The sequence below is a fragment of the Streptopelia decaocto genome (genome assembly GCF_964273445.1).
Source record: "Streptopelia decaocto genome assembly, chromosome: Z".
Classification (NCBI taxonomy): Eukaryota; Metazoa; Chordata; class Aves; order Columbiformes; family Columbidae; genus Streptopelia; species Streptopelia decaocto.
Window position 1 is genome coordinate 23,988,892 of NC_138657.1, and position 288,358 is coordinate 24,277,249.

General features: G+C 38.7%; 1 protein-coding gene across 1 annotated transcript; it reads right to left on the minus strand.

Moving 5' to 3' along the window:
* Positions 1–46,820: 46,820 nt before the first annotated feature.
* PCSK5 (proprotein convertase subtilisin/kexin type 5) lies at positions 46,821–239,849 on the minus strand. Its single transcript, XM_082075872.1, has 21 exons — positions 239,209–239,849; positions 214,619–214,723; positions 190,219–190,332; positions 167,479–167,622; positions 165,138–165,214; positions 142,136–142,224; positions 136,030–136,202; positions 120,099–120,311; positions 109,900–110,000; positions 94,656–94,759; positions 75,697–75,814; positions 74,549–74,737; positions 66,719–66,855; positions 60,104–60,247; positions 58,701–58,803; positions 57,924–58,117; positions 56,384–56,468; positions 52,873–52,970; positions 52,210–52,339; positions 51,039–51,154; positions 46,821–49,204 (listed from the first exon to the last, which is right to left on the minus strand). Exons 1-21 carry the CDS (start codon positions 239,404–239,406, stop codon positions 49,089–49,091), a joined length of 2,748 nt encoding a protein of 915 aa, XP_081931998.1. The 5' UTR covers positions 239,407–239,849; the 3' UTR covers positions 46,821–49,088.
* Positions 239,850–288,358: the final 48,509 nt, after the last annotated feature.

The window sequence follows — 288,358 nt, forward strand, 5'->3', positions numbered from 1 at the left end:
AAGGACTTTTACAGGACAGGCATTTGGTTGCACTTCCTGTGCATGTCTTACAGGATCCACTACATTCCTTGCAAGTCTCAGAATCATTAAAATATCCCCTGTTGAACGAAAATAGACACAAAGTAAATGGCTGGTCACTGTGTAGTTATCAAACAGGCCAGGCTATAAGAATTATGAGTGTATGTGAGACTTTCCCAGCACAAGTATTTCACTGAATCAAACAGGTTTCTCACACAATTTGTTGCCCTTATATCCCCTCTGCCTGTGAGCAGAAAATGCATAGCTAGGGCTATGAAGGGAGTCTGGCCTTCCTTTGTTCTTGTACCTTCTTTAAGGGATGTTGGGCTTTATTTCTTCCTCATTTGTTGATTTCTCCCTTACATAAGATAGGAAGAATTATAATGTTTGGGAAAAGAAAGGTGCAACCTCCAGTCTTGCACAGTTCACTCTCAGCAGTGATATCAGGGAGAGACAGAGAAGTAGAACCTCAGTGGCCCAAGAGAAGAAAAGAAAGAGAAGAAAAAACTCTGGAAGTGTGAAGGCTGGGAAGAATAAGTAGGGCTGGGATTAAACTAACAAGAAAACAAACAAAAACCAAAACCAGGATCCTTAAGTAGTACCTGTGTTTAGTGACAACAATTTAGAGACAGTGAAGAGGGAGCATATTTTACTGGTATCCATTGCGTGAGAGCAACTGTAGACAACCATGGTTGGAACTATTAGTCATAAAGCAAATATATAAAAAAATTGCACTTATATTTCAGGAAAAGAGGGTTAAAGGGGGTAGGGGGGGTGGGAGCTGGGTGCAATCCAATCTTCCTACACTCTCAAAACCAAAATTTTAAAAGGTTAAAGGACAAGCAAGTCCACATTTTGAGATTATTTGAAATCCATATGTATAAAACCATTGATGGAAACTAAGGCAGAACTTGACATAGAAAGTAGTCCCAGAATATGTACTTCACGTGAACAACCTCATTCTTCCCTGTAGAGGCGTGCTTTTGCTTTCCTTCTTGGAGATGAACTTTCCAAAGAAAGGCTGAGAAGATGTGCTAGGAGCAAGGTTTAAGAAAACGTAAGATAGGCTGTGCCTGCCATCTATTCTCATCTTCTTTTACCTCGTAACTTTCATCATGATCCTGCGTCTATTTCTCACAGGCCTGTCTTCTTCTCTTGCTCCAGTCTTGAGTACTCTGCTAGCCCAGCCTTTCAAAATCCTCTGTCAGAAATTATCAGTGCAGCATGTTAAACCTTTCCATCCTCTACAGCATGTCCCAAAACTCAAAAAAAACCTAAAAAACCCCTCATGTAATCCTCTGCTCCAGTGGAGAATAGTTATGCCTCAAGAACTTTGCCTCCAAGGCTGAAACCAAAGTTTAACTCTGGCAGACTTTGCTGAATGATGTCTGGGAAGCCATTATTTATATATTTGGAAAAAAGGGAGTTAATAACATCTGAAAAGACTCATACTATTTTAAAAATGTTTAATTTTGTTGTACTGACCCTGTGCGAAATAACTGCGGGGAATGAGTACTGAGAACAAACATACCAATGCCAAAACATTATCTTTGCTTGTGTGCGACAATTTCTGATATTAAATGTTGTTTCTGGACAAGAGTAGGCTTTAGTGCAATTACTTTGCATTTATTGAGACATTTGGTGATCAGAATGTATTCCACTGGCCATTATTGACTTATTTGACAAAGTTAGGAAAGTACTGCCATAGAACTTGTGCTGATAGTAAGAAAATGAGGAGCTGCTCATTTTTCTCAAGAAAAAGGTTAATCAAGCAAGATATTCATACTGCATAGCACAAATTTTGTGTGTATTTATAGGTATGATGAACGCTGATGAAAAGAACACAGAAACAGGAGAAGCTGATCTACTCAAGTGCCTGATCTAATATCCATCACAGTCAAATGGGAATCTTTCCTTTTGAATTCTGTTTATTACAGGAAAAAGTAAAGAATATAAGCCAAAGATAAACACATAACTAAGCACTGTGACAACCAATGATACGACAAGGGGTAATGTTTTCAAACTGGAACACAAAAGGTTCCACTTAAATTTGAGAAGAAACTTCTTCTCAGTGAGGGTGACAGAGCACTGGAACAGGCTGCCCAGGGGGGTTGTGGAGTCTCCTTCTCTGGAGACATTCAAAACCCACCTGGACATGTTCCTGTGTAACCTCATCTAGGTGTTCCTGCTCCGGCGGGGGGATTGGACTACGTGATCTTTCAAGGTCCCTTCCAATCCCAAACATACTGTGGTTCTGTGATTCTGTGATTCTGTGATTCTGTATTTCCATACCAGGACTGTGATACATCCACTTTCTGGGTCTACACCCCTGCTCTGTACTTGAGGAAGGAAAAAGCTGTGAGAATGACTAGAGGCTTATTTTCAGTTGCCATAAAGAACCATTCTGAAGCACCATGGTCCTGTTGAAGACAATGGGAGCTATAGCATCTCTCATAGGATTTCATGTCCAGTTCAACTTTTGATTTTTCTCTATTTCTCTAGGCAAGAGAAAAAGCTGTTTATTCAGGCCAGCTGAAAATGACTTTTGCTTTCTGATAGTTTCTGGTAGCTTAGGTTACAATATCATCTCCCTTAAAAGGTGGATTTTTAAAGAGAAGGAGCACAGTAGAGAAAATAAGGAGCAGTCATCCAACAGGAGTTACTTACTCAGGGCATTCCTGTAAACATCTCCCTTTGTGGAGGAAGAGCGGCTGGTCCTGTCCAGCCTGACACTTCTGGCAGTGCCAGTGGTCGGAGCACACCTCACAGCCGTCCATGCACATCTCACACTTCCCACTTGCAACACTGCCAAAAGTTTTTTGAGGGCACACAGGAACACAGGTATCATGGATAAGAAATTTTCCTGGCAAAAGAGAAACCCAGGTGGGGAAAGGCACCAATTAGAAATAAAAGTCTTCTGCCTTGCATGGCTATAAAAGAAACTTTAAACTTTCTCAAAATTTAACTTTTTGGTGCTTAAAAACATGAATGAAACTGTCTATAAGCCATTTCTCAAAGCGGTTTTCTCAAACTTCACTGAAGTTTGAGATTAGAAGGAACCATCAGGATTATCTAGTACATCTTCCTGAATAAATTGCAATTCAGTAATTCCTGCCTCATGTCTTCAACTTCTGGTTGAAAAGAAAGAAAAGGAACAACATCCGTGTAACAATGTTTTAAGCTGTATTGCCAAGGGCATTTGCTTAATTCCTAGCTGATGCCTGACTTCAACTGGTGATTATCTGATTACCTGCCTATGCTTTAAGCTTTCAAAGAACATTCTAGTGACCAAGGATGAAAATATTCCCTGGAAGAATGGAGGATACAGTATATTTCAGCCTCTTGCAAAACCTACCAAAAGAAGCTGAAGTCTCTTACCTTGTGGACATGAGGTACATATGTCAGCAGATTTTTCACAGGTCCTACATGAAGGGTCACAGGACTGAAACCTTTTTTTTGCATCTGAGATGAAGGGAAAAAAGGTCACATTTTTTACTGTCTTATAGGCTTTTGTTGTTGTTGTTCATTTCCCCTCCCTGTAGGAGGGCCTTGGCTTTTCCTAAGCTGTTTCAAAATTGTACCTCTGTGAATTTTCAGAATTTACAAAGTGAAAGATCTTGAGGATTGTGTTCAACTCCACTCTCTAAAATGGTAAGTGAAGAGTTGTAATAAAAGAAAATACAAATGCTATCCTGAGATTCACTAAGGCAGTGTTCTGAACTGCTCATTGCAAATGAGAACAATAATGTAGCTTAATAACGTTAGTTTCAGTGTAGTGCTCCAAAACAAATCCCTATCTGTAATCTTAGTAGGTTACAGTCAGGAACAGCTAGACAGTATGTAAATTTGGAGAACTTGGTGAAGTGAGATACTTTCATGGAGATTTTGCTCTAGCTGTTTGCAGAACATCATTACTCTGTAACTAAAGGAAAAAACTCCAAGTAGGAAGGAAAAATAAATAAGTGTTTGGAAAGAAAATCTGTTAAATAATTCTCCCCAAAGCTTTTTTTGTGCTATTTCCCTCCAAAAGGAAGAGTCTGATGTGTGCAAAGGGAGGTTTTATGCGTGTGGAAAACTGAGACTTTGGTTATGCTTTGCATAGACTGTATTAAATGTGTTACTCAGCTCCAAAATGACAAGGAGATTTGAGGATCATACTTAATATAAGAAAGCCTGCCTTGTAATGTGATAAATCTCAGCATGCAGCTCTATATTTTGATCCATGCAATTATAACAATGGGTAAATGGATGTCTGATGAAAAAGTAATTGTGGGCCGGTGGACAGAAGACAGTAGTCTTTTGATTTTGCTGACAATAAGAAATAAGGAATAAATCAGAAGTTGGTTGCAGATTGAGCTTTGCACCTCAGCACATCCAGCTCATCCTGCCAATTAAATATGTATGATTTCTGTAAGTTGATGAACTGTCTGACAGTATCCATGCTGCCACATGCAGCATATCACTACACTTTATTGTTTTGTCTATTATGGCAAGGTAGTTTGAAATGTTGACATTTTGAATTAAAGTCATGAAAGCAAATGCTTTGAGTAAAAAGAGGAGGGATCAGAACAGGAGACTCGTATACAGCCTTTTCCTCGCAGGGAAATGGTGACCATTTTATTAAGCAGAGAGGTACCTGGTAGGAAAATATACATGCACACAGCATGGAACAGTTGCAGAAGAAGGAGAACTAATGATAAAAATATTAAAAATAATTATTATTTATAACTGTATGGCTAAGTGAGCTGAGCCATAGCTATCTCAGTGAAAGAAGTTAGGTCCACATTCAATGCGTCTGGGAGATGGTCCCTAACAATAGGTCACATCCACATCTGACTCCACCAGCTGCTCAGAACATCTTTAAACTCTCTGTGCTAGAAAATCTCTCAATACGCTTTCCCTGACCAGAACAAGAACAACTCAGGAGGGACCAGGGACAGCACAGCAGATCAAAACCCGGCTGTTAAACAGGGGGGAACTCAGCAAGGACATAGTCATTTTTTGCCAGGACTACTTGTGAATACTACTTGCACGGGGTAGTGAAAGCCTGTAGTCTTGCAAGTCTTGGTAACTGGCACAATACCAAGCAGCTCCTGATCCAGCAGGAGATTAGGAGAGGCTGGCTTCAGCATCTCTGCTCTCTCTGAACAAAGGCCCAAGAGTGTTTGTGGGGTCCAAGGCACAGGCCATAAGATCCACAGAATGATGTATGTAACAGGAGAAAGATGCACAATGTCAGGGTGAATATGGATTGTGACAGTCCAGACTGGAGACACCTTGTGCATACCCTGGGAAAGAGTAAGTGATTTTAGTGTTGGCTTTAGTAGCTAGAAGTGTTGATGGTCATGGTGAATCAGAAACCTACCAAGACAGGTGGAACTAGGCCAGTATTTCAGCAAGTACCACCTAAAGACAATTTTCAGCTCTGAAGGTACAGAGGCTTTCTGGAGGTGGAAAATTCCTGAAACTGAATTTTTAGATGTGCAACTGCTGAACAGCTGACATAAAACCCCTGGGTTTCTGTACATAGGAAGGCTGTGACACCTTCATGACTTCATATTGATCATAGCTAAACCTAAAGGTTATGTTATCAGGTAAAAATCCCTATGCAAAAATTAAAAACTCTGGAAAAACTCTTTCGAAAGACAAGAAAACGTGAGGAAGGTACAGAGTCCCTGGCTTGTGGAAGAAGAAAACTTGGAACTGATGTATGAGCATCAGGAGCCAAAGAGGTGGATAGGGAGGGATTTACTGTTAAGAAATCTCTGAAGTTGCAGGGGTGGGAGCACAGGAATAGGTGTTGATGAAGGACGGGAGAGACACAAGACCTCAGTGTGTGAAGTGAGTTCAGTGCAGCCTAAAAAAGCAATGAAATGCATCACCTTCTCATATCACCCATATAACTGGGGCCTCAGCTGCTGCTGCTGGGGGGGGCAGTTGTCAGATTCATTGAACGTTTAGAGTCAAAGGAGATTTCTTGAAAAATCTTGATTAAGTGCTGTACTTTGCACTCTCTATGTATAAGTTATATATTTACATATAGATTAGCAGCTGTGAAGTTTAGGGAGTGAGGAACTAGAGTTACACAGTCATTTTAAAATGCTGTTTTCAGCTGCCTGTGAGTTTCATCCTTCTTGAAGAGAATGAGCATTTCGTTCTGCTTTTCTTAGCCCTTTTCACTTTGTGGGTGTGGATATCTTGTAAGGCTTTCTGCAAAAGCAGGTTCTTTGCGTTTAGATCCTTTCTGTCTCCTGCTGATGTATTTTCTATGGCTTTTTTCCTGCCAAAGACCTATTTTCTATATTTCAAGTTATGACATGCTGTTCCAAGAGGATTCTAGTCCATTTAAGTGCCCTGACTGTAGAGGACAGTCCAAATCTCTCTCAACCATATAGCACACGAGCATTTTAAGTTTGTTTATCTAAGTAATCCTCAAAGTAACTTGCTGATGACCATTGCTTACTCCTGTGAGATACAGAAATTTGCTCTCACAAGATTTATTTGTAGAGACTACTCCTTAGCTTTTTCCTGACTCTTCATTATTGAACAAATCCTTAAAGAGTACCCTTCTTGATGTCATCTGTAAGAATAAAAGGAATACACCTGAAAGGTTGGATGTTTGATGTTAATAGATTTTCCATTTGCCTATCCTTTAATAGGTAGAGCCTCTCTCTTTTTCTGCTCTTGAGAGATCTCCATTGGCCTGCAAATTCTAAGATTTTTCCCCTTCAGAGCCTAGTCATTTGGCACCCCCTGAAAAAGAACATTGAATAAGTGATGATCTATTGCACAGCCATATAGTTTTTAATTAATGTTTTTCACTTTGCTTCTAGAACCTTGGCTGGAGGAAAGACTGTCTGTTCCTGATGCCTGCCTGCAGTTGCACATCCTCCATTCCTCCATCAGTTGCTTTGATAAACCTTCAGAATTTGCCAAGGTGGAGCTCTGTTTCTCCCACTGAAAATGTCATTTACCTCTTTCTAAAAATACAGTAAATAATACAAATTTTTATTTCCCTTTTCAGCAGCTTTGCATCCGGCTACTTTACTCTGGCTTATGGTGGTGTTTTTTTTTTTTAATCCCTACTGGGTAGTTTTAAGTGCTGTAATTTAATACCAGTTATGTGTGTGAAGACGCAAGCCAGAAATATTACTGAAGTATGTGTTGTCAGGTGAAAAGGACCTGGATTCTGGCAAGAGAGTCGGTGTAATATAATAAATAAATTGCAGGAAGGTAAGGTTAGGCAGAGCAGTTGTTAACTACCACGGAAGAATGTTTAAACGAGCTCATTGTTTCAAAAGAATTTCAAGTCTTACAATTAAAAATAAAGATTTTTTCAGTGAAGTACTTTTTACTTCCATTTAATCCTTGCGATTTCAGCGTTTGTTGTTTTCTGTAATGTACGTTAATCGCCACCAGAGGGGAATGTACACAAGCAATTGGGCTTCTGATCGTTGGCATGGGAGACAACCTTTGCCGTCAAATATTAGTGCTTAAATGCCTCAACTTTAGTATTGACAGAAAAAAAATCTAACAATTATTATAATTAAAAAAAAAATATGAATAGTTAAAACGAGTTTTTCCTATGATAAAGCTCTTACTGACTGGAAATAGGGTTTCATTTACTAAACAAAACAAACCCAAAATCAAACACAAAAATCAACGTGTGTAGAATAATGCAAAGCTTTAAAATGTAATTTTCTTGCATAGCAAAAAGTTCCCCAAATGTGTAAATGTGATACAAGAGATTTGTTTATTACTCCAAGTGATGTAACCAGAGAGTTCTGAAAAATAGCCCTACAAAGCTGAAAAATGGTCATCTATTTCCTTGGTCTTTGGACAGATGATAAATGGAAAACTTTGAAATGACTGCTTTTAGCTGTTGGCTTGTATTTTTCTTTCCCCTAAAGGGTGCCATTCTGTACTTGAGGATCCAACAAGATTTCCTTTAAAATTTCAGTCTGTAGCTCTTATGGTTGCAAATGAAACTTGTAAATGTAGAAGCCAGTAGTCTATGATGTAGAGTTATAAACCACCCATATTCTAAAAGTGGGACATTGAAAAAAACCCTGTGTTCTATTATTATACTGTTCTGCTCTTTTTTAAAAGGCCAAAACATATGACCTTTTCAGACCTACTGAGCTGTTTTTATCTTTAGGCTTTTATTTTTTAAAATGAAAATGCCTTCTATTTTAGCTCTATTCAGGCCAGAATCTGACTCAATATCACATTGATTCCTGTGTCTTTGTCAGAACCAGTGACAACTTTGACATACACCCTGTTCAGTCTCCCCCGTTCCTTTCTAGAAACTAAGAAACTGAATCATACTGTGCCATGTCTTGAGTTAAGGTTCACTGCAGCTCTGAAGCTACCATAGTGCTCTTGCCCAGTCAGTCTGTTCAAGGGATTTTCAAACTGGAAGGGCAGGGGAAGACTGGAAAATGTGATTTTTTTTTTTTTTTTTCTTATTATTTTCTCATTTGGGGTTGTGCAACATGAATGAGATAATGGCAGCATTTCTTAAAACCTGGTGCTGTAAGACTTTGACTGTGACCTCAAACTGGGTGAGGGAAAAAAATGAGTGAAATTCTAGCTCCATTTAACACAAGTGCCCATATTTCATTTCTTTGTACTTAAGTGATCTTACTTTGAGCTCCCAGAATTTTTCAGACCAATTTTAGAGAAAGTTTAAACGAGTACTGAAAAACACTCAGGGTGAAAAACATGAGGCCATGTGGAAAGAACCATGATTTTCTACACATAGTCACCACTTGTTCTAGAAAATGTAAAGTTTATTAAAAAAATAAATCAAACAACAGTAAAAACCCCAACAAACCACGAAACCCTCTACAAAACCTGAGGACACATAAGCAGAGAGATGGCCATATCTAAAGAGACACATCTTTAAATATAATAACATTTGAAGTGCCTTATGGTGCCTCCTTAATTTAATTGAAACCCACAACTGCATTACTAGAGTTCTGACTAGCATACTCATTGTACTGTCCATGTTGCTCTATCTACTTGCTCCTTATGCACAACGGATCTTTATGTCAGGTGGAGCAAGCAGAAAGTGTTTAGACGGATAAAAGATGGTTTGTTTTCTTCATTTTAAATCTTATTTACTCACTCTCTTCTATGACTAAAAGGGGGACTTAAAAACTTGTATTTTTAAGTTGCTATTGAAACAGGTCCCTGTGTACATTTGTAACACCCTTAGCTTCTAGTTAAAAAGACATTGACTTACACAGTGAGAGTATTTTTACAGTATATTTTATTGCTGGACCATGGCAAAATTGCTCCAGTGAGAAATGCAGAAGGAAATGAAGTGCCATGGCTGTTTGTAACTGCAAGCATATTCCTTTTAGAAGGTGACCTGTCTAGGTTTTGCTCTGTGTAGCAAAATGTGATTTGAATGTGATCCAGCTGAGATGCTACTTAGTTTGTTAGATTTTATTCTGCGCATGCCACTGGCCTTGCAAAACTGATATGGTCATGAATAAACCCACAAAAATAGGTTACATGTCTTCATGAGGCAATTACAATTACATAGACACAGTAAAACATAATGAAAACGATATACATATGTAATAAAATACTAGACCTATCCCATTTTGAAGACTTATGTGAACTGTAAATTTAAGGAAACTAGAGGAGTGCTGAGAAGTAAATCACAATCTCCAATAACTATTAATTCCCAATCTAGTTATCTTGTAACAACCATAGTATTACTTTACAAACAAATAGCTAGAACATGAACTTGGCATGCCTGAGAACATATGGGGTAATGAATCATTTTTGCTTGCCTCTAGCAACCTGAAATTTCACATATGGACGATGCTTAAAAAGGTCTCCTAACTTTTCCCATGATGGTCTAATTCTGCATTCTAAATGTCGTAACATTTTCACACTTGGAAGACTATGACCCGTTATCTCGTGCTGCTAATCTCTCTACTGTCTTTTGCCTACCCCATTCCTTTTGTTTCTTTCTCCCCACTTCCATATTCTGAGATCTTTAAATATATGTCTGCGTAGCTGCATTTAGGTCCTTTTAAATAATTCTTTTAAAGTCTGAATTATTGTTTTCTCTCCGGTACATTTTTACTGTTTTTGTTTTACTCTGTATTCAGGAAAAGGAAAATGTGCAAGATGGATACAGTTGGTCAATGCCTCCTTGTGGGAGGTTGCTCTTATTATTGGGTGTGGTATGTAATAGTAAACAGAACCAGCTGCTGTGTAGCTGCATAGCTTAGTACAGCGTATATTATTTGCATGTAAAGAAGCACATACTCCATTTTGAGTCTGGATCAGAAACAGACCTCATTCCATAGCCATTTTTTTCCTTTTGTACTTTTCAGAAGAATGTGGTAGACTCAACTGTATGACCAAGGAATGAACGAGTTTTTAGGGTGCAGTATTTATAGTGAACAGGCAAGATGAAGACCTGACCATAACTTGCAAAACATTTAATCCAGTTGAAAGGGTGTGTGTATTAACTTGGTGAATAAAGCTTACACTAGTGTGTCTCCTGGCTTCCAAAGTAATTTCATCATCTGGTACATGAGATAAAATACAGATGTTTCACGCTAGAAACACAGAGCTTGATCTTTAATTTTTTTTTTTTTCCCTTCCCCTTTCTTGGCTTACCCTGTCTTTTTAAAAGCCTGGAGAACAGACATGGTCTGTTTCATTATTTCAGACCTGGATATGACTTATTAATGATTCCTGATATGAGTTGAACTGTTTGCCTAGCAGAGTATATCCCCAAAGTAAATATCATTTTAGAAAGTTGTTTTTTTATATAATGTTTTGGTTGTTGGAGTGTGTACTCATAAAAATTCATGACTGGTCTATCATTTATCCTTGCATAAAAAATAGAAGTGAAAGCTTAAACAAGGAAAAAGGTGTATTCCACTTCCACAAAGGTTTTAATCCTCATGTAGATGGACTAGTGTCTCAAATTGCAAAGAAAGTAAAACTCTGTGTTGGTTTGTCTGTGGCAGGCTCTGATGTGCTGCCCTTTAATTTATGTTAGCCTTGGAACCAAACAAAAAACCAGCCTTTGTTTTCCAAAACTCACTTTGTCCTATATGGTACGTCAACACAGTCACTGAAACCACTGAATCCACATGGCTGGAAAAACCGAAGAGAAACAGCTTCATTATTCGTAAATATAGTTCAAGGTCCAATACCTCAACTCTCTGTTTGTAACATTTCTAAAGAAAAATAGTAAATAGAAGACTAGCGTGGTGAAAGCTTGTGTAAACTACCGGATTTGGAAATTTTGGCTGTCTTCCTAGTTGTGTGTCTTCCTGCATTGTCTGGAGCAGGGCATGTGCCGAGGATGAGCCTGGTGCGATCTCATCTTCATTCCCATGACAGGGGCGAGGTTGTTTATTTCATACTTGACCCCCACGCCCAGCTCAATCCCCCAAAGTGGGAGGAACTAATAATTGTCTGGCCTGTATTCTTTAATTAGATTATTTAATTCAGGCCACTGAAGCTCAGAGGCAGCCTTCCCATGGTGCTGAACCAATGTAAATGTGTGGATGACACTAAGCACCCAGCAGAAGAAGCGTATATTGATAAACAGGCAGAAAGGATGACAGTCAAAAGTCACATCTGAGCCAGAGTCTTGCCCACACTGGGCTGGTGAGCAAACATGAAAATATTTTAATGTCACTTGCAGAATAGAGCAGCTTCATGGATCATGCCCACACTGCATGACAGCCTACCCTTAGAAAGTGAGTTTGGCGACAGATGAGATGGAAGATCCTTATATTTTGCTAAGAAGAAATAGCCCTGGAGAAAATGAAAGTAGCTATAACAAACTAAAGAACAAAAAACGTAGACTGCAGTAAAATATTTGGAAATCTGTCCAGAGGAAGCAGTGAAATACTTGGAAAGATGCCATGACATTGCACCAATATATGAAAATAAAAAAGTATTTTCTCTGTCCCCATAATATTCTTTAAAATTTATAATGGAAAAGAGGAGGACCTACAGAAATGCTTAAGAAGGGATCATTGGTCCACGTCCAGGGAGTTTTACTGTAAAGGTAGATGAGCCAAAATCCTCACTGACAGTAAGTTTCAAGGAGCACAGATAGGTTTTTATTTGGTCCATTCTATACTGATCCTACAGCATTGATGAACATAGCAATAAAAAAAGAGTATCTGCCTCCCTAAATTTTATTGGTTTTCAGAAAGCTTTTGACAATGAAGAAAATAATTGTAACACATAGTGAAACTCCTTTCTCCACCCTCCCCTTTTTTTTCTTTCCCTGTTAAAATTATTCACATATTTCAAAACATGATCAGGGTGTGAAATGTACTGCAGTCTCTAACTAGGAACTACCTTATTGGTGTGATATACTGCTAGAGTTAAACCTGGTTTGATCCTGCCTGAATCCTTTATTTTTTGTTAAGGATCTTCAGTGTGGAATGACAATTTGAAATACAGATGGCAGAGTTGGAATTCTGGACTCAGCTGATATGTGCCTCTTGAATGCATCATCAAAAGAAATGAGTGAGTGATATCCTAGCCACAAAAAAATCAACCATATCAACCATTTAGATTTTGTTGTTGATTAGCAAATGAAAATTACCGTTATGAGAACCAGATGGTTCTACACTATTTGAGCAATAAACATCACAAACTGTTGATAAATGTAGTTATTCAGGGTGCAACTTCAGTAAAGACAGTGACAACTTCATTAACATTTTTCGTTGAAGGTTACTACTGTTTGGAAGCCTGTCCTAGTAGAGAAAGGGCTCAAGTTCAACATCCCTTTCTTAGGAGTCATATGGCATGGCTGCTGACACACACACCGCAGGAATCCCAGCAAATCTGTCCAAGAGAAGGTGAGGACATGGCCAGGTTCTCTGGGCTCCCATCACCAGCTGCAGCAAGAACCCTGTGACTCTGGAGCAGTCATTAATGTTCAAGCCAGTACAGCTCTGAGAGAAATGTATCTTACAGTTTGAAATGTCCCTAGGTAAGACATATTTTGACTACTGGAAGGACAGAGAAATGGTGTGCGAGGTGGCGAGAAAGAGGTTTCACAGCACAGCAGTGTGGATATATACAGAACTGCATCATCTTGCCTGCTCAAAAGAAAAAAGCTGACAATGAGTGACAACATGAGAAACAGACAAATAACCCATACATCAAAATACAGATGTGCTCTTTCCATGGCACTGAGGTAGATAGTCTCAAACTGAAAAAAATACTTACATGGATGAAACACAAGGAAATGCATGGAGGGGATCAATGTTCTATTAATGCTTCTCCTTTTTCTGAAGTGAAGAAGTGTTATTCCTTTTGATATAACATTTCTTCATAGATAGGCAATGAACATAAATGGTCAATATTTTTTCTGAAAATATTTGTTAGCATATTTTAATTTTTAATGCAAAGTCATGTAGATCTAAGGATAGCTATTCTTTGATGTGTTTGAGTCAAATAAAGGCATGCGAATCAGAAGAAAATTTGTATTCGATAGAAAAATAAAGCTGGAAGGAGCCTTAAGTAATCTAGTCTCTTGCTCCACTCAGTAAACGTCCCTCCCAAATGCTTTTTGTCTGTTTTCAAAGACCCCTAGTGATGGAAATGGTGAAACCTCCTAAAAGATTCTGCTAGAACTCCATTACTCCATTTGAAAGTTCCTTTTTTTCCAATGCTTAATGTAAAATTCCTTTTCTGCATTTTAGGTCCTGTTTACCACACCTAAAGAGAACTGCTCTATTCCATTCTCCTTTGTGACTCTGTTCCTCTTAGCCCTTCGTTTATCTCAATCTTTCATTGCAAATTATTTTTTCCCCAGATTTGTGGTAATCCACATTATTTCCTCTCTAATTTACCTACTTCTTTCTCTAAACAGTGTGCCCAAAATTGAATGTATTATTCCAGCTGGTGCCTTACAACTATAAAGAGAGTGATGGGATTATACAACACTGACTTTTCTTTGTTTATAGTGATCAGCCAAGGAGCTATTGAAACTCTGAGGAAATTTTACCCTTTGTTGGAGTGTATGGCATACATATAATTAAAAAGTGCCTCTTGCAATACTAACTGTTAAGCTTCTACATGCTGCATATGTTTCACTTAAAAAGAATTAATATTCATAGTAAATGAGTTCTAATTTGTGTGCTGGGTGATAAATTCACCATTAGCACTGCCTCAGTTGGCAACAGAAACCTATTTAATTGTACTTTATATAACTGTCATAATGGGAACAACGTTCCTACTATGCACTTTTCGTTTAACACTTTCTTAACAAGAAATTTGTGTATGGGATGCATTTGAAAATGCTTATGAAAGAAAATAATTTAAAAAATCAATTCCTTTCAACAGCTTTAAATTTTAAATGTATTTTCCTTCCAAAACTTTTATTTTGTGAAATGGAGAATTGTTTTCCCATGCTGTAGATGAGAGAGCCAAGACGGAACTGATTAGTTTGTGAAGGTTGTGGAAAGAGCCAAGGTAGGACAAGAACTCCAGAATGCAGATCTGCATTCTCTGTTAGGGCCCTTAGAGAGTGGTGCATGCCTACACTGGGGGCTTGCTTTTAAACACACACTATGCACACACACAGACCCCCTGCCACGTGTTTGATTCTCTTCTGTTTCCTCCAACTTACATTCAGTTCTGCATAGAGAATTGATAGCCACAAAGCTGGTCTAAAACAGCATATAAGGCTCCTGGTACTTTAGATAAGGAACTCCCAGTACATCTATTATCTACCTTATATCTTTTCATATTTAAAAAAAAAAAAAATGTATCTTTTATTTTTTAATCCTTTGTCTATCCAGGTAAGATAACTCCCAGATAAGGAACACTTATATTGTATTAAAATGCTAAGCTATTTGCAGGAAGATGAATTTCACTCTGTGAAACCAATGGTTTTGGTCAGTATATTTTTAAACTGACAAGGGATTCGACAAAAGTACAGTTTCACTCAAGCTGCAAGATCTTGATATCCTCTTCTTAAAGCTTGTAGTAGTCTTCAGAGAAACAGAAAATATTACAGGATATGTTGCAACTTACCACTCCAGAACTTCCCATCAGGAGGAGAATTTCTTGGATTGAGGCACTGCCCATGGGAGAGCTGGAAACTGTTTTTGCACCTAGTACAGTTCTCGTAGCTGTACCCAACACACGTTGCACAGCTCCTGTGGCAAGGTTCGCATTCTCTAGAGATGTCATCAGTGAAGAAGCCATCCCCACACTCACTCACACATGTGCCATCTGCAACAGAAACAGAGCCTTGCATTGTGGTGTGTACTGACACCTGTCAATCCTGACAAGGAGGTACCTCACCCATAGCATCTCTCTGTCTCCAGCAAGAAACAGCTTAAGATAAAAGCAGTATATAAGTACCCATGTAAGTTTGTGTAGCTATATGAACTCTAATATTTCAGTGTGGAACCTAAATTCAGCTCAGTTGCTTACGCAAACTTTCCAAACTTCACGATCTTAGAACTTATGCACACTTAAATTTATATCTAGGCGGGTTTTCATCCATATCCTACATACTGGCACATACAGATCTTATGGAAATCTAAATCTGGATAAAACTTCTATGGTTGAGTCACAGCTGTTATACTGGCCCAATATTAAATCTAAGTCCAGAATTCTCAATGATTGTTACGTACATACAAATTTTGAGTACATGGATCTCTAGCTTCTATAAAGCGAAACTCAGATGAATCTGATTCAATTTAAGGGTTGCCATATTGCAGCAAATACCATAGAAGTTGTTACACTGATTAAAAAAAAATGCAGACTGTCAGGTAATTTCAGGTTGTGACCATAGTTTCCCATGCATTCAGCAGACAATGGACAAGAATACCATAACCTCAGGATTTCCTGTGATTCATATTTGGTACCATGTCTGAACAGGATCTGTCTGACTTATGGCCTCATACTAAAGCTAAGAGATTTCTGGTCTTGTGTGAATCTGATGTGGAATTTGGTCGTTCTAACTGAACTCGATTCAGATTTTTTAAAGCTCATTACTTTATGTGGACCTGAAAGTCAAACATACTTGCAAAAAATTAGGAAACCATTTCATACCTTTCTGTGAATTAAAGGCCTTTCCTTTCACAAAATCTGAGTCAAATACAATATTTTTTATAATTGCCCAAAAGAGCGGAAATGCATTAAAAACAAAACTAGGGGAAAAAAGGGAATCTGTATTCAAATATATGGAGTCTTTGAACAAAATGGCACCATTGGCTAGCACAACCACCTTATGATAATGCAAAGGACCCAGTTTTGTGAAGTGCCAACTCCCTTCAGCCTCCACTGTCTGCCATAGAGAGATTGATCAATTTGAAAAATTAGGCACAGACTCTTTCTCTAAAAAAAAAAAAAAGTCTAAAATACTTTTGTATATATGCCATATTTGGTCTTTGCTTACCTGAGAGATAAGAGCCTTCCTTACATGAGTGACACTTGTCCTTGTCACAGCTTTCACAGTTGTCAGGACACTCCCTACACTGCAGAGAACTTTCATCTCTGTAGGTATTTTCTGGGCAGTATTTATAGCAATGCTGCTTATACCTGTAGTATAAAGTAGAACGTCATTAGTAGAATTATTTTGAGGTCACTGGGCTTGTTTTCTGTATGTTTCTAGGTTCAGTAACGGTAAAGCTCTATTCTCATCCTAATGAACAGAAATGATTCCTCTAATGAAGGATTCAAAGTGTGCTTGTGGTTATGTTACTTATTCAACTGGCATGTTTTCTGATCTCAGGGTTCTTAAGTATAACTAATTTGATTTTCCTACTTAAATATAGGCATAAAAGCAAATGCATGCTTAATTAGAAATTACTGTATTGTGGTTGTAAAAAGCTGATCACTTGTAAAAATACATAATCCCATGCCATTGTTTATAGCTAGATTGAATAGCCTTTGAATCAACTTTTCCTTTTGTCATTATAATTTTTACAGAGATGTCTTAACTGTCTCTTTGAAAAGCAGTGGAGTTCTTCTTTTCCCTCTGCTTAAATTAAACTTTCAATTATTCTATGTATGCTTTTCCTTTGTTTAACATCCTTACATTTTTAAGTGTGCCTGCTGAACTGCAAAGACCAGAACTGGACACAAGAGCATACTACTGCCAAACCCAGAGGCACTGTTTAACTTCTAGGCCCTTTCTGTTCCATATTCTTCTCTTCATATATACGAAGTTCACATCAGTCCATAAGGTTCAGAAGGCATTGACAGTGAGTGATTGGCTATTTTTTTCAGCATTTCCCATGCCTTTTTCCAAAGTAATTTTTCTCAGATAGGCAATACTTGAAAGGAGTGTGATAACACACACAGCACAGACCTATGTAGTCAAGCACACATTTTTGCTTGAGAAAAATGTGTTTGCACGAAAAGCTATATAGCTATACTTACATATAGTAGTTCTGAATGCATGTTATACAGATTCTTGGGTCATCTGAAATGAAAAATGTGAAATTATGTAAATAATATTCAGAGTTAAAACCAGAATCCTAAAAATGATTGTTACTACACCACTCTTATATTAAAATCACTACAGCCATAATCAGAACATTATTATCTTTGAATCTCTGTTTACATTTTTTGGAGATAACATCTTCCATGGTCAGGTCTTGGCCTGTATTTTTGCAATGATTTGTTCCTTTTCTGTCCTCAGTATAAGGTACCTAGAAGGTCCTGCATGCTTAGAAAGTGCTGTTCTGAAAAGCAGAACCTTCCCATGAGCTCAGGCTGGCGAAAAAGGAACTCTTAAAGGAGAGTCTAAACTATCCAAAGCTGTAGTTTCATCCTATTCCTTTCTTTGTTGCAGGGAGAAATTAAAAGCATTTGGCACCTATAAAAGTAAACTTTTCAAAAACATTATAGTTATCAGTTTAATCTTAAAAATACTGAGCTAGACAAACATCTTTCTATATTTGGGGCGAGGAAGGAAATGGTACAGATTTTGGGTAAATTTTCTCATCAGAAACTTCACTTCAGCATTCAAAATTCTTGTTGAATGAACAGAAAAAGTGCTATACAACTTCTTAAAACTGTTAAAATGATGAATATGATTTTATGCTCACACAAACTGAATTATATTTTCTATAACCTCCCATTATCTTCTATTAGCTTTCCATTTCTTTTACCTTACTCAAATATCCCAAAGGGAGCAGAATGGAAGGAAACAGAACAACCTGGGCAAATGTATTTATAAGCTGTTCTACTGTGAAATGCCTATAAATTATTTTGATATTAATAGTACTCATAAGGCAAAATTTTCACTGAGTCTGTTTGAACTGTATCTACAATAAATCATACTTTACACATACAAACTTATTAGGCAACATGCACTTGATTTTGCAAGTAGTTCTAGCAACTTATTTATGAGGTGTAAGGTTTCACCCAGAAATTTTGCAGATCTGTAAAAATATTGTCGATGGCTTCTTTTAGAATTGTTTCTGAAACACTGATTTTGTTTCTGAATAAGGACACTTCCTGAGGTATTTTTTTCCCAAATTAATTTGTGTGGGTTTTTCCTTAGAGTGTTTTCAAAATGTTTTTAAGAGCCAGGTTGATATGATGATGAATAATTGTATTTATACATTTAAAAAAATTTTCCGGTATTGGCACATATAGTCCTTATGTTTTGTTTGTGGAAAAAATCAAGTACGCATCAAAGAGACACTGTTAGAATTGCTGGGGTTGCTTGCGGGTTTAGTAACTAAATCTCCATGTACTTTCTGGCTTTTCTGAAGAAAGGACTCTGTCCTCTCTTGCCTGTGGAAGGTTCTGATGACATTTTTCTTTCCTAACAGCCCTCTCAGTTTTGCCTGTATAGATGACTATTTATGTAGCTCAGTTTGAGACAGATCTCAGCAGTAATTGCAAACAAAGTCACAATGTCTGGTTGTCCTCTGGAAAGAGATTAGAAAAGTGAAGTACTGAGTAAGCGGACATTAAATAAAGACCACGTATTTTGAGTTGGTTTAAGATCTAAGGGGATGTATGTAAGAATGAATGGGTAAAAATAATTTGTTTAGATTGAGGACTGGGATACATATCGTGGAGAGGGATAGAAAAGTATCACAAACAGCACTTGCATCCTGCTGCTTATATGAAGTTTAGACAGGAGCGATAACAGTAAATACTTTTTTAGAAGACCACAAATTTTATAGGAACAGTTGATTTGCTGTATTTCACTTGGGAATGCACTGAGTTGTTCTTCAAATCTTAGACTTTGGAGGTGGGGAGATAATTTCTTGACAATTTTGCAGAATGAAAAAGCACAATAATTGGGCAACTGTGGTCTATGTTCATTTCCAATTTGTCTATTATTTATGAACACTTACTGACCCATTATTCATTCTCTTAAAGACATACCCACTAAACAGAAGTTCTACCACCTTCTATTCTTAGTGATAGTTTATGAATTTAAACAGTAGAGGAATAATGAACATAGTTTAAAAAGGAATGCAAAGAGGGCTGCAGTCCGATAGCAGGCAGAGAGAAAGTTAAATATGCAACTATTCCTACAATAGCAAATTTGATATTCAACACATTCTATGTTTCCAAAATCTTGGAAATTAATTTTAAGAATGAACTAAGTCTAGGGAATTTTATGGATAATATATGTGCAGTTCTTCAACAGTGGCTCCTTTAATATCTGCCACAGTCAGTTCTTGGACTAGCAATAACAAATGTCCTACACTCACTGAGAACTTCACTTGCCCATAACATAACGAGACCTCTGTGTTGCAAAGTGGGTTTGTCGGTATGTCATGCTCCAAAATTCTTCTTGTTATAAGAACTGCTAATATTTAATCTATATTTTACAGTATCCATTTGCACTGATTTCCACTATGCTGTGCCTATGCCACTCTTCTGAAGACGGAGACAAAAGTGATCTCAGAAGCATTGAAAACAGGATTCAAACAAATTTAAAAAATAAGGCTTTAGACACAAACCAGTCCTCAGTGACTTTCTGGTTTGATTGCAGTTTTCTTAGGTAAGTAAAAATTGTCTGGAGTTCATAGAAAAAGTCACTTTTTTTTTTCTTTCCTTGTCTGTAGTACATTGATACTCCTGTTCCCTTCTCTACCCTCCACTCTTCTCAAATAAAATATATTTGGAGTGCAACTATGTTATAATATAGGAAAGGTACGTGCAAGGATTAAATATTGGTGAAAAGCCAAACATTCATTCATTCTGTTGGAACTCTCTGATTTGAAATGAATTAGTGTTTTCTTTACTGCAGGAGGGAGGCATGGGCATTAGCATTTACAAACATAGCTTTGTTGTGCTGTAAGGGTATATTTGTTAAAAATACGTAGAGGAACACTGTAAGTGATTTTTTTTTGTAGTGTTACTGCAGAGGCTTAATGAAATATTTAGTATGTAAGTGCATCCACATTAAAATTGAGCTCCAAAGCATTTTGGAAATCCTTGTCACTGTTTCAGTGTGTTTGAGTATTCATGGTGTTTAGACAGATCCTAATTCTGGAAACTTTACATGCCTAGCCCACTGGACTTTTGAGTAACACTTACTCAAAGTATCTCATCTAATTAGACCCAGATCTTGCAATGACTTGGATGCATGCTTAACTTTATCTACTGTATACAATAAAGTTGGAAGTTGAAGTTATGTGCAAGGATACATTTTGCAGGATCTGTATTTAGACTGTAACTTTTATTTTAGTTTCCTGTTTTGTTTATGAACTTCTTTTAAAATTAAATTTCTTGAACTATTTACTGGCTCATCCATGAGTGTAGAATGTGCTGAATACACTCAATTTTTTTGCATCCAGGAAAAGTTCAGGATATTCACTGCATGGGTCTTAAAGTCTGGTTTATTTTTGTTTTTAATTTTAATTAAATGTAATGACTGAAAATTATTTTATATTAGATTTCAGTTTTCCTTTAAGGGTCAGCCTGCAGTAATCGTTTAATTTCAACAGTTACTGCTAGATTTTATTTGCCTTTTATGTTCCCCTGAACAATAATTTACAATAATCTAAAAAAAAAGTACTATAAATTGTAATGTATCACCAACAAGTGTAATTATATATTTTAACTACCTTAGACCATTTTTTCTTCAGTTTTTATGGCATCTCAATTAAAATAACTGGAATGTAGAGTTCAAACATAACAGAACTTTTGGCTAGAGAGGGGTCCGACTAGAAACTCTGCTTTCAGTAGGGCCTTAAAAGTGAAGATTTCTGTTGTGGAACCAAACACTCTGGTTTGTATCTTCCAGTTTCTGCAAGAAGGTATTTGTTTGTGTCTTTTTTGTTGGGTTTTCCACTTTCTGCTTGTGTTTGTTTTGTAGTGAATCATCTTTTTCTTCTTTCTTCTTGTTTCTGACATTATAATTTATTTCCAGGATGAGGGAGAATGAAGAGATTGTCAATTTTAACTAAGGAAAAAGCTGGATCCTCTTTTCAATTAATTTTATGTGAGGAAAAAATGGCATCAGTATTTTCTTTGATCAAAAACCACAACTTTGATTCAGCCAAGAGATTTCATGAATTAAAAATATACATATTTTTAAGGCAAAAAAGAAGTAGACTTCGAGTAGACTTAATATATTCCAAAAATATCTTACACTTTGACTAAAATTGCCTTTATTTTTTAAAAATTTTTAAAATTTAAGTTAAAGTTACCTTTAAGATGAAAATTGGAAAAAAAAAAAAGCAAACAAAAAAAATGTTCTGGGTCTTGCTGTAAAGCTGATTACCTGAAAAAAACTACCTTACTCTAAAAGAGTGCAATCACACTTGCTGTTATTGTATTTCATTGATAAAATAAAGGGAACCAGGAGTATTTACCTGTTCAAATAAGGGTTTTAATATGTTATAGTGTGAAATAGAAATGAAATGCAGATAAGATGAAATGAAATCAAAGATTAATATTAAGAGAAACACTACCCAAAAGTAGTTCCATGGTTTGTATGACTGAGGTGAAATTTTGATAATACATGAATACTTGCACGTATGTTGATTAGGAAACTTTAAGGTATACAACATTTTAAAAACTGGCTTAAAAAAGAAATTTTATGTCAGAACACTCCAGACTCTCACGAAACATAGTTGACCAGTGCTGTAGTGAGATTTACACAAGACATGAAGCTCCAAGATGTGGTATCAACCAGAGAAGCCATTGCTTACAAGGCTACACAGAAGAAATAGTTGTTCATTTTTAGTCCTAGTAAAATAAAATATAAGACTACTTCAACAGAAATGAAATAAGGACATCAGCAGTACTAACACTTAAGAAAGGACATTGAGTTTGTCTTATATTTTATTCTATCACTCAGATGTTATCTTTTGTTCTTACTGTAGCCTTATGCCCAGAATCTCAATGCGATGATTTCAAGAAGCATGAAAGCTACATATTACTAAATCCAAACTTCCTCTGTGTTGAAGTGCATTTTCTGAACACATTTATTATGCTGAAATGGCCCCTTATGTTTGAATAGTTTCTGACTACACAGGTAGCTCCTCTGAGTGAATAGCATTACCCAAAGATTGCCTTCATACAAGCAAGAACACCGACTGCAGGTCATAGGTCCTAAGTTTACACCACAGCCATCAATGCAGGCTTTAACACTAATCTCTACAGCTGGATTCTAGTGATCCTGTATTAACAAAACATAATTATGCAGGTAGAACTCATGAGAAACATCTCTACATAGGGAGAATCCAAGATTTGCACTGCTACAGTCAATAAGTTGTCCTGTAATGAAATTCCTTATTTGAAGGATCAAGTCTCTGATCTTTAGGCTGGTATAAACCCTAAGAATTGAAACAAGTACATATTGAGGTAGAGATGAGATGATAAGATGAGAATAGAATAGAATAGAATAGAATAGAATAGAATAGAATAGAATAGAATAGAATAGAATAGAATATTTCAGTTAGAAGGGGCCTACAGTGAGCATCTATTTCAAACACCTTACCACTTCAGCGCTGACCAAAAGTTAAAGCATGTTATTAAGGGTATTGTTCAAATGCCTCCTAAACACTGACAGCCATGGGGCATTGACCATCTCTTTAGGAAGCCTGTTCCAGTATATTACCATCCTCTCAGTAAATAAATGCTTCCTAATGTCCAGTCTGAACATACCTTGACACAACTTTGAGCCATTCCCACATTGGCCTGTCACTGGATCCCAGGGAGAAGAGTTCAGCACCTCCCTCTCCACTTTTCCCCATCAGGAAGTTGTAGAGATCTATGAGGTGGCCCCTCATCCTCCTTTTCTCCAAACCAGACAAACCCAATGTCATAAGCGACTCCTCAGAGGACATGCTCTCCATCCCTTTAACCAGCTTTGTTACCCTCCTGTGGATGCATTCAAGAACCTTCAAATCTTTCTTAATTGTGGGGCCCAGAACTGCACACAGTACTCAAGCTGTGGCTGCACCAACACTGAACACAGCAGGAGGAGCCCCTGTTTTGACCGGCTGGTTGTGCTGTGTTCGATGCAGCCCAGGATGGGGTTTGCCCTCCTGGCTGTCCGGGCACACACTGCTGGCTCACACTGAGCTTAATGTCACCCAGTGCCCCCAGATCCCTTTCTGCAGGGCTGCTCCAGACTCTCCTATCTCATTTATACTTGTGCCCAGTGTTACTCTGTCCCAGGTGCAGAATTCAACATTTGTTGGTGGTTATGAAAAATAAAGTTCTGATGGAGGCACCAGGCTTGGAGCCAGGGTTGATGTCCTGGGCTCACGTGTTTCTTTCAGTATATTTCTCCCCATTACTGGGAGGATTGAAGAAAACACTATTTGTCCTCCTGAGTCCTTTGGCATTCTTCCCAGGGTCCTGAAACCTCTTTTGATTGACCTTGGTCTTCTTCTTGAAACACTACTAGTATCCATGTGAAAGAGCAGGAGTAGGTAATAATTTGAAGGCCATTTTTCTCGTGGCATTGCTGATCTGAGCCCCAGGGAGGCAGCAAACTTCCCTGAAAAGAGGGTCCAGTCTGCAGGCAGTTTAGGTCATATTTGTTTTAATATTTTTTTCTCCAGTAATTCCAGCAGAATGATTCAGTAGCTAACATTTCTTTACTGTTATGATTCATGAAGCTGCTCAATTTCAAATTGATAAAGAAGTAGCAATAAATGCTTTGTTTTTCTTTGTAACTTTAGAAGTATATTTATTGCTTGGTCAGTGACTACTGAGCTAGATGTACTTTTGGCCTGATCCAGTATTTTTTATCTGTGCTCTTATTTCTGTTGAGAACTCTAAAACCTGCAGCATTCTGTGTTTGCAGAATTCATGGTTCAATCTCCTATCTTAAGTTTTTTTCAATGATTTTCCCCAAGCCTGGATTTTACCCAGGAAGTAATTTTCTTTCTCAGGGAAAAAAAAAAAAATTCAAGGACAGAATGTTTTCTTTAGTACATACGTCTTGTATCATCACTGTGAAGGAAATTCTCTTTTACCTATACTGTAGGAAAGACAACAACCTCTAATGTAATGTTCTGCCTACACTGAAATGTCAGTACTGAAAATCAGAGAAGGACAGTTCTGAGTCTTGCTGGGCATTCCTTTTCACACAGATTGCATATTCTCACTCCAGAAGCCTGTGGAAACGAGTCCCATTATCTGCAAATCTAAACCCCATTCTGCAGGATTAACCTCTTGAGGAAGATTTGCTCTGAGATAAAAAAGGATTCTTATCATAATTTTCTCTGGTATTTTGAAAGCCAAGGTCTGTTCATCATTAGGGAAGGTTTGAAGAATTGAAGTTTTCCTTTGTGTTTCTTAGGTTGCTATGGGAACGAGATCACTTTTCACTCATTAATCATGAGCACAACTGCCAGAATCACAATCTGTACCTGTGAGCTTGAGTCTGTTCACAGTGCTGCCCTTTTAGTTATCTCACGGGTTCCTTAAATCTTCTCCAAATGTGCTTTCTCTCACTCCTGCTGCCTTGCAGACTGTATTTTCCCTATCTCACTCTGTATAATGAATCTCCTGGAGGACTTGCACCTTTCTGCCTTTATAGCTAGTATGTTCGTACATAGACATTCTAACCCAGACCAAGCTATAATAAACAGTTCTGCATGACCTTTGAGAGTTGCTCAGGCTCTGCCTTGCTAAAACAGAGAGTCACATTTTGGCCTAAATGCCTATTTTGTAGGTTTTTATTCTCAGGGACACTGGTTCTTGAGGTTTATTAGCGTTTGTCTCATTGGTAAGTTATCTTTGGAAAAGTGTGATGGCTATTCTGAACATTCTGGACTCTGCACCCTCACTGAGGAGCACTCAGCGTCAGCCTTTGAAAATAGTCCTGGTGAAAAGGTTGGACATGCCATGTTGTTCTGCTCCCTGCTGAAACCTGGATGGGTCAAAAGGCAATATAAATGGTATCTTGCTACATGGAGATGAGATAATCTCTGGGAAGACGTGACAAGTATTCATATCATAACATGTCTTACTTTCGCAAGTTGGGTGAAGTGAGTGGAAGAGAATCAGCAAACAGGAGATTAAGAGTTGCATCAGAAATGTGTGGCTCCATGGGAGGGCACTGGCAGAAAGGCAAACAAATTGGGACAATGCCTGACTTTCACAATCCCTTCTGAGAGGAAGGCCTATCCTTCTGTTAATTCCTACTAATTTATCCATGATCCTCTTGAGCTCCGTGTGTTGCACATATTTAGCTTCTCAATGCTCACGTTTAGCATTACTAGTTAATGGTGGGGCAGTTTCTGCTTGTGAAGTGTACATATGCAAGTCAGTAGATATTACATATCAGAGAAGTTTGTCAATTTTCACCTTTGTAAGTATTCATATTTTGTGCATTTTCATTATGCAGGAAAAGGCCAAATGCAAATTGTATTATCTGAAAGAGCGAGGGCTGGAAGTGTTTGAAAAGGCACTTTAGTCCATGTATTGTATTTTAGGCATATCAAATAAGAGCCAGCATTGTTATATTATTGCATTTTATTGACTCTGAAATTCCCTGAGAATAATTACTTTAAGTGGCTCAAATTCTGCAGTTTTACCTTAGTATTTTTCTCTGGTCATGAGCGTTGGCTTATAGCTGAATGCTTTCTAAAAAGGTAAGTTTGACTCTGAAGAAAGTTTCTGAAGCTCATTACAGTTTCAAGACTCTGGAGAAAATATGGGTGGTATTCTGAAGTTATCTCAGCCTGCACTGAGGGGCAGAAGGTGGCTGCTGCAATGGCACAAAGAAAATCCTCCTCCTTAATGATATTGCTTCAGCGGAAGTTTCAACAGCTGCCTTTGAAGAAACTAGATCTAATTTTGTAGACTTCTGGAGTCCACCAGAAGGCAAGCTATCAAAATTTAATCATAACTTGATGTCCAGAGGTGATGGAGACCTGCAGTTCCCATGGAACTATCTGCATCAGAGGAGCAATAGCTCATCACTGCTCTAGAAAGTAGGCTCAGTGTCCAGAATTGGGTTATCAGACGTGAGGTGCTAAAGGTATAAAGATAATTCTGGAAGTGTGGACTTGAAATTTATTCAACACATGTTATAAGACACTTTGCCTCTCAAATTTTGTGTTTGCACTTGCTTGCACAGCAGTAGGAATGTATTTGAATGCAGCTTGTAAGAATTTGGTATTAAACATACATACTGAAGTCACCCTTAAGACTTGTCTTTGGCCCTCATTTCAGATGTCAATGCATATGCAGGACTCCACCTTTCAGATCTCACGGGATGTCATACACTTGAGTATGCCAATTGGGCTAGTTTGGCAGCAAGCAAAGTCAGCTGCATTTGAGACCATGTAGGCAGAAGAAGGTAGGGAGATGAACCCTGCTGTGCATAGCCATTTTCTCTTGACACGGTGCATGCAAAGCCATAGATCCTTTGGGCTTGCTGCTGTCTAAGGCAATTTTCCTATTATATATCCCAGGACTTGATAGTGTCTGCAGGCAGACTGATGTCTGCGAGCATTAAAGATTCTTTATCTCCTTAAAATATGAACAGCCTCTGAATTTGTGAAGTGAATCAGAAAGAAAAGTATCACCTGAATTTAAAAGAAAGCATTGTCTGTACTTAAACTACAAGACTTATCTGTCCTTGCTTAAGTCTCCCTGACAGTCCCTATCATTGCTTTTAGGCCTTTAATGTAAATACAGTAAAGATCTATTTACACACCGGAACCCTAAACCACAACAGGGTCCAAACTTGGAGGAGAACAAACAGATTTTACTCCATTTCCTGAGGATCCCAGACAATATTACAAACACTGTCAATCTTCCCCCTCAGTATCCTCACACCTGGTTAACACTAACCTGCAGTGTTACTTATTGGGTGGGTATTACATTATTCACTGAAATATTTAACATGGGATGCAAAGTATTGAACTGCTATAAAAGTATGGTATTTCTGCCTTTGTAGGGTCACTATTGACCAAGAAAAGAGAATTCCCACACAGTCTCCTCCACTACTTGCTCTATTCTCCTGGCACCTGATATCATGCCAAAAGAGAGTAAATCTTACTCAGTTTCTTGCCTGCACGAAGTAGGACAACGTTGCCCAAGACTGAAGATGGTGGTTTAATCTGTTCTTTGATGCCCTGCAAAAAAAACTTCTCACCAAAAATTACTTGTCTTTCAGTCTTCTAGGAAAACAGACATTTCTGTTCTCTTAATTAGCATATGCATCCCTCCTTAAAACTAGATCTTTTTCTACAAAAAAGAAAAATGTATCAATTAACTTTTGTAATTTGTAGATGGTAAGAGAATCTCTTGTATTTTTTTGCTCACAGTTTATGATGCAATGTCACTATGGTCTGATATTCCTTTTTAAATTCATAAAGCTTCTAGAAGTGACCCTGCGCTCAGTACAAACTGAATAAGTTAGTTATTTCTATTTCTTAACAGTTTATATCAAATAATCTCAAGGCACTTAAGAAAAAGCAAGTGCCTGATTTTTTGAGAATGATCTCAAGTCTTTTGCAGATCCCTAAGTATGCACAAAATGAATTTGCATTCATGTATGAAAACTACTCTTCAGTATGTGAACTATATAATTTTGATTTCACTTGCTGTGATTATTACATTTTGCTTTTTTTTTTTTTTTTTTTTTAAATTTTTTAGAGCATTCCCTGGAGCTTTCCACTGCTCATCTAATAGAAATGTTCATAGCATTGGAATGCTTTTCCTACTCCTGCTCTACAGTTCTTACTCAGATTAAATTCCTCAGTGGTGCTGAAAGGAACATAAGGCAAGAAGAGACTGCAAAATCATGCAGCATTTGCTCTATTTTAAAAAGAGAGTCTGTAGAAAGACCATGAAGATGTGAAACTAAATGTATCATGTTCCATATTTTCTTACGTTGAAATTTTACTATTCTCAGTTATTTTTATGTCAGTGTGATTTCTTTACAGCTTTCAAAATAATCTGTTTCTGTTTGTTAAGAGACAGGCAGGTGGCTGTTTTTTTGTGTGTTTGTTTGTTTGTTTGTTTTTCCAGAGATTTCTAAATATATCAATTTTCTGATTAGATATGAGAAGCATATTACTGTACTCATCTTATCTATGAATTAAGTTATTGATATGCCAGAAAACTCATTGAATATTAAGAGCAGAAACACAAGAAAAAACAGCATCTCTCCCTGATTAATTTTAAGTTTGAAGTTTACAGGTCATACTTTATTTCAGGAACACATGGTAATCTGCAAAAGCTGCTTGGGATCTTGCTTTTAGACCACTGCTATGCTTCTGTTCCAAATAGAGTTGATATTAAACTAACCTCTTTGACTTTTAAGAATATATGCATCATAACTGCTGAAGAGTTTCCTTGATACTATGCCTCTTACAAACCCTTTAATCTTAACGCTTCCAACTTTACTCAGCAGTGGAAGTTAATTCAGTCTTTGTTTCACCTGCTATCTTTGAAGCTTTTGAAAAGCCTATTTCGAATCAGAACTCTGGGTGCAAGAATCTGAGAGTAAATATGTAGTGAATATGATTAATATTTAGGAGACCACCAATGTTCTGAAGACAAAGGTAAATGAGTACAACCCCTTTTTTTTTGTATGCCAGCTGCCCATGAACAGTTTTGCAGTGTCCTTATGCAGGCTTATTAAGCTCATATACAAAGAAAATCAGCCTCTGAGTTACTTACAATTACTGTTTTTAAGAGAAGTTGCTATTCATGGTTCGTTTCAACCCAGCTGAAAGCAAGGATTGGCATTAAATGGGGGCAGAAGAGATATGAGGAGTTGTAAGTCACAAGTCTTTTCCAACCAAAACAATTATCGTATGATTCTAAGCATTGGGAAGAGCAAAAAAACCACTACTATTGGGAAGTAACATCTGACAGCAGCCATAAATATTGATATTGAAACTGATTCTCTCCGTTAATTTCTTCTTTTTTCTTCCCAGAACCAATCGGATAGCTGACATGAAACTGGATACCATGCCATACAAAAAGAGACCACAGTGTAGTCACAATCGTGTTGAGACTTGGTCCCTCCATCTCTTTGTTCAGCAATATAGAAAACTACAGGTGTAGTTACCAAGGAAAGCATTAGGCTTGACTGCGTTCATGCAGAATGGCTGGTCACCAGAGTCATAGGGAGTTTTATGTTACCACACATTGGACTGGGTGACTGGTAGAAAGAAGAAAGTAGTATGTGGTGAAAATCCTTACGTAAGTTTGGCATGTATAAGCATTCATGATAGTCTTGTTTCCCAAGGAAAATGTTGTTGACACAAAAGCAGAAAGAACATTGAAACAGTTGTGACTGGTGATGGGATTTTTTTTTTTTTTTGGGTACTTTCACAGTTGTCTTACTGCTATTCACTCTCCTTTTTATAGCAACATTCAGTCTCCTGGTATTGGCAGTAGAGCTCATCACACCAGATCCAAAAACAAATTAGAGAGCAAGTGGGAGAAACCAGAGGGCCCGATATGTACTGCTCTGTCTGTGGAAATCTGTTTGAGTTCAGGGAGGAGATGGACAGTCCTGATAGTCTAATTTTAGCACTCTGAAAAACATCAGTTGTACTCCTGTCCGTATAGCCCCAGGAAATAAAATTTTCTCAATGCAAACACAGTGGAAACAATGAATTGCAATGTTTTTTAACATTTTTAATGATCTGTGAAGGTGAACTATTGAGACCAAAAGCACCATCAGTTTTTACAGGCTACGCTGGATGTATTAGCTTACATTTATGCAATACAGATTTGATCAAGTTCAGCAAGTTAAGTTGAGTTTGTCTGAAGACAGCAAGCTCTCTACCAACATCATGTTTGTTTTTTTTTTAAAACTATTATTTTTTTTTTAATCTGTCATGAAAAAAGAATAAACGTTTTAGTACTATTTTGAGTAGTAACATTGCTATTGCAATGACTGGCTCTTGAATGAAGTTTAAGGTCCGTCCTTATGTCTATTTTCTTAAAGAAAAAGCACGGGCTAATGATCTATTTTCAGGCCTAGGTATTTTGAACATCTCTGATAAGTTTCTGTGTCTGATAATGGCTTCAGAAGGCCGGTAGATCTCTCAGCCTGAGTGTGGCATTCAAGCAGGAAAAAAAAAAAATGCTGCAAACATTAACAGATAAAATAATATAAAATTATTTTCATTTATGCTGGAGATGATGGAATCTAGAAATGATGTTCACTAATAAATACACCAGGAAAAGTACGGTTTACTTGGTCAGAGAATACAACATTGACTAATTGTTCAGTAGCATGTGCATAGACTCCTAACAAGAGAGTGAGCAGGGATAATTTTTCCCTACCTTAAGAATAAGAATAAAGATTCATAAAGGGAATATTTACCCAGTTTGCAGTTCTGGCATCCATCTGAACAAGGTATGCAATCTTCAGAGTCAAGATCTTCCACTTCACCTGTGTTTGGAAAAATCACCCCTTTTCATTTAATTCTAGATAATGGGAGGCTAACATTTGGAAACACCCAGCAGTGTTCCTGGAAAGAAACTTTATCCAAATCCAAAAAGGAGGAAGATTCACATAAATTTCTTTTCTCATTTGCTCTTGTGTATCCTTGCTCCATCTGAGGACAACACTCATATTTTACATTAACATAATATTAGAAGAGAATCAGAGTTGGACTTCAAGGACCTCAGATCAGATGTAGATTGCATAGTTCAAAATAGGAACCAAGACCTTTAACCACATTTCTGTTATAAATTAAACACTGTGTTTTTTAACACAAACCCTACCGCAGGGTGCTTACCTTCTCTACAACTATGCTTCTGACATGTGTTTTGAGTGAGGTAGTAGCCTCTGAAGCATCTTTTGCAGTGGCTGGAGTCCAGGCACACCTCGCAGTGGCCAGGGCACGCCACACAGGTGTCCTGTGAATGGAAGTGGCCCGGAGGACAGCTCTCTCTGCACTCCCCATGATACAGGAAACGCTCAAACCCTCTTCTATCTGTGTGGCAAGCAAATAGAAAAAGATGTCAGCAACAGGTGACATTTTGGCATGAAAAGCAGCTTTATGAAGCACTGGTGATTCAGCTGACGTGAATTAATATTGTTCACTGACTGCTAGATTTGTACAACTTTACATCAAATGAGCTAAAATGTATAAAAGGTTCACAACTTCAAACCTTCAGCATTCCCGGAGATTTATGATATACAAAGGTGTCATGCTAGTGAATAATCACTGTTTCCATCTATCAGTTGAATACAACAAGGATCAAGAGGTCTCCATTACCAAGCTGCAGTGCAGTGAACGTGCAAATATTTGTACTATGTTGTACATGTGGATGTAGAATTGCCACGAGGAAAGCAAAGCTTCCCACTTCACCTTTGGAAAGGATCAGTCTGCGTCCATAGTAGATTAAACTGTAATCCTCACCCTAGTCACTACTAGTCTTTGGAATAATTTAGATTTGAATCTGATTAGCAAGCATGCATCTATTTTCTATCAAAGCAATTGCATCCTCTAGTGCATGGGGAACTGAGAGGTCTCCTACATCAAACGCTTCTGAATGAAACCTGTGAAAACACCTACAACTCCATATGCCCTGTGCTGCAACATGGGGAGTTTTCTAATCAGTTACCCTACAGTATAAATTATATACATTATTCTGCTATGTGTATTTGATTGCTTTAACTATAAAGCAAGAATTTGCTTACCATAATTTACTTTTGAAACTGCAGAAAAAACAGAACTATTCAGACTTTATTTCTTTTACTTTTGATGTAAAAATATTTAGAATTATCTTTTCCAGCCTCCTTAGGGTGTGGCTCTTATCAATGTCTTCATTTCTTGACACACAGAAAATACTGTTTATATTGCTGTACACCATAAGGAGAAACTTGGGGAAGAGTTATACATACAAGCCTGTCCTTCACATTGGGCCTGAAGTACTGTTTGAAAATTTCATCTACTGAGTCACGTTCCCAAAGTAGGTGAGATAATCTCATCATTAGTATGACATACTTGTGTTTTCTTTTTATCTGGACAGTTATTACTGAATAAAGCCTGGAACATCCACAAATTTAACAGTATTACCCTCTCTCTTAATCTAAGCTCTTTAATAATGTGTCAAAAAGGCAAGTTTATGTGTGTGTTAGTGGTAAGCTTCTCTTCACAGGCCCTGTTTGTCCAGCTGTAGGGATACAGTGGCCTGCGGTAGAACCCACCCTGCTTGTTTCTTTGCCTTCCCCAGACAGATGTTTTGTAAAGCCTGCTGGCTCCCTGCCTGCTTGTGCAAGCAAGCTTGCTCCATTTCAGTGTAGCACATACTGTGCAGAGTCTGAGGGAGACATGCATGATGCTTTCTTTTCCAGAGGCAGACTATGGAGGTTTTCTGTCCTTTCCCCCCGCACCTGTTACTCTTTCTGTTTCTGTTATTAATAGCTTCTATTCAAAATGTACCAAGACAAATGCATAAAGATGCAAGGACAATGCAGAGCTGTATTTTCTTGTACTTTTTTAAAAATAAATTGAGTTCCAACTCCCTTCAGGGTTAAAACAAGATTATGGTGCAGATCAATAGCAAAAGAACTACTTATTTTATTGGCTCTAACAAATGACCCTGAGAGCAGAGGGAAAAAAGGACTTCAAGGCCAAGGAAGGGGAAAAAGCTGCAGGGGGAAATCCTTCATACCTGTTCCACAAGCGGTGCATTTGTTAGGTTCACTTCCACTGCAGTCCGTGCAGGTGTGATGGCAAAAATGACATTGTCCCTTGAACTCAAACTTTCCTCTGGGGCATTGCATAACACAGCGACCATCGTCAAAGACTCTTCAGAGGCAGAGAGAGGCATAATTACAAATTCAGCAACTACTCATTCTTTAAATTTAAAGGAAACTAGCAATAAATCCAAGGTATTCTTCTTTCACTCTGTTTGCAAGAGTATTTGCACATTACTCCTTAGTTTTCCTGGTCTTATTGGCAGCATTTACTAAGTGGATAGTCAACTGAGTTTTGAACCTGGATCTTAGACTTCAGAGTTTATATTTTTTCTGAGACTTTTCTGAGAGAAATCACCATGTGGTCCTATACCTAGGTGTTCTCCTATCACAATCCCTGCAGCAGACACTTATGTTTGTTAGAAGGAAGGCAAGACTTGGTCTTTCTCTGTGAAGGAATAATCTATTTGTTGAAGTTTCCTATTGGTTTTGATTTAAAGGCTTTCTGTGAACAGTACTACAGTTTCACTGCAATGGCTTTGTACATAAAGTCAAACATCTATCTGAATCTTGGCCTTTAGGAGCTGCATTTTTAGACTTGCATATCTGCAAATACTTAAGAGTTTTTCTGCTAAATGTTCCCCTTTCTCTGGGTAATGAAATATTTGCTACAGAATCCTTTTATGTGATGAAAATTTCTGGTCCATTTTTCACCACAGCTTAATGTCTACTGGTTTTAGTCTGTTTGAGAGAAAAGTGTAAAAATACCAATAAAGATACGACTATTTAAATAATATTAAACAAGTTGGGTAGAATTTGGCAGTGTTTCAATATTAAGAAAATAAGAGAAGCGAGACTGCAATCTTCCACAAATAACTGCTTTGACTAGTTTGATATTTGAGGACTTAGGACTCAATATGTAGAGAAGCTGAGCATCATTCAGGATCTTAGTGCAGATTTTGAGACCATCAGCTTGTTTGCACACCTGGGGAACAATAAGCTTTCCATGACATTAAGGTAGTGCATGCTTCTGTGGAGACAGCCAATGGCATTAGAGAATGTCTGCAATATGCCTTCATAAATTTGAGTTGCTATGGTCATTGTCAGATTTATTCTGAAAGAAGAGGAGTAAAATATCTGCAAAGTTTAAAACCAATTTTATCAAATAGTCTTTGAAACCATTTAGAATTTACAATGATTGAAAAATTCTAGGCTTACAAAGTGTGAAGATAGAAGAACAGGCTATCATGCAAACAGCCTTCCTGAAGTACATGTAGCAAAGAAAACTTAGGAACTGATTAAAAACACTTGTGAGGGTGAAGGCAGGCTGCTGAAGGGAATCAGGGAGAAGTATTCAGCAAAGATACATCTCTGCACTGGATTCTGACAGTAACATTGTCCTATGAAAACTGTAGCTCATCTGGCTATGCCTGCGTGTTCAATATCATTATTCAGTTCTTCATGGGGACTGCAGCCCTTTCTGGTTGGTTTCTGTGCAAATGGGTCAGTGTAGCAGAAGTACTGGAGGTAGCTGGGTTATGCTTACCCAACATGAAAGCACTACTGTATTCTACTGCATTTATTAGCTGTAATGATGACAACCATCCTTACAAACATCTGACACAGTGGTAAAGTATATTTTCCTTGCTTCTTGTTATTTTGCCCCTAAGGAAAGACAGCAGCAGGCTGGATCTTGTCACTAACGTTTGTAAACAGTAAACAGATGGATGAGGAATTTTGTGAAAATTAGTTTACCTGGACAAAAAACTACAATTCCTATTAAAAAAAAAAAAAAAAAAAAAAGTAACTGTGTTTTGAATTGTCAAACAAGAAGATGATCTGACAATGATTTTATTGTCAAATAAGGTGACATCTGCTGCTGAATTTTCACAAAGAACAGACATTTTTCAGTGTTTTCATTTTCACATTATTTTCAGTAACCGCCCCTCCAAGTCTTTTCATTCTTTTTGGAGAAATTGTTCCTCCATTGGAAAGCAGCACCTCTGAATTTCATTCTGTGTTATCTGATGGCCACTTATTCCTGTCTTCAACAGACATGCTCTGAAGGTCTCAAGAGTGACAGGATTTAGGATTCTGTTTCAATTAAACAGGTTTATTTCATGTAGATAATGAATAATGTCTGTTGGAAGGATTTACACTTTATCCTCTGGGTGAAATTTTTCTTTATTATTTGTTTTACTATCGCCTGCCCTGATACAACTTTTTCTAACAGTTTTCATAATTTGCAGAGGGAGCACAGAAAGCTCTTGGAAACCTCAGGTACCAACACTGAAAACTGTTAGAAGATTTGTTATGAGGGAGACAGCAACACCCTTCCGAAAGGCCACTGAGACCTCATTTCTGTGGAACACCTAGGTGGTTTTGCCTAACGTCGTTGTTCTGTATCTTCTTCATTTTGCTGATACCTTTCTGTAAAACTCACAAAATAGGTTGCAAGGAAACACGGACAATCTAATTTAAATGCAATTGTGAACTGAGAAATCCAGCCCCCAGTCAAAAATTCTGCACAGATTTCCTGTGCTAATGTAATTTCTGACGTAACACAGCTTAATTCAATACTGTTTCCTCAGTTATGAATTTGATTGGACTCAACTGGTTCTGATGTGACTTTTATTGGCATAGTAATGTCATAGATATTTGCGGGTTAAACTAAGCAGGTGCTGCCTTACAGGACCTGATTGTGATTTCATACCAATTTTATACATCAGCTGGCTACAACACAACAGAACCAGAGCTATCTGTGTGAGAATAAAGCTATTGATATTTTTCAAAACCAGTAGATTCTTGGATTAGATGCAAGATGACCTAAACATAAGATTCTGATCTGCAATGTCCTGTGGAAAAGCTTCATTCTAGTTCTGTTCATTCCTCATACAGGTTAGAAAAATCAGCCTAACTTAAAATGCCTCAGTTAGGGGATGGAAGATGTTTAAGTGCTATAAATATTTCCTGAATTAGCTGATTGCTAGCCTTAGTGTCCATATACATGCCCTGTGCCAAACTCTATAGCTATGTACAACTACAGATCACCTAGGCTTCTGTTTTTAACTTTGTTGTGATTCTAGCAATTATGATTTGGAAATGATGATAATGAAAGAAAGACTATTTCTCATATTTAAAAATATTTTTCTCTATCCATGGCAATAATCTGGCTAAACAGCCTGTGTAGCTGGCTCTCTTCTTTACTTACCATTTGTTTTCTCACTTGCCTTAGTTTTGTTTGCCTTAGTCATTGCTTATGTCTTCAGATTCTGCAAGCTAGTGCTAAAGACCATACAGTCACTTCTCCAGATGATGATGTGAGGTCTTTGTGCTGCACTGTGCTGGGAGACAATTACCTTGTGAGTGGGCAGCTGATGCAGTTGTCTGGCCCAGGTCCAATGCACTTCTGACAGGATGCTTCACACAACTGACATTCTTGGGAATCATCAAGATATTCCCCTGGTAGAAAAGAAATTGTTTATTTCAGAGCAACACCTCACATAAAAAAAAACCAACAACCAAACATGCACCAAGACAGGTTGGAAAATATAGTGAGCAAAACAAGTAAGATCTGTTTTGAATTACTGAAATGAGCACATTTCTTTGTGGTGTCAAGAAAACAAGTACTTGCTCCCCAGGGGAATCAGGATACTCAAAACTAGTCGTTTCTAGTCCTTCTTTATTATTATTATTATTATTATTATTATTATTATTATTATTATTATTATTATTATTATTATTATTATTTTTTTTTTTTTTTTTTTTTTTTTTTTTTTTTTTTTTTCCATGATTCTTGTTGTTCAGGTTAATGCTACTTCTTTTGCACCAGTTGAAGTAAAGGGACTCTTTAAGATTCACCATGGAGAGTTGCATCAAAACCAGTGCTACCTAGGAGTATTCATTACCTAATGTCCTTTGGTGTGGCTTCAGCTTGCTTCCAGTGGCAACCTGCAGCATAAAGGGTGTGCTCTTGCGGGTGTGGGATATAGTACATGAGGAGAAGGACTTGAAGAAGCTTCCATTAGTCAGAGATGTGTTGCTGTTCCTCAAACCTCTAGTCAAAACAGCTTTTGTCCCCCTCTCAAGCCACTGCTGCAAGACATGGCACTTAAAAGACCTAGGGTTTCATTTTGGCTGAATGAAAATTTGGTGCCCCAGTGTCCCTTTGGACTTGAAAAAGTAAATCTGTATTATATGTTTTTTTGCCTTAAAGCTGAGACAAAGATATAAAGACTTCCAAATAATGAATGCTCTAGTACTACTACTATGATGTTGAAGTGCAAATTACACCTCTTCATTTACCGAGTATTAATGAAAGTATTGGTACCAGCTGGTAAGCTATACACTTCATAGATCTCAGAGCAGAGATATTAATTTGATTGATAAGTAGCATGAATGCTGTATCTGCAGCATCATGTGAGGACAGTAGATCACTCTATCAAGCAGTTTTATAAAGCTGAAGGTTGGGTCTTTTATGTTAGTTTGTTATGGGAAAACTTATTCTGAGTCTATATATCTGAGAGAATTGGCTGTTTCTTAATTCTTAAGTAATGGAAGAGGTTGGTTAGAGAGTCCTATATAATACATAAACCCTGCAGTTTCTATGGATACTTCAATATGGAGAAACTCTTTCCAATTCCATTGCTGCTGGGAAATCCAGATTTGGCAAACACTGTAAACTTTAGGAGTCAAAATACAAACGTGTAATGACTTGATTTTGGCTTTCAGTTGCAATGGATTCCTCACACTGACGAGCAAAGGCACTGGATGAAAAAGTACTGCTGTAAGTGTAAAATGATGTAGGAAAGAAACATTTTCTAAAAGACTGCAAAATATGCTCTCTGTCCCTTGTGTTTTCTACTCCATATTAATCTGTAATAATACATTTTGTATTAGTTGAAATTTCTGATGTGAGCTATAAGTTAGGATAGTACTTATCATGCTTAAGGAGATGGGACACTACAGTTATAAAGGCAAACCAAGCGGAACGTCTAGGCAACGGTGGGCCAAAGCTGAGGTACCCAAAAGGCAAGTAAAGATATAATTTGCATTTTGTAAAGTTCTGTGTGTCTTCTGAAGAAATGAAAAAGGTAAAAGACAAGCCAAAAGCCAGTGACAGAGCTCCCCAGAGGTTGGTCTAAGATCAGTGCTGACTGGGAAGAAGTTCAGGACTAGGAGCTAATGAACAGTCTCTTGATGATATCAGGGAAACAGAAATCTGTTTGCATACACATTCACACATCTTTGTATTTCTCATTATCAAAAGAACATTTTATATATATGTATATATATTTACATGCATTTATATAATCCCATACATGCCCATGTAGGCCAAACCTTGAATTGTGTAAATTGACATAATTCCATGGAAGTGATACGGCTTTTCTGAACTGCAGCATTGTATCTTATATCATAGATGACTTTATAAAGGACTAATGATAAAAACATTATAAATTGTATGACTGTTTGACATAGAATTCAGCAGGATTCTGAATCTATCCACTTATTACTGAGATAAAATGTTGTATTGATGTATAACAATCACAACACAGAGTTTCTATAACTCACTTTCTAAAGAAAAGGACAGTGGCCTGCTGTTGAGTAGATCATCAGGCCATTGACAGATTTGCTTAATGTAGGACTCTTGAAACTTTCCAATATGTAGGCAGACGGTATAATGTGGAATCCCATGATCTCAAACAGTTTAGGAGATTTTAAAGTATAATTTGATATGTATATACACATACACATATATATTTGGACAATACGCAACCATGAAAAAATGAAGTGTCTGGAAAGTCTTTTTATTGCAGGTCTAGTGGTTCAGTGCTTTATAATACCGGCTTTACATCACTGGGAGATCTGTCAGGGCAATGTTATTAAGTAATTGTTTCTCTGATGTTGTTTTGTTATAAGCATTAGGAAAACTTTTTGTTTCTCTAGTCCTTCACTTTATTTGCCCATATCACCTCTCTGCTTATCCGTTGGACCTGAGCTACTAATTCACAGACCTTGGCTGTGCCCACTTGAATCCTTACCACATGGTAGAAGTGCTTGGTTCTGAAAGGCTTTTGTTATTTCTTTGTTATGCCTTTCATTGAAAGTGCTGTAATTCATTTCAGCTGTGCTGGAATAGTGCCAGAAAGACCAGTTCTCTACTTACTTTATCCTCTGAGGTGAAGCATTTAAAAACATATAATTATAAGAATGTGCACCAGAAAATACTAGAAAATATTAGGCCCTCTGAATAGCAAGTTACATCTAAAGCTGTAGATCTGCCACTAGATGTTAACAAAATAGTTTTTAGTGGATATTTAAAGAGTTAACACTGAAACATAACTTTGAGGAAGACTCTTAAACTATTCCACAGAGCAATTTAACTGTTTGCCAGAGTTTCTTGTGGACGATATATTTCCTTATGAATCTTGCTAGATAAATACTAGTTACTAAATCCTCAGCTCCTTCTTTTTTTCTTTTTTCTTTTTTTTTTTTTTTTTATTCTTTTGTATTCAAATTCTCTATCTGTCCAACATACATAATGGCAGAATACTCTCAGCAACGCATCTCAGCTATGCTTTCAATCAGGCAATGCTCATTAGCTACTTTGCGTCATCCCATATTTAACCTTCATTTATTTCTCAGTTTTGTTACCTTGTCACGTTGTTGAAAAGCATTTGACACCTTGTGTAAAAAAAAAGAAACTGAAGGTATTATAGGAATAAAGCTGTGTTAACGGAGATAATGTCTCATAATGGGAAGATTTTAGTGTACAATATTTTGTGTTCCTAGCTAAAAATGTGTAATTCCACACCTGGGCCACATCAGGTTGCAGGCTGTGCCTTTAATGGCATATAAGAGCCTACACTTACACTGAGTTCCTGTCAGTTGATATGATGCGTTTTAAAATGAGCTAAGGACTACTATCTCCCATTAAGGAGGCAGAAAAATTGAGTTGCAGTAAGCTCATCAAGTTAGGGTGTAACAGAAAACTAGAATGTGTCTTTTTTGAGTCACAGTCCAGAACACTACCATAGTTGCCAGGTTGTTGCTATGTCTTTACGTAAGCAGGAGTTAAGCGTACAGCCCTTATCTTGTCGCTATTTCTCTCCTGTTTTCCAAAATCTATGCCATCGTTTGGCAGCACATGGTGTTTCAGGAGACCAGTTAGACGTGAGGGTGTGAATATCTTTCTAAATTATGCCTGGAGATACACATTTTTATGTGCTGGCAGTCATAAATTGATCTTCTTTTTGTAGTATTCCCATGAGACTTGTTCACTGCACTTTATTTTCACTGCACATCACTTTATTTGATTTTAAAATGTTCTTTGGTTATCTTCTATTGCATTGCCCCAATGGCTTTTATTTATAATCTGTGAAAAAATGACCTTATTTCCTCCCTTTTGCCTGTTTACATTAATGAGAAAATGCAGATGGATTATGCACGTGGCTTTTGTATGTAACCTTATGCATCACAAAGCTTTCACAGAGCAGATAAAGAAACATAGGTCAGAATTGTTTTTCATCAATCAGCAGTGAGAACAGAGAGGATTCTGTCTTAGGGAGTTCTCTGCTTTTTCCATGTTCAACCTTAATACATTTTATTTGGGCTGGCTAGTGTGATCAGCTCCTCGAGTTTTACTGAAGAAATATTTATCCATAAAGATAAAGTCCATAAAGAACATAAGGCTAACCTGTATATAACAAGCCATTAAAAGTCACCCTGAGGATTCCTCTTAAAGTTACCTCTCTGTTTAGCCCAAAGCCTTAATGTTTGATAGATCACAGCTCCTTGAAAGCAATTCTGTCTTCAGCTTGAAAAAGTTAGGACACAGAAATTATGGCATTTCCGTCCCCCTCCCAAAATTTTAGGCAGTCATATAAAATTTGAGCCTGGTTTCCAATTATTTGTCTAGCTTCAGTTTTCAGCTTCCTGCTAGTTATTCTTCTACACTCAGTCATTTTACACAATGACTACATTTCTGTAACCCTATCTGGATATGCAGAAGGAACAAAGAAGATGCCCTTCATAGGCAAAATTTTGGGGCAGTATGACCTGAGGTGATGCGAGAGATTCAGGAGTGGAAATATTTTCCAGAGTGCTCTAGGCACTGGATAAACTGGAAGGCTGAAATTAGGACATTGGTTCCTAAGTCACTGAAGCCCTGTCTTGTGCCAAGGGACAAAGCAGAACTTTAAAAAGGGCTGAATCTCTCTTCACTGAACAGCAGTGTGTGGAGATGAGTGTGATATAATGATTTTAGGACCAAGGGCCCTTTTGTTGCAGGATTAGCTGAGATCACATAGAGCCTCAGGTTAGCTTTAATCATGACAGGCAGGAGAGAAGCAACTGACTTTATCAACTACACTATCTTACACAGCCCTCTATTATTTCCACTGCAGAATAAAAATATTTACATTAGCCAAAGCTGCCCTTTTTGCTGACACAAAGGGATTTTCTTCCCCTCTTTATTATGTGTGCTTCTTTCCTCATTTCTATGTAGTATTTGTACAATGGTTGTTAGAAACCCATTGAAGAGCCAGAGTCCTCAGGGGTACTGAGCAGGCATAAATACACTCCAGATAGACATTTTTTTAGCATTTTAAATATCAGCTTTAAACCTCCATTTGTAGGAATAATGTGGATGCTTGAGAGTAAAAGCTGGCTGGGATTAGAGTTTCTCCCTTGCCTGTGTAAGCACAAAGGTCAGAGGTTTTCTACTGCTTACCTGGAGCCTGAAATTTGGCAGCCCCATGAGAAAGTGGGAAGGGCAATGGAGCAATCCCAATCTGTATTGCTAATACTTTGTTCTGTACCATTCTCACTTCTTGAAAGAAAGGAAAATACTATGACACTCTCAACATTTTAGACTGACAATGATAAAAAATCTTTTTAACCTCCCCATTTTTGGATCTTCTCAACTGGAAATTTCCCTGTCTGATCTTGTCAAGCTTCCTATTTTTTGTGAAGCTCAGTAGCTGGGAATTTCCTAAAGAGCAGTGGAATGGAGACACCCAAATCTCACTGAAAGTTATCTCATCGTGCTCAAGTCTGGGTAGTTTCCTGTGCAATAGGCAAAGGAAAGGTGGAAGTTGACCATATACACTGAGTAAAGTTGGTGGTATTTCCACCTGGAGTACGTTAAAGATAGTCTCTTCCAGTGCTGGAGGAAAACACATCACACTCCAGAGGCAAGCGTGGTAGCACCGTGTCTCCCTCCTACATCATACAGTAAGGACTATGCAATTTGTATACGTGGAGCCTTTCCTGTCCACAGGGTTTTGGCAGTCTGACTTGGACAGATATAAACCTGGAATGGTAAAAGCTGGATGTCTGATGGCAGTGTTTCAGCGGTGCCATCCATCTTAAACAGAGAGACTCCTGCACGGGGTGTTTGCACTGGAGATCTCCAACTTAATCAGGATGTGAACACACATCTGCTGATCTGCTGATAACTGGGCAGATTTCAGCAGGCAAAATATTGCCCCAACAAGATACAAAACCATGCATTCGTACTGCTAATCAAATGCAATTTCTGTTTAATTTGCAGAGATGAATATATATTAAAGCCTGAAAGAAATCTGCCAAAAAGATACAAGTTTATCTCCTTGGAATTAAACAGCAGAGCAAATTAAGTCTTTTAATGAGAGTTATAAAGGATTACATTTTATTCCTATCTGTAACTCTTCAGACAGCTCGATACCCATACACTGGTGAACTCTCCCAGCTTAAAATCCCCCCACTTTCCTCATCTTGTTTGAAGAATAGCCGTGGTAATTGTTTCTGATGATTACCCTGTAAAGCACAAACCAGGATGCTTCCTTTAGTGATCATGTTCCCTGATGAATCTGCAGAAAGAGGTAAATGATACAGCCCCTCTAATTCAGGTATAGCTGGAGAGAGGCTTTTTGGCACCGTTTGACTACTGGAGCTCTTTGAACCCTCCTTTCAGCCTTGGGATTGAAAGTGTTCAGGGAAGTTGTGCTAGAGACAGGCCCAGCAAGAGCAGCATTTACACAGCTTCAGTTCAGTATGGACTTGCTCTTGGAGTAAGAAAAGGGGCTACTTTATTTGGGAATGAATATTGGAGTTATTTCTGTCTTTTGATCCAATGTCATTGTACAGAACAGCACATTAGCATGGTCACAAGCACCGCGGCTGAGAGCAATGTGATCCATGGGGGCTGGCAACCATGTGCTAGACTTTCCTCCCAACCCACATCTCAAAGAACATCTGGAGGCAGCAGGAGCAGAGCAGTGGGCAGGCCAAGGACAATTGTAAATGGAAAATATATGCACTATTATCTGAATTGTAACTCAATCACACTAGTCATGCTCCAATGAACATTCAGTGCTATTATTGAGTTTTCATGATGGAGCCATTAATTCTCCTTGGGTAAATAAAAATTCACTGCCTGTCAATGTCCTAGCTTCTCCCCCCAAGGCCGATTGGAAAAATGGGTGCTTAATCAGCTCATTGTGTAACACCATAAAGCAAAGATGTCTACTGTGTTTCGTGACACAACAGTACTTTTTGCTTTGAAAAGTGATGTCATTTTCCCAGAAGACCTTCAACAAACACACCCCCCAAACACTGAGAATCACTGATAGATATATAAATGATTGTACAGCAGGCATTCTTCTAAGCTGTGCCTTGCCCATCTTTGGCAGTAAATGCATGAGCTGCTCATAAAAATGAGCCATAACAAAAAACAGCCTTTGGTGTGGCACTGAGAGGCTTCATTTGTCGCTTACTAGATTTGTTTTTTCTTAAATGCTTAGAGACTTCTCACCATACTATGCCTTTTTTTTTTTTTTTTTTGACTCCATTTCCTGTCCTACAAGTGAAAATTGGCTCTGTTTTTATGCAATAAACGTTGTTTTGTAATCCAGCAGGTGAACATTACTGCAATATCTCTGGCTTTATCCTGAGGATTCCAGAACAGTTTCCTTAGTGAGATTCAATGTTACTGTACTCTGAAACTTCACAGAAATGATCCAGGAGTTCAATAGATCTGGCTTCTCTTTACTCATCAACATGGAACCAATAGTGGAAATGCAGGTGTCAGTTGCACTTCCATTGGCTGGATGCAATCTGAGGATTGCATTAGGTTCAGAGTGTCAGTTTTTTCTGAACAAGCTTATGCAAGTTGTTGTAGGTGTTGGTTTCTTTTTGATGAAAACTTGACTAGGATTTTTCTTTGTATGCTGTAAAACATTTTTAATGTTTGCTTAAAATATTTTGCACAAACATCTAATGGCAGAACTTTTCTTGATTCATTCTGTACCAATGACATGACGATGTGATATCCAGTATAAATATAAGGCATGGTAATGGATCACAGACAAGTTATTGTTCCGCGAGTTGCACTGCAAATTGAAAGCTTTGACTCATACAAGCAGTCAGTTAAATGTCTTTACAGGAATCTTGAATTTATAACAGGCCTTCTCATAGTCATTTAGTCCATTAAATAATATCATTAAAAAGTAGTACATAGTTACCTCAAGTGGACACTCACACAGATAATGCTCACTCTGGTTGTGATGTGGCTATTAAGAAGATTGGTCGCCACCAGCTGAAAGTTATATTTAGTGATGGGTGAAATTTCGATAGTCAGCTCTAGTGTATATATATAGGTTTCCTCATCTTCAAGGCTCATACTGTCATACCTGTTATTGCCTGGCAATGTGGAACAAGCAGCAGCCCTGCTATTACACAATATATTCTGTAGCAGGGGTTGCTCAGAAATTCACAGGACATTGGAAAGTTGCAATCCCAATAGAGATGGGAGTAGTCTATGGGGCCTCATACAGAAATCTTTATTAGAAAACAGAGTTCTCCACAGAGGGGGGGTTTGCAAAACCTCCCCAGAAAGGGCAGGGTGTGCCAGTGGAGACTGGTACATGGCTAGGCAGGGTCTAAGCCAAGAGCCACAGAAGCTCCTGATCAGAAGCATAAAGTTTCCACTGACACATCCTGGCAGGTATCTGGTTTGCTGATCCCACAACACTGTTGTGTGGAGAGCTGCCGCTAGAAAGGGAGCAAGGCTGTAATCCCATTGCAGAAAAAGATACAGCTGTATTATAAAATGATGCCCTCACACAACTGGCTTCTGCGTGATGTTCTGAACATGAAGTGTATGCTAAACTTTTTTTCTGGTTAAAAGTAGTGTTAGCACATGTAAGAGATTTTTTTTTTTCCTTCCCCAAAGCTGTCACTGTCTTTGAGATACTTTTAATAAAGAAGAGGTCTACTTGGGTGTCCAGATTCCATTTTAATCCTAAACAGATATGAACCTGCAAATAGTTTCCCATGTAAGTGACATATCTTAACTAGAAGACTATCTTCAATTTGTCATTGCTTTTTGACTTGTGATATAAACAAGGCAGAAATCAATGAACTGATTTGGACGGATGCCATCCACAGTCCTTTCACACAGGAAGAAAAGTAGAATTGTGTTCATGTTTAGCAGCTTCTGATCTTCCTAAAATAGTCCATACTGGTTCTGCATGCCAACAACACAGTGTCAAATGCTGAACCCTCCAAAGTACTCACCATTGAATCAGACAGGGAGGATCAATCACGTAAGAAAACTCTGCAGCTGGGAACAAACTAGCTTCCTTTAATTGAAATTCTGTTGCTGCAATGATTCTGTTGTACAAGGACTGACTATCATGCTGATTACAAATTCTGCTTGCCTCTGGCCAGTGCTATTAAGGCATCACAAATAAAAATGTTCAAAAGTCTAAGCTGACACCCTGAAGTACTGTTCTTCAGCTTAAAACTCAGTTCCATGCTTACGTGTGTGAGACTTCACAGCTCAATATTTACAGATATGTCCCCTACAGCAGACTTCTTTGGCCAAACCTATAACAAATTTATTCACTCCTTGTACATTTTCTACCAAAGAAGATGAAACTTTGACAAAGAAGACACTGTGATTGACTGAATTTCTCTTGGTAGTTGGAAGATGAAGGTGGGGTGGGAGCTGAAAGAAGAAGGTCTTCATACAGTATTGGTGTAAGGAGAAGGTCAACCTTTTTTCCAGGCGTGGTCTTACCAAACTACTGCTAAAACTGTGCTTTCTCCCAAGACTGACAGGGAAACCCTAAAAATAATGTCCTAACGCCTTGTTTTGAAAACAAGTCAGTAACAATGAGATGTTCATGTCTGAAAAGACTTTTTTTTTTTTTTTTAAATGAAATTATTGGTATTGTGTTATTGAACATTCTTAAAACGTCATCTGAATATATGACTTCTTGGGTAAGTTGCCACTTCGGTCTCCACTCAGGTTGTAGCATTAAGTGGGAAATGGATGACAGCATCAGCTAATGTTGATGGAGGATCTTGTCACAGATGAGTCTACATGGAGATCTTTTGATCTACTGGCAAGGACAGACAACCTGCTGTTCTCGATGGCAGTCTGGGGTGGTGACCTGAGGTGTACTGGGTGTGAGTTTTAACATGCGAACAAACATCAATATCTTGCTGTGCAAGTGGCCACGTATGACTGCAAAGATTAAACCTTCCTTCTAGACTGTCTGAGCCAATAGGTTGCTACACATTTAACTTTTTAATCCTAAGCATGCAAGAGATTAGACTCTTCACAAACACTTCCAGGATAGAGGAAGCCAATTTTGTTACCCGTTAGGGTTCAGACATGGCTTTACTACTACTACACAAAGTGTGTCCTCCGTGGAAAACAGATATTTCTGCAATCATAAATTCCATCACTTATAACAAAATCCACAATAAAATTAAACATCTTTACCCTCCCAATTTGTTTCAATGACTTGTATGTGATATCTAAGTGCTCTATACCATAAAGCTACCTGTGCCCTTCAATGAAGATATTTTACATACAGATTATCAACATGTTTTTCCAGACCAAAAGAACAGGAATTTAGGTTAATTTAATAGAAAAAATAAAATATGGAATAACATTGATTTTGGCCAATATCAATTACAACAGAACTACCCTATTTTACAAATAACAACTGAACATTTTACACATGTACAGTATTTTTCAGTAAAAATGAATTTGGATATAACAATGTGTCAGGTTTTAAAAAAGGAAACAAAAGATATTAATTTCTTCTCTATAATAGTGTTAGAGACATTTGTAAGTATCCAAACAAATTCTTTACAATCCATTACATAATTAAATCTCAATTATGAATATATATTTATATATAATATATATAATATTATCTTAAACTTTGAAAGCATTATGTTCTAGTTAAACATGTTATACTGAGAAATGAGGCAGTAACAGACTAGCAGTTAAACTAGCACAAACTGAATTCTTTTGAATCTGAATGTTTATCAGGAAATTTGTAATGGGCACCAAAGGAGCTCGACTGGCGTGCTGTCATACTGAACCAGGTTATAATAATTTATCTGATCTCTGCTAAAGGTGGCACATTACCTCTAGAGGTTTGTATCCATTTGTCTGAAAAACTTCTACAATTATTTTTGATCCTCTTTATTTTCTAACTTTTACATGCTTAAACACCTGCAATCCATTTTATATTTCTGTGTCCTGGAAAGATAACTGAGAAAGATACTTTGCACGTTTTAAGTATTATCCCCTAAAACCAGTTATCTTTGAAGTTAATTTTTCTGTTTTCTGCAAATTACTGTATTTTGAACAGAAAGCTAAGTGAAGCTGACGAAGATATATTAAACAGAAATTTATACTGGCAGCCTGGGTAAAGAGAGAAGGCAGGGGCTGCTTCTTTCACCACCCAGGATGATTTTACAGTGAGGTAACTCCATTGGCCTCAGCAGGACTATTCCTAGTGAAATTTCTATTGTGAGCAGTTAAAAGCACATTCAGGCCCATCACGACACAATTGTTACACCAAGAGAATAACTGATTTATTGCCCTATATGTAATTATTCCTGGAGATGTATTTGGCACAATTATAAATCCAGTCCTGTAAACACATATATTCACACTGGCATTTATATATGGGCACTATGAAATAGGTCCACATATCTGTATGATAATATCCCCTTTTTTGTGAACGCTACAAGACAACAATAATTTATGAATACTTCTTACACGTTAGCAATGTTTTCCGACTTCTGAGCATATACATTACTCTCGCTTATGCAAACCAAGAGAAGTAGTATCTTTTGAATTTGTTCACTATAGGAACAATGTTTTTTTTTAAAGTTTATTTGAAATAGCTTTGACAATTTAAAAAAATAAAATAAAAATCCTAGCATATCTGTTAATAAGCTAGCTGTCTAAAAATGAAATCTATATGACCAAACCCACATTTTGGACAAACATATATACATACTGCATGTGATACAAAAAAACAGCACACAGCAGAGGAAGTAAGAAAGAAATGTGTGCAGAAATGTTCACTTTTTTTTTTTTTTTTTTTTAATACTGTTACAAAAGGGGCAGAACTTAGTCCTGCAACTAATGCTGTTTCTGATCCCCTCAGGAACTCAAGTTCCCCCTGTCAATACACATAGCACAAAAAAGACTAATGCAAACATGTTTGTATTGTTTAGTTTTAATCCATGTAAACTTGTGTCGTATTCTTGAAACACTCTTTAAACATCTTGAAGGGGTAAGAAGCAGGAAAAAAAAGGGAAGAAAAAGGGCCTTCAAAAAACAGGAATAATCCTATGGTTGACAGGAAATCAAATCATGAGTTAAATGTTAATTTTGGCATCAATTGCTTTGGTCACACAATACTGACTCTATGATCCTGGATGCTCAGCTCTAGACACCCAGTTATGAAAGGTAGGCGTGTTGTAGTTTTTCCATTTAAGTTCCAACAAACAGTTCACCATCTCCCCAGACAAAGGGAGGGAGAGAGAGAGAGAGGTGCCTTTCTTTTTTTTTCTTTTCTTTCTTTTTTTTTTTTTTTTCTTTTTTTTTCCTTTTTCAATAATACGGATTAATCTATAAGTCTACAGGAGCAGGAGGATGCTGGGAGGTGTCAGTTCACCCCTTGTGTGTACATGTTCTGCAGCACAATTGCTGAAGCACTTTCCGCTGACAGAGATTGTTCTTTTTCACCAGCATACAGAATCCTCCCTCGGCCCAGGACTCTTCCGTGGCTTCCAGAGGGCAGCAGCAAGAGAAGGAGGGGAGGTTGAAGATTTGGAGAGCATGGCGTGTACAATGGAGGAAGGTTTAATTGGTCAGACAGGCAGATTTGGTTGAAAAGACCGTTCAGGAGCAGGTAGCAAGTAGGAAATTTGGTCCATCAGAAGGAATTTCAGTCAACAGCATTTTTTTTTTTTTTTTCAGGAAAAGATATTGTGTGGTCCAACAGGGAATGATTGGTATCCATTTGTGAAAAGGAAAAAAAGATTAGAAAGAGAATAATTAGAAAACAGTGATATTTACAGCAAAGAAATATGTTCTCAATTTTTATTAATCAAAAGAACAAAACAATCAAAACACAGAAAAAGAAAAAAACATTCTCAACAGAAATGCAAGTCCTACCGAGTGAGTTAGACTAGTAACCAGTGCTTGATTGTCAGTGAAATGAGACCCTCTATGCTTTGTAAATTAACAGTAAAACACCCTTCTGAACTCCCCTTGGCTACCCTGGACTGCTGAGGACGTGCGGTGTGGTGGGATACAACATGGTGCATTGCAATTGCCTGAAGGCCCACACACTGGTGGGCTGCTCTTCCCTGGCAGCTGCACTTGGAAGAATGGGGGAGACAGGACTGAGATTGGGTGTCCCCAGTCTTGGGTGGCTACATGTTTATCTGAATGAACTTATGCGTGTACAAATGACGACAGATTTATCCAACCATGGATTGCAGAATTCAACTGCAATACCACACTGAGACTGTGGTTAATTTGTCTGTCTGTATCTGACCTTCTCTGGACTTGCTCTAGATTACAATGACACTTCTAATATCCCGATGTGAAAAGGTCTCATAACTGGTTTACCAGTACCTGTAATGTACCTTTATGATGGACAGGATACTTTTCAAAGCTTGAAGACCTAAATTCCAACAGGGGCTGTAAAGGTCCACAGAAACAAGACTCAGCTCTGTACCCCCTTTCTGTGTATGGGTTTTTTTTGTGTGTGGTTTTTTTTTTTTTTTTTTTTTTTTTTTTTTTTTTTTTTAAGTGTTTGGTAAAACTCTTACTAAATCCAGTGGAAATGGGCTGGACTCATGAGTCATTGTTGAGTCATTGTTAGCTTTTTGTACACCTGATGTCAGGTATCTTCCACATGTCTTAGCACTGGGCTTTGTCCTGGAATGATTTTCATGTTGGTCTGCACTTGGGCTGTAGTTACAAATAAGTCACGTAGTAACATTTTTAGGGAAGCACAACTTAGATATCTAAGTGTCTCTGTAATCGTGGCATTTGACAGGAATGAATATTATTGAATAATTAATTCAATCATACGCAATAAGAACACTATCTTGGTTGGCACAGAGAACTTGGAGGAAGTTCAAACCCCCAACACAAATTGGGTGCTCTCTATTTCAGAATTCTTTTGTTCTCATTATTCTTTCACATAATTCAAGCAATACTACAGGCACTTAAAATCCTTTTTACTTCTCAGCATTTTCACAGTTTAAAGTGGCAAAATAGATAAATGTGATTCTATTGATAGTACACTAGGGTTGTCATAAAAAAACTCTTGGAAACAGTCGCTTTTGAAAAACAGATAAGGAAGCAAAAGTAGGTTGTTGGCAGGGACAAAAACTATTTTAGGAAAATTCAGGTAAAGTGGATGTGACTAATGTGTTAATACATGCAAATGTAGTGTTCTCCTTTTCATAAACGTGAAAAAATTAAGAAGTAATGTAGACCTCAAACCTAGACTGTAACAAAAAAACCCAGACCAAACCAACCCAATACACGTAAAAGAAGCAGATGGCAGTGGTAAAACGGATCCTTTCAGAGAATTGCACTCACCATCCTTGCAGACTGTTCCCACTACGCAGACACCAGTGTCTAGGTTATAGCCACTTGGACAGCTTGTACAGTTTCTGTCTCCTTCACCACTGCAATCCAAACAGCTGGCATCGCATCTGAAAGACAATGGCAGGAGCTGGTCTTATGGCCTCACCAAATACAGGGCTTCCTAGGAGACCTCTTCTGTATTGCAGAATGCTTGTTCGCTGTCTCTAGTGGTATCAGCTGCTCTAACAATAATAATAACAATAATAATAAACCCCCCCTGCAACCCAGTCCTCCTTCTTTCCTCCAGCCATTTTCTATTCACACTCTTTTACTAAACAGCTGCACTATTCTAGTATTTTTGAACTATGCGCAATTAATTAACAAAAGTATTAAGCTGATTGTGCATACATGTGCCAGCAAGGAATGAGCTAAAGCCACAGGATGGAAAAGACTGACCTGCTGCCCAGTCTTTTTGTTACCCTTCTAGCTCCATCAAGTTTTGATTGTGTATTGATTACTTTTTTTGTGTGGAAAACTGCAACATGTGGTGATTCCCTTCCTGCTCTGATCTCAAAGTGAATCAATAATAAATTATTCAAAAGGGCAACAAATGGTAGTTGTTTAACAAAGAATGGAATAGAAAAAAATGTCCCTTCCTTGCACAGCACAGCCTTGTTCAAGATTTATCCACCCATTTGTACACTGAGTCAGGTGAGATATTCTTGACAGACATCTGGTAATGTGTGTGTGTCATTTTTGTGAATATGCATCTGAAGAACCGAAACGATCCTTGTGAATGGTAAATAACTTGCAATTAAAAAAACCACAACATTTTGACTATTTTGGTCTATTATTGAGAAAGAAATGCAGATCCTCTGTTAGATTTGTAAATTTTACATTCTATGCATATCTACTCAGATTCTGACTAGAGGCTTTATTTTAAAATGAAGGACACACATATGTGGAACAAACAAAAAGCCCCCCACTTTTAGAAGACCTGCATGGTCTGGTTTAGACAAAACCCAAGAAAACGTTTTTCCTTCATTTGCTTAGCATGCAATATAATTTTCCTGTTTTTTGAAGTCAGCAGTGGTTTATGTTCTCATAAGTATTATCTTTGTCAACACAGTAATAGCTAATATACTGCCAAACATCAGACACATATATTAGCCACTGATCATACCTTTTGCAGCTTTTGTATCCATTTTCAGTAGAGTGATCAAGGTAATAACCACTACTACAGGACTGCACACATCTTCCATCTTCCATAAAATAGCCTTGTGTGCAGTTTATACAGGCATCTACTCCACCGCCTTAAACCAGAGAGAAAATATACTGTGTTACTGGCTAGTTACTCTTATTGTCAAACAGACACAACCTGTAACTGTAGCAAAATCTAATAATTTTAGAGACTATGTTTTACCTGGCTTACTTTCAAACAGTAACATAAAGAAAAATGTACGTGGTTAGAATAAACAACATGACATGATTTCAGTATATCTTTTTCTGAAAGAAATGGCTGTTGCTAGTTCTAAAGCTCACATAAAATCTATGAGTCATCATTTCAACCGAGAAAGAAACTGCGGGGCATTACTGGACATCAGAATGAGCCCTACTAAGAGGAAAGAAAAATAAATCATATGCACACTTTCAAATAGAAAACTTAGATTTTCATGTTAGCTGAAAGAAGTCTGCTATATTTAAATATGTATTAAAGAACTATCAAGATAATTGAGTTTTTACATAAAAAGAATCACTTTATACTGTAACTGTGATATAGTAGAATAAAACCAGAGCTAAAAATATAGAGGAAAGGAAATGATGCAGATAAATGTCAGTGGTGTACCTGCACATGTTGCGCAGGAACGGTGACAAGGTTCACATTCTCTACCATTATGGTATTTTCCTTCTTCACAGCGGATAGCACATTTAGTCCCATGCAAACTATTGTAAAAAGAAAAAAAGCACAGTGTTTGGGCAGATAACAGCTAAAGATGACAATGAAGTAATTCACAAATCAGTAGTTCTCTTTTAATAAAAAGAACCCATATATTAGGATTCATAAGCTTCCTTCATTGATCATACATCCTGGTTCCAGCTGGGATGGAGTTAATTTTCTTCCTAGTAGCTGATACAGTGCTGTGGTTTGGATTTAATATGAGAATAATGTTGATAACACACTGATGTTTTAGTTGTTGTGAAGCAGTGCTTATACTGCATGAAGGACTTTTCAGCTTCCCCATGCTTTGCAAGCAGGGAGGTGCACAAGAAGCTGGGAGGCTGCCTAGCCAAGGACAGCTAACCCAGGCTGGCCAAAGGGATATTCCATACCATAAAGTGGGGGGAACTGGCCAGAGGGCTGGGATTGCTGCTCAGGGACGAGCTAGGCATCGATCAATGGCTGGTGAGCAATTGCACTGTGCATTACTTTTTTTGTATATTCTATTATAATAATCATTATTGTTATTACTATTATATCTTTCCTTGCTGTTCTATTAAACTGTCTTTATCTCAAGACATGAGGTTTACTATTTTTTGATTCTTGTCCTCACCCCACCATCGGGTGAGGGGACTGATCAGGCAGCTGCATGGCTCTTAGTTGCCAGCTGGGGTTAAACCATGACATCATATTTTGCAAATTTAGAGACAACAATCACTTCAAGTGGGAATGAAATGCGGTTTTGCCCATGGTGAAACACAGAAGATGTTTACAAACTCACTGTAAATACAACCAAGTAGTAAGGGACAGAAAAAAAACGAACAATGCCAAAGAGTGCTAAAAACTCAGGCATGTAAAATGCAATTACCCACGAGGAATTTGGCACAGGGTCAGCACCACTGTGTTAAAAAAAATGCTAAGGGACTTGTTAACAAGATCTCATGCTTGTCTTGAAAGGCCAGCAGCGTGTCCTGACACTATGCAACAGCACAGGCTAAGAACAGATTCACAGTGAAGGAAATCACCACCTCTTTCTGCAGTTTCCTCTGAAACCTCCTAACTGAATGCCAGTTCTGAGTGGCTGGGAGATTTGTCAAGATTACAACTGGAGGTATTCTGCCTGCAGGTGCTTTTGAGAGAGAACACAAAAGAGTGACTAACAGAGGAAAAAGCAATAGCATAAAGAGTCACATTTTCTTGCTTCCCTCTAAGTAGCTGTTTATGCTTTCATGTTATACAGTGTTTACAGGATGTATTTTTCTTTTTTATGCTAGGACTTCTCTGACATGTTTGCCATCTTCTGTGGAACCTCAGCTTTCATCCAGTTTAACCCTTTCTCTAAAAACACTCTTTAGCTCTGGGGATTACTACCCTGAGTGAGTGCTAACCCTAAATTACAGAATGCGTCCAGCAAAAGTCGTGTGTGCTCAGCACCACTGGAAATTTTCAGGAGTGTGTACGGCCCCGCTTCAGAAAAAAAAAAAAAAATTAACAACTACAAAACCCCTAACAATCTCTGGTTTATTATTACATTTCCTCAGCCACATACCTCAAAGTGCTTTAAAGGTAGGTAACATTATCAAGTTTTTACAGATGGGAATACTAATAATTTGCCCAAGTTTATTTAATGGGCCATTAACAGGATCAGAACTGGAATCCAGCTCTCCCAAGTCCCACCTGGGGCCCATCAATAATTCTGCCAAAAAAATGGAGCAAGTTTTAATCAACTGGGGAATATGAAATGCATGTCCCACAAGGCTCCATTTATCTGTCACAACCACACAGGTGGTGTTTTTTCAAAACGTTACCAAAAATCAATCCCATTTTGCTAATATTGCCCAAGAAAACTTCAAGTTCAGGTTCTTTTTGATTAGTTATATTTAAATTTCTCTTTCTCTTCTCACACTGTCTACTCGTCTACTTTGTCTACTTTATTCAGTCTAGACACAAGGAAGAAATTTTTTACACTGAGGGTGGTGAAACATTGGCCCAGGTTGCCCAGGGAGGTGGCAGATGCCCCATCCCTGGAAACATCCCAGGCCAGGCTGGACGGGGCTCTGAGCAACCTGATCTAGTTGAATATATCCCTGAGAATTGCAGGAGCATTGGACTAGGTGACACCTTAAGGTTCCTTTCAACCCAAAATATTTTATGATTCTGTGATTCAGTGATGTCACAAGTTGCTGTTTGTGTTAATGGACAGGGAAGTTAAGCTCCTGAGAAATAAAGAAAATGTCGGCATAACTTTTCTATAACAAATATGTCCTACAAAGTAACAAATCTATGCAGTCTTTGGTCTCCTGACATATTTGGCCATAGCAGGAACTTTTAAACTGCTAATTTACTGATTTGATTTTGCAGATACACAGAAGGGTACGCTCAGTCTTTTGAAGTTCTCTAGAATCTTAACATGGACATCAAATTTAATAACATTTTAAGAGGGAAGCAGACAGTATAAATAGACCAATATTCTGATCTGATCACATGCTTTCCTTCCCATTAGATGATACTTCCTTTTCAAAGGGTTACTTAAAAAAATAGAGACATTAACGATAAAAATTGTGCAGGCACTTGGAGAATCTAAATGCAACATAAATACACAGAAATGAGAATTCCTTCACAAAATGTAAAGGAATCCATCTATTGATATCCTGGAAACAAACAACATTCAGCTTTTACTAAGAGCTGAAAATCCACTTTGACAGAAAGGGAAAGCTCAGTGTTAAAACATTGGCAGAACACTCATATTCTGCAAGACAAACACTTACAGACACTGAATACTGACTTAATATTTTTTCTGGCATAAATCCAACATACATTCCATCACAAGTTTTATAAGATTTTTGACCTTTGCTGCTTGGATCAAAAGGTCATTCATTCATAAAGGAGCTTGAAATGTGTACTGGTGCTTTGTGGGTTTTACCTATCAGTTTCAAGAGTGATTGAGTCCCCGTATGAAGAAAAAATTTCCACTGCTGTTTAAAATATGTGCACACTATATTGTAATAGAATTGAGTCTGAGGTGCTTGAGATAAGTGAATGACTGAATGTACGAAGAAATACAATAAAGATAAGAAAATAGTTTCTAACTATCACAGGAATGAATCTGAAAGATTAATATGATTCATCAGCTCTACCTCTAAAATAATCCTTGACTGTCACACTGTAGGTCAAAAAAGTGAAGAAGCCAGCATTCCACATGATTGTGGCTTTTATTTTATCTGAAATGAAAGGTCTTCTAAAAATCCCTTGTTAGCCAAACTGGCACATGGTAGCGGAATTAAAAACTGAACTGCATGGAACACATGAAATGAAGGCCACTCAAGGTTAAATAGCTATCTGATGTTCTTCATTGTGTATCCACAGTCTTGTAAGCCTCTTCAGGTATTGTGTTTAGCTACATCCATCATTTCCTTACCTTAGGCCATGTTTGCATTCTGTGCAGATCTGGAATTCAACACATGTCTTACAGTTTTCACTACATTTTCGGCAAACAATCTTATCTACAAAGGAAAAAAAGAGAACAGCCTAGAAAAACACTGTCAGTTATGATTAATAAAACTATATAGATGTCTTATTACATGACTTTTTGTTTTCTAGCTTGACATTAGAAAGACTAAAATAGCTAAATGCTGCCTATCATTAGCTTTTTCCATCAAACATAAAATGGTTTAATCTACTTCTAAACATTTGAAGTTGTAGTTGTACCTTGAGAAAAATATGCTTTCAGGTTGTTAAAAAAATCTTCATAAACACTTAAAGTTTACATTAACTATTTATAATATGGACTTAAATTGTCTTTTTATACAGCAGTGATATGCAGTAACGATTGCCATGTGTTCCAGAGACTGTCCTACAATTTACCTTTTACACTTTACTTGCAAGCAGCCTGTCCTGTCTTACCTGATTGGGTGCTTAAAGACACACGTGTATGAACAGGTCTGATCTTAACAAAGTCAACATATATATTATTTAACACCTGCCTTTTCAATCTCAAGAGCTCCCTACTTTAAGATATGTCTCTCTCTCTTCAGACCTGCTCCCTTTTGAGATGCAGTGCCATGTGCCTCTCTGAGAATCAAAACCTGATCTTCCTATCTTAAATTTTAATCTATCCATCTTAACTGTGTGGAAAGGAATTCCCTTTACTGCAGTTCTCACACAGAGAAAAATAGGAGAATTAGAGAAGTATCTGTTTTTACTAATCCTCAAAAATGAACACACAGCTTCATGGTGTTAAAAAACAAAAAGTTAAGTACCCAGATGAACAGAGCTCTTGAGCACGTATTTGTATTCTAAAGATGTGTATAAAGATAACTGAAGTCACGGCAGTTTTAAGCATATGTTTGAATATATGTCTAAGTACTTTTGTGGGCCAAAGCTGAAAACTTAACATGGCAGTCTACTTGGCAATTGCAAGAGGAAGCTGAAGGCAAGTGTCTCACATGGCAGAAGATTACTGCTCTTGGGTCATTGCATCGCTGCAGGTACTTAGGTCTGTTAGAAGCATTAATTGCAACCATGTTTTATATCTGAAGAGCCTATTTTTCTTAGAGGCCAGTGGCCACAGTCAGTTCCTCAGCTCTCTCGTCTATCTGCTGCCATATTTGAATTTGAGGAATGCGGAATGCCTCTTGTTCAGAATGTGGGTGTTGTCTGTCCCTTCCTGGGGTAGTGATAACCCGGTCTGTCCTGCAGCTGACCTGCTCTTGAACCGCCCTCATTCATTCTGTTTGTTACTCCCAGCCACAAGCAGGAAAGACATTCTGCCACTAAGCATGTTTTTTTAAAATAAAGGAAGATTTTTGATGAGTTTCTTGATCACACTTGGCAACAATTTAATAAAAGGAATAGGATAAAATGCATCAACATACACCTTTTTTGCTTGTTAGTATTCCAGCAACCTCCCCAGATAAAATTCTGTAGCCCACAATAAAGAAACAACAAAAAATACTAACTCTTATCCAGGTAAAACCCATCAGGGCAGTTGGTAATACAGCTATTGGTAACTTCATTCAAGTAGTAGCCAGATTTACAGGTCATGCACTGGTCACTATGGCCTCCAACACAGGTTTCACAATTGGGTGAGCATTTTTTACAGCGTTTCTTGTCTGCATTGTAGTGACCAGGTGGGCAGGTCGAAACACAGATCCTGCAGACAGCAGGGAAGAGAAGGCAGAATTGTTAATGAAATAACCTGCCACCACATTCCTGGACCATGACTGCAAAGCAGAAGTATTCTTCAGAGTTGCTGACTTTCTAATGATCACTTGTTTACTAAGATGTAACCCTCCAAAGCATTGCATCAAACTGTCTCTTCTCTTCCATTTATTTTCCTACAGCATATGCTGTCTCACTGGCAAATGCCTTGTCAGACAGTCATACAGTATCATTTTTGACCATCTACAATTCTTCCTATCTTGTTCAAGCTCAATCACAGAAGCTGCAATGGCTAACGGAGTTATACATATATAACTGTGAGATATATATATAGCTTCTAATAAAAAAATAAACAAGAGATGGGGAAATAATCAGAGAAGGGTGTTTGAAAGCTGTACTTTAAATTCTGAGTAGCTAGTGTTTTTTTGTTTGTTTGTTTTTTTTTCTCCCCAGCTTTAAGAAAATTTGTCAAATTCAGTGGAAAATGAATTATCCATGACTGCAGCAAAGAGGAAAGGAAGTTAAGGTATACACTAGGAAATCTATGAAGCAAAGTTTTTTTCTCTTGGTCTTACCGTGTGTTGTTCTTAGATTTGTAGTAGTAGTGCAGACAGTCAGTGCAATGATCTGGTCCTGGCCCATCACACCCTACTTTACTGCATTCTGCATTGCAGGGACCTGTAATAAAACCAGAATACAGGGGGAAAAGGGATTAAAACTCCTCATTTAGTACTTAGCACCCCTTAAACCACAATATTTTAATGCAGAATATAATTACTCTCTTTTCTTGTTTGATTTGAACTCCAAATAGTAATTTGGCTCCACTAAAAATAAGTTTTTTAGTACCTAAAGACCTTGTAAATCCTGGCCTCAATATTCACTCACAGTGGTTTATAATTTTTAACAAATGTGGCATCCTCTATAGAATCTATCAATAAGAAACTATTTCTGGATCCAAATATATGCTTTCCTAATGAGTAACAAATAATTTGCATTTTATTCAGAAATATGCAAAGGCTTCTGTAATTTGTAATAAGGACTTATTAACAAAATCACTTATAACAAGCAGGTCAACATAAAGGATAACAATACCGTCAGTAGCTACTCTGGTTACCAGCTGGGCAACAGGAGGTTTCAAGTCACTACCACAGCGCAGCTGAACCCGTCACCATGGCCCAGATGCACTTCCCTCTGTGCTGCTACACACTGCAAAAGCCTTGGCTAGTGCTTGCTGATTAGCAAGCCTTCCATCTCACCTGTACTCATGTTGTACTCTATGATCCTTATGGGTAACTTCCAACTTGAGATATGCTATGATTACAGTTTTCAAATAGGTCATTCTGCTATGGGAGGAGAGAATCATCAAGTCCTCTCTTTATGCAGGTGAAGTCATAACTTTCAGGATAACTGGTCTCTTGTGGATTGAGTGTGTTGATTTTGCCAGCCTCCTTGAAATTTCTCCTAACATTAGGTAAACTTGAAGTAAAGTCAATTTGCTTCTTACAAAGTCTTAAGAAGTTAGTGACCTTTACAGCAGAGATAGTGGCATTTCGTCATCTACCAAAACAAGGAATTCAGCAGCTCTCAATCTAAAATAGGGACTGTGGATCTGACATGCTGTGGCAGGAGATTGTAATAAGAGACTTCTAAATTGAACTTTGTCCTGCTGTTTTCTTGCCAGAATAATAGTTACAATTCATCAGCCCTAACCATCTACACGATGCTCCTGTTGGATTACATGTAGGAAACAGCCAATTAGACTTATTTTGCAATGTCAAAAATCTAGCTCTATTAAAGTCTAGTGAAAAGGTTGAAAAACTTCCATAGGGATCAGTGAGAAACAAGACAGATGTAGAAAATAATGTTTTTCATATATATGTGCATATGTATGCATTTTTTTTATACACTTGTATGAAAAACAGTGCATACTTCATATGTGTTCAGTAAATGCACAATCAGAGTAAAAGAATGTACGCACCTGAATAGTCATCTGTTCCATAATCTTCTGTAGGGTCTTCAACTGGACTAGAGCGTACTCTTTCCACTTTTGGAAAATCATTTCTTGGTGAGTAAGGCTGGATGGATGTTCCATACAGTACTAAGGACCATTCTTTCAATTTGCCTGGAAGTTAAGTATTAAAAATCTAGTTTTAGAAACCATTTCTGTTTTCTGTGTCTTAAAAAAACATATAACTTGTAATCATGACTTTGTGAGTAGGTATGGAAGATGTTGCTTTTCAAATAAGTGTCTTCAGATTAATATAGATAGTGTAATTGCTGCTTCACTAAAAACAGAGAAAGCATACTTTCTTCAATCATTTTTATTATTTTTTTTTGCTTATATCGAGTTCAATTCATGATGCAAACTTTTACTAGACCTATAAGAGGCTGGAGCACAATGAAAAATAAACAACAAAACTTTGGCCATACAGATTTTGGGAAAATGTATATGATACTCAACAAGGAATTTTTCCTCTGGATTTCACTTGCCCTCAAAATTATCCAGTAATTATTATTTGAGATCACTTATGTAACTAGATGCATTCAGAATTCAGATTCCAGAAAGGGGTTACATTTTGTTTGCTACTCAAAACTACTTTTCATAGGCTTTCAGGACACATCTTGATGAACAGGAAACAACATATTCTAAAATCTCCATGGTAGAAAATAAGTGTCCCCTCCCAAACAAGTGGAATTTGTTATTTATTTGCCCTAGTTATTTACCAGATATATCATTGGATTGTCTGTGTTCATCACTAATATTTCATTCTGTCGGTACTTGAGCAAAGAAAGAAAAAAAACGTTTGCCTGCCTGAAGCACTATCTGACTTTTCAGAAAGTTTTTTTTGTGGAACAATAAAAAGATAAATGCATATCAAGTCACCAGTTTGGGCTGTCAGGACACAAAGTGTGAACTTGCTGTTCCCACCTTTTCATCTATACTACCTGGTGAATTAATTCTGTGAAAGAGCAAAAGGACTCAGGCCTGAAATAATACCTAGAGTAATGATGCATAAAAAATAAAAAAATACTTCCTTGCTTGAAAAGATAGAATGTAAGTTTGGTCTTATCCTATTCTCTTGATTATATTTATCTATTTTGGATTAGCTAGTTGTAAATGTCAAATTCTCATCAGAAGAGAAAGAAAACAGAGGAGCAGGGAGTATTTATTTTCTGAATTTGAAAGTTCCTGTTCTGGAGGCTGTTCTGTGATTAAAATACTCTTCCCTTAGAACTATTATTTAATGTAATGCATGTATGTCTCTTCTCAAGAAAATCACTTAGTGTACTTCATGTAAAAATAAATTCAACCAATCTTCCTCTTATTTAATTTTAATGATACTCAATAATTTGAGCTTTCATATTGTTTACTTGTTCTTTTTCAACCTGTGCAAGCAAATTACTTTGACCTTTACAAGTGATTTTCTTTATTTTCCCAATGTCATCTGGCATGCTCCATTGACACGACCAAGACAATATATTATCTCTCTGCTGTTAAATTCATCCTTCAAACAGTAAGCAACAATAAGTGAAACCACTATCTGACAGATGATAGCCCAGTTCTTTTGAATGGTTTATAGTGGGGTTAAATATGGGAATCTCTGTTATCCCTCTGTCTCTTGCCAATTCAATTTAATCTTTCTGGGACAGAAATTTCTACACTTCATATGAAACCTTCTCTACTGTATACTCAGTTTTTGAGAAGAAACTACAAGCAAGAGACTATATCACATGACAGCTGTTTCACACAGTAGCTTCCAAATTCTCACAATTAAAGCAAAGTATAACTTTTAAAAAGAAACATTAAATCCTGATTTAAAAAGATTAACTGATGAAGAATCTGTCAAACCTGCTGTGAAGCTACTGGCTAATTACCTTGGCTATTCAACTGTACACACCTCATTTTCAATGTCTCTTCCTATCTCTAGCTCACAGTCATGTAGCTCTTTATTCTCCACTAGATTAAAAAGACCAAAATCACATATTTTCTTCCTGCACAGACATGTGGGGGTCCATTTATGTCTCAGTGTTCTACAGAGTGATTCAGCTGTGTCCCTAAAGGAGCTTTTCTTTTTAGGAAAGGACACACACAGGGAGCTCATTTTTAACCAGATATGTAGTCATGTCTACAGCCTTTTCAAAGCTACAGCTTCTCCATGTACAGTCTCTCTCCTTTTTGTGTTTTGACACACTGCTATAGCATATGGACCACTCTGTATTGGATGCATTCAAAAAATGTGTGCTTTGCTAACTTATTCAGATCTTTTCATCTTCACCATCATTATGCTCCAAAGATCACTAAACTTTCCAGGGGTTGATTTTATACTTCTTCCAGAACACTGGCAAAAATACTGAATACCAGAAAAAAGTGTTTGCAAGGACTCATTGAAAATAATCACAGGTAAAGATGCTCCTCGGACACAGTGTATTTCATCTGGGCTTTACACACATGGAAGGACTTGTACCAACATTATTGCAGGAAGGATAGGTGCTTTGAATGTATACCTAATGCAAAAGTGCAGCAAGGGGAATAATGCTGTCTCTCAGATTAGTTGCCTTTTAGGAATGGTTCAGTAAATAAAAAGGGGAAAAATTCATGTGACTTGCCAGCAAATAAATGCCTCAAGGCAGGTTTAATTTGCACAATGAAAATATTTCAATAAGTAAGTAGATATACATACACACATACTTTTATAATGAATAAACAAAGTGTGCACATTTAAGCCAAAATCTTTCTTTCCCCATTTTTGGCTGATTCTATCATTTAGTTTGGCTAGAATAATCCTTTGCCCTGCTTGTATTTAGTATGTATAGGAAAAAGGACATATCACAGTATTGCACAGCAAGCACATGTCCACCTCTATAAAATCTACAGAATTAAATGCAGAAATCACATGCACTGCTTTTATGAACTGAACCCTGCCTTTCTTTACGGATAACAGATGTGGCATTAGCTTGCCAGCGCAGGGCTATGGTGACATGTTGGCTCTTTGTTCTCAATTTGATTACAGGAAATCTGCAGCTCTCAATTATAAGACCTTTCAATAGCTAAACACACACACACTACAGAAACAAGAAACAGGAACGATGGTGATATCAGTGTGATAAACTGCAAGCTATGGTGATAAACTGGAGAGACACCATAAATCATGTTTAAGCACCTTTTGTTTACTTCACCTTTTGTTCAGCATGGAGACCAAACCCAAGATGCCCAAACAGCTGAGTTTATCCACCACTAATATATGGCAGGCACTTTCAAATCTTTCTGAACATGAGTGTCACTGGACAGCTTCTGTCACAGGGCAACCACTGCTCCAGAAGGTTGGGAATGTATTACTAAGCAGTATACAATGAACCAGGATCCAAATTCACAGCCAGACTGCACCTTGTGAAATCCAAATGTGTGTAAAAATCTAACCGGTCTCCACCATTTCATATTGCAGTTAAAAGACAGTAAAGAGGAAGCTCTCCAGTAGGATTCCTTCAGTGCACCAGCTTCCCCCACAACCCTTGGTCAGGTAGGTCATCTTTCTCCTCATCCCCTAGCCTTACTGCACCTTGTCTTCCAGAGTTGGGTCTTTGGGCTTTGGTTCTTAGGGAGCAAAAGAAATCAGTCACAGGAAATCAGCCACTGTAGCACTGAGAAGAGTATATATAAAATATTGGAATTAAAAAATCAGTAACACCTATACAAATATTATACACATGTAAAATAGGAGTGTGCACGAACAGGTTTTAAGCTGTTAAGCTGGAAATGTAGCTGGCCACTTTTAGATTGTCCTGGTGACATAAAGTGGCTGTAAAAGATGCCTGGAGAATGGCCCAGATGAACAGTTTGCGAAATGGCTCTATGCTATCCTTTTTCTAGGCTTTAGTACAGGTAGAATATCAGGAAAGAGAGAAGAGGTGAACAGCTGGAATGTGTTGCCCTGTGTCTCTCCACACCTGTTGGATGAATCATGAGTTCTGGTACACAGAAAGGTGAAGAGCTACCCTAACTTGTCCTTCAGCCAGAGACATTCCTGGCTGCATCAGGAATAACAAGTGCAAGACAGAGTTGAAAATCATTGATTTTTGTCTCTTTTCAGTAATCTGATTAAAATTAAATTACTTGATTTTTGTTTAATACTCCTTTTTTAAAAAGCAGAGAGATTTGTTATCTGGCCATCTGCTACATTAAAAAGAGCATAACTCAGCTAATGAAGAGCAGGAATAAAGAACTGAAATTCTCATTCAGTTCCATGAATTTCAACAGCAGTTGAGTGAGGCTGATCCATGTGTTAGACTTTTTAGACAGGAAGTTATCTAAGCAGCATAAAATCATCACTTCCATTTTGTCATAATTTTGAAATGAGAGGGTTCTTTTATATCCAAAGTAAGATGTATAAAGCCAGTACAGTTTGTCCTATGCACCACTTGGAATAGGAAGGAGACTGGACAACTCTGTGTTAAAATATAAGAATTCCTCCTGTGCCCTGACTTGCTCTGGGTCATGATAAATAGCCTTACTGAGTTTGTGAGCTGCAGGAGAAATTGGACGAGCTGGCCTCCCAGAAAGGTACTTTTACCTTGAACAGGTGAACTTCACTCAGCCTTCACTCTGACCTGAATAATTTAACAACCCAAATTTCAACTAAGAGGAAGACAAAGTACTCCGTCTCCATATCCGATGGCAGAAACATTAATGGGCCTTTCTTGGACAAAGTAGAATTGAAACAATGAACATTCTTCTAAAACAGTCAATTTACATGCACACTGCCTGTCACTCTAGCCTTTCTTATTTAAAGCTTTTAAGCACTTCAGTTTGCACTTCAGTCAATATTTCTTTATGTGTGCTTTTTCATGTACTAGAAACAATAAAAGTACTTATAGTTAGTGAGGCCCATTTGAATAGTTTTAATGACTTCCAATAACCTACTAATTCAGGAGCAAATGTACCTAAAAATCTCCTATTATTGAGTTCATAAAGATAAATTTTTATAGCTTTAAGTACTTAAGTTAACAACTATGTCTTAAAATTCTGAACTGTTTTTTAGCAAATAATTTAGCTTAGCTAACTGAGATGGAATGTATCTTTTATTTCACTGGATTATAAGCTAATTCTATTGCTAATGTGATGTTAGTCCTAAATATATTTCATAGCAGGATTCTTATAATTAACTTTATCAGAAAACAGTAATCAACTATATTTGTCACTTCCAATAGAATACTATTGCATTCTGACATGCTGTCCAGAGTAAGTGTCAATTTAGGTTGTGATAAATGATTTCCAGTACATCAGTAGTGTTTGCCTCTTTAAGGTGCTTTGATCTAGATTATTTGTTCAAGAGGTATTTCACTTTTGATTATTTTTATTGAAGGGTTTCTACCTACTTTGATGTGGGGCTCTGAAGGAAGGACTATATTTATTCAATATTCATGTATAAACAGCGATATTTTTGTCTGTATATAATGTATCTATTTCAAAATGGTTTTCAAGGTTTAATTTTTCAGTAAGTCCAAAGGCAAGTTTATACTCATCTCTCATAAACAGCAAGTAGAAGTAAGCATGTACTCCCCTGAGTCTCTTTGAAAGCCCTTCTCTCAATGTCCATTTCTTTCAAAGTCTTCATATGGAAATATGTGAATGAAACTGAACTGTGCAGTGGGAATTAAAAGCAGAAGAATGACTACAGCCTCAAAAATTCCTCCCAGGAGCACAGTTAGGAGTGGATGAATGCCAGGTATGAGCACTCCGTCCATACACACAGGAGAGGAGCACAATGTGACCTACCTGTGTTAGCAGGCTGCAAGTTCCTCTCTTGCATAATGGGTTTTTCTAGTTGTGCAAACACCAAAAAGTGCCACTTTTTCTTATGAGCAGGGTAAAAAATACAAAGCAAAGAAAACCAACATGAAAATAAATCCCTAGGCCCTATATAGTTGATATAGGCCAAGTAAATATGGGCTTTGTATTGGCCATGAAAATCACAGGCAATACGAACACAGCAGAGTAACTCTGGGCTGCTCTGACTTATGTCAAAGACCTGACTGATAAATCTATATTCAACATCCTAGAAAACAGATGTCTGCATATGGAGACACTATAACTTCTTTCAAATGTGGCAGATGCAGTATTATGTAGTTTTGTGTCTCTTTCCTTTAAAACTGTGCCTAGTAAAGATTTGGCTTTGTTTAAAGCACTGACTCTTGGTAAGCTGTTAGATACTACAGGAGTCTGTCTCTGCTGGAAGAACTCATGTCTGGTATGATGTAGCTGTAACTGGCCAAAGTCTCTTTTTTCACTTCAAGGCAAGACATGTGACTGCAAGAAAGATGGCAGTTTACCTCTGAGAAGAAGAAATTCTGCATGGAAACCAGAAGTAAGTTCAGAATAAAAGAGAACCATGTGTCCCAAATGGCAAATAACAGCAACATAAAAATGAAGAGCACATTGATAAATGAAATTAATGCTCTTCACAGCTCTGCCTTCAGACTAAAACTGGTGAGATGTTCCAGCTGTAAATTAAAGTTGGAAAACAGTCAAGGCAGGATTAGCAACTGCAAGCATTCTTCTGAATTCACTGAGCCCAAACAAAGGTTAGAATCATACCTGGAGTCTTGAAATTTCTCAGCTGGGATGGAGTGTCACAGATTTCCAGGATCCAGTCACCTGCTGCTTTTTCACTCCAGCAGTGAGTAGTCATAAACTCCCAGTTTTTGAATCCTTCCATGGAATGATCAAATAGCCTAAAATAAATCATGACATTATTTTAAGTGAACCATTTTATTTTGGGACCTAAGCTTTCAAGTCTGTAAACTCTTGAATAATATAACTAATTAGCCAGTTCATTCATCTGTGCCTTTACAGAATGTTACTCCTCATGGTTTTCCCACACATATTTCAAACATATTCCGCAATCTCTTGTTTTGATGGAAGAGATTCCTTACATGCCATCATTTGTCATAACATGAAAGAGAACAGAAAGAGAATTCACCGCAAAAAAGAAGTTAATACTGTTTGGTAGGATTCCTGTGTCTTGGGAAAAGCGCACGCAATACAGCATATCCGTTGCTTTAACAGCATTGTGTAAATAAAAACAACTTCTAAGTTGGAAAATTTCTGTAACATCTATTTTTTGTCTTTGTATTTGAATACTTAGAAGGTGTTTAAAAGCAACAAAAAGTATTAAATGACTGAGACAATATTAGCAATACAACATTTGTGACTTCTTGTGAGGAAATAAAATTTACCTGAGACATTGGTCTCAATCCTCAAGTGACCAAGGTATAACCCTCTTGAAACACTCAACAAAATTGAGTTTGGATAAAACTGTGGGACGAATGGCATCTGATGGTTTCATCTAACCAACAACATTACCATAATTTATTTACCTAGATCTTTGGTGAAAAGGAGCTTAGGCCTGGATTATGATAATTTCTAGAACAGGGGACAGTTCAGAGGCTGTGATATGATGCTGATCCCACAGGGCAACACAAAGAAGACTGGACAAAGATTTTATTATCTAAAAATGGAATTTATTAATGAGATTTTGGAAAGACACAAGAGAATGTGCACTGTTATTCAGTGCTCACAGTGTGTTGCCTGGTACCCCAAAGTTATTGGCAGAAGGTGTCCTCTATTCAAGATTATTGACTTAAATAAAATGGCACAGCTCTGCTTTAAAAAATACATATATATACATACACACCCATATGTATGTATGTGTATTTCTACATATATATGCATATATATACATATATGTATGTATATTTTTAAATACATATGCACGTACGCACATATATACATATATATATATATATATTTATCTATCACTATTTTAATTCTGTCTTCATGTGTGAAAATTCTGCTGGTAATAGGTATGGTTGAATTTTGTTTTCACAAAACAAGATCTCTACAGTAGAAAATCCAAAAGATTTAAAACCCTTTTCCATAAAATAGAAAAATCTAGTTTTAGGCTACAAAAATATTATGATATTTTAAACTCACTTGATTCTTTACTGTTATTTTCTGAGCTGATTTCAAGCTGTATTCTCGAAAGGTTGTGAAGTTCAGCAAACCTTGGCAAAGCAGGATACTTTTGTAGCAATATATGTGTCAATTTCTGGTAAATATCGCCACATAGGATGTAAATAAAACACCGTGCTTCTTGCTCGAAACTCAGGTCAGTCAGAGGTCAGTAACTTTTGCCAGTTACTGCACATCCACATACATCAATAGGACATGTATGGACCTGCACACCTGGTGCACTTTATAGGACTCAGCCCAAAGCTGACTTTCGTGCTCTTATTGGTGCAACCTTCTTCCATCTTAAATGAACACATATAGTAATACTATTTTCTATTAGTGATAATAATATTAAATTAAAATATAGAGAAATATTTAGAATTATGCTTCATTTCACTGATAATTGGGTAGATTTTTCTCCTGATGCAGTTCTGTGCCTGTGTATATACGCATCTATATATGTGTATACATATATTCTGCCAGAAGAATTGGCTTGTTTCATGTCACTGTTAAATCAGTTGTTTGAATCCAGCAAATCTCACAAACACATGGCACACATAATTTACTGAAAGGGTAGAAATTATTGCTCGGTTATTACCCAGTGTTAGCATGTGGGTATGTTCCATTTAAGTCATTATGTTGGTTATTTTCAACAGTTCATCAAACTGTCATACTGTGTTCTGCTGATAGCTAATGTATTACTTTCTAAACACGCTGTCAATCCTTCAAGGCAACAATATTCATCTTTGCCATTGTGGCAACTAAATTATATAGTATTATGTAAGTTCTGTTCAATTATATTGTAAATTCGATATTCACTAGTGAATAGAAACATAAGTTGCTGTTTATTTTTACAGTAATTAGTCCAACATTTTCCATAGTATTTTTTGTTTCAGGGTGTTTATTTGTCATGTTTTGCAACTCTAAATTGCTGTCTGATCCCCATTTTAATATTTTATCACTCTTTTCAGTAATTTTGGGACGAAGAGACAAAAAATCCCTTATGACTTTATCATAGGTATATAAAAACAACTTTACCTTAAATATGCTATGGCTGAAACTGCTTAAAAGCTGCATGTACTTTCCAACTGAATTTGCAATAAACCTTCAGAAACCTCACTTTAAACAGGCAAAAATCACAATGCAAGAGTATAAATGAACCTGGTGCCATACATTCAGACTTTTCCTACCCTATCCTAGGTTTGAAAAGGGCCATATGACTGGGGTAAGGGCAGGAGGGGACACTGACTGTCCATCACACAATCCAGTTTATTCCAAGTGAAACTCAATGTAGTGTTACAGTTAGATTGAGGTGTGGGTAGTTTTTATAAGGCTAGGAAAACATTAATTAATTCTTACTATAGTAGCTGGGGCAAACCTATCTGCAGGAAGTAGAAAACCTGGGCATTCCTCCTCAGCCTGTCTTAGCTCTTCTCTTTCAAGTTCAATACACACCTCAGAAGCTGAGACATTTAGCTGTATCGTAACTATGTCCTTAGTCACTTGTCTGCAATCCCATTTGGCTACAGAAAATTAAGTCAAAATTTTAATGGTGGGTTTTAATTTTCCACTAAAACCGAACTTGAGGTATTGAATTCTAAAAGCCAATGCATGCCTACTCTGCAGATCCCTGATTAATTCTTTACTAGTCTTAGTCATCAAAGAAAGGCATGAGTCACTCTAAATCTTAGATATATTGCACTTCATTCTTTTTCCACATTTTCCTTTGAGCAAGTTCCAGGATCAATTTTGGAGTTACATGAGGGATAGTGTCACATTAATTCATTTACTCTTTTGCACATAAAGCCTGAGTCTTTTCTGCAGAGCTGAGCAAATCAACAGTATTTTTTTGCTTTTTGATAAAAGAAATAAAAAGTTTGCCTTTTTTTTTTTTTTTTTTAATTGGTGTTGTGTCTGTTTTATCCCCAGAGCTCCCCACCCTATCTAATGTTAATACGATCAGGTTATAACAAATAAAAAAAAGAAAAAAAAGAAAAAAGATTTTTAGAGGAATTGACATTGCAAATGCAGTTCATAGAATTGGTGGTAGAAGGGTAGTGAGATGTCTTTTCAGCCACCCCCCAAAAAAAAAAATATACAGACAACCTGAACGAAATTAAACACAGCAAGTATGAATTGGGAGAAACAGTTTTCCAAGAACTGCTTCATCCTGTAGACATACTATTATACAAGCAGAGGATTATTGTTTGCTCATCCCGGACTTAATAATACCGCTACAGAATCCTTTTCAGTTACTGCAACAGTGAGACTCAGCATCAAGTTTGGCCCTATCCTTTTCATCAAATTTGGATATGTAAAATGTTGTTTTTGTTATTAGAGTATAATGTGTAAACCACAATAAAGATATAAAATGGACTGGTCCAAAAATAAAAATGTCTTCCTATAAAGAAAAGGTTTCTTCTACTTCTGATCACAGAGACATTTTATGAAGCAAACTAGCAAGCAAGATTAGCTGAGAATATCTTGTTTTTGATCTAAGAGCTACCCACAGAGGAAGGTATTATTAAAATTTAGTGATTATCTAAAGTTTCATGATAGGAAAAAGATGGCCATGAAAATACTTCCCTTTGTTACTGAACAGAGATATTATTAATGTCAGTACCATATAAGCATAGGAAGCTAGTGGCCTGGAAACTTGCCACCACGTGGCTAAAAAATTTCAGTTACGCAGTTCGAATGGCAGCAGCTGCTTTAAATTTAAAGGGCAAGAATTAAACAAGCCATGACTTCAGTGGGAGACAAACGAGTCCTAAGTTTGCTTCTTCTATCTTCTTTGTATATCTTCTATCTTCTTTTAGCTTGTCCCTCATAGCCAGCCCCCCTGTACTTAGTGTCTGTTAGAACTGACCTTGGTACATCTCAAAAACACTCAGAAACCCACGCTGCCAAATCCAATGGCCAACTGTTTTTAAAAAGGGGATACTGTTCCCCTTTGGACTTAACTGTAGCCTCATCCTCACACCAGCCAGCACTTTCCAAGCCTGTGTTTTCCTCTGCTGCAGTACATCCAATGTAATCATGTTTAGTACTTTCCAAACAACAAAGCAGATGTTCCCTGTAATGCAGTTTTTGAAGAATGCACATGAGGCTCAAGCCAGTGACAGTGTAATCCACCAAATGCCTGCAAAGGAATCCACATCGCCTCTGACTAAAAAGTTTTCTTACTGAAGTCATTTTAGGGGATGCCAACATTAAGGAAAAAATATGCAGAAAAAAGACCAGATGTTGCCCTGGGGACCTACTCATCAGTGCACCAGAAACTACACAATGACTCTTCTTCCAGAATTGGTGAAGAAGAAGTACACATGTGTAAAATATACCTTTTGCACTTTAAGACATTTTACCAGCAAACTGTTTCAAATTAAACCCAGATGAGTAATGGTAAAGCAATGAGGTTTTCCCTGGGTTCAGTAAAAACAGCTGGTATTGCTGCTATTAATCATGTACGTGCGCATTAAAAGATCTTGTATGTCGGAGAAAAGTGTCTCAGTCAGGTAGTAGCAATGTACAACAGCCTCTGGGACCTTTGCCTGTAGAAAAAAAAAAAAGCAGGCTGCTTGCTGCCAATGCATCTCTGCATGCTACTTGTACTTGAATAATTTATTCTGACACCCTCATCAATAATACTTAAAAAATCACATTCCTTGTAACTAAATTATCATATCAGTGAATAACAACACTCCTACTCTGAGTTTTATTTTATAACAGGGTGATAAAACATATACACTCAACAACACTCAGTATACTACGAATTGCAAGACCACCAAGCCATAAGACTTCTTCCAGCAAGACCAAGGAAATCAAGCCTTGAAATACCATTTTGAAAAGTACTGTGCTCATATCCATCCCTTTAACCTAAGAAAGGTCTTGTGAAGATGCTAGGAATTCCAAACCTAGAGTTTGCAAAATACATTTATTCCATAATAATATTAACTCAGAGTGGGTTGCTTCAGGCACATGTGACTGACAAGTCAATATATTTCTGAAGCTTGCATGGGAGAGGAACTTCCGGTGTGACCAGATGAGTATTTGCTCTGTCATGAATAATTTGCTTTTTGGAAAGTATCAAAACATTAATAGGCCTTTCAGATTTTTTTGTTTTTTGATTAGCCTTCTGATAGTGTAGGATAAGAAACAGCTCAACATCATTTTAATACATGCATTTGCTTTCTCTCTACCACAGGTACAGAAAATAATTACTTTCTAAGGTGTAGTGGTTACAAAGAGACTGATTGAATTAAACTTTGTACCTATTCCACATACCGGTCATCACTAGAGGTGAACTGTGAATACTGGAATGTCTTTATCTCCCACTTGCTGTGAGTCAGCTGCAAGACATGAAAGCCTAGAGCCAAAAGTTAGCTGTGTTAAGACCACTGGGTTTACACGAGATTGTTTTGTTTGGACATCTAGTTGGATGACTTTTTTTTTTTTTTTTTCCCTTTTTTCTTTTTTAAATTTTCAAATAAGGAAGAACTGCTGCATGAAAATGGAATAGAAAACTAAAGAAAGATTTCTTCAAACAGAAAAACAAAAGTCTGTTTTATAACTGCTTAGAGGGTAGAAGTCTGCCTCTGCACTAGTTAGCAGAAGACAAATTATTTGTTCTGTGTAGCAGGGAGATACATAGATGTGTGTGTCCATGTGCTTTGTTATCAGCAAGGCACTGACAACACTTGTAATGAAACACAGGAGAGATTCTAGAGGGCCCCAAAATTCCATGACAAATTTCTCTCTGTTTGATTAATGTCTACAGCTTGAAGAGTATTCTGAGTATATATTTTCTGTTAAACTGACCTAATCTGTAATGAAAATCTGGGTTCACACTTCAGTAAGAACCAAGTCTATTTGAGATCCACCTGTCTCCAAATCAGATCCTTCCTTTCAAGAGGAAAGATAAGTCCTTCTACCACTGAGGGACAGGAAGACATGTAAGTCTCCAGGGCTGCATAGTCACTATATCAGCAAATCTGGTTTGGGAAATGTGGAACTCTCAGTTCCTTAAAAGCCCAGGACTGGAGATACAAGCTTTTGTGAGGACTCAAGTGGGATGGCAGAAGAGTTCTCACAACATAGACTTGACACTTGGTAGTTTTTGCCATTTCTGAGCTACGTAACATCAGCTAACGTCAGCTTTTGTGTGAAGCCATGCTCTGTGTCCACCAGAATAGCAGTTACCCAAATCTGCTACTCACCAAGGAAAAAAGCTTCCCTATTATACTATGGTCTCATCAGGAAGAAGATTTCCTAGCCAGTTAGAGCAGTATAGGAGCATTTTTTATAATAACTGTACCTTATTTGCACATTTGGAAATAGGGTAGAATGTGAGAAGGTTTCTCGGGTTTCTTAGAGCTTTAACCATCTCTGGTAGGAAGCAGTGCTCTTGACCACTGATTTAGCAAGATTTACCTGGGAAGGACTGCCAGTGTTTTCTTCCAAGAAAATTTCTGCTAATAGACTAGAGAAGTAGAAATATCGCTGGGAAATCTTTCAGTTTGCTGAACAGAAATACTGATGATGCACCTCATCTACAGGGACTGAAATTGCACTAATGTGCATTAATGCACCAATACTGCATTGGATAAACAGATACTTACTTGAGTCCAGTCTGGATAAAAAGAAACAGTTTGATGCAGTGTCACAGTTTCTCTAAGACCAACACAGAGGTAACAGGATGAGAAAAATGAATTGTCTTTCTTAAAAAGATGATGTTATAGTGGCCAGACATTGAAAAGCAAGTATCCATTTCAGATTTGTGGGATGAAGGAAATGGCTGACTTTTAGAATTTTAATAGGCTGTTTTCAAGTACACCCATTGATTTCAAAGTACTAGAGCAACTTCTCAGCATTGTCCTACTAGGAGCCTTTCGTGGATTGAGCACACTACTTCAATATGAAAGGGGAAAAACAGGACACGGAAACTGGTGACATCAGGAGTCATAACCATTTTCACAAAGCTTAAAGAAAATAGTAGTAAAGAACTCTTATTCTGTCTTATTTTTATTACTAGCAGAGAAAGAAGAAAAATGGAAAATAAGTGCCAATAGTATGTAGAAAGTCACTCTCATTCAGCTTCCTTCTATAACACTGAGCCTTTGACTATTTTCTTCACATTTCCCAGCCGTCAAAAAATTGGTGAGCCAAAGAAGACTATTGAAATTGACTAATCTTCGTTTTGAAGATGATGTCCTTCACAGCCAGCCTACTGATAAAGACAGAAATTGTCATCTTTGAGTTCATTTGCCCTTCACTCTATTTCCCTCAGAAAAAATAATTAGCCTTTGTCTGCCAGCCAACATACTGTAACGATTTGACTGTTCTTTGCTGATACTGCAGTCTCAGTGCAGGCTCTGCATGCTGACTGGACTGTGAAGTTGTGTTGTCATACTATACCTGTTGGCCAAGAGCTGTGACCGAGTTCCAGAAGGAGATGTTAGGTAAATTGCCAAGTCTCCACGTCGAGGGTGAGTAATAGTGATGCGCACGACGACATGCTCCAGGTAAATCACATGGTGATTAGGGTTATCTGAACAGCCAGTGGCTTTGTAAATTGAACGGACAACACTGTCAGGTCGTATTGTTCTATAATATAAGCATACAAAACAGCATCAGCATTTCTTGCTTGTTCTGTAAAATATGACAGCCACAGGGTAATTATTTCACTGCAGCTAATGGCAACTACCTGGCTTTCTGTTAAGCGTGTACGCATGCTAAAAGAGGACAGTGAAAAACCTCTAACAGGAATAAGCCTTTGGGACTCAGCATTTTTGTGGATTAGTGGCCAGCTGAGAATTATTGGGATTGTCGTGGGATCACAGCTGGTTGTTAAGCCCCAGGAAATGCCTGGCATAGCCATAGTCCTTGCTTACGTAATAGCAAATATTACATGTTAACTGTATCAAACAGCATCTGACTCAGCTGGTTTAAACTGGCACGACATCCTTGCAGACTATACCAGTTATTGATTGAACATGTCAAGAATATTTATCAAACAATAATCTTCATACTTTGGCAGTGTGACTTATGCTGTCCCTATATCCACAGAATGCACATACAGAATTTTTCTGGCTCTAGAGAGACCCTATCATAGCATTTGGAAAACAGTTTAGTCTAGCTTCTGAGCTAGAGATTCTCCTAAGACTGTTTGAGAGAGATAATATCATGCAGTATTTTAATGAAAAGAGTATTTGCTCGTTAGATCCTGGATTGATAAGTCTGTACTCATCTTACAAAGGTGACTGCACTGCACTCAACCAAACATTCTTCTTCTTTGGTTCATCATCTATATCAGAACCAATCACTATTCAGGCTGCCTTGTTTTATACCTCTAGCTTCTGGGGCATTCTTTAAACTACAGCCTCTTTACAAGCACTGCAGGGAACACAATTTACAGGGTAATGACCTGACAACTGTGAAAGTGACAGAGATCCCCAGTAGAGCTTTCAAAATGGCACATTATACACAATGCAAGGGAGGGGTAAATTATACCAAATTTCTTTCCATAAGTTTATGCCAGCAAGAGTTTTGGCAGCGGGTATTACTTGATTTGGCGATCTGTGTTCTCCACACACACGTGCTGTGGAGGGACCGTTGTCCACTTTTCTGCTTCTATCACCATTGCTTCAGCATCCATCAGTCCAAATCCATAGAGGTGGCTCACTGCAAGGTAGAAACAAAATGGTTGCAATCATAGCATGAAACCTTGTTTTTTCATCATAGACTTATTTCAGAGAGTCATATCCTACCAGGAATTGCTTCTTTTCTACTTCTTCCTTGCTTTTGCATGAAGTTAAAAATCTCCTTGCCAGAAACAATAATGACTATGACTAATTTGTTCACTAAATCTGTTAATTACTTTATTACAGAAGAGGCAAACAACCATCATGAACAACCCTATGAGGAGTGTGGACCAGAACTGCAGAATGCCAGGGAGTACAACTACCTCCAACAGCCCTTTGTCCATGTGCTTTAAATCAGACCAGTCCTTTTATATGACATAAAGTTAAAAGGTGTAAGGAACCAGAGGAGGGTTATTTTTGTTACTCATGTACCAAACACATGCCTGTATGTAAATATTGAAGGTAACTGAGACAATAAATTTAAGAAGGAACAGACTGTCTTTTGTAACTGCTGTATACTGTTGAGTTCCCTGAGTGTAAGCTGCATGCAGATGTTCTCTTATTCCAGTATGACTGCCAGTAGCCAGCCAACCACTAAAGCTGCCTGCAAGATGAGGATTAAAAGCAATGGCATTTGAAGACCAGGGCCCTAAATAAAATCCGGTTCTCATGCAGAGTCTGTGTCAGAAAGGGTCCTACCTCTGCCTGCTTTGTAGATCTGCAGACGAAGTAGAGATCTGCAGATGAAGTTACTCCTGGAAAAAACTGTTAATATTGCTGCTGACCTCTGATATTACCTGCTGCATGCATTGCATGCACAGTGCTACTAAGTGTCCATGCCTGAAGATTTGCACTCTGTATTAACAGTTCATTCCTGGATGTCACATACTTTCTCATGTGTATCTGCCTTTCATGTCATGGACAGTCAACAATGGTTCTCTTCCAAGAAACTCAATGCCTAGCAATTTAACTTTAATGCCTGAATGCCTTCTGCTCAAAGAAGCAGAAGGCTTTAAAACATCATCTTTTTTATGATACAAAAAAAAAAAAAATCAAACTTTCAAATGCCCAACACCTGGACAACACCTAGACAAGGTGAAGTATTTCCAACAGACTTGTGACAATTCCGCATCTTTCATGTTTTTGTAATTTTAAGAGTACTCAACTTGATGTAACTATTCCAAGAGTTCCAGCAGCTTACCAGGATTTAAAGTTTCACTTACTGAATCAGCTGTGTGTTTTTGGTTAATATTCCAATCAAAACATAAACTTGCAAATGGATTTTGAAGGATTAGAAAGAATTGCTAGCCGTGTTGTTTTATTGTGACAAATCAGTGCTCTTGGTAAAGTTCTGACAGGAGAAGGTGAAAGAAAAAAGGTTCCAGAGGGAGGAGTTTAGCTCATAAATATTCATAAAACAGATTCAGTTGCTACCATAGACAGTGCTACCAGAAAACCCCCAGAAAAACATAATGCTATTTTAATCATTAATATGACAAGGCATGGTGTCTTTTCAACTGCACTTTGTGAAGGGTTTGTGAAAGCAGCCTCCATTCATTGCCAAACCAGAATTCAAAAGACTCCATCCAAAAAAAAACCCCACCTTGTCAAATAACCGTTCAGAGCATAAAAACAAGCAGTGCTTAAGGATCCCATCTTTCAAATATGGCAGTATCTAATACTGTCTGAAACTGCCAACTGAAGAGGCTTCCTCGATGGAAAATACAGCAAGGCATAATGACTATGTAATGAACTGGTTTTCTTCTCAACTTATTCCTCTTCAGCCCAAAACGGAGATGCACGTAGCATGGAAATGTTCATCTGGAGAGAGCTAAACACAGCTCTTCTGCCAAAAGAGCCAGGTATCATTTTTAGAAATGACAAACAATAACTAAAATACAATAAAATAATTAAATTCAGCCCTCCTTCAGACTCCTGAATTCTCCTTAATGTATTCCACAAACAAATGGACAGGGAAAAAGTCTTATTTTTACATGTGGGTGGAGGGAGCTATAAAAAGGGCAAGGATAGCTTAGATCAGGGGTGTCAAACTCATTTCCACCCAGTATAATTTTAGGACTTAGTAACTACTCCTACATTTATAAAGTCCTAAGATTACATTTGGCCCTTGGAAGGCGACTGTGAGGCTGATGTGGCCCCTGGGGAAAATGTGTTTGACGCCCCTGGTTTAGATGGAAAAACTTTGTATGGTGAATATGGTTCCTGTGATGGAAACCTCCCTGGCCATAGGTGTCATCTTGCAAAAACTACATCTGCTGATGCAAGTACATTTATCTGTGAAGTCTTTTGTCTGTTCTTACACTGCATGCAATGCTCCAATATTTAAAATTTTAATTAATAATCATTGTCTGCTCTGATGAACAGTGGGAGGAAAAAGAGTGTGGACTTACTTGGTCTGTAACTGTACCCAGTTACTCTGTACATTTAAACAGTGAGTGGTTAAATTTTCACGAATAGAAAAATATTTTGAGATAACCCACGGAAAATGCATTTTTAATTTCTGACAGGTAACAGTCTGCATTGGGTTAGGTGCCCAGCTGTAAGAGACTGTGTGTTCAACCCAACTAGTGAGCTCAAAGAAGAGCCAAATTTCTTTTCAACTCACCTTTTCTCACCCAGAAGTTAGAGCAGATGAGTACCTAACATTGCCACCATGAAGCAGTGACCTTCTGATAGAAAAAATGACTTTTAAGTCACCTCACCCTAGATATTTTTATCCCTAATATGCGCATTAAAAATACAAATAGAATCTAGAGAGTGAAGTTTTTATCTATCCTACCCTAAAAATTACTTGAAAGATAGAATTGTGTTCATTTTTCATCCATGAGAAAAAATTATCACTCAAGGTTGTGTTAACTGTCCATGATTTGATGCCTAAACTCTCTTGAATGAGAGCAGAGGTGGGGTGGGACTGAGAAGTTCTACGCCTGCTGTTTGTTTTTGTTTTTTTTTTTTCCTACAACTGAAACAGAGGTACATTTTTCCCTTGAAAAGCCTTCCAATTGAAATAAAAACTTCTTGACAGTCAGGGGTGCTCCTAAATCCTTCCATGTGGGAAGTTTCCAGGCAGCTGACATTTGGCTGTCTGCAACGTTTGCACTTCAAAGCCCTTGATCCAGTGGGTTGGTTAGCAGCTGCAGGTACGAGCAGAGGCCCATAATTTTCAAAGACTAAATAACAGCAATTTAGGAAAGAATCACAGAGTTAACAAGAGTAGCTGATTCCCTGTGTCTTATAGAAGAAAGCAGATTTTGTTTCCTGCTGCCTTCAAATTGCACCCCTTCATCTGTGTGTATGCTAGTACTGCTGTGAACCCTATGCCAGAGTGCCTCTCCCAGAAGTTAAAAATTACCTCCATGGTCCACATGGGCCATAAATGTCTTCTGGGAACCATCTGGAACTGCCACTGATTTGTACGTGAATAGTACTGAGCTCTACTTCTGCTAACCCAGACAGAAAAACAGCGTTTGAAAGGAGCTGGTGATTGCAGAGTGAGATAAGCTGACTGCAAGTGCAAAATGCCCCAAGACCTTGTGCATATCCATTGCTGCTGGGCTTGGTTGTTGCTAGGAATCATGGAGCATGTCAGAGGGTGTGTGGGGCTGTTTTGTAAGAAGATATTTGCCTTTCAGAGACAGAATAGGAATGTGAGGTTGGTGCAATGCAAGCTAGTGACTAAAGAGCAGACTGTCGCTCTTGTTGAGCTGAAGGGCTGAAAACTATGATGTCCTTGTGATCACAGTATCCATGGGCAAAACTGTACTTGCATCCTCTCTCTACTCATTTGGCAATGCAAACTGATCCACTCCTATTTCTGCAAAATCACAGTTATACACAGAGCTTTAGAGATGCAGGACAAGTTTCAGAGAAAAACTAGCCTTCTGCAACTCAAAGTAAATATTGAGTTTTAGCTGATCTCTTTACTCTTCTTATCATTTAAGAAAATAACATCTCTCTGGGCTAGTATACATTTATTTACCCCAGGAGCAATTCCTCTATTAGTGTACCATGAAATCAAGGCCTGTTCAGCTGCTGGATAGACTTACCCAGCTTTTTCATAATCCTTTTGTTTTTGTCTGAAACTCCTATTGCAAATCCAACAACATTCTCATTCATATACAAAGACTATGTATAGCTATCCCCAAATCTAAATGCAGCATGTATATCGCACTTGACTTGACTAAGTGAAGCATGAATGGATGATGTTGATAAATAATAACACAGAATCATGCACACTCCAGGAAAACTGGGCCCAGACATTGAAAACCCTGCATTTCCAGTGCCTCAGTGCAGCTCAGCTTGATTTGTTAGGCTACAGTTTCATTGCCAGTGATCGAGATGTCTCATCAGTAGCTTAGACGCTAAGCTTCCCTTGCCATTTTGCTCATCTGACAAAAAACATTGAAGAATACTTTCTTCCTACTATATTTTTACCTTTAATTTTCTATATTGTAAATGCAGCATTGGAAATATAAATATTTCGTACACATATATCAAACACTAAATCAGAAGGAGAGAAATGGTAAGAACTTCAGTTCGTCAAATGAGGAATATGCAGCTTTCCTAAATTAGATTCAGCTATTTCATGTGTAAATTTTAATGAGTTGTTCATTTATGCTACTTTAGGATCTTGATCCAGTTTCATGCAAAATGAGACTGTGTCCATTTCTGGGCTCCTCAGTTTAAGAAGGACAAAGAATTACCAGAGGGAGTCCAGCAGAGAGTTACAAAGATGATGAGGGGTCTGAAGCATCTTTCTTGTCAGTAAAGACTGAAAGATCTGGGTCTATTCAGCTTGGAGAAGAGAAGGCTGAGAGGTGATCTCATCAATGTTTATAAATATAAACAAGTGTCGAGAGGATGGGACCAGATTCCTTTCAGTGATGTCCAACAATAGGATGAGGGGCAATGGGCACAGACTGAAGCACAGGAGAGCACAATATGAAGAGAAACTTCTTTACCTTGAGGGTAACAGAGCACTGGAACAGGCTGCCCAGAGAGGCTGTGGAATCTCCTTCTCTGGAGACATTCAAAACCTACCTGGACACATTCCTGTGCAATCTGCTCGGGGTGACCCTGCTTTAGCAGTTGGGTTGGACTAGATGATCTCCAGAGGTCCCTTCCAACCCCAACCACTCTGTGATTCTGTGAAACAGGAATCTAAAATGCCCCTTATATTGTGGTTTTCTTAAATGTTGCTTAACAAGACTAGAAGATGTGAGACTCTGGAGTTACTATCATCCTATAAATGCTTCAAACCACATGGTACTAATATTTCTTTTACATTTGACATTCTATTTGTTGTAATTTTATATTACTTCAAGTTTCTGTCATTCACTTAGTATATCAAAATGCTTTGACCAGGAAAGATAATTGTCTAAAGAAAATTAAGGGACAAAAAAAGGAGAAATGCTATGATGACACACAGCTTAAACTTTTTAAATTTTGTTTTGTCATGTCCTAAATAAGAGAACATTGATCCTGAATGAGAATTCATCTTGTTTGAGCCATATTGCCATTTCATGCCACCTATGACCAGTAATCTGTGATAACTAGATGTGATTTCTGAAACACGTAACTACTTTATGAGCCAGTAACACAGCCATGCAAGAACATACTTTTTTATTCTTGCTTTTAAAACGAACTCTCTCATGCCTTTTAGATTAACCACATTATTTGTATTTTCATATACTACACGGAACCAATCCCTCAAATTTTCTACTTAAGAACAAAGCAAACAGCAAACTCAGTCCTCCCTCCCCACAGAATACCATTAAAGCTAGGTATCTTTGAAGGCTCTGCAAGGAAAGTAGAAGATAGAATTCTTACTCTTACTATCACACCAGAAAAGGATTTGAAGGACAGAAAGTTGCCTAATAGATTTGTATTAAATGTGGCAGCTACAAAGATGCGCAATGAGAAACTCAGGAGCTTCTATACCATAAAGTCAGAGAAGCACAGAATGGTTTGGGTTGGAAAGAACCTTTAAAGATCATCCACTTCCAAGGACCCTGTCATGGGCAGGGATATCTTAGTATATCAGGTTGTTCAAAGCCCTTTCCAACCTGACTTTGAACACTTCCAGTGATGAAGCATCCACAATTTCTCTGGTCAACCTGTTCCAGTTCTCTCACTGCCTTCATAATAAAAAAAATTTTTGTTATGTTCAACCTAAATCTACCCTCTTTCCATTTAAAACTATTGCTCCTTGTCTTGACACTACAGGCCTTGATAAAAAGTGTCTAGCCATCTTTCTTGTAAGCCCTATTTATATAGGGAAAGGTGCAATAAGATCTCCCTGGAGCCTTTTCTTCTTCAAGCTGAACAACTGCAACTCTTTCAGCCTTTATTCATAGGAGAGTTGTTCCAGCCCTCTGACCGTTTTTGTGATCAGAAAGGTGCTAACAGAATACTTAAAAAAATTGCTTTCATTGAGCTTCCAGTTGCATTTATGTCAATTTCTGATTTTTGTATTAGTACCAATAATTTCTTCAATAATATACTAACTATGGATTTACCTGATAACAGGTTTGACAAAAAAGATCAGCCCTTTGGATATTACATTTTTTCTGTGTGCCAAAAAGCTCCTATTTGTTCATAAGATAAAATACAGATTGCCCAGGACCAGTAGTGGGACAGCTAGTGGAAGTTAAACCTCCAATAGCCAGAGTACCTTTGTGAATTGTTTCTGTATGCAACTCTGACACTGCATCACCTGATACTTTGCAGTGACTTAAAAAATAACCCTAAAGCACACCATCTTAAATCATTAAGGAATTAAATCCTTGATCACATCTACATTCACATCCTGTCAGTAACTATCTACTTCAGGAATTTTTAAAACACATATGGTTATTAAGCATAGACATCAGTTGACAAAAAGGACCAAGATTGAAATATACTTCTGTGGCATCAGAGTTGGACTCTACTAGTAGTGACGGCAAGTACCAGTCCAATACTTCCCCCTCACATGAATGTTAGCAGCCTCTGGCCAGAGGTCAGTGGTCTTGGAATTCAGCCACCCTGCAGTCCTTGATCAGCAGTGAGCACCCATCTGTAGCCACCATGGCCATGCCAAGGTCATCCCTGCCTGCAACGGGCCTGAATCAGTTCCTAATTTAATTCTCCAACCTTGTTTAGATATGAGTAAACCAGGTTAATGCAGTCCTCAGAGCACATGGTATCTACTGTGCCATGCATTTGGTAACATTTTCCCCAGAGTCACAGAGAATACCAGTGACTCTTGCTGGAAACCTCAGCAGGGCAATCAGCAAGACCAGTTTACTTCTCTGCCTCTGAGGGACAAAGGTTGTGACAGAAACACACAACCTGACTACTGTTGGCTGGTGATTGCTAAGACAGACAAGCTGCTGCTTCTCTGCAGCAGCATTTGGCTGTAAATCATAAAGTCTCTACTGAAGACATTCATTTATATCACTTGAAATGAGCCAGCTTATGTGAATGGAATAAATCTGAGGATTATGTGCATTTAGAAGAGAGAAAAAAGTTTGCCGAAATAAAGTTGGCCAAGGAGCATCTACAGTAACAGAAGTTATACATTTTAACTAGTGACGGTCTTTTTATGTTGGATTTTTTTTTTTCCAGAAAGCACAAAGATCTCTTGAAAAACATGGTAGCTTGCAAATTTGCTTTAAACAAAAAAACCAATTTTGTGACAGCACCATGGAACACCTTTTAAGATATGTACTCATTTTCTCTATTAGGAACAAAATTATGCTCAGAGGTACATTTAGGATTCCCCAACAACTCAAAAGCAGCCAAATGTCATTTCACCATATCAAACAACAAAAACACCTTTGGGTAAGAGCTTCTATGCTAGGCTTCATCTCAGAACAGATGATGACAGATGAGTCAGAGGCAATGGAAGTGGAAATGCAGACAGATCGTTAGCAGGAGACACAAAGACAGCATTTTTGTGCTGTCAGGTGTATCAGACACATGGTGCAGAACAGCCGTCTTATTCTGTCTTGCACAGTGGCTGTGTCTGTTCAGAAGTGTCAGTGTTCCAGAGGGATATTTACACTCAGACTAATTCCTGAGTAAGCACAGGGCTGCAGCAGCTTTTGGCAGAGGAAGGATATACACAAATAAGCAGAAAGCCATAACAAAGTGTTTTGCGAATTGTTTAAGCATAATGATGGTGATTTTTAGAACTAAAACTACACCAACACCACCACAAAGCAGAGAAATTATTACTTAACTAAGCAGACTTCACACGACCCCCACAGAGATATACAGTAGATTCTAATCAGTAACCTGAAGCATAAAGAAGTTAAACAATAAGCCAAGTCTACATAGATAGCTGCACCAGTAATGCTGGTAATAGACTTTGTGGATGAATTTCTGCATCTGCTGACTTAAAAGCAGCCCTTCAATAGCTGATATTTTTGGAGAGAAAAAGTGATACAGTTATAAACAACTTAAGGTATCTAGCTGATCTGAGTTGTCCTATGGAGGTCCTCGTCTTTCCCTATAATTACTCCACATCCTGCCAGGTTGCTCTAAGTGCTTAAAATACTGTATGGTGTGATCTGCTTCCTAACTGCCCTGAAACTTAGTTTCACTGAAGTGGACACACTCCAATAATAAAACAACTACCAGTTTTTTAATTACTGACACACACTACAGCATCGCAAGAGCAATGAAGAGCTTTGATGTTCTCAAACATAGGTGCTTGCTGTTTTATAAAAAAGACAGAGCTACCCCATGCACAAGATGCTCACCATTGCCATGGGCATATAAAAGTATGGCTAGATATTTGCCTAGAACATTCTCACAAGTGTACTGTTTTGATAATTAGTGTATAAAGAGGTCATGCAATTGCATACCACTTTTAAGGACTTTTATTTTAAAATGCAGTCTTCATTGTCTATAATTATAGCTGTGGAAAATTCTATAATTTATCACTCACTTTTAAAATTCGTTGATCCTGGTTCTTCTTTCTTAATGCTGTAAAATGGAAATCTACATTTCACATGAAGTGGACTCTTAGGTTATGAGTCCATAGGGGAAGACATATATCCCTCCCCTTCCTCTCTGACCCCCAGTCCTTTGCAGAAGTTTACAAAAGGTCTGAGTTAGGCTTGTTAAAAGAAAGTAATGCCAAAGGTTATCGTTCCCATAGTGTGCCTCCTGCTAGTGCTGTCAGTCCACTTGTCAATGTTTGGAATAGTAGGAGCTGCAGAGCATAGTAATTGCACATAGCTTTCTATCCAGGACAGACAGACAACGAATCTGTCAGTTGTTGAGCAGAGGCACTATTCTTTTTAAATTCTTTGTCTGCTATTCTCATCATGGTTTGGTGACAATTCTGAGTGCTATTATAATAGAAATTTAAATCCTTATTTTGCCTTTTGCCTGCTGTTACTCCTGCTTTACAGCTATTTAATTTACATTTTTAAAAACATGTAAATTTGACTCACAATATATGACCCCAGCAAAACAACCAGCTGTAACACAAAATGTCAATCTAATTCTCTTTGTGTATTCCAGCACAAGTTTGAAGTTTCTGCTTAGGCTTTGCTTCACATTCACAGCTCTGTTCCTTGCTTTTCAGAGGCAGCAGGGAACAGAGTGCTACAGAGCCAACAAGTAATGAGAAGCTTTGATAATGAAGAGTTTGAGGCTGGGAGAAATAATGGCTTCTCCCTGGCTTCTCTGAGAAATTCCCTCTCCTCCTTCAGACGTCTCCATCTCTGGAATTATACAGATATATTCCTGATCTTACATGTCTTTCAACTGTAAGCAACATTGTGTGGATCTCAGTCTGTGCTAGGAGAAAAAAACATCCAATAACCATGATCTAGGCTGCAGAATTCAGTATGTTTTCCAGCTATGGTCCTCAAATCCCGAAGAGATTTTAGGTCTTGCTCAAGGCTAGAAGAGTTCAGATACCTGACAATTTGTTTGGGTTTAACATTGACAAATTCCTAATGCAATTTTAATATTACATTTAAAAAAACCTTTATTTGTGATTGTGAGCTGAATTCTTGCATGTAGGAAGGAATCGAGCCATCTAGAAAGGTTGCAGTACCATACATCAAAAGACAATGACTTTAAACTTTCTGCTAAAAAATGCATGTTTTAACACCATGTTTCATCAACTATCTTAATTCTTGTAATATTTTCCCTATCTACACTAATGCCTTCTGTATGATGCAATGATAAAGATTATGGTATTGACCCTGTGATTCCTCTGATATTTAAATGTGGTTTGGGATTCCTGAGGGCACGGTACTTTTCCTATCATACATGCTCTGTCAGTGCTGGGACAGACACTTTCACCTACTGTTAGACTAGCTATTAATTGTAACTGGTTTTCTTCTTTCCTGGTGCTAAACTAAACATTGTTCTGACTTCAAACCACTTCCAAGCAGAAGGCAAAAAGTGTTCAGATTCATCTAACCAGTTCAGCTAGTATAAAACTAATGCCTGCCTATGTGAGTGAGTACCAGCATCTCTCTCAGACTTCACACCCACAAATCTGTTGAAGACTTGGTCATGTATGCATCGCTAGATTATTTTTTCCAAAATACATTTGCCTCACCAGAACTCTTCCTGTGAGCTGTCTACTTAAAATCACAGAATCATGTAAGTTGGAAAAGATGCTTAAGATCATCAAGTCCAAGCGTAAACCTATCATTGCCAAGTCCACCTCTAAACCATGTCCCTAAGTGTCACATCTACATGTCTTTTAAATACCTCCAGGGATGGTGATTCCACCACTTCCCTGGGCAGCCTGTTCCTCTGTTTGACAACCCTCTCCATGAAGAATTTTTTCCTAATATCCAATCTCAAGCTCCCCTAGTACAATTTGAGGCCATTTCCTCTTGTCCTATCACTTATTGCTTGGGAGTAGAGACCAACACCCTCCATGCTACAACCTCCTCTCAGGTAGTTGTTGAGAGCAATAAGGTCTCCCCACAGCCACCTTTTTTTCTGCAGATTAAACAGTCCCAGTTCCCTCAGTCGCTCCTTGTAAGACTTATGCTCCAGACCCTTCAGATCTTCTCTGCCCTTCTTTGGACAAGCTCCAGCACCTCAATGTCTTTCGTGTAGTGAGTGGCCCAAAACTGAACACAGGATTCGAGGTGGGGCCTCACCAGAGCTGAGTACAGGGGGATGATCACTGCCCTGATCCTGCTGGTCACACTATTCCTGATACAAGCCAGGATGCTGTTGGTCTATTTGGCCACCTGGACACACTGCTGGCTCATGTTCAGCCACCTGTTGACCAATACCCCCAGGTCCTTTTCTGCCAGGTGGCTTTCCAGCCACTCTTCCCCAAGCATTGTCTGGGGTTGTTGTGACCCCAGGACATGACCCAGCACTTGGCCTTGTTGAACTTCAGACAATTGGCCTCAGTCCATGGATCCAGCAGGTTCAGATCCCTCTGTAAGGCCTTCCTACCCTCCAGCAGATCACTAGTCCCACCCAGTTTGGTGTCATGCGCAAACTTACTGAGGGTGCACTTGATCTCCTCAACCAGATCACTCAGAAAGAGACTAAACAGAACTGGCCCCAATACTGAGCCCTGGGGAACACCACCAACCAGATTTGACTCCATTCGTCACAACTCTTTGGGCACAACTGCCCAGTCAGGTTTTTACCCATCACAGAGTACACCCATCCAAGCCATGAGCTGCCAGCTTCTGCAGGAGAATGCTGTGGGAAACACTGTCAAAGACTTCAGTAAAGTCTAGGTAGACAAAATTCACAGCCTTTCCCTCATCCACTAAGTGGGTCACCTAGTTACAGAAGGAGATCAGACTGGTCAAGCAGGACCTGCCTTTCATAAACCCATGGTGACTGGACGTGATTGATTGGTTGGTTTTCCTGTATGTGCTGCATGATGGCACTCGAGATGTTCTGCTCCATAACCCTCCTCAGGACTGAGATCCGACTGATAGGCCCATAGTTTCCCAGATCCTCCTTCTGGCCCATCTTGTAGATTGGCATCACACTTGCTAACTTCCAGTCAACTGGTATTCCCCCAGGTTAGCCAGGACTCCTGATAAATAATTGAAAATGTCTTGGTGAGCACCTCTGTCAGGTCTCTCAGTATCCTTGGATGTATCCCATCTGGCCCCATATATTTGAGTGTGTCCATGTGGTGCAGCAGGTCACTAACTTTTTCCCCTTGGATTATCGGGGCTTCTTTGCTCCCTAATCCTTGTCTTCTGGCCCAGGGGGCTAGGTACCTGGAGCACAACTGGTCTTACTGTTAAAGGCTGTTACTGTTAAAGGCTGAGGCAAAGAAAGTATTTAGTATCTCAGCCCTTTTCCTCATCCTTTATTACTATGATTCCCCTCACATCCAACAAAGGAATGAGATTTTCCTTAGCCCTTCTTTTGTTGTTAATGTATTTACAGAAATGTTTTTTAAGGCCTTTTACTGCAATATCCAAATTAACTTCTAGTTGGGCTTTGGGCCTTCTAATTTTCTCCCTGCATAACCTCACAACACCCTTGTAGTCCTCCTGAGTGCCTGTCTCTTCTTCCAAAGGTCATAAACTCTTTTTCTTTTTTGTTTTTTCCCCCCTGTCTTCCAGCCAAAGTTCTCTATTCAGCCAGGCCGGTCTTCTTCCCTGCCAACTTGTCTTTCAGCACACAGGGACAGCCTGCTCCTGCGTCTTTAATATTTCCTTCTTGAATAATGTCCAGCCTTCCTGGACTCCTTTGCCCTTCAGAGCTTCCTCCCAAGGGACTCGGCCAACCAGCCTCCTGACCAGGTCAAACTCTGCCCTTCAGAAACCCAAGGTAGCAGTTCTGCTGACCACCGTCCTTACTTCTCTGAGAAGAGAAGCCTCAATCATTTCATGATCTCTGTGCCCAAGACAGCTTCCAACCCTCACATTGCCCACAAGTCCTTTTTGCGAGCAACAGGTCCAGTGGGGCACCTTCCCTAGTAGGCTTACTGACCAGCTGTGTCAGGAAATTGTCTTCCACACACTCCAGAAGCCTTCTAGACTTTTTCCTCTCTGCTGTGTTGTATTTCCAGCAGACATCTGGTAAGTTGAAGTCCCCCATGAGAACAAGTGCTAGTGATCATGAGATTTCTCCCAGCTGCTTACAGCATATTTCATCTGCCTCTTCATCCTAGTTGAGTAGTCCTCAACAGACTCCCACCAGGATGTCTGCCTTGTTAGCCCTCCCCTTGATTCTTATCCATGAACACTTGACCCTTTCATCACCATCATCAAGCTCTAGGCAATCAAAACACTGCCTCACATACATGGCTCCACCACCTCTTCTCCTTCCTTTCCTATCCCTTCTGAAGAGTTTATAGCTATCCATTGCAGTAGTCCAGTTGTATGAGTCATTCCACCATGTTTCCATGATGACAACTATATCATTGTTTTCTTGCTGCACAGTGGCTTCCAGCTCCTCCTGTTTGTTGCCCATGCTGTGTGTGTTGGTACAGATGCACTTAAGCTGGGCTCTTGATCCCTCCACCTTTTTGTAGGGAGAAGCCCTAATTCCTATGTGACTGTTATCAGGTTCTTCTGTGGTTTCTAATACATTAACAACCCTAGTGTCTTTGTTATTGCATGGATCTCCATCCACTGCCTCTACTGAGATGGCCAGGGTGCTGTGTGCATTAGTACAGGGACATTCCAAATGTGCCCTAGTGTACTCAGCATGTTGTGAATCAGACCAGAGGACATCAAAAACCACATTGTCCATCAAACATTGGCATGCTGCCCCCAAGCTTATCTCTAATGAGCCTGGTTTTGTCTCTTTCCCCCTTCAAATTGAGTTTAAAGCTCTTTCAATAAGCCCTGCTAAGTGCTGCTCAAAGATCTTTTTCCTTTTTTGAGACAGGTGTAAAGCATCTGTCACCAGCAGGCCTGATGTCCTGTGACAAACTGATGGTCAAAAAACTCAAAATTTTGCCAGTGACACCAGCCCCAGAGCGACTTAACTGCTGGATCTTCCTGTTTCCTCCCTCATCATTCTCTGCAACTGAAAGGATAGAGAACACTGCTTGTGCTCCTGATCCCTTAGCCATTTGTCTAATTTGGCCCTGAAGTCTCTTTTGATTGCCCTTGGACTTCTTATTGCAACTTCATCACTGACTACATGAAAAACCTTACTTATTAAGGTTCTGGTTTGTGTGTTTCACATTTGGAAACGGTATGTTATATGCTTATTTCTTCACAAATGTACTTTCCACAACATTAAAATTGTGTATCTTAATGTCTGGTAAATATTACTCCAGATGTCAGATTCTTCTGATGATGTTTTCATTGCACTAGTGGTGTAGAGAGCAAAATTACTGAGATGAAACCTTTCTCAAGGACTAATGCATTTGGATAGAAAATCTGGCTTAAGGGTTTCCCTGGGTTGTATAGAGCTGCAGAAATAGCTAAGTGTCATGGCTTGGCAATGAAGCCATTGGCCTGCTGAGAAAAGCAGGTGGCCAGAGGACACGGTGCTTAGGGGTACTCCTGTTGAGGAAACACTCAAGCCAACACAGCCCTGGGAAAGTGAGAGACAAGTCACAAGTGAGATAACCTGCATTTGCCCATGTTTGTCAACAAGAAACTTACCAACAGCATTCTAAATTGTCTTCCTGAAAGTATCAGTTAATCTTTCAAGCACGAAAAGCATTATTCTAGCTTGCATAGGATATAGTCTTCCTCACTCCTACAAAGACCAATGCAACTCCATGTGTTTGGCATCAGATTGCCAGTTACTCAAAACTGGGATGTTACAGCAGCCAAACTCAAAGGCCGTGTTTCACTTTTTCCACGCACCATGTGTTTGGGTGTCAGGAGTGGGTAAAGAGCTGATACTGGCTGCTAACGGTGTGTGAAAATATCAGCTAGCACCTGTAAGACTGGAAGGTCTTTTGATAGAGGAACAGCTTTGATTGGTTGACATACCCATTCACAAGTGCTTGCTATTTTTCTTATGTCTTACGCCAGCTTCTAACAATGAATTAAAAACATACTTTTAAAGTTACTGAAAATACGCAGCAGGGTGTTTATGAATATTTTGTCTTCTCTGAAATGTATACACTATTGTGAAGATTTTCTTGCTGGTCTCTGAATTTCTGCCTTACACTAATTTAAATCTGGCCAGTCTAGTTCTCCTATCTAGGAGCGTAAATAGGCTTGTCTCTGTCTTACTCCCAGAGTGGTAATGCTCTGCTCAAACAAAAAATAATCACCAATTTTATTAAATATTGTAATTAAGCAATTATATTAAAAGGCTGTAAAATATTAAGTGAGCAATTCTCTCCAGTGGTCACTCTCCAGAGGAAGCAGCAGATACTTTGTCTAACCTAAAGGGATGTGACATAACTCTGGTAGTCTGTTACTCCTTGACAAATGAGATGCCTTTCAGTTTCCATAGGAAGAATATCTCTGCTGGGCCTAGGAATGGTGTTAACATGAAAAAAGGTGGCTAGAATTTTGATTTCCTTTAATCTTTCAGTAACATTTTATTTCACTGTACTGATCTGCTATCATCTGTACTTTAGAGCCAGAAATGGTGAACAATGTTCTCTAAAAATCTTCCTGCAAATTAATAGTATTACTTCACTGCAAATGGTCTGTTTCTCCAGAGACACTATTTTACAGTATTTGGAGCTTCACTTACAGGTAAAGAATTGTTCAGCTGATTTTATCATTGTTCTTAAAACTGCAGTTTCCTTCTGTATCTTTCAATGTACAGACAAGTCAGCGTTAATGCAGCAATCCCTTTTTATGAATGCAGTTGTATGCTCTGTTGTTGACCAAAAAACTGACAGAACAAGGAGCCTTTGCATACCAATCTGCCATAGCAAAAACAAATCTACAGTTTTGATATCTTCACAAAAACTGATGTTCTGTAGTATTTTTCATTACAATCAGCTAATTAACTGTTTTAATTATGTACAATCCTTTTGATTTTGAAGCAAAATTGAGCATAACATGTATTTTCATGTAGTAACAAATTATATGTAGAACTAATCAGCTGGAGAATATCCCAAAATGAGTACTCAAGTCTTTATTTTTGAGACTATCAGGTAATAAATTCCTAAGGAAAGATACATGCTGGCTGACAACAAAACAATAATAAAAAATTATCACAAAAAAATTCTTGCCCATTCCTGACTTAATTATATTGACACGCATTTAACAAATGCTGCCTACTTGCCAGAAAATTAAACAAATAATGGGCACTGCTTTAGCAAATCACTAGCTGGTTCAAATGATTTTAATGAATTAATCTTTCTTTTTATGAATGTAAGACAGGAAAAAAAAAAAGGAGATCTTGCAACCAGTAATGACATCTGTGAGCTCTTTCTGTGTGTTCTGCAATGGCAAAACACTGCCAGACACTATAGCGAGGGACAGGGTTGCCATGCAGCCCAGCAAAACAGCCCGCTGAAAAGGCATGCTGACCCACTTTCAACCACCAACTCTTGCTGACCCTTTGTTGAGTGAGAGGTTCTTCCAAGTTTTTGTTGTTTTCACCCTTTCAGTTCTCATTTCTAAAGGAGTAAGCTTGTCTCTCTCTTTCTCTTTGTTTATTTCTTTCTTCCCCAGTATGCATTGAATAAAGGCAGATTGTTTCTTGTCACTGTCATTGCTTTAGTTAACTTAAAAAAGGTCTTCCACCCTTTCCTCTGTTAAGAACATGCTGTGGAAGAAATATGGATCTGGCCATCAGCAGAATTATAATACAATTCCTGAAGGAACTCAGTCTGATCAGAGTAATTCATCTATGAAAAACCATACTTTAATTGTTACTCTTGGCAACAGTGAAGGATAATAATGTAATACTACACTAAATATTGCCACGTGCAATAGTAAAAAAACTTTTTCAGTCTTGCCAGCAGTGGTGTGCAAACCCCCTTTTGAATTCAGGTTTGGATGTTGTGATTTAATCTAAATCTTTTGCTTCTCCTTCTTCCAAAACCAACAGAGGTTTAAAGAGAGCTGCATTTTTATTGGAACCATTTGCTCAGCCTAAGTTGCCAAAATGATTTAGTTAAAACTAGTGCTTTTATTTGGGTTAAGGTTGATTCCTGAGCTCCACAGAGGTCGAGGCACACAGTTTGTCTTCCTCTTTTTCAATGCCACCATGGAGTCTACAGCAGCGCTCTGCCAGCTCAAGTTGCATTTCCTGAATCTCAGTCTCCCAGTTGGGCTTAAGATTTTGCACAAGTGGAGGAGATACATTTTTTCAGCCTTTTTACTCACTATTTATCTGCTACAATGCATAGAAAAATGTCTGGTTCCAAGGACTCATAATAAGCAGGCTCCACTGGTGCAACAGTGCAAGTCCTGCTGCCAATGCTGCTACTGCTGGTGTGTTAGCACGACCTCTCCTCTAATAATGAGTGACAGCTGCTGTGAAATGCCTCACAGGGTGTTTGCCTCTCTTGGACAACAAGTGGGAAAACATAAAAATATAGAATTTTGGAAGTGAGTTATGGAAAAAAATCCTCTATGCTACTTGAAAAGCATTGTTTGAATTTCAGATAGCTCCAACAAAACAATAATACAGTCACAGTCTCCTGCCAAAACTTTTTGAATCCTAGGAAATGTTTCACAGTAACAAATACTGTAATGTTATTGCTATTAAGGAAGTATCTATTTCTCACTATGTATGTGTTTTTGTGTGTGGGCATGCACTTGTAAACCTTCACGTGATGAGGGAGTTCAAGTCAAATACACTTTTCTAAATCTATCCCCTGTAGTTAGAACCTGGTTTGAATCAAAAAATGAAAGTTTTTTTGATTTAGTTTCTATTCCATTGCAGCAGAAATGTCATAGGTCAGAATGGTATATTAAAGAATTGCTATGGTAGCAGTGCCTTGATCTGAAATAGATTAAAGCTAGGCTTCAGTTTTAAAGTGAAACCAGGGTAAGGATTTGATGTTCTTGTATATTACATTCTTCTCTCAGGAGATTGTAGCACAAAACAATTCAAATCTCATCTTAAAAGAAGTACTGTAGACTTGAGTGGAATTCTCATGAAAAAAGAACCAGAAATATGCTATTCTGTGGTGTGGTTTTTTTTTGGTTTGTTTGTTTTGTTTTGTTTTGTTTTGTTTTGCTTTTTCCAGATGCAATCCAAACTGAAAGCAGTAAGATTTTAGTGAATGGGAATCAGAAGCCAATCTGTGTTGAAATACAGTGTTGTATGGATTCAAGGTCCAGTTTTAACCCATCCCGAAAATATACATCTTATTTGATAGCAGAAATGTTTACCTCTGCTTGCATTACAAAATAGGGGAAAAAAAAAAAAAGTAGCTTCAATACAAAATTACAAACTGTAAAAATTTTAGAAACCTACATGACATGGATAGTATGATTTCTGTCTCATTAAAAGTCCTTATAGCTCAAGATTTGATTTTATTCTAAATCTGACAGCATTCTTAAATATAAATAAGGTAGGGTGAATCATACTAAACAGAAATTAGAAAATATTGTTTTGTGATTTTTAATTAAAATTGTCACCAATTCTGAATGAAAACGTTGTCTGAATCCAGAAACTGCTTCATCTTCAACTCTAGACTATTTTATTAAAATGCTAGCTATACAAGAAAAAACTAAAACCCACCAATTAACTTAGTTTTCTGCCAGCAGCACATGAAATAGGACTGATAGGGATTAAGAAGATCTGGCCAATGCATTTTGTAGCTGCTATTAATATTTTTGGGTTTAGTCATTCTGAGAGGCTTTCCTCATAAAAGGAAGACAGGCCCTTTCAGTTTGAGCCTGAAAGGTCTCAATACTATGCACACGTAGGGTCAAACAAACTACTTAAGATTATTCCTTCTTCAAAAACTATCAAATAAAGTGCTGCCTCTGGTGGCAAATAAGAAAGGAAGCTCTCACCCTTATAACCAGCTGCATTCGTTTTCCAGTCGTTAGCATTCAGATGTCCTGCACGTGAAGTCCTGACAATAATATGCTGTATGTCTCTCCAGGTCAGAAATGGACTATGAAAAAGGGGAAAGACAAAAGTCACAGATCAGACATGTTTTACCAGAATGCAGGGACACAAAGTCATGTAAGCTAAAAAATATCCAAACCAACCCAACCCTCATTTCTCTTCTCTGCTTTCCTTTGCTCCATTCAAAATAATGTGTCCTAATTTTATAGAATTACTACAAGAAATTATTTATCCAGCTGGGAAGTTTGAATTAAGCAGACTATAACAATATATGATAATATTCTATTATATAAAACTTAAGGGAAGATGAAGGAGTACATTTCATGCAGAGGTATTTTTTATGACCACCAACCACTGCTTGTTATTTACCTTGACCAGTGCAAGGGAAAAAATAGCAAACTACTTGCTTGTTAAAAAGCTCTAACAAATCTTACTAACTGGGTGCTCAATCTGGCAATTGCTTTAGACTTACAGCTCCTCTGTTGCCTCTGTTGTTATTCATTTGTCTATTACCCCCAGTGTTGTAATTCACTGAGGATCTGCATGTATTCTTCCAGAAGACCTAGCAGCCATCTCTGAATCTGAATCATTACAGACCAAGTGCCTGATTGGGAAGATGTGTACCTCTTCAAGGGATTTCTAATAATATGACCTCTGCACATGTGAAAACAAGAGGCCATTTGCATCCTCCCTATGACATTAATACCTACTGATCTTGTAGGACACAAGTAAATTTTTAGGTAGTATAGTTTTCTTGTTTCTCTTAGATTCACCCCAAGGAGAATTTCTTTTCTGAGAAGATGATATAAAGGTGCATGTCCATAATTGGGGTATTTTTTCTTTCTCCTTCCAATTTCTCAGGTTTTCTATCATACATAAGAAGACAAATAGTACTCAATTTGAAAATGTGGTTTAGTAGCGGGAGTGATAAACTGGGCCACTAAAAAACGAAGAGGAAAAGAGTACTGCAGTGCATAACACCCGTCACTCAGTATCATCCTCAGAGTATCATTATCTGCCCCTATTCCACTCACTGGCACAACTCTGCTCAGTTGTAATGTTAAGATAGACCAGAATGAAGTTTATCAGATCCAGCGTTGGCTGTCTACATTGTCTTGGACTAGGCAGTCACTGAAAACCTGGCAAATCTTGCTCCAGTTCCTTAAGACACACTCTTGTGTCTCTCAGACCTAAAAGTCACTTGGGATGACAATCAAGTGACTTATTCTCGGCACTTATTTTTAAGGCATGATACTTGGGCTCTGCTTCCACATTCAGGTACCACACCAAGGCAACAGCCATAAGAGTGAGGTGAAGTTCATCCCATGGGTGATTGTGTGTCCCTTTCTGGGGTGAGTGGGACATTGCCATCAGATGGCATGATGCTACACTCTTAAACCAACACATTGTCAAGTTATTAGAAATTTCAATGAGAAGCAGACACAGGATAACAACAAGCATGCAGAAATACTTAATTCTTCTTTAAGTCCCCCTGACAGCGGAAGACACAGAAAAACTCACTCATCTCTGATCTACACTGATCAATGTCATGTGGATTGGCATCTCACACACATTGTTTTGCACCTTCCAGAACTTGTTTTGTCAAAAGAATCTATTTTTTGAAATACTTTAGTAATCAGTGTTTTATGGCACTTAAATATGGAAGTAGTACTTGTTTATCCGGTGAGCTGAAATCAACTATTGGGAAGCAATCAGTGAACAAAAGTAAAATCTATTAAAAATGAGCACTTTCTTTTTCATTCAAGATGTATCAGTTTAGGCTTTCAGGTGGCAAATTTCAGCTTCTGCCAACTGCAGCTTAAGGAGAAGGCAGGAGAGAGGCAGAAGTTATGTTATACCTGCAGTCAACTTGTTGATTTAAAAGTTTGCTCCTTGCACTCCATGTGCATGTATACATATATTTATGGGTATTAACCAATAGAAGTTCACCTGTGTTGGTGGAATTACTAAAAATGAAAAACAATTTCAGAACCATGGTCCGTATTTCCAGGCTGGAGAGAAAATTTTGGGACACATAGGACATTCACTCACATATAACTGATTTTTACATGTTTTATTTCCCAATAGTCTTACCATCCATATGCTTGAAAACAAATAGGAGTTCCCTAAAAATGTCGGACTTCTTTTATGTAACAAGACTGTAAGGAATAATGCAAAGACAGGGGCCAAATAATTTAACTATACATATTTTTTCTTGTTTCCTTTGCAGTAATATGATTTTAATTCTGAGAGTATCTTTTCCATTACAAAACATTTCCCAGTAGGTGTGTGGACCATGGGTATGCTGATGTAATCTAGTGCTCTTCTACACCACAGAAAGTGGCAGGTATTCGTCTAGAGTCAACACCAAAAGTCCCGTCTATGCTTATTGTTGAAACAGGAAGAGGTCACAGAACAATCTGAAGAAGAAAGATGATTTTTAAGTGAATCTCTTATTAATAGTAGCCAGCTTTGTCTGTAATTTCTTCCAAGTTGTATGAATTCATAGCCATTTAATTTCTCTTTGTTTTTGTTGACAAGATATAGGAATATTACCATGTTTAAATTATTATGTTATTTTTCAGGAGAGATGCTGCCTTCTATCCCTGAGCATTTATTAAAGCACTAATATGCCCATAGATACATTTTCTTTTCTTAAAGTGGAATTTCTCAGGCTAGACATTTGGACTAGAATGACAGTAATTGTTTATCCAGCTGAGCTGGTAAAAATGACTGAAATAAAAGAAAAAAAGTCATGAAATGTAAGGAGCATTAAGGGTTTGTAACACAGGGTGTGCTTGGACAGTCACGTAACACGCTTTAAGAAAAAAAATCAATATAATTTTATACTGGCTCATGAATTTCACTGGAAGACTGTGTAAAGTCTTAGAAAAACATGCTTCAGGCCTTCAGGAAGACCTCCAGTAATCCCAAGAGCTGCATTCTTTATAGTCCTGAATCTAAACAATCTGTTTTTCTATAAAGCAAGCTGTCCATGCTACTGGTAAAAAATAAGGCACTCAAATACTCTCAGCTTGTAAAGGAGAGATTCAAGATAGGACACACTTAAATGATCACTTAAAGAGGAATAATGGATCTAATGATGGATCTAACTATGCTTAGAGAAAGTGTCTAAAGATATAGTAGTCTTCACTTGATGATACTAACCTGTCATAAATTTGCCTTAGTTGCTCAGTCAGCAAATGAGATTAGGTCTTGTAATCATGGCTTACTTCTAGAAACAATGATCACAGCAGCTCTTGAAAACTGAGCTATTCACTGTTCTATCTACCATCCTTACCTAATCATAAAAAATAATGTAAAGATGTCTGGGGCAGAAAACTTTGATCAAAGTTCTGATTTACAGGACATGACATCATATATGGTTAAATCAATCTGTCTTTTATGCAGCCTCCAAATTTTATTTTTTACTCTATGATTCACAAGATTTTTATGTTATCTTCTCAAGGAATGGCAGTTTGGGCATATTTATATTTAAGAGGTTTAACAGCAGAAGAACAATATTCAAACCAATTTCTGTAGCCTACTACGGGACCTTCACTATACTAGGAACTGAGTTATTGCCAGGTTGAAATTTTCCCTGTACAGTAGACACCTAATTTGAAACAAGATAGGTCTGTAATTGTTTGCCCATTTTTTTTTAAAAGAAACCCTAACAAAAAAAAAAAAAGAAAACAAAAGAACAGAAAAGAACAAAAAAGAATAGACAAAAGAGAAGGAAAGAAGGAAAGGAAAGGAAAGGAAAGGAAAGGAAAGGAAAGGAAAGGAAAGGAAAGGAAAGGAAAGGAAAGGAAAGGAAAGGAAAGGAAAGGAAAGGAAAGGAAAGGAAAGGAAAGGAAAGGAAAGGAAAGGAAAGGAAAGGAAAGGAAAGGAAAGGAAAAAGAAGAAAGAAGAAAAGAAAAGAAAAGGAAAGGAAAGGAAAGGAAAGGAAAGGAAAGGAAAGAAAAGAAAAGAAAAGAAAAGAAAAGAAAAGAAAAGAAAAGAAAAGAAAAGAAAAGAAAAGAAAAGAAAAGAAAAGAAAAGAAAAGAAAAGAAAAGAAAAGAAAAGAAAAGAAAAGAAAAGAAAAGAAAAGAAAAGAGAAAAGAAAAGAGAAAAGAAAAGAAAAAAGAAAAACTGGAACTATGTCAGAATAGCAGTTCATTTGGAGAAAGAAGAGGGTTTGTGGGTTTTTTTTGTTTTTTTTTTTTGTTTTTTTTTTTAACAAGATAGTCTAGCAGCCAATTTTGAAGCATCTGGAAAAATCACAGAATTGGTCAAATATTTGTAAAACATGTCAAAATTGGATCCCAAGTGAGTAAACAGTTGTTTGCTAGCCATCTGGGCCCCAGATCCAGACAAGATGTCACTGATGTTAATTGATTTACCACTTGATTAATCTCAGAAGAATTAATGGCTAAACATCTTGAAATGAACAAATGCATTAACAAGAAGAGTCCTAACTCTGCTTGATAATGGACTGATTTCAAAAAATGGGCAATCTCCTTCCAGAAATTTTTTTTCAATGTCTCATCTGAAATTGCCTTGGGATTACACATACCAGACAATACTCAAAATCAAACCAGAATAAGCAGAAGTGAGAACAATTACATACAAAAGTGCTTGTACAGCAGCCAAAAACTAATGAATGTTGGGTCCTTAACCAATAGTTACACTCTAAAGTACAGTTGTCTTATTTCAGGCTTCTCAAAATGTTTATGAAACAGGGTAAATGAGAAAAAAAGAAATAGGACAAATATATTAAATTATATTACAGTAATATTCATTTGAGAATCAACTGTGTTTTTAAACAGGCTGCTTAGAAATTGTAGATCATAGTTTCTGGCCAAATCTGATTTCTTCATTCCACAAGCAGTATCCCTAGTGACAATTGGGCTAATCCTGGAAACAGTAAAGAATTCAGGCTCTATATTTTTGCATAATGATACTATGCCAAAAATAACTGTTCAGAATAAGTAATTGGCACAAGAGAGACAATTAGCAAAAGTGTCAGTCAATGAAATAAACAAATAGGGTGAAACTTTTTTTTTTTTTTAGCAAAATGGTATTGTCAGCAACATGAATAATGATAGCTACATTATCTTCATAACCGGCAATTTGAATGTGACAAAGGTGGCTTATGTGAAAAAATATTTCTTGCCAAATAGCAGAGTCTGATAAGAATTGCTGAAAAATACAACAATCTTTTCTTCAAAGAATCAAGGAAAACCACAATATCACTGGGTGAATTTAAAAGAGGATCTCCATTCAATTTGGAAGTACCAAAAATCTTATTTGGAAATCTTTGCTATGGATAATTATTTCTATAAAAACGAGCCTCTGTGTCCTAAGTAAGAGATCATTTTCATCACTAATTTCTGCATAATGCCAACTTTAAGTGATTTATGATAAATTTATAAACACAACTTAAGAAATAGTTGCCTGGTTTATTCACACACTCCCATCACTTACAAGTCAGCCAAATTGTCCCGTGAGATCTGCAACTCTACTACCTGTCCTAATGACTGCAACATACAGCCGCATGGACAGCAATATTAGATATGTTAATAGGAGAATTTCTTCTTCCCCAATATGCATAGAGTCAGTGTGAAGATGACTGGTGCAGCACAGAATTTTAAGAGGGATAAGACATGAAGACAGCCTCTAGTTGTTGTGCTTATCCTATGCTTAGGTGTCTAAATAGTCTGCACCATAATCTTGCATCCTGAAAACAAGAAGATAGAAAAATGGACCCGAGTATTTAACAATCCAGTCCTGCATACACATGGACATACAAAACACGTGTTTTTGACATGTCTGACACAATTCTAGGTTCTAATCATCACACATGCTGCAAATAATCCTGTCAACTTCCTGCCAGAAAAGTAGAGAATATTATGTGCTTGCTGATCAGCTTGTAGATCTTTCCCTGTAAAGGTAACTTAAGCCTCTGCTCTAGTGGTCTTTTCATTTTCTGACCTGTTAAACCCTGGTTCATTCAAACAGTATATCAAACAAAACCATTTGGTTACTTCAGACTTAGCTCTCAGTTCCTTCTTTGCTCACACTTCTTTCCTGAGTTCCAGATTGCTTGTCAAAAATTTGGCATTTCTCCTGCTAGTTTCTGATTTGCTTTCAATTTTACCCAATGAGATTCTTTTGAAAGAAACTCAAGCCTGGCTAAAGATGACAGTCCCTTAGAAAATTTAATGGCAACTGAAAATAGTGTAAGTGAAAGGTCAGGTATCAGTAGTGTTAACAGCACATGCAATATACATCTATCTAAACAGATGTGCAACTAACAAAATTTTGGGAAAATATCTTTCTATGATAAAAATTGTTGTGGGTAGTATTTTACACTAATTATCATATTCCTCCTCCTTTTCCCATTAGTAGCTTAATTTAGAGACTGCTTGAACAAGAGCAGCGATACACATCTGAAAACAAATTGCTGACTAAAACTTATTAAGAACACATAATTTAAACTAATTACATTCTGAAGTGTCCTGATATTTGCCAAGTTTCACCATGGAAAGACTCACTGGATCCATCTATTTCAATAGCCACTGAGTAACTTCAGTACATCACTCATATTTTAAACATATAAATCTTAAGCATCTCAAGCTCACAGGCTGTACCATATCAGAATTTTCCATTCAAAGCTATAGCTTCTTAAACATCTTTTCAAGGTAATAGCATTTGCCTGTACAACATCGTCTTTATCAGTTTATGTCTGGCTATACTTTATGTCATTCACTCTCTATTCATGCAGAATCTCCATAATTTCTGCAATGCATCCTATGCTCTTCATAATTCAGTGTCTGAAGGCTTTTGCATTGGCTAAAACCATCTTTTTGGATTATCTTAATATTGGTTTTTTTAGGATAGAATACAGAGAAGTTGTGATAGGACAGGACAGATCTATTCCTTTAGATGAACAGTAGGATAAGCAGCCATAGATCTACCAGCAATGGTGTTCTGGTGTACCTGTGTCAAATCTGCAGTGCACACAGTGGTGGAAGATTCCAGAGCCTGCAGAGTATCATGTGTTTCCCAGAGACAGAAAATACTAAGTGCCAAAAAGAAAACAATCAGTGACCCAGCTGCAGGTTGATAATGATGACTTTCTGAGGAGAAATCCCTTGACAGATGGGTACCTGAGTCACGGCCCTTATTGTGCCTTCTCCAGAGGAAGAATGAAATGGAACCATCCAAAAGACAGTGCGCACATTTTGCTGGGGGACAACAGAGTGGAAGCAACAACAAAAACCTTTGTTCAGTTGCCAGCTTTAGAACCAGCTGTGACTGTGCATGTGGGGAAGCCTTATACCATTGCAGACCGTTACGATTAGCATGGTACCCAGGCCATCAGTTTGACCTATCTGCCAAGTATGATGATAGTGATCACTTTAAATATAGTTGAGCTATGACACTGTGGTGCAAGGAATCTCAAAAGAAAAGCTGCAGGGAGACTGCAATCCAGTCCCTCTTCCACCTTGTTTTCCTCTTGCTGTAACAACACAGATAGGGAAAAGCAGATGGGCTCCTCGCTCTCCAGGCAAACAGCCAGCAGCACCTCTAAGAGCAGACAACCCTCACAGAGACAACCCATAGCAGCCTGTAAAAGCTGAGGCTGGGGAACACTTGGAAGAACCAAGAAACTACAGGGGATAGACCTGCCAAACTCTTAAAACTCTGAACTGAGCACATGCCAACTGAGATTTTTGAAGAGCTTGTGAAAATAAAAGGCATTGCCCTGGCACCAGAACAATGGCTATCCACTTGTTCTATTTCTAGCTGTTGCTCCAAAGCGCAGACAGTGAAACTCAATGAAAAAGTTAAAAATGTTCACAGTCAAACATAATTTTTTTCAACCTAGACTCAGTTTAAGAAACGTCTGGACGGAATTTTCTTAAAACCTTTTTAAAGCAAGTTACATGGAAAATTTCAGATGGAATTATTATCCTTTGGCAAAGTTACATGTAACTGAAAACAGGACCTTAAAATGGGAAACACTGGGCAACCTGAATTCAGGAAAGTACTTCCAAGTCAATCTCAGTATAATAACTGAAATTGCATAAGTGGTGCAGGTTGTTAAGGTTCAAGAGAAACACAGGTTCTAAATTAAACATTTATTTATGTTTATGCTTTTCAAATACTTTACCACTAAGAGTATTATTTTAAAACTACTCCAAAAATGAAAAGATACACAAAAAGTTGTCTAAGTCATAGACTTAAGTGTTCCCTTTTATAATAGGCAGTCAATAAATGGAGCAAAGACCTAGCTAAAGCTGCTGGACTTAACTGATAACCTCTCATTTTACAATGGAAGCCTACATATAGAGGTCACAGTACATCCACAGTTCCCTTCAATTGCCTCATCACCTTTAGCCTCTGACCATATTTGCAAAGAAACAAACTCCTCATAACTCTGCCGATATATATATATGTTCTCTGTGTTCAAAACTGTGCCTTGCCAAACAGTATACTGTTTTTCTCCTTTCTATAAGAAAATCAGTCAATATGGGAAGTATTCCAAGTATCTGACCAGCTTTCAGAAATCCAAGGTACCCTCCTCTGACACTCTTGACCCCTTGCAATGTGAACTCCATTTTCTTTTCTCCTTTTGTCTCAGTGATTACACTTGGTTATACTGCCTTTTAGAAGAGTGCAGAGGATTGCCACTTTTTTGATAGGATCATCAGTATCATAATTCACTGAAATTATTTATCTCTTCCTAGCACTACCTTGTTCTAGCGTTGGTTCCATGTAATTAAAGACAAATAAAGTATACAGCTCATGTGAAGAGAATCATGGAAGAAAACAAGACTCTTTCCAAAGCTAGACTCCTGAGTATGCCACAGAGTAGAAACATAACAGATTCACGCTTCCATTTCAGGTGCTACTTCTTACTCATGTTGCAGTTTATATACCATAGGCTGTAAAATATGCATTGGCTTATTGACAGTGGAGCATGCAGTCCACTTGAGGATGTATAATGAATTATTCCATCAGAAACATAAGTTCTTTTTTTACATTTGGCTTCTCCAAAGGAACATGGCACAGTGCCCAATGGAAAAAATGTGTGTCTTGTCTCTCCTGACTCTGATCCACCAAAATCCCAAATGCAAGCCTTTCATCGGTAAGAAAGGGTATCTCTGATATCAACAGTAGGTGGTACTATGCAATATAGATAGTTTATTTTCAGTAAGAAGACCGGTGCCTCTGCTGACTAAATTGATTATACTTTATACCCATAATTTCTGGTTGACAATTAGCAAAATTCAACATTATCTAATGACTAAAAATTGCAATATACAAGAGAGCATTTATTCATAAAGCCTGAGCAGGATACTAGATACACTGGGAACCATCAGATAAAACAATTAACTACTTCAATATCATAAGAAAACCATAGAATATGAAGAGATGTCTTTCTTCATGTGGCAGTTGCATGACTACATTTCTGCATTAAGCCCTCAGATTCCAAACAAACAGCCTGAAATTCAGTTATACTTCTTTGGTTCCTGCAGGAAAACATCCACTTGATACTCAAATAATGGACTGAAAATGCAATTCATTAAAAAAGCTGCATTCACATGATCTGAAATTGGGGTAGTAAGCAGACAACTATCCCAAAACAATTTGTTGCCAGGACTTCAGGAGCAGAACCCAACTGGAAAAAACAGCTAAGTGGAGGGTTCAAAACAGCAGGTAGGTATGAGGTCCTCCATCAGCTATTTGCCAATCCTACCATATGAAGTTTATCAAAGAAATAAAGTGGCAGGTTGGAGTGGAAATCTGCCTTGCTCATTTTCCATTGGTTTGATGTAGCTTTGCGTGTGAGTAGAAGCAACCTCTTGGCTGTTCTAACTCGTATCCAGGCCAGACTAGTGCTCTGTTCACCTCCTGATGTCTCCCAGGAACAGAACTTGGCTACTGGGGAAAACAGACCTTGTAGGCTCAAAACTCTTCCACAGTATGATTTGTGTTTTTCAGCACAAAGTGGAATTAAAGTATACATTTTTACAAACTGAAGAAGTGTTCAGGACTAAGTCCTCCAATTTTTAAGCAGTCTGCTGTATGAAGAGCATAATTAACCTTGCAAAACCCCTTTCCAACTAGTCTTTTTAAAAAATCTCATATAAACACCAGTCCTTTTAGAACAGGCATCAATATGGAATCTATGGAAGAATCCATGTAAATCCAAACTCTGTTTGAATGCAAACTAGTTCCAGTAAGCCCTTATGCTAAGCCACAATATCATGTGTCTTAAAAACATTGGAAAAAAATACTTAAGACGGCTTCAAAATTTCTTTTTGCGTATTTTAATTCCTACTATTTAAATTGGCCGGTATCACAGGTGAAAAATACAACCTGAACTTTCAAATCAGATAAATAAATAATAATTACTATTCGGAAATCGCTTAAAATAATCTGAATAGATTTCATACAAACAAATGCCAGACATTAAAATTTAATATATTATGATATTATATCCTTGTAATACTAATGGCCTTACTTCATAATCTATAACTTCACAAGGCCAAAGGTTTCTCCAACTCTAGGACTGTATTAATTTACAGGAAAAAACAGCATTGAAAATCTGGAAATATTTCACTTCCTAGTTTATTTTTTTCTTCTTTTTCTTTCATTTCTTGATGGTACTGTGTTCAGAAAATTGGTTGTAAGAACACATAGGAGAGAAAAGTTAGTGAATGGAATAGAAATGAGGAAAATTGCGTTTATTATATTAATATAATTCCTTTGGCTCTGTTCAAATACACAGGATAATATGTGGAAATAAGTAAGAATCCTCCATATACTGAAACTGAATAGAATCTGAAAGAAGGCAAGATCAATACTTTTTCACCCTGAAACTCTTGTTAGTACTGTGCAACAGAGCACTACAAATACAAAAAAAAAATTACCAGTCACTGGCACATTTTGTCTCTATCAGTGCATGTGAAGATTTAATGTAGCCTTGTCTTTGTTCCTATCATAGCAACTATTAATTTGGAAAAAATACTCCTAGTCCATAGGCAGTAACATAGATTTCCCACTGATATAGTCACCAAAGTTCAAAGTGTAAGCTTCTCAGCATATTTTAAGATGCCACAATTGGCAATAACTTCGTTGTAGGTATTGTGTGCCATAACTTTTTAAAACTTTCAATTACCTAACACACACAAAATGTAATGTAAAATACAAACCAAAGATTGCAAGCAACCCCTGCTCATTAAGAAATAATTAGAAAAACTTCCATCAGAATGAAATTTATGCGTGCGCAATTTTATCTGCATATGAAAATTGTTTAGAATGAATTTAAGAATTATAAAACTGAGATTAGAAACATTCTTAAAAAATAGCATTATATTAACTTTTCAAAATACATTTGTTTCTAATGACTGCATTAAGAAAACCTAATTATAATCATACAAGTGCTGCACTGCTTAGGATTATGTCTGCTATTCAATTACTAACTCTTATTCTCATTGCTCAACAGCAAAAAAGTATTGCATCTTGAATATCAGTCCAGGGTTTCTTCAAAAAAGCAACATTAAAGATGGACATATAATTCTGCTGCTATGAATTACATACAGTTTGAAATGACTATGCAAATTCCTTACATCTTTCAAAGGCTGCCCCCAGAGCAAACTGGTTTACTTCAGAATTTAAAAGAATCAATCTCCTAGAACTTAGAAACATTTTATTTCAAGCAAGATTTGGGATAAAGCATTCTGCCTTAGACATGCAAATACAGCAAAGTGATGCAAAAGGTTTTGAAATACAGATATACTTGATAAATCTCCAGTATTTCTGCTGCTTCATAAAGCACATTTAAAATATATATTGGACACAAAGTACAAAATCCTGCAGTTTAGAAAATGCTTGTAAGATGGAATGTTTTTGAGTTAAAGGTAAGAGGACTATGGAGCTATATTGTCCATGGTTTATACAGCTGAGGAACTTAAACCAATAGAAAAAGCAGACTTGTGTCAGCATGCAGAAGTTGAGAATTCTTATTTTTGACACTATATTAATTTCTGTTCATGGTAGCCTAACATTGTCCCAAAACTTTCTTCAACATTCAAGAATGGACACTACTAAGAAAAGCTTCACAAATGCATGAGGCAGCCTACAGTAACCTGCAGAGTACAGAAGAGCCAGGCAGTGCTGTGAGGGTTCTATAGGACATGGTAAAGATCCCATACATCATTTAGTGGAAACTACCTGTGCTCAGCACAGGTAGTGGAGTGCAGCAATTGATGGCTACAGGCTGTTCAGAAGTGACAGGCAAGGAAGGAAGAGTGGAGGGGTTGCCCTCTACATCAATAGAGGTATAGAGCGTGAAGAGCTGTCTCTGAAGAAAAGCCACGAGTACGTAGAAAGATCATGGGTAAGAATCAGAGACTAACGCAACTAAGGAAACCTTGTGTCTAGTGTCTGCTACACTATTGATGAAGCCTTCTTACTCCAGTTACAGGAGGCATCGTGGTCACAGGCTCTTGTCCTGCTGGGGAACTTCAACCACCCCAACATCTGCTGGAAAAGTTGCACAGCGAGCTGTGGGCAACCCGGGAAACTCCTGGAGTGCATTGAGAACAACTACCTCAGCCTGGTAATAGATAGCCCTAGCAGGGGACATGCAATTCTGGACCTGATGGTCACCAGTATAAGAGAGCTAACTGGTGACCTCAAGATTGGAGGCCTGGGCTGCAGTGATCATGCACGTGTGGAGTTCTCAGACTTGAGGGATGTGGGATGGCTGAAGAGTAAGGTCAGGCCCCTGAATTTTAGGAAAGCCGACTTCCAGCTCCTCAAGGAGTCAATCAACAGGATCCACTGGGAAACTCCCCTCAGGGACAAGGGAGTAGAACAGAGCTGGCAGATCTTTAAGGACACTTTGCATAGAGCACAAGAGCTCTTGATCCCCAGGTGTAATAAATCAGGTAAGGACGGCAAGAGGCTGGCATGGCTGAGTTGAGACCTGCTGGTCAAACTGAAGGGCAAGAAGGAGATGCACAGGCAGTGGAAGCAGGGGCTGGGATCCTGGGAAGAGTTCAGGGACACTGCAGAGATGGGGTTGTGCAGAGATGGGGTGAGGAAGGCCAAGGCACAGCTGGAGCTGAACTTGGCAAGGGATGCAAATTAAAACAAGAAGGGCTTCTACAGGTGTGTTAAACAGAAAAGGCAGGTCAAAGAAAGGGTACACCTCCTCATGAGCAAGACTGGTAAACTGGTGACAATGGACAAGAAGGCTGAGGTACTCAACAACTTATTTGCCTCAGTCTTCATGGGCAAACTCTCTTCCCACACTTCATGACTGGAAAATGAACTGCAAAACAGGGATTGGGAGAGCAAAGTCCCTCCCACTGTAAGGATCTCATTTGTGACCACTTAAGGAGCCTGAATATACTATAGATAAGACCACGGGACCTGATGAGATGCATCCCAGAGCACTGAGGGAATTGGCTGCCACTCTCCAATTGCCAAGCCACTCTCCATGATATTTGAGTAGTCATGGCAGTCAGATGAAGTCCCTGGTGACTGGAAACAGGGAAACATTGCACCCATTTTTAAGAAGGGTAGAAAGGAGGATCCTGGGAACTACTGACCTTCAGCTTCACCTCTGTAGCTGGGAAGATCATGGAACAGATCCTCCTAGAAGCTATATTATGAAGGACAGGGTGGTCACTCGAGACAGCCAGCATGGCTTCACCAAGGGCAAGTCCTGACTGACCAACACAGTGGCCTTCTAAAATGGAGTAGCTACATCAGTGGACAAAGGAAGGACTACATATGTCATCTCTCTGGACTTCTGTAAAGCCTTTGACATGGTCCCTCACAACATCCTTCTCTCTATATTGGAGAAATATGGGTGAACTGTTTGGTGGATGAGAAACTGGCTGGATGGTCACATCAGAGAGTGATGTGTAAAATGGCACAATATCTGGATGGACACCAGTGATAAGTCATGTCCTTCAGGGATCTGTATTGGGACCAGTACTATTTAACATCTTCATCTGTGGCACAGACAGTAGGATCAAGTGTACCCTCAGCAAGTTTGTGTATGATACCAAGCTGAGTGGTGTAGTTGACATGCCTGAGGGATGCCATCCAGACCTGGACAAGTTTGAGAAGCGGGCCCATGCGGATTTCATGAAGTTCAACAAGGCCAAGTGCAAGGTCCTGCACTTGGGTCAGGTCAACCCCTGGTATCAATACAGGCTGGGGTATGAAGGGATTGAGAGCAGCCCTGCTGAGAAGGATTTGGGGCTACTGGTGGATGAAAGACTGGATATGAGCCAGTAATGTGCGCTTGAAGCCCAGAAGGCCAGTCATATTTTGAGTTGCATCAAGTGTGGCCAGCAGATTGAGGGAGGTGATTCTGCCCCTCTACTCTGCTCTGGTGAGATCCCACCTGGAGTCCTGTGTCCAGCTCTGGAGCCCTCAGTACAGAAAAGACATGAACTTGTTGGAGAGGGTCCAGAAGAGGCCACCAAGATGATCAGAAAGATGGAACACCTCTGCTGTGAGGATAGGCTGAGAGAGTTGGGGTTGTTCAGCCTGAAGAAGAGAAGGCTCCAGGAAGATCTTATTGCAGCCTTTCAGTACTTAAAAGGAGTCTATAAGAAGGATGGGGAAAGACTTTTCAGAAGGGCATGTTATGACAGGACAAGGGGTAATGGTTTTAAACTAAGGGAGGGGAGTTTCAGGTGAGACATGAGGAAGAAATGTTTTACACTGAGGGTGTTTTACACTGGCACAGGTTGCCCAGAGAAGTGGTAGATGCCCCATACCTGGAGACATTCAAGGCCAGGCTGGACTGGGTTCAGAGCAACCTGATCTGGTTGAAGATGTTCCTGCTCATTGCAGGGGGTTGGACTAGATGATCTTTGAAGGTCCCTTCCAGCCCAAACTATTCTATGATTCTATGAACACTGCTTCAAGCTATTTCAACACTGAGTAGTCTGCCGTTGTTTCCATGATGTCATCTTTCCTACATGTGAAATAAACACGTAAATCTTTCCTGCCCTTGGAAGGATACTGTGCATTGCTACAACAAACTTTCCAAAGCACTTTGAGGTCCCTGGATAAAGCTGCTGAATGAGTGAAAAAGATCTTTCTGTATGCTTTTCTTTTTCCTTTTTTATTTTTTTTCCAGAGTATAACTCAGATCTTACTTTGCTTCCAGTGCCAGTGCAATGATGCCTGCAGCCATAGGTGCAGAGGCTGAGGTTCCAGTATGGCTGTCTGTGCAACGCTGCCTCAGGTCTGTGGTGATCTGGAAGAAATTGAATGTGTGAAATTTAGAACACAGCTTCAGAAATCAGAACAGGTTTAATTTGCTCGAATGACTCGCGTGTACTTGGAGGCTAATTTGTTCTCTCATTCCAAGGAAAGGCGAAAAAAAAGGGTGTCTGAATACATGACGTTACATGTTCTGAGCTTGAAGACACTTGTGAACTTGGAGAAATGCTCTCTGTATCACAGTGAAAATGTTAGTCTCCATTTTTTTCATAGTATGATCAACAAAAAGACTTATAAATTAGAAAAACATGCAGAAGGATTTCAAACTGCACAGTTAGAACGATGTCCTTTTATTTGCATTTATAGAGCACTTTCCATCCAAGAATCTCAAAGTGCTTTACAAAGAAGAGCGAACTAAATCTTACAGTGCTTCCTATATACAGACTGGTTATGCCCATTTTAGAGAATAGAAACGAGGTAAGGAAGGGTTAATTAGGTTGCCTGAAGTCAGACTGGAAGTATGTGAAAGAACAGAACACAGTTGGGCTCATGCTAAGTACTGTGTTTAATCCTTCCTTCATGCCATATGCAATAATTCACATGAAATTAAGCAACAATTCATTGGAAAATCCTGACGTAATCACAAATTTGGCCCAGGCTTCACCAGCCAATTAGTTATGTGCAGCTTTAAATTGTAGTGTATTGCTCAATTATATGCTGTAAAATATTTTTATATGTAATCTAAGTGGATGTATAAACTATGATGTGCAATGCCAACTAGAGGCACAGCCTTCTACTTAGTGTTAGGATGTTCCTATCTCATAATGAATTTTAGGCAGATTCTTTCTGTAAGACAGTGAATCACACACAAAAATGTTTTTATTCTAAATTCTGCTTCTTTCAGGAAATGTTAATCTAAAGTGATTCTAATCTATGCTCTCCTTTCTGAAGAAGTGATTACTAGCAAGAGCAAGGCAGTAGACACAAGAAGTCACTACTACCTAGCAGACGCTCAAGCAAAACCCATATGAACTTGAGAACAATTTCTAGCAGGCAGAAGTTCACAGCACGGAAACCTCCATGAAGGTGGCAGAGTGCATGACCTGTGGTGCCAAACCTTACTCACAATATTTCAACTGATTGTTGAGATTCAGTTACCAGCGAACACAAAATATCTGCCTGAGGGGCAGAGGAGAAGTTGTTTACACAGCTTCTAACTAAATATACAGAACTATTGTGTGTCCATTCAATCTAATCCATTAGTATCATATTACATTTGAAACATGGATATATACAAAGGCAGGAGAAGGAAGGAACCAGAGGATAAAAAAATCACAAAAAGCAGAGGGCATATAAAAGTGCTTGTCTAGTTTTGAAACTGGAAGATATATAAAATACGATCTGAAAAAAAAGCCACATCCCATCTATGCAGAATACAGCAATTGCTCATAGGAGGTATAGGTTTCACATATTTGCATTTGCCATGTTCAGTAGCATATGTATTATACGATTTGTATAAGGTTGCTGAACTTTCTCATGACCTGTAAGTGTAAGCAAGCAAACACATAAGACTTCTAATGGAAAAGGAGCTAACAGCACCATGGAACTGATTATTGAAAGGAAGTAGTGAGAAAGTGAAACAAAATGGAAGCTTCTAGAAGTTGGAAAACATGGATTAAAGCATTTATAATGTCATATCCCCACATTAGTGAATTTACCAAAGGACAGATACAAGAATAATAAAGTCTAGAATGAACCTTTTTTCCCCCCATTATTTAATGAACACCTTGTTAAACAATTTATTTTATCTGTCATCAGCTAGAAGATGAACCCCATAAATAAAATGTTCATAGAATTTCTTTATCTCTTGCCTCCCTTCCTATTGGCTGTGTATTAATTTAGACAATGAAAATGAATAGTGTTGGAAAAACATTAATGCATACAAATTCCATAAACGCCCTGACGATATCCAGAGATAAAACTGCATCAGGAACAGCCCTAGCACTATGCCGTCTATATGTGCAAATGCAAGTAGTGTTTTTGCAGGCGGTGTTAACATGGCCAAGGACTACAGGACGACGTATGCTCAAAGACAGATGTGCAAGATTCAGGTATGCCATTTGGAAAAACACTGATCATTGCTCTGGTGAGGAGAGGAAGAGAGGACAGGAAAAAGAGAATGCAGAAAAGGGATTAATACATGCATCTTCCTTTTCCCCCTGCAAAAAAAAAGTGGTGCAGCAAGCACTTTCCTCAGAGGACCAAAGGGTTGCAAAGCCTACAGGAGCTCAGGCAGGGCAAAGTGCCCTCATAGCAGCGTTTCCTTTAGAGACAGCCTCTTTCAGTATAGTGAAAAGCACACCACATTGTGATATTTGTGTTTCACATCTTCTGGAAGAACATGTTTCCAGAGTGTTTTTACTGTCCTGTAGCTACAGATATCAAGCACAATAAACCATGACACCTCTTTATTCTGCAACATTGTCTCTTGTGCTCTAAGTGGATGCTGTGGCAGCCATTTGAACTACAGACCCTTATCTGTCTCTTTCACTCAGCAAATATTTCAGCAGAAAATGTGTAGGGAAAGCTTCCTAAGTGGAAATCCCATTTGAGCTATTTCAAAGGAAAGTTACTGACAGGAGCTGAGATGTTTAGGTGTAAATTACCTCCAAGATCTCAGGCGTGTTTTTCAGCTCTATGGCTTCACTGTCAGAGAAGCGTCATGTCTACCCTGAGAAAAAAGAGTACAGGACCACCAACAGGCAAGCAAGTTTCAAGAAGAAAAATGGTGCCTCAAATTCCTGAACCACATGAGGGCAACATCATTAATCACAATAAAAGGACCTGGTATTTGACAGCACCATGAAGCTGTCATCAGTGTATGTTAGCTGTCATTCTGATCAAGAGGGTGGGGAGATGGAGAAATTTTTGAATCTTTTGTTGAGTACAACATCTCTGTATGTTTCAAACACCTTTACAACAACTGCTGATCTATGAAAATGTTGATCAGAGTACCCAAGAGAAGTTCATGCAATATTTCTAGGGCCATGAGTTATATTCACTTATAAATCTTTAGAATCAACTAGATTGGACTGAGGATAGTGACAATATTTCTGGTACCAGCCTAGTTTAATCAACATGAAATTATTAATAGCAACCTAGGACAGACACCCTGATGAAAGGCAGACAAAAATGTAGTACCTGCTCAACAGCTTTCAGAAAATGCACATGCTTATTAAAGAAAAAACTAGATACACTGTGATAGTTTTACAGAAGCAACTTTCTCTGAAAAATTAAGGAGATGCCATTTCTGCAGTCATTATTAAGGCTGCATCATCAATGTTTCCAGAGTTTCATTGACTGGGAGGTTAATGGCTAAGGTAAAAAATGGGATTTCCCTCAGCAGAGAACACGCTTGCTGTTTGCCTCCCAAACCTGTCCATTTCTTGCTATTTCATAGTTCATGACATGAGCTTTCTGAACTGATTGAACCATTTTTTACCTTCTGTTACAGTTCTTCAAGATGTGCTGGTTTCTACGAACCTTTATCCCTAGAAGTGCTAAGGGTTTAACAAAAATTTACTTTTTCTGCTCACATCGGTTGTGTATCTGGATCTACCCAAAAATGAATGTTCCACGTTGTGTGTATCTCAACACTCTGAAAGAGTTTCTAAACAAGAGCAGGTTTTTGTTTGTGTTTTAAGAATCGGCAGGAGATGTTGTTTTTTCTTGGTTTTGTTTCAAGTTTTGCTTAGAGCGGAACCCAGTCAGCAAGGCAGAGTTATACCTTAGAAGAGAAAGAAACTCAGCAGATGAATTGGCATTTTTTAGAAAACAAAGAAACAGGTGGAACAGTAAGTAGTGAGGTTATTTTCTGAAGGTAAGTCATGTAATAGGTTTATAAATTATATCTGTGATGGACTTTCATATGTAAATTTCCTAGTCCTTTAAGAAGTAATTTGAAAAAGGAATTCAAAGAAAATGTGATGCATTAGTGCAACATGTTTGACAAATGAAAGGCACATACAGATAACTATATTACGTGGTGCTTCACCTATACTAGCTGCATGTCTGGAGTGGGAAAGCTATCTTCCAGCATTGTCTTGTAGTATTCAAGATAGTAGAGAAGAGAATAATAGGAAAAAATACCTTGACAACTGTATATTATTAGTAAATACTTCTGCACTAACTCTGTTACGAGAGATAACCTCTATAAAAAAGTATGTTTTATAGATTTTACCTGCCATTGATTTGTCTTTGTGTCAGAGTGTTGATTTCTACCTATGCTGGCACTTTGCAGCTGCTCTTGAAAGCACCTAAAAGTAATTCTAGTTCTTTTCTCTAAGAGTCTATGTAAAAGGCATATATCCAACTGCATCTGTGACACGTTTGTATGCTTTGGGCATGTTAATGCATCCCAAGGTTGGAAGCTTGGTCCGTATTGTGCTAACAGTTACTGCAGTAAGATTTGGTACAGCATGAAGTCAAACATTTGGAGTACCTTCCCTGATCAACAAGGAGCTCATGCAAGAAGTGTGTGCTTAAATGTCATAGTTAGCTCAAATTATTTCAGGCCAGAATTTGCTTCAATTTAGTTTAGTTGAAAGTCAGTAAAACAAGCTCCATTTGGAAAACAGTTGTGTAGACGAAATTATGTCCTTAAGCTGTTATTGTACAAGACTGAAAAAACCCTCAAGACTAGAACCCTTCTAAAATTGTTACATCCTACATTTGTAACAAATAATTATAAAAATGCGTAGTACCAAAAAAAAGAAAAAAAAGTCTTTTGTGTGATTATGAAAGTGTAGGTGCTTGTATTAGTCCACATTGAAACAAAACATTTTATAAGAATTTTTAGTCCATATAATGAGTGTCTAACATCTGGTTACTATTTGTTTATCTACCTTATAATACAGCTAGCACACATTACATTAAAAAAAGGAAGAGAAAAAAAAGATATTAAACTGAAGAACTGCAAGGAAAAATATCTGGAATATGACACTTTCAAGTTGTAACCGTTCACTGTCCCTTAACCGTGGATAGGTATTTCTGTATGACATTACAGAATGTCACATGATATTGGAATTTGTTTTGAGTTACATGACAATAAGTAAGTTAATTTTATTTTTGTTGTAAATCCCCCTCCAGGTCACTTATTCCTGATTTACTGCAGTAGCTTTTTTTTTTTTTTTTTTTCCTATTTTGAATATAGGAGTCTCACTCCAACAAAACAAATTGCCATATGCCTTGATCAAATATTGCTACTCTTTTCATGTTATGGCATGAAGTTGAGCCCTTCACAGCTAATCTGTATATTGCACATTAATTTATATGCATAAGAGAACGTGAAGAATCTAAATTTAATAATAATCTTTCTATCCTTCTATTGTTATTCCTCCCTTTAAACCTACCTACTCCAAGCTCTGAGCTTTTTGTGGAAAGATATGAAGACAACCTCTGACAGAAATGAAGCAGGAACCTAAGCAAAAATATGAGCTATGAGGCAGTGAAAACAAATACACATTTTATTTATTCTAGGCTCTTTTAGAATTTTATAGCAGTTGAAGTTTTGTCCTCAAAATTTTCTGTTCTGTCTTGACTTCAGTTCTTGTTTCAAACAAGACTTCTTTCCGAGGTGGACGAGGTTTGACAGGTCTTTAGGAGGACTGAATTTTAGTAGACAATTTGGAGAAGATGATACTGATACTACCATAATTGATCTCAAAATCAGGCTATGAGCAAGTGAGTCACACAAAGTCCCTGCCTCCGTGTGTCTGTCTGCGTGTTGAAATGACTGCTTACTACTGAGTTTGGAAAGCTGGCTTCACAATTTCATGTCATTTCTCAACGGGCTGTAGCATAACTGAAGCACGTAGTTGTTATCACTTTTAGGGATAACTGGTTTACACACGACACAAACAGAAAGATACTGACTGCAACTGCTGTACACTGTTCCGCTTTGTCACTGAAGGTGTCTGGAGGGGAAACTGGCTTGCCTGGCTTTAAATGCCTAGTACTAGTAGTAGAGAACCCTCAGATAACTTCTGTGTTCCAGAAGTCAGCTGTTAATGTCGTACAGGTAATAGAGTCTTAGAAGGAAAATTTATGATCTGATATTCAAGCATTTGAGAGTGTCACTGAAACTTAGGGCAACCCAAAATGAAAGTTGTTTTGCACACGAGTGCAAGGGTAAACTAAACTCTGGTAAACACAGGATCAACAGGCTTGGCTTAATTCTTATGGCTTCTTGGTATGCTTATGCTTTTACCATTCACTTTGCAAAATGATGTACTCTGTAGGAATAATCTAGATTTGGTGTATGCAACTGGATCACTCCCAAAAGAATGAATGATCTGATTAGCAAAAGCAATCAGTGCTTACAGAATTTATGGACTTCAATTAAAAGTTATTTTTACTTATCTCTGATAACCTGTGTGAGATTTCCAATAAGACTCAAAATTAAGGACATTTTTGAAGAGGCATATCTTTAAATATTTTCAATAATGTTTATGTAAACTCTCTTTTTTATTTCTCTAGTTATGGGATAACAGATGTTCATTCTATATATAGTAATTAATCTTTCATTTGTAAATCTTACATTAAAATATAGAACTGCAAGTATTAGCACAGTGCATAAATTCTAGAAGTGATGGGTACTATACTTCAGTAAGCTAAAAAAATTATCTGTTCTCATGCTTCATAGGTAAGTCTTTAGCAATAAAGTTGAGATCACTTCCAGGTGGTTTTGATTCCAGTGTAAGTCATAAGGAAGTGACACGTCAGAAATAAGCAATGGTATTTTATTGAAATAGTAATTCTGTAAAAGCAGAAAGTCCATGTTAATTGAATAGAACCGAAGACAATAATCATGAAAACTACAACTATTAAAGAAAATCAGAGTAATGCACATAGATTAAATCAGCTAAGTAAAAAACTACTACAAAACAAGTATTGCCAGATGTAATAAATAAATAAATGTGAATAAAATATGAAGTAGGTAGCAATGAATAAAAATTAGAAGATAGAAGGTGCATGGAGTTGGTAAGGAAAGACAAGGGTCAAATGGTGAGGCCTAGAAGAACAGAATAAAGTGTAAATATATTTTATCTTCAAATATATCAGAACTTAAAGAATCCCCAAACCAATGTTGTTTTAATTGTCCAGAAATTATAGGATAGTTAATAGCAATGTATAGTAAATGGCTATTTCACTGTCTGTGCCTTTTTGGAAAAAAAATCTAAATGAAGTTTTCAGAGCTTACGAAGATGATAAATCATCCTCCTATTTATAGCTATTTTAAATAGCAAGCTTAAATCAGAAAGTTTGGAAGCACAAAAGACTTTTATAAGAGCTGGACAGGGAACATGTTAGACTGTACTGTTGATTTTAGCAAGACTTTGAACACTGGAGAAGTTCCAGAGGATTGAAAGAAAACCCACATAGTGTCAATATTTTGAAAGGGTAAGCAGTATAACTCTAATAATTTCATCTATTTACCAAGTTTTTATCTAGTTTAAAACAGCTGATACAGAATCTAAATGAATTGTTAATAAATGAATTAATTGGTAGTAAGTTTAATGGTGGATAACACAAGCTGTTGGAAAAGAGAGCTTGCTGAAATGCTGCAGTATTTTTTTTCTGGCCACCGCTTTGGTTGAAAGTAGCATAGTCATGATTCTACAAGACACATAATGTGATACTACACATTAAAAAAATATTTAAATTTAAGAGATTAAAAATGTACATGATACATAACACATATATTTTAAAATAGGATAATTACGATGTCTCAAAATGTACGCGTATATAAGAAAACAGGTATTTACCTAGAAGCAGAGAAATTATAGATATGCTTATAGCACATGTAAGAAATGAGCCTGGTTTCTAATCCGACCTTCCACAATTTGGTGTCTGGCCTTAATAGGACCCAAAGCTTTTATCAAAGACTTGGAAGAAAACATCAGTATCTTCAGGTGAATGTTTCACTGGAAGCAACATTGGAGAAAGCGCAAGTGATGATAAGGGCTGGTCTGGACTGAGTACTAGACCAGTACAGCCAGAGGTAAGTGGTGCAATAAAGAGACCATAACTACCCTCATACCCATCCTTGGACCACCAACTCTGAAAAGGGAAGCAGCAGCTCTGCAAGTGGGTTGAACATCACACAAGGAGGAGCACATTACTTGTCAGTGAAACTAAGAAGTCTCAGCCAGACTTAATATACAAAGAGAGGGTAACGATACTGAGCTGGCACTCACAGACACACATTTTCCTGTGCATTTGGGCACCAACACTGCTACTACTTGACTGGTGTCTCCAGTGTGGGTGCTCAGACCTCAGAAAATGGGAGGGGGTTTATAAGACAACATGCCTTACACAGAATGGTGCAAAAAGCTTACTTTGTTGTATCAAAAGTATTACCTGATCAGGCAGGCTATCTGGGTAGAGAGAAAGACATTAGGCAACTAGTGTGCTCTTCATACTAGCAATAAAATCTGTGGCACAACCAAATGCCTAGAAATTGAAGCTAGAGAAGTTCAGATAGCAAACAAGAGAAATTTTGTAATGGCAATGGGTAACTGAAACCACTTGCCCTAAATTTAAGTGGATTTTCTGTCACTGGAAAGCAAAATTGATTGCATGTATAAAAATTATTTTTGAGTTGACAGCAACTGCTGGATTTGAAGCAATCTGGGAAGTCTTACAGACTCGGCTAAGCAAGAGGTTAACATGGGAAATCATAGTGGCCTTTGTTCACCTCATATTTTATTAGTCTCACCTAAACATGAAGAAATTAGTAAAGGTCTTCTAAAGGATAGTAAAGGGAATTTAATCACAGAAATGAGGACTGCTAAGAGACAAAGTAAGTTCTTTTCTTTATTATTATTTATCAGGGAGAACAAGAAACAAGCCAGGAAGAGATATAAGGTTTCAGTGGAGAGAAGCAAGTTAAGAACAGAAAAATGACTGGAACGAAGAAGTACCTCAGAACAAGTTTAAAACAAAAATTAGATCATCTGAAAATAAAGGAGGATCCAAGAAGGGATGGCCAGCATCCCAGAATCCTGATAGACGAGGTAGACACCATTAAAAAAAACACAGCTGCAAGAATTTTTAACTGCTCAGTGACACCAAGAGAGGTATCTGCTAAGGACCAGAACGAAGGTAATGTTGGATAGATACCTAAGAAAACATACAGGGAAAAAAAAAAAACAAACCAAAACAATGACAAATCCCTAAATTTTCTGATCAGGAAGAAATTAAGATTTGTAAATTATACACTAGAATAAATAACATGGGAAGAGGAAAACATTAACAAATTTGATTAATCCTGGCACAAGGGTTTAAAAGGCTAAAAGGAGTAGTATATTTAATATTGAAAAGTATACTGAATGCACTCAATTTGAAAAAAACAGATATAACTTACAAATACTAATGGTATCAATAGATTATTAAACAGAGTAAAAACAATCTGTTGGTCTTCAGACAAGAAGAGAACATAGCAGAAAATAGATGCTGGCTGTTTAGGTATGAGATGAGGAGCAATACAGGAAACATGAGCATTGAACTTAATCTTGCTTACAACATACCAGCTATCTGGAATAGGCAGTAATGAGTAGTAACTGACCATCTCTGAATAAAAAAGAGGAATTATGCTGGATAGAAATAAATCTGAGAAAACAGAGAGGTACATAGGAAACTGCTAATATCATACGTGAAAAACACGCAAACCATTGACAACTGGATTAAAAACAAAAGGAGGGTATGTTCTCAGGCCTACTGATGGGCTAAAAGATACTGGTAATGGAAGAAATCTGTTTCAGTGGCAGCGGAAATAGAATCTTTGAAAGTATCACTTGGAGATGGCAGCAACTAGGTGAGTGGAAAAACCTGCTGTGCACTGGGTACAGCTGCACAGCATTGGGCTGCAACACCCATGCTGGTTTCAAAGAACATTATGATGACTCCAACCAAGTAACACACTGGGGCTAAATGACCTTACCCACATATGACTGTTTTCTAAATAGTCAATTGATTAGAATAAGTGAGCGCTCCCTCCCTTCCTCCCCCAAAAGTTACTATGCAAAACACAAACCCAACTACATTAAAAAAAAAAAATTAAAATCCATACTATTTTCCTGTCGTAGGATTCCCCACTGCTGTACGTTGTAGCTAGTGTGGATGCACACTCTTCCAGATACCACGGCTTCTTCCCACTTTCAGCTGTGCTGCTTATGGAGATAGTGTAGATACTATTGGTGTAGCCATCACAGGAACAGTGGTCTCGACTTCTTCCACCATTTCCAGATGCCCAAACAAAGACTGAACCTAAGCCTCTTCGACCCTATTTGGAAACAGCACAAAAGATTTGATTAATAATTATTCAGTTCCTCCTCACCTGCTTAACAAACAGGTCTTTCCCCCATAAAAGACATCTGATGAGAGGAAGACAATAACATAAACTAGCTCACTGAGAAGAATCTGAAATGAAAATACACTTTAGCAGAGTTCAGAATCAGACAACAGGAAAATTCAGAAAATGAATGGTATGAACACAGCTTTAGAAACAACTTTTATACAGTGTCTGTTTGTTGCTCTGCATCTATGTTGTCCAGCCGTACCAAGAAAGAAGTGCTGAATGCTCAGACAAGCACTAACACATCATACTGGTTTGGAAAAGGAAAAGAAATAGCATACTGGAAACTAAAACCCTTTGTAATGCATGATACCTTTAATTTATTGGGGTGCTCTCAACATGCTCTTTAGTTGTCTGTTGGGACTAGGTATTGTTTGGGTTGCATTATATAGTGTGAACTCGAGCATGGTTGTTTACAGACATTGTAAATCACCTGAAGTGGGAAGGGATCTCAGGTCATCTATTCCAACCCATCTAGTCCATTATGAATGCTAAATGCACAAAATAATATATAAACAACAACAACAACAACAACAGATTCTTATTAATCTATTATAATGAAGCACTAAAACATTAGTTCAGCACAATATTTTAAATATATGACCACTTGGGCAAGTTACTTAGATATATTCATAATGTCAAATGAGGACTTAAAAATAAGTAACTTCACCTTGATATTTTCTTAATATACCAAAATTACATAGCATCCAAATGAATCAAAACATTTTTGGTGGTGCTAGGATTCTTATATATGCATTGATATGAAAAGGAAAGATGGTCAGTGATCTGTATTGATGACATTTGGGAATTGAGAATCGCCAGTATATAAGTAATTGAGCTTTTCCTGATTTATATTTACATATTTCAGGCCAGTGAATGAAATTCAGATTCATGTAATTGTATGATCTGCATTAATTATCAACACTCACTGTCTACAAGTACTTTACCATTCAGATAGAAAGGTTCACTAAAGGAATAAACTTGTCTTTGATTAAACTAAATTGTGTCAATTTTACTTACATGACATTATCTTAAAGTATGGGACAGCCTTCTCAGTTATAATTACGCTAACAGTCTCATTTATATCTCATTTGCTTACAACTCATCATGTAGTATCTACCTGGGTTTTGGGTAGGTCCACCCCTCGGTAAAATAAATGAATATTATAAGCCATAAACCACCACATTCTGTATATGAGTTAATTTCTTGGCCATGGTGGGAGTTTGTTTGTTTAGTTCCTTTTTAAATTTTTTTTTTCCTTTTTTTTTTTTTTTCCTTTTTTGTCTTCCTCTAAACAGAGTGCAATTGTGTATCACAAACAACATAAAGACAGCTGTTGGACATCTATCAGGTCAACCTTAAACAATTAGCAATCAAAAGATTCATTTAATCCAGATGCTCAGAGGGGTTTCACTAGGGCTTTTTGTGCTGAGCATAACTGAACCTACATCAATGTAAGACAAAAAACGCTCACAGTTCAAAATCCAGGCTTGAGTTCTCAAACGTAGATGAATTTCATTTTGTGAGTTTAATAAAAGTATACTACCCGGAGAGGCTCTTCTCTCCAGCAAAATAAGTTAAATATCAAATTCTCCTGGCTAGTGTTTACATAAGGTTATGTCTCTAAAATGCAGCTTCTCATTAAAAAAACATTTCAAGCAGAGAAAAAAATCCCAGGGTGCCAAGTTAAATGTATTATGAAATCCACATTCTCCAGACAAGATCAGTCTGACCAGCCAGGAAGCGTAACTATTTCAAGTTCTTTCACTTCCTTTAGTTGATCTTAGCCACTACACTAACAAAAAGATGCAAAATAGTGACTTTTTTTGTTGTTTTAAGACAACCTTTATGAAGTGTTACAGCTCTCCTTCCCCACATTATAAACTCTTGCCAAATCAAAACCCCTTTTTTGTTTGGAGTTCTTGTTCTGCCTGCTTTTCCCAACCAGGCGGGTCTGATCCAGTGCATCCCAAAGCCACTTCATGATGCTGAAACTGTTTTACAAACCACTTCTCTTTCATTCTACCATCTAGTCATCTCCCTTTGTATGTCTTTACTTCTTACCCCTCCATTGTGAAAACATCCATCTGATGACACAGATGAAAAGAAGGGTAAATGGAAATATTATCTCATGCGTACTCACCGATTTATTATCCCAGCAGCCCATGGAGCCAGAAATTAGGGCTCTCTGTATGTTTGTGAGGAATGCGATCAATGATTATCCTAAAGTTATGCTGGTTCTGTACTTTTAATGTGCTTCTGCTTGATTTTTATGGGTTTTGTTTTGGTTTCATCCCATCATCACTTGCAATCAGATCATGCTTCTCAGCAACATTCTATTGTTTGCTCTCATCTTCTGTCCCCCCAATGGTAATTTTGGCTTATCCATCAATTCTGACATCTGCTTCAGATAAATGTACAGGTTCTTGCCCAGTCCTACATTGCCCTTAAAGACCAACTTTTCTCTCCTATGTACACACACACACACACACACACACATACACATACCCCTCAACTATGTTACGTATAGGCAGGTAGAATACGTAGAAAAAAAGCATATCATACAGACACACTTCTATGTCCAGAACATGTCAAAATATCCCATCAAGACATTTTTAGATTAATTTTCACAAGTATCTGCTATCAGAAGAATTCTACATTTTTCTTCTTCACATGTGGTTCTCAAAAGCACAGTATTATGTAATTAAATTTGGCCAAATTGATACAGAATGGCAAATTCAGACTAACCCACCAATAAAACCAAGACAGAAGAACTAAGAATTCAGAGTAATCAAATGACAGATCCAAGAAGTAGAAGAATGGAATCTAACTATTTTAATATTTTACCTAAAAGTTTATCTTCCACTTTATAAAAAAAGGTTTTGTAAAAAAAATTCTCAGAAACATACGCATACAGGAAAATAACCTATCCATAACAGACCACCTGTTATTTTTCTGCTGTCATCATCAGTTGATTTTGTCTGCAAACAGCAGTATAACATGATTTGCCCCACTCTCGCAATGAAAACCTTTTCACAGCAGGGTAGGACTGTATTTTGTGTAAATTTTGCAGGAGCAACCCTTGAATTATTAGCTCCTCTGCAAAGAGAATGTATATTTCTTTAGATGCATACATATGCTGCTGTACTAATAATGAAAAATGAGCTGTAGAAACAGAGATGTGAATACATTTTTGGGTGCAAAACGTAGTCTTGATGAAAACACTTCAATGGATGCTAGAAATTCTGCAATGCAGTATAAACGCTAATTTAGATTTTAATAGTAATGGCAGGGTTTTAAAAATGCTAAGTTTTTTGTAAACAAATAGTGACAAATATTTCTTCAAAACTAATGTTTCCTGCAAACCTACAAAGTATCGACATGTCTGTTATTGCAATAAAAAAATAAGTACCAAGTGCACTGACTAATGGAAAATGGTATTTTCTAATACATACAAAGAAAGAATTCCCATTCCTCTAACACATTGCAATACCGCACATTCAACAACTGAGCATTTCACAGAAAGCTAAATAATTACCTTCCGTCTAGAAAACATGCTAAACATATTGTTCCTAGAAGCTATTTGGCAAAGAAAATGGCAGCCTTAAAAAAAAAAAAAAAAAAAAAAAAAAAAGCAAACCCCCAGACTAAATTCAACATGACTAAAATTATGTGTCAAGTAAATAAGTTCTGGTTTACATTTACTGCCTATTGTTAAACTACCATTTGGTTTTCTCTTTCTCCCTGTTTCCAAACACCCTGCTTTAATTCAATAGTCCCAGTCATGCTCAGGAAATTATAAACTTGCTAGTAACTATACCAAACAAGTAATTAGAGCAACAGCATCAGCTGTCCTACTGTACATGAATGCCATTCCCAATTGGTCTCCTTTAAATACTTACAGTTAAATAACATTCAGACTGTGTTACAAAGTTAAGATAAACACACATGCAAGCCACTCTGTATCTTTTACTGTTTGTCTAAATCTATCATCCGTCATCTACCAGATGCCCAAGGGTGTCAAGATGAAAAGTCAAGCCTTGAGCTGCCAAAGAAGCCATGTGTCATTTATTACTCAAAAGCAAAGGTGCATTTACAAACCATACGGGTACAGCTTCAGCAAAACTAAAACAGTTAGTGAACTATAGCAGAGTATGCTCAGTGCTTGTCCCATGATGTTAAAAATGTATTATCTCTCCCTCTAGGCATAGTGCTCCTGACTGCCTCTTACAAACTTGTGCTTGTCAGTGCTTACATCAGATCATTACAGAATGTTCTCCTTTTGTTTTGTCTCCTTTCTTAAATTGCACAAAATGTCAGATAATTAAAAAAAAAAAAATCAAGTGTTCCATTACGGAAAATAAAAAGCCTCTTTCACTGACAACTAGGACTTGCTATTGACCCAGTCACAGTCCAATTTTCTAGCACATTTCCTGGGTAAAGCCGGTTTGCTCAACACACAGCTGACCTTGAATGAAATGGATTCAAGTCATTGACAAAAAGGCCCCAAGGCAGAAATTGCACCTGTAAAAGCATGGCAAAAGAATCCTGGGGCATTTCCATTCTTCTTCTGCTAGTGCTTCCTTTTCCTTGGTCAGCAAGTTGCAAGCAGGGTAAGTGATACAAAAGCCCTTTTTTTTTTTTTTTTTTTCCAGTTCAACAGCATGGAAGGATTACTCTGCCAAGAACCAGAGCCAGCATGAACATGTTCGTAACGACATCTGCAGAATTTCCTAACACTATTAAAAGAACATCCCCCGCTCCAAGTGTGTGCGCTTGTGTATGTGTATACATACAAACCACATCTTTATGGGTGAATGCCTTAGTGGTACTGGCAGGAATCATAATAAGGTAGAAGTCTTCAGACACTCATCTAAGGACAACCAGGAGCTCCACATACTTTCAAGTTTCTTCCAGCACACTTCCATCTAAGAAAAACAGTTTCCATCTACGAGGTGCAGTTTAAGCCAGTGAACCAAGATTTATTCACACAGAGTTTAGACTATACATTCATTCACTGCTTTACAAGTCAAGCTGCCTCAATCTAGCCTGTGAATCCTGACGTTTTCCTGCCCAAGACCTGAACGCCCCAACAACCCTCCCCATCTATGGTGTGAGTTGCTATGTCTGTAGAAGTGATCAGCCTTACCAAGGACAGCGAAGAAAATGTGAAGAAGGAGGAAAGGCAGATGACAGAACCACTGTCATGAAGAAGTTAGAGGTACAGGGGTTGTAGCCAGGGAGAGATAATTCATCACAAATATGCTAGAAATCTCACATTCATGAGCAGAAAATAAATAATGAAAATATAAAATGCAGAGAGAAGGAGGGACACTCTATCCACACTTATCCCAAACATTTAATTTCCTCTATTCTCCCCAATACTGCTCTAAAATTACTTAATGCTCCCAAGAATAAAAAATACTGCTGGAAAGTGAAAATGTTTCTGATGTGGAAGCTGGAAAAAGTATCCCATGATATGACCTCTTCCTTAAAAACTAATTCCTAAAGAGGAAATGCTGAATGTGCAGAACAGAGGTCAGCACTCCAGAGACCTAAAGAAACTCTACACAGGCGTGGTTTTGAGTACACCACAGTATAACCATTGCAGGGCCAGGCACCAAGGATCCTGAGAGTTGCACCTGGGAGAGGCAGCATCTCCTTGCTTCCAGGCTCCACTGATTTCTGCTCTCCCTGGGAGATGGATGCCACTGCCCTGTGCAGAGGTGCAGTGCTGTCAACCTTCTGACTGGCAGCACTTTGCTTTTGAGAAGCAGCATCTCCCAGCTCCTGCTGAGTTTCTAACAGTCCACTTAACCTCTAACCTGGTAATCAAAAATAGTCTGGCACACCACCCTTAGAAGACTCTTACGTAGACTGTGCAACACTCTCACTTGAAAGTAGGCACCTCTCCAAAACAGATAATCATAAGCTGAGAGTCCAAGCCAGCAATTCTGAAGTGCTATCAGAAGACAGACAAAACAGATTAATTTTTATTAAAACAGCCTCCTTGGGGACTAAAACCAAAAATTCATGAACAAATGGAGAAATTTCTGAGGCTGTTGAGGTATCCAAGTTCTCAGAAAAATTCACATTTGTGCATCAATTCATTAAAAATGTGCACCTATTACATCTATGAAGAAATGAGTAATGAGCCTAACAAGTGCACATAAAGAAAGATGTATGTTTGAGGGAGTGTTTAAAAATTAAGTCCTGTGTTTTTATACTAGCATTCATGAATTCACTCCTAGGACACTAAGAAGTCAAGAAAATATGTCCTAGTGCTGAATAGACATATGCACAATACATGCACAACGCCAAAATCTGTCACTACATACAAAACCCAAGTATTACCTTATACTGCTGAAAAGACAAGTTGTTGCTAATAAATTTCAACTTTCTACCTACTTCTGAACCAGCTTATTAATTAATAGAAGGAAAGACGTAATAATTAATCGTGACAAAAAGAAATAAAAAGATATTTTATTGGGTCATAGGACGATACCTTTAAAACACTGAAGTGTGAAAATATTTTAACTTGTGGATAAAACAACACCTTCTTGAATAACCACAAGTACCCATCCATTAACACAATAATTATTGGGATATATCAGTGGAACATTTCAACATGCATCCTTGCATGTGGTGTATTTTTTATTTTATTCTTCACTAGAACAACAGCTTAAACAGCTTCAAGATATTCCCCACAGAGCTATAATTAGTGCTTAAAGCTCAACCAAAAGAAGTGTTGGCTGAAACCTGAAATCTGAACCTGTGGAATGCTGGAATGAATTTCTCATTTTCCTAAACAAAATAGAGCCAGCTACAGGGCTGCATGAATAGCAGTTCTGGTTCAGGCTATCTCTCCAAATTACCATTACTGTTCTTGCTGATATTGTTACTGGGATAAAGCAAGCTGTATATTGTAAACATACCTGTGATAAAACAAGAGCTGTGTTTTCCAAAATTTCTGTTGCACAAAGAGTCTCTAGATAATGACAGGTGAAATTGTCTCTGCACACAAAGACACAGTAAAGAGGCAGTGCACAAGAAAGGTACCTGTGTTTTGACAGGATACAGGATGAACTTCACACACAAACACCCGTTCTATGGAGTGGGTTCAGGCAGTTCTTGTTGCTTTTATACTGTTGTCTGATAAAACTCCAGAGTGGAGTCCATGGCCATCAGATCCACATAGTTGTTGTTTCACTATGTTAGACTCTTACTTACGGAAAACTTCATATTTTGAGATATCTGTTGAGCTTCCGAAGTTCAATAAAGAACCTCAGTTGTTTTGCTAATTTAGCTCTTTTCAGCAGACAAGCAGGAAAGTAAGGCCATTCCACTTTCACCTCTGAAGACCAAGTGCTGCAGTAATCGCTTTGTGCAGTTTGTCACCCATAGCATTCATCTAGGGGGAAATAACACACTTGTGTGCAAAATCATTGCTCTCATGATCATGTCCTGTACACTTTTCAGCAATTAGCTTTTCAAGATTTTTTTTTCCCCCACATGACACAGACATACACGAATTCTGCTGTTATTCAAGTATATGAGTAAAGTGGATATATCATTTGCCTATACAAAGTAACCAGATACATATTTCAAAAATGTGCTCTCTGAAATGTACTGATTTGCCAAAGCTGCTTTTCATTGTCGGCTTTTCAAATTAAGGTTTACCCCGCAACAAAACAGTGTGGGGTTTTTTATGTTCAAATATATCACCTGCTTCAGGCTGGGCACCCAAAACTGGAGGCTGCTTTTGACAAGAAGTCCAAAAGCAGTAATGCTATTCTGGCTTGTTACAACAGTTTCCATATATGTGTGAGTTGGGATGAGGTAACTAAACAGTTTTGGTTTCCAGTACACTTTGTGACATTGTAAGGAAACTGGACATTTTGAGGTATATTTTCCTGTAACTCTCATTGCAAATTTTCCTGCCTTTTAGGATTTGTATATTCCACTGAATGTAATGTTAGAACATTTCTGGTGCATTATTACTTTTTCTGCTTTTTTTTTTTCTTTTTTAATACGCATTTACTGTCTGAAAAAGCTCATTCCTCACAGAAAGTAAAGGAGAGAAATTTTAAGGTTAGCTTTGTTTATATATTTTGAAAAGAAAATAAAGTGTATAGTATCAAAGGTCATCCAGGTATCACTGAGCCTAAACTCTATTTCATTTACTGGAAGGCAATATCTCTAATTCTACTTTAGCTGAATGCTGAAAGTTGCTAACTATGTGCAAATGGTAGAGCAAAGAATTATTATTAGCTTAATGATGTGTTAAGCTTGTCATCTAATCCGTTTTTTGCTGGGCAATCTCAGCCTGGAGAAAGGTATTAATAAATCATGTCAACTATAAATCACATTTGCAAAGCCATTAAGACATCCCGAGATATGTATATCAACCAAATGCAAGGTAATAAGACCCAGGCATGAAACTTGATGGTAAGATATACAGGAGGGTGGGCAAACTCTTGGAAAGTGATGACTCTGAAAGGGAGTTTAGGTTCATGCCAGGTAACCAACTGGCAATGAGCTGCCCTAAAATTTAGTCTGCTCCTTGGATCGGTCAGCAGGGTGAATATGAACATGTGCAGGGAATAGGGAAACAGTACTATGTGTGCACAGAGAACGCTACAGCTCCCATGCCCCATTCTGGTATCCACACTTGAAAAAATAATGCCAGGCAACAGAAAGTGTTCCAGAAAGAACTACAGGAATGAAGTGTGGTTTGGAAATTCTGACTAACAGAATGAAACTGAATATACAAAACATTACTGTTAAGGCTGTAGAACAGACTTTGAAGGACAGTAAGAGGCACTAGTATTAATAGAAACACATTAAAATACAGCACACACTTTAGAATTCCAGGTAAATCTGTTTTTTCCTCTGATAACTTATTTTATGCACAGAAATGTATTAGAACCAGTCTGTCTGGTTTCTGCAAAACACGTGATGAGCCCTCCAAGAAATCAGTAATGAAACAAAAGAAAACAACGGTTAATATAACAAAAATGTGGAGGTGGAAATGGTTGCACTGGAGACGATGGGCTACGCTGAAGAAACACAGAGGTTAAGGAAGTTATGAGTAAGACTATTTTAAGGATGAGTCAGGGAAACAAAGTTATTAGGTGATTTTGGCACACAAAGAAATAATGTGTTAGTGCTAGTAATTTCAATCACCTGCATTCAAGAATTCAGACTGGATGATATGGAGTGAGGCACCCCTGTGATGAGCAAGGAGATGGACAGCCTAGTTTCTAAGTGATTAACAGCGTGGCTTGTTTATCACATCAAAATGAAGTCCAAGAGGAGACTGTGTTCTATAAATACATCAGAGAGAAATATTGAGGGAGAAAAGGTACCTAAGCTGAAGCACAATTTTGGTCATAGAACAAATGGACAAAAAACTGCATGGGTAAACCTGGTTGTAACTTAAAAGAAAGTCTCTAACCAATAGAATAGTGATGGCTGTGAAATGGTCTCCCAATAGAAATAGAGGGTAAAAGTTTTCTAATTCATTCTAGAATAGAAATTACTGAATGTATTTATAGGACATGATGCCTGTGATAGTAGAGAACTATACTGGATGACCTGCATGGTCATTTCCTGTCTTATGTCCCTGTGTTCCAATTTGATTTATCCAAGGGATCACTTGGCCAAATCTGTAATTACTTACATATGGAGATTTCTACCACCATAAGATGCTCCGTAAATATAGCAGGAGAGGCATTTTACAGTAGAAGGGAACTAAGAAATTTAGATGAGTAACAAGCTACATAGTTTTAACAGTGAAGGTTGTTGGTGACTTGCACAGCTGTGGACATAACAGGTTTCAGGCAAGGCTGGCTCTTCCTGAAAGATGTACAGAAACCAGAAAACAAAGGAGGAATCAAGAAAATAGTGATATTGATGCAGTAATAATTGGATGAAATTTTGCTGCTCTGGTTTATGACAAAGGCCAGGACTACATGATAATTGACTTTTCTGATGTTAAAACTACAAATGTTATTTCAAGCCAATGATGCTATGTCTTGTGATGTGAGAAGGAAGAATTACAAATGTTAAAATGCAATATGTCTTTTCCAGTTCTGGCACATAGTCAGCACCTATTTGTAGTACACAGTCACCCGAAGTTTAAGTATATTGAAGTAAATATAACACCACATGTTCAGATATTACATCATAGATGCAATAGGGATACACAGTATATATGTAAATCATATAACAGACAAATACCAGGACCTAACATTAGATTACATGGGCATACTGGAAGTTATGTCTTCTCAAACCTTTCCCAAGCACAGCACTAATTCTTCTAGCTGATCTTCAACAAGTAGCTTTTGGCCAACTAATTAGATAAGTACAGGAAGTCTTTGTGCATGCGGAACATAACTATATATGATCTGAGATACTCATACACACAGATATGTGTTATTCAGTCTCAAATGGCAGCTGTACAAGATGAACAGCAAAACCCACCATCTAAAAAATCTGGTCCTAACCTCTATGCATCACAATATTTCGGTGTATAAAATGACAGCCATTTTGGAAGTTATCTTGACACAGGTGACTGGAGGTCTTCTTGTAGTAACTTCTGTCTTTGATTTTCATAGTGCAATTCTCTGCCAAAGTGGAACAGAATAACTCCTGTTTGTGTAGTAAACTCATCCTACTGAGAATGATGCAGGGAAGTGATGACAGGACAAACAAATTTAAGAGAAATATCTGTGGTACAACACAGGCAGCAAACCTTTGTCTGGACACTTCCAAATTATGCACAATCTCTTCCACTTTTGGAGTAGAAGCACATAGTAACAACAACTACTACTACTATTATTAATAATAATTATTATCTTTCTTTTCTATTTTCCATTATCTTCCCTTCCCTTTTCTTCCTTTGTGTTTCTCTCTCTTGCATGTGCGTAGGAGGCTTCAGGGAGCCTTCTGCTCCCAGCAAACACTTTGAACACACACTCTGCAGCCGAAGTTGGTGAAGCGCGAGAGATGAGAAAGGGCAGTGATCATGGGAGGGAAGGCACCAAGCCAAGTTCTCACAAGAGGTTTAGCCACACAGCATCTGATCATTAACATCCATCAAACATTTTGGCTTGTGTCCAGCTTGCTAAACAGAATGGTGTCAAGGCAATAAGATGCAGGCAGAAAGCCAAAATTTTCCACGTAGACTTCGCTGCCTCTTAGGCTGTATTAAGGATGACCTGCCCTGTTGCTGCTTTGGACTACCTTATGGGTACTGCAGAACAAACAACATAAAGCATACAGCTGGTGAGACGTTTGAGAGGTGAGATAACCAGCTCTTTGAAACTCTGCAAGGTAAAATATCAACAGGGTTCATATATCCAGAAACTTGACTGTTAGGTCTTTGCCAAACAGCAGTGAAAGAACAAGTCAGAATATCTGAAATGCATTACTTTCCAAATGATGTTGAGACTGATCCCAGAATAACAAGCTTTTTTTGTATGAGTAGAAATGAACTAGTCTGGATGCTGTACCACAGAGCCATGAATCAGTGAGCCCAAGTCTCTCAAGTGCTTATAGCATTGTGCTTATAGACCACGAGATACAGAGAGTCATCTTAAAATCTAATGGTACCTTGATTTTATCTTTCTGAATCTAGGAAAGTCTTTTGCGTTCACCCTTTTGTCCCAGACTCAGCACAGTCTTATTACATGACTTGGCCCCAATCATGTTTTGTAATGCTAAGTCTGTTCTTCAGTACAGGGTGTGACATCACATACCTAATCTTTCCTTTAATATGTTACATTTGGAAATACTGCCCTTTGTTTGATCTTTTCAGGAAAGTTCTGCATTATTGTAATGGAATTATTTTCTCAGATTATTCAGTTTACAACTTCCAATACCTTAGTATTTAAAACACAAGACTCTAGAATTTTCTAGCCTTATGACTATGCTGTTTTCAAGAAAAGGACCTAGTCAGCTCGAAGCATGATATAAAGGAAGCTTTTATAGCATAGAAATTGTTTGATAGCAAAGTCTCCTAGGTCTCTTTTTGACCTCAAGTATGCAAATTCAATAGAATTAAACAAAATACCCTGAAGATGAGAGAAAATCATGGTACTTGAGACAAGTTTAAAAATTGGTTTCCTGTTACTTTACCCCAATCCTGGGCAGAATTTTTAAAGCATATTTAACTTGCGGGTTAGGTTGTCTTTTCATAATCTGAGTCATTACTCAGTATCCTTTGTTTAAATAGATTTGTCTATTTCAATTCATGGCATGTGCTGTCTCTGTGAGACGTTATGGAGAAATTGTACAGTCATTTACCTTTGTTATTTTCTGCAGGATTTGGAAGGAGTAGTCATATTAGCTCAGCAGATTTAAAAATAATAATAGTTCTAAAACACCCTACATGAGCTGTTAATTGGAATAATATGCGCTAAAGATAAACCAGGCATTTTTTAAATGGATCCCAGTCTCTCCGGAAACTGAATAAGAAACTGTTGCTCTTTCATCTATTTCATTTTTGCTTCATGAGTATAATTTTTAAAAGTAATAATTAAGTTTAATTATACTCTAATCAAAGTTATTATTCAGCACCACCTTTGATTTTCCTAATTAAACAAGCCAAGCATAATTTCCTTTTCAGATGCCTCTAAAGATCTTGACCTTTCCTTTTGCTGTCCAATTTTTTTAAAAATAATACCCAGTTATGTGTGCATATCCATGATAAATTATCGGTCTTGAACTTTTGTGTAGTTCTAAAAGAACGTCTTGCCAAATTTTCCTGTATCGCTGTTACTTTAATTTGAATCACAGATGCTATACTAGGTGTTCTTGAGTTCAATATTTCTTTAAAAGGAAGGTCAAGATCTGTACACAATGTAATAAGCATTTTTGTCTGCCTATTATTATTTTGTATTTCTTATCAGTATAATTTTATGCTAGTTTTAAATAGAACTTCTGTTTCCTTAGTAGAAATTAAAAAGCTTTTGCAGTAAGAGTTAGACAGAATTTCCAAATATATGGTAATATTTAAATCTATTTGACTTTGCATAGGCAACTTTGGGCAGAATAAAAAATCAATAACATAGAAGCTAAATTGTAAAAATAATAATTTGACTTGCATCAAATATGACTTCTACTATTTCTCAAACCAAGATATCAAACTCTGCTTCTGCACTGTTATCAGAAAAAAAGACCACCTCAGAATATTAAAATTAAATACTATGTTTCCACTATATACTGGTACATACTAAAAATACAGTACAATGTGCTGGTAAAGTGAAATTCATCTGAGTTCTGTAGGGTATCCACTCATATTACAGCTATAATAACAATGAAGAATAATTCTTGTAGGCAAGATCCATGATGCTGGTGAATTATTCCACATTCTTGATTTATACCCCATTTATCCCCAGTTTGAGATTTCAGTGAGGAAGTGTATGAGTTCTTCTGGTACAGAAATTTGTGCTGAACTTTGCATGATTGTCTTACTTACAAGAAATATGAAATTTAAACTAACACGTATACATATTTAAACACAAAACTTCTTTTGTTCAAATTCCACTGCATCCTGCAGCTCCATTAGTGTTCCCTTCATTATTTTTTTTAGTTTCTGTAGTCACTCTTAAACTGTAGTAAACTTTAGCTGGGTGATGGGTATTGCTGATTTTTGATCTGAAAGGAGGAGTGATGATGCATGGGAAGCAGTGGTGGAGGTGCATTTGGTCTTCCACATACTTGTTATCTTGTTCTAAGAGCACTTCAATAACGATTTTAATAATGATTACTGAATACAGCTCTCTCGGGCAGAATCTATCAGTGTCCCTAAACGTATTTAACTGCAAAACCTGTGGAATTTCACACAGAGTAAAGTTAAGTACATGCTTGAGTAGATTTTTATGCTAGGCTTCACATGTTATACAACATACAACAAGCAAAAGCGTAAATCTGATGACCAAGTGATAGAAAGGCAGTGGTCCGTGGCTGCATGGTTAGTAAAGCTTTCAAAGAATTGAGTTTGAGAGACATGTCTTTAACATCACATAGCATAGGAAGCACACAGTCCCTGTTGTTAGTTTAGTATTTTAGTAATTTCTAGTCATAACTTACCTGCTATGTAGCTGAGCATGTATTAGTATCCACATTTGGGGCACGAAGGACAGGGGTGAGAGTAAGAAATTTATGCAACTTTATTGAGGAAACTGAAATAAGCCAAGGATAACGCTGTGATTAGATGTGAATTCACGCCTTCTGGGCTTGCGCTGCGAGGCAATGTTCATGGTTGATACTGGGTATCAATTTTAAGATGTATTTATTTACAACTTGAAGTAGACCGCAAATCACCCAAAATGCTGTAGTGTGCACACAGACTGTCAGTGTGACCAGGTGCTGTTGTAACTTTGTCTATTGCCACCCTATACCCATTTTTACTGCTTGCATTAGGACTACTTCTTACGGTATACCTTAAACTAATAAAGTGTCTCAGTGGCAGACACTGTGTCTTACATGCAGCACAGACCTTCCAAGCTGAAAGTTAGCTATAGTTTGCTAAAATCAGTCGTGGCGCACCTGATCAAAACACTGCTCACTTCAATAATAGCTGCACTTTCTGATATTGCTGCTAAAAATGCTAAAAGAGAAACTGGTTTTTGTTTATAACAAAACCAGGAAAACAGTGTTACCGTGTTCCAGTAGCTACGTTCCAGTTCCATTTGGTCCAACAACTGTTTCAGTCTCTTTAAACAAATGTTTTGTATTAATCCCCTTTTCTGATCCTAGAACCACCCACCACTGAACTAGAAAGTCTCTTGCTGCATTCAAAATAATGTTTAGATCTTCAAGTGCAAAGCTTTAAAATCCTTTCAGTCAGTCCTATATAGTGGAAAGAGGTGTGAGCACAGGAAGATGAGGAATTCACTGATCTATTTAACAGGCAGAAGGGTAAAAGGAAGAACTAAAAACTAGCCTCTGACATCAAAAGTTCCTCTAACCACTCATTTCCTTCTGTGGTCTTATTTGTTTGACAGTAAATTATAAAATAAAATTGAAAAGGTCACAGATTTTTTCATGTAGGAGCACATGGGATTTTCTGTGTTGTACTATTGAAGATTTCTGGGCTATTTCACAGAGAAAATGTAATACCACAGACACGTAGAGAAATGTGTATGTAAGTTATAAATAGGGTTTAAGTTTTCTGAGACCAGACACACATGCTAAAAGAAAATGGATGTAGATTTTTTTCAGCCCCCAACTCCCTATTACAATCATCAAACTTCCATTAACAAACCAAGCAAAACAAAGCAATGAACGAAAGGAAGGAAAAAGGAAAAATGACTTGGTACTGCTGTGCAAAGTAGTGTTTTTCAGCGTTATTTTTGCTTGTAGAATTACATCATTACCTCAGAGCAGTTTTAAAGGACAGTGAGGAGGATGTATTCCAGTGGAAAATGAACAGAGCTGACACTTCAGGATGGACTGACCATCAGGTCACTATAGAAGGAAAATGCAGCTTTAGTTTTATGCAAAGGAAGCTTTTCTTATTTCCTTCGTAATCCTTTCCTCTTCCAGATGTGCTGAGCAACTGCACATCCTGGGTGTGTGTACCTTCACACTTGCACAAGAGACCAGATCTAGGAGATGCAATTTGATGACAACTTACCATTCTGATGCCATTCTCAAAGGCCTGGCGTGCGAGAGAAGCAGGTCCATCCACAGTCTTACCATCGTCATCAGGCCCCCAGCTGGCACTGTAGATGTGGATGTGCTGGGGATTAAGGCTTAGAGACTTTGCTTCTACCATGTCTGTCACGTCTCCATCCAGCATTCGTACACCTTCAGAATGAAAGATACAATGAACAGGACAAAACAACTCAAAATGCTGCATTTTTTCCTTTTTCACCAAGAAAATTGTTGTGTAGGACATTGGACTGAATGATCATAAGGATTGCCACTGGTGTTAAACAAACAAACACCAAACCGATGAAAAAACAAACAAACAAACAAAACATGTTTGCGTATGTGTTTCTGCAATGGAAAAGACACTCTAGATGAAAAAATTTTAAAAAAAGCAACTAATATTTTAAGATGGCCTTTCAAGTTTTAAAAATTATCTACAAGTCTTTTATCCACTATACAGACTTCAAACTTCAACAACAAACTTTTATGCTAAAGAAAACTTAAAAAAAATACTTGAACTTTGAGAAGTTTGCATGTCTCACCTAGAGATAGTATGATTTTTCTCTCTTCTTTTATACTTTTATGCCTAATTTGAGTCATTCAGCAGTCACAGTATCACAGTATGTTTGGGATTGGAAGGGACCTCAAAAGATCATCTAGTCCAATCCCCCTGCTGGAGCAGGAACACCTAGGTGAGGTCGCACAGGAACATGTCCAGGCGGGTTTTGAATGTCTCCAGAGAAGGAGACTCCACAACTTCCCTGGGCAGCCTGTTCCAGTGCTCTGTCACCCTCACTGAGAAGAAGTTTCTTCTCAAATTTAAGTGGAACCTTTTGTGTTCCAGCTTGATCCCATTACCCCTTGTCCTATCATTGTTTGTCACTGAGAAGAGCCTGGCTCCATCCTCATGGCACTCACCCTTTATATATTTATAAACATTAATAAGGTCCCCCCTTAGTCTCCTCTTCTCCAAACTAAAGAGACCCAGCTCCCTCAGCCTTTCTTCATAAGGGAGATGTTCCACTCCCTTAATCATCTTTGTTGCCCTACGCTGGACCCTCTCCAGTAGTTCCCTGTCCTTCTTGAACTGAGGGGCCCAGAACTGGACACAATATTCCAGATGTGGTCTCACCAGGGCAGAGTAGAGGGGAAGGAGGACCTCTCTCGATCTACTAACCACCCCCCTTCTAATACACCCCAGGATGCCATTGGCCTTCCTGGCCACAAGGGCACAGTGCTGGCTCATGGTCATCCTGTTGTCCATCAGGACCCCCAGGTCCCTTTCCCCTACACTGCTCTCTAATATGTAATCTCCCAACCTATACTGGAACTTGGGGTTGTTCCTGCCCAGATGCAGGACTCTACACTTGCCCTTGTTAAATTTCATTAGGTTATTCCCCGCCCAACTCTCCAGCCTGTCCAGGTCTTGCTGGATGGCAGCACAGCCTTCTGGCGTGTCAGCCACTCCTCCCAGCAGTCCTAACTGTCTTGACAGATGTAATAAAAGGATCTCTGCTGACAGAGAAACATGTGATTATTCCTTCATTGTATGAGGCAGCAAAGAAGAAACTGGGGAGAAAGCTTGTGTTTACAGACTGATTGTCATGCACAGTAGCAAGACCATTACAGGAAGTTAACTAACAAATACCTTATAGGTAACATTATTCAACCTGAAACTACAATATTGTGAACATCCTCCTCTGTGCAGAAGAAGCTTATGTGAGGTAAAATCTGAAATTCTTGTATTGAAAGAAACCATTCATGTAAGTTTGGACAAAACAATGTGACAGCCCTTCTGAGATGAATGGCATAATGATGTTTCAAGATCATTTGACTGAATAAGGTAGACTTAAGTCTAGAAACTGAGAAAATATTAAAGTTTTTCTTTTGGCTAACTGCAAGACTTTGACAGAAATTAATTCTGGCTGAGAAAACCACTGACACCAGTTTTAACCTAAACAAAAAAATGGACCTACATACAGCTACTGTGACATCTGATCAACGGGATGTTAAACTGTATGATAGTATGGAACAATGATTACTTCCACAATTAATAAGTTTGATGCTCTTTCCCCTTAAAAAGGCCAATGTTATTTATAAGCCAAATTTACATATTTTTAATTACAGACACATTTCATGTTGCTCATGAGCTCAGACTGAAGTGACTTGAGTGTTTATCAGGACCTTAACTTCCAATTAACAAAAAGCATAGGGGGTGCTTTGTTGATAGAGGGTCTTTTTTTTTTTTTCCTTACTTTAACTGACTCAAAAAAGAAAACCGATCATATTTCTAAGTTCACACAAAAGCTGCCCATGTTTTGTGAGATAATAAACTTTTACAAACAGTGATCTCACTATGAACTTTACTTTATAAAAAAAGGCATTAAACCAGCTCTGGGATTCTCAGGTTTTATTTTCCTTCCTCAGCATAATCTCAGAAAATTAATGATCGGTGGAAGTTGTGTTCTCAGTTTCATTCAAGCACATTAAAATACATTTAGTTCTAAATAAAGACAATAAAATTTACACTGCTTTTGAAAGAAGGAAAATAAAGGTTCCCTTTATGTCTCTGTTACTGCGTAGTCAGCCTGAATATTACTACATTCACCCAATGAACAACAACTCCGAATTCTGCCATTGGCACCTTAAGTGATTCACACCAGGTCTTTTTTTGCTAATGGTGAAGTGGTCAAATCTAAAGCAACATGGACAAGACTGTGACTTGGGTGTTGCTCTCTCTGGCCAACAACAGACAGACATGTTTCAAGGGTGACTTTGAACAACAGATGTCCTTCTCATTGGCTATTTAAAACAAAAATAATTCCTTTCTCTCTGTCTCTTTCCTTTCTTTTTTTCCTTTCTCTTTTCCTCCCCTGCCCCCACCCTCCCAATGTCTGGAGCAGTTAATTCTGCCGATCACAAACACTCTAAACTGCATTTGGCATGTGGTGATAGCGCAACAAAAGCTGTCCAGAAGGCGTTTAACAGACTGCATTTGCAGATTGTTCCACCTAAGACTTCGGAGTTCTGTAAACTTTTTCCAATATTTGCAGTAATTGCCAAAATGTAAGCAGTATTTTAGTCAGAACAAACTTTCAATGAATCAGAGGAAACATGCAAAACTGAGCTGAAAGCAAGTTTTCTTTTAAAATGTTTGTTTTAATCAGAATCTGACTTAAAGAAACAGCTGAACTAATTCCTCATCTGCTGAAGACAATCTACATCTGTTGTGCCATAATTCAGTGTAACTGTTTTCCCATCAGGACTCGAGCCCAGCCTAGTAACAAAGCACCCAAACCCCCACAGATACTTTGCAACTTCCACAATCAATCTGCAACAATAACAACACTTAACCATCCCTTCCTATAAAAAGTCTCACAAGCTCTTTAGATGGTAATTTGCTATGTGTGATTATGGCAGAGTCACATCATTGAAAAATAAGATCTAACCCCTTGGTGCACTGGTTTGTCTTTCAATGAAAGGGCCTGTAGCTTAGCCGGGTGCAAACTGAAGGCACGGTGCATATTTTTTATAAGAAAGATTCCACAACCCATAGAAGAACTGAAGGTCCAGACTGCAATTTTATTCAAATTTTCTTCTCTGCAGATTACATCACCGCTTACACCACATAAAGAGAAGGCTCCGACTTTCTAAGGATCTTATTTTTGAGCTTTTTGTGGTGAGAGGTTCTTAAACGTGTAGAAATGAGACAAAGAGTACAAACACATTTAGAAAAAAATTAGCATTACTACTGGATATCTTGTTAATGACTTTCCATCACAAAGATCATTAATTGGATTTGTTCAACTGCCAGTATTTGATGGAATATTGATAGAAAGGATTTCCTTCCCCTTTTGCTTTATCTCCTTACTACATTGCACATGTCCAGAGATGCTTTTTGGTTTGAAATAAAGAATAATTATCTTGGTGGAGCAAATTCAACATCACTGTTAGCAGGTGCTCCCCTGTGTAAGGAGAATGTGATTGCTTTACCTTAGCCTTTGTTTCTTCTACAAGAAGGCCCAAGGATGGTCTTTAAATCCCTGAGAAACAAGTGAGCTGAACATTAGTTCAGCATAACACAAGCAAACGTTTTTACACTCTGTCTGGCCTGTGGAGAGGGAACACAATCAATGCATACTCACTTGTGCAGCTTATGACTTTTCTAAGGGAATGGAGAGAGGCCTGCCAAATAGAGGTCAGCAGCAGTGAAACTCTTGAATACATACACCTAGTGGAAGGGGAAGCTGAACATCCCTGCCTGTTACCTTGGAATTCCCTCTCACCTCTGACTTTCTGCAGATTACCTGCTGAGACTCCCAAAATCTTATATGCAAGTGCCCATGCGTTTAAAAGGCAGTACATTATCCCAAGTGAGGTTGACACACAGTTATTATTTTCCATCTTTCTTTTAATAAACAGTGTTAGTGATGGCTCTACAGAATCATAGTGCCAGAGTGGATATAATTTTTATTTCACTTAGACCAGTGACATTTCTTGTAGGCTGTTGTATTCTTAATACTAAATAAATAAATAAATAAATAATGAAAAGGTACACACATCCAGTATTTACTATGCACACTGCTGCATTCATTCTATGTCCATCTGAATCAGTTTTTACACTATATTTACAAAAGGCTGTGATTCAGCTAATATGCCTTGAGGGTTTCTAAATCATTATTATTGCACATTCCTAATGCTTAATAAATAGTAATCTATTAAGAAGCCACTGTTACTAATGGAGAAAATTTCAAGGGCTGTTGCAGGTTATGTGACTATCCAACTCATAGTTGAGATTTCTCCCAAAGCCATCTTTTATCTCTATCAGTGCACTAACTCTCCTCTGACTTTGGTATGACAAGGCAATAAATCTGATTTCATAGCTGCTGGTATACAACCAAATGCCATGTCCACATGAGACAACCTGTTCATCTGCCACAAACTTACTCACTTGGCCAGATCAGATTCTCTAAACCACTCTGACAGGGTAACTTTGTGCAGATGGGCTCTCTGCCTGAAGGGAAATTGTTTTTCTGCATCACTCTAACCTGATGCTGGATCAGGTATTGTCTATCCTCTTGATTCCAGCAGGAAAAAAGAAAGCTGACATGAGGACAACATTGTGTGCTTTGGCTAATTTGAAATGCAGCTGTGCTCACATTTGATTTGGATCAAACTCTTACTGATCCAGTAGAGAACAGATGCAGTACTATTAATTGTGGAAACATGGCCTCAACTCTGCCTGGTCATGTTTTTGAACTGTCCTTTTGTGTACGTATAGGTAAACATGTTTCTGTTTTCACAGACAGGCTCTATTTTGGGACATAAAATCAACAATTAATATGGAGTTTGAGCTATATGTCATTATATTGAAAGCAAACATACCAATCCCATGATTTAATCGAAAGTACAGGGTAAAACTTCACTCGAAACATTAAAATCTGGCACAGGCAGGCTACTGCCTAGAAGACATGTAGATGACATCTTGATAGTCATCTCCACAAGTTAAGTCAAAGGTCTTAAATGAGTAGCCATAGAATTCACAGAAACAACTTAGAACCTCTTGGCTGAATGAAAAAAAAAAAAAGTGCAATATAATCTCATATTTCAGGTAATAATTTGATCACACAGAGGGGTCAAAAGAAGATTCTTTCCAACCACAGCCAAACAACACAAAAATGTTCTATGTTTGTTGTGTTGTGTTTGGGATCAATATGCAAGGCAATATTCCTGATGTGTATATTTGCTTCTGGCTTGTTGAAGCTAAGCACTTAGAGCTCCGAATCTGGGAGAAAACTCAAATGTCCTAATTCTGGGGTTTGTGTTTTCACCAAAGGTCTTGTTTTCTATTTTTCTGTGTGTACTGAGAGGCAGCATTCCAGGGAGCACTGGAGAAGTGTCACCGCAGACAAACTCCTTCAGTACTGGTATTTAACGACCACTTTACAACTGAGATTTAGTTGTTAACACAGCTAGGTTTGTTATCCATACAAATCTCTTTCTTTTGTTGAGAAAGATCTGAATGTACCATTTAGCACAAGTGGCTCTTTGGTTACTTTTTTTTTTTGGTGGGAGATTGTTTCACATACCTCCAATCTTGGCATTAAAGGCGATTCCTACTGTGCAGTGTGAGTTGTTTGCCGTGGCTGCCACTTCTCCAGCACAACGGGTTCCATGCCTGCAGTCAGACAAACATTTTTCCAAGTAAGCACAGACTGTTGGGATTAAAGGCTTTGACGTTGCTCATCCTCAGGTGCTAAAAGCATATATACCCACAATGTCTTGCGCTACTTAAGCCTCTGTAGTAATTTATACCCATGTTAGAGTATTCCTCCGAACACATTTTACCATCATTATCACAGTCATATTAAACTCCTCATGTTAGGCTTTCTAGCTACTGGAAACACACACAGTTTGTAACAAAGACATGCAATGATGATACGTAATCTACAGCAACAGAAAAGTCTCAGATAGCAGTTCTTGTTTTTGAAACAAATCTTACGTTATAGACAGAATTTTTGTCCTGCATTCTACCACAATGACTCAGGTGGTTATAGGTATGTCTCCAAACAATCTCCAGCAGGCATAGCATGTACCATACTTTTCCATGATGAAAATGGGATTCACCAGTGCCCACAAAGGTGTTTAGATGCAAGGCCAAGACCAGCTATATGCCAGGTATGCTCAAAACTTCTGTATAAGCATGTCCTGATGATGTCTTGGGACAACCGTGCAAGCCTGCTCCCTTTCTGGGAGCAGAAAAAGCAGCTGAAGTACCCTCCACATCAGAGGTACACCCCATGCCTGCTGAGCAGTAAGGGTATAGTCTTAAGAAGCTGCTGAAGGAAAACACAAAAATTCCAGTGGTTGCTCACCCTCTTCCACACTGTGGTGCAAAGCCACAGTGGGATGCCTTGCCTAGCCCTGATCCATGTGTTCTACAGGGTGACAGTGGTCATCCATATGGTCACCATGGTGGGAAAGCTGTCCCTGCTTTTTGTGATTTTTGTCTGCCATATAGATCTCAAAGCATATTTTACACCAGTAAGTTTTGCCTTCACCCTTGTACAGTTAAGCAACTCCACTGCAGAAATGTGACGCAAGCAACAAGGAGCAAACAGTGAACTTGAGCGGGCTGCTGTGGAAAAGAGATGCCGAGTTTCAAACCAGACAGGAAAAGAGATGGGGGTTTGATGAGATATAGATAGAAAGTTAACGTAAGGCTTGGGTAGCCACAAAGAAAGAAGTTTAAAAAGTCATGGTGAAAAATAGATAACAACATGGCAAGCACTTCAGAAGAGGCTAAGTGAGGTCAGTTGTGTACACAGGTGCTCTTCTGCTGGATGTAGTTGACTGGCTGCTTACACAGACATCTGGAGAACACCAGTGTTTTTGAATTGAAAGTTGACTCCTGTGTTACAGACAAGAATCACAGTTGCTTTCTCTTGGTATAGCTTGTTTCGGGTAGAGTCACTCTTTATTTCCTTACTATCAGTGCAACTTTTTTCCCTTAAACTTTTGAGACACACTGATGAGAAACACTAAGATAAGTTGTTTGGAATGGATTACTGTAAAATGAAAACAACATCAAATAGACATAGGGAAAGAAAAGAGAGGAAACAATTAAAAAAAAAAGTGATTAATGCTAATCTGTTAGAATTTCAAGGAGATCATTAAGTTTACCAGATAAGTGAGATGTATATAATCTATGAGAAAAGTGTCATCTTTACTCAGAAAATTAAAGTGACAAGTTGGATGCTGATAAATCCTGATTCTGGATCAAGGTTTTATGATTATATGTGTATCTCAAATAATTTCCTACTTATCTCTTTACAGTTCATTATTTGGTTGCCAAACTTGATCAGAGAATCCTTCAAGACTGAATTTGAAGTTTATTTTTTGCATTAAGCCTAATTTTCAAGTGTAATTTTCTTCATTTCAAGAAAGCCTATCTAACTCTAAGTGATAAACTAATACTTACCCTACTACAGAATTATTTTGAAAAGAGACAAGTAAATAATTCAAGAATCACAGATGAAAACAAGTTTAAAAAACATCCTTTTTCTTTTTCAAGTATTTTCAAATAGTGTTCTAGCTCTGTGTCTATTTGAAGCAGTGCCTTTTAAAAATGTATTAATATTTATAGGAAAATGCCTGTCTTAAGTATTATTTACAAGACACCATGATTCCCAAACTTCCCTTCTTCTACTTATGATTTTGTCGGGTGCCACATATAAGTTTAGAGGTGTTGTCACCCACACATCAAAGCACAGATGACTGTACTCTAGAAATGTAGGTGTAGCATACTCCCATGCATCATCTCAGTGCATCGCTTATAATTTATTAATAAATCACTGCCTGCCTGGTGAAATGTATGTGGCCAAGCCACAGCTTTCCAGAGGGAAACTGCATTGGCAAGAAAACCCTCCCAGGTACCAAGTTTGGGAAGCAGTGATGGGAGGAAGGTTTTTCACTAGAGAAAGGAGGCAGACAGATACCTGTCGTGGCTTAACCACAGCTAACAATCAAAACCATGACAGCTGCTCAATCACAAACCCCCACCCCACTCCCAAATAGGGGAGAGAATCAAAAGGGAAGAGAGAAACTTGTGCATTGAGATAAAAACAATTAAATAAAATAACAAAATAATACTGATATACTACTAATAAGAACAATATATATAAAATGAGAATATGATATAAAATAAGTGATACTCAATGCAACCCCTCACGAAATCCATCCACACTGAGCAGTCAGTCCCAGGAGGAGAGCACCCTGGTCCCAAACAGCCTATCCCAGGGAGAGGGTGAGGCAGAAAAGCAAAAAGGCACAAGGCCAAAATAAAGGAACTCCTGAATGGAACTCAGCTGAAATGGAGCAGAACCTGAATGGGTCTCCCCACCCAGAAAGCCCTACTCTTCTTAAATATGAAGCATGATGCTAATGGCATGGAATATTCTTACTGATCAGCCTGGATGTCAGTCAATGCCTATCCCAACCATGCCCCTCTTCCTCACTGCCTCACCTGCAGATAGAGAGCTTAGCTCCCAGGTAATAACCAAGATAACAGCAGCTCTTACATTCTCTTTATTCCAGCTCAAAGACACTGGAAAGTTACTTGAAGAAAAACATTAGGTCTGTCCCAGGGTGCTAGCTTCTTGTTCTCAAACTAAATCCAAACAATGACTGTCCTAGGTATGAAAAAGAATATTTTCTAGCTGCATGAAGAAAATTAACTCACTTTCAGTCAAACCTGCACAAAATCACACCAGAAGAAGGGAGGCTGAATGAAGAAGAATGGCATAGCTGCCACTGTGTCAGCTACATCCACCATCAAAAGGGTTAGATTTCCACTGGATCACCAAATACACCCCGGTCAGCCCAGGAACATGTAATGCTTGTAGAGGGGAAACAGGAGGGGACAGCCATGGCAGCTGTGTCCAGGACACAGTAGGACTGAACCTCCCAGCAGCAACCCACAGTAACATGGGATTAACAGCAACATGAAACTGTACACTAAATTCCAGCTGAAGTGGACACAGCCACAGTGGTAAATGTAACTTCAGTAAGAAGTATTACAGCTGAGGAATTAAAGGACTGGTATGGAAGTATCATGACACATATTTATTGAAGTAAAACACAGTAAGAAATTTCATGCCAAATCATAAAAGAAAAAAGCATATTGTAGAGAGAATTTGGACAGTTTTACAACATATGAGTTAAATTAACTTTGATAAATATTTCACTAGTCCTCATGTATTGGAAAACCCTTCTTTTAATCATATTTTAAGTCCAGTAATTGTATAAATTTAGTTTGTAAGCAGATTTTTATGTCAAACCCTTGCTACTCTGCCAAGATTATTGTTAATTGCATTCTACATTTATAATGGAAATGACAAAATTACAAGTTGTTTTATTTATTTCTAGGTCATATGTATAAAATTGTTCTTCTTACCATCAGTTCCTCACTGTGTGAATTAATCATATCTGCAAAGCAATTTTTTAATATATTATCTTTTATGGGTCTTTTAAGTAATATTTCAATTATGCTGTGAAAAGGAAGACTTTCTAAAGAATCTGTCTATAAAATATTATGTTATTTCCACACTGCTTTTAATTTTCTCTGTCCAGATTTTTGCTTGAGGTATACAGTTTGGAAAAGACTCTGAATTCTGCAGTTAAAATTAGAAAAGACTTCTGATTAATCATTATACTAATTTCTTAACTTGATAAATAAGTATGATTAAACTGATGCCTGAAATTGATTAAGTCTGCTTTAAAGCTATGAAAATGTCTACTGAGCATGAAATCCTGAAAACTTCAAACTACAAACAGTTTATGGAGGCAGCATAACCAGTAACAAGAGGTGAAACAAGAGGCACTTTCAAGTCAGCATTTTTTGTGAATGTATATACATCAAAACACAACAAACTCCCGTCTTTGTGAGATGCTTGCACCACATACAACTTGTTTAAAAAGTTGATGCAGTCCTAGAACAAAGCATGACTGCCCTTCTACAAAGGCCTATCTTGATAAACGTAAGGGTCAATGCTTCATTTCACTGGATCCTTTGCCAGCTTATGTTGAAGGGAAATAAGTTCCCAGGCTATTAAAAGGCACTTTGAAGAGACACTCAGCTAAAAGGTTTTGCACTTGTCCTTTGTGTTAATGTCAGCGTGATATAGTATCACAGAATAGAACATGAAAGAAAGCTTGGTTATGAGACATTCTGCCTATCTACAAATGTCTCCTACCTGGAGTCTAATAGAAAGAAAAGAAATGGAAAGAAAAAAAGCTTGTGTGTTGTTGTTTGTTTGTCTTATAAGGAGACACAGGAAAAATTGCCACTCAAAGACATTTAGACTCAAAAGGCCCCCAGGTGAAAGAAATAAGATGTCACAGGCATCATGTTCCAAAAAGTTGTAGTTAAGATGCTTATAAAGTTGGCCAGCACTTTCCACCATAAAATAAGCTTTAACTGCTGTATTGAAGTTTTCAATAAGCACAGCTCTTTCAGAAACGTATTTATTTTCACTTTTGCATAGGAGAAAAAAAGAGCACAAAGAACCAAGAAAATACACAGTCAATTAAGATCAATTTTCTTCTCTTTTATAAAGAGGAAATATGTCAGTCATAAACAAAAAGTCAGTAGGGTGTCAAAGACCTACTCAGGAAAACCTTAGTAAAGATTTTTTTTTTGCCTTATAATGCCCTCACTATTATATGGAGAATTTTAAGTAAATTGTTGAAGAAATACACTTCTATTAAAAGGTGTATGTTGCTTTTTTCTTCTGCATGCATAACAGTGCTTGAGCACCTGGATGCTAAAGGTACAGTCTTTGGACGGCAAAGATACAAGAACTTTAAGAGCTACGCACTAATCTGTTACACAAAGCAACTTTTTTCAGTGAAAGGTTTTTTTCCTGAGAGAAATGGCTCAGTATTTCAGACAATAATGGAAAGAGAAAAGGTGTATGTTCTGTGATTAGCTATCACTCCTTATCCCACTAACATAATTTAAACGTAAGACATTTATCTTTTAATAATCACTCTTAATTTGTCTTTCAGAAGATGAAGAAGTGTCGAGGGTTAAGATTGTGGGGTGACAATAAAACCCTGGCAGATGTATTGTTAACCCCTCTCCCCCACCACTTCCCCCTTTTTGCCCCTCCCTCTCCCCCCTTCCCACTAAGGACAGGCGATTGGGAGGGAAAGAAAGACAGAGAGAAGAGAGTTGGAAAAATCAACAATGTTTTACTAATGCTACTAATAAGAATAGAGAAAATAATACAAAATATACAAAACCAATCTTGAAAGGCTCAGCAACTGCAGAGCTGACACCCAAAGTCCTGGATTAGACTCTGCAGCCAACCAGAGCTGGATTCAGTCTCTCACTAGGCCTCAGTTTGCAGGCACGACTAGCAAGGTCCTCTCCTAATGTCGGCCATAAGCAGAAGGGAAAAAAGCAAAGCCAAAAGGGAAAAAGGGACGAGATCCTCGTGATCTCCCACTTTTATATGAAGTATTCACGTGAATGGAATGTTATACACAGTTGGTGAGTTTCTTGGTCACCGGTTTCTCGTTGCCCCTCTCATGAGATGTCCATCCGTGCTTATCAATAAGTTTGCATTCCATTGCTAGGTTTACCAAAACATGGGTCTGGTTCTCCAGGAAAGTGCAGCTAATATGAAGGCTTTAGCTGACAGGCAAATTCACTAAAAGAGAAACTTGTTTTTAACAAAACCAGGACAAGAAGGTATAAGGCACCATGAACATCTTTAAGATAAACGTTAATTAAGCTCATGTCTGAATGTTTAGAGTAAGGAAATATTCAGAGTTAGTGAATACAGGTGCTGGTAATTTGAAAAGTCCCTGCCATGTAAATTGACTCTGCATCTCAGAGTCTCCATCTCTAACAGGTATTCTTTGAACTTCACAAACACTCACAGCATCTTGATCTTCTGGAGTTCTTTAAGTATTTCAGAACATAAAAAGCTCAGGGGACAAGAGAATTTAAAGCCCTCCAGCTTTTCATGACACTAACATTATAGTCCAGCCCACTTCGACCTGTCACTAATGAGTCTTTTCAGAATGGGAACTTAAGGAGAAAAGAGTTTCAGTGTTTCAGTGTAAGCTCATCACAAAAATCTCTGGGCATATCAGTAATTTACTTAAGTTTTCTAAGAAATACTCAGCACAGGAATTAGTTTGTAAACAAATGAAGAAAACATTGGTTAGTTTGTTTTAGTCCAGAGAAATACGTAGAGAAAAGAAGAAACTTCACATCCTTCGCAAACTCTATGCTGCACATACTGTAAGAGTGGATACTAAATCACTGTAAAAAGGTTAGAACAGATAGTCTAAAAATTTACACAATTTTATTAGGCTGTGCTTGAACAGCCTGTTTCTGATAAGCATCGACTTCCTTTCTTAGCATAATTATGCAGTAAACATATTACATATGCACAAAGACAATGCATTAAGAAAAAAAATACTTAGTTTTTATTATAAATCAGAGTAGAATCCCAGAGATGGAACCTGTAACACGAACTAAACTATGTAGTTTGTGGACATTTAAAATTCTAGCACTAAAAGAACTTTGAATGTTAAAATTATTTTCAAACTGCTATTGGAACAGGAAGAATAGAATTTTAGGTAGCCATGTTTAGCTGCAGGAAAATATCAGAGTTGGCACTAATTTTTTTGCAAAACTCTCCTTTAGTTAAATTTTCAAATGTTTTCAAAGATCTCTTATACTGGAATGTATTTGTAAACACGAACATGTGATATCTGAGAGACCACAACGTGTCACTGCTGGAGAATACATATATTTGAACAGCAATATTCAGAAATGCATTTTATAAGAAATGCACTTTTTTTGCACTCCAGAGCAATGTCTTATGTAGTGCAGAAGACGTTTTTTTTTCGAGCTGTTCATATATAAATTGTCTCTAACAATCTGGAGGATTAAAAATACTTTCCAAACTGGCAGTGAGTTGGAATGTTGTTTTAGGAACATCTGAAAAAGCAGATATAAAGTAACTGTCAGAGGTCAAAAGCATGGGCAAGGAAAACCTCAGTCTTCAGCTTCTAAAACACATCTGCTTCAGCTGAAAAATAATAAGAATGAAGATATTTCACAATGGAGAGATATTTGGATAATAACAGTGGAGAAAGAGATGACAGAGTAAGTGTGAAAAACAGGTTACACAAATCTTCAATGTGAGATATCAGGAAAAATGCCAAAGACTTGGGTGTTACATCACAGACAGGATCCTGTTTCTGGGCATCCAACAGAGTGTTGTAATGTGGTTACAGCACAGGACTGGAAGCTGTCTTGAGTCAAGGTCCCCAAGGCTAATAACTTTTTGCATGATTATGGGAAGTTACTTAAAGAATAACTTGAAAATAACTCATCTGTTTGTCACAACTAAAATCAAAGGTGACAGCACTGAAACAAACACATGGAACACTTCACATCTCAGACACACGTCTTAACAGTGTTGGTAACAGCAATGCTGCCTTGCCACTCTCTGTACATTCATTAGCTATTAGCAGTAAGCAGCTAATTTGTCACAAGTGTGAAGTTTTGACATGAGCCCGGCAAAGGACTGTGCTTCTACAATATTAATTACCATTTTACAATTTTATTTATGTGAGTGGGAAAATGAATGTGCATGCATTAAAAAAAAAAGGCCTTTTGTGTGTGTTTTCTACCAAAGGCAAAACAAACAATGAATAGAAGGTCTGAAGAGGCCCATGAAATTTGACATAGAATGAGAAATATTGGCAATATTGGCGAACATGATGAACAATATGGTAAACAATATTGGCAATAACAAAAATTGGCAAAACCAAAATTGGCAATAACATATTTAGCCAACTACATAGTTTTCAGTATTAACAATAAAAACAATTATTTTCTGATGTCTTAATATTTCTAATGCAAGGTAAAAATTCAATGCATCTTGTGGGGTTTTTTTGTGTGTGTGGTTTTTTTTTTTTGTTTTGTTGTTTTTTGTTTTTGTTTTTGTTTCTGGAGAGAAAAAGGCATTGGGGTGAAGAAATAAAGGAATTCAAAAGCCAGCAAAGTGCAAAACTTTTATCTGAGTTTTTTTTTTTGTATAGCTTCTCACATTGACTGTACAGTAACCTTCATAAGGTGGGTAATCCAATTCTTGTTCTCATTTATTAAAGCAAATCACAAGTAAAAACAATATAGTTTAGTTCCTGTGCACTGGAATTACCCTGTAAAGCAGCAACATGAAGGCCAGTATAACCTTGAAACAGTATATTGCTACCTAGATATACCTAAGACTTTTTTTTTGCTTTTGAAACTGAAGAATATGAGGCTGCTTAGACTTCAAGGCTCCCTTGCCACATAAGCAAAAAAAAAATATATATATTTTTTAACCTAATTCAGTCTGGTTGAGAGGCTGTAGAAAGGAGGTAAAGTCATAGAACGAGGAAGATGTGCTCCAAGCAATTCTGGCAATCATTTTATGCATATGAGGGTGGTTGATCCCTTTTTGTGTGCAACCTACAGAGCAGAGGAGCATACATAGTTGGGAATAACTGAATATCTATCTATACCTTTCTCATTCTTAATATGTGAGACTAGAAAGTTTTATCGTTTCACTTTTGACATACAGAAAAAAGCACAAACAAAAGCCTAACTTTGAAGCCTTTTGGAACATGGCCAACAAAATGGTAAGGGGAACTACTGCATTATACAACTTTATGTGGGAAGAAGATGGACAAAATCAGGTATGCATTTTTACACACAAAAGTTCTTGTAATTATCTTGTAAAAATGCTTAATTTAGCTGATTTTTTACACTTGTCATTAGTGGTTCAACACAACAATTAAACTATGTCTTCCCAGTCTGTAACAGCCTCAGCGAACAGAACGTAATCCTGGTACTTAGCTTGTGCAGCATCCTTACTTGCTTTACCTTGGGTGTAAACATTTTAAGACATCAGTAAATAACTCTATTTAGTTTTCATACATAAAACTATATACGTGGCTAAGTATGTTACTTGCTGATTTTGTTTGTTACATTTCATTTTATGTCACATGTTATCATGCACAGCCATGGAGGACTCGCCTCAGTTATTGCCACAGTTATAAAGAGCAGTAATATCATATGGGAATTAATGAAACATGTTTGAGTCACCAAACACTGGGCATGTTATGCTTTCATATCAATGCAACTCTGATCCTGAAAACAGAGCAATCAGATGCTGGACACAGGGAAAAGCAGAGAGAGGTGACATAAGAAAAACAAGGGACATACAGCCTTATGATTCCTTCATCTCTACCGATCTGTCTCTCAGAGGAGCACCTATGAGTTGCTGAGCCCCCAGGGTTCATGGGGGAGAGTAATACCTACGGAGCCAAAAAGCCACCCGTGGAAATGATTGCAAGACAAATCCTGAACGTGGAAGCTGCAGAGGAAATAATGTCCCTGGCAGTTCATATTCCCATGCCACAGCCAATGCACTGTTCTCTAATGTCTTAATAATACCTTATTCAAGTTTAATACTCCAAAATGATGCTGCCTCATGGCAAATAAATGTTGTCTGGATACTTACAGGCCTCAGCTGGCTAGAAAATAATCTCAGCGGGTGCCCCAGAGGCACCCTCTCTTTCTCTTTCCATCTCTTTCCACCTTCGTGCAAGAGACTTTTAGATCCTTGCAAAAGAAAATATCGCTTGTGACACAAAGGTCATCTTGTCATTTTCATAGTCGATGCACTACACAGACTTCTACTTCACAGTACAAAACCCCCAAAGCAATAAAACAAACACCCAAACTTGAAAACATCCATATGTCGTCATAAAAGGAGAATAGAAAGAAATATGTGAATCAACAGGAAACCTCACAAAATAACTAGATATTCTTCTAGATGTTTTCAGCGGATGTGTTGCTTCAACAACAACTATTTCACTTACGACCTGATTTAACTGGAAAGATGTAAAAGCAAATGTATTTAAGCAAACAAGTAAAAATCCTTGCAGCCAGGTTCTTGTACCATACTAACAATATTTTCTGTAACTTTGATTTACCCTTGTTAATTACAAAATAAAATATTTGAAGCTGACACAAGAATATTTAAGATGATACTTGGAAAACAAGTCCTTACACTAGTTCTTCTCATGCAACTATATGGATAGTTTGAGGTTTTGTTAATGGTTTTTGGAGTCTAATATTAATCCTAATTTGGGAACAAGACCTCAGACTGCAAAGGAAGTGTCACTCCCAATATTATTTTATACAAATCAGAAAGTCTTGATATGCTTTATGAATGCTTCCTATTAAGTTTGCTTAAGATGAAGGTTTATTTATTAAGTTTCATTATTGAACTGTTATCATTGTTTTTGAATGTAGGGCTATGTAAAGTAGATTTATATAATTTTCCATACTTTTTTAAAAGCTCTAAAGTAAGAACTGGAATACTGTTATAACAAGTATTTTTGGCTAGGCTATGCATTTGCTACTCCTAGGAAAATCCCCCCATACTTATCTAAGATATTAGCCTTAGAAAACATAGGCTTGAACAAAATGATCAAAGATTGCTAGAAATTTGGTGCTGAAACTTCTGCATGTACCATCTACAGTGAACATGCTTGTACTTGAGCAAGGTCACTGCATACTGGCTATGCCATGTTATCTATACAGCGGGCATAAAGAAGAGCTTTGGATGAAATGGATACAGGTGAAGTAGTCTGTCATCTGTTTTTTGAGCCAAGGAAAAAAGTGACTAACCAAAACCAGCAAATTTGCTTTCTCACCTGCTTGCATTTCGCCACCTTTTACTATATTGTCCATAATCTTTAAAAGTCATATTGTTAGCTGTAAGAAAATAAAACTATTGTCATTCTACTGAAGAGGTGTCAAGAGGTTGAACTGCAAATCTGAGACTAGGAGGAACACCTCTACTACAATAGCCACACCTTAATATTGATAACTTTCAGAATAAATATGTAAATTCTACACCCACTTATTTGCTCTGTAAGCAAATTATCATATCACACCCAAAACCAAAGCCACAAATAAAACTTCAGACTGCGATTTCTGAACATCCCTTCATAAGCTAGCAAACTGCATGTAACCCATGGAGAGGCAGGAATGTTTTGTTCCACATTAGTGCTGGCTCGTGGTAGAGGTCTGCCCTGTGAATTAAAAGACTTCACATTGCAACCTAATTATGCATGAAGAAACCAAGTGATAGAACTTATTTGGTTAATGCTTTTTATCTATTTGATCTTATAGCTGGCAAGCTGATTTCTAAGATTTTCAGGGGATCTTCATCTGCTTTGGTGATGTTTCCTATATATTTGAAGTGTCCTATATATTTGACCTCTGCAGATATCACAAATTCCTCTGATAAGTGTACCTGCTGTTTGCTACATGCAATAACTGAAATTATATGAGTTAACAGAAGTGAAGATGCCGTTCCACTTTTCTTCAACTGTTTTCTACCTGCATTTACCTACATTTCATTCAGTCACTTCCAGTGCTACAGGTGTCAGTTATGTGTTGCTTTTCAGGGACTAATGGACCAGCACTGTGACTCTGGGATCAGTAGCTCTGCAACATCTCTGCCCACATTTGGGTACTTCTCTGCAGCACAAGCCTGTCATACCAGAACATGCCAACATACGCAGAGGATAACTTATCACAGATCTTGTGGTCAACTTCACCATGAAATCAGGCTTGCAGGAATAATGCTTAAGGTGTCTGTTACCATAAAGAATCATAGAATCATAGAATGCTAGGGACTGGAAGGGACCTCGAAAGATCATCTAGTCCAATCCCCCTGCCAGAGCAGGAACACCTAGATGAGGCTACAACACCTAGATGAGACTACCCATCCAAAACTACTAGAATTATTCCTAGGAACCAGGATGTTATTAAAGGCTGGTGTATTGATCCAGGTAGGCAGCTAACCCCTACCCAGTTACTTGTTCCCTCCTTCTCACTGGGATGGGGGAGAGAATTGGAAGAGGAAATCTAAGAAAATCTTGTCAGTTGAGATAAAAACAGTGTAATAAATAAAGAGAAAAAAAGAAAAAGAAACACAAGCAATGCATAGGCAATTACTTATCACCTTTCACTTGCACATCAACACCCAGCCACTCTCCAAGCAGCAGCCTGGAGTTTGGAAAAACTGTCCCCCCAGCTTTAGTACTGAGCATGATGTTATATGGCATGGGATATCTCTTTGGTCAGTTGGGGTCAGCTGTATCCCCTTCCAGCCTCTTCTTCACTATCAGCCTCCTTGCTTAAGAGGGCAGTGTGAGAAATAGAGGCGGCCTTGATGCTGTGCAAGCACAGTTCAGCAGTAGCTAAAATGCGGGTTACCAACACTCTTTTGTTCACAAATCTAAAGGATAGGACCATATGGGCTGCTGTGGAGAAAATCAACTCTACCCCAGCCAGATCCAGAACAACCTGGTATAACTACGAAAAATAAGCCACTAAAAATAATTTATCAGGACTGCCCATATTCCTAGACAACCATGACTAAAAGCAAGTAACACTAATGCTTATGTTCTTTATCACCTTAAATTCATGGCCATGAGCCTGCTCTCTTACAGTACTTAGGTATATTATCTTCCATTCCACATCTTTTGTTTCACAAGCTTTTGTATGACAGTATATTATCAGTAACTATTTATCTTGATTTACGTTTTTCATCCTGACACAAATATATATCAGCAGAAGAGATCTCAGGTGCTTGAGCAATCTCCTTGTATTAAAAATCTCCACATTAGAGCCCCATCATTTCTGTACAATGAAAAAACAAATGAAAGAAAAAAAAAGCCTTCTCAAAAATATTTGTATTAATTCCACTGAAATCACAGCTAAGCAGAAATGAAAATATCCTACAAATACAAGAATGCACATCTAGGTTTTCATGTTTAGACCTCCTTGGCAGGAAACCAGTCAATTGGACCTTTTTAAAACAGTCTGGGAGAATGCTTTTAGGGAAAAAAGGTATTTATGCTTTCATGTAAGGAAGATAGTGACAGATGCAAGGATTCTAAGGTCATAAGGCAAAACAGTGATGAGCAGGCAGGTCAATAACACATCTTTACCCATTCTGCATACTCCATTTATAATAGCAGATGACTGCTGTGACAACATTTTAAAGAAATGAATATTTTGTAACTCTGTGTCTCCATCATATCACAGCTCAGAGACATACTGCCTACCTATTTTGAATTCTGAGTGCATTTCAATTGTACTATGCAAGACAGGTACTGTGCTAAATCCTAAATTTCATTTGATGCTGTCCTGCATTAAATGGACCTCCCATTTCTCTTCAGAGCTGTATTTCAAAGATGAATGGGGAAGCTGTTGAAATAAGTTCAAGTCCTACTCTTATTTGTGTCAATAATTGGTTTTTAATGAAACTTATGTCATTAATTTGGCAGGAGCAAGTTTTGCTCCTAATTGAAAAGGGGTTTTACTGTACGAAGGCTAATTTTCACACACTCACTACACTGCAGAAGTTAGGAGCTGTTCATCTGATATTTATGGAGTGTTATGAAGAATAGTACGGGGACATAGGTCTGGGCTGAAAGGCAAAGTAACACATTACGCTCTCTTTGGCACCCTGATGCCTCTAGCCAACAGCCTCACTATCCCATGTGTTGGAGAAGAAGCCATAGTCTCTACCTCAATTTGCTAAAATTGGGGGTTTTATGATTGTGTTGGGACTCTATAGCAACAGAAATAATTTTCAAAGCAGGTTAAACTTTTGTAGCATAGATCCCAGTGCACAATCTACATCTGTGAGAGATACCCATTGCTTCACTTCTGCATCAGAATTTCTCTACCTTGTTTGCCTTTCTTCAGGAAAAAAAAGGTAACTTCTCTTCAAGACAGCAATCTGACTTTGCTTAAAATGTCAAATGTAATAATTTGACTGTGTAACTTTAAGAAAAATTACAAAATCACAGTAATGTGAAAAAATAAAATAAGACTGCCTACAGCAATAAACCTAAACAGATCCATTTTTTTCATTTGCAAGAAAAAGCAACATCTGATAGTATTACCCTGTAAATGTCTTATAAAAGCACCTAATAATTCCATTAAGGCATTTGCTTATAGCATAACTTTGCAGAGTTCAACCATTAATAGCGTGCTATTTAGAAAAATGCTTCAATTAAAAAGCTTTTGACACTGGATTTACAATTGCTTTATCAAACTTGCAATTAGAGGTCTGCTTGTGATGCCACAAGCATTAAAGTCGGAATCAATACTATGCTTTTGGCATGTTTGTGCTGGCAGAGAAGTCTCAATGAACCACATTTTGCACTGCATTTGACTGAGCTGACTCCTGTGAAATCAGCTGGCAAAACCAATTACCACATACACAGCATGGATCCACTCTAACTTTCTCTAATACATACAATGTCTGAAAAGGTGACAACACATGGAAATGTATTTGTGCTATCAAATTATACTCAGCTGTAGACCTGTTTGTATAAGTGTATGCAATTTGAAACTGGTCTACCATTTTACTGAATCAAAACTTGCCCACTGCAGTTGTAGACTCTCTCTTCCTAAGTCCAAAACCTCAAAACACAGATGCATACTTAGAGGAAATACCAGCTCCGGGTTAAATGCCATTTGAAAAAAACCCTTTCATTTCTAACTCTCCGTGAAAAGGAATTCTAAAAATTGAATGCCACAAATACCATAACTATCAAAGTTTATATCTCTCCTATTGTTGACTTTGAATTGGAAGGGAAGATCTGACTCACTGTTATCAATTATTTACATAAAAGAACTAGAAGGAGTTGCATAATGTTTCAGAATGTCATTTTACTTGTGAGCTCATTGTCTGGTACTCCAGTAATTAGAAACAGGAAAAAGGCTTTCCTGTATTGTTGTGGTTAAATGCTTTAAGATCGTGAGAGTCTTATACATTATAAAAAGGACAAGTGCTGCTCCTTGAACACCAGCTAGGCAGTGAGAAATACTGTGCTGCAACAGATACCAAGGTAATGAAAAGGACTATTTCCTTAATCTTTGAGCAACTGGAACCCTGACTGACCTTTGTTTTTGTTTATTCCTCTATTTGACTTTTGTTGCTTTCAATGACTACTCAAAGAAATGTCTTTTGGCTCTCAAAAAATTATAACTCATACCACTTGTGGACTTCAGAGGGGATTATGTAATGCAATGTGATAATATAATCAGCAGATTACAAGAGTTTACCAAAAAGGTAATTTTGGCAGTTTTACAAAAATGTCATTAGGATATTTTCCACTATTAAAGCTGAAACCTGGATCTAAAGGCTACTGGATCAAGCCCTGTAGTCCAACAAATTTTTCATTGTCTTGTCAATATGAAATGCTCTCACAATGGACTGACCATAGAGACCAACGATGTTATGGGTGAGTCAATCAGCTTGACAAAGACCGGCTCTTCTCCAGCCCCACTAACTGTCCTCAGCTACCAGCAATTGTGGGGTCCCACTTAATTCAAACCTTCAAACCAACACTCTTTTTATTCTGAAGCCAGAAAACAGGAGAATTTCAAAATATCAACACTTATTTTGTTTTCTGTTTTACTGCAGACCTGATGTCTTCCCACAGGTTAAAAACCTATTTTAGATTGAAAGAAGAACATTATCAAATGTGGTGGGGATTCATGCTCCATGTTTCTACAATAGTTTTCTTTCAAGGAAATTTACACACATGCATCAAGACCTTCAGTCCTTCCCTGAGAGAAACAAAGGATATATGATGATTACCTCTGAGGTACAGCCCCTTGAGGGATGAGCACATTCCTTTAGTAACATCACACAGGGACTCTAAATAACAGCTAAAACAGGAAGTGAGGAAAACCATGCTAGAAATGAATCTGTACAATTACCCTACCTCAGCACAGTACAACTCTGCAAGCTGCAATGTTTACCTCCATTATTTTTACAATTTTACACTGGGACCTTTAACTATAGCAACTGGCAAGCAACACAGACTTAATATCTCATGATCTCCTTGCTACATCATGCCCCTAGGCACTTGGTTGGGTCACTGGATCATAATTAATTTGGAGGCTAGCTGATGAATCACTAACACCGCTCCTTACAAAATGTGGCAATCTCACTGTAAGCTAACATGGCCTGGACCTTGCTTCATTATTAACATCTGCTAAAATTGCAGTGCAATAGAATATGGCCACAAGGGCAGTGAGTTTAAAATCAGAATAGAACCAAAACACAATAAATCAGGATTTCAATCTCTGTCTGCAGCATCTATACCAACAACCTCTGACTGCTTCAGACGCTGGTTTTCATAAATGAATGTTTCACCAGTTCATTAAAAAAAAAACCCAAATTGAAGTTTCCTAGCAATCCTAATTTAATCCATTAAATTTGTAGTGACACTAAGACACACTAAACATCAGACATTCAGTCACTGGTACCTGAAATTAACAACACAACATTCAGTGTAAGCAGTCTATTGATCTGAAACATATATATACATAGTAAGTTAATTCTCTACTATAAATTACCTTCCTATTAAGGAAGAGTTATCTGCTCAGAGATGCTTTGCTGGCATTGGGCAGAACACTTTGCCAGATCACCAGATTCAGTGACACCATCTCTGAATCCTTCGGGTTTTAAGTCTCCAGAGGCTGGAGAAAGGATGAAAAGTCAGAAAAAGAGTAGACACAATTCAGGTCAGAGCAGATTCCCTCCAAAAAAAGCCTTTTCCTGAGACCTGATACCTTGCTCTAACTTATCTTCAGCCTCCTTTCACAGCTCAATAACTGACTTTCCCAGATCGTCCCTGTAGGTGTGATCCTTGGGATCTGCAGTTCAGTCCTGTCAGAAAGCCCTGAGAAGGTATAAGCAAAAGTAGTAGTGACTAGCCTAAAAAATTACCAAGGTCATTTTTCTTGTTGTGACTAGCCCTCAGACAGTAGAATTGTTTTTTATGCAAAAGATAAAGCACAAGATGGTGCAGCAGTGCTTCTCAGTACAGCTTATCTTCCCTTCAGTTTTGTCTGCAGAACATGATACAGCCAATTTCAAAGGAATAGCACAGGGTGCATACTGGCAATTAAAATGCATAAACTACATGGACAGGTACCCTCAATTGTGACCACTGCTTTCTATCACACTGTCGCAGTGGGAACCTTTTTCAGACGATCTTTCAAGCCAGCAACGAGAGACTTCAGGCTCCCTGTGTTTGACTGGGCACAGGTCTTCGGATATCTGTTCTAAATAGTGTCACAAGAGTCAATGAAGCTTTTTACTTTCACTTTATTGATTATCCAGGAGGCAGCAGGAGTGAATCTGCCTGTCAAAATACCTAGTATCCATACTGATTAAATGGCTCAGGACATACTATAGGTCTTCAATACAAGCAGACAGTAAAAATGAGCAGCTTGTCACTCTTGCAAGAAAATTAAGCCTTTGGCATTTTATTGAGCAACTACATTAATGTAACTGACACAGGAAAGTAATAATGAATCCAAATGGATGCCACAGGAAAAAAGTCAGTATGTCGTATTGAACAGGACTGAAATTCGTTAACTCATTATTTTTTTTGCTATTGTGAAAAAAAGATGTAAAGTTGTCCAGATATTGCAAAATTTAGACATAATTAGTTTGTGTTTCTTATGATTTTTGAACAGCAAAAAAATGTGTCCCCAAAATATTATACTTATTAAAAATAATTTAAAATGTTATCAAAATAAGTTATTTATGTAGTGGGATGCACCACTGAACAATGTTGAAGAGGCATCCAAAGAGTGACTCAGTATCTCCAAAACAGAAATGACAGCTTACTTTTACTTTTTCTTACATAAGTTTATTAAGAACTCCATTGAAGTCAGCTGGTGTTATTTAAACGAGTTTTTTTTTAAAGGTCCTCTGTTTTATAAAAGTACTTGTCATCAGAATAAGACCTAAGCTCTGAAATACAAACCAAGAAATTTCTTGTGAAACAGAAAAACTCATATTTATTTGGTCAAAATAGCAAAACATTTTAATACTATGAACATTTCTGTTTTATTTCTGAGGCTACACAATGGGTAGGGTATTACTTCAGTGATCCCATCACTATTCTATCTAAGGATCTGTGACTGATAATGACTAGTTGTTTCAGCATAGATATTTACAGGTAACAGTGGAATAACAGAAAAAGAATAAAGCAGCAGTACTCAGCAGTAAACCAAAACAAGATGCTTTGGATAGCAGGAATCAATTAATCCACAGCTGACTGCCGTCTTTAGCCTCTGAGCAAAATGAAGCTCTAGTATGGGCCTGTACCATTTACAGGCTTCGTGATTTGCTGCAAATTTGTAGAAACCAAAGTAATCTTCTGGCAGGACTCCTACATACCATAGTAGTTAAAGAAACTATCGTCCCACCCTAATTTTGACTACAAGCCTTGAAATATTAGTTAAATGTTTCTATCTCCCTGTTTTCTTTAGCTAATATAAGATTTAATGTAAGATTTCAAAAATATAATTCTGGAAAGTGCCACTTTAGTTATCTACAGTCACTTCACAAACCCCCAGTTAATTTTTTTCTCATTCATTTTTCCTCACCATAAGCCTTGGCAACAGAAAGCTTTCACTACTAATTAAAAGTGAAAAGCTAGCAAACAGACCCAGTACCCTGATGTTTCACAGCTGCGTGCAAAGCCGCCCAGAGACACCTGCCTATTTTTACAGCAATTCTTTGTACTCTTTTTCATTCCATCCCTTAAGGTTGGGTTATAAAATGAGGCAGAATAGAACAGTTCACAGAACAATGGTGCATTTGTACATCTCACCTTTACTGGAAGATACAAAGCACCATTACACAATGTTGTCCAGTTGCTATAGCAGGAAGCAGGAATCAACCAAACTGATCTTCTACATTTGAAGTCTTTGCAAAAAATGGCTTTCAGAATGTTCCCTAGTTGTGGTTACCTCAACTTCCAGGCACTACTTGAATAACTAGTGCCAAATGACCACGTATGCTGGATAATCAGAATTCCTGTCCCAATTTCTGAAGATATTTTAGACATTAAAAACATATAGAGAGGCTACTAGTAGTGATTTTCAGTACCTGTGTAGTTGTTTAATTCTTACTGAGTCCACTGGGAACTAGGGAAAGAAAGGCAACACCTCCAAGAGTTGGAGGTGCTTAGGTACCGCCTACTATGCTCAGTGTATCTGCTAATTGGAAACACTGAGCCTTTAAGCAGAAGTTAGGCTGCCAAGTAATCTTGCACTGAAAGCATGTTTCATGCATCCTCTGTGTCCAAAAGGTAACTCTACACTGACACCATACCTCCTGATAACAATGGTGAAGCTCAGTACAGCACAGCATCAACATCTGCCCTCCCACCGCCACATTGAGATGTGCAGGACCTTACAGCTTGAGCAGTGAGAGTATTCACCAGGGAGGTGTGGTATGAAAACTCAAATCCCGCAGTCCCAGGAGAGAAATGAATCAGTCCATTTTTATATCCCATATAAAACTCTAACTAGGATGAAATAGAAACCAGCTTCTCTTCTCTGGACACGCTTTGTAAGAAAGTGACAACTTCAGTACCCAGCAAAACAAAAAGATTCAGCTGTGTTTCACAGCTGGAGATATGTGACTCTTGGCAGCACCAAAGTGGGTGAATCCCTAAAAGCCCACCTAAACTGTGAGGTCCAAGTGTATCCTCACTGTGCCCCAACTTCAAGGACAGAATCACCTTCATGCAAATGGGCCAGGCTATGTCCTGGAAGTGTGTGTGGGGATGGTGGGGGGTTGGACAGCAGCAGAGAGGTAAGTGCTGTGATGCAAACTATCAGCTCAGCTGAGGAGTATTCACAGAGGGCCAGGCTGACTGACACATCTTTTCTCAAAACTCCTTGGAGGCCACTGCTGGCAACTGCCTGTCCATCACACTCAGTTTTGTGGACAACAGTCGTAGGCACTTGGGACACTGTCACACAGTCACCTTAGTTCACTGAAACTGGCACCGCCAGTTAGAGGTTCAGGCCATGCTTCCTTTTCCCCACTTGCGTCTGGTTTGCTCTCCTCTGACCTCAGGCTGAGCTGAATGAGGTACCTGCCTGACCTGGCTGAAAATGCAATTTGTTGTTGCTGTTGTTGGCAACATATTTTTCAGCGTGGTTCACTCCGCAGAGCTGCACAAAGGCTGAGGAAAGAGGGAAGGAGCAAACATGAAATAAGGAATGGGGGTGACTGCTCTTTTGTTGTGATCAAGCAGTCACAGTTTTGCTCTATCAACACTTTGTACAGGGCTGTAATATAGACAACGAGTTCAAAGCTAGACTGATGCTGAAGGGGTCAATCACACAAATTAGTTGTTGCAGCATGTTGAGTGCAATGTCTACATACTCTGGGCTGCTAACAATTTGTGATCCTATGTTCCTACTCCATTTTCAAGTAACTATAATAGCACATTTATAAACCTTGCTTGTAGTCCCGAGACCTCTCATAAGCCAAACCAAAGATTTCTCTTATTAGCCACCAGAAATTTATAGTGCATTTGCTGATTCTGACCTTTTTGCACCAGTAACAGGACACTTCTAAAATGGTGATAACAATGTCACATGTAATTCCTCAATTGTAAGAAAAATAGAAGGCCTTGAAAGAGCATTAATTGATTGTGTTTCAGTCAATGAATGTGTGTCTTGGGGATATCTCCTAACAACTTCAATGTAGTATTAATACATTCCATACTACCATCTAGCTCTGAAATCCTTGGATTATCACTAACTTCACTGAGGCAATGCAGCAAGTTGGTCTATCTGCCATTTATTCCATAACAGTGTTTCCTTTTTGCTTGGACTTAAACTAGGATGCATGTGCAGAATGTTTGCACATTTCAAAACAAAATGTTTCACTGAATTTCTCTTTTTATTTTCTCATGCTTTAGGAGATTTCTAGTGACAAAGAGGCAAATACTATTCAGTAAGTTGAACTTCTGTATGAAAATAGGATGAGAAAGATATGCCTAGCAGGCAAAAGGGAAAAAACAGCTCTTGCATGTACTTGTTTCTAGACAAAAATATTTGGCAGCATGTAAACAGCATCAAATAAGAACAACTGAATGAGAACACAGGCCAAGATTGCAGTTCCAAGTAAATAAACTGTTATTATTTTTATTATTATTATTCAAATTAATACCAATGTGTTTCCATGTTAAACAGTATTTCTAGTCATCACAACTAAGAAATACATGTGTGTGTATGTATGTTTACTTATACAGCTTCTAAGCGCTAAATCTTTACACATTTCTCAATTCAGCCTACCAGGCAGGATAAGGCTGACTGACCAAAAAAGTATTTAGCAGTTCAGTTGACCTCAGTTTTCACAGTTATTTCACCATATGGCTGAAAGCAGTTATGACAGCTCCTTGAGATTCACTGCGAGACAAGTAGATCTATATGTAACAGGCAGCTATGCGTAACAAGGCCCTGCTCTTCAGCCTGTCCAGACATGGTTTACTGCTGTTATGAAGAACCCATTGACCAGGAGAGGATTCTCCCATCAAAGTGTGATCCAAGATTTCTCCAACTGGCTTCTCCAGTCAAACCAATGTTAAGTTTTGCTGCTGATTCTCAGCTTACACCTGCTGCTTTCTTCTGCATAAAGTTTGTGGTGTTGTAGGGAAGAGACAACACAAACCCAAATGCATTTCAGTTCTGTAAAGGACTACATTCCACTTCTTGTAGTCTCTCTTCTGCAGGCAAACAATACTAAATGCTTTCCACAATAAAAAAAAATCAACCAAACCTCAAGAAAGCATGTTGACAGCTGGTAGGATTATCCTTTTCCTAATTCAAGTTATTTCCTTCTGCCAAGTCCTAGTTGAAAAAATGTTACCAGCAAATAACTCCCTGAAATACTCCTGGGGGCAGAAAAGTGACCTGCTTCCTAAGGTGGGGTGTCCCTCCCTGTGTCTCTCCCAGGCTTCACCAAAGCACATCCAAAGAGCCGAGCTGGAATGACAAATATCAGGAAGCTGAGCTCTGAAGGAGAAATACATGATTTGTGGAGATATTTCCCACCAGTCATGTGATGCAGATATTATAATCCAGCAGAATTACCACTTTTGGGTTTATAAGGTATCTATCAAATCTCTACATATACAGTCTCCATCACTTTAAAAGACATTATTAGAGAGAAAAAAAAAAATCTCCATTAACTTGTCTGTTTCTTCAATACACAAAGTCTATGAAGTTTAAGAGAGTCAGAATACAAGCCAGTTGTCCCACATAATAACCCCCCAGAAAATCAATGAGATAACATGTGAGAAAAGTAAGAGTCACCCTTTATATATTGCAGAGGGACGGAAAATGGTTCATTTCATGTGACCAGAACTCTCAAAATAGTTTTCATGTGTTTTTGGATGGCTCTAAATGCTTTCAAAGATTAAGTGCCATACAGTGTGCATGGAAGAGAAATAAACATGTATTTCACAAAGATTTAAATGCAAATCATGCTGCTTTATGAGAATTCAAGTTTCCTAGACTTTCACAGAAGAAGTGATACTTTCTGTTTGATGAACTAGATTGAATATATCATGAATGTCATAGTGCCTTACTTGTTCTCGTTGCTGGCATCATATCGAGGCATAGGGTCAAAATCATTTCCATTGACATCAAAACTGGCCTGTGAATCCTACAGCCAACAGGAGAAAGAAAACCAGTTTCTCATTAATTAGCCATTGACTCATATGGCCTATAAGTTCTTCAACAGGTTGCTACAAGAGAGTAATTAGGTTAACTAACATTCCTGTGGTTTTATGATGATTGCATGTTTTAGGTAAGAATTATATATTTAATAATTACAGGAGTTACATATTTTATTTTATTTTTTGAAAAGGAAGAAGGATAACAAATGTTCTGAAAAAGCATAGTTTCATATCAGAGAGGAAATAAAAAGTGGTGTTTCATTAAACCAGAAGACTACATTTCTTCTAAGAAACTTTTGGAAGTTAAGAGAGTTCATTCTCAAAATAGGGATTCTGCTAAATGTTTCAAGATTCAAGAAATTATCTGCACAATGGTGACTGAAATTTCACTGATAGTTTCGAGGAATAAGAAAAAGGTCATTTTCTTTAAAATCTTGTTATAAAAATACAGCTTGAAATTCAACATAAACTTCAATACCATTTCCCTTGGAGCATTTCAAGTATTTGCAATATATCTCTGTATTTTTGTTCAATATTTTATATTTACCAGAGTTCTTACAGCTGAAAATAGTAAATAGCTGCTGGTTTGTATGGCTCCCATTAATTGATGCGGTAGCATGTTGTGTGTTGACATGGCAAGCAGCTCTTTTTAATCTCTTCTTTGTTCAAAACCAACTACCACATCCACCTCAAATATTCCTGTTTGCAGCCACACCAGCAGTAATCTGACATATAGAAGGCATTTGTCATCAAACAAGCAATGTGTACTGCTTTGGGGGAATTCCGTGCTGGTGTGAGGAAAGAGAGAGAGGAGGTGGTAAGGGAATAAATAGCTACTTTAAAATCAGTGGAAGGATAGTACTGGGATGAGGCAACACATGATACAATCTGGGTCATTCATTGAGGAGGTCAAATAATATTTGTCTTTTTCAAATAACTTAAGAGATTAAAATGAAAATTGTGGCAAGCACTGGGGATCAAGCATACATTGCCAAATAAGGCAACTGCCTGTCACTTGTGTTTGTGCAGTCCTCCTCATGTATTTCAAAGCTGAGTCCCATGTGTAGCAAGGGGAAAGACACAGATGTAAGTATGGCTAAATTAAAATAAATGGCTTTAAACTGTGGACACGATTACAGTTTTTGACGGGTTGTTAAATATGTTTTTTGTCACCTTCATCTCTTCAATGCTCTGTCAAGATTATATGCTCACTAGCAAAAAGCCTACGCTCAGGGCTCTTCCATAATACAAGATCTGCATCTGTAATGGGACTGAAGGTACGTGCACATCTTGTGCTGGTCAGCTTCATTAGTCAGGCTCAATTCGAACACATTTGTTTGTTTTCTTACCTTGTGTTAATATACACCTTGCATGCTTCATTTCAGAGAAATTATAAGGTCCTCAAGGTTGTGTGGTTTCATGTAATGCCTGCTCCCAAAGCTCAGGACTAATCACTTCAGCACAGCGCGGCCCTGATGCTCTGAACAGCTTCAAACTCTGACACTAATACATGAAGTCACACACCAGAGAAGCATCTTTTCCTTGCATTTCACAATCCTTACAAGGTATATTAAAATAATTGTTTAAGTATGATGAACCACAAGCAGACACCTCCTGAGGTGACATGAAACATGGGATGTGGAAAACAAAGCTCTATTACACATTGTGAGGAAACTCATTGGAGTTAAGAGAGATTTACTAGAAAGACTCCAAAATATTCTACACCTGTTTTTAACTCAGTGAATCATAACAAGTCATGTCCTTTTCCTTTCATATTATTTCTAGCAGTAAGAGAAATAGCTTTAAAAATAAATACATGGAAGGATATGCCTAAAATTACAGCCTTTGAGAAAAGCTGCTGTCTTGCTAGCTAAACGCATTGGCCAAAAATGGACTTCAGCTGCATGCATTAACTGAAAAGTAGCGTATTCCATTCATAAGATCTGAGAGTGTGAGGATATTAAGTAAAATACTTACAGAAAAGAGAAAAATATCCTATGATTAGTTGCAGTCCTTCAGAAATTCAGGACTCAGTTACAAGTGGCATTCAGATATTAAATATGTTCAGACTGAACATAGTCTTAACTAAAACGATACAGATTAACAAAAGATGTCTTAATTCCTCCCTGGGAGCTGTCTTTGTTTCTCCCTTGTATGATCCTTCCTTCTTCCCTACTCCATTTTTCCAGGAGCAGCAAATTTATTTAGGGTAATAACAAAGCAACATATCTGGACTCCGGTGGATACTCACATAATTTTGCAGCAAGTCTGGATGGTTTCTTTCAATGCCGTCATCCAGGATGGTGACCACAACGTTCTTTCCAGTGTAACCTCTCTTCCAAGCACCTACTATATTCATATCTGATTGGCAATGGTGGGTGTTATCACTGCAGTGCTGAGGAGAGGACATAAAGGTGTTGGAGCAGATTAGGGAGCAGTGTGGGGTTAAGATACTATCATACTTAGATTAACTTTACCATTTAAATCGGCACATGAGCATATTGATTTGAATAGCAAATATACAAGATCAACACCTTAATTTAGACAGCAAATAATTTAAAAAGAAATCCCAAATTAAATGAGAATTGCTAGACTTGGTTATTTCTCTTTCAGAGTACTCTTCATGTTAGCAATAGAAAAGTGAAGTGTCCAGCTATGCTGAGCTAGCACTAGGAGCCTTGTGTAAGACAAAGCAATTATTCCTGGCTGTTAAGCATGCTCGTTTGAAATGTATATTTGAATTACTTCAATTTTTTCATAAAAAACAAACCATATGTGGATAGGAGTAGACAAACGTCTGTACAAAAATGGTCACGGAAACAAAACTTGTTTTTTGGAGCTTATGTGCTCTAAAATTTCTTGACAGATTGTCAGGAAACTAATCCAGATTCATTTATATCTACAAAAGAAGGCTTTTGGCAGGTTTTGTGCAATATCAGCAGGAGATGAGCAGCAGTTAAGAACCTGTAACCAAAACAGCACCCTGAAAATCTTGCAGCTTAAGGTGTCTGATGGATTGTAGATGGTCAGACTGAGAACAGCTTTCAGAGCAACCAAGTCCAGTCTGGTGGAGAAAGAAAGTTTAGGGCACATTAAAACTGAAAGACTCTCCTTGATATGAATGCACCCAGCTCATGTGAAGAAATCTGGCTTGCCATGGCAATTAGACATGAACCTCAGGTATTCGTATGCCCCATTAGCAACTCTCCAGCCCACACGCGGAGCCCTCCCCTGTGAAGAGTGTTCAATGAGGCTCTCATTGGCACTGTTTTCCTCCAGCTGCTTCAGGCTCAGATAGAGTAACAGGAAAAAAAAAAAAGGCGGGGGGGGGGGCGGGGAGGGGAGCAGGGAAGGGAAAAAGCAAAGGGTGGGAGGAAGGAAAAGAAATTAAAAAAGAAACTTGCATCGCAGCAACTGTGGCCAGATGAGCACGCCCCACCTCACTCCCTGCCCCACTTCAGCCTCATATTATGGCAGTCCAGAATTTGTATGAGTATAAATACACTCAGAGGGATGCACTCTGCCTTGACTCGGTCTATCCCTCTCCTCCCAAATGTAAGCACACTGAAGAACTGTTAGGCATACTGGGTGCAAACTGGCATCAGATTACTATTAAATCGTAATTTTCCTCCTTCTTCTCCAGTCTACCATCCTGTGCTGTCATACACAAACCAAAGAATTTATGAGTGGTCATTTGCTGCTACTAAAGCAAGATTATATTATTAGGCACTACATATATGTACATAGAAGGAAGTCTCTCTCATGGTTCTTCCTTTGTGTCTGCAAGTATCTGTCTCTCTCTGACATCAGGGACTGGTTCCAAGGAATGTATAGGGCAAGCTTAGTGCTTTTGTTCTGTGTATTGCACGAAAATGCTCATGCTGCTGGCTTTATGAAATTAATTACAGTCTAAACTTGCCATCTGTACACTGAATGTGATGATTGTATACACAAGGCTTACTAATGTACAAACAAGGGAGATAAAAGTGCGTAATGTTTCCAGCTGCCTTTGCATTTTTCAAAAGTGTTACTGAATTAAGCATCAGAAAATACCTGCAAAAGCTATGAATATCATCATTCACATTTTGCTGATGTGAAGACAAGGAGACAAAAAGTTGGAAGCACAAGCCTCCAGCCACAGAGTAAACCCAAGAGAGAGCTGCAATGGGCACTCAGAATTCCTGGCTCTGACTTCCAGTCAGATTTACTGGGCCACTACACTGTCCCTTCATCCCCTTCTTTGAAATGCCAAATGACCCTTCGGCTGCTTTGCTGACTGTCTCGTCCTTTCTTCTTAGAGGATGAGCTTGTTTTGCTTCCATGCCAGCCAAACCACTCAGGCTGAGCAAGTATATGTGTTTTTAATCCCCATTCCCTTGCAAGCTCTTTGTCTTGCTGCCAGAAGATCACTGCCTTTTCCCTTAATGGTGTTGGCACAGTCAGTTGCCCTTGCTCACCTTACCTGAACTTCTGCATTTGTGGTGGTAACTGAAGGGGGCTAATTCATCAGCTGCTTTGCCACATTCATATAGACAAACACAAAAGACATCTCTTACTTTACCATGTGCTCTGATGATTACCTCAAGAGACGTGCCAGATCAAATTGATATTCAAATTACTTTGCTCTGCTCCAAGACTGGGCAGAAAGCTACTCTAAACAATTTTTCTGCATAAAAGAAATGTCAGGGGTAAAGCAGGCATACCTGTATGTCCACTTATGGATCACAGCATCTGTAACATATGGATAAGAAGTGCAAAGGCAGCAGAGAAGTATATAAATGAGAGTAGCTCAAAAGCAGGTGAAGGGTTCAGGGCTTATGCTTACAATATACAACTTATTCTCAAATCCTGTTAAAAATAGCATATTTGTTTTCTTTTCACCTCTATTCCTTAATCTTCTACCTCCTTTCAATTCTTTTATACCTGTGCTCTTCTCTCCCTGCGTCGAGCATATTCTTCTCTTCCAGTACTGCCTTTTACCACTTAAATTCAGGTTCAACACCTGATCTCAGACTCCTGTATTTTAACAACAGACTATACCTTCCCCTAGATTAGTGTGATTTTCTCCAGATTAAATAAATTGTGTACTTTTATCTCAAAGAAGTCAGATTTGGCTTTTATCAGAACACTTTAAATCTCTGACTGCAATTACTCTTCAAATCCTGCATAATACTGTACACACTGAACAGCACCTAAGATGCCATTTACTACTTGGTTTCACTTGCACTTTTTCCTGTCCCTTTAAATTCCTCTTTCCTTCAGAAACATTTATTGTAAGGAATTTTCCACTACTGAGTTTTATTCTGTAATTTTTCTTTAACCTTGTGCTGCTTCTTTACCACCTACCGAAATTACTTCATCAGCTTCTTAGCAAGGGGATGTTTTTTTAGTGAATTTGGAAGCACTGTTTCAATTTACAGTGTTACCCAAATAAAAAATAATAAAACATATACCATGATAATAAAAATCATGTGATCCAGAGTGACTGAATTTTATACCAATGGGCAAGTACTGCATTTTATAGCTCATTTTCAATGTAGTTTTCTTGCTTTCTCTTTTTAGAATAAAAACAAACATTGTCATGACAATGTACACAACGGCTGTTTGCTCAGAAGTTTTAAAGACCAGTTGTGAGTTGGCAGGTCTTGGATCTCATTTAGTGGAGCATTACATACGCTTTGGATCCCAGAAAAGCTCTGAAACAGTTTCAAGTCAGAGATTAGAAAACATAGACTCCTTAGTAAGAAGAAAGAAAAAAGAAGAAAAAGAAGAAAGAAGAAGAAGAAGAAAGAAGAAGAAAGAAGAAAAAAGAAAGAAGAAAGAAGAGAGAAAAGAGAAGGAAGAGGGAAGAAGGAAGAGAGGAGAGAGGAGAGAGAAGGAAGAAGGAAGAAGGAAGAAGGAAGAAGGAAGAAGGAAGAAGGAAGAAGGAGGAAGGAGGAAGGAGGAAGAAAGAAGGAAGAAGGAAGAAGGAAGAAGGAAGAAGGAAGAAGGAAGAAGGAAGAAGGAAGAAGGAAGAAGGAAGAAGGAAGAAGGAAGAAGGAAGAAGGAAGAAGGAAGAAGGAAGAAGGAAGAAGGAAAAGTCGTCTCCCTGGTTCCATTGCAGTATTAATTAAACAGTCTTTGGCACAGACAGAAACAAGCAGACTTCAGTCGTGCAGACTACAGTCATATTCTCTTCATTGGGGGTTTTGTCAGGTACTAATCTGCAAGCATGGTGAGAAGTTACACAAGAACGTGCACAGAGGAAGGACAGCCAAAGGCCTATTCTTTGACCTTGATCAACACAAGCAGGTAGAAGGAGGACACCAAAGGCCAAGGAATGGATCCTGGCATTTTGTGGAGCTATCAGAAAAAAGAGACTGTCTATCTGTTCTCTGAGGGGAATTATTATTATGGAATTATTTTCTTCTGAGTTTCGTCTTTAAATAATTTCTGATTATTGCTGCACACAATGTTTTTATGCTCTAGTAAGAGCAGGCAGATAATATGAAGTCCAATTCATGTTAAATACAAGATTTTTTGCATTAAATACTATCTGACTTCAGCAGTCATGCTTTACTGAATTGCTACTTTTTTATTTGTGACTGTATCAAGAGAAATTTTTCAAGAGTGTACCATATTAAATATTTAACATCAACTTATTGCTTGTGCAGCTTCAGAAGTTTTAGTTAATTTACCTCAGAGATGAATTTGGTTTTTAAGCTTTATTGATTCTTTAAGTTAACAAACAAAAATATACTTAGAGACCAATAAGAAGAATCACAGACATATGTCATTTTATGCCTGTTCAAGCAATGAAGAAGAACAGGAAATCAATATAAAAGGGCTTCTTGTATTCACAGGAGCATCTGATGGCTATAGTGAGACAAGAAAAATTTACAAGACTATATGTATGTTTTTTTGCAGTGAAAAATAAGGAGCTCATAAATCTTGTTCTTTGGCTGTGATTACATTATTATTCTTTCCAAAACCAGAATAATTCATACTGTGTTAAATTTGTATTCAAGACAATTCCATCACTTTATCATCACTGGCACTTTTTTAAAGTGAGCGTGGGTTGTTTTTCTCTGACCTGTGTGATGGCTTAAACATGAGTTAATTCAGGGAAGCCCTGCATGTCCTTGTTCCACAAGCTGAGGATATTGCAGCCTTTTCAAGAGTGAGAAGCTTCCCCCCTTCTAGTTCTGCAGACAGCAAAGTTTCTCTGCCAGCTGCATGTTCTGGAAACTGCAGAGGCACAGAAGTAGTCTGCCTCTAGCACCACCTCCTTTTCTACATGGGGCATGACCTGTGGCTCCATGAGGATGTCTGTCTCTAGTCCTATTTCTTTACTATGTGGCAGCAACATGAGAGTCACCTTCAAGGCAATGAAAGAAAGGTAACTAAAAATGCCTCATGATCATTGTACATGTTACGCCACCTCTATTAAGAGACAAATACAAAAAGCAACCTTCACAAAAACTGCAAAAGGTCCACAACACCATCCTAAAGAGCAAAGATTTGTATATGTACAGACAGAAATGAAAGAAGATGAAGAAGAAAAAAAGATGAAGAAGGTGAAGAAGAGGATGATGAAAAAGAAATTCTGAATAAAGGCAGTCATAGTGTGTTCGTTTGACCCTGGATGCAAAAATTATCCGTACAAATGGCTTATTACAGACCTGGTGCATCTTGTATATCCTTGAATCAGTGCTCACATGTTGAGAGGGATGTGTCAATGTAGGGACAGATTTCTCCCTGGGAAGTGTTGGAAAAATGTGATGCAGAATGTCTTGTGGAGTCAGCAAAGAACAGAAAGGAGAAAGTAAGTAATTTCCACAGGTTGTAGCTACTGCTAAGAACTGCAGGAAGGAAATAAGCACACATGGAAATATATGTACATATGTGGCTGTTCTGTCTGCAGATGATTGTATGAAGACTGTTACTACTGCTGCTGCTGCTGCTGCTGCTACTACTACTACTGATACTACCACTACTATATAAATAGCCTACTTAGCATGAAAAGACCAGCAAATGGATCAAAAAGTAATGCATTTTTACCTGCCTGAAGTCCTGTCTAGGAAAAAAAGTATGACAATTCTTTTATTAATTAGAGAGTATATGTGAAAAGAACAGCTGCTTCCTGGCCTCAGCTGCACACCATCAACCCCAGGGATTCAGTATTCATGAAGGATGAATAATTCCTCAAAGAGACAATTCTTTCCATTCTGCCATTTTTGTGGCCTTTGCCTCATATTTTTATTTGACCTTCTCTAAGTTTCAAAAAAGAAAGAAAAATAGGGCAGTTTTACAGAAAGTCCCAAGATTTTTTTTAAAACACATCAGTTCGCAGAGTCACAGTTATCTAGTAAGACCAAGTTTCTCCCTTTCTCTCTCCATCTAGACTTGAAGTTTTCATTCTTTCTAAGATAACAACTAATCAGAGAGATTGTAAGTCTTGCTTTAAAATAATTCGGGTAAGTTTCTAAGGATCATTTACACAGTACTAAAGACAGATTCTTCACAATTTACTTTTTAAGCTGTTTTCAAGCCAAAGACCATTGCTTCTATCTCAAGTTGTTAAGAAGCAGGGGAGAAGACGGTGGTTTTATTTAGACTTTGTGTGAACATATGTGACAGAATCAAACTAACCACATGGAGAGAAGGCCATGAGCAGATGGTTTCAATTAATCATTCACCTTCCCAGAGACTGATGAGAGTGTGAGGAGCCCAGGGCTTACGCAAATCCACTTCTGTCCCCTTTCCTTCTCTTTCCATTTTATAGGGAAAAGAGAAAAGTGATACTGAAGAAGGATATGCTGTTATGGGAATTCTGAGGGTGGGAGAGGAGCAAGGAGCTGATTTAAGACGGACCAGGAAACTTGTTTTTCTAAGAATGTTGTGAACTTGTAGAAATGAGAGAACTCGTGAGGAAATAGATGAAGAGGTGTTGGCTGTGAGTGCTCATACCCAGATTTTAAGGACTGTTGGATTACTGCAGTCTTTTTATTTTTATCTTATGTTCAGGTCCCTCTGATCCATGAACCAATAGCCTGGTGACATCTGGTGTTAATGGTAGGATGTCCTGGGGCAGAAGGAGGGAGAGAAGAACAGTAAGAGGGTGGGATGTGAGACAACAGGACTTGTTCTGGAGGATGAAGGAAAGACGTATGTCCCCACTCTTTCTCAAGGGACAAAAGAGGGTAGTAAAAGCAGGGTACATATAAGTCAGAAAATTATGACTGCCTCATATTCCATTATTAGAACGGAGGAGTTTTTCCCTGTTTTCCTGTAGGCATGTGGAGTTCTCAAGCCTGGAGCTGTTTCACAGTGCCTTTACCTCAGCAATAAACATCTGTGCTACTTGATACCTAGAAACCTTTTCCCTAAGAACCATAAAAAGCCATCAGGCTATTGTACCCCTGGTCCCATTATTTGCTTATTTGGTATGTCAGAGGTGATTATAACTTTCCAGAGGACAAACTTCGAGCTCATGAAACTATTATCTTGAGACAGAAGTATAAAAATCGCTCCATAGCGTCCTTAGACGGCACTGCAGGAATGTTTAATCTAATACTGAAATGCATGCTGTGAAAATTCATTAACAATACAGGATCAGACTCAGATGAATGGCTGCTATTTTAGTTTGTCTATAGGGAAGTAAGTGCCTGCGGTACCAATGGGCTTTTCACCATTTGAACGTGCTAGAGTCGATGAATGCAAGGCCCACTATGTATTTATTATAAGAGAAACCTGGGAAGATAAGGCCAAACCACTAGAGGGAGTGGCTAGTTATATTTTGCAGATGAGATCATGTGGCAGAAATGAGAGAGTTAGTCCAGTGAAATCTAGGGAAGCCTGGGAAGGAAAAAGAAAGCCTATTCAAGAACAAAGCAAATGAAAAGATTTGCATTAGGCAAAAAAAACCCCCCACAAAGTTACTCCTGTTACTGTCTTAGGAGATTTGACTCAGTCCTTCTGCAACGGTGAAGGTTAGTTCAGAGACACATGACACACTGTGCACAAAAGACTGCAAAATAGGCAACAAATGGAAAAAGGTTGTGAAAATTGCAAAGGGTCTTACAGGAAATCTCAGCAGAGTGTCGTAATTCAAGTTATCACAGAAAACTTACATTATGACAGGAAGGTTCTGGAGAAGTCCAATATATTTGCAAACACTGTTTAAGGAGAACAGGACACCAACCAACATCTATGGAGCTTTCTAGTGTCAGTACTTCAAAGGACTTGAGGAGCTGCTGCTAAACTAAACCCCCAACTTCATCACTAAAGACACCTAGATTGTGTTGACTGCAGCAGTATTATGAATGAGCTTCCCTCAGTTGCAAATAAAGTAATTGAGTATGTGGAACTGATCTGAGAACATAATTTCAAACTGATCCTAGCCTCTCATGAGGAAGTTAACAGGAGATTTGACATGTCATTTTGTACTTTGAAACCATTATGACGGCTTAACAGATATAGTTGTACTTATTTTGTTTAACAAACCATTACTAAGAGTGTGCAATTATTAAGTCTCAAATCTTAGGAGGCTATAACACTTCCTCGTAGTTCAGGAAAGTTGAGATTACATTCTTACAGAGCACACTGTCAAATCTGGTGACACAGAAATTAGTGGAACTGGAAGTAAGGATGGCAACAGAGACAGAGTGATCTGGATCATCTTTGAAGGTAAATCTATTTAAGTAGTGTGTTTGTAATATAATTTTATATAAAATCATGCATAAAATTTTGCACCTAGGACTGAAAGTGCAAGGCATATAACAAGAGAAAATGTCCAGAAACACATTAATGGTAAAAAGGATTTAAGATGTAAGGTAAACAGCCACCTACAACTTCAAGAAGGTGCTCTCACCATCCATGTATTATTCCTTGATAGATAAGCAGTGGGATAACAGGGAAAGTGGGTTTATACTGTGGGAACAGCAGTTCCAGCTAAAGGGCCTTGGACAGATTATACAGAAGTATGTTTTTTATGAGTGTAAGAAGTGATAGCCCAGGCCAGTGAGAATGATATCTTGGGTCGGAAAACCGCCCCTATATGTATGATGTGTGAATGTTGGGCCTGAACATGTGAATGAGTGGGTCAGAATGCCGCTCACAAAATATGCATGGGAACGTGACTGAAGACAGTCACAACGTGAGTGTGGTGTGTTTAGAATAACATGTTTTGAAAAAAACTGTCTAACATCTTGGTCCAGCCCTGTATCTGTAAACATATAAATTGAGAACTGTTATTAAAGAGAGCTCAGCTCTGCCTGGCTCTGCTCTCACTGCTAACAAGAACTCTGTGCCTGTGCCTCTCTGTCTGCATCCCTGTGTGTGTTGTTTCTAATCGCTGCATACACACTTTTTTTAAGGACAGCAATGATACTATTCCTGGATGACATGTGCATGTGCCTAGTATTGATGTTTCGAAAAGTATACTCTTGGACAATGAGCAATGAGTCTTCGCTGCTTGTTTTCTGAACAAATGCTGGAAACACAATTTACAATGATTCTTATCAAGCTCAAATAATTTATCAATAAGAGGGTGAAGACAAGACTTGAGTGCATCATGCATGTAACTCAACACAGTGGAGAATGGCCTAAAACGTTAAGATGTAAGATTTTTAATAGTTAGTGATTAAGACAAATGCTCAATGCTCTTACAGATGTGTTTCTTACTAATGTGATATTTTATCTAGTATATATATGATGTCTTACTGAAAATCTGCTGCAGCTTAATTAGAAATTCTGGGCTTGTGATTGCACATTACCAGTTGTACTGACTGTTGGTCTAACTAAATGATCATGCAGTCCTCTGCCGTATCTGTGAAATGAGTCAACCAAAGGAGTTCAGATCCCGATGCTGGCTTCTGTGAGGCTAAAGCAGCTCTGTGTCAGGAACTTCACAGAAACCTCAGTGGGAAGTACGATCTGGGAGACATACATTTTCTTCTGCCATTTAACTGCCTTCAAATACTTTGAGACAGAAATTCAGTCTCTGCCGTTAGGTGTTGCTTTAAATACAAAACAAAAAACTCCACTCTACATATGCACGGAAACATTAATTACTATGAATAAAACTCAAATATGCAAAGCAATAATGTCAAAAGGGAATTGACATGAAACATTCAAATGAGGTGATGTTTTGAGTTTTTTCCCCTTTTACATTTAGGACTGGGTGACAAAAATTTTGAAAGCATATTTTACTACTTCTGGAGCAAAATCTAGAAATCTTAATTGATGAGCATTTCTTTGCATAGATATGGATTGTTTTGAAACAGAAAAATACGAGTGTATTTGGTTGCTCTGCTATTTGTATGAAAGATAAAGTTGGTTTTGTTTGTATAACCTTGCCACTGTGTAAAATAAATAAGACTTTTGTATTGATTCAACTGAAAATCTGTTTCGGAGTCTTGCTACAGACACTGATCAATTCCTACATAGATCTAGGGCTTTACATAAAACAATCCATAAAACCAACTAAAGAGTAATCACAACGTAATAGCAGGCTTATCTAAACACAAAGTTTGGGCTAGTTAGCAGCCAATTAATGTTGGGTTTGAAGTCACTGAAAAAACATGAACAAAACATTTAAGTACACACTTAAGTTTATGAATATGCTTAAATCTATCCTTGATCTGCAAAGCATTCAGGTTAATGCCTAATTCCAGAGAGGTGCATGAGACCTCATCACATACATGCCTGTGTACTTTGTTGTGCAGCATAGCCACTTTGTTATTAAAGAATTATCTCTTTTCTTATGAACAGCCAAACAACTTTATTTTTTTTCCCTTGTTCAGCCACTTTTGCTCAGTTACCCTGTCATTCTTTGACTATGGATGCCAGGATTTAACATGAGTTCAAAGGGCAGAACAAGAATCTAGGTGAGAACTTTCCAATTCACAATGAATGTTTTATGTGATTGCTCTTTATTTTTCTCCTTGTCTCTTCCCCAAAACCAACACATGAACAACTGAACAACTTGATGCAGTGTGACTACAGTCACAGGGTTGCTACAGAAAGGAGAAATGGGGGAAACCTGCTGAATGCTGTCATTGCATGCTTTATTTTTAATTTGAACTTTCTTATCTTAATCAATTTCCTAGTAGCATTTTTCTAGCACCTAGAAAAATGGTGATGAATTAGAATTTTATTTCATGTTTTTTTAATCTAAACATGTACAGACATGTAAATTGTTCCTGTCCTTCCCAATACAACATGGCTGCATCGGGAGATCTCTGCTGCTTAGTGCCTGTCTGGAGGCAACGTGGGTCATAACCTCTGTTTCATTCACAGTCACACTCATATGTACCTGTTAAGCAGCAAAAACAGATTAATGGCTCAGCCTCAGGTTTATTTTCCCTTTTAGATTGTGGGATAAATCTTGTGTGTGAGTCTTTCAAACGCTGAGACAATCTAAGACTTTTTCTAGGGCTTGGCAAAGTAACAAACCAAGCTTACAAAGTGGTTTTGGCCACCCTTGTAGATTCATTCATGAGACTATCTACTGAATTAGCCCTCTGAATGTTTCAGTGGTAATAGTTTACACAATATATAACATGGTCCAAGGCTATCAGCATGTTTGAAGTCCCAAACAAGATCAAAGCTACTTCACACAGTGTGGTCAATACTTGAAGCTTTTGAATACTGGAAAAGAAGCAGCAGCCAAACATAGTGAAAACAGACCACATTCCCAATATGAGTGGGCTTAAAAGATAGGAACCTTTCAGATTTGTGTCCTCCATCACTCGTTGGTATCACCCAACTTCCCTTTTAAGCAGAAAATGGATCTATGTTGTAAAAGTGTGTTTGTGCAAACAATTTCAAAAGACAGACATAAAACAGAAGAATGCTTTCACTTTCACAATACTTTTTTCCTCTTATGTAGTAATTCATCACCAATCTGTTGTGGGAGCAGATGGCAACTGCAGGAGACAATGTTTGGAAAGGAAAATCATATGAGGGTAGCAAATACACCTAATAGGAAGTCAAAACTAAGGGAGTGGACACCCTAAACTGAGTGTCGAGACCCTCAAGAAAGCTGAATCAATCTAACTTCTCAGTGTTCTCAGTGTTGTCAGAAAAGTTAATCCTGCTCCTGCTCCCTCTTTTTTTTTTTTTTTTTTTTTTTTTTTAATGTCTCTGCTGTTCACCTAATCAAAAGAGATGGTACAAAGGATTGGGACAGGATTGAAAAGCTGGGGCAAAGATACTGTAGGTCATAGGATGGGACACACAGAGCCTTGAGCTTGTCTTTGGTGTCTTGGGAAACTTCATCATCAGAAAAGGGCTCTGAGAAAGTCTTGAGACACAAATTCAGTGAGCTACAAGAATTTAGGGATTTTTTCCAGAATCGTGTTTTCTGTAAGCAGACTGGCTCCTTACCAAGATGTAAGGGCTGCAACACTTTCTATGTAGGCTGTATTAATTCCTCTATCCACGTTTCAATTCATGTAGATAAGAACTTAGTTAACCAAGGATATATGGGTTTCAGTGTTTCAGCAGCTGGGATCATGTAAAGCCCATTCAAACACTGCATCTGAAAACTTGCACTTAAACTTTCCTCGACAGCCTACTTGCAGCCAGACGAGTGACTTACAAGGAAAGAATGTCTCCTCGTGATTCTACATCAAACCTGGATGTGGAAGAGTACATAGAAGTTGAAGAAAGGAACAGTTGAACATTCAACCTTTTGTAAGTTCAGAAACATATTTTCATTGATTAACACATCTTTATTTTTTTCTAAACAGGTTTTCTGGCTCTCAAATGTAGTCTTATGACCAGGAGTTATTATTCATAAAAAACAAAATGCTATCTCCCAAGCAGTAGTTCACTGATTATTAATAACTTGTCTTACCCAAAAGACACAGAAGAGGAAAACCCCACTGTATACTTAATGTTTAGTCTCTCATGTATACTTTTATCTGCTTCTCCTTAGGCTTCTGTGCTTATACTACTTGGGTTAAGTATAGTTTTGAATTGTTTTCAAAACTGAAAAGAACATGCTTTGTTTTCTTAGGAATTGAGATAAAAATAGATAAAGACAAGGCAATTGCACACTTAAATGCCATGCTACTCATGGATTAGTGGACTCTAATGCAGAGGAAAGTGTAAGACAAAAGTGGTATCAGTACTGTAAAAGATTTATACCTGTATCTCTTGGGGCTGTTTGAGGCTCATCCCTCCTGCATGCTTCCTCCCCCTGGCCATCATGCATTTCTGCTCTTTGCTGGAAATGGGTTTATTTTGAAAAAGCCAGTGTTTAAATTTTTGCAGAATTTATAGCCTCCACAGCAAAAAGCAAGGACAGATGTTGCCTATATTGCTCCACACCTGGTATATTTTCCAAAAAGCCCTACTACCTCTCTTTGAGGAGACTTGGGGGTCTTGTGCTGACAGGGTCTCCTGTATTCAATGACTGAGTCCAAAATGATCACTTAATGTATTTAGATTAACTTTCATGGGAACTGTATTTAAAAGTCATGCATATGTGCAAACATTTTCTGGGTTTCTCTCCATAATGGCGCTGACAGTGTTTGCTATAGTTTTAGTCTCTTCTGCTAACTGTTTCTTGTTTGGCTAGGAAAAAACTCCTCTTCACAGGGCTGGAGCAGCAGTTGTAACTCACAAAAGAGTTCATGACATCAGAAGCAGCTACAAGAAATGCCAAAGATGACCTGCATCTAGTGAAGTGGTGCAGAACACACTTTATTGAAGTCTCCATCCTCACTGTGTTTGCTTGTGCTGGGTTTTTTTTGTTGTTGTTGTTCGGTTTTTGTTGGTTATGTTATGTTTGGTTTGTTTGTTTGTTTAAACATGGTTGAAAAAGGAGTGCGAACTAAGGTCAAAAAAAGGTCAGTGAGAATTAAGGTCCTTTGCATGCTTGTAATTTTAGTCATAATGTTTGCACATGCAATATACAGAATGACACCTTAGAGCATGGTTGCAGGAATCAGGAGAGCTGGATTTTGATGTTGCCGGTCTCATGGAATCCTATATCACATGGTATCTATCTCCAGTAAAGTGGAGTAAAATGATACTTAAAGACTGGCATAAGAGCTAACATCCTAGAGCTAAACAGTGATTCTCCAATTTCTCCTTTGCAAGAGATACTACACAGATCAGTCTCTCCTCTGTACAGAATTGTTGGGAAATTGCCTTATAGAAGCACAACACTGATTTTCACTCCCTGATTGGGAAGTATAATAATATAGTTACTGTTTCTGTCAGAGATGTATGGAAGACTCATAGGTTATGAGTTTGCTTCTGATGAGGGCATGCTGTACATTTCACACCACTTCATTCTTTAACAACCAGACCACAGACAGGCAAGCTTCAGAACTGGGTTCATCTGTACTGTGGCCGCGCACTTCTGTTTATTTTGGGATTCCTGATATTTGTATGGTGTTCTTTATGTGTGTGGGGGGCGGGGCGGGCGGCGGTGAAGCTATAAAATATTTCTTAAGTAGATATAACATTTAGCAATCACTTTCCTGAAGTATCTGCAATTTTACTATGCAAACAATAGAAAAAATATATAAAGGGAGTGTTTGAAACAAGGCAGTGTTTTTTATAATTAAATTGCCTCTTCCTCTTTTTCAGTGTCATTAATAGAGCACTCAGTGTTACACACTAAAAGAAATTGTTATTACTATTTGATATTACTTGGTTTTGGTTAAATCTGAAAAGTGGCTATCTAACCAAGCAGTTGCTCTTAGAAAACTGCTCTTATAAAGTTATGATGAATAAATTCCTTCTCCTTTGAAAAGAGAAAAAGTCTACTTGCAGATAAGTACGTACCTCTGTATATACATTAATGTTTTTCCTGCTGAAATGCTATGACAGATAAAAACTAAAATACACCTAATTGTGCCCCGGTATGGCACACTTTACAGCTGTTCATGTTAGCAATTTTCTGTCCATTTATATTCCATATAATTTATTGTTAGCTGTTTAGTTTGAACTAAACTGAAGGCAGATATTTGTTATAGCTCATTAGAAATTCAGTAAGGATTTTGTGACACTATCATTTGCTTACTAATTGCGGAAACTAGTCAGAAAGGCAGTTCAGAAAAACAAAATATTATACACAAATTGTATTTCAGAAACCACATTATCTAGAAAAGTACCTTCAGTTTCTTAATGTGACTCAGTTGTTGCCCAGAAAAAAAATCCATTTAAAATAAATTATTGAAAGATGAAATAAAAGTGGATACTCTCCCTCTGAAGATAAAATCATTGTAGTAAATAGGCAAAGGAATTTTGCTATTGCTGTATGATTTATTACCAAATCTTTGACACTCAGCAAAATCTCTCCCAAAGCAGGTACGGAAATGGTTTCATCATTGCTGCTTCTTAGTTCAGTGAAAATGCCGCCACAAGCCCTGAACGGTGCTGACTTCCATTTTGTGTTTCCTGGGTGCTTCCAGGGCTGCTTATCTGGAAGCCAGAACTGAATGTCCCAGAGGAACACATCAAGTAGCCTATCTGGTTCTTCTGTCTTTAAACTATTTTCTAATCTTGCTGAACTCGTTGCACTAATAATCTCTTTTCAGTAGATAAGGATAAATCCACTTTGCAGGGTTTTGATTAAGTGTGCTGTCATCTTCCAACAGGAAATGAATTTAGGTCAAATAGTGTATTACCTGACCTTATGTTACTAGTTCTACCTTGACCACAGTGAACAAGAGGTGTGTTTCCATGTACAGATTTGCAAGGTAATGTTTGGACAGGCAGTTTGATTCTTTTTAAAAGCGCTTTCACTCAAGTTAAATCACAGATCGTCTTAACCTTCTAAAACACCAACAGCTCAATCTTCGCATGCAACAAAACCCACAAATACAAGAAGTGCATGCAACAACAAAACCAAATTACAAAATATGCAAAACACTAACAAGCACGCCATGTCACCTCAGAAAGAACAATGATTTGGCTTCCATTGCAGAGACAGAAAGAAAGAAAGAGAGAATTATTCTTGGGAGGGCAATAAAAAGAGAGTGAGGTTTTCCTTTGCTGCCAATGTCTGGCATAGGTGGGTTGGAAATAAATTTTTAGCAGGTCATAAAGGAGGGTGACAGGTATTCATTTGTTAGTATGTGACAGGTGAAATTCTGTCACAAATTCTGTCTCCTTTGTATCCAGGCTGGCACTCAGACGCAGTGTGAACTCTCCTCCTCCTTTGTCTCTCTCCAGCCCATCCCATCAGGTGTCTGTCACTCCTTCCTGGGTCCCACAGCCCCACCGCCTCAGCTGACCTAACTGAGGGACAGGCCAGGGATGTAAAATCCCCTTTTCTCTGTGTTGCTTCTCACACTTGGGGTTTGAAGAAAGGCACAGGATAAGCCAGCTCCCCGTAGATCTCATCAATGGCATCAGGGAGGCAATTGGCCAGTTTAACTCTTCACCTCCAACTTCACAGCTGCAGCACCCTGGGAGACTCACATTACTCACTGCTGATAGAAGCTTATTAGCCCCACTCTGGCTGCCATCCAGAGTCAACTACACCGTGTCAGAGCAGAGTGTCTGACCCTCCCTGTGAGTGCTCCTACAGCTCACCTGGGAGCTCACAAATATAACTGGAGAGCTCTATGGAACATATTGGAGGAATTTTCTGAAGAAACAAAGTAAGCTGGGTTCACCAGACCCTTCACCAAACCTCAAAGCAATGCTGACTTCACAGTCCTCACTGAAAGTGGAAAGTAAGCAACTTTTCCTGGGTTTTGGGTTCAGCATCAGAGCTCACTCAAAGCAGCCAGCTCTGGATGCAACTAATTCAGATCTCATTAGTCTGCATGGACTGCTCTTAACTGCAGTATAAATTATATTTCATCTGTCTATACCAGAAATCTTCCAGTGCAAATATAAAGGGATGAGTGATAAATATTGACTGATAAGTTAAGCTTCTCAGCAACTCTCTTATCTTCAATAATTTTCTAAAAATCTCAGTAACTTCACACTACATTTATAACTGTGCAACAATATTACATAGCTGTCTTGTCCAAGTAATTTAGCAAGCATTATTCAACAAGTAATTTGTAAATGTTGGTTTCCACTGTGGCTCTGTCACATAGTTTTATTGTGCCCTGCTGTCTCTGTTACAATCCTCTTCCACCTTGAATCCCTTGAAATGCTTTGCATTTGTGGCATCTGCTTGTTCTTTCAGTCCAGTTTTGGAAATCAGGAATGCTCTTCCAAAAGCCCCCAGATATAAGTCATAATGTAAGCAGTTGGAGGAACAGCACAGCCAGACATTGTATCTTTTCTGAGGTTTACAGACGCCTATTAGAGTATCTTTTTCAGAAGTTTTGTAAGAAAAATTGACTTTTTCAGCAACTGAAGTGCTTTATATATACTACTGTGTTTTTCTTAGTTTTAAAAAGACTAGTTAAAATATAGAATCTTACAGTCCTTTTCCATATTGCTACCTCTCAGAAAACTAGCAGACTATGGAGAGGTACAAAGCAACTTTACAAAAGTCCTCCTTTTGGGTTCCAAACAGAAGACTGTAAAGTCATCTGCTTTTGACACTCCTCCAAAAGCATTTTGTTTGCCACCTACTTTCCCAAGGCACAGTTACATCTAGAAAGAAAGAACAATGAGGCATAAATGCGAAGAGAAAATAGCAAAGGTTGAGAAAAGAAAAGAGATTCTGAAATATAAAAAGATTTTTCAAAAGAGGAAGTAATTCATTTGTAGAGATCAACAGCAAAAATAGACCTTCAAATGTTTTAAAACAGAAGGTGAGCTGACATCACTGTGGACCTAAGATACATGTAAACCAGAAAGTTTTACTTCAATGAGGCTTCAAATTATACTTTTTGCTAGTGTGGAATGTGTTCAACAATGACAATATCTTTGGTTTAGATATGTAATAGGTGGTGTCCTACTTCCTCCATTCCAAGCAGCTTATGAATGTGACTATCTCACCCATTTTCTATCTGAGAACCTGATAGACAAGTTCCCATGTTCCACTTCTTGCAGTTGTTTACAACTTTAGCGATACTGTCAACTATTTCCCTATGTTCTTAGGTAAGTTTCGCTGCTATAAAAATTTTCAGGATCAGCACCCAGTATGTATTTTAGAGACCCTGACTAGATTCTTCTCTGAGTGCAACCATTTTGGTTGTGGTGGTGGCTTGGTGGTTTATTTTTATTTTTTTTGGTTGGTTGGTTGGTTTGTTCTTTGTTTTATTTGTGGGGGGTTTTTTTGTGGTTTTTTTTGTTGTTGTTTTTTGTTTTTTTTTTTTGTTTTTTTTTTTGGGGGGGGGGGGGGGTTTGGGTAGCTCTGTTATTTTGTGCTGTAGTTTCTGAGGGGAACATCATCTCACCCCAGTGATTTACTGCAATGGAAGCTCCAGCTTTCCCCTGTTTCTTTCTGACAGTGCTATACCTTTTCCAGCTATAAGGAGTAACTCTGGATACACATTTCCTCTCTCTCTGATGAAGTGGCATCCAGTGATAAGAAAACACTTGACTAATACACTTTAACTTCACATTTATTCTTAGGTACCCTGACAGAGCAGTGCATCACCCTCCAGCCTCACATCTCAAAACATCATACTCTCATCCAGTAAATTCTCAGTCCCACAGAAATATCCTATTATATGTTCAGTTCCTGCCCAGCGGTAACTAAGCCATGCAGAATGGGAAGAACCTGGTAGGAAACGGAAATTTCTCCAAATTATAGAATCCTGTCACCACTAGCAGTTATTATTAACAATAGAAGGGATGATAACAGTACGAGAGAGTACTATCCTTGATCAGTGCTGAAAAAGGCTTGTGACAGTCTGAACTGACTGCAAAGACAGAGTCAACATCTTCATAGTCTAATAATGGTTTGATAAAAAATAAGCAAAGGTTAAATTAATTTCTTGCAGTTACATTCTATTTTTAAAAAATATACAATGGAGCCCAGCGTCACAGCAGAGCTAGATTACAGCTGCAGAAAGCTATGCTTTTCTTCCTTTGTGATTTCAGCTTCAGTTGACCACTATGAAGCTCTTCTGAAGTGGGGAGCAAAAAGAAACAATAAGGAGAGCCTTGTGACTGCAGACTATTAAAATTGGTTATACTAACTACAACTTTACATACATTTTATTTTATATATAAAGATATATATTTACCTTCTCTAGTTTATATGACCACTTTTCCATGCAGAGAAGATGAGGAAAATCTTTAATCCAACTGTCAAGTACAGTGAAATTTTTAAGGCACAAAGTCCCTTTGGTCATTCCAAAACCACTGTTTGTTGTTATTACAAGTTAAGTAGAACAGTTTTAGATAGCACTAGGGCTTCAGAGTTGACTTTGACCTCTTTCGGTTATGCAAACTGATTGTATATATTTCATCCAGTTATTGACAAACAGGCTATTTTGTCAACACCAATGAAAGAGAATAAATTTATTAGATCTAACATGATGATACAAAGATAGCTGAGCTCTGGAGATGGCATATAGGACTCAGCTCTCTCCTGGCTCAAAATTTGGAAAGGGTCATTAACTAGGGACCTTCTTTCTCTTTGATTCTATTTATTTTATATTGGTTCATTCTGAGCAAGCTGGACCCAATTCTTTATGGGGCTGGATGGGGCTCTGAGCAACCTGATGTAGCTGAAGACGTTCCCGCTCATTGCAGGGGAGCTGGACTAGATGACCTTTGAAGGCCCTTCCAACCTAAACTATTCTATGATTCTATAGGTCAGTTTTGAGTAACAGTTGAACAGGCAAAGTTTCACGTGTTACATAATCTATAAAAATATTCTATTCTAATCTTAAGCACAGATGTCTCAGAATTCAGAGGTCATGATAAAGCAGTTGTTTTTCTTTTTTCCAAATTTCCTTGCTTTGAGGGAGAGAAGTTAGAAGAAAATAGACTTTTCCTTGTTATTAGAAAGCATGAAAAGCTGCAATATCTCAATAGATAATCCCCTGGAAATTAATAGTACAAGTATACTTGTTCAGGTGATGAGTGGCTCTGGTAGCTCTGTCTGTTTCAGTTTCCACAGAACCATAAGGTGGTAAATAACTGTATTCCAAATTTCTCTACTTTTTCTAGGAATGTGTTTCGAGTAAATGGAGAAAAATATAGAGTAATTAAAAAAAACCTTTTAGTTGATTCTCAGAGTAGTTCTTGAGAGATACTTTTAAACTTTGAGATGGCTCAAAAAAGAAGGCCTGAATCCCCCTCACAGCTTTCTGACATGGATATCACACAAACAAAAATGCATTATTTGTAGCCTGACAATTAAAATTACAAGGGGTGGTACTTGTGAAGAAAAAGCTGGGGGAGGGAAAACATCAATCAGATAGTGTTTGACAAAGTCTTTGAATAAAAGGACTTTTGTCAACAAATCTGAACTACATTTATGGCCCTGTTAGATATTATGCCAGTTCAATGGCCAAAGGTATCAATCTTAACCCACAACGAAGTTACTTATTAATCAAAACACAAACCTGTACATGATAATACTTTATTCCTTTCTCAATAACACGCCTGCAGAGAGCAACCAAAAAAACTCTTTCTGACATAGCAATGACTGAAACCATTAACTAACCTTGAATTCCTTTTTTCCCTTTAACTTAAAAAGGTAAATAAGATTAACAAAATTAGCTACGGTGACAATCACAAATACAGTCACATGAGGATATCTGGTAATGACCCAAGTCCATCCTGAAGTCTATTCATTCACTTTTTTTAACCATTCTCTCTGCTGAAATACTGTACTCACTAATACTTTACTGATCACTCTCAACAAAATATCATCAAAACACTGCAACTTAGGATATTTCAAATACAGAGTTATTCAGTGGACGCAAACACAATCAGCCAGGAACAGCCCCTTCCCAGAGGATCTGCAAGTGAGGACATTCTTCCATAGGTATAGAAATGACAATAATCTGAAAGTTGCAGAAGACAAACAGTAAAATCTGTTTGCTGGCCTGCAGCACTTTCCCTGTCTGACTGACAGCTGTGAGGCAGCAGTGCAGCTTGGCAACACAACTGGTTAATCAACAGGAGACTGCTGCCTTCCTGAGCCAAATCAGAGGCAAGTGCTAGAAGCAGCTACTGTCACAAAAAAAACCCCACCAATCAAGTTCCACCAAACAGGTATGGTGGCACTAAAAACCTTGTATACAAATGTAGGGACACAGGAAAAATTACATAAGCTACCCTACACCATATATAGTGGGTTTTCACTTGACTACTATTATTCTCTTGAAATTTGGCTTCTCTCTCTTTAGTCTAACATAGAGCTGAAAGTCTGTAGCAATAACAGCAGACTAAAGGTAAATCACTGCTATTTTCTAGTTTCAATTGAAATGCTGAAATAAATTTTTTAAAAAAATAAGAACTGACAGGGCACAGTACCATGATCTACCACCATTTATTGGAACCTGTCACCTTATTAACATATTTATAGGATAGGCAGACTGAATAAACATACATATTAGAGGAGACAGGCAAGTGTACTCATTTCAATAAACTGGGAAAAAGACCTGCCATCATCCCATGACCCAAAATAATACAGCTTTCACAAACAACTGATAAAGAACTAAGTTTTGGATAAAAGCTGTTTTCAAAGTGAACAATGAACCGCTAAAAAACCCCTTAACTTCATCAACCCGGTACTTCAATGAAACATAGATGGAAGAGTTTTCTACTGTATAAGGAGAGTTACTGCCTGAAAGACACATCTCTAACAGCTCAGCAAAAGTAATATGGAGTATTTTTTAGCAGAAAAGAAGAATCAACAGTACAGTTCTTTAACAAAAATAAAAACAAATTTTGAAATTAAAGTTATTACTTAGCCTTTCATTAAAACACAAGAATTCAGGAAACTGAGTAGCAAAGCTACTAGACTTTCTGACTGACGACATGCTTACATGATATATATGTGAAGATAAGCACTTCTGACTGACTTTACGAACAGCAACTGTTTAATATTGGTTACAAATTATGACATTTTTTGGTTATCAATGTATGCAGCAATTAATTATAATACAAGCCAGAATGAAATGAATAAAATCTTTAAAATATTTTTAAAGCTTTGTTAGGACAATCTTTTTTCTACTAAATACTAAATTAATGATTTGAAAGTAAGAAAGTACCTGAAAAGACAGTATCTACTTACAGGAAAATTATCATACATATTGCTGCCAGAAAGACATGTTCTCCTCCCTCTCTGAAGCTATTCAATCTATCATGTCATAAAACCTTCTGAGTGTCTTACTGTCAGCAACTTAGGTGACGTAGTGAGAAGACAACATGTAGGAATTTAGAACTACATGAACAAGGCAATAGAGGAAGAAAGCAAGTCTTTTATCAGACAAAATAAAGACATGTCACCTGGAGTCAACTGCCTACTAAATACAACTTTTCATTTGCACCTTCCTTGGAAAAACAAGAATATTTTAAAAAATACTGTGAATACAGAGGTTTCACTCCAGGTTTTAACTGTGACTTTTAGGTTACAAAAAAAAAAAAAAAAAAAATTGCTCAGAAAACACGCAACTCGTCAGATAGGAAACAGCATGAACAATCTATTTATTTCAACAACACTGTTGTTCATTTCTAAAAAGAGTGCAACAATAACACCGGTCAGTGTTTGTGACTCTATTCTCCTCTTTCAGGACACAAGATATTTTTATCACATTGATGTTGGAGACAGTGAATTAGGCCCGTGGAAAACCAGCAGTTTCACTGCTCTCACAGATTGTGGCTAAGTTCCTTCCCTTTTCATTATGGAAAGTTTATGCCCTAATAAGTAATTCCCAAGACATTTTGCAATAGGAAGCATTCATGAATGAATGCATTAATAAATGTTTCCTATTGCAGGGCCCAGTGGGAATTCTTTATAATACTTGTAGGGAGTTTACAGACCTTCATTAGGTACATAAAGAAGCAAAATTTGCTTCTTGTGAACATACTATTTGCCTCTTTTTAAAACGTCACAACAGACAATGAAACACTGGCATGAAACAGAGCCAATGACGCTATATGTACTCACCATGTACCACATGCTTGGCCACTTGGGATCATTGAAATAAGTGGATTGGGTACCACCAGGTTTATAATCCCTCTTTATCCTTCTTTTAACCACCTGCTGTTGTATCCACTCCACCTGCCAACCAGGAAAACATATGGTAAGTGTTAGGGTTCCATAGAGATTATCAAGAAATGTGTGAAATCTTGGTAAGTTTCCCATTACCATAGCCTAAGACATATTTCATGTTAAAGAGTTCATTCTGACAGTGGGAATGCACAGCTCACCTTGGCATACAGTTTGCTAAGGAATACGTCCAATTTAGTTAGTGCTAGAAATCTTTTTGAACAACTACTTAAATCTTCTGCTAGAAGGACTTCTTTGCCTATCATCTTTTGAATGTCATTATTTTATTATTTGTCATTATTAGACTAGTGCTTCTTTTGAATTTATAAGACCAGTTACTTTTACAAAATAAACCAGTTTATTACAATGAGAAAACAATTAATTTTCTGAAGGGGTTGTGTGTTGTGGTTTCTTTTAAAAAATATTCATTTAAATCTATTCCTGAAAAACAAACAAACAAACAAACAAAACCATTAAGGAAGTACTCAAATGCCTTGCTTAACCAGTATCTAAATCACCTTTACCACTTGGAGTGAAAAAGTGAACAAACAAACAAACCCGAACAAACAAACTAAACCGCATTTTTAGCAAAGTGGCTCTTTGTCAAGATTCTCTCAGCCAGACACCCTGGAACTTTATACTAAGTTCTCCCCAGGGAGAAGCAGCTGGGTACTGAGCAACAGGTCAAATTGCAAAAACAAAAGAGAGCTTGAAATAGGAAAATAGATAAATGGTTAAAAATATAATTCTGAATGCTATATTCTTGTTGATCTGACACCTCTTCAAAGATTCAAGACACATCCAGAAAGGGCAATACCAAAAGTAACGTCAAGCTTAGAACAGACAGGGCCCTGCAGTCATTTCTGCATTAGCTATTCTAAACGGGAGCTAGTTTCTATAAATGCAAATAATATAAACTATCCCCAGAGAAACCCAGGTTATATTTACACACATCTAGCTTCCCTGGCAGCTCGTATTTCTGCTGAACTGTTTCATGGGATAAACGATAAAAATTCAATTCTCCTCTCCCTAAGCAAGACAGCAATTTCCTGCTATCAGCCAACCCTGCACCTTCTATTTGTGCTGTTTATGAATATCTGTGAATGCACACAAACATACAAGCATTCAAAAGAAGTTTACTTTCAGGTCATGTATTTCTTTGTCACTTGTCAGTGACAAAGGCTGATTTGTCTGCTCTGCATCCACGACTCAGTCTCAAATCCTTAAACAGACATAGTCCATTGACATTAATAGAAATTTTGCTGAGAATCATGCCATGCCTACCTCTGTCACCTCCGCCATAACACTCTGGCCTCTACTTCTTAGTCAGATGAAAATACAGGAAGGCAACCCTGAATTCAATACAGAAGGATTCCTAGGACACTCCTTACGGAAGCTGCCAAGGTTTCATACTTTCCTTTATAAAGAAGAAATGAATTTTTACCCTTCCCAATAACTAACTTCAGGGTCAAGAGTATTCTTCTAGAGGAGAAATTATGCAGTTTAAGAACACAGACTATCAGGTGGTGTTCATACTGAAATCAATTTCTCAGTTAAATGTTCTAGTAACAGTCATAAATCCCTTTCTGTTTCTAAGAGAACCAAGAAATTGGATACTGTGCCTTTCTCTCCTGATTACTTTGCTCCTCTTTCAGCTCACACTAAAATCCATCTTGGTTGATGCCCTCTTGAGAATTTAAGAGCTGACTGCCCCCTGCCCCGCCCAGATCTTACACAATCCAGAGGTCTCTCCAGCAGGACCAGACAGGTAATCAGTCGTAGGCACTGTTCTGGTTTCAGCTGGGATAAAGTTGATTTCCTTCCTACTAGTGAGTATACTGGTAGGTTTTGGAATTGGAATGAGAATAATATTGATAATACACAGGTGTTTTGGTTGTTGCCCAGTAGTCCAGGACTTTCCAGTGTCTCACACTCTGCCAGGTGCACAAGGAGCTGGGAGGGGACATGGCTGGTACAGCTGACCCAGACTGGCCAATGAGATATTCCACACCTTATGATGTCATGTTCAGTAGAAAACCTGGGGGAAAAAGAAGGAAGGGAGTGGGATGTTTGGGGTGATGTTGTTTATCTTCTCAAGTAGCCATTACACCTGATGGAGCCCTGCTGTCCTGGAGATGGGTGATCACCTGCCTGCCCATTGGAAACTGTGAATGAATTCTGTGTTTTGCTTTGCTCATGTGAGCAGCTTTTGCTTTACCTATTAAACTGTGTTTATTTCAACCCATGAGTTTTCTCAGTTTTACTCTTCTGATTCTCTCCCTGACCCCACTGGGAGGGAATAAGCAAGCGGCTGCGTGAGGCTTAGTTGCCAGTTGAGGCTAGACCAAAACAGGAGCCATTTGATGTAACAACGTCTAGAGGCCTGTAAGGTGCTCAGAGAGTATCTGGACAAAGGCCAAAGGAGGGAGAGTCAAAAGACTTTAGTAAGCACTAATCCTTATGGCTGTTTTAAAGAGAAATCAACAACCTATTAACTAGATCTCTCCTCCACAAAACAGGCTGATTAATAACTGACTTATAATGGACCCTACTGCAGGAAGGAGTTACAAATGTCTACCACCAACACAATGTCAGGATCTGATAGTGTTGTAAAAGTTTCCACAAATCAAAAGCAATGAGATAAACACAACAGAAGAAGATTAAACTACCACTGCTACCTCTGATTTAGTTGCATGAAAATTAATGGAAGATAGCAGTCACCAACACTACTGTTGCCTAGAGGAGCTGTAAATCAGAAATGCAGCACATCTAGTTTGACTTATGCACATCAAGGCTCCTGTAAGAACTACCAATAGCAAATATGATAACTTTTTGAAAAACAATTTTATTTTGTAAATGAAGCCAGAGGAGTGTGAAATATTCCAGGAGCCTGTGCAACACACAAGTTTAAGCAGAACTTCAACAACCTAATACCATTTTATATGGATAAATGAGAGCAGTTTTCCTGACAAGACAAATTGCACAACTCTTTACTGTTCCCTGTGAAAATGTTTACTTCACTTATTTACTGCCTATTCAGCTGCAAATATCTGCTGACCATTAAAAATACTGAAATATAAAGGCAGCATAGTACTTGTGACGACTGATACATGCATACACTGATGCCTTAAAAAAACCCAAATTAATTCCTGTTTTCTGTTTCCTTTATTCCAGGCATTATTGAGAACACTTATCAGACAGTTCTTTAGTCCAAGCAATCATAAACATTGTCTCACTGCACAGTTCCAGTTTATTGGAACAATCATTTAACACACGAAGAATTTTGTTTATATATGCCGGTATTCATATACATGCATATATTTGTACAAGAGCTAGCATCAACTGAGTTAATCCGCAAGCCTGTGGTATAGTAGATGCTTAGATTTTTGTGAGGTATGTTTAAATATTTTTCTGTATCTTATCTATTGTCTTTTAACCAAAAAAGTAACTGTATTTCAGATTAGATACCTGTTGCAGGGCCTGTGGCTATTACATGATGAATGTTGTCCGTAATTATTTCCTCAATTGCTAGCAAAGTTAGGGAAAATACATGAAAGAGTAATTTTGTAGAAGGGCTGTGCAGCTTGCATGATCAGACCCAAAGCCAAAAAAGAAAACATAAATTCTTGTCTTCCATAAGACCTAATGACCATTTTATGTATACATAAAATTACTATCAGTAGCCATTTGATTTCATGTAACTACAGAGAGGGGCAAATGGCAGGTTTGCTAGAGTATGTATATGGGAAGATAGTGTAGGTAGCTCTCTAATGGTGGAATAGAACTTAATGATGTTCCCACAGGCTCACCTCTCAAGCCTGTCAAGATCCCTCTGAATGGCAACCTTTCCCTCCAGCACATCTACTGTACCACACAGCTTGGTGTCACGGGCAAACTTGCAGAGGTTGCACTGCATCCCACTGTCCATGTCACGAAGATGTTAAACAGCACCAGTCCCAGCCTCTGAGGAATGATACTCATCACTGGTCTTCACTTGGACATTGAGCCATTGACCACAACACTTTGAGTGCAAGCATCCAGCCAGTTCTTTGTTGACTGAGTGGTTCAGCCATCAAATCCATGTCTCTCCAATTTAGAGACAAGGATGTTGTGTGGAACAGTACTAAATGCTTTGCATAAATCCAGGTAGATGCCATCAGTTGCTCTTCCCTTATCCACCAATGCTGTAACATCAATGTAGAAGGCCACCAGATTTGTCAGGCATGATTTGCCCTTAGTGAGGTCAAAATGACCATTCCCAGTTAAAAACAAGACCAATTCTCTTTTAGTAAATTTTTCTTTCAGCTAAGTTCCAAATAACTGTATTTTTCTGAATTTAGACACATGTTTTCAGACACTATGCTCTGAAACTGATAAGAGTGACCAATGGAATGCAGAAGAAGCTCATGTTTAGATTTATTACTATAACAGCCAAGAATTCTGATAAGATTTCATGTGTTCCATAAGTGAGAGGGGCGTGTTTGCAAGGACGGGCAGACAGAACAGGTGACTAAAACTGACCAACTAAGTATTCTATCCAATATGCGTCATACACCCTATAAAAGAGGGAGATCATGAGGATCTCACTCTCTTCGACCATGGCCAGCATCTGAAGAGGACCCTGCCTGTCATCCCTGCAATCCAAAGTATGAGACCCTGCATCCCTGAATCCAGTTCTGGTTTGCTGTCAAGTCCCACACAGGACTTCCGGGTGCCTGCCCTGCAGCTGCTGGAGCCTCACCAGCTCCCAGCATCGCCACGGGAGGGGGGAAAACGGGCAAACCTGCTTTACCCTGGGATACTCAAGATTGGTTTTGTATATTTTGTATATTCTCTCTATTTACTAGTAGCCTTAGTAAAGCCTTTTAAAACTGTTCGAACTTGCAAATGTCTCTTCATCCCTCCTTATCTTTCTTATGCGGGGTGGGTGAGGGGCTGACAGAGAGCACCTGCCACAGTTTATTGTTGCCTTGCAATTAAACCTTGACATGACTGTACACTGTCACAAAGGAGACAGTGTAGGATGCTAGACAGAGTAACCTAAAACACTGCAACACACCTGATCATATTTGTGATTACAGCCTTGTCTGGAAGATTTTTAGCAAACATGTTGTGATCTGCTTACAAATTGTTTTTTTTTTTTTTTCTGAGGATGTACTGATACAGCCATCTAGAATATAATTAAAAACATTACAGAAGGACAAAGTTCTCATCTGAGAAGCCCGTCCATAAAATTTAATTTACAGAAAATATCATGGCAATATAAATAGAATAGCTCACTACACTAAACCGTGTAGTTTGGGGATTTTATCTAAGAAGTGAACAACAAAACTTGCCAGTATTTTTCAGTGTAGGTTAAATTGTACAATCACTGGACTATTAATGAACACAAGGTCAAGACTCAGCAGTTATTTTAGTATTCTGACATATATTTCCTTTGAGTATTCTATGGGTATTTATCTATAAATGACTCTCAAATGCCTGGTATATCTTGAATTTGTTTGATTCTGTACAAAAAGAGCTCATTTGTTTAAAAATATTTTCTTTTAAAAAGCATCCGCACTTTCTAAACCAAAGGCCTTGAAGGAAAACCTCTGTAGTAATCAATTAAACAGATTCCCATTTCTTACCAAAATGAGACTCTATGCAAACAATGAGGTTCATTTTAACATTTCCATAGGCACACTTACTGAGGTGGAACAGTGCACATTTTTTCATCAACTTCAGCTTTGAAAGTTTCATTTCCTAAATGTCTAGAAATCAAAGCCAAGCCAGATTGGAGACCAGACTATTTTTAAAAAAATCATAATTTCCAGTTCCCTCACTTCAGCACTAACAGGGTTGTTCTGTGCATGATGCAGCTCTTCTTCACAGACCTGCATGAAACAGTGCTACGGTACAAAAGCTGCTCTGAGCTAATTCAAGCATACCACTCTTTTATACTCTTTAACTGCTAAAAATCATAATGATATGTTATCTCTGTGTGAAATAAAACTACTTTCTACTGTTTTCACTCTCATTAACTCAAAGGATTATTGGTAAAGAAGTCACATGTAATTAAGACCTCTTCCAGTGTAATAAACTGTCCAAAAAACGGTTTGGAAAATGGAAAAAAAAAAATTAACATGCTGAAAAAAATAATCCAGTAATGTCTCAAAACAGTGTGATTTTTAATACACAAACACTAGACAGTCTTGTGAAAAAGTACTTTTTCAAATATATAATGAGAGAGTCTACTTGAATGAATATTTTCTAATTGATTAAAAATGTGTTGAGTATGTGAAAACACCATTAGTATTAAGCAGAAGTTACAGGCAAGTTGAATGTGTAATCCTTTCTATTTTGAGGAAAGCATGCATGGGGAGAGAAAAGACCCTAACACTGAACTAGGTTATACATTTCATACCAGAATCTATGATTTTTATGCTAAGGAATTAAACATCAAGGTGTGGATCTTCAGACTGTGATGAAGAGTTCTTTAAATGTGCCACTCCCAAATGTAATCATGGCTCTATCCCTTTTACTGCCATCCTTCACCTCAATCTGTCCTATGCCTGTAAGAAGAAATTAGAAATTCCTGCTCAGATAACAAGAAAGATAACAAGAAAGAAGATGCCAGAGGAATACTATAGATTAAGAGGAAAGCGAGAGAAAACTCAGATAGGGGACGCGGAAAGTATTGCCAAGCAAGCAGTGAATCTGTATAGAGGCAGGACAGGTGAGCAAAAGGGGCAATGTCCACCATGTAGAAAGCTGGCACTAGACAGCATTGCAGCACTTTTACTTGGAGTGTGTCTATGGGGAATTGCTGTGGGCGAGCATCCTCCCTCCCCATGGGAATGGTCTCACATTGCACCTGGCAAACTTCATACTTCACTTGCCTGAAGACTCTCAATGCTCACATGCATGAGAGTTCTTATAGACCTGGCTGGAAAAGGACTGGAATGAGGCTGGCCCTCTCAGGGACATGAGACTGTGCTTGGCCCAGAACTGGCCATAGCAGAAAAACTGTTCTTACAGTTCCTGCTCTAGATGGAAGGGACACCATCCAGAGGAACCTTTACAGGCTTGAGAAGCAGGCCCATGCAAACCTCTTGAAGTTCAAGAAGGCCAAGTGTAAGGTTCTGCACCTGAATCAGGGCAATCCCAGAGATACAGGCTGGGTGATGAGTACAATGAGAGCAGTTCTGCAGAGAAGCATGTGGAGTATCGTGGATGCAAAACTAAGTATGGGCTAGCAGTGTGTACTTGCGGCCCAGAAGGCCAATTGTATCTCGGGCTGTGCCAAAAGTGTAACCAGCAGGTCAAGGGAGGTGATTCTGTCTTTCTACTCTGCTCTCATGAGACCCCACCTGAAGTCCTGCATTCAGTTCTGAAACCCCTACCACAAGTCCAGAGGAGGGCCCTGACAATGATCAGAGGGCTGGATCACCTCCCACAGGAAGTCAGGCTGAGAGAGTTGGGGTTGTTTAGGCTAGGAAGGAGAAGACTTCAGGGAGACCTTAGAGCAGCCTTCTGGCACCCAAAGGGAGCTTACAGGAAAGACAGAGATTGACTCTTTATCACAGAGTATAGTGAAAGGATGAGGGGTAACAGCTTTGAACTTAAAGAGGGTAGATTTAGATTGGATATTGGGAAGAAATTCTTTACTGCAAGGGCAGTGAGCCACTAGAACCTGTTGCCCAGAGAAGCTGTAGAAGCCCCATCCCTGGAAGTGTTCAAAGCCAGGATGGATGAGTCCTTGAGCAATGTGGTCTAGTGGTGGTTGAAACTAGGTGGTCCTTAAGGTCCCTTCCAACACAAACTGTTCTATGACTCTATGATTCTAACAAACCCAGTATGTACCCTAGTTGTCCGATCATGAAAATTTCTGTGACCAAGTTCTACTTAATTATATAATTTGACAACACTCTCCTTTTGTATTTCACTTTGTAATGAAAACAAAAAGTAAATACATTTAGGATTAAAGTTCATAGGAGGATATGCCAATATCCAAGGGCCATGTCCTGGTTACTGAACAACTGAGACCCAAGCAATTATGCAGGAATGTGAGAGGGCTGACTAAAATTGTTGGCACACCTCCTGCTGTCCATGTTCAGAGTCACAAAGGTGAGACCCCCCAAAAGCTGGACTATTCAGCTTAAGAAGAATTTTGAGGGTATCTAAAAAATTATAATTAAACACCAAGCTCTTCTCCTAACCCATCAGTATTCTCTGACTAGCAGCAGCCAGTTTGCACCATAAAAATACATTAAGACAGCCAGATAAAGTAGCTGTTGACATAGGTCAAGAGCATGGAAAATTATTGCAGATAACATTTCACAAACTGTAGGGGTCTAAAGTTGAATAAAAATGTCAATGAATCCAGCAGTGCTATGCGATACATTCTTGCTGATCGACAAGGTGCTTCTTCAGCAAGGGTCAATGACATCAATGACATCAACAATCAAAGCAGTTGACATAATTATGCTACACATTCTGAAAAAAAGCAAGATAAAAAAAGAAACAGATGTTATGACAGGCTCGGGAGAGAAAAGAAAAGCAGAGGAGGAAAGAAGGCAGCAGAGGATCCTTGAAATTACCACTTAAGCCCAAAGAAACACATCCTGCACAACAGCAGGGCAAGCTACTGCAGTCTCACCCATGGAACAAAGCTGAAATTCAATGCGCATTTTTCCATCTCATAGCCACAAAAAAGCTAGTCAGTCCTGATATGAATTAAGTGGTTTCCACCTACTTTACTACATACAAGTAAGCCATTGTAGCACTACAGCCATACTTCCATATCCATGAGATACAATGAACCACAGCTGTGCATTTTAACACACCCAAAACGTCCTTTGCCTTTCCTCTGCACCCTTCCCACCCCCAGAGCTCAGAGCTCTTCACAAATATCAATATGTAGCAGCCTATAACTGTTCATAGCAGCAAAGTCTTCTTCCTGCTTTAGGTGCAAGAATGTAGAAGAATAAGTTGGGAAGAGAGAAGGGCAAAGACCAGCTAGTGGTGGAGATGCACAGTCTCTCCCAAGGCAGGTTTTTAGCAGCCAGAACTGCTAGGAAGGACAAGCATCACACCAAAAACCTGGAGAAGCTCAGCGTGTCTGCTGTTGGCCAGAACTCAAGTCCCACTGGAAAAGCAGGGAACAATAAAAGGCAAAAAGATCCACATTTTCTCTCCTTGGGGAAGCCTCGGCAGGTTTCCTATTCATAGGTGCGACTGTAGCAACTGCTGAGTGAACGTGGCCATGGCCCCTGCCCAACCTCTCCCCTTGTGCACTGTACCACAGCAGACCACAGAGAAGACTAAAATTACAGGATGAAAATTACACAGCAGTTTGTGGCAGAGCTGAGAACAAGTTCCAGGGAGCCTGGGCTCCTGCCTGGTGGCTTCCACCAGCACCAGCCACAGCTGTCGAAGGCAAAGCATGTCTCAAGCAGCTGGAGATTTTTCCCTTCCTCAGATCTGAAGTTCCCTAATCATCTCAGATGCTCTGGTTCAGCTTCTAAAATAACTCATCCTTGGAAAAGTGAGGAAAAATCTTTGCTGCACCAGCTTAAAAGCAGCTCTTATGTTTACACAAGGTACTTTGTCATTTTTAGCCACAGGTCATACAACTCACCTAACAACTCAAGAGCTACAAGACAATGCGATTAAAAAAAGAAGACCTCTAACTGATAGGTCTGTTTGGTACAATAGCTAAAGCTCTGCTCACACCGTTACATACAACATTAGTATCTAGTCTTGGGAGAGTATAATCATCTAGAATTTCAATACACCATAAGGATTAGTATTAGTATTAGTATCACTCTGAATGCGAACTGATATGTTGTAACTCTATCTAACCTAGGCCTAACATTGCATCTTCTTAATAAACTGAAGTGCTGGTGGTAAACCAGTATCCACAAGGGGATAAAGCTTTAAGCTCTCCAAACTTAATTAGCTTTGGAGTCCAACATCTGGCAGTTGAAATATCTTGGGGTTCATGTTTATATTACTGTAGCAATGATGATATATGTTAAAAAAAAATGTAGAAATTTCTGATAGATTTTTTTTCTTTCCTGAGGCTAGTCCTACAATCCTTGTCATAAATCATTTAAGTCCTTCAGACATCTGCACATGCTAATTTAAGATGGCCTTAAATCATTTACTAAATGACTTCTTAGGAAGATAAATCTCTCCCATGGGATCAAATTCAAATGTCAAAAATACCAGTGTAATTCCAAAGGTGTTGATTCAGTCAAGGGTTTGCCCTGGCTTCTACTACCATAGACATCCACAACAGTTCAGCAAATCCACTGAGAAACAGAGAGACAGTAAAAGTATTCCATAACGAAATTACATATAATATCCAACTGTGATATACTGGTCTTGCCAAAACAAATACTTCTCCTGAGTAGTCTCTTCATCAATGAAAACTCCTTGAAATTGTCCTTACACAATATTGTTCATCTCTACAAAGGAAGAAATTACCACCTACTATTCAGTGTATTTCCAGCACTTTTGCTTAATGATGCTTTGCCAACAAGGAAATCTTTGACATAAATCTACCATGGAAAAAATCAGTCACAAACCATGTACTAAATATAAAATCAAGCAGTTTTCTGATCAGAGTACTTTAAACCACAGGAAAAGTTGATCCTATTTGGGTTTTTGTGACTGGATGTGTGTCGCTACTGTTCAGAATATCCTTAATCATAAATAAGGATCAATATTTTTTTTCCAAACCTACCCTGTTTTCATATACTTAGAAGTAGGTATTGAAAATTCAGAATTGATCCAAAGTGCTTATATCAAGCTTCAGTTTTAGAGGTTTGAAATCTCAAAAATAATTGGGTTTTGCTCTTTATGGAAGTATCAGTAACATATTTTACACCACCTATTTCACTAGTTCTTTAGCATTTCAGATGCATTTGTAGCACAAATTTATAAATACTCCTATTTCTTTCATGATAAGCATGTTTGTCTCTGATCTATCACTTCAAATCAAGAGAGAAGAATCTTAACATTATCTCCTCTGGTACAAGCTCTATTGAAAACAAACAAGCAAACAAATAAAAACAGAAAACAGAAACATCCTTTGTCCTTTCAAATCATTGCTGGTTTAATCTTGCTTTTCCTCAGCCTGTGACCCAAGCACCAGAGTACCTCTTTCTATCCTAAACTCCAGCCTTGCAGCTGTCAGTGAAGTTTGCTGCTATTAAAATATTGATTTCTGTAGCTATTAAACATCATCATCACCACCATCTGAAAGACTTACTACCTGTGGAAGACACATACAACCAGCCAGAAGAGACATTGCAGTCCAGCTTCCCAGGCAAATGAAAAAGGACTGAAGTTTCTTTTCCTGCATTCAGTAGGCTGAAGAAAAGCAAATGTTTTTTTCAACTGAAGTACTATTCCCACACCTCAGAAATTGCTGACAGTGCTTCCAGCGAGGTGGTATCTCTCAATTTCAGCAAGTCAGACCACGTAAAAGCTGGAGTGATGCTTGATTAATGAACCTTCTGGTTACTGCTTTTATTTATTTTAAAGCCTGGGCTGAAACAAGGACAACATCTCAGCTTTGCAACTCTGGGATGGTCCCTGTGCACATTCTGACATTAGAAACGTACCAATAACAGTCAGTTAGTTGTGGATTCATTTCTCTGTGCTCAAAATTCACAACACTCTTCATATTATACGTTGAGAAAAAGAATATAAAGAGTGCTATTTCCATGGCTATCATTTATAGGATAGACATTTCAGCTGGGCATACTAAAGTTTTTCTGTCTCCAATAAGACCACTTATGAGGTTGCAGTGTGGTCTCTACAGTCTTGCCAAAACTTTTGTTATATATGTTCATGTAATTCAATAGCAATCTTTATAAGGTATTTCTACTTCATCTTCTGTTGGGATAAAAGGACTTTAAAATGGCCTAATATAAATTTGGTTCTTTATGTGATTACAGGCTATGAATACTCTCTGTACCAATAAAACCTTTTGTCTTCTGACCAAGACAATCTTCAAATGTGCAAACATGTATCTTCTGAAGTAAACAAACATAAACTTTGTTTGATATAATCTGGGATGTGCTACAGAAGATGTCTGCTCATGCCAGGGAAGACATTTTAGGAGCTTCAAAACTTGTAATGGTTTTCATATACTTTTCTATTAGTACGATTATTATATATTTATTCATCTGTCCACTTCCTTTACCTGCTGATAGGAAGGACTGAAAGACAAAACTGGACTCTGGTGGATTAACAACCCATGTATTATCATCATACAACTGTTTTAAACCACCTGGCTGCATTCCCACTATTTGTCAGGAGAGTGTGAAAGTCAAAAGAGAAGGTAAGAAATCTCAGTTGCTCACAAATATGACAGTATTAAATTTCATAAATGCCTTCTTCAGACTACTTCATCAAAGTGCATTTAGGCTCATAAAATGACAAGCAAGTTTACCAAGTTTTTCTGCACTGACCAGAGTTGCAAATCTCACAGCTAGCTTCCTGCATACAGGACAAGGGAAGCATGCTGACACAGCAGAGACCCAGAAAAGAAGCCCAAAAATTCTGAAAAGAAGAGAAAAGCAGGTCCACAAGAAAGCGGTTCTAGGAGGTGCTCCTAGCTGAGGAAACAGAAATTTATGGGCATTTAGTTCACAGTGTCCAAACACATACACAGGTCATCCAACTGCTATAGAGAAGCATTCTTCAAACTCACAGACAGTTATAGCAATGGAAAAAGGCTAGACATTTAAGCTAGATAGCCTCAGATAAAACAAAAATAGAACATCCTAAAAACTTTTGGAAACTCTCCATTGCTGGCAGTGTTTTAATTAAAATGGGAAGATTTCTAAAAGCTACTCTCTGCTTCAAATAGAAATTATGTCTGGTGAGCTGTAAGACATCTGGTCAAAGATGGTTCGCCTGGATGACCACAATGTTTCCTTTTGATCTTAAAGACCATGAGTCTATTTGGAAACTGTATTTTGGAGAAACAGTTCCTTAGGAACACACTGGAAAACAGAAAACTGTTCAGAATTCAGAAATTCTAATTTCATTATATGGTCACACAAAGTTGTTATAACAACGGTGGATTGACTCTGACTTTGGTAAATATACTTAAAAAGAACTTTTTAATTTGGATCCTTTACAAAAGCAAAGATAAACCCATATTCTAGCCTTCACATTTATTTAAAACTTCAGCATCAATGGGAGTGACAGCATTTACTGCCCCTCAAAAAAGGACAAAAAAAAATTTCAAACAATAATCTAGGTTAAACACAGCTTATGTAGGCAACAGTCAACACACCAATGGATATGACTGCTTTAAGTGGATTATACAAGAAAGGATTTAGAAAGACTGTTTTATTTTACTGAAATCTTGTTTGTATTCATAAAATGCTCAGTGTGACACCAAGAGAAATACACGTCCACAGAATAAAACACATAGTACTTGCTGTGCATTTGCCATTTACAGAACTTTTTATCCAGCTGTCAGTGTTGTCACCATTTCACAGGTAGGGTGGCAGAACCACAAAGGAGAGAAGGCCACACACATTCAAGCAGCCCAGCTGTGAACAGGCACAGCTGCTTTGCACCTCCTCGGAGCTGTTAAAACCTGCAGCTCAAAGGATGGTAGGGATCTGCTAGAGTGAAACAGATCAGCCAAGAAAAATTAGTGGCTTCCCAGTGACACTGACTTATTCAAATGAACCTAAAAGAAAGGAAGTTCTTGCACACAACAGCCTGGGCAGGGGAAAGATTCTTTTGTTTTGAGGAGGGATATTTTTGCAGCTCTCTGCCCTTGACTTTAACTACCTGTTAATAATGCTAGATATGACAAATTATCTGAGTATCATGATTTTTTGCTGTTTACCATTTAGACTAGCTAGCTGAGATAGCAACTACTAGAATTAAACATAATTGCCTTGCTTCTCGGAAGCAGGCAGAGAGATGCATGAAAATTTTGACACATTACATCCAGAACACATGTTGCTGCCAGGAAGTTTTCTAAAAGCAAGGGGGGGCGAGGGGGTGGGGGCTGGGGGTGTACAGAGACGTTTAATCCATTTTTCTATTAATACCCTGCACTATAACCAATATCATCAGTATCAGATGAAGCTGGATCGCCTCAGGAAATGGTGTGTAGAAGCTGTTCTGTCACATTTCTAGACAGTCTGCTCTGAGATGCTCCTTTCCAAAATGTGTTTTCTTTCAATCTCTATCTCCTCATCTCTCTCCTGATATTCTGGCATTTGGCCCTGCAGGATCAGCTTCCTCCAGAATGGTGTATCTTTACCTGGTTCAAAACTAGGATCTCTCCCCTTCCTCCGCTTTCTGATATCCAGTAATTTTACAGCCCAGTAGCCAAAACAGCAATGTGCTATCTGCCACTAGCAATGCAAACTGACTCTAATGATAGCAAAAGTACACTTAGTATAACATGAGACCATTGCAGCTGTCAGAGCTGCTGTCTTCCCTGGCAAGCTCTTAGAACACAGATTAGCAACAAAAAGACTAATTTACCTTACCTTTTTTTTAAACATGTTGGCACCCTATCATTTTTCACCTATACACGCACTTTGCTGATAAAAACCACAGAAGCACGTACTGTTTTACTTGAATTGTAAAGAAACTAAAATGTTATTAACACTTACTAGCATCCCTGGGCTAAGGATGGCCAAGCGGTTTCCCTGATAGGTCTCTGCTTTCGCTTGTTTATAAGTGCTATGATGAAATAGTCATCTTACAGGTTTTAAATTCCCACCCATAGATTTACCTAAAATGCTTTTGTCATTATTAAGGCTGATCAAAATCCTTTAGTAGCTCCTGAACTGTGAGAGAAATGTAACACTCTTTTCCTTTTTAGGCTTTTTTTTTTTTTTTTTTTAATGTAGCATTTCCACCTACAAAAGAAAGCTGCAGAAGCCTGTTTGATCTGGCTACATCTGCATTCTATGTCTCTAATCAATGGTCTCACTTCGAATCAGGATGAACACTCACACCTTGCATGGGGAAAGCCAGGCAGATGTACCATCGAAGCAAGAAATCAACAGCCACATGTTTAGAAATTCTGACAGAGAGATGCTAAAAAATTCTTATGCCAGAATGGAAATATTTTAGAGAGCATTTAGATAGCTCAAGGTACACAAGGTGAACCTAACGATGCCTAATTAAGTTAGCCACACAGCATGGCACAAATACCTTTTACACTCAGCAAAAGTGGCAAGAATCTCGACTAGTCCCTGCTCAAATCAATTGCCAGCTGAAGATTCCCATAGCATGCTGCACCATACTGGAGTACATGCTGCCAAAATAACTTCTCCAACATTTACCTTCATGGTTGTGACGCTGAAGTGTCCTCTGATGCAACAATGGGTGGACAAAGGTTTTTTCCTCTCTGTTTTTGTTATTTCATTAATGTACAGTCAACTTTGCAATTAAGATATCTTGAAATATTCTAATACTGAAAGAATATAAGGTAGAAACCAAGACAAGTATTCACAACTAATTATTTATATTCTAAGCACTTTCATTTTCTAAAGTAAGATGACAAATGCTAAAGCCAATGTTAAATTTGCTGGGATTATCCTTTGCTGGGATTAGCGTTGCAGCTCTGTGTACACATACACAAGCACATCGCAAGAAGAGCCAGAGGCCACGAATGCATTGCAAAGAGCGAGTTTTATTTCAGTTACGTCTCTACTGGGGGATCTCCGAAGTCGCACCTGAGCTCCCAGGCAGAGGTGACACCAGCGGGGACGCAGGCGCTGGTCAGTTCAGCCCTGCTGGAAGATCCCTGGGCATGCTGAGCTCACCTGTATTTCAAGGCTTCAGGCAGGTGCAGCCTCCCGCTCTTTCTCACAACAAAGTGGGAATCTCAGACATAGTGATAAGGTGCCTAGAGATTCTCACAGGCCTGTGTTATCTAACACAGAGGTTCTACTCATCAAGCACACAGGATCAGTAAAACAATAAGTGTGATGTATGTGCTTTTTCTACAGACAGCTGCAAGTCACTTGAGCGTATTTACATTTAACCAACCTCTTCACCAAGTCTTCCGCTATATTCCCATACAAGCTCCAATAAAGATCTGTCTGCACAAGAAAATTACGATCATTAATAGGTTAGATTTAGGCTTTAAGATACCTAAATACAGTTTTTTGTTGAGCTTCTATTAGTGACAGCGAAGGGAAAACATGTACAAAAGTATTTTCCCTAATTTGTCCTCAAATTCAATACATTTAAGAGGTATGTTACTTTTTTAATCTGAAGTCTTATATTGTGAATATATTAGCACTGTGTAACACTCACTTTCAGAAATATTTGTTCCCTCTGCAGTATAAGTATCCTCTGAAGGACGTTCTCTCAACCATTCCTAAAAAACATTTATATGTATTTTTGAGTGTTCCTAAACAAATATCTGTGACAAGATTTAGACTACGCTCACAAATATTGCGACTGATCCTAACCTCTTACTCGGTGTGTTTACTGTAAACAGAATGTATTTTAACTGCAGAACACATGCTGTGAAACAAAAGCCAAGGAGTCCTGCTTGGCATGAGCCCCAGATTGACCTGGTGCAGAGAGGTCAAAGAACATGATTTGTCAAAAGAAAAATCCACCATTTTTTAACAGCTCTAAGATAAAATCCAGCTACAATCCAGCTAATTTTTTGAAGTCTTTGAGATTTATTCTGTTCAAGACACAAGTTGATCTGTAAAATTGAGAATGGGTTACCTTTTTTTTTCTTTTTGTTTTCTCGGTAGAGTGGGTCCCTTGCAAAGCCCCAGGCTATTGCATATATGTAGGGTCTTTTGCTTTTGGCTCTTCAAAACCAGAACACTCCAGATATATCAAACTCAAGAGACCCATCCAATCTGCCTCATTTTGAATATTCTTGTCTCAGAAGAGTTTAGCTACTTATCTGAGAGATGGATGAGTCCTTGCCTGTCTCTCTAGAGTCAGCCAACTTCTTTCTCATTGACCATGAAACCTGGAGACCATAATAACTGTTCTACCATAATCCCTATAAACTGTTGAGTGATGGAATGGGATACTTGACACCTGGTCTGACACTGGGCTTCTGTTATGTTGTAATAACTTGCTATTAATAAAAATGGTGGAGCACTGAAGTTTTTAAAAAGCATACCACTGGTCAAAATCTTGACCCAACTCCTTGCCATCCTGTGGTCTTTCCATTTCCCTGCCCATATCACTACCAGTTTAAGAAAATAATGATATGAATATAGCAACATAATTCTGCTGAATAATGTCTTTTTCATTCCTCAAACCATTTGTTACACTAATTAGGAAGTGAGCCAGTTAAAACCTCTTGACTAATCTCCAATTCCTGCCTGAAAGTTAACGGTGAGATTGTCATTGTCAAGCAGTTCTGTAAAATGACTCAGTGAGCAGAAAATTGTAATGTTCTAAAATCTAATATTTATTTTTAATGCATACACAATTAGCAATATCAAGGGGACAAAAACTCTTTGAGGCAGGCACTAACAACTGGGATAATAAAGATGAAATGGATATATAAGTGTAGGTAATCAAACACAATAACTTATTTCAAGAAACATTCCCTGACAGTGGACATTTATATTTTCTAAAATTAATCACACTGAATTCCTAACGGCCATTTTTCTGCTCTTAGTAGAAAACATCAAAAGGTAATTCCACTAGGAAGCTTCAGCAATTGTTTTTTGGTTGTTTCTTTAAGTACTAATAGAAAAGTCAGCTATCTCATTAATATAGCAATAGAATTGGACATTAACAAAGCTTTTATTCTTCACAAATAAACCTCAGTCCCATTAGTGTTACAATTAACATCATTAAATATTTCTACCTACTGTAGATAAATGAAAAGAGATTACTGTTACATGACAAATTTTGCTGACTGAAGAACCATTATCTCCTGTTACAGCAGCATTGCATTTGGCCAGTTCTGTACAAGGGGAAGGCTATGTATATTCAAATGATTCAGTCTGGACATGCTCTGGATTAAGCCTTTCATCTTCAGGTTATGGTCAACCAAGGTTCAGCTTTGAGCTGATGTTGTGGTTTAACCCCAGCCAGAAACCAAACCCTACACAGCCACTTGCTCACTTCCTCCTGGTGGGGTGGGGAGAGAATCAGAAGGGTAAAAGTGAGAAAACTCATGCAGTTTAATACATAAAGCAAAAGCCGCACATGCAAGCAAAGCATGCTGAGCATGACACCATATGGTATGGAGTATCCCTTTGGTCAGTTGGGGTCAGCTGTCCCAGCCGTGTCCCCTCCCAACTTCTTGTGCACCCCCAGCCCACTCACTGACAGGGTGGTAGGAGAAGCAGAAAAGGCCTTGACTCTGTGTCAGCTCTGCCCAGCAATAACTAAAACGTCCCAGTGTTATCAACACTGTTTGCAGCACAAATCCAAAACAGAGCCTCATGCTACCTATTATACTATGAAGAAAATTAACTCTATCCCAGCCAAAACCAGTACAGCTGCTTTTGTATCATGCACAGACCAAACATTGTTCCATGTGCTAAAAAACGAACACCAAATTTTAGGTTGCCATTCCTCAGAACAATTAGACATTTCACCCTGCCTTCTCAAGTGTTTCAGGTATTGGTTTGGTGCAGACAAGGGAGAAACCTGCTACAAAATGCAGCTGCAATTCCACTCTGTTGTTCCTCTACTCACTGGGGCTTATCACTGTGGTTTTCATCTAGGTCTAGGTATATTGTGAACAGCAATCTAGTCCATACTGAATTACAAATGAACATAAGTCTGATGCAGCCTTAGCATGGTAAAATTATTCTTGATTCCTGCTGAAGCAACATAGACTTCTCAGGGATTTTTGCTGATGAAGAATGTGGTTTAAGCTAAAACTAGTAATATATCAGGCACCCCTATAAGTACTGATTTCTATCACTGTCAAGTAAAAACAGTACTCACCCCCTTGTGCAAGCTTTACAACACCACAACGAGCAGTTAGAACAATACTAATTACAGCAGGTTCTAATGCAGTTCTTTGTCAGTGAACAGCAACTTCATATCTCAAAAAGCCCTGAAAAAAGATCTAAGTTGTAGGACTATTTGCTCATGTTTACATGAAACTTTTTAACACTCTGGAGGCAGTTTCTAAAGGGAGATGTTGCTATGCCCTCTCATACATTGTGATTCAGTTCATGTTCTAACTCACCCAGCAACAGAAGCCTTAGAAATAGCAAGTCTGATTCTTGATTTTGTCTAAACTAAAGATGGAAGGATTGCTCATGTGGACGCTTTCTGAGTCAATTAAATAAAGGGTCTACCATGGTAAACGTCGCATTACTTAATAACTAACTTAACCCCCCAGTCAAACTCTGAGCATGGAAAACAGCATGATGGTTCCTATTATTTTGCAACCAAGCAGGGCAGTATTGATTCTTTGTCCTCCAAGTGCTTCTGCAGATTATGGCTACCCAGGCAGATATCAGTAACTCACTTGGTCCCAGTGTTTAACTGTTGTGTTGTTCCATTTGGCTAACAAAATCCTTCTGTTCACTAATGAGGTTTAACAAAATGATATGTTGCACTGCCAATGTGAAACACAGCCTTACCCACAACAACATTGTCATTTGAATTTCTCTAAGCAGTAAGTCCATGATGCTGGCTTTTAGAAGCCTGATGTTTTAGTATTGTAATAACATTCTTAATTTCTGCTGAATTTTGTGCTCCCTACCTTAAATACAAATTTTTTAAAGATTTATCTTCTCCTTACTTAACCTCATACTGCAATCCTGGAACAATTGAATTCATTAATAATTTGAAAAAACAACTTGATTATGATTTTCTTAGCACTGAAAATTTTAACCCTCCTCTCTATTTGCAATGAACAGTCTGATCCAGAGTAATTAAACACATGTTTCCTAAAGGCACACTCCACAAGTAGTGGCACACTCCTTGCCAAAGCAAGACCAACCCCTTGTTGTGAAATCCATCTCTTCCCCCAATCTTTAGATAGCTCTCTCTCATATCAACCCAGGATATTGTTTAGCCATATGAACTGCTGTAACTACATAGCAACATGGTGAAACATTTACTTATGGCTACTACAGTTCTGTTCCTCTCTGCCCTCTCATGAACATCCACAATGTCCTACCAGTAATAAGGACAGGATACATTCCTGTCCTCTGAAGACAGCCCAGATCATTTGGTGTTGTCTCACCAAAGATATGCCTGTCAACATTTTACATGTTGCTGCCTACGGTTCTGTTCAGTTTGTTATGTAAAAGATAAGAATCCCCTCCACATACACACACAGTACTAACACTTTTGTATCACCAGGTCATACAGATCTGCTCTGTGTCTGGTTGGATGAGGCTGGGCAAAATGCAAATATCTACAGTAATGTTTCCCCAGATATTCTAATCGTGGAGCAGAGGTGACCAAGGCATCACATTTCCACAAAACCCTGGTCAAGCAGGGTATTTTGCTGAAATTAGGTAGCTTTACTTCTTATTTCAGTGGAAATGAGACTGGAAATCTTGGTATCTCTAAAAGATGAGTGAACATGACACATCAACTAGGAGTTCAAACCCCGAATGAACCTTCCTGAAATTAATCAAAATTTAAAAGGTTGAGATTGATAAACAATGACTAAAATGTCTTCTCTGTTACTAAATGTGACACTTTACAGCAACTTAAATTATTAATTCTACTTTTTTGAGCATTGCTATGGGCCACATGTCTTTATCAGATCTCCATTGTGATGCAGAGCACTGGGGACCTTATAAGTAAAATAGAACAAACTTTGGTTAGTATGTACATCAATTTGAAGATATTATCAATCTTAAAACTGCCTTTTATTACCTTTAAAGCTGTGTTCTTCTAATATTATTGCATTGCAATTTATGCTACTTGATTCCATGAGATATATCTCAACATATGAGTCACAAATTTCATTATCACAGCCCTTCACTACAAACTCTTCATCTCATGCCATAGTTCAGCATATAAAGACACCTTTCTCATCTATACTGTCCATTTAACTTCTATGTATTATTGTCATGTGTAGGTGCTTCAACTCTGACATTTCATTGGAACTGCATCTCTTCGGTGATAGAAAAGCTCCACATGATTTTCCTTATGTTTTCTATTGATGTAGGGTCTGACCTACAGACTGAGGTTGCAACCATTCTTTGCAGTCTTTTCCACCTTGTGACTCTTCATGTCACCGCTGCAGCAAACTCAGAGGTGTATCACAGCTTTTTATTCCCAGCTCTGGAAGTGCTGTAATAGTCTGATCTCAATAGAGGGCCTACCAGCAATACGTTCAACCATTTAACGGCTGAATTGAGCTTAATGATACCTCTCAGCTATGGACTGATTCTGTCCCTCTTTCCACTTGCTTTTTACTCCTGCTACCATTGTTTCATGCACTGCAGCATCATGAAAATAACTCTGCTGAGCTAACTCCATGGAGCTAAAAAGGCTCTTGATCCATGGCATAGGGCTTTCATTGACCCCTGCCAAAGGCCAACCACAAGCAGCACATCAGCTGGAGAGACCAGACACCTCTGTGATAGATTACATTCAAAGCTTAGCTTTGGTGCATAGCACTAATCTGTGCTTTGAATCCACAAACTTCTCTCACTTCTTTGTTTTTCCATCAACACACAGGAGACACACACAGATCTAGAAAAGATGCTGTAGATAAGGCTGTGTTTCAAATTTTCTACATGCCAATCTATGTTAGGGATATTAACACCTCATTTGGGCATCTTTTCCTAAAACTACTTAATTAATATCATTTCTAAATGACACCACACAGCATTGCTATGCAAGGATATGGATGCTAATAAATAAAATTGAGTTACACTGCATACCCTTTAACTTTTCATCTAAATACAAGGTAATATTTATCTAATGTTGAAAAAATTGTCAAAATGTGTAATCCACATGTCTTCAGTTTATGTTTCCTGTTGTATCTATTAATATTGTTTATAACAGTGTCAAGAGGTTTTTCCAGAAGAAAATAAATCATCAAAGATCTTCAAAGCAATTCATTAACTCAAGTCCACAACAGCAAGGTTTTAAAGTACCTATATATCTTTCCCTGTGCATCCACACAGTGAAATCAAACACTATTCACACAAGTAGTTTAGAAATACCAGATTTCATAACTGTTCTTCCATTATATGCAGGTTATTTACATAATGAATTAACACTTACTAAAAATGTCATAATTTAGAATTTCATAAAGCAGCAAATTAGTGATCCACATCTGAAGCAAGCACAGATCAAGTCAGTCGTGTGTGCATGTTATATGGAGAGCATTTTAAGCATTAAGTAAACTACCACTAAATGATTTTAAAAGTAAACAATCCTCAGTGTTCCTTTGTTCACAAATACACATGTCATCTAATCTGCTGCAAATATTGGCATTAGATACAGTCACACTCATAAATATAATAGCATATAGTACTGGCCCAATAAGATTAAACCTTTTGTTTTTAAAAGGTCCAGCTTATGTAATACAATTTGATTTCCGGGGTGTTTTAATAGTCATTAAATGTTATACACACTGAGGACAAGCTGGCCTTTATTCTACAAATACATATATTTATTTTGACATGTCTCTGCAGCCAGAGAAGAATTCCCAAGCCCAGGTTCAGTGGAGCAGCCACAAAGTCAATCACAAACACTTCTGCCATATCTAGGTATTAGACTATCGGCATCTCTTTAGATACAGAATCAGTAGCAGGGTTGAGTACCTTGCACAACCCTCAGTAGAACTCCTTATTATTAAAGTGACATTTAACAATGATCAGAAATGCAGAAATTCTGTACCAGCAGCAGCATAGGCTGGGGATTAGACCTAAATGGTGTAACATGGAAAGCAACGGAAAATAAATGATGGCTCTGATTTTCTGTTATGCTTTGCCTTAGAGTCTCCTACAATTCTGGCCACAGTAGTCTGGGCTGGCTGCCAGAGGTGCAGAAGGGGTACTTGGAATCTGGGTGTAACACCAAAGTTTATGGTGGTATGTACCTATGAACTTGTGCATTTGTGTGTCAATCGCTTCACCTTTGTGCACACAGGAAAGAATGTGGCCTGGCGCAGATGTGAACACTTTTCCTTCCTTTTGCAGTATCGCCTATTCTAAGTGCAGCACTTGTTTACAAAGTGGTCCTAGCACTCATAGGAACAAAGGTTTGGGCCCTGACCATTTTCATACTAATCCCCAAAATATGCTGCTCGGCAGAGCTGCTGTTGCTCTTAGAGGGTTAAACAGGTCAGCTCTATGAAAATGGGGTTGAACACACTTTGTGTGCACTTCTCTAGCCATGTCCCATCCTCAAGAGGAACTTCAGCCCTAAATAGGGCTTTCCAGACTGCAGAAGGATTCCTGTATGATTTATTGCCTTTTACCAATAACTTTTATTCTCAAATTCCTTGTTGGGTAAAACCTGACAAGTTCAAAACAGACAGCAGTCATCATCCAAGGACGTAAAAAAAGCTTGACTCTGTTATCACAACTGAAAAACACCAGTGACCTGGGGTTTCGTTGGGAAAGTGGGTTACATGAACAACATAAAAAAAGCTAATACGACGTTCTCCACAACATAAAAAAAGCTAATACCACGTTCTAAAAGAAAACCAAAGGAAATCCAATTCTACAGTCAGTGACGAACCTACTAACCACTGAAATGAAAGGATTAAAACAAAAGTGTGTCTTGGGTACAGATACAAGACAATATTATACTTAACTATAAATCAGTAATTAAATTATGTTGACAGTTACCTATGATATCATATAGTCCAAAGACATGACATGATGCATCAAACAGATCTTAAAATTAAGATCAGCAGGAACTGCCAAAAGGATGGTGGAAAAGAACGTTCTTATTTTAAGCCCTCAAACAAGTCCAGAAAAAGACTGGGAAAAAAAAAAAGAGAGAAACTTTCCTCTGAACATTGTACCATTCCACATTGCTCATCCTCATTCTGAAAGCTGGTTGCTTTATAGGAGATATGTGGACATAAATGTTACACATGTGGTTTTGCAGAGAAGCACAGCACAGTGATTAGTACATTAAAAAAATTCCTGTACTCCTCCACGAATAATGTTGGTCCTTATGTTCCAAGAATAGCACATACTTAATAGCATGGTATTGTCTTCACTTCATTTTAATGGGAAGCAGAACCTTAGCGAACAGATAGTGTGTCGGTTCTTGTAATGCTATATGCCATTCAGGTGAATGTCCTCTGGTATGAAATTATAAAAAATGCAAAGGCTTTTCCCTCAGACACATAGGTGGATTTTCTTACCTTTGGTTCCATCGAAATGAAGCTGTGGGTACCTCTGCTTGAGAGAACTGACCTTTTAATTGTTTTACTATGGTAGAAGTGGTAGTAATCCTTCAGTGTTCCAATCTGCAAGGGGACAGAAGGAAAAAAGAAAAAAAAGAGAGGGAGATTTAATTTATGAAAACCAGTTTTCTGTTTTTCATTTCTAAAAGTCTATAAATTATGCAATTTCCTGCATGCTGAAGTGTTACTTGAACCCACTGATCATCTTTCAAAAGAAGGACATATGATATGAAATGGATGGAGTGTCCTTGAGGCAGTAACTGCATAACCAAAGATTATAATTGAGCTGCTTAGTCTGGCTGTATCTACCTTTTTAATGTTTAATTTATATGCAGTACTTTAAGTAATTCTATATCAATCTATATCCAAACTGTCTTCAAATGGCAAGTATAAAAATGATCAAATGGCTATATGGTTATTAAAAAGCATTCCATCTAGTTTGCTTAAGGAAATACACTGTAAAATGCACTAGATTTGGCTATTTATATAATTAAATTATAAAAAGGACATTCACAGCATCAGACTATACAACAGCAATAGGCTTCTCTTTCTGCCAAATGTGGGCATGAAAGAAGTAGAAGAAAGATGGAAACAGTAATTTCATAGAATAATGACTAGCTCAAAGTACAAAAATCAGTTCATGCAAAATTGCAAATTTCACAGCAGTACAATAGAAACACTTCTTATTCATCCCATCAGTACACAGTAGCAACGTAAATATTAAACTAAAACAGCCTTCACAATTGACACAGAAATTTTCTTTTCCAAGGTCATTAATATCTAAACATTTATAACTTGAAACTTAAGCTTCGCATACCTACAAACAAACATCCAGCTTCCCTGTCTTTAGGGAGAATGTGTCTGAAACTCACTTGCAATTTGACCTTTTATTGCACTGCAAATCTTTTAAGACACTTAATTTAGTTAAAAGTTCCTTAACGACGAGCAAAAAAGGGACAATTGAGCTTACTGTCATTTCAAGTTGAAACTCAAAGTGACCTCAGAAAACAGGCTTCGTTTTGCAAATAAACTGGAGTGAAATCACCAGAGTACAGAAGAACATTCAAAAACTCTACTCGCAAAAAAATTCAGTATTCTGAATTTGCATATCTAAGAATATACATGTAGGAAATTTGAGAGTTCAACAGTAAAGGTAGGTTCAAAGAGACTGGAAATAAGCTACTGAAAACTGCAAGGATATTCTTATAGAATATTAGAAGGCAAAAGTCTTGAGAAAATATCCAAGTGGACTAAGAAGAAATATTGATAGAAAAATCTTATTTTCAAGGAGAACTTGAACATTTTATCTTAAAATTTTAAAATGTAGCTGATTATAAATTAAATAAGAATTGGTTTAACTAAGCCTGATTAGAGTATATTATCACTGCGATGAGAATTTTCATGCTGCCTTCTCTTCGAAACGCAACTCCAGCTGAAGTGGTGGAACTCTGTCTGTAGCTTGGATGAGCCCAGTCTCGCACCTCCAAGTGCATGCCCACAAATATACTCTCCTTAAACATATATGGGGAAGTCTTCTTGTGGACACCTCAAAGAGCTGTAGGAGCCTGGACCTTCTGATATCACGAACACATGGTCCTCTGCAGGCTGAAATCTGTTGCCAGAGCAGGTGCCAGAGCACATACTGGTTCATTTTCTGTGGATTACCATAGTCTTTTGGTGACATAGTGTGTCAGAATAAAAAGCAGTTTCCATGCTTAATTTTAGCCCAAAGGGAAATTAGTGACATTATTACACAGTCACATTATTGCATCAATTTTTACTACATTAACCAGAGTTTACTCTGAATTTAACAGCCTGTAGCACATTGAATGTCCCTTAGCATCAGGCTACTTTTGCATCTTTTTGGAATTGTTATTATTTATATCAGCTATTGAAAGTTGGTGCCAGGTTTAGCACCAGTGCAGATGATGGCATGCTTCCCTGAGACAAAGGAGTGCAACTGGTCACTTCCTGGACTCATCAGTAGCCTCAAACAAGGTTGAAATGCCAACTACTGGAGAGTGATGCTTCTCTTGCTCCCTAAGCCCTCAGACGTCAGTAAATTATATATTCACCATGCCAGAGTAGCTACAAAGTCTACAGACTTTTCATGGACCTTGCTGTCTTCAGAGTGAATTAGAAACTTGGTATCGTGTGTTTCTTTGTGTACTGCACAAATAGAAAGGTCATATTTTAGGGAAAATAAACATCTTTCTTGTTTTGTGCTACCCAATTCTCAGTATCACCCACTTCTCTGTTACGTATCTTGTACTTGCTTGAGGATTTTTATTTCTTTCTTTCTTTGTTTGCTAAAGAGAAACTCTAGCTGACTCCTCCGAGGTATCCAAAAGAGCAGATTTAGGAGACAACTTAATTGCACTCCTGGAGATCCTACAGTTTAGCAGCACTAGCGACCCACAGAAGAGACTGGAGGGATCTGCATGCTCTACCTTCCAGCCAAAGTGGGACAGCCTGAGGCTCTGTAATGCTTGATAGCTGTACTCTCCTCTGAAACCTTGGGTTCAGGAGGCAGAATTAAGCCCTTAGAATTAAGTGTAGTAATTGTAATGCCATGTCTTCCAGGCACCATGAGTTTTAAGATAATAACAATTATTATTAATAATAATTAATTAAAATTGTGAGATCTACAGCTTTAGTTCCTAACTATCAATTAAATTAAAGGATCTCAAATCTTTTGAATGGAATTTAATTCATATTCACTAACTGCAAGTGCCTCTCACCGTAAGGTAACACCAGCATTATTAAAAATTTTATTGCCCTCTTTTCCCTTAATGAGAATTTACTTAGACGTTCCAAATCCCTTGACCACTTGGAGAACAGTTAAACCATGGAAATATAGCACAATAAAACTTATCATTATGGATGTTCTTGTTAAATTGGTTTTTATACTTTTAACTACCAGGTCTTAGAGGCGCTCTCAGAGGAAAAGCAATGTAAAGAGAGAAACACCAGACTGCAGAGCTAACCACCCTAGAGACTGATGGCAATTTAACTGTTTTATCCTTGGGAAATCTTTGTAATCTCCTTTTTGACCTGGAGGACCTGAATTCTCTAAAAAGAAACAGAGAAACATTCCTGAGAAATTGCTTGGCCAAAAGCAAGGAGAATGGATGGTGGGGGTAGGGAGACTTACTCTCTTAAGAAGTAATCTCCATCACTGAATGTTTTAAAAAGAGAAATACATTCATTTTAATAGTACCATATTGTGTTTATTCAAGGATTAAATAATTCCTTGAAGTAACAATATTGTAATATCATGGTGGAATCCCAGAAAACCAAAGCATCTACATATTTACATTAATTTTATATTTATTAGGTCTTATTTTCTATTTAAAGTTGAGAAAAGGTGTGAATTTTAAAGATAATATGAAATAAGAGCCAAGCTTCCTAGGCTTGTCCTTGGAATATATTTCTTCCATATGTAGTTTTATAGTCTAAGACAATATTAAGATAATTTAGAACACAATTACTGAGCAAATTCATCTACATGCTTATGTGAGTGTCCTTATAAACTCTGTAAAGAAATGAAAGTGCTAAAGCTGCCTGTTAAATATACATCAAATACATATACATGAACACCAAGCTGACACATCTGGCTAAGATCTGAAACTACAACTTAAACATCCATGTATGAGCAGGGAAGTTGTTCAATCTGATGAGAATGACCTCAAGAGAAGCCTTTCCAACCGTTTCTTATCTAGTAAATAAACATATTTTTTTAAGAGAAGGATCATCTAAGCATTAGGCTACAAAGTACACTTCTCCCAGTGGGCTGAGTGGAAAACCATATGCTGTGGAGTTAATGAATTGGGGGATATATTTTAAGTGCCCCTGTTTCTTCAGTCTTTAATGACTTTGGTCCTAAATGGATGGGGAAAGGAAGGCAAATCAGGTCCAAATCTGGTTCTGAACTCTATAAAGTGCTAAAAGAGCCAAAGAAGCAGAGATCTGCCACCCCTGCACATACCTGGAACATAAATCATTATAAATAGGTACAGTAATGTGTTTCAGATGGGGTTGAAGATCTGACCCTTCACTACTTTTTTGCAACAAATTTCTAAAGTGCTAAAGTCCTTGACAGAGCAAAATACCAAGAACAGAGAGATGAAGAAAGTTTATTAGGTTTACTATCGTGATCTCATTTTGACAAAATCACTTCAACCATGTTTCAAACTTTAAAATGTTTAAAACGTCACATTATACAAAGTACACTGGAAACCATATTTCAGAGCAAAAATGAAAACAATTCACTCTGAAAAGATTGAAACAGAATGTGTTGGTATTACTAGAGTTTTCTTTCCTGCACTAGCTGCCAGTAAAGGCAAACAAGTATCACAAAGCATTCTGACAGAACCAAATGTTGACAGAGGTTACAACACCACTTACGCTCCTTCGATGCACACCATGCTGTAATGAACACAAAGGAGGTGAGCCCCACAGCCCTTAATTCTGACTCCTGTTGGCCCCTTGTTATCCACAGGTGAAGACAGGTTCATTGATACTACAGAAACCTTCCCTTCTTGTGTCCTTCAGGCTTAGGAAACATTGAACATCTTAAAACCAGGGTTCTGATTTCAGCATTTAGATGCAAGAAAGACCTGCAGAGACTGTTAGCTTTTTACTGAACTACTCAAATTAAAGCACTGATATCTGGAAAGGGCATGTTCATCCAAGACGTGGAACGTGAACTTGACTTGTATTCCAAGCAGCAAAACTGTGTGCTGGGGTAGATTTTTTTTCCCATAAGATACTGCAGTAGTGACCACACTTGCCTAACCTCAAGCTATCTTGCCCAAAACTGCACTGTTGGTTCAGCACTGATAGCTCTCCACCATGCTGACAGCTGCAGAGCAGCTCCCCCAACTGACCTGCAGACTGAGATGGGAGCTCTTTCTCTTCCAAATATACCCTCTAATCAAAAGGTTTTGTTTTGTTTTGTTTTGTTTTTGGTCATCAGAATGGGGAATTTCACTTTCTATGTGTCATTCCCAAGAAACAGTAGCAAGGTTTTCCCACATATGGCACACTGTAGTGAGGTCAAATATTGAATGACTTTCAGTTTTGGAGAATTCAGGGCTTTCACAAAGATCAGTTTATAAAATATTCAGGAAAGAAAAGCACAGTCCTTCTGGACCTTGTGCAGCCCAAAACCTGAAATTCCAACACAAAGGCAGAGTCCCCTATCCAAATATTCATATCTGTTAGTCCCCTGTAGGGCTGATAACCTACACTAGCCCACCTGAGCTAAAATAACTTACTGGATTATTAAAGGCAAGTAACATTAAAAAAATGCCCAAATGACCAGCACTACTGAACACTATGGTTTTGTCTTGAGCTGCAGTAGCAAGATAATACTGCTCTGATGACTAGGCTAAAGAATGGCAATAATGATGTTCAGTCTCTCTGTTACAGAGACTTGAATCTCTCTGTTACACAAATATCTACCAGGTAGGGGGAAAAAGTGTATGTTTAACGGGCCCAAACTAAAATAATTCCAAGCAGTAGCAGAGGCAAAGTGATGTATGTAGGCACACAGATTGTCACGTCAGATGCAACCCAGACTACTCTGAAAATCTGAATTCCAGCTACACTCAAATGCCCAAGTAACCTAGTTCTCAGCTCTATTTTAAGCCCAATTAGCTAACAGAAATCTGACAGCCCAAGTTGTGAAAACATCTCTGTACGTGCTCAAGGTAGGAATAGCTTAACTTGCCAGTTCATATCTTTGCTTCTGCTTTCTCTTCAGACTTGTTTTAAAGGGAACTGATATGTCTGCAGAATGTTGCTGTTCCTGAATAGTAACTCTCTGAACAAGCTGGGCTTGGCTTTAAATGCACCCCTCCTTCTTGAAACACTTGTTGAGTCTCCTAGAAAAAAACTAGACTGTAACCAAGAGGTTTTGCGCAGTTTGTTTGGTCTGGAGGACAGGACAGTTCAGTGGGGAAAAAAAAAAAAAAAAAGAGGTTCTCTTCTGAACCACCTGTATATGAAAAATAAACAAAACCTCAAAACTAGATGATAAATTAGGCCACATGGCTATTACAGCAGAAACATCACAATGGTAAGAACATGCTAACCCTTCACCACTTTACCCTTGACATTCCTGCTCCCTCTGTTTAAATGGGGAGAAAAATGTATCCCCTGACTGAATTAACATACGCCACTCCGGACTTCTGTTGTATTTTTCCTTTGTGTTTCAATTATTTGAACGGAGAAATTTTGTCTGGGCACTTACTTTGAGCTAGGAAAGTACAGTTTGCCTTTTTAAACGGTTCATGTCAAAAATGAATAACAGAACCATTAAAATAAAATAGCTCTGCATTATATTATTTCAAATAACGTCACTGCTGTTGCTTACATGCTGCTGCATTTTGCTTTAAAGTGGCACATTAACTCTTTCACTGGAAAAATAAACATAAGCTCTCTAGTCTTTTAACTTTTCATGTACCTTTGTTAATAGAATAAAATAGTAACAACATCCTGACTCTTCATATCATTCTAATTTAGCATAAAGGCTGAGATTTTTTTCAAAGTCACTTCATAAATTTTAATGTGAATTTGAATTTTTATTTATCTCTTAGGAAGCTTAAAATTCTCAGAAAATACTAATGTAGCTAAACTGAGTAAAGCTGTACATTAAAAAGAATATTAAAAAAATTCAGTTTGAAGTGGATACACTTTACATGAGTTGATATAATTTATTTTGGATTACATCTTTAAAAATATTTTTTTCTAAGAGGTTTTCTTTTCAAGGCTTTCTATGGCACTCCAGAATATAATATAAACATATTTAGAGTCTCCATTCTAAACTGAAATTAAAATTTAACTCAAATTAAAATCTAAATTTAAATGTACAATTCTAAAGTCCTAGTTAGATTTATTCTAAAGTATTTTTAGAATTCCAAAATTCTACTTCTCTAAATAGATAAGTGCTCTGTTCTAAATATATTATAAAATATACTTAGTAATATAAACCAAATTTAGGTTCCTCTGAAACTGATATTAGGCTTATAACTTCTAAAAACTTCAGCTGAATTGTAAAAAGCTTCCTAGACCATACCTTCTGCATACAGACGACTTTGTACAGTCATATTTTAAAATAAATATTGACAAATGAAATTCTGCCTTTTGAGATTCCAGTACTTTAGTGCTCTTTTGGTAACCTTATTTAACATGTGGAATTACACGGAAAAAAAGCAGATAAAAAACTAAAAGCTAAATAGCCACATAAAATGTTTTGCTTCATCAAAAAAATAAATGTTTTGTCATGGAACACAGCCAAGTTTTAGTACCACTATCTTTGCAAGAATGGGAAAGCATTAAGTCGTAAAAGAGGTCACAAGTCTCAGGAGGTAATATGAATTTACAAAATAAGTAAGTTCAGATATTAGATATAAATTAGAACTATATCATAGCTTTATTCCAATAGAAGTTAAATCACACTAAGATTTATTAATTTAATCTGCCCGACTATGCAGGATAAGCAATCCTTCCAAAGAGGATTGTGGCATCTTTTTGTGATTATATATTCATTTAAGTCCTATGGGTATTAGAATGAAGATTTTTCTGCTTTATTGAATTGTGAAAGGAGAGAGAGGTTACCTTATTTTCTTTAAAATAAAAATGCTCTTTGACCATATTTAATTACAAAAAAAAAGCTACTTCTAAAAGTGTAGGGGGGGGCGAGGGGCGGGGGAAGGGAAAAAAAAAAGAATGCTCAAGCCAAAATATAAAAAGAAAAATCCCCAAGACACCTGTCAGGTAAATAAAGCAAAAAAAATCTGCCTGAATATTGACCAGATGAAATAGATGAAATTGACATTTCAGTCTTATACCAATGAACAATGGAGAGAAATTTGTCCTATAGGCTACGGGTCACATGAGATCACAATAAATATATATTCCTTCAAAAAATTATGCCAGAAGCAGAGCCTGAACCCTACCTTTCCCTGTTGCAGCTCTGATAACCAGAACGCACATCAATATTTACGGGAGGAAAAGCTTGAATCTGAACTGTGCTGCACATCAGTACCCACTGAACGCTTGCTACATGGTACCCCTTCCCTAGAGATGAGGGGGTAAAATATGCCCTCAGTCAAGTTAAGAATGAATTAAAAAAGTGTGAAATTTAATATATCTGGACACTATGTTGACTGTTGAAGCATTAAATTGAAAGAAATTTGATTACAGCACTTGAAATCTTTCTTTTAAAGTCAGTAACTGTTTCATCCACCTTCTCTCTGGGGCTGATGAATAGGTTGTGACTATTGGAATAATGTTTAAAAAAGTAGCTAAAAATTAATTAACGCAGAGTCCTTAATTATTGGGCAGACAAGGAGGGTGTTTTTCATGAAGTGCAAGTTTGGTCTTCCAACAGATATATTAGCCTAAAAGAGTTGAGAGGAGGCGGTGAAGGAAGCCATTTCCACATCTGTCATGTGAAATGTTACAATTTAAATACAATGACAGGTGTTAATGATTGCAACCCCAGTGTCACCGTGCTCTTCACCTGAGTAGGCATCACAGCAACTGGCAAGTTAATGTCCCTATCAAATAAAGTGATGCAAGGTTGCTCAGCAACCTGTGACTGTGGGTTTGCAGTTCCAGGGCAGCACTACACATTTCATGAAAATTCTCAAAAGGAAATCAATTACTGCCGTCGTTCCCATTAATCTTTTCTATTGTTTCTCTTCAATACAGAAAGCAATGCAATGCAAACTGGTAGTTCATGCCCCTTTTTGTGAAGCCAAATGAGTCACTGCCTTATTTCTGCAAGTAAAAATGAGTGCAACAAATAGTATTTATTTTCTGCTATATGAATAAACTTAACCTCTACAACATTTCAAGTGACTTCAACACAGACATCATGCATTGCAAGTTCAAGCCATAAAAAATGTTGTCTGCATCTGCAAAGAAGCTGTTAGACAATGTGGTAATGTTTGTTTCAGTAAATAGCCCCCATAATAAAGCCATCGAGTAGGAAACAAACACTTTAAACATTTTATGGGGTCCACTCAGAAAGCATTGCCACTGCTTTCTGAGATTTTTTTCCTCTTTCCTAACTCACTACTTTGTAATTTCAAATATCTAAATTATATACTCCATCATTTGAAATGAGCTTTGTCACTAATTTGTTGACTTCCAATCCTATTTCATGTTTTATCAGTAAACAAACATAAAATGATAAGAGAATTAGGATAGATACATGCAGTAACATGCATCTTTATTTAAGCAGCAAATAGAACTGCCATACTCCATACATTATTACCTACTCCAGACTCTAAGAATTATTGTTTCTTTGTAATCTGTACTCTCTGATATGTACTTAGAGCATAAGAATGAGGCTTGACAAAGTTCTGACACTGCTATTCCGGTCAGGCAAACAGTATAAAATATAATTAAGAAACAGGTTTTATTTTTAACAAACTACAGCAAGAGAAGTTTCACAGCAAAGAATGTTGATATTCATTTCCTTTTAAATCTCAATAATGAAATATTTAATAACCATCATCCCTGTCCAGAAACTTGTAAATATCTGTCCAGTCCCAGTGGGATCAAGTCCCTTCTCATTTACAAAACCATAAATCAGAAATAACTCTTGTTGAAGCTAATGGAATTTAAGAGGCATTAATCAAGAGCAATCAAATCTAATGGGGATACTTGTATGAATAAAAGATTTAGGAACTGGGCACCAAGTTGGATATACTGTTATACCTCTATGCAGTTATTTAAACATCAATATAAAACTCTTAAGCACATTAATTGCAAGAGAGTTTATAACATTGAAAATGACTAATGCAGTGACCTATAGTAGTCATACTGTTTCCAGTGAACATTTATATTGCCAGCAATAAACCTTTTCACACTGTACTTTGTCTTACAAATCTGAGTTCAGCTCTTATTGGTCATAGTAAATACAATGTTTTCATTTAACTGACTTTCTCATGGGACCTGATTTAAGCAATTTCCTCCTCTATCACCAATATAATTTACTGAAGAATAATAAAGCAGTGACTCATGGGAATATCAAGAACTGAGTTAAGTTCATCTATGTGGAGTGTGCAGGTACTAAACCCAATACTCTTTTATGGTGAGCACACACCATTCATCCTCAACTTTGCACTGTATCAAAGTCTGATGATGTTCCATTCTGTACAACATGCTTAACCTAACACAGAGAAGTATGCAGCTTGTATGCACCAGGTATGATGGTGATGCATTCACTGACCTTATTTTGTTAATGCTAGAGCTGTACAGGTATCTGTATTTTTTTGTGTGTAAAAGTAAGGTTTTCCAGCATCTATTATTTATATGAAGTCTCCATACCCACATGTAATCTCATTGGTTTTGATAAGACATCTTGAGCAACAACTCTTCATATGAGGAACAGTTCCTAGAGAAGATTTTATAGTTTCCTAAGTTTAGTAGCATGAAAACAAGACAAAAACAAATATCTCTTTGACAGGATCTAAAGATACACATAAAGACAAAGCAAGTAAGAAAATGAGACAAAAAAATAACCCCACAAAATGATTGCATTCAAATGTAGTACAAAAGAAATCATCAACATAATGGATGTTTAGTGAGGATTTCAAAAATATCACAACACATCAAGGAACTGTTAATTCTAGCATAGTCATGTAATATTCCACTTAAAGTAGGTATTTGCAATCATAACAATAACAACAAAGTGAAGTATTAATTCAGATATACAGAGTTCTCTCTTGCTGTACCAACTTCCATAGTGGAAGAGTGATCAAGGTTCAGTTCAGCTTCCACTGGAATCAGTGGGATCTTCCACTGTGTTTAATGAGAGCTGCAATAAGCACTTAATGAAGCAACACTTACTTTTTTCTTTTTTTTTTTTTTTTTTTAATTCAGACCTCAGTGAAGCCTACATTTTAGATTAAATTAGTAACTTAATGTCTAGGTTCATATACCTGCTTCTAAATTACTTCAGACTACAGAGGAAAGTCAAGGAGAATTGATATCCAGTTCATGATGAAAAGCCTAAATTTAATAAAACCAATGAGAAACTGGTCACAGCTTTCCTAAACTGTCTATTTTGCACATTTAAATAATATTCCTTGGTGGCCTTCTTGTTTGGAGAGCAGGATCTTAGAACCTGAGGGGTGAGTGAATGCTTAGCTGTGTACATGAAAGTAGCTTTTCTTGGAGAAAGAAGAAATGTTTCTACTGTATATTTAATATGTTGGCAATAAATATATAATACCAAACCACTGAAATAGGGAAAAGCTTGTGAGCTATTACTGAATGGTAGCAATGAACTGGATAAAACCATGTATTCTTCTTTATAAATGGATTTGCATTTCCATTTTGAAACACTTGGGTTTATGTCAAATGAGTCCTACAAGATCAGAAACAGTAGGAAATCAACATAGATTCCAGCAACCACTGGAATTGCTCATCGTGCAGTTAAGCATGTTAGATTAGCATTTGTAGTTGCCAAGCAAGAAATGGAAATTAGTCAAATTTCACAAGATGGAAATGGTATTTATCTACAAGAAAGCTTCCAAAAGAACAGTCTGTTGCAACGGTAGAACCATTTATTGGTAAGACCTGTGATGTCAACACAGTCCAGAAGCCTTTTAGGTCAGAGGATGGTTAACTCTTCCAGAAAGCAAGGCTCAGTGACCATGTTTATTCCAGTTAATAGTTTTCCCGGGCGATAGCTTTGCGATTTGTCAGTTGGTCATGATCATCATGCACTAAGAATTATCAGGAGGTATCTGTTCAGTGACGATGGATATTTAATCTTCCCTGAGCGAAGCAAAGTTATTGCTTGATCAGACAGGCAGAAAGGAGTAGTGACAGTAATACAAAGATTGGCATGTATCAGGAGTGCTGACGAAAGCCCTGATAGTGTCATATGTGTTCTCTCTGAAAATGACCTTCTACTTCAAATAGGTGTAAATAAAATCATACTAGCATTGTGCTTTCAAACCAAAGAAGGGGAATGAATTGACTCACAGTGAAGCAAAAAGGAGTCTTTGAAGACAAAAACTGAAAATAGTACCATAGTTAATTATGTTATGCTAGTTAGGGCTGGAGGTCATGTTGTGTGGCAGTGATGGGACACATCTGGTCTGTCAGACATTCCAATACAACTGGGGTACCTGCAAATGCATTTCTAATATTCATACTAAAAGATTATTGAGGACTTTACAAACTGCAGCTGAATACTTTGCTGAGCCAAATTTCAGAGACTTTCTTTGAGGTCCAATGAGATAAGTGCTTTTCTTAAAAAGCAGAAAAAGCTAATCTGGGCTGTAAGACCACTGTTCAGGGATCTGCATTGGCTCCACTCCATTCTCAACTGGTAAAACTACTGTTCCATGTGCAGGGCAGGGCTTGGTTGCTCAAGAGAAAGCAGAGCTTATTCTGCAGTCCATTCCTGCAGGGACGTGGTGCTACTTATTTCCAAGAGGGGTAGAGGAACTGTCTCAGCTTAAAGCCCTGCCATTGCTGTTCATTCATGGTCAACTCACTGGAGCCCAGCACACTCATAAAGCATCAAACTTTTTCAGAGTTCAGATTTTTATTCATTAGTTTCCTTCAGTTCAGCTCAGATGTGCTACTGAAAATATGATACTTGAAGTACAAATAATCTGCAGTCCAGAGTGTGGAAGGAATATAGATTAAATAGCTAGATAAAAACACTCAGTAAATTAAAGGAATTGAAAGCAATAGGAGCAGTGGCATGAAATCTCTCAATTGAAAAGCAGTTTTCACATTTCAGGACAGCTGGGTAACAAATGTGATGATAATTTTTAAAAGTATATCTGAAGCATTATGGACATGCACATCACTAGTAAGCAAAGGAGTAGAAACTAAGAAATGAACACTTGGCAAAAAATTAGCACTTTGGAAACAGTTAAACAGTGGAAAACTCTGCCTTACAAATTTGCAGTGTTCTTTGAAGAGGTCAAGCATACAGATAAAGATGGGTAGATAGATATACTCTGGTTGGACTTTCAAAAGGCTTTTGACAATGTCCTTCACCAACAGCCTTTAAGAATTTAAGAAGCCATAACATAAGGTCCTTGCAGAAGGAAGCAGCTAAAAGACTGAAAACAATGCTTCGGAGTAATTAGTTATTTATTTAGTAAAAAGCAATCAGCTTCTCACAATGGGTGGAGGTCCCTGCTGGAGTTCTGGCAACTGTGGTAGAACCTCTTCTGAGACCTACACTATTTCATTAAAAAAAAAATCTCACGGAAAAGGGAGTGAGCCATGAGGTGTAGATGTCAGCTACTGTTAACAATCACAGATACAAAGACTGTGGCTGACTGTGTGTGAGCTGCAGAAGGACCCTGCAAAACTGAGTGACGACAATGAAACAGCAAACGAAATCCAACGTAGAAAAACATAGATGAGCTGATGTACAAAACTAATTGCACAGTAAAATGAACTGTTTTAAGGTGCCCAGTACCACTGAGGAGTGACGATGTCAGGGTTATGGCAGACTAATCCATGGAAATTCGGCTCAGTAGAAGTCCCAACAGCAAATGACATAGCAGAGATGATCAATAAAAGTACGGAAAATAAAGCAGAGTACATAGCACTGTAAGAATAATCCAAGGTTTTGCCACACTTTAAGTATTGCACACAGTTCTAGCCACTTCTATTCAAAGAAGACATAGTAGAGCTGGAAATATTTCCAAGTGGCAGGAGAAGGATGGACAAAGATATGGAACACCCTTTGCATAGCTAATTAAGCTAAGACTCTTCAGTCTAGATACGACACAATTTATGGGAAAATATTAGAAATCTAAAAAGTCATGTATGGCATAAGAAGAGTGGACAGAGACCAACTTTCACTGTCCTTTTCAGTAGCCATCAAAAGAAGATAGGAAGTAACAAACAAAAGAGAGGTTGCCCTTCAAGCAGTGAAGTAGCAAACTTTTAAAGCCCTTGCCAAAGATTACTGTGGCTGCTGAAAGTTCACTTTTATTGGAAAGACTGGACAAGTGTCTGCACAAAAAAAAAAAAAAAAAAAAAAAAAAAATTCTAAGTATGCAGAAACCACATCCAGCTGAGGCGAAAACAGCTGAAGGAAGTGTTAGGGAGGTGCTGGTTTTGTCCATTCTCTCCCACGGAACATAACACCACTGTCACAGGAAGGCAGGCTGGCTAGATGGATCTTCTAACTGACCCAGAACAGCCTTGCATCCTTGCGGGTCTATTTGAATAAAGGTTGTTCATGAGAACAACGTTTCAGGCACTACTTCTCTGTGTGCTAGGTGCCATACTACTGGCTTTAGAGGTGCAACACAGTGCACATTTTTTTTCCCATTTGTATTTAAGACATTAGGTTACTGTCTAATATGCTCTACAAATACATGCTCAATTAAAGCCAAAAATGTTCAGTAGGTATATCGAGAAGGGACGCTACATTCTACTGCTGATTAAGTTAAATATTTTTAAAAAGAGAACATTATCTAATTCTAGACTTGAATTTCAGCCACACAGCACTGCTCAGTAACACTTTCATTGCCTGCTATAACAGGAATGAATACAATAATGCAGCAAAGGTTTTAATTGTGACTTGCAACATCTCTGTAGGTTCAGTTTGGCCCTGGAAAACAAACATAAATGAGGCCTACTCCCTGCTGGCACAAAAATGCCCCTAAAAAGAAAAAATAAAGGAGAAAAAAACACAACTCGGCCAAAAAATGGCTCCTTTTTGATGGCTATCCCCCATGTCATCTCCCTGGGAGCAGTTTCCTTATACATGGAAGAGTCTGTGCTGAGAATTTTTTCATTCCTAATTTGTTTAGAATTATATAATCCATGATCATGCTTGGCTAATCCACCTTCTACCCTTTCATGCCCATCATACAACATCATGTAATCCACAAGAATTTCCACAATAAGCTATTCTGGCAGGATTTCATGGTGTAGCTCTGATACTCTTCTAGACTTGCCAACATTTCATTCCAAAGAGTTTTTCATTCTGCAAATATCAATCAAGTTGGGTCCAGCACGTTGCCAAATAATCACTAACTGTCTTAAGCTGTATATCTCTGGCAAGTGGGAGTCTGTTCGATCACATTTTTTTCCTGTGTTTGGCAGGTGACAAAGAGCACCACAGTTCCTGACTGGGGACTACATGATTTATTCAGATCCATGTCTGACATATCTGTCTCCCCACTTTGTTATTTTTACAATTCATCATTTGGAGAGGAAGATAAAGATACACTGGTCAATCTCAGAACCACAGAACACAGTTGCAGACATGCAAATATGATACTGGAAATATCTTGCCTGACAAAGTCTAGAGAATTATGTATGATGTTGTACAAAGCAGTGGGGAGGTTGTGTACAAGCCGCCCATCCTTCCTGGTCAAGGCAAACAGATGTCAATGAAAACACAGCAACTGGTATGACTATGGGAGTGGGAAGCCTTTCTTCTAATAGGAAACCAGAAGCTAGAGAAGCAAAAGTGAAGGTTGTTTCCCCCTACAACTGTGTGAGAGAAATAGATGAGACAGTTAAGCACAAGAGCAGATATATACTGGCCATGACTAAATTCAGTCTGTAAGTTGGAATCAGTGCAAAACAAACAAACAAATAACCTTCCAGATTGAGGACAAGTAGCAAAACCACTTTTAAAACCGGTTAGTTTCAGACTTGCTCAAAATTGCGGTAAAAATCCACTTATGAACACCTTAAGGTTTATAATACAAATGACTGATGATTCAGTCCAAATCAATTTTCTTGTGATTTTTGTATTTATTTTGAAGTGATACTTTGCAAATTAAAAACTATTTATCTTCAAGCACTACTTGATTAACAGTCTACTTCAAATTCTTGAAGTAGGACATAAAATTAAACTATGGAATAGTAGGTCAAAACTATGTAAGTAACATTGATATATCCCTTTTTTACAGCAGGACAGAAAAACACCTGCAGAGTTCCTCTAGAAGCTGTTTTTGTCAGTATTTCAGGTAGTGACCCGAATATTGGCATAGAAAAGTCATCTAATAAACATAACATGCATGAAGCAGAGAGGATCTGCGAGCATGTTGGGGGGCAGGAACAGAATTAAAATCAAACTGAAACTGTAAAATGAGGACTGGAAGAACAGAGCAAGATTGAGCAAAGGCATATGCAAAGTACTACACATAATCAACAACAGCTTACTGGTCAAATTCAGGTTGGAGAACAATGGGCTAGGAATTTGGCAGAATCAATCTGTGAACCACAGCAGATCACAAGCTGAACTAAGCCAACAATATCATACAGCTACAGCAGAGGTGTCAAATTCATTTTTATCAGGAGCCACATCAGCCTCGCGGTTGCCTTCAAAAGGTCAAATGTAATTTTAGGACTGTACTTATACAGTCTTATACAGTCCTAAAATTACATTTGGCCCTTTGAAGGCAACCGCGAGGCTGATGTGGCCCCCCATGAAAGTGAGTTTGACATCCCTGAGCTACAGGATAGACAAACACCATAATGGGATAAATAAACAGGAGCGCTGTCCTCTAGACCACTCAAGGAATCCTTATACTCTACCCAGCTGTAATGTTCTAGCAACTCAAGATTAGGGTCACTTAGAAATACCACAGTCAAGCAAGACTGATCAGTGAAAGCCTGACCTATGTGAAACAACAGGAAGTACTGGGCTTGGATGAAAAAAGTAGGTGGCAGGAAGAATGAAATGCTACAACTTTTCTGCTGTTGCTACTCTTTATGTTCATAGAGAAACAAGAAACACAGTCTTTGAGTTGCAAGAAAACAGAGCTTAGACTTCACCAGGGCAAAGAGGATAATGAGCCACCAGAATTGACCCTGCCCTGGCACCATGGAGCTTTCTTACTGAAGAACTTTGAAAACTCATTAAATATCTGCCAGTAAACATATGTGCACAGTTGATCCTCCTCAAGACCACTGCAATGGAACAGCTGATCTGTAGAGGTGCCCCCCGTATCCTTCATTTCTACAGCTGTCAGCCATTGCCAACCAGAGGACATGTCATACCAAACGTGAGCAGTGCCAAACCAGAGGTATAACGCACTGCTGATTTACCTCAACATGTGTGACAGATTTCTTCTGCTTCTTCGATTTTAATCTAGCCTGGTCCACTTCTTTATGTATTTTGTTTGAAAGGAGCATTTCTCACAAACATTGCCATTTGTAAGCTGGGCTTGCAACTAATTGTCATTCTTAAAAGTATAATTTAGTGTGTGTTTGCCTAAGGGCTTTAAATAAAAAATAATCACATAATTTGCATTTTGACTGCTATGCTGTTAAACAAGATTCTCATCTTATTTTGTAACACCAGATGAAGACTATTAGATTGACTCTATAACCAGAACTCATTTGGAGCAACTTCTTCATCTAACTCCTAACAAAAGCTCACATTTAGTAGCAGTAAGCTCTGTTCTCTCTCCTTCTCCCTCTCATTTTTAACTGCAGAGACAAGAGAACTACTACTAAGTACAAAGTAATTACCCACAGCATACCCTTTGTATTCTCCAATATGTGTTGGTTTTCTGCCATGTGAGCATTTGCAATAATGTTGTTTCAGTGCTTGCATTTTGCAAAGATATTTCTATCTGGTGGTTATTCTCTACCAGTCTCTAAGTGTATTTTTTTCTGTCATAAATAAGAAAAAATCCAATTTTCCTTGGTGTATCTGTCTAATCCCACTACATCTGCATGTGCATATAGCTTAGAGTAAACCTAGTTTTGATTCTTTTAATAGTATAGTCCTGGTACTTGCATCTTTAATACTCAGGACTTCATTAAACAGAGTACACTCTGTATCAATGCTGTGACCAAAAAGGCTCTTAAGGGGCATTTCTCTTGTATTAATGGTCGATATTATTATTCTGGGTTGATGAACTTCTTTACAAACAGAGGCCTACCATCATGCTTTTTTGAGTCATTCATGTAAGGGTGGTGGAGATTATGGCAGTAAACTCCTTCCTTTGCTGAAGACAACCACATTACTTAAGGCTCTTTATCTTAAAACAAGCTCCCGTTTAAGTGGATTTTTTTTCTAGTCTTCAAATTTCAGCTATTTGGTTTGCAGAACTTCCTTCTGCCTCCCATCAGGAATAGATTTGGAAAATGGAAAACAGCCATTCCTCCCATTCTTTCTGATCAATTGATCTTGTTACACAACATCTTCTCTGTGCCATCACTGGGACCTCAGATTTAAAATGAACTGATGTTTATTAACATTTTGTGTGATTTGCTGTCTTTAAATTTATTAAGTCCCAATTAAAAAAACAACAAAAAAGTCCTTGTGGCAAGCCACATCAGTATTTACATTATCTACAAAGTACACCTATAAAAAATACATCTGTATATCTATTCGTTAGTCCTGGGCCACACCTCAACCTTAGAATATTTAGGTGTTTTTGGCAAATAGCGTGTACTCCTTGCACGAAGAAAACTGGACAGAAAAGGTAGTCTGCCACTTGCCAATGGTGAGGAGTAGGCCAACAGACCCTGGAAGAGATAAAAAAAAAAAAAAAAAGAAAAAATACTGGAAGAATACAATTAGGATAGGAAAGTTGTTATCTGGAAAGATGTTATCTGAGACCCATTCTCAGCCCCCACCTAGAAATAAGAAAGAAAAAGAAATAGATGGATCTAAAAGTTACTCCTATACTAATTAATGCAACATTTATCTCCTTTGTTGGAGCCACTGATTAGATACCTATACTTCTTCCATTCTTTCATCCCCTCTGGCTTATCAGCTGCTTGTTTCTCATGTTCTCCTGCATCTTCAAGGAAAGTTGCCTGCCCGAACAAGGAACTCCTAGCACCTGATGACAGCAACCTGAAACTAATGAGGTACAACTTTTACAAGAGCACAAACCTAGAAAGCCTTCCTTATTTTAAGGCACACACATTTCAAATTAAAATTAACTCACGCCCAGAGTCAGCTATTGGAGCTCCTCCTCTTTCATCTATATAAACAGAGAAGTGAGGGGAAAAGGATTAAGTCAATAACTCAAGAGCACAAACGCCTTCAGCATCAGAGCCTGGAGCAGCATTCCCAGCTTCTCAGATCCTCCACAAGTCATCCCTTTATAAGCTGTCCAGTCTATTTCTCCAGTCTATCGAGAATATTTAGCACCAAACCACAAATTTATATCCAGTGAAAAGGTGTGTTTACAAGAAATGACAAAATTAATGGGAATCAAGACGACATATCAGTACACCTTAATTTTCACAGCTGTATCAAAAGAAAGCTTTGTTCTTTCACTGTACAGAAAGGAACCTCCACACTATCAACACAGTCATAATATTTATAGCAATTGTACAAAATGCCAAACAGACTATATGTTTAACCCTCCCCCAAAAGTTAGTGACGGATACTTTGATCTAAGAGAAAGGCCTGCTTAGCATAGCCACTGCAAGACAGAAGGGAAAAATATGTCAGCAGGGAGCTTCTGGGGGAAGAAGTATACCTCAAATTGTTCCATCCGGTGTGTAACGTAGAACAATTCCGTGGCTGTTTTGCAGTATACTGCTTCATCACAGTCCTAGAGGGTCTGCTAGTCCAGACCACATTCTTAAGAGACCCATGCAAAAAGAGCAGAGGCAATTTTACCACACGAGACAAGGATTTGCTCCCTAGAGAAACTACTAATTGCACTTCAAGGTTAGGCAAGAAATGCCTGCAACACATGAGAAAAGGAAAAGAAAAAGGTCAACTCTATGCATTTAAGTCCTGATATTACATGTTTATGCTATTTTAAAGCCCAATGAAATAGAGGAGACCTTGGGCAATTTTTTTTATAATGATGCTTAACTGTATTTGCTCCATCATCTTCACTGCATCTGTGGTTACGTTACAGAAATGACGTTATCAATAGCCAAGTACTCAAGCCTGAAGTTATTGACAGATCTTTAACAGGTCTTAACTGAACGCCTGTTAATTTGAATATCAGCTCAAGCGGGCCCTACTGCCCAAAGCAAAAGCTCCAAACTGGTGGCACTATCTGCAGTAATCAAAATCACTGACTTTTGAAAGAATATTCTGCCCACTTATGTCAGTCAGTAAAGGATCTACTGCCTCTGTTTTTGTGGTACAAAACCTTTGTTCAGTCCAGTGGGGAAAAGACTTTTCCAACATAAACTGAATAACAGTTAATACAATGATAGGTCTAAGTTTCTACTCTGTGCTTCTCCAAGCCATAGATAAAGAAAATCAATGACAGTCTCAGCAGATACACTGTAAAAATTCGAGTATCTTTGAAGAACAAACTTCTGTGTCTACTGCCAACTTCACATTGGTAATGGTGAGGAAAAACAGGATAACTGAGCAGTACGCTGGATCAATGTGTAGGAAACAAGAACCAGAACATGGAGCCTGGAAAAACACAGAGTAAAAGAGGATTCTCTCTCTGTCATGCTGTGTCCCCTAAAAATTAATGGAAAACTCCTCTTTTCAATAAGCAGAGAAGCTAAAGGTTCAAGTTTCTTTAGCAAGAACTGGAGACCACAGAAGTTTGAGAGCAACAGTTTACCATAAGCTGTGAGTCACAGTTCTCAACTTCAGGTAGGCTTTGTAGCTTTCCCCTTGTCACCGTGGCAATGAAAATTGACTTAAGGTGTGATTTCAATACTCAACTGGATATTATCCAAATCACAAGAGCATAAAAAAAAGGGGCGGGGGGAGGGGAAGGGAGGCGGGAAGCCAAATTCTCCATTACCAGGAATGCACTAAATAAAAAAACTGGGAGAAGGGACGTTGTCTGCTGTTTGTGAGTCACAGCCTTCCTGGGTCTATCATCTTGTCTCCACTGATCAGATTAATTTACATTTCAATGTCATTTTTCTCAAACATAACCCAAATATTACCTACTCTCAACTGGTTTACCCCTAACGTACACTAATCTTTCCCTCTTCCACAGCACCTTGCATCTCCACTCATGCAAAATTAACAGGGTGGCTGGTAAGAACAACATCCGCAGAACCCCTCTGTTTTCCACTATTCCCTTCAGCTCTAATCATGCAATTAACTGCTGTCAGAATACTCCTGGTTTGCAACTTTGCAACTGCACCTATTTGACTTTCTGTTTTTATACACAGTGTCACTACCTCCTATCTTGAATATTTTAATTCCATTATTTTTCTGGGTCATTTGTACTGAGTTGGTTCTTTTGGCCGGCTGCAGTGTGAATTTGATTTAGCTTTTTACACTTTCTTCTTAAAGATGAACTCACAAATTTAATTTAACAAAAAATAATATGCTTAATGCATTACGTTAGGTTTTTAAAATCTTCTTCAGATGATTTTTGGATGTGTATTTTTATGAGATTTGTAATTAACTTCTTCAAGCAGAAGTAAACAGCTTAGCTCTTATGAGACTTTCAGCTTTAATTATAATATTTCAGCTTACCTAGAACAGATACTATCTGCAAAACCAAAGTTTAATTGCCTGGCCATAGCTGCTACAATATGCAGACATTAAACATGTGAAGTCCTGCCTCTAACACAGAAGTCCGTTACTGGTTCTCTCTTCCGATGTTTTCACACTGTATTCAGCTAAGAGAAAGTCTTTCAACATCTCACACCAAATACAGATTTTTAAATAGTTTGAAATTGTCTCCCGGTAATAAACAGTGGATCTTTTCCCTATTATCATATTTATTGCACTTCCTTTTATGTATCAAATATCTCCCTGCTTTCCCAAACCTATGCAAAAAGTCTGTTACAGTCAAATCTAACTCATCAGTCCAGACCATTGCTGACTCCTTTCTTGAAAAGTTAATACCTGCTTACTTTTAGCCATCTTTATCAAGGGATACACTCCATGTAGAGTGATCGATAAGCTTCACAGAAAACTATGCACTTTTTTTTTTTTCTGTATTTTTAATAAACATAGTTATAGAATTATTTTACATAGGCTTTGAACTATATATTTACATGTTAAACTATGTATAGTCAGACCACAGCTGTTTGAATTATTTTATGAACTCTTGATTCTCAAATTATGAACTCTATCTAGCGACCACATCAGCCTGATAAATAAGCAGTAGCTAGGAATAAAAGAACAGCCATTAAACTGATCACCAACATGCTAACAGATGTGTCATCAGAGAAATACCATTTGGAGAGGATTTTGAAAGAAATTAGCAGAAACTTAACAGTGGTCATTGTAAAAAGAGGGCCATGAAAAGAAAGTCTGTGTAAGACTGTGCAAATGCACAACACTCCTTAGGGCATGTAACTGTAAGAGCTCTACGTTGGCACAATGACATCTAGCACACAGTTACTCCAATCCAAAACACATATAAGAAGCTCTTTCTAACATACACCCACCACCTGCTTCTCATTCTTAAATTCTGCTTGCAGCGGTAAGACAGGAATCACCCATCATGCTAATTCATACTGTTACTGAAGTTTACTTCCTCATGTATCCACTATGTAACATTCTTCTTTTCCATCGGCACAACTAAGTAACAGTGTTGACTCCCTTCACTACATGCTCTCTTTTCATTTGCATACCCAGTAATTTTCCAGTTGTTCATTATTTATAGTCTCTATTTTCTGTCATTCCCATCTGTATACTTGATCAGTAATTTATCTATTATTAATATCTCATAGGTGTATACATGGCACTTTCACTGACATATAAGTAGCAGCAGTTTACTACATTGTTTCCTTGCTTCAACATGAAGTTTGGATGTGCAAGGTATAAAAAGTAGGTTTTGAGTTAGCCGGCTGGCCTGACGAAAGACAAAAAGGGATAAGTGCACCCTCCAACTGACTGTTGATTATTTCAGCACTATAAAGGCCCAGACAGGAATACAGAGAAACCCTTTGAGCAAAAGACATATGCAAAACAAAATTGAAAGACTTCAACGCAAAAATCTTTGCACTTGGATTCATAAATGGCAGTTTCAAGGCAGAAGTTCAATTTTGACGTGAGAGCCTGCTACCAAATTTTTGTGCCTCCAAGTGGAATAGCATTGCCTACCTGAGCAAGTGCTCCAAAAGGGATGTTGGTACTCAGTTTTTCTAAGTAACTGCATCTTTACACATCATGTTTTGTGCTACCACAGTGCCATTTTCCAGCTTTTCTTATGTAAATTATTTATCTTAATAGACTGCACAGCTGCCTTATTCAGGCTGGCAATCACTGGGAACAGCTGAGATGCACACGTCAAACTTTTGAGTCAATGATGCAGCACATGGGAACTCATTCTACAACACAAATAAAAATTGGGTCTCACTTTGATCCAGTGGATGTAGAAGGCCTGTTGTGTAAATGCAGCTGCACTTTTGTGAATCTCATATATAAGGATAAAGCCTTCTGTACCTGTAAATGCTCATTTTTAAACTTTCCATTCATGTAGTATGAACTACTGTCTAGAAAGACTGTGCTTGGGTGTTTGCACCCAAGCATGAAATGTAATTGTTTATTTTTTAGGCACTCAACTTGCAAAACTCTACATAGGCAACTCATATTTTGAGGATAATTGCCTGGAAAGGCTAGGATATTGAGCACAAATCCTGTCAGAACAAGTGATCCTAAGACACTTTAAACAGCAGCTGTGCCTAGATGTAGCAGCGGGGGATTTTTCAGCATCATCCATCGAGAACCAGGTGTTTCTTCGCTCGCAGTTCCTGGACCTGGCTGGATCTAATAATTTTCTCAAGGGGTCATCTCTGGATGTAGCTCGTCCAGGTGTTTTCTAGCAAAACATCTGCGGGCTCCGCTGAGCCCAGATGCTGCCCGACTAGCCGGGTGCAGGCCAGGAAAGCTCTGCCTACAGCGCCGGCATCCGAGAGTGGACTTCTTTGCCCTCATTTCACAACAACCCCGGCGGAAAGCGAGCGGGCTGCGGGACGGCAGCGCGGGCCGCGGCGGCGGCCGGGCCGGCTCCCACCTGGTGCCAGTCCCGCGGCCGCCCCAGCCCCCCCGGGCGCGCTCCCCTTCCCCGCGGGACCCTGGCGGCCGCCGCACGCCGGGCAGCCGCCCCGGAGCGGCGGGGCCACCTCTGTCACCCGCTCCTTCCGCACACCCCGCAAGAAGGGGGGTCGGGACGCCCCCCGCGGCGGGCCGGCGGTCGCAGCTGCCACGTCCTGGCTGCCGGGGAGACGAGCGCTCGCTGCAGGACGAGCTCCTCTTGTACTGGCGTTTTTTTTCCTTTGCAAGCGGGGCAAGGGGTGCCCGGCGCGGAACGCAATGCTCGGCTGCCGCGGAGGCAGCGCGGCGGCGGGCAGAGCCCCGGCTGGGCCCCCCGCGTCCCCGCCCCCGGCCCGCGGGCGGCTCTGCGGAGCGCGCCCTGCTCCGCACCTGGCCCCGACCCCTCCGCGTATCTACCCCCCGCGCATCACCTCCGCTGGCCCGCGACGGGAACCGGAGCGACGGCGGGTGGTTGGCGGGCCGCCCCGCCGTGCGGCGGCCGCGGAGCTGCCCGTCCCTTGCCCCTGCCCCCGCGTCGCAGTGCCGCGGCAGCCGACCCTGCCTGCCCGCCTGCCGGCCGCGTCGCCGGCGCCCGCTCGGAAGTAGTTGCGAGGAGGGTTACCTGTCCTATATTGACGTATCCGTACTTGCTCGCTATCCTGTTGGCCTCCTGGAGCCCCCCGGTTATCCGCACAGCCCAGTGGTTGGTGTACAGGCGCGTCCTGCAGGCGGGCAGCAGGAACCCCAGCACCAGGGTGAGCCGGCAGAGAAGGTCCCCGCCGCCTCCGCCTCCCCAGCAGCAGCGGCGCTTCCAGCCCATCTTCTCCTCCTCCGCACACAACCCCCACAAAACTTCTCCTTTCTTCTTCCGAGGCTCTTCTCCTCACCTCCGGGCGGCACCGGCGGCGCGTCCTTCGAAGTTACCCCGAGGAGGAAACTAGGAAGAGCTTGGAGTAGTGCATTGAACCGCCCGGGGGTTAAGCGATGAGGGATCGGGAATAATGGTTATGATCGGTGATTACTGCTGTTCCCTCCTCCCGCCGCTCTTCGGGGATTAAGTAACTTGCTTGGAAAGCTTCTCTCACAGTTTCTGAGCGCCAGCTTCTCCCTCTATCCCCAGCTACATGGGAAGTCGTCTCTCCACCGGGAGGAGGGCTCGTTTTCCCTCGCTCCGCGCTTCCCTCCCCTCTGACTTCCTCCCCCTGCCGCGATCTTCTGCCTCCTCTCCCGCGTCTGGCTTTCCCTCGCCTTCCCCCTTGCCCAGAGCCCAGGAGCAGCGCGGCCGCGGCGGCAGGCGGTGTGTGAGTGTTGGCAGCTGAGCGCCTCAGTTCACTCCGGCTCGGCCACCTCCCTCTCCCCTCCCTCCTCCTCCTTCTTCTCCTCCTCCGCCCGCCCTCGCTCCCGCCCGGCAGCGCCGAGGGCCAGGGGAAATGGCAGCTGCGCCAGCCCCGCGTCCCGCCGCCCCTCGCGCTGCCGAGCCCGCGGTTACCGCCGGCCTCGGTCGCCGCCACCCTGCCGCCGGCCCCGGGGGCTGCCCCCTTGCCCCCGCCGGGCTGGGAGGACGCTGCCCCGCCGGCGAGGCTGCGGGGACGGCGGCGAGGTGCGAGGCCTGCGGCAAGGCTTCGTGCCCGGCAGCGGCTGCGGCCCCCCGGCGCTGCCCCCGCGGGGTGCCGGGGGAGCCCCGGCCGGCGCGGGGGACTGCTCCGGGGTACCAGGTGACACGTGAAGAGCCCCAAAGCTGCCTCAAGGGGGTCCGCTCGCCATTATCCTACAAGCGTTGCTCAGCGACGTTGAACATTGAACCGTCTTCCAAAGTCTCTGTGCGGTCGCCACGTTTGGAAAGATAAGTGGGCGACCGCCGCTTCAGCAGCGCAGATGTGGCTGCAGGAGAAGTGTGGCCTCCCCAGTGCTCCCTCGTCCCTGTCCCTGCACAGCACGGCTGCAGCTCCTGCCACTTCGCAGGGAAACACTTCCAGCAGCGGAGCGGAGCGCTTGCAGGCCTGGAAAACCTGCGGCTGGGCATGTGGCGTCCCAGAGGCCACCAGCAGCTGGTGGTACCTGGCTGGGCTGCAAGAAAACTCTTGTCTGCCCAAGCCTAGACTGTTGCTTACTAGACTTAACCTTAAAGCGATCACAATGGCTTTGGACAACCTATAGATCTACTTGGCTTTTATTTGAAAGTTTGATTAAGTGTTTATAAAATTCAGCCTGACATACTTAATGTGGGAATCCATTACAGATTGTGGAAGCATTTGAACACAATAAGTACTGTTGTAATGTACTAGTGTCCGTGTTGTGGGTTTTCTTCTCTGAGGAACCTAAAGTGTCCTACAAAGTCAGGCAGCTGTCATTGTCCTTTTGATATGGACATGAAATATGAGAAACTAAATGCTTTACAGAAAGGCATACAGTAACATGGAGTTCATTTTTGCCTCCCCTAAGACCTGTGCTCCTACCTTAAAAACCACTGTTTCTTTATGAAGTAGAAATAGTAAAATGCAGACAGCTGAAACCACATGTTCCACTTTAAACCATTCTCACTGTCTTAAATTCATTCATTTTCCCCCTAAACATCAGTATTGTATTAATGACTAATATCTTCCCACACCCTCTGATTGTTTTTAAAGGGGAGAAAATGGGGCAATCCACTCCTTACATCCCTGTTTTTTCTGTGTCTCCGAAAGTGTATTTGTCAGTGCTTTTCCCCGTCAGTAACTTTTCCTGTACTTTGCGTTATCATTTGCTCAGTGTATTGCAACATACTGTTTGAAGATTCAAGACCTCAACGTGGCTCACCTTGTGGATTTCACAGGTGTTGTCTCTCTGTTTAGCAAATCATTCTTTTACTGAAACTATAATCAGCACTCTCATCAGATTCCAGAGGAGCAGTGTTAGGCCCAGGTGCTTACATCTCACAGCTAATATTCATAAATATACATTCATTGAATATGACATTAAATCTCCTCTAGCAATTAGCTCTCCTTATTGATTGGTTCAATGATAATTACACAAGTCAGCTCTCTTCTTATATCTGGAGTGCTTAAAGTATGTTTAATCATGAATGGCCCCCATAAAGAAGTACATATCAATCAATGGGTCACAAAACCTGAACATTGTGCAGTCTCAGTTTGTTTTTTCTGAAGAGGATAAATTAAAAATCTATTTTCTCATATTTTTTTCAGTTAGTTTTACTGTTATTTGACTGCCTTATTTCTTGTTGTATGTGCTGTGTGTAGGCACAAACTTTTAAAAGCATGAAATAAAGCTGTGCTGTCATCTATCTATTTCCAGTTTGGCCTATATGACACAATGGTTTATACACAGATATCAAAGCCACTAGAAATTGGTAGACTTGATAAATATATCGTTGTCCCCAGTTATCTTTTCCCAATGGTGCATTGCATTGTGTAGCCTAAAAAAAAGTTGTGAAAGTTATGCTATGCCTAAAAATAGCTTCTGAAAAAGGAGGGATGTCGTCCCCAGGGGCATTTTTTCTGTGATTATAGAGTCCTCTTTGCGGTGCCCACTGAGGCAGATGGCAATCATAGGTTGTGTGGGACCATTTGGATGTTGGCCGTAACATGGAGCATTTGGATGTGGGCTGTAACATGGAGCATTTCAGCCCTTTTCAGTGTGAACACCAAACTGCTAAGTTTTTCTGAGTACCTCATCGGAGCCACTTCCTTAAGGAAAAATGCACTTCCTCCGAAGAAAAAAAAAAAAAAAGGGGGGGGGCAAGAACTCCCTCCTCAGGGACTCATGCATGATCTGATTTACACTGTTTCTTTTTGACACAGGTAGGAGCTAAGGATGGTGGGCCCCAGATGAGTGGAGAGAGACTGCTAGAGGGGACTGTCAATAGTGGTGTAGTTTTTACTGAGCCTACCTGGTGTATGTAGACTGCATGTAGCTGGTAGCTGAGCTTACCTCTGTACTCTGTGGAGGCCAGATAGCTTGTCTATACATACCACACTCCAGGAAAAGTTTTTTCTCCCCTGATCAAGGGCACTAAGTCAGTCCATTTCAACGCTATTGCCACAACCTGTGCCTTTTATCTCTCTCTTTTTTTTTTTTTTTTTTAACTTTCTTACCTATTTATTTATTTATTTATTTATTCCCACTTTCTTACCTCTCTGCTATGATCATGATCAGTATCTGGCTGATTGCTAAAAATGTACGTTTCCATGTGTCTTGTCCTTTACTTATTTATACTAATCCCTCTATCCTTCCTGTATTGTTAGTGCCATATGATTGTGATCCAGGATCTGACCTCAGTCTCTGTTCTCACTTTCCTCCTATTTGATCTAATTGCCTCTCCTCACTGTTTTGCCTGAAATTATTCATTCCTTTCTAGTCCTTTCCCAGCCTGAAAATCCCTCTGGCTCACTAGCTCTGGCAACCTCTCCACTGTGCTGTGCTTCATTTCAACTTTCCAGCACTTTTCTATGTGAGTTTCGCAGATCAGTGCTCCAGAGATGTGTTAGTCACCCCGGGGTCATAATTAAGGAGGAAACCACAGAGGGCATATCTATTCAAAGGAAGTGGCAGCCCAAAGTCCTGCAGGAAGAAGTCCTGTGAGCAGACATGCTGGCCTCTGAAGACCTTCCGGAACAGAGAATGTTTCCAGGAGGAACCGGGGGTACATGTTCATCAAATTTTGGAGTGGCAAAGTCTGAGCATAGTAGATGAAAGAATACTCTTCAGGGAAGAGAAGATAAATTTTCAAAGAATGAAGGTTGTGTCAGGGAGACATTTAGACATTGCCTTAGAAAGACGGACAGTTTTGGAATCCAAAGGAGTATTCAGATTTCCTTAGTTTCAACCATAACTGTTTTTTATAAACAGTGCAGCTAGGTCACTTGACACCAGCCACCCTAGGAACCAATTTGCTGGTACACAGTTCTTCGATCTACAGTTTTCCATGCTTCAGGCTTGCCTCTGATTTTATTTACTTTTAAACTTCAACTGCTTCTGAAAAGAATAAAGTTGTTTGGGTTTTCTTTTAAATAAAACACTGGGTTTGCATACAATCAATTAAATTAAGCGGTTTTTTTTTTCCTTAACAAATACCTGCCTGCTTATGCTTTGAAACAGGATGTGATCCTTGCTTTGTATATGTTGCTGTTCTCATGAAAAGCCACATGTGTACATCCAAATTTTGAGTGACAGTTTTCACCTGTACATTAGACAGTTTTTTGTGTGCCACGGCCAATACCTCAATATTGCTTACCCTCACTGGGCACGCCTCTCACTGTTCCTGGTGTCTAGACTGTAGGATCTTTACCCCTAATCCTGTGTGCCACCCACAGCAGACCATTACTTTTGTTCAGAAATTGCTGTTCCCACTTCTTGTCGGTCACTGTGAGAGTGAGCACGATAACTGACAGCAGTCTCTAATGAGCTTTCTGGCAATGTAGAGGAGGAAAGCCTTCTGCCCTGAATGTAGAGAAGACAAGAAGCAGGGTGGGTGAAAGTACTCAATTGGGATACAGAGTCTGGGGCAGTAGAAAGGAACAGAAAGAAATTGGGACAGGGATTTGGCAGAGCAGTTCTCTGCTCAGGGTGTGCTCCAGCCTAAGCCTTGAATTTCCCCTGAGCAATTCAGTGGCAGAAGTTCAGTGGTTCACTTAAGGAAATATAGGGCAGGATCCTTTATTTCCTGTCTATTGGTAATGAAGAAAGAGAATTTGGTTTGGTCTGGACCTTGGAACAGAGGTGAGTCTGGGCTTTTCCTGATCACTGATAATTGGACTGATACTGCCTCATTCAGTTACCATGTGGATTTCATTTTCTTCTCATGAACAAGGCTGCACCGCATATTTTTCCATTCTGTACATCCCGTGCTTTCTCTTACCTTTCTTTCTTTCATTGTGTTTATTTTCTTGCTTGAAAGATTGTCTCCCACCTCATTATAGTTCTGACCATACTGGCAGGCATAATTTGAAAAGATACTGGTGTTGGTTTCAAAACTATCTGAAGAAATTCGTACTGCGTGTACTCACACCTGTGCCAGCATGCTTGTTTGCCATCTTCCCATTTGTGCAGATGCGTCTTTCTGATTGGGCTGAAATTTAAACCGTGTCATTAAAATAATGGTAACTCACTTTTTTTTTTTTTCTTTCTATCTTTAAAAAAAAATCATAGATCTAGTTGACAGTGCAAAAATCTGTATTGACTTTACTGGCAACTCACAGTGCATAGCTAGGAAGAATTCCTAAGGCCTGGAAAGAAAAGAAGGATGGTGGAAGCAGGAATCCTTTTCAGCTTGCTTCAGTGCCTGACCCAGCATCCAGTGACACTAAATGTGGAGTTCTTTTCAGAAGAAAAACTGCACATTTTTCCTCTCCAACTTCTGGTTGGATTGTAAAGTTTCATTTATAGAATCTCAAATACTAGCAGAAAGCAAGCATCACATTGATATTTCTAGTGTTTGGCTATGAATTTTAGCTATGGAAATTATCTTGGGCCCCTTCAGTATGATGGTGGAAAGATCATTTATCTGAAATGACTCATCTGAGTGAATTAATCCACATGGAAGAAGTTGTTTTTTTTCACCCAAGTTCATTCAAGTTAGCATTCCAGTTAACTTGTTTCTCAGTTGTCCCCTGAGTCAGAATTATTATAGCTATCCTTTTCTGTAAAACTGACTCAGCTATACTGTAAGTAGCTATAGGATTTTCCTTTACTATTATAGTATCATAGAAACCATTAAATGCAAAAGCGCTCTTTATTTCACTGCTCTGTTCTTAAGCCAGTATGTTGCTGTTAGCCTATGGCTGAGATAATATTCTTGCTAAAAAGTGGTCTAGTGGCAAGTGAGAATCCAACCCAATTTTCAAACTATAAATATCATTTAAAATAGTAGCTAAGTGTCTTTACCTGAGGAGAGAAAATGTAATTCCATATCTCCCAGCATGGCCCACCCTCATTTCCAAACTCTGTTTGGTCTAGTTCCATTTGTGCCCAGACCCCTCTTGGAGACTATTGCAGAAGCTTCACTAGGAGAGCTGATATTCAGCTACTTCACAGGAACATTCAATACCTTCTTTAGATGTGGATTGTCTTCTCAGTTCTTGTCCCCTTATCTTTGTTCAGGTGCTTTCATGAGACTTATGTCGTCACGATATTCATGTTCATGCCTAAGAAACTGACCTCGTGGTGATAGGGTGATTATGCTTAATCACCTTTGCCTTCCTTTGTGGCAAAGTAGAAGTAATTTCTTTAATCTGTAAGAGAACCTGAGCACCTTTTCCATTGAATAATATGTAAAAATAATAGTTTTAGATTATCCCTTTTAACCTGTGACTCTCCAGTGCTACCAGCACAACTCTTGTGAATTTTGCGCCTGCCATTTCTTTGCGTGGAACTCGTTTGAAGCAATTTGTTGGGCCTTGAAATGAGAGAGAGCTTCTTTACTACAGCCTGTGTCTAACAAAATATATGACCTGGAAATGGTGAGTTAATTAATGGGGAAGGAGACTGGAAGAACACCAGCCTCTCATTTAGGAAATATGGCAAGTTTTGGAACACTCTGTATTCCAGTAAAGAAAGAAGTTGGAAAGGGGTATTTTAGGACACATAATTTCTGCAGTTGAATAAGAAATACTTCTGTCATAATTTAGTAATAATTCTCACTTCAAGGAGTTCAAGGTCACAGCTTGAACAAGGAAAAGAAACATCTTTTTCTCCTAAGATACCATTCATAAACTTTTTGCTCCTGAATAGTGAAGAAGTCAAAGGGTTTACCAAACAGAAGGGTAGTGTGACCACTGATGGAACTGTATATGCTCCTCCCTGTTGCAGCTAACCCAATGCCAACAGTTCAAACATGGGAGTTACCATTTATTGTTTACTAGTTTTAAACAAAAATGGAAAAACGTTCTACTATTTCTGATATATCATGGCAGATTTTAAGTTTGAAAGGAAATGGAGGGCAGAAACACAGATAGCTGGTAAGAGTGGCCCAGCTACAAAGAAAGATACCATGAATGCAAAGTATTTTTTTTAATCAAGGAAGTGATACTGATTTTGTTGTGTTGATTAGTTAAGGACACAATTCTGGCATTTCTGTTACAATGGACAGAGAAGATGCACATCTTCACAGATGCCTCTGTGCTCTGCCTGCTTCAGGGCAGAGGTGCACTGACAGTTTCTGTCAGTGCCTGTTTGGTGTTCTTTGATTTGGCACAAAGGACAAAGTTGTCCTATAATGAGAGCTCTTTCCCAAAATCTCTCCTCTGTATGCTTTTTTTTTTTTTTTCCCTTTCTGTGGTCTGTCTGCCTTTCCTTCTCTGATCTTCGTTCTGCTGCTGGGAAGATCTTTCTCTTTCCTCTTTTTCCATCCCATCATTTCTCCCCTTCATTCTCACCAAGACACATGTTCTGTGCATCCTGCTCATGGGATGTTATTCTCTGTGCTCACCTCTGTTTATCATGAAAAAATGAGGACATTGTAGCTGAAAGTTTTCATGAGTGTTAATGACCGTGATAGTGTGTTTCTAGTACAGCATTACTGAGAGATCCTTGCTGAGGTATCATTTCTTCATGCTAGATAATAATAACCTAGTGCTCTGTGATTGATAGTCCATGTTCAAAGTGCAGAGTCCTACAGTGGTGATCAATGGTAACCCTGAAGCAGAAGTTATGGCACTGGTGAATCTTCAACACAGCGTTGTGCAAACCAGCACTGAAGGAAATAACCCATGAGAGAAGAAAAGAGATCTGGATGTGTTTACCTGCTCACTAATTCAGACAATTAATTTCTCCCAGAAAGTTCTGGCAATGTCATATTTTACATAAGCCTACTCTGTGTTCAGTTGTGGTCTTTGTGCATTTATTGCCTGAAATGTGGCGTCTGGAGAAAGATCATAACTAACAAGTGAAATTAATACAGCTATAGCCACAAAGCATCATTTGAGTCTTAAGTTTAGGTATATTCATAATTGTTTGTTTAGAGATCATTTTTAGATGGAGTTCTGATTCGGTTATGTTGTGTTACATAACAAGAGGAAGAGAGAAATACACAGGAGAGAGAAAAGGTAAGTAAGGAGCGAAAGAAGGAATTAATAAAAGAAAATAAATTACCGAAATGAGACTAGAAACATTAAGCCTCTGGTCAGAGTCAAGACCAAAATAAATAGACTTTTTTTACAACTGATAAGAATACTGTGCAAGTTTACTATGTGGGTAATACATGATTTACAATCTCCTTAAGTATTCATTTCCTTGCTGTTAAATGCCCCAGCTTTGTAAATGATGTGATACTGACAATAAAGTGCATTTTCTGGGGGGTTGACTGTTTTTTAAAGTGAAAGTGATTTTGGTTTGGATTTATATTGTGAGTGATGCAAAAGACAGTTTTTGCCACCTTTCTCTGCTGTTAGGAAATTAAACTCCCACAGTTCATGAGGAAATTAGATTGCTCCTGGAAAAGTTTCACTCATTCTGGAAGAAATATAAAGCACTGGTTCTAAATGACGTCAGGTTCTTTCGCACCCATAAGTACTCCACTCTTTCTCACCTTCTGTGCCAGCCTTCCCTACTTTTGGTCTCTACTGTGTTGATTCCTCTGTTAGATTGTTAGATAATTCAGTGCCTTCTAGTTTAGTTGCTGTGGTTTCTTAATTTTTTTTTTTTTTTTTTTTTTTTTAATTTTGATTCAGCAACTGAACTTTTACAGAGCAAACAAACCAAGTGAGAACATTTGTGGAAACACCAGTTAAAAGTCTGACACTTCTCTGTGGCTCTTTGCTTTTATACTCATTTTCTTTGTGCTGTAAAATGTAGATTATTCCACTAAATAAATATGATGTAGGGACTTGTTTAATATATAGAATGCATATTTGTGATGGTTAGCAGTTCCAAGGAAACACTGTCAAAATCATTGTTAAATAGAAAAGAGCATCTCTGAAGAGCCACCTTGAAAGTGATGTTTTTTGCATGTTTTAAACCTTCTATTCTGAAGAATTGTTTCTTCAGTGAGAGCTATGTACCTTACCATGTAACTATTTGCTGAAATGTAGGAAAGGATTTGTTTTGTCAGTCTGCAGGTCATAGTCCTAAACTTGAATATTCACAGTGTAAAAAGTATATCTATATTATACGGATTGTCACCCCACTCATCTACTTGCTCGTTAAGTTCCCTGAGCCTTTCATGAGAGTCTCATGAATGCAACAAAATCATGTTCACAGATATGCACGTGATGTGAATATGACATTTTAAACTTACATTTTGAAGGTCTACTCAGCAAATAAATCTCAGAATGATTATTTTTTTTTCTGGGAATGGTGCCTTGGGCAGGGCCCGTGTGACCCTGAGAGGCATTCAATTCATGGTAGCTCTCCCTGAGAGATAAGAGAGACTGGGCTTTCTCAAGACCTCCTTCTGATCTGAAGAGTCGCACTTGTACCAATAGAGACAGAAGCAATACTCTCTGATCTATGTGATCAGTTGGAACTTGCCAACACAGATGAAGTTTGGTGTACCCTGTGTTAGTCAGTTCACTTTTACTTCATTAGTCCATCCATAAAGTAATAAACAAAACAAAAAACAACAGAGAAAATATAATCACTCCCAGCACTGAAATAACTAATAAGAAATCAAAATTGTTAGTAGATGTTCAGTAAGAAGTAAAAGGAGCTGAATCCCTCAGTCTTGTTACTTCCAGAGTGGCAGAAGAATCCAGCAACATACAGCAAACTCCCAAGGACAGTGTCCTGTGCTCGCTTAGTCAGTTGTGTTCTGAGTTTTTTGGTCAGCTTTATGTTTTATGATCAGCTCCACAGCTGTACATCACTCTTTGCAGTCCTTAGAAGAAATATTCCAGCTTTACATTAGTCTAACAGTGAACAGGATCCATCACAGTGAATCAGGGTGATGTGTTTCCAGTGTATTTGGGGGAGGGCATGGATTCAGGTCATGTAACTGTACAATGCCAGCTGCCTGTCTCTGGAGTGGGTCCAAATGTGTATTTATTCTTGATTTGGATTCTCTAGATGCACAGACAAATTTTGTTAGCTTGGCTGTGAGATGGTCTCAAGATGACAAAGATGATGCAACCATTCCTGAATAATATTGTTTCTGTTGCTTCAGTTACAGGAAATGATGCTTGAATGCTGCTGCATGCATTAGGAGAACAAGAATTCCTCCTCCAACAGAACACGCTTTGTTCAGCAACAGTAATACCACAGGTGAGGACCAAACGGAAAACCTTTCAACATAAACAGAGAAAACAATATAACACAACTGGCAAGCTTTTAATCTCCAGTGTCACAGGGAGACACTGTCAGGATGAGAAGTTAACACATGGAAGCCAGCTGTAGCAACTAAATGTCTCAAGAAAACTTGTTCTTAGATAATGAAATCCATTCACAAGGAGTATCACAGAAAGTTGGAGTGACCTGATAAAACTCAGAAAAGATTACCAGATTTATTCTTGGAAAGGCAAGAAAGTGAATCTCAAAGCCTGACAGACTCTAAAAATGATGAAAGTGTGACTGTTAATTAAAAAGTTTTATCTGCAGATGTTCAAAGAAGATTTTTTTTAAAGATAGCATGTTGCATAACATGTTGGAAAACCACCTCTAAGTGTACATAAAACAAACTTAAGACAAAGACCAGTTACATTCAGAAGTACAGCTGGACATTCTGTAAAAAACTGCAAAAATTATCTGAGCAGAATTCCAGCTTTACCATTGTTAGGAAAACCAGGCTGCGATGCTGACTCTGGACTAGCCAGGGAAACTAATTTGAGGTAATGGTGACTTACAGAAAGAGGTGACTATCCTGGGTTTATACCTTATGAATCATATAGTACCTCAATGCAACAGCACAGCTAAATACAAGACATATTTGATGTGTACTAAGACATTGCTCCTTGCCCCTTCCCTCCTGTATGCATTAGAGGGAGACCATGGAAATGACAAGGGGCAACTTGAGGTCACCTCGTAACCCTGTATTTATTAGAGGAGTAGCCTCTCATACCTGTCATGCTTGCCTATGTGAAACTGTATATTGCAAACATAACTAAGATTTTCCTGCTGCTGCAGACCCTCTAGCTGTTATAACACATTGGAAGCTCCAGGTACTGTTATTCATTTTGTTCATCTGAATAGGCAGAAGCTACAAGTAGATAAAGTTTTTTGTGTGCTTTAGACATGACAAGTTAAAAGCTTACGCTACCCTTTCCAAAAGTTTACAGTAAACTGATGTCCTTAATTGGCTGTCAAAGTAGCATAAATGTTTAAATCATTTGAAGCCCTTAATAAAGCCTAATTAAAAGTAAAATCATTGTTCTATGCATTTCACATGGGCTTTTTCTGTAGATCAAGTAAAATCAAGATTTGAACTCAAACTTTTAGGAAGTCTTTAACAAAATGAGTCTCATTAGTGTCAAACTTCTTGATTAGGGACCTGATTAAAAGCCATTTGACATTAATGAGAGTCATTTAATTAAGGGCTTTTAAAATGGGTCCCAGATACACATGCAGGCCAAGTTAAGAAAGTCTATATATGTGTGTGTAATGTACTTGTCTATGACTGCAGTCCTATTCATGCACTTGGTCGTAGCTCGCAGAATAGAAATACAAGGAGATGTACAGAAGGTGACTTACAGCTCATCTTTAAACTTTGTTGATTTTTCTGCAAACGTTCTTTTTTTTTTTTTCCCTGCTTAATCTTATACTAGTTGCTAATTTTCTCAAAATACATATGCGGGTCCCCATGTTAAGATGTAAAACTGTCTATATTACACATTTCTTACGACATTCTTGCAAGGAGAATGAGCAGTGAAATTGGAACCTTCTTGGATCTGTTTCTTCCAGCAAGACAACACAAAAGAACTGTCCTGTGCTGGAGGTTTCAACAGTGTGAATGCTGCAGCTCATTGTCAGACCTTGATAATTAGCATATTCTGTTAATATCTGGATGTGGATGTATCCTCTGTCTGTGAGCTTTGCAGGAAAGGGGATGGGGGGGATAAAAGGCTGGATAACATGCACGTGCATGAAAGAAATGCTTTTTTTTCATCCCTAGAACTAACAAATAACAAAACCAGTTCTGTTTAACCCGATAAATATATTCATCTTCTCCTGATTTCTACTGGCAATAATCCACATATCCAAAAGCATTTTTTCAATGTTTTGCTCTTATTATATTGAATCGTTGTCTAAAATATTTTGCAAACTTATGTGTAATGTTTGTTGCTAATTGAGCTCTCACATGAAGCCAAGTGGTCCACATGGAAGATAAAACATCTGTGTCATCAGGTTTGCTTTAAGGTTATGTTTGATTTGTTTGGAAAGTTTGATTGGAATTTAAAATGCATTTGATATGCAAACAGTTATTTGTCATGTTACTGCACAATATTTTTCAGAGGTGGTCCATTGTCTGACTCCAGTCTGTTTGTGCATGCAGAAGATGTCACAGGGTAACTTACTTGTTTGTGAAGTTATCCATATAATTTTGAAGCCTGGACATGATACTTCCATTTGCTTCACAGGCAACTTGGGATATTTTTTTCATAGGAGATTTGAAAATGCAGGACTACAAGGAATTGTTGACAAGGCAAGAAATCATATTGCAGAGACTACTAGTCTCTTTAGTTTTCCTTTCAGTTAAGTATTTAAGGGCGATACTTAGATTTTTAGGCTTTTAAGTGTTTCTGAGTTTGGAGGACCAGAATTATACCTGTAACTGTGTCTTGTGGGACAGCAATTTCTTACCTCGTTCAAACTGTTATTTTGTAGATCAGGATCTCATGTGCACAGAGGTATCTAGTGTGACTGAGGACAGATTTTGGAAAGACGCTCTGTAAGCCCACAGTTCTTACTGAAGTCAATATGCTTCTTCAGTAAGCAAAACAGATGATATTGTGCTCTCTGTCTTCATTTGTGACCTGTTTGTTCTGTGTGAGGCAGGGGCTACATAAACAGGTGCCTGAGACTAAGATAATCTTCTTTCTGCAACTTTTACAATGCAGGGTACTCTGTATGTCCTGTTCTTCGTCTTGGCTCCCCCCTTCATTCATAGTTTGGTTCAGTTATCCACTATAAAACAACTTTGCACAGAACAGAGGTATATCAGTGTTTGCAGAGTGTGCCATACCCTTTCTGCCTGGGAAGCAGAAGCAGAGCATGAGGTGCCATTGTGATGATGACCTTTGGCAAGCTGAGATGCAAACCACCCGTCAGGAATTTCCTCCAGCACAAAGGTATTTAACAAATTTTCCAATTCCATGGTGCAAACTAGTCAGTAGGTGGTCCACTTGTCTGTCTTTCCTTATCCTCCTCTTCGGCTTAGAAAAGCTGCAGTAAGAGGGGAAAAAACAAAAACAAAACCCCCCAAAAACACAGCTGTTAAACTGGAAAGACATGTGATCTGCATAATTGCTCTAATTGCAGCTAGCTCTGCAATGAATAGTCCTGCTGTCAAATTCAACAACAACTTAGGTGAAAAAATATCTGAGGGTCCTTTGCTATAACATGAAAGACATGATGAAAATCTTATGATTATTGCCATTCAATCTAAAGAGCTAGTGACTAATTTAGGTTGAGGAGAAACAGTGCCATTGTTGAATTATTAAAGAAAGGATTAAATTGGCAAGGATAGATAAACAAAATTAAACTATGCACCTCTCTGGCCTTTTTGAGTTGCACAAATTGGTATATCAGTCATGCATGACAGAGGTAGTGGCTCATCATCAGTAGGGATTGTTAACATAATTGCGGCGACTGTTGTATTAAGCATAGACTACTTCAAATGTTCTGCTTCCTCAGGATTCCTGAAGAAACAAAGAAGTAAAACCATGTGGACTATTGGCAGAAGCAGAATATCATCTACAGACCTGAAGGCAGGGTTTAGAGAAAGGAAAGCCAGTTGCACCTGACTCTGACACTAACTCTCTGTGGCCTTGCGCAGATCACTACCCATTTCTTTCTTGGTTTCCTTATCTTCCAAATGGGGTAATAAAACATACTTACCTGTCTCATTCTTGTGGTTTGAAACTTAGTGTCTGGATAGTTCATTTGCTATAGAGGAGCAAAAGATTCGTAGGCCTCTTTTAAAATTTTTTCTTGAGACATGAGCTGTGATAAAACTTCCATTCATATTTAGGAAGCCCAGTTTTATGGAGTGGAAGCTAATCAGGCTATCCAAATTCAAGCCCTAGTAATAAGTGAGTGGCACCTGAGACAAATGTTTGTTATGTGCTTAAGTATGGCCATGAAATATAGCCTCTGAACCTATCCTGGCTTGAAAAAATGAAGAGTGTTTTCCCTATTTCATTTCTACTTTGATTCAATAGCTAATAATTTTATTTTCCTTCCTTCTCTTTGAAAATTTACATACTTTCCTCTTTGTGGTGGGTTAACCCTGGCCAGCAATTCGGCACCTACCAGCTGATTGCTCACTGCCCCCTCATCAGAATGTGGAGGTGTTTGGAAGAACAAATGTGAGAAAAATCTCATGGGTCAAGGTAAAGACAGTTTAATAAGTGAAAGAGAAAAAAACCAAACAAACAAATAACAGCACAAAAAACAAGTGACGCAAAAGCAATCACTCACTGCCTCTCTCAAGCAGGCTGATGCCCAGCTAGTCTCTGAGCAACAGCTACTTCGGAAAGATTTCATCGCAAGTCTTTGTTGCTGAGCATGATGTCAAATTGCATGGGACATCCCTTTGGTTGGTCGAGATGAGCTGTCCCAGCTGTGTCCCCTACCAGCCTCTTGCCCATCCCCACCTCCTCTCTCATAGGGGGTAGAGCAAGAACCAGGGAAGGCCTTGCCACTGTGCAAGCCCTGCTTAGCAGTAGCTAAAGCACAGGTGAGCTATCAGCAGTGTTTTGGTCACAACTCCAAAGCACAGCACCATACTAGCTGCTGTGAAGAAATTTAACTCTATCCTAGCCATGCCCAGTACACTGGTGCATCATCCAAAGTATTTTTCCTGGGGTTTGGGCTCATTCTAAAATTCTAAAGCCTTTTACTCCTTCTGTATGTGTACATTGGACTGAGACGACCCTAAATCCAGTTCCAGGCACCTCTGGCTTTGAAATAAAAGTAAGAATCAGACCAGAGGTATTTCTGTCCAGCCTGAACCAAATCCTTAGATTCAAACATACTCAAAGTTAGAGGAGTTAAGATCTGCATGTAAGCTTTGTGCCTTGGGACCACCTTTTATAGTGAAGATGGGTAAAGTAAAGGAAAACTAGATTAAATAAAGTCATCTCCAGGATGCAGTGGGAGAAGCCCTCTTTAAAAGGCTGATAACGCTCTGCTAAATATTTTTAATGTCTTTATATTTAAGCATTTTTGTACTTCCTTGTTTGTTCCATGGTAGAAAGCTAAAGAGCCTTGTCTGGTGAAATATCTGGCCTGCCTGGAAGTGGGAAGTGCTGTAAATGCCGTAAGAAAGCCTGTACTCATGACATTTCCTGTCCAGTTTTGCTGACTGCATATTAGAATGCAATCATGTTCAAAATGTAAACCAACTTTGCTTTTTTTGGTGCCTGTCATCACATACCTTTTTATATCCTTTACATCCTGCTCCCTGTCTGTATATAAGGTACATCTTGATGTCTGTGTAGTAGCTTCTCACAGAAACAGTATTCCTTGGAAAGGATGTCTTCTGTTTTGTTTTGTTTGTTTGGTTTGGTTTGGTTTTTGTTTTGTTTGTTTTGTTTGTTTGTTTGTTTGTTTTTCATGCGCAGCAGAGCATGGGTACTCAGAATTAATGAGCAGGATGGCTTTCAATAATGGATGCTGATGTAGAGTCATGTTATTGTAAGACCAAATGTGGAATAGTCTGGCTGTTATTAGGTATGATTTCCCTCTGTTAATATTTAATACTGTGTGATATTTATCAGCGTTCCTTCCCCACTATCAGTACTAACCAGTGTCCTAATGGCAGTCTGACCTGTGAGGCTGAGAGCTTTAAACTGCTGCTGGCCACCCTCTCCTTCCTTGTGGCATCTTTCCTCAGTTCTCCAGAATAAATGAGCAACTGTGGAAGACAGGCGGAGACCGTCTTCAAAAATTATGTTGCAGCTGTTTCATGCGCTTACAGGCTCCGTATGGAAGCTCCATCAACTGCAGCCTTTAGAGGCTGAGGCAGGTCAAGGCTCAGTCCTACACCACCTTCCAGGTCCTGCTGCTGATGTTTGCCGTCCTTCTCCTTTGCTGGAGGTGGTTGCTTCTCTCTGACCCCTGCTGATGGACAGTTCCTCCATCTTCATTTGGCACTGTAAATTGAATCTGGCCACCAAATAAAACAGATGTTCTGCAAAAACTGATGCTTCTGGGGAAAACGGAAACCTGAATGGGCCACAAAGAAAACAAATCTGAGTGGAAGTAAGGAACTTTGGAAGCCATTCACACCTTGAGTTTTTGGTGATTAAAGTGGGTAACCAAAGAAGATTTAAGCTGTACTTCACTCAATTTAATTTTAATTATATTGCAAATAAAAGAAGCAGAAGACAAAAGTTCCCATTATCTGTGGCAATGGATGGGTGTAATAATTCCGAGTTTAATCATTTCTTTAGACAGAACAGAGTATTGAGAAAACTTAATTCTATCTGAGGAATTATGCACTCCATGGGAAGTTAAAAAAATATATATAAATGTCATGATTTTAAACAAGAACATCAGGCAGGAGATAAAATAACAGGAGAGTTCACAATTCTTCTTATAAGGCAGAGTCAAAAAGAATTGATTTTCAAAACTTGTATTCTGGGTTCTCTGAGGAAGTCTGATTTCAAACACTCCACACTGCTGGGAAGACTTTAGGAAGTTACCTGGAATTTGTAATAGAGATTTCCCCATATCCCAGCGAAAATATATGGGGTAAGTCAATATTGCAGTAAAGTGGAGAACATAGAGATTGCTAGAGAAAAAAAAAATAAAAATCAACATTGAATGAAACACAGAGGATTGCATGTAGCGGAGATTCGGAGTCCAGTGGAACAGCACGGTGCTGTATGAGCTGTGACTCACAAGCATTTGCATTAGCATTGGAGTGTATGCTTATGGAGCACACCGCAGACGCAGAGAGTAACAACAGCACCATTAATTCAGAGGATTTTCTCCCAGAGTGTTGAGCAATATGGGAAATGATTGGACTATTAATTTGAAAGCAATTAGAGCATCTATTAAATTACTTTGGACATTGTTTCTGGCAACAAATTACACAAAAGGCAGTTTTGTTTACACTGAAGTAAAGCCAGCACCTCTGGAAGTAAACAATTAAACTGTAGGTTTCCACTGCTAAGCTACAGGCACAGGAGAATAAAATGTTTGGATAGGCAGGAATTTGCTGTGCTGAGCCCTGGAGATTGTCAGTAGCTTCAAGACCTCAGAAGAACTGAGGAAAGAGTTGGGGACCTCTTACAGAACACTCTGCTCAGAACTGAGAAAAGAGATAATGATTCATGTTGTGTGATTCATGACACTAGAAATCCCCCACAACTTCAGGTGGAGGATTAAAAGAGGATTTACTTAGTTTTATTGTGTTGGGGCTACGGTTCTCTGTTCAGGAATACCAGAGCTTTACACCACCAGATCACCTCCTGTTACAGTTTTGTTCTGGATCAGACTTGAGTCTATGATTACATTTCTGTCAAATTAGCTAGGACACATGGTACACTATTTATTCTAGCTTCATGCTGACTGCAGGAGGACAGGTGATATGTTATTTGGCAGCAAATCTGCCAGGACAAACTTACCCATTAAATAGTTTGCGTTTTTTGTTTGAACAAATTTGGATCCACAGGGTGAGTTTGTACTAGTTGAACTATTTTTTCTTATGAGACTACAGCACTTGGGATCCAGTATATGTGCCCTAATCCATTCATTTTCTCATGAAGGCATGGCTGAGGAATCACAGGGCCAAGAGGGGAGGGTGGGAGAAAAGGTGGAACTTCTTCACTTATGTGTGGATCTCATTCATCAAGGAATTAATAAGCAGGAAAGTATGTGCCTCTTTCTTCCCTTTTGGAAGAGGAGACACACCATACTTGAGCATTTGCCCAGACAGGCAACACATGTCACAGGGTGAGAACCCCAAGGCTTTGCACAACCAGATACATGCTCCCATAAGTATTGCTAGTGTTTCAGGGAAGCTGCATGGTTCCTGCCTATATTTCAGGGAATAAAAGTCAATAAAAGACCGGGGGTTTAAGTTCAGTTGGTATGATGAATAGTTCTGTACACACTTTCTGAATGTTCTCTGCCACTTATATTACAGTAAAAACAAACAAACAAACACACACAAAAACAACCCTGTGGGTTTCTCTGTTAATGATTTAACTAGAAGCAAACCTTTTCTGGAGAATCTTGGTGTGATATGAATCCCAAACTTTGGTAGCCAGTGTACTTGTGACAAAATCTCCCCTGAAAGATTGTTGTATCAGTATGAGTAAGAGGGAGAAAGAAGCCTTTGAGTAAGACACTCTTCTGTTGCCTCTGTGGCCTTTTGTGTGATTTCACTGTATCCTCAGTCAGATTGAACCTCAGCCTGACACTGACCATCCTTCTTCTGACTCCACACCACCTTCACTTTCCTGCCATCTTTGCACCAGCATTGGCACTGCGTGTCTACAGGGTGCAAACTAGGGAGCAATTGAGGCCACTAAAGATGACCTGATGCATGCCACAGCCATACATTCACGAGATCCAGCAAGACACCATGGAGAAACATATGTGAAGAATACAGGGCTACCCAGTTTGGTGGCATTCCACAGTCAGATTAGATTTAATATGATATGAAACAGCATCCTTTGATATCCTAATTCCACGAATAAGGTAAGCCAATATGAACTGGCCTTGTTGCAAGAAAAGTGTGTGCTCTCTTCCCACGAGATTGAATTGATGCTTCCCTTCTTCCTTCTCCTCAAGATGTTAAAGCAGCCCTTCCCTTCCCTTCCCTTCCCTTCCCTTCCCTTCCCTTCCCTTCCCTTCCCTTCCCTTCCCTTCCCTTCCCTTCCCTTCCCTTCCCTTCCCTTCCCTTCCCTTCCCTTCCCTTCCCTTCCCTTCCCTTCCCTTCCCTTCCCTTCCCTTCCCTTCCCTTCCCTTCCCTTCCCTTCCCTTCCCTTCCCTTCCCTTCCCTTCCCTTCCCTTCCCTTCCCTTCCCTTCCCTTCCCTTCCCTTCCCTTCCCTTTCTTTCCTCACATGGCCACACTAGAGTCTGTGCTGTGAGGACCAGTGTGGGGGCATTAGGATGTGCTTATGCTGATTTAAACTATGTAACTGAGTTAAAGCATCTATCTCATCTAGGGACAGAGAGGAAAAGAAGCCCCAAGAGACTTAATTGTCACCTTTCAGTTGCCAGTAATTAACATGCTCATCTTAAAATTGTCTGTTTCTCACAGATAGGTTATTGTCAGATAAACCAATATCTGATGGTGTTAAGTAAGTGCCTGTATCATACTATAAACATAACTGACTACAATATGCAGTTATAAACTATTTGTTTGTCTACATGTAGAGTACAGCTTGTATGTTTATAAGATGTAAATCTGTCTGTTTATTGTGTACATTTCTAAATGTTACTCTCTCAGCTTCAAGAGAACACTGTGGCAGAGGGGACTGTGCCTTTAAGGGCTGAGATTTCCAGGCAGAGATTGTGGACAGGGGTCTGTGAAGCCCCTTTTGTTATTATGCACAGCCAATTAAAACCAAAGAGAAAGCAAAGCAGATCCTTTGCAAGAACTTTAAGCCCTTGAATGATCACCACAGGTGTCATCCATCATTTTCTAAAGAAGCTGTAGTCTTAAGAGAAAGCAGGAGGCACTGGAAGGGGACAGAGATTAAGCAGGCTAGTTTACCAAAATAAGACAAAGCTGTGACATAAGGCACATAAGGCAGAAACTTTTTCTAAATTGCTTGAGCCCTGTTCTATGTAGATTGAATTTGCTACAGGAATTTCCCTGTCCTCAGCATTCCTGTCTGGAGTTGGCTTTGTAGTGATGGCAGCAACAAGCAGCTGCAGTGAGAGGGATCATGTATAGCTACTTGGCCCATCTCTTTGCTTGACATGCCACTTCTGTTTTGTTTCTCCTTTTGTTTTCCTTGAGGAGACAGATGCTTGCATGTGTGCAATTATACTGGGTGCTCCACAGATTTTTCAGTGGATATGAATAGCTAAATATGGCCTCCTTAAAAATAGTGTATTATTGGGAGGTTTCTTTCATTCTGTGTGATAGGAAAGTTCATTTATGCAGGTTTTGGAGGGGACAAAAGAGAGAATTAAGAGCAAACAAATTAGCTAAGCTGAAATGATAGAGGACAAATGAATACTGCCTCACTGTGTCCTTAAAAGCAGATGAGAAATCAGTGGACTGAAATGACACTCTTAATCTGATTTCAGGTATTTTCTGTCTAGACATCCACGTATGGCCACCAGTGAGGACAGGATGAGTAGACTGTAAGAATCTTTTGTCCAGCTTGATATAGCATATCTTATGTTCCCCGTGCCTGGAGATGTGACGTTTTGGAGAACGAATCCTGAATAACTTCAACTGTGGCTTGGTGAACTAACATAGCTCCTGGAGAGCCAGAGACCTGGTAGGGTTGGTTGAAGTGCACCGGCTGTGCACAGCTGGAAGGGAGAGGTCTTGGTGACACCAAGTCATTCCCCACCAGGATGTCACAGGCTTTGCTGTTCCATAGGCTACTGCTGTTTGTACCACACCTATGCTATCCTCTATATGCTTTCCACTTCTTGCAGTTCTGTTGGGGTACAGACAAGTAATACAGTTGGTTATCCAAAAAAACTGCCCTCAGAGCTGATAAGATAAACCACAGATCAACAGCATCTCTAATAAGAGATATCACTTGACTCTACATGGCCCTACTATTTCCTGTTCTAAATAGTCTTTAAGAATTTGAGTGCTAAAGAAATAGAGGGTATGTTCTTGTTTTTTATTGTTCATTCTCTAATTCTGCCCAAGAAACTCTGTATAGATTTCAAGGTTGTCAGATGGATTTATTTTTCTGGCTTTTTGCTTTCATTAAGAAAAGTGAAAGACTGATCATATTGGAAACTATTATTTTTTTCTTCTCTTGGATACAAAAATTTGGTGGCAATATACCTGTGGATTGAAGAGAATGAGTTAATAACTCACAAGGAGGAAGATTACTGCAAGTTAACTTGTTGAATCTGCAAGCCAGGATGTTGCAGGAAGACAGGAGGTGGGATTATGGAATAATGAGACTCTTCTCCTGTTTCTGTCTGTGTGTGTCTTCTTCTGGCAAGATGTTCCATGCATAAATAGATGTAGAGATAAAAAGGAAATCTTTTAAGAGTGAAGCTACAGTACTGATTTTTAGTTTAATAGCAGTAATGGTTATGACTTAACCATTGGTTTAGTTCTTTCAGTGAGTTAAGGTATGTAAAGTCATCTGGGGCTGTCAGTAGACCTGAAGAGGAAAATAATAGTCCATTCACCCTCATTTAACACACACACACACACACACACACACACACACACACACACACACACACACACACACACACACACACACACTCTTTGTGTGCCAGCTAAAAGTTTGTGCTTGCCTAGCTGTATCAAATTAAGCCTGCTAATGTTTCAGCTGCTGTGCCTTCATCAGGGCGTGTCTTGAACCAACCCTTCACATCAGCCTGGAATAGATTTTCACATCGAGTTAGTTAAAAATGCTTTGGCAGTCATGTCATGTTTCCTGTCATGAGGGCTTTTTGTTGGGCTTTTTTTTTTTGGTAGCTTACTGTTGTCTAGATGAGATCTGTTATCTTAGGAACAGGAATTTTATTGGTTGTTTCCTTGTTGTCTCTCTAGCTTAAATGCTTTTTCAGGCATTTGCCTATTAATTACTTTGTTATTCAAATGCAAAAAAAAAAAAAAAAAAAAAAGTGACGAAAGGTGGAGGGCTTGTGTGAATGCTACCAGACAGTCCCGATGACCGGATAGTAGTACTGCATGAATTTTATCTCTCTGTATAGAAAAGCAAAACTGCAGTAAGGTGGCTTTCCAATGCATTACACTCTTAGAGAGGCTGACAGAACGTAATCACTGAGAATTTCTGTAATTTTGGCTGTATCTGAGGTTGAGGGAGAGACTGAGACTGAGCCCAGGACTGAACATTCCCAAAATTATGATACCCGGGCTCCAGATAGGGATTTAATTTTTCAAAATATTTGTCCCAGGAAACATAAATCACAGAATACAGATCAGCTTAGCTCTGACAGTAACAATAGCACAGCTGTCTGCCAAAGGCCATCACATTTTGAAGAAGTATTCGAAGTGCTTGAAATGTAAATGTTGCCCCTGAACTAGAATTTTTTATGGTGTAGCTATTGTCTCTAAAGAACTAGGTCTTTCTTCATATTTTACTGTCCAAAAACTCTTACTGGGTTATTTCAACTTATCTTTTTTTCAGAAGTTCAATAGGTCTCAGGAAGGAGATAAAGCACCAGTTCCCTTCCCCAAAACGCCACTTCTGACCTTTACGAATGGCCCAGGGAGTTTCTCTTTGAGTTACAAGTAAGACTATATGGTGCTCAATGCTGACAGCTCTCTTTAGACTTCCCTGAGGAGCGCAAGCATTCAGTGGTTTGCTGGATCAGATTCAAATCTAATAAGGAAAACCTCATATATTACAAAATATTTGATTAAAATTTCTTCAGGAATGACCCTCACATCTACTTTATATACCATTTTTCTCTAGCTTCAAAAGCCTCTCATAAAGTGCATTTCTGTTTTCCTGTAATAGCTATTGTTTATAAACTAACTCTAGAAAGAGTGGGGCTTTCTGATGCTTGCATCTAGTCACTCATTGGCCAGCAGCCTTGTACAGTATGAGAATTGAAACTACTAGGGTGAGAGCAAGCGTCCACTCAGGACTGCAGTGTCACTCTGGAGTTTTTCAAGTTAATTCTCAGCATTAAGCAGAAGTAGGCTGAGTTGTAGAATCATAGAATGTCCTGAGTTGGAAGGGACCCACAAGGATCACTGAGTCCAACTCCTGTCCCTGCAAAGGACAACCCCACAGTTCACACCATGTGTCTGAGGGCATTGTCCAGTCTCTTCTTGAACATTGTCAGGTGTGGGGCTGTGACACCTCCCTGGGGAGCCTGTTCCAATGCCACACCACCCTCTGGGGGAAGAACCTTTTCCTAATGTCCAACTTAAACCTCCCCGGCACATCTTCTTGACATTCCCTTGGGTTCTGTTGCTGGTTGCCAGAAAGAAGAGATCAGCACCTACCCCTCCTCCTCCCCTTGTGAGGAAGCTGTAGCCACCATAAGGTCTCCCCTCTGCCTCCTCCAGGCTGAATAAACCAACTGACTTTAGCTGCTTTTCATACGGCCTCCCCTCCAAACCCTTCACAAACTTTGTAGCCTCTTCTGGACACTCTACAGTAGCTTTATATCCTTTTTGTCCTGTGGTGCCCAGAACTGCACACAGTGCTCCAGGTAAGGCCACACCAGTGCAGAGCAGAGCAGAGCAGAGCAGGACAAGGCAGTTCTCCTTTGGTAAGTAAAAGCAGACCCTACATGCAAAACTAACAGCCCCTCAAGCTGGTTATGCCTCTTTACAGATAGAAGGCATCTGGTGCTGAGGTTGTGATAAAGAAAGGTTTACCGCTGCCTGCTTGTGACAGAGCATCAAATAGCTGCTTTTGTAATTTATTTTTGCCCCAGAATAAAGGAGGGAAGAAATTCTACTTTTCATAGGACACTGTCCAGGGTTAAGATTGCGGGGTGACAATAAAACCCTGGCAGATGTATTGTTAACCTCCTCTCCCCCCACTTCCCCCTCTTTGCCCCTCCCTCTCCCCCCCCTTCCACTCAGGACAGGCGATTGGGAGGAAAAGAAGGACAGAGAGAAGAGAGTTGGAAAAAATTAAAGATGTTTTACTAATGCTACTAATAAGAATAGAGAAAATAATACAAAATATACAAAACCAATCTTGAAAGTCTCAGCAACTGCAGAGCTGACACCCAAAGTCCTGGATTAGACTCTGCAGCCAACCAGAGCTGGATTCAGTCTCTCACTAGGCCTCAGTTCTCAGGGACGACCAGCAAGATCCTCTCCTAAGGTCGGCCATAAGCAGAAGGGAAAAGGGAAAAGGCAAAAGGGATGAGATCCTCGTGATCTCCCACTTTTATATGAAGTATTCACGGGAATGGAATGTTATACACAGTTGGTCAGTTTCTTAGTCACTTGTTTCTCGTCGCCCCTCTCGCGAGATGTCCATCCATGCTTATCAATAAGTTTGCATTCCATTGCTATGTTTACCAAAACATGGGTCTGGTTCTCCAGGAAAATGCACCTGGAAATGCACCAGGAAAATGCTTTAGCTGACAGGCAAAATTCACTGAAAGAGAAACTTGTTTTTAACAAAACCAGGACAGACACTTAGTGCATCTCTTTGTGCAGAACTTGTGACAACTCACAGATGAACTCTTAATGTGCACCCCAAATTCTCTGTTTAATGAAAAATTGTGTACTGATTGTGTGCTAGTTGCTTTCTGAGCCACAAAAGAAATGAGACTTAATGATTAACTATACACCATGCATTCATGATATCATATTGTGCAGTCCTAAGAATCTGAATAGTGTATATTATTTATCTGCCATAATGTACACTTGTAGTTTCCTTATGAGCTGCAAGACCTTTCTTTTAGCCTTGTTTTGAAAACTCTGCTTCAGAAATTTCTCCTGTACTGAGATGTGATGTGAAGTGTCAAATCTCTTGCAACAACCATCACTTTCAGTTACCATACAATTCCTTTTCAAGATGTGCTTGATATATATATATATATACACTCTGACAAACAAGGGTGATAAATGCCTTACAGGTTTCATCAGATGTTTTCATATCTTTCCAGGTGAAGTATTTCAAAGAGAACAAATCACCCTTATAATGTATGTATGTCAGCATGTACTATTTTAAAAATAGCTACTTCATTTTATCTATAAAGTCATAAACAGAACATAATTCTAGATAACTTTGAGTTTCCATTCAAATATGAAATGTGAGTTTGTTTCATAGCTGAGGAATACAGAGTAATTGTCCAGGCAGCCAGATATCAGGTTAGGAAAGCTAAAGCCCTCCCTGATAGAATTAAATATGCCCACAGGCACCAAGAGCAACAAGAAAAGCTTCCACAGGTATGTCAGTGATAAAAGGAAGACTGGGGAAAATGTGAACCCTCTCTGGAAGGAAACTGGAGATGCGGTTACCTGGGATATGGAGAAGGCTGAGGTACTGAACCACTTTTTTGGCTCAGTCTGTACGGGCAAGGACTCTAGCTACACTGTCCAAGTTGCAGAAGGTAAAGGGACTGACAGAATGAAGAACTGCCAACTGTAGGAGAAGATCAGGTCCAAGATCATATAAGAAATGTGGAGGTGCACAAGTAGATGGGACTTGATGAGATGCATCCACAGGTCCTGAGGGAACTGGCAGATGAAGTTGCTAAGCCACTATCCATCATATTTGAGAAGTCATGGCAATCCAGTGAAGTTTCCACTTACTGGAAAGGGGAAAAATAACCCTCATTTTTGAAAAGGGGAAAAAAGAAGACCTGGGAAACTACTGACCAGTCAATCTCACCTCTGTGCCCAGCAAGATCATGGAGTAGATCCTCCTGGAAACTACACTAAGGCATACAGAAAAAAATGGAGGTCATTTATGACAGCGAACATGGCTTCATTAAGGGCAAATTCTGCCTGACAAATCTGGTGGCCTTCTATGATGGGATTCCAGTGTTGGTGGATAAAGGAAGGGCAACTGATGTCAGGTACCAGAACTTGTGCAAAGCATTTGATGCTGGCCCACACGTCATACTGGTCTCTGAACAAGGACTTCAGTAAAGCATTTGACACAGTCTCCCACAGCATCCTTACAGCTAAACTGAGGGAGTATGGTCTGGATGATCGGGTAGTGAGGTGGACTGTGAACTGGCCGAAGGAAAGACACCAGAGATTCATGGTCAGTGGAGTAGAGTCCAGTTGGAGACCTGTATCTAGTGGAGTAGCTCAAGGGTCAGTACTGGGGCCGGTATTATTCAATATATTCCTCAATGATTTGGATGAGGGAATGAAGTGTACTATCAGCAAGTTTGCTGATGACCCCAAGCTGGGAGGAGTGGCTGACATGCCAGAAGGCTGTGCTGCCATCCAGCGAGACTTGGACAATCTGGAGAGTTGGGCAGGGAAAAATTTAATGAAATATAACAAGGACAATTGTAGAGTCTTGCATCTGGGCAGCAACAACCCCAGGTTCCAGTATAAATTGGGGCATGACCTATTAGAGAGCAGTGTAGGGGAAAGGGACGTGGGGGTCCTGGTGGACAGCAGGATGACCATGAGCCAGCACTGTGCCCTTGTGGCCAGGAAGGCCAATGGCATCCTGGGGTGTATTAGAAGAGGGGTAGTTAGTAGGTCAAGAGAGGTTCTTCTCCCCCTCTACTCTGCCCTGGTGAGACCACATCTGGAATATTGTGTCCAGTTCTGGGCCCCTCAGTTCAAGAAGGACAGGGAACTGCTGGAGAGAGTCCAACACAGAGCAACAAAGATGATTAAGGGAGTGGAGCATCTCCCTTATGAGGAAAGGCTGAGGGAGCTGGGTCTCTTTAGCCTGGAGGAGACTGAGAGGTGACCTTATTAATGTTTATAAATATATAAAGGGTGAGTGTCATGGGGATGGAGCCAGGCTCTTCTCGGTGACAACCAATGGTAGGACAAGGGTAACGGGTTCAAAATGGAACACAAGAGGTTCCACTTAAATTAGAGAAGAAACTTCTTCTCAGTGAGGGTGACAGAGCACTGAAACAGACTGCACAGGGGGCTTGTGGAGTCTCCTGCTCTGCAGACATTTAAAACCCGCCTGGACACATTCCTGTGTAACTTCATCTAGGTGTTCCTGCTCTGGCAGGGGGATTGAACAAGATGATCTTTCAAGGTCACTTCCAATCCCTAACATTCTGTGATTCTGTGATTCTGTAAACTGGAGGTACATGGGATCTGATGGCTGCATCACTCCGTGGACACTGAGTTGGCTGGATGGTTGCACTCAAAGTGTTGCGGTCAATGGCTTGATGTCCAAGTGGAGACCAGTGATGAGTGGCATTCCTCAGAGGTCAGTATTGGGACTGGTGCTGTTTAATGTCTTTGTTGGCAACACAGAGAGTGGGGTTGAGTGCACCTTCAGCAAGTTCGCCCACGACACGAAGGTGTGTAGTGCAGCTGACAAGCTGGAGGGAAGGGATGCCATCCAGAAAGACCTTGATAGTCTTGAGGGGTGGGACCACGCAAACTTCATGAAGTTCAAAAAGGCCAAGGGCAAGGTCCAGCACACGGGTCAGGGCAATCCCAAGCACAAATGCAGGATGATCAGAGAATGGATTGAGAGCAGCCCTGATGAGAAGGACTTGGATGTGTTTGTTGATGAGAAGATTAGCATGACCCAGCAACGTGTGCTTGCAGCCCAGAAAGCCAACCATATCTGGGCTGCATCAAAAGAAGTATGACCAGTAGGTCAAAGGAGGTGATTCTGGCCCTCTACTCTGCCCTCGTGAGAACCCAGCTGGAGTATTGCGTCCAGCTCTGAGACCCACAATGTAAGAAGGACATTTAACTGTTGGAGTGAGTCCAGAGTAAGACCATGAAGATGATCAGAGGGCCAGAGTACCTCTCCTATGCACACAGGCTGAGAGATTTAGGGTTGTTCAGCCGGGAGAAGTGAAGGTTCCAAGGAGACGTAATAGTAGCCTTCTAGTACCTGAAGGGGGCCTATGATAAGGCTGGAGGGGGACTTTTTTACAAGGGCAGGTAGTGATAGTACAAAGGGTAATGGAGTTAAACTGGAAGATGGTAAATGTAGATTATATACAAGGAAGAAATTACTTGTCATGAGAGTGGTGATGCACTGAAAGAGGCTGACCAGGTAAGGTGGGGATGCCCCATCCCTGGAAGTGTTCAAGGCCAGGTTGGATGGGGTTTTGAGCAACTTAGTCTAGTAGGAGGGCAGGAACATTTGGAACTAGATTATAGAATCATTTTGGTTGGAAGAGATCCTCAAGATAATTGAGTCCAATCGTTAGCATATCTCAAGCACTAAACCATGTCCCTAAGAACATCATCTACACATCTTTTAAACATCTCCAGGGTTGGTGACTTAACCACTTCCCTGGGAAGCCTGTTCCAATGCTTGACAATTCTTTCAGTTAAGATATTTTTCCTAATACCTAGGCTAAACCTTCCCTGGTGTAACTTGAGGCCATTTCCTCTTGTCCTATCACTTTGCTTGGGAGAAGCGACCAACACTCTCCATGCTACAGCCTCCTTTCAGGTAGTTGTAGACAGCAATGAGGTCTCCCCTCAGCCTCCTTTTCTCCAGGCTAAACAGCCCCAGTTCCCTCAATTTCTCCTCATGAGACTTGTGCTCCAGGCCACTCATCAGCTTTGTCGCCTCCTCTGCACTGTCTCCAGCACCTCAATGTCCTTCTTGTAGTGAGGGGCCCAAAACTGAACACAGAATTTGAGGTTGGGCCTCACCAGTGCTGAGTACAGGCAGATGATCACTTGCCTGGTCCTGCTGGCCACACTATTCCTGATAAAAGCCAGGATGCTGTTGGGCCTTTTGGCCACCTGGACACACTGCTGGCTCATGTTCAACTGTCTGTCAATCAACACCCCTAAGTCCTTTTCCACCAGGCAGCTTTCCAGCCACCCTTCCCCAAGCCTGTAGTGCTGCCTGGGGTTGTTACAACCCAAGTGCAGGACTCGGCACTTGGCCTTGTTAAACCTCAGACAATTGTCCTCAGCCCATCAATCCAGCTGGTTCAGATCCCTCTGTATGGCCTTCCTACCCTCCAGCGGATCAACACTCCCACCCAGTTCAGTGTCATCTGCAAACCTCATGAGGGTGCACTCAATCCACTTGTCTAGATCATTGTTAAAGACATTTAACAGAACTGGCCCAAATACTGAGCCCTGGGGAAAAGCACTTGTGACTAGCCACCAATTGGATTTGGCTCCATTCACCACAACTCTTTGGGCCCATCCATCCATCCATCCATCCATCCATCCATCCATCCAGTTCTTTATCCATCGCAGAGTACACCCATCCAGGCCATGAGCTGCCAGTTTCTCCAGGAGAATGCTGTGGGAAACAGTATCAAAGGCTTTATTGAAGTCTAAGTACCCAACATCCACGGTCTTTCCCTCATCCACTAAGTGGGTCACCTTGTCATAGAAGGAGATCAGGTTGATCAAGCAGGACTTGCCTTTCATAAACCCATGCTGACTGGGCCTGATTACTTCGTTGTCCCATATGTGCTGTGTAATGTCATTCAGGATGATCTGTTCCATGACCTTTCCTGTCACCAAGGTTAGACCGACAGGTCTGTAATTCCCTGGATCCTTCTTCCATCCCTTCTTGCAGATGGGTGTCACATTTTCCAACTTCCAGTCAACTGGGATCTCCCTGGTTAGTCAGGACCACTGATAAATGATTGAAAGTGGCTTGGTCAGCACCTCCATCTGCTCCTTCAGTACCCTTGGATGAATCCCATCTGGCCCCATAGGCTTGTGTTATGATGATATTTAAGGTCCCTTCCAACCCAAACCATTCTGTGATACCATGATTCTATGATAGGCTTTGACTACTGGAAGCTTTTCCAGTGTTTGGGGGCTTTTTTAGGAGGAAAGGGTAAAACCAAATTTAGCTTCTTTTTTTTTTTTTTTTTCCAACATTTCACAATACTACTGCAAATTGCCCAAGCAGTAACATGACATATAAATGCAAATGGGTCTGTCATATCTGATCCTTCCTTTGCCCTCGTCTGTCTTTGTTGTTCGCATCTGACATTCTTTTGATTCTCCTTCCCTTTCCATCAGTAATCCTGGCTCTCCTTCTCACTGCTCCAGTCAGGCTGAGGGAACTGTGGCTTTCACAGTGAAGGTCCTTGTCGCTTTGTGGTGTCCCAGCTACCTTCCCTTGCAGTCTTTTAGGGTCATTGCCTGTGTAGACCTCTTAGCCAGACACTGACTTCTGCCTACTGCAGCCTTTCACTGAATTACTTTCTTCTGATCCTCTTAATTTGCTCTCATTCATTTTTTTAGCTGTTCTTAGCTCTCCTGCCTGATCTTCTCTCTTTCACTGTTCGTTTTTCTTTTTGTTTCCTTTGAGGTCCTTTTAAAAGGTATCCTTCTTTGTATTTTTTTTTTTATTATTGCATCTTTCATTGATTTTGCCCCACTTTAGTGTCACCATGGCTTGCTGAAGAAAGATAGTATGAACATCATGGAGTTTCAGTTTTCTCTTATCCATTTCTCTGTCTCTTGACCAGTGTCTTTATTTTTCTTTTCTCTTAAGGTACCATGACCTTTGTTCCTTCAATTCTTTGCTATTTCTGGATTTTCTCTAAAACATCCTGCTCCATTCCTATCTCCTCTGCCAAGCAGTTTCTGCCAAATACATTGTCAAGCTTTTTGAAGGATGGGAAAAAAAGTCCTTGCTTTCACTCAGGAACCTTTCCTTTTGCTCCACCTGGCAGTCTCTCCTCTTTTTCGTATTTTATATTCCCCTTCCTCTCACCTTAAATTATTCCCTCACAGTTCTTTCATTCACCTGTGTACTTCCTCATTCTCTGCTTTTCATTTTTTGATGCTCATTTCTTTCTTGGAAAGAACCTTACTTCTCTTTCTTATTATTTATTTTTGCTCTGTAATTTAACTTTTGGTTTGGTTTTTTTTTGGCTCAGTAGGGCCTGAATTTTGCTGTTTATACATCACTGAGCTTCTACATTCTACTTTTCTCAAACTCGTCAACGTTCCCAAACTTTCTGCCTTTTTATATAGCTGAACTCACGTTTGGCCTGCATAGTGATTTTTTCCATGGGGTGATTGGTCAGTTATCAGCTGAGGAGGGCTTCTTGTCAGTTCCCCTCTGTCCTCCTTTGTGGAAGCCAAAGAAGTTATTTTGGATACTGTTTAGAAGGTTACACAATTTTGATTGGTACAATCAAGTAGTACGAGCTTTTATATAAATCATAAATTTGCCATTTTAGGGTCCAGCATTTCAAAATCTTTCTGACATGAGAAAGAAAGGTTTCTGGAAATGACTTGGTAGCCTTATAAGTCTTCATAGAATTGGCTGAATAGCTGGAAGAGAGGTGAGGCTAAGGAGGACAAGAGTATTGTCTGTCCTGTACTTCCACTGCTTACCATAGAACTCTCACTACCATGTCTTTATGTGATTTTAATAAACAGTTATCTGACTGTTGGTAACATTAATTGGTCATAGATATTTTCTTCTTTCATTTGATTATATTGTATTGCATATTAGAAGTATACTTCTAATTAAAATGTAAAAATACTATCACTGTTTAAAAACTGCACGGTGTCTTTGCTGTTGCTCACATTTGATATGAGTACATGAGTGCACTTCATCCTTTTCTGTTGAAATGAGCACTTAAATTCCATTTGTTTAGTTAGGTGCATGACACTGATTCAACCTTTCCCCCACAGTGGCCGCAGCAGATGTAAATTCAGAATGATACCTCAGTAGGGTCATATTGAGTTATGCGTTAGTCTTGTGCAAATGAAAATCTTAGTGAAATTTCAAATCAGAGAAGTTAGACTATGTTCCTGTGTGGCACTGGAAAATACTTTTTTTGTGGCAGGGAATTAAAAAAACCCACCACCACCAAAAAACAACAAAATAAAACAAAACAAAAAACCCACCACTCTTTCAATTAATCTAGCCTTTTCATACAAAGAAATGGGCTTGGAAATGTCAATGATGTAAGACCAGGATAGAAAGGCAAGTCCAACTGCTTTCAGTGGAAAAGTATTACATTAAAACTGGAAAAGTGATCTTGCAAACCTTACACATAAGGAAGCCCTCTGAATAGGGACCGTGTATGTGAAGTGTTTGCAGGATTCAGCCCTATGATTTGAACTTAATGTGAAGAATCCTTGCTCAGGTGGTGGCATTTACATATTGAGAAATCACTGTAGGTTGCTGGCACAAAGAAGCATGCACTGAGGTGGTAAAGGTTGTGGTGGGCATCATTCTAAGAATTCTAAGGGAAGTCCAGCAAGAGATAGGTTATTTAGAAAGAAAGGCTACACAGAAATAGAGACATCTAAATAATTGAGAAGTGGAAGGAATACATATACTGAGTGTTCAACATAATTGAATCAACAGAGAGTGGAACCAGAAGCTCACTTTTGAAAGTGAGAATGTGAATCCTCATCAAGAAGAGAATTTGAAAGTATTAGTGTGGCTGTATCAGGGCCAGAGCAAAACTGACTACCTTATTTCTCTTTTCCACCTCTTTCAGTTGCTAAAGGGCTTGCTGTTTTCTTCTGTATTTAGCTTCTACTTGCACACTCCTTTGAAATTCCTCTATTGAGCATCTCAGAAACATTGCATATACAGAACATTAGCAATATATCTTTTTTTTGTTGTTATATCTAAAGAATAAATGGAAAGATAATCCAGAAGGATCAGATTACAAGACTGATTTGCAAAGGTGAACCTCAATTTACTCCTCTGCTTTTGGTATTATGTGGTAATATATATCCTAGTATGGGAATGCAAGTATTTTGAGTATTATACGCAAACACACGCACACACTTTTGAAAATATACATTTTTCCCATCATTTCCAGGCTTGTAAACAGAAATAGATCTGAAAATATTTATTATTTAGCACATGAGCTTATTTTTTAAAATTTCAGATTGCATTTATTATGTGCCAAAGCTATGAAGCTGTTGTTGCAATAGTTCTGTTTAAAAATAAGTGTGAACAGTTGCAGATCTACAATTTGTTGGTTTGCCTGTAGATATTGTCACATTGTTTGATGAGGAACAGAGGGGTTAATATCCACAGGTTTGTGAAGCAACAGAAGTGTTTATGTCACTTGTGTTACAGAAACGAGACCTTGCAGAACAGTTCCAATGGAACAATTCTGTTACAGTGATGCATAGCCTATGAATAATAAATATACACACAGCAAACAGAAATTACTTCACCTAGCTGAACAACCAGCAAGCAGGCTAAGCCTCTCCAGACTTTCTGTCTTCTAACTTTATCCCAGATTACTTGACAACAGGGCCAGGGCAGTTTGTGTTAGGTAACAAATCCAATCTCTAATTGATATAAGATCATCTACAGGAAAAACTGAGACTACAAAGCCATGCTGTCAATTTTGAATGCTCCTTTTAAAACCATAGAAATCCTAAAAGTCATAGAATCATTTCAGTTGGAAGAGACCCTCAGGATCATCGAGTCCAACCATAATATAACCTAACTCTAGCACTAAACCAGTGATGGTGACTCCACAACTTCCTTGGGCAGCCCGTTCCAAAACCTGACAACCCTTTCCGCTAAGAATTTTTCCTAATATCCAATCTAAACCTCCTCTGGAGCAACTTGAGGCCATTTCCTCTCCTCCTATCACTTGCTACCTGGGAGAAGAAACCAACACTCTCCATGCTACAACCTCCTTTCAAGTAGTTGTAGACCGTGATAAGGCCTCCCCTCAGCCTCCTTTTCTCCAGGCTAAACAGCCCCAGTTCCCTCAGCCGCTCCTTATCAGACTTGTTTTCCAGGTCACTCACCAGCTTTGTCACCTCCTCTGCACTCTCTCCAGCACCTCAATGTCTTTCTTAGGATGAGGGGCCCAAAACTGAACACAGTATTCGAGGTTGGGCCTCATCAGTATTGAATACAGTGCAGGACCCAGAACTTGGCCTTGTTAAACCTCTTACAATTGGCCTCAACCCAATGATCCAGCTGTTCAGATCCATCTGTATGGCCTTCCTACCCTTCAGCAGACCAACACTCTCACCCAGTTCGGTGTCATCTGCAAACTTACTAAGGGTGTACTCAAACCCATAATCCAAATCATTGATAAAGAAATTAAACAGAACTGGCCTCAATACTGAGCCCTGGGGAACACCACTCCTGACCAGCTGCCAACTGGATTTGGCTCCATTCACCACAATTCTTTGGGCTCAGCCATCCAGCCAGTTCTTTACCCATTGCAGAGTACACCCATCCAGGCCATGAGCTGCCAGTTTCTCCAGGAGAATGCTGTGGGATATTGTGTCAAAAGCCTTACTGAATTCTAAGTACCCAACATCCACAACCATTCCCTCATCTACTATTACCTTAATATTACGCAGCCCTTCCCTCATCTACTATTATCTACTAACATTACAGATGTTCAGATGAAAGAACATCTGGACAGAGGTTGTTTTATAAGCAGAATAGATTACAGTGTGGAAAGAAATAAACTGTTTGAGAATTATATTTACTTTTTGTTTAACTTTTCACCTGTTCTAGAGAGAGGATTTAAGGATAACAACTCCTGTGAGCTTATGAACAAGATTTTTACACCCCAAAACATTTCATTCTTGGTGGCTTTCTGTAACTAATTTAAGTGTTAGACGGTAGTTACATCTTTTACCTGTCAAAGAGGTTAAATCCAACACAATAACTGCAGCTGTTAAGTATCCACATCTTTACCAAGCTTCAGTTTTCCAGTCACAGTGTTTTACCTGAGTTGAATTGAAAGGAGAGTCAGCAAGGATCATGAGAATGGACCTTCTAATGACTAATTTATAGTGTGCTGGATACAGTCTTTCCACTTACTACTCCCTCTCTTACCCCTTCTGGCTTTGCCTTTCTTACCCAAGCTGGGGTAACAGAGGCCCTTTTGTTTTGTTTTGTTTTGTTTTATTTCATTTTGTTTTCTGTTTACAAACCACTATACACAGGATCTCTAACAAGCAGTAGTCTTTGCTTTTCAAATTATTGTAGTTGCTAACCATTTCTGTCTCTGTGTCTTTTCAAAAGCCCCTTTCAAACTTGCAGAAGCCAGACCTATGTATTCTTTGCTCTCTGTTGCTTGGGTAGTGTAGATTTGCGGACAATATAAATAATTTCCAAGATGGATAGGAGATTTTGTGATTAAGAGAGAAAGTTCATTTCACCTTGAAGAACCGCTTGGAGTCCTGATGTAAGTGTCTCACTAAACCACACAAGCAATGTGGTGAACCCCTGAACAAGGATCACTGAACTACTGCAGGATGTAGGACTCTATAAGCTGTGTCTGACCCAGAAAAGAGGCATGGATTGCAGCTTACTTTGACTTCCTCAGAACGTTATGTCCTTATGAATTATGCGGCTTGGCTTGCTAATGTATGCAAAACACTTTGAGGTCAGCAAATGGAGGGATAACAGTAATACTTTGCACTTGTTTTGTACTAAAACTGTAATTAGAACCTGGTTTTAATGGTATTGATTAATATAATAATATAACCTCATTGCAGTGTTAGCTCACAGTCATAATGTCCACGGTGAAGTGATAATGGAATGGCTGCTTCCCTGATGGAAGTATTGTCAGTAGCCTTGCATTTTCTCCTGTATATCTTAACTGGTTTCAACAATAGAGTGTAAAATAGGAAAAGGATATTTTTCACTGTTTATTCCACAACAATATTTAATATGACAGCTAGTTATGAGACAAAAGGCAAGAAGGTGGCTCCAGCTTCCTGTTCAACTTATTTTCTGTCCTGATTTAGCATTCTAGCATTTAACTCTGGTTATACTTTTCTCTTTTGCTTTGGAGCAATAAAAAGGTGTGACCTATAATCATTTGCCTCCAAGTCAGTTATAAAGTCTTACCAATCAAGGAAAAACACCACTTTTATAATTGAAAGAAAAAGGTATGTGTGTGATATTATTTCTACCCAGAAGGGATGTTTTGAAAGTAAAAGTATACAGCATGGGGACAGTTTACTGCCTGTGTTAGATGGCAGATGCAGAGATGGACTTGAGCCAAGGTCTCAGTTATATAAACGTATGGTTTCTAGAGGTGAGGAAATGTAAATTCTTCCAATGGCCCTCTGTATAAAGAGTTGACCCAGAAATTCGGATACAAATACTCCTTTGCGGTGTTTGAAATCTGTTCCATATCCTTTATCTTGAGGTCAACTGTAACTCAGTGATGTCATGAATTAAATGAAAAAATCTATTGTAACAAAACAGAGTGTGAATCTTATGTGTGGATGGATTAGAGTACTCTGTCACCACTGTGCATGTCAGGAACAATCAATGGCTGTTGCACCGGTTTTGGAGTATTTTGCCTCAGTCCATTTTCTTGCTTCATACAGTCAACAACTATTTCTGAACACTGTTAAAGTCAGGGGGAGCAATTTAGTAAGAGTATTTGGTGTGATTCTATAACAACATAATACCTGTGATATACTGTCCGTCCTCTGAAAAAAAAGATTTTATCCATTGGCCAGTTCTCATCAAAGACAGTGATGCTGCTGAATATTTCAAGGAAATTGCTGGCTTAACAAAGGACAGAGATCCAAACTAATGTCCTTAGGCAGTCAGTATGTTCATAACGTTTTTATCTATTCCTGAGCTCTCTTTTGCCCAGTAGCTGTTTTAAGAGCAGGAAGAACAGTATATAGACAAAAGGTCTAGGAACTTGTTGGAGGCACAGCCAAATATAAGAACTGAAAGTAAGGTTAAATTTATAATTAGTACTCAATGAAAAGAGTGGACCGAAATAGCCTGATTCAGCAGAAGTGGCAAGTGTGGGAATGGTGCCATTCTACACTACTTCAGTATAAATAATATACTTTTCATTTAGAACCTAACTGCAGTGATGCACAATTACAAACTATAGCACAAGCTGTAACAAGAAAAGCAAACAAAAGAACAACCTGTAGTCAGATGTCTCACAACGTAAATTCTCGTCATGTCCTCTGGGTTAGACAGAAATAGAGAACCTGGGAAACTCCAGTGCTAACTAGAACATGAAATAGGTGGATGGCAGCTCTGTTCTGCCCAGTGGCCCACAGAGCAGGCTGGCACGCAGGACCAAGTCAAGCTAAGCTTTTGGGAGCTTGCAGGGGTTGCTAATGCTGGAGCCTTCTGAGTTTACACACAAAGGGAATAGCTAACAAAAAAAAGAAACAGAAATAGACAAAATAAGAAGTACTTGCTTGCTTGTTCATGTGCCATTTTATCCACAGCTATGGGCCACTCCTTAACCATATCAGAATAAAGCAACTCTTTCTAGGATTCATGCAGCAAATCAGAGCGTGTCTTTTATTGTAGGAAATTTTTTAAAACCTTTTCCCTCTATTCCTAGTCTCTTTTCTTTCATCCTCCAGTACAAGGCAAAAAAAGATACCTTGCTTTCTTACTACACTAAGTGGTGTTTAAATGCCATTTCTTTTTTAACATCCATACACATTCATCAAGTGATCTTGATCCATTTCAAATGTTTTTGTCCTGATCCGAACTATTCCACCAGCTAATTTGTTTTTTGATTTTTCTGTTTAATTACTACCCACTTTCCAGAGTTGAAAAACTCATTTGTTCCAGGTGATAACCATCTCTTTGCCAAATGTTGTTTCATTAAAACTAACATGGAACTCTGTCATGTCAAGCAAATACATAAACAGTTCCCAATATGATTAGAGTTAAAGACTCCAGTTAAAGAAAAGGAAGAGTCACAGATCTCTGGGTAGTGGCATATTTTCCAACTCTCTGCATCTCTTCAGATTGAGATTTGTGTCAGTCATGGAGTTCCACTTGCCTTCACCCTTTATGTAGTTCTGTCCCCAAATCTTATGCCAGGTTTTGCAGCCATGAAACCCTCCTTAGCTCTCTGGGCTGATTTTATTCACTGTTCCAGTTTGTTTTAATGAACAGGTGTTTTGCAGCATTTGTAAATCAGCTTGTGGAACAAGGCAATTGCCAGTGAAGCATAGCAAGGAGTAGGGAAAGTGTGGAAGAAGGAAGAAAGCAAGACAGAGTTCAGTGACCTCAGGATTCTTGCATAACTTTAGTCTCTCCATTTATATGCCACTGCAACCTCAACCACAATAAGGCCAGGATCCTTAATTGTAATGACTATGAATTATAATGTTTTTAATTGATAAGGCAGCTCATTCAGGTTCAGCCACATACTCATGACAGGCTGTGCCATCTAAGCTTCAGAAGGCAGCTGAGGTAGGGGATGCTGATCCGCAAGCAGAGACAGACAATTTGTCACTGCCCTACACAAACTACTCATAGGTTCCACATTACCACTTGCACACTTTTAATGTCATAGTTCTGCTTCCTTCATGAGCAGACCTGTGTCTTACCCAGCTTCTCCTCTGGTCCTCCTGGACATAGAATTACAGAATCACAGAATGGTTTGGGCTGGAAGGAACCTCCAAAGGTCATCTAATCCAACTCCCTGCAATCAGTAGGGACATCTTCAACAAGATCATGTTGCTCAGAGACCAGTCAAAACTGGCCTTGAATGTTTCCATGGATGGGGCATCTAGCAACTCTCTGGGCAACCTATGCCAGTGTTTTACCACCCTCATTGTAGAAAGTTCTTCCTCATGTCTAGCCTGAATCTCCCCTCTTTCAGTTTAAAGCCATTACCCCTTGTCCTATTGCAACAGGTCCTGCTAAAAAGTCTGTCCTCACCTTTCTTATAGGTCCCTTTTAACTACCAAAATGCTGCAATAAGGTCTCCCCAGAGCCTTCTCTTCTCCAGGCTGAAGAGCCACAACTCTCTCAGCCTGTTCTCACAGGAGAGGTGTTCCAGCCCGCTGGTTGTCTTGGTGGCCCTTCTCTGGACCCTCTCCAACAGGTCCATTTCTTTCCTGTACTGAGGGCTCCAGAGCTGGATGCAGGACTCCAGGGGGGCTCTCACCAGTGCAGAGCAGAGGGGCAGAATCACCTCCCACAAACTGCTGGCCACACTGGTTTTGGTGCAGCCCATGATACAATTGACCTCCTGGGCTGCAAGTGCACATTGCTGGCTCATGTCCAATCTTTCATCCACCAGTACCCACAATTCCTTCTCTGCAGGGCTGCTCTCAAACCCTTCATGCCTCAGCTTGTATTGATACTGGGGCTTGCCCCAACACATGTGCAGGACCTTGCACTTGGCCTTGTTGAACCTTGTGAGGATCACACAGGCCCACTTCTTGAACTTGTCCAGGTCCCTCAGGATGGCATCCCAACTTTCAGGCCTGTCAGCTGCACCAGTCAGATTGGTGTCACCTGCAAATTTGCTGAGATGGCTCTTGATCCCACTGTCTATGTTATAGAAGAAGTTATTGAACAGTACTGGTCCCAGTACAGAACTCTCTGGGACACAACTCCTCATCCACTTAACAGTTCACCTACCAAATCCATACGTCTCCGATGTAGAGAGAAGGATGTTGTGAGAGACCGTGTCAAAGGCTTTACAGAAGTCCAGATAGACAGCATTAGTAGCCCTTCCTTTGTCCACAGATGTTACTCCATTATAGAAGGCCACTGGGTTGTTCAGTCAGGACTTGCCCTTGCTGAAGCCATGCTGGCTGTCTAGAATCACCTCCCTGTCCTCCATGTGCCTTAGCACAGCTTCTAGGAGGATCTGTTCTATGATCTTCACAGGCATAGAGGTGAGGCTGACAGGTTGATAGTTCCTGGGATCCTCCATTCTACCTTTTTTAAAAATGGGTGCTTCCGTGTTTCCAGTCACCAGGGACTTCACCTGACTGCCATGACTTCTCAAATATCATGGAGAGTGGCTTGACAACTATGTCAGCCAATTCCCTCAGTGCTCTGGGATGCCTCTCATCAGGCCCCATAGACTTCTGTATGTTCAGGTTCCTCTAGTGGTCATGAACCTGATCTTCTGTGGAAAGCACCCTTAAAGATCTGCCAGTTCTGTTCTGCTCTCTTGTCCCTGAGGGCAGTTTCCCAGTGGATCCTGTTGATTGGCTCCTTGGGGAGCTTGAGGCTGGCTTTCCTAAAATGCAGGGTCCTTACTTCACACTTTGCCTGACCCGTATCCCTCGGTACTGTGAACTCCACAAGTACCTGATCACTGCAGCCCAAGCTGCCTCCAATCTTGATGTCACTAGTTAGTTCACTTGCACTCCTGACCATCAGGTCCACTATCACATCTCCTCTGGCAGGGCTGTCTATTGCTTGGCTTTAGAAATTATCCTCAATGCATAACCTGTATAACTTCAAGGGACTTTTAAAAAAAGCTTGTAGAATTACTTATTGGTATGGTGGAGAAACAAGTATCTCTTCCTGAGTGTGCAGAAGAATTCCTCTGCTTGGAGCTAGAGTGTATTAATTAGCATGGGGTTGGTCTGTATTGGTCCTTCATCTGTTTGAAAGAAAATAAAGTCTTTGTCACTTATCCAAGTTAAAAATTTACTACCACGTGTAAGCACAGATAGAATACATATAAAATAGATAAGTGTAAAAAGCAGCATTTCCAAGCAGGTAGGCTGAACTTTTCTTGGGCAGAGCAAAAGACAGAAGGTATCTCCTAATCAACCACTTGGTGTGTAGGGCCACAGCAAATGCAGAATTAGTGCCTTATGTGTGTTGGTTGCAGATGTCACTGCCTGTCCAAGAACAAAAAAGTGAAGACATAAGCCTATAAATGCAAAGTTATGTCCAGGTCTAACAGAGAAGGCAAGCAAAATGCAAAACGGTGAAAGACTGTAAATCTGAGTTTTCAAATGCATTGCAAGATAGTTATCAGAGGTGTTAATTGTACCATTTCTGTTAAAGGGATGCACATCATGCCCATTCCTGTGTTAATAGTAACAATTTCTTCTCTAACTAGTGTAACGGGTAGGTAACTATAATAACAGCAGAGAAGCTGGTAGTGATCTATAACACCTCCTATGACAAAAGATCTCTGAGACCTATTTAAAGCTATGCTGACACCATTGTTTGCAGCAGGTCTTTGAAAGGTGGCAAGGGAAGCATCCTAAGGCTAAGGAAATGTTTTAGCTCTCTCTCAAAGAATCCAGTTCAACAACAGGTTGAGAATGAAAACACCAAGGACAGGTTTATGTGACATTAGTATGTTATTGTATTGAAGAGCAGAGAGTGAACTGCAAGAGTTATATCACTGTTCACATGGGCAATATAGAAGAAGAAACTCACTTCTTTAATCTCTCTGTATTTTCCACAGATGTTTACATTGCTGTTATGAGTGTCCCAGCGTGGAGAGGTGTTGCTGTAGACTGAGACTGCATGTGCTGTGCCTGCACTGGGGACCTATTCATTAAGTGTGTCCAAAGCTAAATGAAGCTTACACTTCTTATGGTTTTCCCTTCTGCATCACTTAGCTGCAAACTAGAGACTTCCCATTACCTTCAGCATGAACTACTGAGATAAGAGCAAGGTAATAAGCAGCAATAAATAACTCTGAGTACTCTGTGGGCATTATTTGCAGTTTGTAACAGCCATGTGAATAAAATAAGTTGTTTATTTATTTTATTTATGTACAAGAATGGCTTCACAACAACTAAAATCATCTATAAGGGTGGTAGTTGTCAGGGAAAGGGCTTCTTTCTTCCTTTTCCCTTTGCACCAGCTAAATATGGTGTTGTTCTGTTTCATAACAATGTACAAAATTAGTTGGGCTCCTTAACCTTCCCAAAGAAGGCAAAGGGCAGTTAAAAAAGAATATAGCATCCTGATCAGTAGGCTGAAGGAAAAGGTGCATTCTGTAAGTATTAGCCTCAGCTGTAAGATTTAGGCTTTTTTAGTTTGCTGAAGTATGCATCTTTGTTAAGCTCCTATTAATAGAGAAAAGAACAGACTATATTTAAAAAGAAAAGAAAAAATATGCAAGAGAGAGGAAACTGAAGATACATTCAGAAGCCAAACGTTGGCACAAGTGTCACATCAGTCATCATCACAGTCATCTGTGGCCTCATCATCAGTTGCACCTGAGATGCAATTTGGCAGCCCTCCAGGGTGCACAGCATGAGCAAAGACGCTGCAGTTAACTCTGATCGATGTCAGTCTTTGAGTATTTCTGCAAGCAAACTCCATTGTTCAGTGACAGCATTATACTCAGCCCTAAATAATTTCTTGGGATTATCATGTGATGTCTTTGCAGAATGTCAGTATGAGGCTTCTGGTCTCAGGCCTTTACTTGAAAGGTATTAATCTTTCTCCTCATTTATCTTGTGATCATAATTTATTATTCCTTCCATCCTCCTTACATTTTTAAATGTTTTGCTGAAGTGCTCAGGAAAGCAAAAGGCTAATAGCACTTGCTGTTGGTGGGCGTGATAAAGCAGACAGGCACTGTGTGCATTTTACTGATAAACCTCAGAAAAGATCCATGCCTCACATGCTAGCAGCATTGGACTGGGCTTCTGTAAGAAGAGTTTACCTGGCATGGAAAAGAAGGAAACAACATTCTAAGGGACACAGATTGCCAAATGCACCATAGTCAGAGATTTTTCCTTAACCCAAGGTTTTGCTGTGTTCATAATCATTCTCTACTACTCCTCCTCTGTATAGTACAGAGGTGGCAAGATTTTTCAGTCACACAGCAGAAGTGAATGCCAGGTGGGCAGCAAAAATTGCTTGGTCTCATGTGAACTTCTCCTAGGTGAAGAACAACAAAATCCATTAAACTAGTTAGATATTTAAATCCCTTTCACATCAGTGACAATTTGTCACCTGGATTAGACTGTATTTGCCAACAGAAGATCTGTGTATTTGTGCTCCATCAATTGTACTAGTACTTAAAAAAATTATCTGGGCAGAGAAATTGTAAATTATACTTATTTTCTACAAGGACTTTGTTTGTGTTTGTTCTAATTTGATGACAATTTGAGCATATGTCAAAACTTATTTATACTGAAGATGTTGCTAGGTAAAAAGAAACCAAATTAATACTGGAGTTCAGCTAAAGAAAACTGACTTTCACACCTGAAACATGTTTTCATGACAATACTAAGGCTTCATTTTCACCTAAAATTATGTTTCCTTGTTAATAAAAAATGTTGTAGTTGAATTTCTTTTTGACTGGCCCTACAAACCATACAGTTTAGCAAGCGTCTGTAAGTCAAGGAGAGGATAAGTGGACTCAGACAACATCTGTATAACTTAATTCATAACTTGGAGGCTGTGCACCACATAGTATAACAGGCAAAAGTTACACAATATGTTTTTTCAGACTGGAGAGAGGAAGAACATGTCTCTCCTGCGTTACTTTCCTCTGTTGGCAAGTTACCGTTATAACTATAATCTGTTTTAAATACTGGTACCCTCTAGCGTTCACTCACAGTAAAATTTGTAAAGTACATTTGTGGAAGCTGATTCTCTACTTTTAAATGGCATTTTTTTCTGCTCTGCATGTCTACATCAGCATATTCTTCTATAAGACACGTGATTTTCTTTGTTTCTGTTGGAGACTTTCCACCTAATGTCTCCATCTGTATATTGGACTATTGCAATGTAGTCATAAGAAATTAAAGCACTGAGAGACCTGGACTCTGTTTCTACTATAGTGTGAACTACTAAGATGCAAAAGAAATTCATTGCTGAGAATGTTTCCTTCTTCTTCTGGACCGTGGTTTCTAGTGGGAACATGCATTCTTCTGGAGGATATACCTGAATTCAGAGGAGTGGAATGAAGGCCATTTTACAGACCTGGTTTAGATCTCACTCTATGGCCATGTTAAATCAACCCCAAGAAAACCCAAGTTTGTTCAATAGTGGCAGGTCAAGGAAATTATTTAAATTGCTTGATTTTCTTTTGTGGTCATAGAAAATAGCTGGGTGGCATATCTTGGCTTTCTTCTTTTCTTAAATAGCCCCTGATTAACTCCAGAGGTTTTACAGGTATAATTAACAGTAAGTGCACTTCTAGAGATTAAATTTGTAGTATCTTCTTAAGTCACAGATAAGTGCCATCTGAAATTAGTTGCCGAGTAAAATCACAGTAGAAAACAAGGCAGTTGGTTGTTCTGTGCTGCATGGGTACTTTTTAAGGGTTAGCTGCTTGGCATTGGTGTTTTTTTGACTGGAAGCTTTGGGAAGGAGTAAAGCTCTCACCTATTTACTGATGACACCCAGTTGCTCTGAGCAGAAAGATGAATTTGCAACAGTGTTGGTGTGAATTATGGCACCTTTGTAAGATGAAGTGTAAACACCAGTAATGTAAATATCCATGTGGAAAAAATAGGGAAGTGATGTGAGGAAGTGAATTTTAAAAGCCATTATATAGTTAACACAAACCATTTAAATGTATGTCTTTGTGATAATTTGAAATATATGAAGTGTTTCTCAATAAGAAATGCACAATAGGAGCTGTTAGCCAGCTCTGAACGTCTCCCTGCTTGTCAGCACAAGTTCTCTCTGTAGTGGCTATCTAAAGCGGATGTTCAGTAAAGCCTGGAAGTGCTGGCTGCAGAAAAGATGCAAACTTAGTCCTTAAATATTGGTTTGATACTGTAACCAGAATTTCAAATTTCATCTCTGTTGCAGTTAGTGACTTCCTCTCTGCAGAAAGGAAACTCCAATTGTGCAGGGCTGTTGCCTGAGTTGCCTTTTGAGATTTTGGGTTGCCTTGGGCATTTGTATTTTGTAAGGGCACTCATATAATCTGATTTTATGCTGGTAGCTTTCAGGTGCCTTGATGAGCACAACAGGAACATCGATCAACAATAGACTATGCAAATGTCTAAGTGAAGTGCCTGCATTGTCTATTTAACAGGTAGGGAGACAAAAGTTACACAGGGAGAAAGACCTTAGGACTTGAGGGCTGCAAGTGCCGCACAGTGAGCTAGGCTGCATTCACCTCATGATCTGAGCTTCATGTCTTGATAGTTCCAATCTCCTTTCAAGAGATCTTGAGACAGGTTTTGCTTCTGTCTCTCAAATGATTTTTGAAAGATTTAGTGAATAGTCATTGAAAAAAAGAAAAAAAAAAACCCCGAAACAAACAAACAAAAAACAAACAAAAAAACAAACAAACAAACAAACAAACAAAAACAAAAAGAAAAAACCTTTAGTTACCTGGCTTTGCTTTTCTGGCCAAATTTGAGATTAATTCAGCAAGCATTCCGCTTGTTATTTATTAGCAATATTTTCAGTTTGAGTGAGTAAAGACTGGAAGAAACATTCCTCCTTTGATAGATGGGGAACTGAGTCACAGAGATAAAGTGGTTTCATTAAAGGGATAGGGTAAGATGGGAAATGAATTTACATCCCCCATGGCCAAAGATACCACTTGGTGCTGTGCTTTGCATGTACAGTCTCAATGGATTTGTACACATTCTCCTCCTTGCTTGGTTTTGAGGGAAAAACTAAACCTGGATACAAACCTACTTGAAATCAGTAAGGAGGCAACATTGCTTCTATAATATATTATAGCAACTCAGACCCTGAAGAAAAGCAACTGGCAGGAGAAGTAAGTCTGCCTTTCTTTAGCTTTTGTAAGAGAATTAAGTCAATATATGATGCTTTCCAAAGCTCCTGGTAAAGAGGTTGCCTGTTTATGAAAAGTTCATACAGTTATGGAAGTGGACAGGATTTTAGTGACCATGTAGAGAACAATACCTGGTATGAGTTTTTGACCTGGTTAAAGAACAAGTCTCTTTAAAATATCACAGTGTGTCAGAGGAAAATTTGTCCATCCTTTGGACTGACTGGTGTTGGCCTACTGATATGTTTGTAGTTCAGTGTTTACAACCCATTCTGGAGAAGTTCATAGAGTACTATATCATCATAAAGCAGCTCTTGGCTTCCTGTGGGAGACCTCCTTTTGGTAGCATCAATAGCCAAACACTGGTTATCCCATAGCAATGTAGCCTTACAATTAATTTCTTGTGGGTCGGAAATTCACTGGTCCACTGACACCTAGATATTCTGGAGACAGGAGGCTTACTGTGGCTGGAGTTTGTTCACATTTAGGTATTTCAAATGAGAACACCAACACAGTTGGTAGGGATACCAGTAAGATGACTGTGCCAACATTTATTTTAGGAGACCTGCATTTTTGCTGAGTTTGGACAGCAAGTCATAGTCTTTGTATCAGAAGGATATACTATGTTTATCTTTTCAGCATATGCCAAGAGAGCAGGTTGGCCCAGAGTGGAGACACTGATTGTAATGTTTTGCTAAATGGACATACAAAGGTTGAGACTCCACATTGGCAAAGAGATGAGCATCCAGGGAAGAGTTTCTGGGCAGTGAGTCTGGTTTGTCTGGTCTGGTTCCAGCATCTGAACTGGCAGATCGAGGTGGCAGACAAACTGAAAATGTAATTCCAGATCTCCTACTCTGCAGACCATTTTTCACCACTGCTTTGTTCCTCTGGAGTCACACCTACTAGTACTGCCTTTCTGAAGGGCACTCAGCTCCACAGAACCCATGAAAGGCAACATATACAGATTTGTTTTTTCTGACTGTGTGATGAAAAGTGAGAAACGTAAGGTTGTTCTGTTTTAATTTTCTGATTACAGAAAAAGAAAAGATACATTTTTTTCCTTGATATTCACTCTTCTCCGTCTCTGCTTTGCTCAAGATGTAGTATTACAAAGGACTTACTTTACGTTTCAAATTATATATAAAAATCCTTTTGAAAGAAGTTTAATGCACCAGGTGTCTAATGCATATAGCTGTGATAGTACAATGGTATCAGTGATGGCTTTCATATTGGCAGATTGGAAACTACATGAAAATCTAGACTGAATGGACAGAGAAGGAGTTAGCTGAGTCTGATTCTGGCTGAAACTGGCCAGCTGGGACATGGAGGTGTTTCATCATTAGCTCAATGATGAGCAGGCTACCAATCAGATCAGGTAAGTGAAAGGGAAGTCTGCCAGGAGAAGTGACAGATCATTTGGACTATTATGTAAGCAACTCTCCAACGTCCATAGTGGACTAAAGTTGAGGCTATTAAAATGGTATACTTCAATTACAATGCAGAAGGATGAATTCTTACCATTGTGATTTGCACAAACCACAGTGTCCTTCCAGCAGAGGTAGCTGAATACCAAATCTCCATTTCTGTTGGCTTAGAAAGTGTCAAGATGTAATATTTCTATGGACAGGCCAGTGGATTTTTCTCACTGGTGTAAAAGCTATGAATAATTGCAACGTTTTAGATACTTCTAATTTGTTAATGTCTAGTCGCAGGTATAGATAACTTACCATGACACATGTGTGCTCTGTAATCTATCAAGTGGCATGAGGCAAGCAGGTAAAACTCTTCTAGTCTAAGACTGAATAACAAAAAATGAAATCAGCACCTCTGTTTCCATGCCTCATGTGCTGCCTGACCCCATTAAGAGCACAATACATTCACTTTACTTCCAGGAGAGACTGGATGGGTGGTCCAGGAGAGAGATCTGCAGGGGCTTGCTGAAAAGGCAGGCCACTTCAGATTTGCCATGTCCCTTGAACTGGAATAAGAGGCTAAAACATAGCAGGGGGTAAAGGATAGGTATGCTGGCCCTTTTACTCTGTTTATTGCTGCTGTAGGAGACAGGCCAGTGGACCTGTATTGGTTTTTTTTGTGTAATGCTGACCTGTTTTTACATTTTAATAAGATTCACCACCCAAGTGGGATCAATCTTGTCAAGCCCATATAGGGTTGCTGACTGGAACAGTAAAGGGGACAAGGGAATTATGACTCCTCTATTTTTGAATGTCACTGATGGTGGAACTGGTTATAAAACCCAAAGTCCAGCAAGCAACATGTGCCACACTTGTACAGATTAATGGTGACCTGACAGTGACATTACAACATTGTTAAAATGACAAGCTGTTACTTAAGCTTGTGGCGGTTTTCCTGTTCTGTTCTCTGGTTTCTGCCCAATATGTTTATCAATGGTTTTAATGGTAAAATGTTTGTTATGGAAGCTCGGATCTCTCTCCCTCCCCATGCATTTTCCTTGTGACCTTTTTGTGTGTGTGTATGCAAACTACCCAGATAGTTTTGCCAGACCTGAGTTGGTTTGCCAGGGTCCAAATTGAAATTAATAAAAACTCTTGTGCTTTCAGGTATAGCTGATTATAATATCCAGCTACAAAATGCAATACTCGTTGGAAGAGTTTGTTTGGGCCAGTAATGCCTCTTGTGAAAAAAACTTTTACTCTACACATAGATTTACAAAATCTTGAATGATGAAACAGAACTTTTTCTCTCTTTGCATCTTTCTTGTTGTGGCCTTGGGTGCCACAGGGAATGTAATGCCAGAACTGTAGTTTTCAGGGACTTCTGCCTTGCGTTTCCTTTGCAGTGCACTTGTGTTCTTTATCTTATACAATCTGAGACTAGACAGAGTGAATGCTTTTGACTCAGAAGTTAATTTGTTCCAGGTCTTTCAGCAGTTTTGCTCTGAGGACTTTGTCCAAGACTTGGGTCACCATGGCCACCACGTAGTGTCTAATCAAAGACTTGGTTAACGCCCTGAGATTTCAAGATCAGTTTACAGCCATTAGTGCAATGATAAACTCTTTGCTCAGTCTCCCTTTAGGTGCTTTTAAAGGCATATTTGCTCTTTCTTCTGTGAAATGCAAGTGTCCCTCACATTTCTTATCTCCTCTAAATGTCTCTATTCTCCTCTGACAACTAAAATTGTTGAGAATATGAAATGATCCAGAGCTAGCTCTTGTCAATCATAAAGTTCTCTTCTGCTTTACTTCTTGTTGTGCTAGTGAAGTTTGCAGATACAAAATTTAAGCAACGCTGTAAGTTATCTCTCTCTTTGATGTTTGCAGAATTTCACCTCAGATGAAGCTTTAAAAATTCTGTTATTTTTTCTCATTGGGATTATATTCCTGGTTAGTATTTTTCCTAGTACCATGTCCTATAGACCAAAGGAGGTGCATTGTATGAAATCTTTCCTAATGGAAAAGTTTTTATCATAGGAGGCTCTTCACAGTGTAATGGCCAGATCCAGCAGGCTGGACTGATG

What these genes read in the sequence shown, in the direction of transcription:
- PCSK5 (XM_082075872.1), bottom strand. Translation starts at nt 239,406, where the DNA reads ATGGGCTGGAAGCGCCGCTGCTGCTGGGGAGGCGGAGGCGGCGGGGAC. An exon ending in AATCCTACGACAGGAAAATA is followed by an intron (nt 110,001 to 120,098) that starts GTATGGATTTTA and finishes AATTTCTTCCAG; the next exon opens with ATCACCACAGACCTGAGGCA. An exon ending in TTCCTGCGCAACATGTGCAG is followed by an intron (nt 52,340 to 52,872) that starts GTACACCACTGA and finishes CTCTGGTTTAAG; the next exon opens with GCGGTGGAGTAGATGCCTGT.